Source organism: Passer domesticus, chromosome 15 (assembly GCF_036417665.1).
Source record: "Passer domesticus isolate bPasDom1 chromosome 15, bPasDom1.hap1, whole genome shotgun sequence".
NCBI lineage: Eukaryota > Metazoa > Chordata > Aves > Passeriformes > Passeridae > Passer > Passer domesticus.
This window is the reverse complement of record NC_087488.1, coordinates 1,883,510-2,156,707: the sequence shown is the minus strand read 5'-3', so window position 1 is coordinate 2,156,707 and position 273,198 is coordinate 1,883,510. Positions and strand designations below refer to the sequence as shown.

General features: G+C 53.7%; 10 protein-coding genes and 3 long non-coding RNA genes across 36 annotated transcripts; 8 read left to right on the top strand and 5 right to left on the bottom strand.

The window, feature by feature from the left end:
* Nucleotides 1–5,579: 5,579 nt before the first annotated feature.
* Nucleotides 5,580–9,987, top strand: NME3 (NME/NM23 nucleoside diphosphate kinase 3). Its single transcript, XM_064390451.1, has 5 exons — nt 5,580–5,735; nt 5,983–6,113; nt 6,516–6,617; nt 7,071–7,183; nt 7,880–9,987. The coding sequence occupies exons 1-5, from the start codon at nt 5,627–5,629 to the stop codon at nt 7,995–7,997; spliced, it is 573 nt and encodes a 190-aa protein (XP_064246521.1). The 5' UTR covers nt 5,580–5,626; the 3' UTR covers nt 7,998–9,987.
* A 2,968-nt stretch (nt 9,988–12,955) lies between these two features.
* UBN1 (ubinuclein 1) lies at nt 12,956–48,543 on the top strand. Of its 7 annotated transcripts, none has more exons than XM_064390745.1 (18): nt 12,956–13,041; nt 13,471–13,883; nt 15,469–15,555; nt 16,422–16,517; nt 17,053–17,187; nt 17,626–17,729; nt 18,820–19,249; nt 24,086–24,156; nt 26,077–26,206; nt 26,733–26,851; nt 27,310–27,432; nt 28,287–28,430; nt 31,168–31,218; nt 32,274–32,316; nt 32,631–33,854; nt 35,243–35,495; nt 35,792–35,881; nt 47,781–48,543. In XM_064390745.1, the coding sequence occupies exons 2-18, from the start codon at nt 13,644–13,646 to the stop codon at nt 47,822–47,824; spliced, it is 3,384 nt and encodes a 1,127-aa protein (XP_064246815.1). In that variant the 5' UTR covers nt 12,956–13,041; nt 13,471–13,643; the 3' UTR covers nt 47,825–48,543. The 7 variants fall into 7 exon arrangements, 5 of the variants coding, with proteins under 5 accessions (XP_064246815.1, XP_064246813.1, XP_064246814.1 ...); XM_064390743.1 differs by lacking the exon at nt 47,781–48,543 and adding an exon at nt 38,829–41,203; XM_064390744.1 differs by lacking the exon at nt 47,781–48,543 and adding an exon at nt 37,317–41,203.
* PPL (periplakin) lies at nt 41,865–68,889 on the bottom strand. The gene is made up of 22 exons (XM_064390741.1): nt 68,731–68,889; nt 59,494–59,593; nt 58,715–58,869; nt 58,180–58,300; nt 57,524–57,649; nt 57,173–57,214; nt 56,908–57,069; nt 56,405–56,512; nt 55,854–55,949; nt 54,784–54,906; nt 53,749–53,895; nt 52,960–53,111; nt 52,391–52,488; nt 51,987–52,144; nt 50,940–51,118; nt 50,168–50,306; nt 48,634–48,827; nt 48,171–48,321; nt 47,800–47,883; nt 47,126–47,242; nt 46,412–46,504; nt 41,865–45,415 (listed from the first exon to the last, which is right to left on the bottom strand). The coding sequence occupies exons 1-22, from the start codon at nt 68,790–68,792 to the stop codon at nt 42,731–42,733; spliced, it is 5,292 nt and encodes a 1,763-aa protein (XP_064246811.1). The 5' UTR covers nt 68,793–68,889; the 3' UTR covers nt 41,865–42,730.
* Nucleotides 52,091–63,248, top strand: LOC135281683 (uncharacterized). Its single transcript, XR_010348238.1, has 5 exons — nt 52,091–52,204; nt 55,791–55,910; nt 56,425–56,526; nt 56,643–56,718; nt 61,685–63,248. It is a non-coding gene; the product is annotated as an uncharacterized LOC135281683 (long non-coding RNA).
* Nucleotides 68,890–84,370: 15,481 nt separating the features above from the next.
* On the top strand, nt 84,371–124,060 carry LOC135281395 (syntaxin-binding protein 4-like). 5 transcript variants are annotated; one of them, XM_064390202.1, is made up of 22 exons: nt 84,371–84,538; nt 86,992–87,065; nt 93,620–93,715; nt 94,517–94,586; nt 95,599–95,673; nt 103,810–103,895; nt 104,595–104,715; nt 107,095–107,236; nt 107,426–107,532; nt 108,292–108,445; nt 110,012–110,084; nt 112,897–112,994; nt 114,573–114,669; nt 116,650–116,777; nt 117,266–117,358; nt 117,845–117,910; nt 118,005–118,193; nt 118,644–118,760; nt 119,871–119,920; nt 120,775–120,905; nt 122,157–122,214; nt 122,977–124,060. In XM_064390202.1, exons 1-22 carry the CDS (start codon nt 84,525–84,527, stop codon nt 123,077–123,079), a joined length of 2,142 nt encoding a protein of 713 aa, XP_064246272.1. In that variant the 5' UTR covers nt 84,371–84,524; the 3' UTR covers nt 123,080–124,060. The 5 variants fall into 5 exon arrangements, 4 of the variants coding, with proteins under 4 accessions (XP_064246272.1, XP_064246271.1, XP_064246273.1 ...); XM_064390201.1 differs by lacking the exon at nt 84,371–84,538 and adding an exon at nt 85,271–85,409; XR_010348058.1 differs by lacking the exons at nt 84,371–84,538; nt 122,977–124,060 and adding an exon at nt 85,271–85,409 and having other exon boundaries at nt 120,840–120,905.
* Nucleotides 89,905–93,475, bottom strand: LOC135281397 (uncharacterized). Its single transcript, XR_010348060.1, has 3 exons — nt 93,021–93,475; nt 90,682–90,719; nt 89,905–90,358 (listed from the first exon to the last, which is right to left on the bottom strand). It is a non-coding gene; the product is annotated as an uncharacterized LOC135281397 (long non-coding RNA).
* Nucleotides 108,841–110,317, bottom strand: LOC135281396 (uncharacterized). The gene is made up of 2 exons (XR_010348059.1): nt 109,888–110,317; nt 108,841–109,192 (listed from the first exon to the last, which is right to left on the bottom strand). It is a non-coding gene; the product is annotated as an uncharacterized LOC135281396 (long non-coding RNA).
* A 5,851-nt stretch (nt 124,061–129,911) lies between the features above and the next one.
* Nucleotides 129,912–168,824, top strand: SEC14L5 (SEC14 like lipid binding 5). 2 transcript variants are annotated; one of them, XM_064390959.1, is made up of 17 exons: nt 129,912–129,998; nt 133,679–133,784; nt 135,633–135,708; nt 149,370–149,519; nt 149,612–149,743; nt 151,807–151,935; nt 152,534–152,732; nt 154,314–154,426; nt 158,946–159,135; nt 159,426–159,514; nt 159,910–159,980; nt 160,590–160,761; nt 161,365–161,499; nt 161,836–161,973; nt 162,645–162,890; nt 163,776–163,954; nt 164,920–168,824. In XM_064390959.1, the coding sequence occupies exons 3-17, from the start codon at nt 135,646–135,648 to the stop codon at nt 165,023–165,025; spliced, it is 2,112 nt and encodes a 703-aa protein (XP_064247029.1). In that variant the 5' UTR covers nt 129,912–129,998; nt 133,679–133,784; nt 135,633–135,645; the 3' UTR covers nt 165,026–168,824. The 2 variants fall into 2 exon arrangements, with proteins under 2 accessions (XP_064247029.1, XP_064247030.1); XM_064390960.1 differs by lacking the exon at nt 129,912–129,998 and adding an exon at nt 130,242–132,006.
* Nucleotides 168,825–169,154: 330 nt separating this feature from the next.
* NAGPA (N-acetylglucosamine-1-phosphodiester alpha-N-acetylglucosaminidase) lies at nt 169,155–179,816 on the bottom strand. 2 transcript variants are annotated; one of them, XM_064390963.1, is made up of 12 exons: nt 179,640–179,816; nt 178,955–179,440; nt 175,567–175,706; nt 174,896–175,004; nt 174,537–174,665; nt 173,571–173,779; nt 172,770–172,817; nt 172,314–172,442; nt 171,297–171,428; nt 171,089–171,143; nt 170,287–170,554; nt 169,155–170,168 (listed from the first exon to the last, which is right to left on the bottom strand). In XM_064390963.1, exons 1-11 carry the CDS (start codon nt 179,801–179,803, stop codon nt 170,305–170,307), a joined length of 1,851 nt encoding a protein of 616 aa, XP_064247033.1. In that variant the 5' UTR covers nt 179,804–179,816; the 3' UTR covers nt 169,155–170,168; nt 170,287–170,304. The 2 variants fall into 2 exon arrangements, with proteins under 2 accessions (XP_064247033.1, XP_064247031.1); XM_064390961.1 differs by having other exon boundaries at nt 169,155–170,554.
* Nucleotides 179,817–185,581: 5,765 nt separating this feature from the next.
* On the top strand, nt 185,582–200,885 carry ALG1 (ALG1 chitobiosyldiphosphodolichol beta-mannosyltransferase). Of its 2 annotated transcripts, none has more exons than XM_064390596.1 (13): nt 185,582–185,816; nt 185,888–185,965; nt 187,086–187,189; nt 187,649–187,797; nt 188,268–188,357; nt 188,977–189,087; nt 189,923–190,035; nt 190,925–190,963; nt 191,537–191,596; nt 192,276–192,386; nt 192,673–192,787; nt 193,502–193,577; nt 200,677–200,885. In XM_064390596.1, the coding sequence occupies exons 1-13, from the start codon at nt 185,597–185,599 to the stop codon at nt 200,779–200,781; spliced, it is 1,371 nt and encodes a 456-aa protein (XP_064246666.1). In that variant the 5' UTR covers nt 185,582–185,596; the 3' UTR covers nt 200,782–200,885. The 2 variants fall into 2 exon arrangements, with proteins under 2 accessions (XP_064246666.1, XP_064246665.1); XM_064390595.1 differs by lacking the exon at nt 200,677–200,885 and adding an exon at nt 193,904–194,120.
* Nucleotides 194,729–201,288, bottom strand: EEF2KMT (eukaryotic elongation factor 2 lysine methyltransferase). 2 transcript variants are annotated; one of them, XM_064390597.1, is made up of 8 exons: nt 201,080–201,220; nt 200,939–201,001; nt 200,246–200,326; nt 199,968–200,072; nt 199,647–199,780; nt 198,165–198,472; nt 197,122–197,271; nt 194,729–196,407 (listed from the first exon to the last, which is right to left on the bottom strand). In XM_064390597.1, the coding sequence occupies exons 1-8, from the start codon at nt 201,161–201,163 to the stop codon at nt 196,307–196,309; spliced, it is 1,026 nt and encodes a 341-aa protein (XP_064246667.1). In that variant the 5' UTR covers nt 201,164–201,220; the 3' UTR covers nt 194,729–196,306. The 2 variants fall into 2 exon arrangements, with proteins under 2 accessions (XP_064246667.1, XP_064246670.1); XM_064390600.1 differs by lacking the exon at nt 200,246–200,326 and having other exon boundaries at nt 201,080–201,288.
* A 1,485-nt stretch (nt 201,289–202,773) lies between these two features.
* On the top strand, nt 202,774–205,673 carry NDUFB6 (NADH:ubiquinone oxidoreductase subunit B6). 2 transcript variants are annotated; one of them, XM_064390602.1, is made up of 5 exons: nt 202,774–202,856; nt 202,957–203,157; nt 203,236–203,328; nt 204,366–204,410; nt 205,521–205,673. In XM_064390602.1, the coding sequence occupies exons 2-5, from the start codon at nt 202,978–202,980 to the stop codon at nt 205,587–205,589; spliced, it is 387 nt and encodes a 128-aa protein (XP_064246672.1). In that variant the 5' UTR covers nt 202,774–202,856; nt 202,957–202,977; the 3' UTR covers nt 205,590–205,673. The 2 variants fall into 2 exon arrangements, with proteins under 2 accessions (XP_064246672.1, XP_064246671.1); XM_064390601.1 differs by having other exon boundaries at nt 202,795–203,157.
* Nucleotides 205,674–211,879: 6,206 nt separating this feature from the next.
* Nucleotides 211,880–268,143, top strand: CAPN15 (calpain 15). 9 transcript variants are annotated; one of them, XM_064390591.1, is made up of 16 exons: nt 211,880–212,222; nt 217,381–217,762; nt 217,854–218,035; nt 220,689–220,729; nt 228,046–228,365; nt 253,868–255,353; nt 258,666–258,874; nt 259,079–259,262; nt 261,942–262,165; nt 263,053–263,178; nt 263,783–263,935; nt 264,093–264,254; nt 264,881–265,107; nt 265,298–265,458; nt 265,719–265,904; nt 266,240–268,143. In XM_064390591.1, the coding sequence occupies exons 5-16, from the start codon at nt 228,190–228,192 to the stop codon at nt 266,273–266,275; spliced, it is 3,330 nt and encodes a 1,109-aa protein (XP_064246661.1). In that variant the 5' UTR covers nt 211,880–212,222; nt 217,381–217,762; nt 217,854–218,035; nt 220,689–220,729; nt 228,046–228,189; the 3' UTR covers nt 266,276–268,143. The 9 variants fall into 9 exon arrangements, with proteins under 9 accessions (XP_064246661.1, XP_064246664.1, XP_064246662.1 ...); XM_064390586.1 differs by having other exon boundaries at nt 211,882–212,222; nt 265,719–265,897; XM_064390589.1 differs by having other exon boundaries at nt 211,882–212,222; nt 220,689–220,770; nt 265,719–265,897.
* Nucleotides 268,144–273,198: the final 5,055 nt, after the last annotated feature.

Sequence of the window (273,198 nt, the reverse complement as noted above, 5' to 3'; positions counted from 1 at the left end):
GGATGGCAGGGCAGGGATGGCAGGGCAGGGATGGCAGGGCAGGGATGGCAGGGCAGGGAGGGCAGGGCAGGGATGGCAGGGCAGGGAGCTGGGATGGCGGGGGGGGGAGCAGGAATGGCAGGGGAGGGAGCAGGAATGGCAGGGGAGAGAGCCCAGGCTGCCCAGAGCTGTTTACTCAGCTACTGCAAAGCTGCTCATCTTTCTTAGCTCTCCCTAAGCCATGAGTCCTAACCCCCTTTAGGGGAACGTTCAGGCAGGGCAGGAATTCAGTTCAAGGGATATCAAGCCAGGATTTAGCTGGTGTTTGATCTACTTTGTGACTGCTGTGGCATCACTGGAGCACTGCTGGGGGGACACAGGCTCTGCAGGGCAGAGAACTGAGGGAGAACCAACAGCCCCTTCCACAGCTGGGCAGCTGCTGGTGGATTTGGAGAGGGGAGGCTGCGTTCAGGCCCCTCTGAACAAGGGACTCCAAATAGTTCCTCAAAGCTGGCAGTTCCTCCTCCATCCCACTGCCAGCCAGGGTGAAGGTGTAAGCAAGTGGATGCAGCCACCAGCTCCCTGGCAAAGCATTCCTTCACAGAACTCACACCCGTGGGACTTTGCCACCAGCTCAACCCAAGTGACAGAAAGCTTCCAGGACTCTAGCTTTTACTCCAGAATCTCCTCATGAGGCAAAGGAAGCTTCCTGGGAGCTGGGGCTCTGCATTGCCAGGCTCAGGGGGTGCTGCCTGCCCTGCCCTGGGCACAGGGCTCATGCAGGGGCCCCACACACTCACACCCCAGGGCTGCTGTCTGTAAAGAGGGAAAGGCCAGGCTTAGTCCCACATCTGCCACTTCAGATCTGACCTGGAGCTGGAGATAAAGGATTGGCAGCAGCTCCCCTGTGAGAGGAGACCCCAAACCATGGTGAGACCCACTGTCTGCCTCTGCTGGCAGAACTCCACAGGCCACAGCGGGGTTTTTATACAAAAACATCCATCCTCACAGGCTTAGGTGAAGAACTGAGGAGGTGCTGAGGAGCTGTCCCTGAGAAATCATCCCTGATGCTCCAAGGGCTGGAGTCCCTCTGCTCTGGAGCCAGGCTGGCAGAGCTGGGGGTGCTCACCTGCAGAAGAGAAGGCTCCAGGGACACCTCAGAGCCCCTGCCAGGGCCTAAAGGGGCTCCAGGAGAGCTGCAGAGGGACTGGGGACAAGGCATGGAGGGACAGGACACAGGGAATGGCTCCCACTGCCAGAGGGCAGGGCTGGATGGGATATTGGGCAGGAATTGTTCCCTGGGAGGGTGGGCAGGCCCTGGCACAGGGTGCCCAGAGCAGCTGTGGCTGCCCCTGGATCCCTGGCAGTGCCCAAGGCCAGGCTGGACAGGGCTGGGAGCAGCCTGGGACAGTGGGAGGTGTCCCTGCCATGGCAGGGGGTGGAATGAGATGGGCTTTCAGGTCTCTTCCAACTCAAACCACTGTGGGATTCTATGAATCACTCCAGACAGAACAGGACAGACCAAGGTACTGCAGCTGCACCTGTACAGGAGTTTTGGATGTGACCCCAGCATCAGCACAGGGGAGACTCCTCTGCTGTGCACCTGCAGGACAGGAAGGAGCCAGGACTGGGAGCAGCACACAAGTGACACTCAGAGCTCAGGAAAGGGCTCCAGGCCGTGGACATCTCTCAGGGCACTGAACAGCAGGCAGTGTCCTGCTGCCCTCCTGGCTCACCTCCAGAGCACCAGCACCCAGCTCCTCACTGCACTGCCTATTCCAGCCTGTCCTTCTCTGGCCTAGCATGGAACTGGATGGACTGGAAATTTCTCAGGGCAGAAGCACGGCTGCCCAGACAGGTATAAATAAAATGCTGTAGCACTGCACAGAAGTGAGAACACAAACCTCTGCTTCAAAGTGCAAGTGTTTCCCTGGGCTGTGTACCCTGAGTGCTTCTTTCCAGGAAATCTTTCATGGACTCCATGAGAATGGAAAAGCCAAAAAAAGGACAGGTAAGTCTGGTTTGAGCTGTTCCCTCTGAGCAAGCAGCACCTCTCCTGGGGTTAGAGGTGTATCCCTGGAGACCTCCTGCTGTACTCAAACAGCTACTCCTGGTTTTCAGAGCACCCCCTCTGTATCAGAGCTTTGTTCCAGGGTGGAGCAAGGGCTCTTTGGAAAGGATCCTCTTATCTGTTCCATGTGCCTTGCTGTGGAGCACTTTGTGTAGCTCTGCCTCTGACATCTGTATCCCCTGTGTCCAGCTAAAGGTGCTTCAGGAGATCTTCTGGCTCTACCAACCCCTCTTTATCTTTAAAGGTGAAATATTCCCAGCAGGATCAGTGGTCTAGGACGAGAGCAGACAGGTCTGCACCTGTGCAGAGCCCCCACTGTGAGAGGCAGCAACACTGCAGCTGTGCCAGTGCTGTGCTGGTGAAAGACCATGGCTGAACTGGGAGGTGAAAATCCTCCCCAAACAAGCAAAAAGGTGCAAAAAGAGCCTGAGAAGGAAGGCAGTGCCAACTTCAGGAGTTGCTAAATGTGATGAAAGGAGACAAAAAGCCTTTGTCTGCACTGCACAGTGTTGGATGGCCACCTTATCTGCACCTAGATGCTCTGGAGGCTCTTACATAACAGCAGGATCTGCAATGTTCTCTCCAGCAGGAGCAAAAATAGAGTTCTGCCTCCGCCTGACATTCCTGCAGCGGGGGCGAGCAGGGGAACAGCCCCGCCCAGCTCCCCTGCCACGCTGGGATCCCCCACACTGAACCTTCCCCCTGAAATGAGAAGGTGTTTGGTGCCACCAGGCACCTGGCCTTTCAGGTTCCCAGTCAGGGGTTCAAAAAGTGATCACTGGGCTTTCCAAACGAGGCAGCAAATTTGTTCAGCCCTTGCAGATGTGCAGCTGCTGCCTGTGGCACCATTCCATGCACACATCTGGGCTGGGAATGCTGAGCACCCAAGTGAAAGCTCTGTAGGAAGGATTTGTAGTCTCATTCTTGCTTACTGCAGCTTCCTGTGCTCACCCTAGATACACACCTGCCTAAAACTGTGCCTAAAAGACACTGGCTCAGGAAGAATCTGCCTGGGAATCAGGCCCAGCTCCATTTCCCAAGCCACCTGGAAAACAATAATCCACATTTCTGGGCTTCTGGAGAGGGAAGTCAAAGCTTTCTCTCCACAGCACAGCATTGCCAGAGAAGAGGAGAAGGACTCACCCAAGTGGAGAGTGTTTGACAAGTTTCTCCTCCAAGTTCTGCTCCAGGGAACTCCCTGAGGCTCAAAAGAACATTTACAGTCCAAGGAGATGAAATCCTGCACCCAAATTCCTGCACCAGGATCTTTGAGGAGACCTGTGGAGAATGACAGAACAACCCTGGTATGAGAAGATGAGGTGTTCCATCAGCACTGACAAACAGCAGAAATGAAACAAGTGTGAAATGAGGGCTGCTGCCTGCGTGGAAGTGTGGCTGCCTGCAGCACACGTGGTGCTGGCTGGGCTGGGGACTGAGCTGCTGACTTCATCACTGACACCTCTGCAGGCACCTTGAAAAGTGTCCTGGAATAAATCTTACTAAAACGGCAGCAACATCGTTATTTTTGAACCAGCCTTCTGTGAAGGAAGACTGAGAGCAGCCATCAGTTAGGAAGCTGGGTTTCACCAGCTGCCACCCTCCTTCAGCCCCACTGCCACTCCTGTGTGGAAGAGGTGTTACACTGACTTCTGTCAGCCAGAGAGAAGTTTGAGAAGAGGATCCATGTTTGCCCCAGAAGAATTTCCTATCAAGGTCGTTGACATAGAAACCAAGAAAAAAAAGAAGGATAAATAAGAGAAACCTGCAACTGTCTATTCCAATAAACACTTTCTTTGTCTTTCCTGACCAATGAGCAAAGTGCAAACTTAGGAGTTTTGAAGAATGTATAAAAAAGCATGCATGCTGAAATAAAACCACGTTTGAAGCCTTCTGAAAATTGAGTGTGGCTTTGCATTGTCTCCGTCTCAACTACGACACTCCTGCACACCAGGCTGGGCACACACAGATGTCACGGGCAGCACCTGGAGAATGTGCTCCTAATGAGCGGCTCTGTGAGCAGCTAAACGAGAGCTGACACCACCTATTGGGCACCCTCCTCAGAGCGCTCTGCATCCTTTCCAAACCGCGTGAGCGCTGTTTGCCTGCACAGACACCTCCTCCACACGGGGCTGGTCCGAGATGCTCCAACGAAACAGCGCGGCTGGCCCTCGGAACACGAGGGGAGGGCTGGCACCGCCTGAAAATCCCAGCCATGTTTTAGGGACGCACCTGAATGTCTTAGGGATGCACCTGAATGTTTTAGGGATGCACCTGAATGTCTTAGGGATGCACCTGAATGTTTCAGGGATGCACCTGAATGTCTTAGGGATGCACCTGAATGTTTCAGGGATGCACCTGAATGTTTTAGGGGTGCATCCCGGTGTTTTAGGGACGCACCTGAATGTTTTAGGGACGCACCTGAATGTTTCAGGGACGCACCTGAATGTTTTAGGGATGCACCTGAATGTTTTAGGGATGCATCCCGATGTTTTAGGGACGCACCTGAATGTTTTAGGGACGCACCTGAATGTTTCAGGGACGCACCTGAATGTTTTAGGGATGCATCCCGGTGTTTTAGGGGTGCATCCCGGTGTTTTAGGGATGCCCGGGACTGCTCCGCGCTGCCGGCGCTCCCTCTGCCGGCACCGGAGCCCCGGGAGCGGCCTCTGGACCGGCCTCCGGCTCCGCCCTCGCCTCCCGGGCAGTGCCCGCGGCTCCACGAGGGACAGTCCATCCTGCGAAGGCTTTTCCAGGCAGGATGACACCCGGAGCAGCGCTGCGCTGGAGCAAAGGGCTCGGCTTCCCTCGGGCAAAGCTCTGGAGCTCCAGGATGCAACCATTAATTACTGATTGTACAAACGCGGGAATAATTTACTCCAAACTGTGTTGGATAAAGCAGGGGGATCCCTGCTGTTTGGAGACAGATCCCTGCTTGTCCCAGCCAAGAGCTGAAGGGAGGAGAGGGAGCAGAACTCGGTCTCTGAACACAGGGTGGAAGCGGACCCAGCGCCCCACGAGGCACCCGAGCAGCTCTGGGAGCCAAGCCAGCCCTGCACAGGGCACCTGGTGCAGGTGATTCATGCGCTGCTGTTTCCAGAGGCTGATTTTGGAGGGAGCTGAAGCAAGAGGTGAGTTCCTGAGAGCAGGAAATGGAGCCCTGGAGCGCAGTGCTCACAGCCTGAGGCTGAGAGCCGGGTCTGCCAGCCCGGAATGGACTCAGTGCATGTGCTCGGTACAGGAGCTCCGAGCCGGGCTGCAGCCCTGCCCTGCTGCTCCGCCCCGGCCGGGGCAGCTCGGGGCTGGGGCTGCGGGGCTGCTCAGCCCGCACACCGGACTGCTCCAGGCACCGCTAGCGTGCAGCCGCAGCGACACAGACAGCGGAGGCCAAACAGTCTCATAAACACCGGGACGCTGTCGCCGGCACAGGGCAGCTCAGGGGCGGCGGCAAGGAGGGACAGCTCTCCCGGTGGAGCGCGGTGCGTCCGCCGGGCCCGCCCCGGGCCCGCCCGTTGCCATGGGAACGGGCCGTGCCGGTGTCCCCGTGTGTCGGCCCCGCCGCTCCGCGGCCCCGGCTCGATGGTTCCGCGGGGGGCGGTGGCAGCGCGGGGGGAGCGCGGCCCCTTTAAGAGCGGCGCCGCCATGATCTGCCTGGTGCTGGGGATCTTCGCCGGCCTCTTCCACAGCGGTGCGCACCGGGACGCGACCCCCGCCGGGTCTGAGGGCCGGGGACCCCCGCTCCCCTTGTGCCTCAGGGCCAGGGACCTCCCTGCCCCGGGAGAGACCCCGCGGCTGAAGGCCGGGGCCAGGCCCCGTGTCCCTGTGCCCTCTGCGGCCAGGACCGCCCTGGGGAGCCCGGGACCCCGCTGTGCCCCCACGGCTGAGGGCCCGGAGGTGTCCCCTTCCCCGCTCAGACCTGTGCCCTGTCCCTGCAGCCTGCGGCGGGCTCCATGAGCGAACCTTCGTGGCCATCAAGCCGGACGGGGTCCAGCGGCGCCTGGTCGGGGAGATCATCCGGCGCTTCGAGAGGAAGGGGCTGCAGCTCGTGGGGATGAAGCTGCTGCAGGTGAGCGGCCCGGCCCACCCCGGCTGGGGGCCCTGGGCTCGAGCAGCCCCTGCAGCCCCCAAGCCCTGGCTGTGCTGGGACCTGCTGGGGGTTCTGCCTGTCATCCGGCCTGTACGGGCTGCAGGTGTCATTCCAGCGCCAAATCCTCGCAGCTCAGAGGAGGGCTGGCACTGGGAGGGTGATTCCAGCTGTGGGGAGCATGTCTGCCCTTGTTTGTGCCCGTACTCCAGGGCTGGCACTGTAAGCTGGCAGCTGGAAACGCCCGTGTCAGGCTCCTGCTGTTTCACTCCTGCAATTGGGCATCTGTGCCAGAGCTTCATTCTCTTAATTTCCTGCATCCTGAGGTGCAGCCCTTGCCCGGGTGCCCGTGTGGCAGCAGACTGAGCTCTGTGCTCTGTGTAGGCCTCGGAGGAGCTGCTGAAGGAACACTACGTGGCCCTGCGGGACCGTCCCTTCTACGGCCGCCTGGTGAAGTACATGAGCTCGGGGCCCGTCGTGGCCATGGTGAGTGCTGGCCAGGGCCCCGGGGCCAGGGACAGAGTGCAAGGTGTGAGCAGCAGTGGCTGCTGGCACAGGGGAAGTAAGGTGATATCCCTCCTCAGAGGGTCTCTGGAAGCTGTACTGAACTTCAGGGATGTGTTCTGTTGTAAATTAAATCATAGAATGGTTTGGGTTGGAAGGGACCTTAAAGGTCTCATTCCACCCCCTGCCATGTCAGGGGCACTTTCCACTAGAGCAAGGTTGCTCCAAGCCCCATCCACCCTGGCCTTGAGCACTTCCAGGGGTGGGGAGAAATCTGCAGACAATTTGGATTATTTTCCAAAATTAACTATGGAAGAATAATTTGGAGAGACCCTTTGCTGTCTGTCACCCGGTGGATCCGGTGGGGAATTCAGAGGGCAGATGTGACCTGCTGGGGCAGCTGTGGGAGCTGATCCTGGTTTTGCTCTCCTGTAGGTCTGGCAGGGCCTGGATGTGGTGAAGACTGTTCGCACCATGATTGGGGAGACCAATCCAGCTGAATCCAGGCCTGGCACCATCCGAGGAGACTTCTGTGTTGAAGTCAGCAAGTGAGAGCTTTGCCTTCTTCCCTCAGTGTTTGAGGGCGTCCTGTGCAGGCATTCCTGTGCCAGGCCTGCCCGAGCCACATCAGTCTGCATTCCCAGAGCAAAGTTCTCCCTTCTGTGCTCAGACAGAGCTGAGCTCTGCTTCCCAGGGTTGGCTTAAACAGGAGGAAGAGCCTGGGTTGTGTCTTTCCTTCCTCCTGAGTCCTCTGTTGAAAGCAGGTGGGCTTTGCCTGTTTTCCTCTGCTAATCAGCACTGTCAGGCTGTGAGGAGGAAGGGAGGCAAAGGTGAATATCCATGGGTGGTGACCTTGGGTGGCCCCAGCCTGGCTCGAGGTAGACACAGCTCTTACTGAACCATCCTGCCTTAGATCTGTCTCCTGGTGTCTGATACCAAACCTGCTTTGATGGAAGGGGGAAAATCTGGAGGCACAGCTGGAATCGCTGACATAAAAAATGCACATCCCAGTGCTACAGCCACTTGCAGCTCCTCCTGTAGTAAACAAAAGGTTCCTCAGCATAGGAGGGGGGAGTGCTGGGAACTGGCACTGCTGGAAGGATGAGTGGTGTCTGACAGGAGAGGATATTATGGGATAGGACTGGCTGCATGGATTTCATGCAATTGATCAAGGGGGAATTTTGCAGGCTGCAGCATCCCTTTCCCAGCTTGGTGAGAGCTGCTCCCTCTGTCCCTGCCCACAGGAACGTGATCCATGGCAGTGACTCGGTGGAGAGTGCCCAGCAGGAGATCTCGCTCTGGTTCCGCCCCGAGGAGCTGCCGTGCTGGGAGGACGCGGCTGCACACTGGATCTACGAGTGAGCAGCACCTCAGTGCCCTGCTGGGGCACAGCACACTTCCACCCATTTCCTGCCACTGCTGGGGCTGCCTGCACATCCTCTGTGGGATTCCTCTTCTGCCTGTGGGGTCCTGGGAGCTGGGCTGTGTGTGGAACTCTGGTTCAGCTCCTGCCAAGGGGAGCTCTTCCTTTTTTTTCTCTCTCTGCTCTAGTAAGTAGTTGGTATTGTTGTTCTGTTTGCTGCAGCATCTTAAATCCCAAGTAGCTCAAGCTGATTAATTTTTGAAGCAAAACTTGGGCTCTTGGCCCATTCCTGGGTGTTCTCATCCCTGCCTGGAGCAGGAGAAGGTGTTTTCCTTGCTGCTGGGAGAGGTGCTGGTCACAAGGTGATGGGCTTGACAATTTACCTGCATTTCTGGAAGGCTTTTCACCAAAGGCTCTTAAAAAATTGGGCTGCTGTAGGATAAGGGAGCAAATTCTCATTTTGGAGTTCATGCCAAGACAAGGAATGAAGGATGGGACAATTCTCTCTCCCTTGCTGGGAGCCCTGGGTGCTGGGGCTGGCCAAAGCTCACCCAGTTTCAGACGTGATGAGTGAGTTTGTGGAAGGAAGAGTCTCCAAACGCTGTGAACGCACAATTCCTCAGGCTGTGCTCCTGGGCTGTGGCTGCTGGGGGAGGGAAGCAGCTCCTGCAGGCCTGCTCTGGTTCTCTGGGGCTGCATGGCCCTGACCCAGCCTGTCCCTCCATGGTCACTGGTGTGAGGCAGCAGCACTGGGGCAGCTGCAGGAGTAGAAGGGGGAGAGGGAGGCAGGAAGGATTTGTGGATCTGGGGCTCAGGAAGGACTGTTCAGGGGAGTATTTAGCTCTGTCTTGTGCAGAGGCTGTGAAGTCCTGGCACTGAGCTCTGGCAGGTGCCAAGATCTTCCTTGTCCCCCTGAGAGTTTGCAGTGGAGCTTTCATACTGGGAGGGTATCTGGAAACCAGTTTGTAACGGGCTGGACACCACCATGAGCTGTCCCTGGGCCAGCCAGCTGCTCAGAGCTGTGCTGTGCCTGAGCTCCCTGTGCAGCCTCACCAGGACAGGGACAGTGACATGGAGTCCTGCATGGAACAGGGGCACAGTTAAACTGAGGGAACAAGATCTCCAGGGCTTTCCTGTGTGCAGGATGAGTTTGACCTGTGCCCTAAGAGCCTCTGGGTCCTCAGCTGTGCAGGTGCTGGGGAGTGAGGGCAGCTCTGGGGGAGCAGAGTGAAGTCACCCCCACTCCTGCTCCCTGCTGGCCCCAGAGTGTGGGGCTGAGCAGGGCAGGGGTGGGAGGTGTCCCTCCAGTCAGTGGGGCTGTCCAGCTGCCTCAGCCAAGGCTCCTCCTGCCTTGGGGCCTTCTCCAAGCACCTGTGTCCAGCTCTAAATACCTGAGAGATCCCATTTGTTTCTGGAACTTGTCCACTTGGCTGAACTTGGAGTCTGGCTGCAGCAGGGCTGCAGGAGAAGGCGATGGTGAAGACCGAGGTGTGAAGCCAGTGGGAGCAAGGCCACGTTTGCTGTTTAATAGATGCACTGAGAGAAGCTGTTGGTACCAAGAGCTGCCAGCTCTGACACAGGAAAACTGCCCAAATAGCTGAGCTTCATCTCCTGCCATTGCCTCTTCCTGAAGGATCCCTCTTCTCCTGTCTACATGGATGAGATTGAAGATGCCTCCTGGTTTCAAAGTGCACTGAACCCCAGTCAGACACAGGACCTGACTCACTGAGCCACAGTCCCAGGCCATCCTCTCCTCTCTGTGTGTGTAGGTTTGGTGTCTGCCATGACCTCGTCCCACTCTGGGGCACAGTGGAGCAGCAGCTGCAGGGAAAGGGCCCCCAGAGACACTGCTGGGAGCAGGGACAGGAGCTGAGCTGTGCCTGGTGTTCCTCGAGCCCCTGGGACTTTTAATTGCTTTGCATGTTGGTTTCTGCTCTTCTCCTCTGTCCAAGACTGTGCTAAACTGTAACAATAAACGTAGAAGCTGTCTCTTGTTCCTCTTGGGGCCCTTGAAGGCAGGAGGCTGCAGGTGCTTGTCAAAACTAGCCTGGGCAGCAGCGTGGAGGGCAGGTTTTGGGTGCAGCAGTTGTGTGTCAGAGCTGCAGGAGGTGAAGGCAGCAGAGATGTCCTTGTCTCTGCCCTGTGCAGGGCTCTGGTGCTTCCCACTGAAGCAGAAGTCTGGCTGGGGGGATGTTCAGTGGAGCCAGGCTGCTGCTGCAGCACCACACACTCACAGCAGCAGAACCAGCAAGGTCTGTGCTCCTGCAGGAATCACAAACTCCCAGAATAGATGGGGTTGGAAAGGACCTCTGGAGATCATTCAGTTCCCTGTGAGAGCAGGGTCATGTGGAGCAGCCATCACAGGAATGTGTCCAGGTGGGTTTGGAATGTCTCCAGAGCAGGAAATTCCACAGCCTCCCTGGGCACCTGCTCCTGTGCTTTGCCACCTCAGTGTGAAGAAATTCTTCCTCGTGTTGAGGGGGCACTTTCTGTGTTTTACTTTCTGGCCATTGCTGCTCCTCCTGTGGCTGGGCACCACTGCCCCTGCCCCAGCATTTGCAAATGAAAGAGGGTTAAACATTTTATGGGATGGGAAATGGCTTTTGAGCTGTTCTCTCCACAGTTTTGCTCCATGTTCTCTCTTTTGACCTGTTCTCTCCACAGTTTTGCTCCCAGCCCCTTGAGTGGGATCACAGAGCTCCAGCCCCAGTGCAGAGCAGGACAATCCCCTCCCTCACCCACGCTGCACCCAGGGCAGAGCCAGCTCTTGGCTGCCACTGCTGGCTCTGAAGTTGCTGTGAGCCCCAGGGCTCTGCTGGGCTGCTCCAGCCCCATCCCCAGCCTGTGCAGCCCTGCCCCAGGTGCAGCAGTGCTGCTGTTGGATCTCACAGGCTGAGACGGCCCAGCTCCCTGTGAGCCCCTCTGGGGCTCCACAGCCCCTTCCAGGTCACTGTTGTTGGCAAACCTGCTCAATGTATGTTAAATTCCTGGATTTGGAGCATTTACAAAAACATTCAAGAGCACCAGCCCTCAAGACAGAGCCCTGTGTAACCCCACTGGTGACTGTCCTTTTTCCCTGCCCTGGAAAATCCATTTCCATGGGAATAATGGGATTTTCTCCCCATTTTCCCTGGATTTGGAGGGGTGTCCTTTCATTCCAGCCTCATCCCAGCTTTGCTGCCATATCCACCCACCCAAATGATGGGATTTTGGGATATTTGGATGTTCCAGCCCCTTCCCCTACATCCCTGGAAATTCTGGGAAGACTGGGCCACTCCTGATGTGACCCCATTTACTGTAATCCTCTGAGCCTGACCTGGCACTGCCTGCTCACCCATGCACAGGGTGGAGCTGTGTGAGGGACAGCTGATCCAAGAGAGTGCTGGAGATGGGATCAAAAGCTCTGCTAAAACCCCAAACCACCACTGCCTTCCCAAAGAGGGCTGACACGGGGCTGGCAGGAGGGCTGGTGCCTCAGAGGGTTGTGTGGCCCTTCAGAGGGACCTTGAGAGGGGCAGAGAGGAACCTTCTGGAATGCAGCACGGGCCAGAGCAGGGGAGAACAACCCAGGCACCAGGCAGGGCTGGGCTGCTGCTCTGTGGAGAAGGGGGTGACGCTGACTGCTCCTGACCAGCCCGGGGGCTCCTGGGGGTGTGAGGGAGGGGATCCTGCCCCTCTGCCCAGCCTGTGAGGCTCACCTGGAATGCTGTGTCAGGACAGGAGGGACGTGGAGCCCCTGGAGCAGGTCTGGGGGGGGGGCTGTGGGGATGCTGAAGGGCCTGGAGCAAATCCTTGTGAGGAAAAGCTGAGGGAGCTGGGGCTGCTCAGCCTGGAGAGGAGCCCCAGCTGAGAGGGGCCTCAGCCCTGGCTGTCCCTGGCTGTCCCTGGGTGCAGGGAGGGACAGAGCAGGCCCAGGCTCTGCTCCAGGCCCAGCAATGGCACCAGAGCCATGGGCAGGGACTGAGCCCAACAAGTCCCAAATGAACACAAAAAACTTCCTTTTGTTTGTTACTGGAGGTGTTTCAGAACTGTCTGGGCACAGCCCTGTGCCCTGGGCTGACCCTGCCCCAGCAGCTGGGGCCAGGTGAGCCACTGTGGGCCCTGGCAGTGTTCTGTGCCTGGGGAATCAGTGCCTGAGCCCCTCCCAAATGGGAATTAAGCAGATGAAGCAGGACCTTCCCCTGTGAGCCCACATGGCTGTGCCTGCTGCCTGCCTTGTCTCTCAAGGGGTTTTCAGCAGCTCCCTAAACACCCCCCAGGATTTTAACACTGAAGTGGCACTGACAGGCTTCAGGGATGCAGGGTCTTCTTCCTTAAGTCTGCTTCAGAACTCGGACATTTAGCACCTGCCACTCAACAGAGACTGTCCAGAGTCCCCAAGCCCCGGAAAACACTGGGGAGTCCCAGATGAATCAGCCCCGGGCCGGACGCACCGTGTCCCGTCCTGACCAGCTCCAGGGCCTGCGGCACTCTGTCCTCTGCAGCCACGGTGTCCCAGCACAGGCTGCACCCCACCCGCGAGCCATTACAGACACGGATACATTACATTACTCCGCTGGCCCTTATCGTTACACACATTCCCCGCTTTGCATTTCATTCTATGGAAGAAACCTGAGCCTGCTTAAGGGACATGAGGGGCAGGACGAATGCACTTCCTGGAGGCTCCACCGAACGCTGCCGGGTGAGCGGAGGGCGCGGGCAGCCCCTGCGGACAGTCCCAGGGAGCGCACCCCGCCGCTCCCTCAGGGGCCGCCGCCATCTTCCCGCCCCTCCCGCCCCGCGCGCGGGCCGCCGGGACGGGGCGGTGCCGGCGCCGGGGATTGGCCCGCCACGATCACGTGGCGGGGGGGCAGCCCTCCGCGAGCCTTTCCCGCGAGGTGTGGCCGCAGCGGCGGCCGCTGATTGGTCGCAGTGCGAGGCGTGGCCGCCGGAGCCATCGCTGATTGGTCGTGGCGCGCGCGGCCCGGCGTGAGGGCAGCACCGCCCACGTGACGCGGGCGCGGGGCCGGAGCGGGCCCGGAGCGGCGGCTGCTCCCGCCGGCGGTGAGTGAGGGAGGGAGGGAGGGCGGGAGAGGGCGGACCCGGCACCGGCACCGCGGCCTCGGGCCCCCCTCCGGCCGAGCTGCCTCCACGGCCCCGCGCAGCCCCGGCCCCGGCTCGGCCCCCGCCGCGGCCGCTGTCCCAGAGACAGCGGTGAGCGGTGAGCGGGCCTCCGTGCAGCGGGGGATCAGGCGGCCGCAGCGCAGCCCCGGCCCGGCAGGTGCAGCCCCGGCTCCGTGTTCACTGCCAGTCTGGCGGGCTCGTTTTGTTTCCCCGCAGCTGGATTTCCTTCAGCCCTTACGGAGAGCTGTGGTGTGAGCAGAGGGAGCTGCAGCGGAGCTGGAGGGATAGCGAGGAACTTCCAGTGTCGGAGGGAAGACTGGTACAAGGACTGACTTCTCTCTTTCTCTCCTTTTTCTCTAACGATTTCAGCAAGCCCCCGCAGCACGGCCCTTTGTCGCTTCCCGGGAAAACTCCCAAAGCAAAGCGCTTGTTGTGCTGCCGGCACCGCAGTTACCGTGGTGAAATCAGCAGTGCAGCCCCACAGAGCTCTCCGAACGCGATGGGAACGATGCCGTGAGGCCTGGTGAGGCTCGGCCATAGCCATGACAGAGCCGCACAGGGTCTCGTTCACCACGCTGCACGGGCCCCTGAGCAGCAGCTTCCTGAAGAGGTCTCGGAAGGACGAGGCAGAGCAGCCCCCGGAGGCGGAGCCCGCGGCCACGGCCGTGCGCATCACCCTGACCCTCTTCGAGCCCGACCACAAACGCTGCCCCGAGTTCTTCTACCCTGATCTCCTCAAGAGCTTTCGGGGGAAAGTAAAAGGGAGTTCTTCAGGTGACAAGGTGAGTGTCCCTGGGGGCCTGTGGGGATCTGTGCTGTAGCTGAGGGTCTCAAGGGCTGTCTCAGCATCACTGTTGTGAGAGCTGGGTCTGCCTTTGCTGTGAGGTGGGAGGAAGGTGTGTGGACATCCTGCAGGCAGGAGAACTGACCCACAGGCTGGGCTGCTTGTTGTCAGGCCGTGCTGTGGCACTCCTTTGGCCTGGCTGGAATGTGGTGTTGGGAGGTGGTGTGCTGGTGGCAGCTGTGGGATGTGATGCTCGTTCAGTTTGGAATGGCTGGATCTAAAGTGAGTTTTGGTAGCTGGGCAGCCAGCAGTGACAAGGAGCTGTTTTCCAAAGAGCACCAAAGGAGACAGGAATGAAAACTCCTGTAGCATCTAAAGTTTGAGTTGGGAGTGTTTGTCTATGACAAGAAACTTACTGGATTCTGTTCCTTTTACTGTTTGCCTTCAGGACTGTTAGCAGTCAGTTGATGCTGTGTGCCACTTAATTTTGGGGGGTTTTTTGAGGGTTGTGAGAAGCAGAGGCAGGTACAAAACTAGCTGGAAGAGCAACCAAACCACAGGGATACTCTCAGAATCCCAGCATAGTTTGGCTTGGAAAGGGCCTTAAAGCTCATCCAGTGCCATCCCTGCCATGGCAGGGACACCTTCCAGTGTCCCAGGCTGCTCCAAGCCCTGCCCAACCTGGCCTTGGGCACTGCCAGGGATCCAGGGGCAGCCACAGCTGCTCTGGGCACCCTGTGCCAGGGCCTGCCCACCCTCCCAGGGAACAATCCCTTCCCAATATCCCATCCAGCCCTGCCCTCTGGCAGTGGGAGCCATTCCCTGTGTCCTGTCCCTCCATGCCTTGTCCCCAGTCCCTCTGCAGCTCTCCTGGAGCCCCTTTAGGCCCTGGCAGGGGCTCTGAGGTGTCCCTGGAGCCTTCTCCTCTGCAGGTGAGCACCCCCAGCTCTGCCAGCCTGGCTCCAGAGCAGAGGGGCTCCAGCCCTGGGGGCATCTCCAGGGCTCCCCTGGACTCTCTCCAGCAGCTCCAGGTCCTGTTGGCCCCAGGGCTGGGGCAGCTCTGCAGGTGGGGGTCTCACCTGAGGGGGCAGAGGGGCAGAATCCCCCCTCCTGCTGCCCACACTGGGGCTCAGCCCAGCCCAGGGGGGTTCTGGGTGCTCTCAGCCAGGGCAGGTCCAGCTGTCACCCACCAACAGCCCAAATCCTTCTCCCAGGGCTGCTCTAAATCCCTTCATCTCCCAGTCTGGACTGATCCTGCAGGTTCCAGGTGCAGCTCCAGCATTTGGCTTGGTTGAACCTTATGAGGTTCCCATGCTCCCAGCTCCCCAGCCTGCCCAGGTCCCTCTGGAGGGCCTCCCATCCCTCAGCTGTGTCAACCTGGCTGGGTGGCACCCCAGACATGCTGAGAGTGCCCTGATCCCACTGTCTGTGTCACTGATGAAGGTGTTGATCCACTCTGTCCTAAAGGTTGATTTATCTGAGCTTCTGCCCAGCTGCTCCAGTCAGGATGGGTTTAATTTCTACAGTTTTGGTGGCAGTGTGGCAGCATTGGCTGTCATGGTTTTACCCCTTTTGTTCTGCAGAAGAAAGACCCAGCTGATCCCTTCAATGATGAGGAAAGGGAAAGGCATAAAGTGGAGGCTCTTGCTAGGAAGTTTGAAGAAAAATATGTAAGTGCTTCTTCTTTCCATTCTGTTATTCTTTGGGCTGGGCAGTGCTGTTCAGGTCTCAGGCAGTGCTTTTAATGCTCACTGGCTCTCAAGTTCCTGTTCTCCCCCAGTCCTTTATCCTGGCTGCCATGTGCTGGTTTTTATGTTCTTTTTCTGTCTCAAGGCTGCAAAAATAGTTCAGATTCATTCTTAAATCAGATGAATCTGATTAAAGCAAATTACAGGAACTAAAGTGAGCAGCAAATCACTTACTGTGACTGATAAAATTGAGTTTTCCTTAAGCAAAAATGAATTCCTAGGCCTCGTTGCTGTGGCAGGATGGAATGTTCCAGGTTTCTGAGCATGGGGCTGTGATGAGCCCACTGCCCTCAGGACACTGCTGCATGGATCTCTCCTACCTGCTCCTTTCTGTTCTTCCTTTTGCGTTATTTCTGTGGTTGGCAGTAAAACCACACTGTGGTTTTTATACCCTTTGGCACATTGGGGTAGCAAGTTTGGTGTTGTTTTGTGACACAGGTTTGGTCACCTTGACACACTGTGTGTGTTTGCTGTCTGTAGCACTGAGTCTGTACCTGCTGCAGCACTTAGGGAAGAGAGCCCTGGCAGGAATGTTGAAGGGATGCAGACCCAGTTCAGCGTGGAGCCTGGCTGGCAGACTTTCATTTGGCTGCACTGTTTTGTTTCTGTATCACAAGGCTTAAACCTGGATTTACCACACCCTGGGAGCGCAGTGTGACGGGAGCCAGCCCTGGTTTGGTTCTGCTGCAGCTTTTCTGTCCTGGAGCCAGGGTTGCTGTCCTGTGTCAGGGTATCTCTGTGGTGCTGGGAAAGAAAAGTGATCACAGTGTCCATGTTTCCTTGTTCAGGGTGGCAAGAGGCGCAGGAAGGACCGGATTCAGGATTTGATTGATATGGGGTATGGCTATGATGAGTCCGACTCCTTCATCGACAACTCGGAAGCTGTGAGTGCTGGGGCTGTCAGTGGCTGAAGGTGGCTGCCTGGGAGTGACCCTGCTCTGGGAGTGAGCCATGAGGCTGCCAGGGCCAGGGAGTGAGAGCTCCTGGGGCAGCTGTGTGGCAGGAGATGCTGGTAGGCATTCCAGTGTGCTCCTGGGGGAGCACAACCTCCTCAGACCCCTGACCAGGGACAGGACTTGGGGAAGTGGCTGGAGCTGAGTCAGGGAGCTTTAAGTGGGATATCAGGAAAAGGTTGTTCTCCCAGGGTATGGTCAGGTGCTGGAACAGCTTTCTCAGGGAAGCAGCCACAGCACCAAGCCTGTGTGAGCTCCAGAGCATTTGGACAAGGCTCTCAGGGGTGCACAGTTGGGATTGGTGGGGTGTCTGTGCAGGGCCAGGAGCTGGACTCGATCTGATGGGTCCCTTCCAACTCAGCATGTTTTGTGATTCCATGAATCCCACTGCATCTTCCAAGCAGCTGAGCTGTGGAATGAAGTAACCAAGGTCCCAGTGCCAATGAATGTTCTCTGTTGTTTCCAGTACGATGAGCTGGTTCCTGCCTCTCTCACTACCAAGTATGGAGGGTTTTACATCAACTCAGGAACGCTGCAGTTCCGGCAGGCCTCTGAGTCTGAGGATGACTATGTCAAAGAGAAGAAGAAGAAGTGTCCCAAGGTCAGGAATGCACCTTTCTCAGTTATTCCCTCTGTTACAGCTCAGAGCTTGCTGCATGAGAGTGTGTTAACATCCAGAGTGGGAAAGATTTGTGTCTTGGTGAGGACAGAATAGGGATAGGCACTTGAAATGCCATTGTATCCTAAAATTTCTTGGTAAAATGAAGCATGTTGGGCATGGATAAGACTCTGCTGGGGTTACCTGGTTCCCAGAGCAGAGGTGGCAGCAGCTCTCTGTCACCCTGGAAGTCACAGCATTATGGGGATGCTGTCAAATGCTGAAGGCAACACGTGCCAGAGCCATGGTGAGGGATGTAGGGGGTTGGGTTAATGAGTCCTGTGTTTTCACATGCCTGGGAGAGGACCCAAAGTGGCTCTGGGAGTGCTGGTAATGTTGTGGGAAACTCTTTGATTGTGACTTGTTTTTAACCCTCTGCAGAAGCGGAAGTTGAAAGATGGGGGTGAAAAAATAAAGAAGAAGAAGAAGGATGATTCTTATGACAAGGAGAAGAAATCAAAGAAGTCCAAGTTTCCAAAAGCTGGGTAAGCAGGGGACGAGGGAATTCTTGCTGCTCAGCACCTTGTGTCAGGGTTCCAGGGGGCTGCAGTAGGAGGCTGTTGCAAACACCAGCACATTTTCCAAACCCCTGTTGTTTCCCAAGTGGGAAAGAAAGGCAAGGGATGATCAGGAAAGGAGCACAGCTCCACAGCAGCACTGTGTGAGCAAAGAGGGCCACAGCTGGCTGCAGGAGTGGTGGTTTTGGAGCTCTGTTTAGGCACTGACAATGGGAACAGATGTGGAGAGGAGAGAGATAGCAACTGTGGGAGGAAAGGCAGGTGGGGAGGGCTTGGGGCTGTGGAGTGTGGGGCTGGCAGGGAGGGAGAGGTTACAAGGCAGGCTGTCACTGCTCTCTCGGGGCAGTCCTTTGTACTCCTGCCCAAAGTATTTCTTGGATGAGTGCTCAGCTCTTTTATGGCTTTTGGGCTGTAAAATGGACTGCTTTTTCTTTTTGTCCTGAGTCATCTTGTGCTGTAGCTCTGTCCTGGCTTTGGTCTGCCTGGCCTGTCACTTTCAGTATCTATATCTGTTGCTTTTCATTAATTTCCTGTATTTTCCTGCAAAGTTTTTTCCCTCTTCCTTTAACTTTGTAATTTATTTTTTCCTGCATGGATCTGCTTTTGGGCAGCAGCAGCCCATGTGTCTGATGGTATCATCAGTGTGTGATTCCTTCAAAGTGAGCAAGGAAAGGAATTTGCTCCCTGGTTTTAACACAGCAGAAAGCTTCACACTAACCTGTCCTGCCTCAATTCCTCTGTACTAATTGTGCATTTCCCAACCTTCCTTGCTGGAATAACAATAATTTCATGTAGCTAAATGAAAGCAGAGCTCTGTGGAGGTGGTTTAAGCCTTAGCACCTCTCTGCAGTGAGTCAGGACAGCCTTCTCTGAGCTGAGATGAGCAGCCAGAACCCTGAGACTTTTAGAAGCTGTAAAATACCTTTTCTGCTGTAATTGGTTAAGGAGCTAAGACTTTCCAGGGAATTGTGCCTGAAGTGAACTGGGGGAGAAGGGCCCCTCTCTGCTCCTTGATCTTGTATTCAGTTCCCTTTCCCCCTCTACGCTTTGTTTGCAGCTTCACAGCATTAAATGCAAGTAAGGAGAAGAAGAAGAAGAAATACTCTGGAGCTCTCAGTGTCAAGGAGATGCTGAAGAAGTTCCAGAAGGAGAAGGATGCTCAGAAGAAAAAAGATGAAGAGCAGAAAGTGGTGACTCCTTCGCCAGCAGACCCCGCAGCCCCACGGGAGGCAGAGGCCATGGCTGACCCCCTGCTGTCCCTCTTTGGCCACGCCAGTGACAGTGACCTGCTGCAGGCAGCCTCAGCCATGGACTCCTTGAGCGAGCTGGACCTGGAGCGGCTCCTCAGCGAGTCCCCCGAGGGCAGCCCCTTCCCCGAGGTGGAGGATGGCAGCGACCCTGCCTTGGAGCAGGAGTTCAAGCAGCCACCATCCCTCCCAGAAGGGCTGCCAGCCCCCCTGGAGAAGAGGATCAAGGAACTGGCTCAGGTACAGCAGCTCCTGGGGCAGTGGGGCTGGCAGGGGGCCCAGCTCTGCTGGGAGGGTGTGTGTGACAGGGGTGTGTGTGTGTGTGTGTGACAGGGGTGTGTGTGTGTGTGTGTGACAGGGGTGTGTGTGTGTGTGTGTGTGACAGGGGTGTGTGTGTGTGTGTGACAGGGGTCTGTGTGTGTGTGTGTGACAGGGGGCTGTGTGTGTGACGGGGTCTGTGTGTGTGTGACAGGGGTCTGTGTGTGTGTGTGTGACAGGGGTCTGTGTGTGTGTGTGTGACAGGGGGCTGTGTGTGTGTGTGTGACAGGGGTCTGTGTGTGTGTGTGTGACAGGGGGCTGTGTGTGTGTGTGACAGGGGTCTGTGTGTGTGTGTGTGACAGGGGTCTGTGTGTGTGTGTGTGACAGGGGGCTGTGTGTGTGACGGGGTCTGTGTGTGTGTGACAGGGGTGGGTGTGTGTGACAGGGGTCTGTGTGTGTGTGTGACGGGGTCTGTGTGTGTGTGACAGGGGTGGGTGTGTGTGACAGGGGTCTGTGTGTGTGTGTGTGTGACAGGGGTCTGTGTGTGTGTGTGTGTGACAGGGGTCTGTGTGTGTGTGTGTGTGATGGGGTCTGTGTGTGTGTGACAGGGGTGTGTGTGTGTGTGTGTGACAGGGGTCTGTGTGTGTGTGTGACAGGGGGCTGTGTGTGTGTGTGACAGGGGGCTGTGTGTGTGTGTGACAGGGGTCTGTGTGTGTGTGTGTGTGATGGGGTCTGTGTGTGTGTGACAGGGGTGTGTGTGTGTGGCAGGGGTGTGTGTGTGACAGGGGTCTGTGTGTGTGTGTGACAGGGGTCTGTGTGTGTGTGTGACAGGGGCTGTGTGTGACAGGAATGGCACAGTTCTGCTGGGAGGGTGTGTGTGTGACAGGGGGGTGTGTGTGTGACAGGGGGCTGTGTGTGACAGGAGTGGCACAGCTCTGCTGGCTGTGTGTGACAGGGGTGTGTGTGTGTGTGACGGGGCTGTGTGTGACAGGAATGGCACAGTTCTGCTGGGAGGGTGTGTGTGTGACAGGGGGGTGTGTGTGTGACAGGGGGCTGTGTGTGTGTGACAGGGGGCTGTGTGTGACAGGAGTGGCACAGCTCTGCTGGCTGTGTGTGACAGGGGTGTGTGTGTGTGTGACGGGGCTGTGTGTGACAGGAATGGCACAGTTCTGCTGGGAGGGTGTGTGTGTGACAGGGGGGTGTGTGTGTGACAGGGGGCTGTGTGTGACAGGAGTGGCACAGCTCTGCTGGGAATGTGTGACAGGAGCTCTGCTGGCTGTGTGTGGCAGCACCCAGGGACAGAGCACATTCCAGTGGGGGAGTTCCTCAGATCCCCTGGGATCACATCTTTGTGTCACTCAGTTTCCTATAAGTGATTTTCTTGAAGGCCCAGATGTCAAGTGATGTCCAAGTGCTGGACCTTGTCAGGTACTGAATGTAAACTTGAGATCACACCTGACCAGGATTCCTTCTTTACCCTTCTTGGAAAAATATGGTCCTGATGCAAGCAGGAATTTCCAAAGTCAGTTTGACATGAATGAGCTGAAATGTGGATTACTGAGCCTAGGGGGCTGGTTTGGGCTGGGACAGAGGTCATTTTCTGCACAGTGGCTGTTTTGGGGCAGATTTGAATTGTGCTGTAAAGAGAGCTGATGGCCCAGGGATGTTTTGTTATTGAGCAGGGAGTGCTCAGCCAGTGCCCAGGCCTTTGCTGCTCCCACCCCACAGTGCCAGCGAGGGGCCTGGGGGGCAGGAGGAGCTGGGAGGGGACAGCCAGGACAGCTGATCCCAACAGGGATATCCCAGCCCAGGGGGTCACGCTCAGCATATGAACCTGGGGGGAGAAGGAAGAGGGGGATGCTTGGAGTGATGGCATTTGTTTTCCCACATGATACATGAGATGGAGCCCTGCTGTCCTGGGGATGGTTCAACACCTGCCTGTCCATGGGAAATGGGGAATGAATTCCTTGTTTGCTTTGCTTGTATGGCTTTTGCTTTCCCTGTTACACAGCCTTGCCTCAGCCCATGGTTTTCTCTTTTACCCTTGTGATTTCCTGCCCCATCCCACCTGGGTGAGGGAGCAGCAGCTGTGTGGGGCTGAGTTGCAGCCTGGGCTTAAACCATGACAAGGACAAATGCCACCATAATATTTTTAAAGTGCTGTGCTGGTCAGGACACTGAAGGGGTGCACAGTGTTGTGTGTGTAAAATCAGAGGGTGCAGCTGGAGAGCATTGCCACAGTTCTGCACTGGGAGAAGGCCTGGAAAGCCCTGTAGATGGGGCTTGAGGATCTGCTAGAACCATTTCCATGTCACAGGCAGATCCCTTGCTGAAGCTTGGGTACCACTGGAGCTGCACCAATTTGGCAATTTGACTCTTTCAGCCATTTTTAACATCTGCTTGTTGGGGTCCCATTTAGGGAGTAATGGATTCTTTGCTTGTTTTCTGCCAAGGTCAGGATTAAAACATTAGATGGTATTTCTTGTTCAGACTCAGGTGTTTATTAGTTCTTATCTATGGCACAGTCCCACAAACCCTGGGTTCTGCAGTACTTTGCTCTAACAAGGTAGAAAATGGCTATGTATCTCTCTCCACAAGGCCTTTTAAGGATAAACTGTCTAACTAAGAAATGACACCTGAATTATTTTTACTTTTAACCCAATAAGCAGCCACCCATGGCCACAATGTGGACTTTTTATCCAATTACACAAAACCACCCAAACCCAAGGAGAAGAAGGTGAAGAAGAAGGACCAGCCTCTGCCCTAAAACCTCCATCTTGCCTTTTATATTTTACTATAGTCTAAAACCTTAACTCTGAGTTTCCCACCCTGTGATAACACACACTTCTATCAAACTCCACACCCACAGTCCCAGTTCTGTCATTCCATTTTGGAAGCCTTCTCCACAGCCTCAGGTCAGTGCAGTGTTCTCTGGGGGGTCAGTGCCTGGCAGCACAGAAAGTCTGAAATTCTCAGCAGCCAGGGTTCCAACAAGTGAGTGAAATATATTAATGTCTAGAAGGTTGATCTTCTGTCTTTTCACCAGCAGCTGCTCCTGCAGCTGGGCTCCTGGGGACTCCCCCATCTTCTCCATCATATGGTGTGCTTGGGGAAGCTCCAGTGTGTTTTGGAGAAGGCAAATATTGGGTGCTGATCAGGGATCCCTTCCTGGCATGTCAAAGTGTGCTTTCAGCCTTGTGGTGTGAGGGCTGTCACCATCAGCCTGTCAACAAGTGCTGGGAGGTTTTGTGCCTGCTGCTGGTGTGGTTTTAAACATTGATTTTAAGTCATAAACATGCCCTTGGAGCTCTGTGGTGGTTCTGCCTCCTGGGGCACTTCAGTTTAGAGCACCTCTTACTGAAGTGAGAGATGCTGAGTACCTCCTGTTACTGAAGATAAGCTGCTCTCAGAGAACTGTCCTGCTGAGTTGTGCATGGGGGTGAGCAGATGGGAGGGGAGAAGGAACTGAAGCAAGTATTGCCACAGCTGATAAAAATAATGGGCTCTTGGTGGATGTTTCTGTTTCAGAAAGCACCAAAACAGCTGTTTGTGACTCTGAGTTAAAGGAGAATATCTTGGAAGTTCCATGATATCAGGTTAATTGTTATGGTGTTGTGAAACAGTTTAATAGCAGAGTCCCCAGTGATTTTCCTGCTTATATTTTCCTGCTGCTGTGTCTCTTGTTTCTGGATTGTGGATGTTAAGAAAAGAGAGAAACTGAAGCCTGTGGGTCAGTTAGGGCTGTGGGACAAGAGCTCAGGTGGCAATGAAGAGATGCTGCACCTCTGCCTGAGAGCCAGGTCTCTTCATCCCAGAGGTGGGAGCATCTTCTGAATTAAATGGAGCCTCCAGGCATTTCCTCTTCTACTTGAACTGCTTTGACTTTAACCCTCTCCTTCCTAAGTAATTTTCCTGTAGAGGATTCTCCTTAGCATTGAGCCTTCTCCTTTGACATCACCTGCTGCTGGCAGGGAGGAATGTTCACCCTCTGGGCATAAATGAATTGCTTGCCTGCCTCAAGTTTGGAGTGGTAAATCATGGGATTTCAAAATCCTCTCCTGGTCTGCTTCCCCATGCAAAGAATCATTTACTCATAGTGGTGCCTTGTGCCAAATCCCAGTTTTGTTTATATCCCCACTCAGAAAAAAACTGAAAGCTCTTGGCAATTTGCTACTATCTCATTCATCTCTTGGAATTATTTTCCTGCTGGACATATTTTTCATGGGTGTGATGTTTTTGGGCAGCACTTTGTGAGCTGCACTCATAGCTCTGGAAGCTTCCTGAGCTGGACTTTTTTTCTTTCCATGGTGTTGACTGGGAGTAACACATCCCCTGTGGCTGTGACTCTTCTCTGTTGGTGTCTTGGCTTAGTTTCCAGATGGATCTAGAAAACTTGGTGATAAGTCTGCTCAACTTTCCTTAGATGTGATTAGGATGAGCTTTGCTGGTCCAGGGACAAGCTCTGTGCTCATATCCCTCAATATACTGAGAAGTTAAAACCATGTTCTTGTCCCCATGGCAAATTTGCCAAAGAAGTCACCAAGCCACCTCCTTTGTCCCAGGAAAGAGAGGACTCTTCATCCAGAGTGGTAACTCCAGTGCATCTGGAGAGGAGAATCCAGGCTGGGAAGGTCCCCAGGTGTTACCAGGTCAGGCAGGGTTGGACTTGAGCTGGGGAGTTCACACTTCTGCTGTGACAGAGTTTATGTAATAAAACTGTGCCTTGTTTTGCAGTAGTTCTGTGGTGCTTTTGGAGACACCTGGTTGCTTGTGCCAGCTGTGAAGTGCTGATGATTTGTGTTATTTCCTGACTTCCAGGCTGCCAGAGCTACTGAGGGAGAAGGAAGGCAGAGATTCTTCACTCAGGACATCAACAACATCATACTGGAGTAAGTGCTGCCAGCAGAGAAAGGAGAGCATTAGGCAGAGCATTTTGGTAAATTCAGGAGCAGGCTCAGCAGGAATTGTGGGGTTCTCCTTGTACAGGTCTTCCAGGCAGAACATGCCCAGAATAAAATCAAAGTCTCCTATAAATGGCTTTCAGTTGAAATATGATGAGTTAGGAGAGTGTTGGAGGGAATGTATCCAGGCCTCCTGTTCTCAAGATGCTGCCTGATATTTATGTACCTAAATTTGGTCACTTGACCTGTGAGTTTAGCTTGATGCAAGACCAGTAAATCTCTCCCTGTGAGAGATGTCAGGTATGTTTTTGCTACTTAATTTACATGCTATGTAGAATTGTTTATGACTGGGATAAGGCTGCTGTGTTCAACTGGTTCTCTGGGAAAACTGGAGGAATTCCATTCCTGCTCTGTGCTTTGAGGCCCCAAATTACAGAGTGCCAGTGTTGCTCAGGCAGCTGCAGATAATGGCTTCATTCTTCTGCCAGAGCCTGGAGAGGGCTGATGAATGCACAGGGTTTTGTGATCAGTGCAATAATACTGACACCCAGGCTTTAATTTCATTAAGGTTTATCCAGGCACTTGCAGGGAGCTGCCAAGGGGAGTTTGGGACTCTTTCCCTCTTATTTTCAGGGCTGATTACCACCTTCCAGCATTCCAGTGCTGGCTGCACAAACAGTCCTTGTCTGGTGTCAAACTGATCACTTTAGCCTCATTCAGAGGAGGTTTAGACAGATTCAGACAATTTTGCTGTTCAATTTGGATCAGGGCAACCTCAGACAAGAATATAGACTGGGAGAAGAACTCGCTGTGAGCAGCCCTGGGAAAAGGACTTGGGCTGTTGCTGGGTGAGAGACTGGACATGCTCCCCCCTCTGTGCACCCAGAACCCCCCTGGGCTGGGCTGGAACTCCCCCAGTGTGGCCAGCAGGGAAGGGGGGGATTCTGCCCCTCTGCCCCCTCAGGTGAGGCCCCACCTGCAGAGCTGCCCCAGCCCTGGGGCCAACAGCAGCAGGACCTGGAGCTGCTGGAGAGAGTCCAGGGGAGCCCCTCTGCTCTGGAGCCAGGCTGGCAGAGCTGGGGGTGCTCACCTGCAGAGGAGAAGGCTCCAGGGACACCTCAGAGCCCCTGCCAGGGCCTAAAGGGGCTCCAGGAGAGCTGCAGAGGGACTGGGGACAAGGCATGGAGGGACAGGACACAGGGAATGGCTCCCACTGCCAGAGGGCAGGGCTGGATGGGATATTGGGAATTAGGAATTGTTCCCTGTGAGGGTGGGCAGGCCCTGGCACAGGGTGCCCAGAGCAGCTGTGGCTGTCCCTGGATCCCTGGCAGTGCCCAAGGCCAGGCTGGGCAGGGCTTGGAGCAGCCTGGGACAGTGGGAGGTGTCCCTGCCATGGCTTTAAGATCCCTTCCAATTCAAAGCATTCTGTGACTTTGATGATGGTGATGATGAATCACTTGGCATTTTCTACACTTTTTGACACCAAAAAGTGGCTTAAAAAGCCAGGCTCCTAATTCCTGTTTAATTGTGTAGATGGATTTGGCACATGCTGATCTCTCTCATCTGCTCACTTGGAATTTGAAACCCAAGGGATAAAGTTTGATTTTGTGTTGTCCTGAATTCCACTGCTACAGCACCTGACATAACCCCTGTGCACTTCCCATTTCATGGCCTGACCCTCCTGCATGCAGCTGCCAGGGAGAGCAGACGAGACTGCTGACCTCCATCTGCTCCTTCTCCAGCTACTCCCAGAGCAGATTCAAAGCACAGCTTGGGATCAAATCTGTTCATTCTAGAATCCAAAGAACCTTCACACGGTTTACCTTGTCCCCTGTGCCTCTGTCCCTGCCTGGTGCCCTGGTGGCTCAGGGGTGGCTGCAGTCCTGCTGACGCTGTGTTTGTCCCCAGCATCGAGCTGCAGACGCGGGAGCTCAGCAGCCAGGTGCGCTCGGGGGTCTACGCCCACCTGGCTGCCTTCTTCCCCTGCAGCAAGGACACCCTGCTGAAGAGAGCCCGCAGGCTCTACCTCTACGAGCAGGTGAGGCAGGTGGCCAGCACAGGCCTGGGGGTGCTAGCCCTGCTGGGCACAGCGTGGCTGTTGCTGTTGTCCCCAAACTGCTGTGTCCTCCATGGCACGGTGGCTGGGGTGGGGGTTGGAGCTGGCTGGATTTTGGTGTCCCAGCCATGGGAACATTTTGGGGTGTTTTGTGTGGTAGCAGCTCTCTGGCCACAGAGAGAAACAGACAAAATTTCCCTGGCATCATTTTGGGAAAAGGCTGTGAGATGGTCAGAGAAAAGAATGAGAAACAATTCTTATCTTAACTTGCTGCACCTGGTATTGTGAACATGTGTTATGGGGATTTGTTTACCAAAGGGTGGCTTCTTAATTAACTAATGGTGATGGTCTTTTAATTAAATAACTATCATTTCCACCTGTAGTGAACTAAGGTATCAAAGTATAGGTTTCTTAAAGATTATTGATCAGCCTTCTGTAAATACATGGAGTCTGTGTAAGTGGTCACCCAGCCCTGGCTGCTGTGCTGACAGTTCTGTGCTCGCTGCAGGGGGGGCGCCTGAAGGAGCCTCTGCAGAAGCTGAAGGAAGCCATTGGAAGGGCCATGCCAGAGCAGGTGGCCAAGTACCAGGAGGAATGCCAGGCCCATACTCAGGCCAAGTTTGCCAAGTAAGCTCCTTGTTTGCTCATTCCCCATCTGTAGCTTTAGGCAGCAGGCTCCCTGTGGCCTGGAGGCTGCTCTCCCAAAGTTTGCCACCTCTTTTTGTTCCGTGGGTTACATTTGGTGATGGCCATTGGTTGGCCTGATTCAGCTGTGTGTTCTTTGTGCTGTCTGTGGCCATGCCAGCTTCAGCAGCACTGATGGGACCAGAGCTTGGCTGAAGGATTTTGCATGTGCAGGTGTGTCCTTAGGAACATGGCAGCCTGGGAACAGTCAGGGTGGATTAGTCCCATCATCTCTATTTCAAAATATTGGGAGATTTCTTAACCTTCAGCCCATAGCTCAGCTTGCACCCTTAGCCAGAGATTGCTGATACTGAGACCTCTGTCCCATGCTGTTCAGAGATACTTAATCCTCACCTGGAACCTGCAGGACAATCACTTCCACATTTTCTGTCTCATTTTAGGATGCTGGAAGAGGAAAAAGACAAAGAACAGCGAGTTTGTTCTGATGATGATGAGGATGAAGAAAAGGGAGGGAAGCGCGTCGCAGGCCCGCGGAAGAAATTCCAGTGGAATGATGAAATCAGGTTTGAATAACTCAGATATTAAGCAAACTCATGACCTGGCTTACTCTTTGCAGTTGGCAGTGAAGCATTTTGGTGTCTGTGTTTTGTTCACAAAGCAGTGCTGATTACCTGTAGGAACAGTCAGCTCGGAGGCTCGTGGCACATGGTGGTGTTTGTGGAAGCCATTGCTGCATTTATTGCATCTCACCCTGAAGCTGATTTCAGGCCCAGGCTAACCCTGAGAGAAGTGCTGAGAAGCTTCTGTGCAGAGTCCAAAAGAGAGAGTCAGATCTTTGGGAACAGAAGGGATTCAGCTGAACTGCTGACATCCTGCAGCCCAGACTCTTGACATGCCCAGGTTCTGGTTGTGGAAGCAGTTGAAGCTGTTGGGTTTTGCTGCCCCTGGCACTCAGGGGGCTGACAGAGAAAGGAGTGCTGAGAATAGGAGAGAGTGACAAAGAGTAAAAAGAAAATCAATCCTGCTGTCTTTTTCTTCTTATTCTAGAGCAAATCAATTTGTGCTGCTGATCCAGGACATAGCCAGCTGTGCTTCCTGCCTTCTCCTTGCTGAGAGGTTCAGTTCTGTGGTTGTTACTGGTGCCTGTGGCTCTGGCACTGGTTTGCTGCCTCAGCTGTTTCAGGAGATCACACTGGGAAGGGGTAACAAGACTTTTCTCCCTGGTGCATCCACGTGTGTGCACACACAGAGCAAGGACTGTGCCTTTCCCTTCTCCTTTCTGAGGAGGCAGTGCAGGGCTATTTTAGCAAGAGCCAGGAGTGTCTTGGTGTGTTTATCCAGCCTGGATAAAGAGAATGATCTCCAAGTGGGAAAGGTCAATCTGCATAACTGTATGTGAAATCTTCCTGTTCCTCAGGGAGCTGCTTTGCCACTTGGTGAAGATTAAATTGGATGGTTATGACCTTGACAAGAATAAGGCTCAGTCTCTAGAGGATTATGTGAAGACCTTCCTAGAAGGAGAGGTGAAGCCCCTTTGGCCAAAAGGCTGGATGCAGGCCAGGTGAGCAAGAATCAAGGGATTCCTTGTCCCAAGGGACCTGGGAAGGTCATTAGTCCTACCCTTGCTCAGGGAATGGCTGGCTTCAGAGTTAGATCAGAGTGCTCAGGGCTTTGGCGTATGGAATTTTGGAAATTCTCAAGGATGGAGATTACCACAGCATCTCTGGGCTCCTGTTCTGGTACTTGATCACTCTTCATGAAATCTTTTCTCCTTATTTCCTGTAAGAATGCCCCTTGCTGCACTGAACTGAATATTCCCTGCTTTTGTTTTTTTACTGTGCATCTTTGAGAAAGGTCTGGCTCCATCTTGTTCCTGTCCCTACCACTCTTTAGGTAGTGGAAAACTGCCATTAGACTTTAGACTCCTCCTGGGGCTTCTCTTTGTCCAGGCTGAGCAAACCCAGTTCCCTCCACCACTCCTTGGCTGGCGTGTGTCCCTGTTCCTTGGGATGTCTTCAGTTTGCTGGCATCTCTCTTGGATTGTGGGGACCCTGAAACTGGGTCTGTGTCCAGATGTGTCCTCCCAGGTGCTGAGCAGGGGATCAGGGGATGGTTTGCTCTCAGCAGGACACCTCTGCAGCAGTGGCTTCCCTTCCCTTGCCCCCCAGGACTCCAGGTCCTTTCCTGCAGAGCTGCTGCCCAGGGTTGTTCCAGCCCAGCTGCAGCACTTGGAGCTGGATTTCACTGAGCTTCACAAGGTCTGTGTTGGTCCCTTCCTCCAGGCTGGGAAGGGCCCTGTGAATGGCAGCCCTGCCCTGCACCTGTCCCTTTTCACCCCACAAATGCCTGAGTGCAGCCAGGACTGTAAGTGGCAGTGCTGAGTGGCCTTGGTGCCACGTTGATGTTACACAGGTGCCACTGGCAGGTAGAACTGGCACTGAGGTCAGGCCCACGGGCCAGTCTCTGCTTTCTTGGCTCTGCATTACAAAAGATCCCTTTATAATCACAAAGGATACATTTTTCAGACACTTTGGGAAGTTTTCTCTGGAGTGTTCCCAAAAGAAGGCAAAGTAGAAAAGTTTTAGGGGCTTATTGGAGTCAGTAGAATCTGGTGTGGTTTCTGTACCCTTACTGCTGTTTCCTGCTCTTTCCCACTCTCCATCATCCCTGCCCTCGAGCTGGCAGTGGCAGGGAGCCACACAAATGGCAGAGTCCCTCTGCTGGGACTGTCATCACCTTCTGGCCTGCTTTGTTTTGCTCAGTACTTTCAAAGAAAGGACAACTCTTCAGTCTTACTTCTGGAATCTTTAAGGTTCCTTCCAGCCCAGGCTGTTCCACGATCTGTCTCTGCATTTCACCAGCTGGGCACTGCTGTCAGTGCTGTCTTCTCTGCTGAGTTTGCTTTCTGGGTGTTGGGGGTTAAAGGCAGATGTGGGTAGCAGTTCCTAAGAGCAGTAAGTATGAGTGGCACGTCAGAGAAGTCCATGGCTGTTTGTTGCAGTTGCATGTGCACAGGAAGCTCAGTGCTCAGCATGGTTGTAGTGTGGTGGTGCAGGAGCTGAAAGAGGCATTAGGAGGTGGGGGAACATTCCTGCTTAGATAATGAAGATATATCCAGCCTGAGGGGCTCAGCTTGCCAAGTTTTAAAAACTTTTCTTGGAATAAATGGAAATTAAAATCTTCAACTCCAAGTTTGATGGTGAAACCGTTGTTGGGCACCCAGGACTCAGTGTAGGAGGCACTTCCAGTGGAATTAAGTACAGTAAGTAATACCTCAGTAAAAGTGGATTTCCTGGTTGCTTTCCACTGGCTCAAGGACAATGGTTTCTTCTGGTGGGACTTGATCTTTCTGGGTCCCATCCAGCTCAAGATATTCTCTGACTTGGTGGTTTAAAGACAGAGAGTAGAGTGACAGCCACAGGGAGGGATTGGTGGCTCTAGGAAAACTGTAACAATTTTATGGATAAGTCAGCTTGGTTCACTGTCATCGTGATCTCAGAAGGTCATCTGTAAGAGGAACTAGAAGGTGGACAGAGCAGCAATTTCATGGATGGGTTAGAGAGGCCCTGCCATGAGTCTGTTTCCTCCATGAGCACTAAGAGATGACTACCAGACTGTTAGGTTAACATAAGCTTGCTTTTTAAGAGACAAATGATAACAGAAGTCTGTTAATACCAGCCAGGAATCACATTCCACGTGCCAGTACCGAAGGGATGTTTGTAGCTCCCCCCTGACGTGTAGGAGGGCAGCTGAATGGCAGCTGGTTTGGGTCAGAGAGTGTTTGGGGGAGACTCTGCTTTACCCTCAGTAGTGCAGGCTTTGGATGAAGCTCAGTCTGTCAGTCCTTCCAGAAAGGATTGTGATGTACAGAGTCACCTCAGCTCCAGGCTGGGGACACAAAGGCAGCACAGACCCTTCTCTCCTTCAGTGCTGGGTGAGAGGCACAGGAAGGGAACTTTCTCCTGGAGGCTGAAGAGCTCTTGGATGATCTCTGGCAGCAGGAAGGCCCTGAGTGATGATCCTGCCTCTCCTTTGTCTTTTTAAGCTGGAAGAGCCTTTTTCCTTAGACATTGTCCAGCTACTGCCTTAATAGCCTTTCCAATGCCTACGAGCACAGAGAGAGCTGTGTGGGGCAGCTCAGGATGATCTTCCTGGCAAAGGGCTGAATATTTGTTTGCTCTCTGTGGTTTCAGTTTCACCAAGTCCCTGCTGTACTGTGCAGCTCTGTCTCCAGTGATCCCAGCTGCTCTACTGGGTCTTGCTGGATATCACTTCTCATTGCTCTCTTCCCTTCTTAGGACACTGTTTAAGGAGAGCAGGCGTGTACACGGACACCTCACATCAGTTCTGTGAGTATCACAGCATTCCTCTGGAGTGAAAACTGCTGATCTCCATTCCCTGGGGCCTGGGGGGATCCTGCAGGAGCACCTGAGCTTGCTTGGCTCCCCCCTCATAGATCAGTGCTGCTTCCTTTGGGGAGGTCTAGGGAGAGCAGCTGCTTGTGTGTGACATCTCCCAACACTTTCCTCAGGTGCTTTAGCCTTCAGCAAGCTCAAAAATAACAACTTTAAAGCCAGGTTGCCTCCGGTTCAACAGCCTGGAGTCAGGCCTCTGTGCTGGGCCCGGGAGGCTCAGGGAGGTCAAGTGGAGTGTGGTTACTGCAGCCTGTTCAGTTGGTCCTTGCTGGATTGTGGATTCCCTCTTTCTTGTTGCCTGGTTCAAGCAGGGTCACCATGAGCTCAGGCTGGTGAAGGTGGGTGGCAAACCAAGAGCTATCAGAATCCAGCTGGGCAGGGGCTTTAATCCAAGGGGTCTCATGGATCTTGCTGGTGGTTGATAACAGATGAGGACATGGATTTAGGCTGGTGTCAGCTTGGCAGACAGTCCTGTTCTTGGCACTGGGTGAGTGAGGGGAGGTGGGATAGGGTGCAGAGTCATCCTTCCCTCAGCCACACCACCCAGCAGCTCAGGGATTGCATCTGACCAGATCTATTCTCTGGGAGTTTGGCAGATGCTTTTGCATCTTTTGCTTCTTCTGGGAAACCCAAAAGCAGGGAGTAACTTCTGCAGAACAGTTTCTGTGCCAGTTTCTCTCTGGGCGTTGCTGTAGGAGGGCAGCAGTGGGGTCCTGCAGCTGGTGCAGGCTGTGTGTGTGGGTGTTTCACTGCTCTGTGCCATTCCAAGACTGCTCCACTCCCTGATCCGCTCCCTGGGTGGGAGTTGGGGCTTCCAAGAGCAGCAACCAAATGTCATGTGGTTTTGAATCCTAGCAACCTGAGATGCTGCCTCTGTTCCCTGCAAAGACCCAGTGGATCATCACCAGCAGGGCCCAGGTGTGCTCCCTAGCTGGCTCCTTCCCTGGGGCACTCACTGAGCCATGTTTCTCTTGTCTTCCTCCAAACAGGGCGAAGAAGAAGGTTATAGCTCCTACCAAGGTGAAAGTGAAGGTGAGTTCTGTTTTCTGGTTCTCATGGTTGGTATGTGCCAAAAGTCAAGTGACTGCCACCCTGAACCCTGTGTTTGAGCTTTGTATCTGACACCAGCTACTGTGAAATGGCTCTGCTCAGTATCTGGCTTGGAAAAAACAACTGGAACAGCAGCTAAAGTTGATGGCAGTGGCAGTTAGGAGGGAAGTGGGGACTCACGGGTATAGAATAGGTGTATCCTGCCTTTTATTCCCAGATTGTGAACTTTCCCTCCCCTTTTCAGCAGAATCCCTGTCTCTTTTCTGACTGTGCCTTCTCCTGTGATGTTGTTCCAGGACTCTTCCTGCAAGCCAGACAAGAAGCTGTCGGTGTCTGTCCCTTCCCTGCACTCGAGCAGCACCTTGGCCTTGTCCTCAGAGTCCCAGGGAGGAGCCCTGGGCATCAGTGCCCAAACCAGGGAGCTCCTGTCCCTTGGGACAGCCCAAGCTGCCAGCAGCACTGCCACTCCTGCCACCTTCAAGGATGACTCCTTGGATGAGGACTTGATCCACAACCCCACCTCCTCCCTGGAAGCAGTGTCCAAGGAACTGGCTGTGCTGAACAGCAGGGCAGCAGCAAGCCCTGACTTTACTCTTCCTGCAGCTCCAAAAGCTCCACCAGAGAAGATCCCAGCTCTTGCATCCTCAGAGGAGAAGAGGACATTTCCAAAGCCCAACCCTTCCCCTACATCATCCTCTGGTTCCCTCCAGTCTCCTCTAAACTTCCTAGCTGAGCAGGCCCTGGCGTTGGGCCAGTCTTCTCAAGACAAGAAGACAGAGAACTCTAATTACAAAGAGCATTCCTGCCAAGCCTCCCCCAGCAAAATCCTCCCTGATGCCCACCAGCCTAAACAGAAGCACCACAGCCTGGTGAGGCCAGGCCACGGGCCCCCAGCCTCGGCGCCGGTGCCGGCCTCTCAGGTGAAGGTGTTCCACCCTGGTGCTCAGCTCCAGAAAACCTTCACCTCCCCAGCTCCCTTTGTCAAACTGCAGAATCCCAAATCCTCCACCCCTCTGCCCCAGCGCTCCCTCCTCCAGCAGGTCAAGTCATCAACCAAAGCTCAGAGCTTCCATTCCTCCACGTCCCCAAGCAGCACCCAAAACTCCAGCAGCTCCCACAAGAGCCAAGGCTTGTCCTCATCCTCTCTCAGCTACGCCGGGAAGCACTCGAGTGGCTCCGGCTCTTCAGGACAATCCTACAAATCACCTTTTGTTGCTGGCTCCCTCTCCAAGCACGGGGCTTCTTCCAGCAGCTCCTCTGGAGCTCCTGCCAGCCAGGGCAGCTCCTCTGGGACTTTGCTCCCCAACGTCGCAGCCCCGTCCCCGGGCTCGGCCTCCAGCCGCCCGGCCTCGGGCTCCTCCGTGAAGAAACCTCCCGTTGCCCAGAAGCTGACCCTGGTGGCACCTCCTGGAGGCTCCAACGGAGACTCCAGCGGGGGCACCCAGGGGGTGGCCAAGTTGCTGACCTCGTCCCTAAAGCCAGCTGTGGTCAGCAGCACCGCAGCCTCTACCTCTGTGCCGGTAAGGGGCTGTGCTGGAGCTCCTGCCTCGTTCGCAGCTGCCCTCAAAAGGGGGCACTTCAAAAGCAGTTGCTGAAGTTCTTGAATGACTGTATGGATTTTCTTTTAGCTGCTTTAGACTAGAAAGTTGTGGCCTTTGCCCTGGGCTTGCCCTCCAGAATTCCAGCTTTCATTTTCAGTTTAAACAACCACTAAGCTGAATACTGTGCTGCCTTACAAAGGGCGGTTTTTGCCCAGGCTATGTCATGGTCCTGCCCTGGCTCTGTTAATTATGGAACAGTAGGGCTCCCATTCGGATTAAGAGAAAGTGCAGTAAGGTTATTTATCACAAGAGATAAAATTTATTGCATAAACTAAAAGTATAATGATGAATTTATTATTATTTAGATCTACAAACTTAGCCTTCTTTAAATTATTCCAAGTCATTTTAGTATTATTGGCACTTTTGTCATGACTGGCCCATAGAGTAAATAACCTGTGGTTATAGAACTGTGGAATCATTCAGGTTGGAAAAGCCCTGGAAGATCATTGAGTCCAACTATTCCCCCAGCACTGCCAAGGCCACCTTTAGCCCATGTCCCCAGTGCCACATCCACATGGCATTTAAATCCTCCCAGACATGCTGACTCCACCCCTTCCCTGGTGGCTGTGCCAGTGCCTGACAACCCTTTCCATGGAGAAATTTTCCCAGTATTTTTTGGGATAGAACATTTCAGGAAGGACTTCTGGGTTGTCACTACAAACTTGTGTTATTACAATATTGTCTTACTTAATGATAATAAGGGGCTTCATTTTTATCTATAGCAAAAAAGTAATAGTTCCTAATGTTGTATTCATTTGTTGTTGGCTGCTCCTGCCTGCCTTCCTTTGTGCCCCACGGAAAGAGCTGGCAATACAAGGAGTGTGTTGAAATGGAAAGCATGTACTGCTCAGCTTGTGTAGCTTGGCTGTTGCTGAGCTAGAGAGCTGGGCAGCACTCCCCAGTGGTGCCTGTCTCCATGAGAGACATCCTGAATAACATCCTGGGGTGCCTTGGGTGTCAGACCTCGGTGCCTGGAGTTGTCAGCAGTGTGTGCTGCCATAAGTCAGTCAGAAGCATACCCCTGGAACTCCCAGGCAGTGTGGAAACCTTTCCTCTGCCTAATGGAGGCACAATTCCAGAGCAAGGGAGTTGTGGAGGCAAATCCAGCACGGCCACATTCAGAAGAGCTGACTTGCCAATGTCCATGTGCAGATGGCCTCAGGTGTTGGCATCTCTTGGGCCCTGGCTGGGAGGGTGCTTTTCCAAGGGGGAATTCTCAAGCATTCTATGTTTTGCAGATTTGTAAGTCTGAATGATGCCGTACCTTGATTCTCCCTCTCCTGACTGACCTTTTCATTGCTTTGCAGAAAGGAACTAGTGGAGCTGTGCTGCTAACAAGCTCTTCCTCCTTAAGTGTACTGGCTCCATCCTACAAGTCCAACAACCCAAAGCTGCCAGCTGCCCTGAGCTCCACCCCGTTAGGTATTATCTCTCCTATTCATTCTTTCCCTCTCCATGTCATCTCCTTCAGTTCCGACTCCTCCCCAAAAGCAGGAGTTTCCAAGGATGCAATAGTTACGGGACCTGCTCCAGGAACTTTCCACCATGGCCTCGGGCACAGTGAGTATCCTGCTGGTCACCCGTGTGTCACCTGTGCTGTGCTGTCACATAGACCATCGCTGCTCTGCTGGGCTGCCCCATTGCACACCAGCCCATCTCTCTGGCTGTTGCTTTGTGCTGTGGTCCCTGCTTTTGTATCTCCAGCAGCTGCATTTGGAGAACATCCCTAGAGCTCACCCAGAAGTGTCAATAACTGGAACCCGACCTCTGCTAACTGCTGCAGCTCCTCTGCTCATTTCTGTCTTGGATGTGTATTGGTTCCTTTTTCCCTCTCCTCTCTTTGTTTTTCTCTCTAGGTCTTCTGGCTGGTTTGCACTCCAGCCCCCACCACGCAGCGCCACTCCCACACTCTGCCCTGTCCACTCATTTACCACAGAGTTTGCCAGGTAACTTGTTAGATGCTCGTGTTTGTCTTCTGCCTCGTGAGTCTCCCTCTATCTCAGCAGATCCTTCCTTCAGGGCTGGAGCCAGAGGGGTTGTCCATGTTTTCCAGCTGTGTGGTTGTCACTAAAGCCTCTCCAAAGTACAGAGTGAGGGGCTGGGAGCTACCAGGCCTGGTGGAAGGTGTCCCTGCCCATGGCAGGGGGTGGAACAGGATGGGCTTTAAGGTCCCTTCCAACCCAAACCATTCCATGGTTAGGAAGAAATTCTCGGCTGTGATGGTGGTGAGGCCATGTCACAGGGTGTTCAGAGAAGCTGTGGCTGTCCCTGGATCCCTGGAAGTGTCCAAGATCAGGTTGGACAGGACTTGGAGCAACCTGGGCTAGTGGAAGGTGTCCCTGCCTGTGGCAGGGGGTGGGATGAGATGGGCTTTAAGGTCCCTTCCAATCAAACCATTCTGGGGTTCTGTGGTTTCTGGAATGATGAGTCCTCAGTGCTTACAGCAAGTGTTGGTTCCTGGAGATACTCAGAATTATCCTGCCAGGATGAAAGCTGTGCCTGTTTGTGCACAGCCTGCCAGGACTGCCCTGGAATGAATATTCCAGTTCTGGGGAGTTTTGTTCCTGGTGGCCTACATAAAATGTGTCAGACCAGACTGTCTTGTGTCTGTGCACTGAGTTAATTGCCAGCATCTCCTTCACAAGTTTGTAGTGCAAATGCAGATTGCTCCACTTGCTGCTCACAACGTGAGCATTTGGCAGTTAAGCCTGTTCCTGCCCCAGTTTGATGCCTGCAGAAGTGATGCATAAGACAAGAGTTTTCCAAAGAAGGAGAGAAGTAAGGAAAATTGAAATTCAGCACCAGCAGATCATTCTTACCTGCTCCAGGGAGCTGTGTATTCCCCTGATAACTCCTGCTTTCTTAGGTGTGTTCTTTAGCACTTTGGTGCAGTTGAGTGCCATTATCTTAGTACCTGCTCCTGTTGGGATGGTCTTCCTGGGCTAAGTGAGCCTGATTTAGGAGTGCTGGCCTGGTCCTGTGGCTGTGTGCATGGGTAACCATGTGGCCTGGAGGAGTCATGGAATAAAAGGCCCTTGGCTGCTGAGCACAGTGCTTGTTTGCTGGAGAAGGAAGAGTGCACTGTGCACTCATGAAAATGCAAATAATTGGTTTGGTTTGTTTCCTTTGCTGAAGTTTGATGTGGGTGGTGCCACGCTGGTGTGGTAGAGCTGAAGAAGGTCCTGGCAGTGATCACTGGTGGGACAGACCCTTCCTGTGTGTAAACCACACTTCCTGGAATGACATCAGAGATTGCACCTGCTGTGGAATGTATTCCATGTCACTGAGGACCAGCTCTTTGTCCCTTTAGTTGAGGGAATTCTGAGTGATCACTTTGTTCATAGGGCTTATAACAGAAGAACTTTTTGATGAACTCTTCAGCAGGATGCAGGGCCAGAAGACAAAAGACCACTGGGAATAAGTGAAGGAAAATTGACCATGGATCCAGCTTCAGCAAGGACCTGCTTTCTCACTTGTTGTTTTCACTTAAAGATTGAGGATGGAGCCTGGTGCTGCCATCTCTTGGAACATTCCCAATTCTGGTGTTTTGGAGGAGAGCACAGTAGATATTTAAGTGACTCCCATAACCTTAAAATGAATTCCTGTGTTTTGTGGCACAAGCTGTGTTTGGCTGTGCCAACACCTGCACACAGCTGCATTGCTGTGTGAGCACTGCCGGGTGTGTGGGAAGTTGCTGCAAATGCAAGGGAATGTTGATGCCTTTTATTTAAAAGTGCTTTTATATCCATGTTCATCCAAGAGCCTGTGAGCAAAGAGCATCCAGTTCTTGCCTGTGTGTGGTTGGTGCTTGTGTTGCTGGTGGAGGTTCCTTGTGCTGGGGCTGGGAATGTGGAAATGGGATGTGCTGAGCTGAGCTCTTGCATGCAAAGGAGCTGTTCTTGGCCTGGAGGAGAAGCTGCTGCTGCATTGCTGGGTGCCACTGCTGCTTAGCTGCACGTCTCAGTACTCCCATGTGTTCATCACAGTCTGAAGTGGTTTTGATTTCTCCTGGAAAACTTTCGCTTCTTTAAATTTCCTTCCTTTTCTCTCTTCAGTGCATTTTTTCTTGTCCTCCACATCCATTCCGTTCTATTCCATCAGTGGTGAGATTCCTATGGATCCTGTTGCTATCAGTGGGTGCCTAAAGCCTTCCTTTAAAAAGCACCTAATTAAATAACTTTAAAAAATAAACAATAAAGCACCTAAAGCCCTACCTGAAAGGAGTTTCTAGGTGAGGGGTTTGCTTCTTCTCCCACAAAACCAGTGACAGGACAAGAGGAGACAGGGGGAAGTTCAGGTTGGGTATCAGGAGGAGTTTCTTTATGAAAATGGTGGTCAGGCATTGACAGGGGCTGTCCGGGGAGGTTTGTAGTCTCCATCCCTGAAAGTGTCCAAGGAAGGCCTGGATGTGGCACACAGTGCTCTGGGCTGGGGACAAGCTGGGGATGGGTCACAGGTTGGACTCCCTGGTCTTGGAGGACTTTTCCAACCTCAGTGATTCTGTGATTACAACAGCAAAAATGTACAGTGGGTTACTTCCAACCACCTGGAGGTGCAAGGCAACTAGAGCGTGTATTTTGGGATTCCTGGAGGGGGAGATGTGGCAGGGTGGATTTAGAGAAGGGCACAGGCTAAGGAGTTCCCTAGCAGCTGGAATTGTGCCATGGGGCTTCTGCTGGGGGCCCCCAGGGGACCCTCAGTGCTTCCCTTGTCCCTTCCTCAGGAGCTGGGCTGCTCCCAGCAGGGAGATGTCTCCAAGCACATCCTCTTCTTCTTGATCCCTTGGTGCTGGGAAGGAAGAGTAGGTCTTTCCCTCTGTGCAGAGGCCTGGCTGTCCCAGCTGCCCTTCAGGGGGTGCTGAGCCCCCTTCCCAGCTGTTTTATTTTCTTTCAGATGCTTCTCAGCTTCACGGCAAAGGGTCCAATGCACAGCAGCGCAAGTTGTGACGCCTGCAAGGAGGGGAGCTCCAGCACCCATAGGATAAAACCCAGAGGAACAGGTCATGGACTTTGGATACCAGCTGTGTCTTTTGATTTCTTTTTTTTTTTTTTTTCCTATTTCTTTTTTTTTATGACAACTGGAGAAACTGATCTGCAACAAGGAACTCATTGGGGCGTCTGCTCAGAGGCTTTCAGAGCTGAGCCCCCACATGGGGCCAGCTGGAGCCATGCCCTGATGAGAGGAGCCTTTTGTAGCACTGTTTATTGCTGCTGCCCTTCCTGCATTCCCTGGCACTGGCAGGAGCTGGAACTCGCAGGGAGGCTCGGGTGGTCCTGCAGGATTCCCACCCACCTGTGTCTGTAGCTGCCAAGTACCTCCAAGTCCAGTTACCTCCTTGGTCTCCCTGTGGAGGGTATGAAAGGTGCTTCTTTCTTCTGCTTTGGATTTACATGGATAATTCTAGCACTGCCAGTGCTTTCTTTAAGACATTTGAGTAACTTTCCAATTGTACTATAAAACTGTGCTACACTTAATTGGAGGATTTAACATTTCCTGTGTGGTGAATCTGAGGAACCACCTGATGTTCCCCTCTGGAGGAGAAGGAAGACTCTCTAGAGACTAAAGACCTTTTTAGATGCAGTCATCGACTTTTAGAATTGTACTTCTTTTGAGTTTTTGGATTTTTTTCCCTCCAAAGGGATGCTTTTTTCCTGCTCAGTTTTATCCTCATTGCCATCGAATGCATTGGATTGAATGGGACACTTCTTAGCATGTCACATGGATCGGAAGACATAATTCCAGTGCCTTGTATGGTGGAGCAAGAATGGACTAGTGACACACATTTCAGCCCTATTTTGTGTGCTCCTCAACCCTTTTTTAATCATTCTGTATTTAAAATGTATTCTGGTTTATTTAATAGAGCTTTTTATGGTTGCACATCAGAAAAAAAAAAAAAATAAGCTGCACTGTCTGGACTTCAGCGGTGACCTGGTGACTGAGCACAGTCCCAAATCCAGCAGGAGCACCAGTTCTCATCCCAGTATGTGCAGGCGGGTTCCAGGCCCTCCCCTAAAGCCATTCTTTCCTAGGGTTGTGAGTTAGGATCAGTTTGGTGGGCAGAGGGATTGAGTGAGATGAACCAAGGTCACGACCTGTCAAATGAATTCCAGAGAAAAACATTGCTCCCCTCAATGGTACCTGCACCAGGATCATGTGCTCTGCACAGCTGCAGGAACAGGGACCATCTACAGTTGGGGGGGTGTCTTTTGTTGTTAATTTTTTTAATTTCAGAGCTAAATCCTCCCCCTGTGCACCCCCTTTCAGGCTAAGGGCAGGCTGAGGCTCCACCTGAGCTTTCTGAGGTTTGGTTTCCTGCTCTGCCCAGTCTGTCTTCTCTCAGGCCGCCCCAGCCATGTCCCAGTTGTGCAGGGGTAGTGCTGATCCATGTAGAATTTACTGGTGTTCCAAGGAAAAGCTTGTAGCTTCCTCCTTGAGCTTTGGGGAAGGATGCTGACCCCAGGATACCAGCAAATGTCTGCTTTAGTTTCCTCTGTTTTTTTTTAAGATCTGAGAAAGACTGTTTTCAATTTGAGCTGATACATAACTGCCCAAGATCAGTGAGTTGATTGTATTTCACATGAAGGGATACAGCTCAGATTTCAAGTCTGTTTACAGAAAATACCTAGGTTGTAGCAGAAGAGCCAAAGACAGAACTCGTGTGGGTAAACGAAGCACAGCATTTCTTGGTGGACTCTGATGTCGTGTGGTTCCTGTTGAAGGCCTCACCCTGAGGGGTGCTTGGCACCTTCCCCTGGGAGCTGAAAGCTTGGGACACCTGGCAGGATAGGGGCTCTCAGTGGTACTGGTTCTCCTCCCTCTCTGCTTTCACTTGAATGCTTCTGCTGGGCAGCCCGCGCGCGCGGCCGGAGCAGAATCCCTCCTCTAGGAATTTAGCGAAGCCTCTTGCCTCAGGGAAACGTTTATGTGGTGGAAATTCTGTGGGATATTTTTTCTTTACATGCTATGATGAATGAGTGAGTGGTGTGGAGCAGCAAGGCAGGCCCACGCAGAGCAGCTGATGGGGAGCCAGGCTGGCACCTCTGCCTTGGTGAGGCAACTGGCAGCGCTTCCAGGATGGAATGGGGAGGGATAGGCTCCCATGGCACTTACCTGGGGATGGCAGTTCCTTTTGGCTGTAAGAGCTGCAGTTTACTATTCTATTTTTTTTTATGTGTGTTGGCACTGTCTTGCTGAAGATGGTGGGGGTGGTATGAAAAATGTTAATCTTGTACAGAACAACTCAATAAATTGTTTCAAACTTTCCAAAACGCTTTTTTCCCCCAATCTCCTTACCTCTAGTTCCCCGACTTTGTTTCCAAGAATTTCTGTTGCAGCTTGGATGCTCGTCTGTGTCTCGAGTGAGTAATGAATTATTGACTGTTTTAAAGTCTCCTGTTTGGTGAGTGAATGGCAGCTGTGTTACAGCTGTTGCAGGGGTAGGAATGTTTCTTTTCATTCTCTGTGCTCCTAATGGTTGAAGTTGGCCTCTGCTGGAAAGGACATGTGGGGCTCAGACCCTGCAGGAGCAGTGAGATCCTCCCTGATCCCTTCATTCACAAAGGTAAAATAGTGGTGTAAATCCCCAGAGCCAGGAGGGATAAGCAGGGAATGATTATGACTGCTTTTGTGGACATCAGAGCTCCCCAGGGTTTGGCTATTAGCTGAAATTTGGGCAAAGGGAAGTGAATGGTCTCTGAAAGGTACCATCCCAGTGTAATCCACTGTTCTGCAGTCAGTCCCATTCTTTAGTGCACTTCACTCCCATCTAATGCTGCTCATTAGTCCCAGCTCAAGTGCTGCTCCAGCAGTTTCCCCTTGGAAAAGTGCCAACAGCTAAAATGAATAATCTTGGTGTTTTAATTCCTAAATGGCAACTTCTTGTACAGCCAAAGATCAGGAGGCCGCCATAATTAATGAAAACCAAACACCTTCTAATTGGAACCACTGCATTTTTATTTTGTACTATAAATAGAATTCCCCTCTATTCCCCATTCCCTTACACAAGTAAATGAAACATGTAGCTGCATGTAACTCCATCCAGGAAAACACCAGCACTAACAGCTTTTAACCACGAGTGAAGGAGCTGCCTGTGGGAGGCTCTCTGCATTGGGTTCCCTCGCATGCTGCGCACAACCCCTTGTGTCTGGTGGTTCTGCCATCTCTTCATGTCCTTTTCCTTGACCTCTGGGGTGTGTGAATGCTCCTTCTGGATCAATGCTGGTGCCATCAAAGTACACCTTCATTCTTCCCCAGCAGCACAGGCACAGGTGAACAAATGGTGGTGGTGAGTGTTGACGTGGTGATTCTGGGCTGAAACCTTGGTTTCCACAGAGCTGGCTTTCTCAGAGGACGAGCCCGTCATTGAGTCAGTTGTCCACGGTGGGACTGTCTGGCTTATCAACATGCAGCTGATGTAACCAGCTCCTGCTGGTCACCTCAGAGTCACCTGGACCTTCAGTTTCTCTCCTGACACGGCTTCGTACACGACTATGTGAGTAGGAGTTGAGGAAACTGCAGGTTCTACTGAGTCTGTTGGACTTGAGGCACTTCACTGTCCTAAGGCTTTCTCTTGTTTTCTGGTAGGCAGGGAGGAAGAGGGGTTTCAGGAGGTTGGCAGATACTTTCCACTACTAGTGGTGTTTTCTGCAGTGTGACAACAAGCGGAGTGGCTGCGTAGCATGGCCGGGGCAGAGGCTGTAGCAGTTGGGAAGACGCAAAGGAGGGTGAGGCTTTGCAGTGATCTGGATGTCTGCAAGGTGCTGCAGCTCTGACTGGCTGCTCTTGAAGTGAAGTTTCTAAAGTGGAGCGAGCGCTGTGTAATTGCTTCCGGACACCAAGACTGCCAGCTCCTGGATGGACATCTCCTTGTTGAGGTAACTGTCGTACTGGGCTGTGGTGAGCCGCCCGCTCTTCAGGGCATCCTCGATGGAGAACTCCCTGCCAGACTTCCTGTCGAGGATCACAGACGACTCCCCGTTGGGACCCTTTATTGAGATCTCCTCCCAGTCACATTCCTGGCTCTTCAGTTTGACAAACAGGCTCCATTCGATGAGGCCAAACACGTGAGCTTCCTCTGGAGACATCTCTTTTCCTGTGTCGGGGTCAATGACCACGATGGAGCGCCTCAGGTGGTTCTCTCGTTGCTCCCTCTTGATAGCCACTGTCTTCAGGCGATTCTGGAGCTGCTCAATCTCTGCATCTTTTTCTCTGGATAACTGCTTCAGATCCTCTAACTCTCTTTCCAAAGCTTGGAACCTGGAGTCCAGGTTTATTCCACTGTCCACGTGGGTCATGTTTCTCAAATCCTGAGCTTCTGTTGCGGTGAGTTCAATCTCTGACTGCAGTCTTCTTGTTTCCATCAGTAGGTTCTGTTTCTCAAGGTGGAGCTTGTGGTTTTCCTCCCTTAACAAGTCTAGCTCCTTTGATGACTTGGAGTTGTTGAATTCCACCTCGGACAGCCTGGTTTCCAGGCGGTTGAGATCTGCATCCAGCTCCCTCTTGCGCCTACTTTCTTCCTCCAGGTTGCTCTTCAGCTTTTGAATCTCGTACTCCGTGTCTCCTTTGTCCACTTGGACACTCTCTGAAAAGACCACTTTCTCCTTGACCTCCATCTTCTCCAAAGAAAGGAGCTTCTTTCTCAGGGCTTCTAGCTCGGTTTGCAGGACTTGTCTTCGGTGCTTCTCTTCTTCTAACTCCAGCTTGAGGAGGGAGTGCTCCTTCTCCTGCTGGGGATCTTGCTGAAGGATCACTTTCTGTTTCACAGTCACTCGTTCTGTCGTTTCTCTTTCCTGTTCTTCCAGCTCGTTCAGCCGGATCCTGAGCCTTTGCACCTCCAGCTCGGCCTCCCTGCGGGCCTGTCTCTCCTTCTCCAGCTCCTCGAGCTGCCGCTCCAGCTCGGAGCGTCTCCTCTGCAGCTTGCGCAGCTCCTCACGGAGCCCGTCGATCTGCTTCAGTTCGCTCTCGATGCTCTGGGAGAAGGAGTTCACCTCAGCTTTCAAGGCAGGATCCTGCTCATACTTCACTACTTCCTGTTGGACCACCTTCTCCTTCACCTGGGAAAGTTCTTCCTCCTTCAGTCTTACTTTTTCTTCTTGGAGAAGTCGTTCCCTCTCCAGGTCAATGTGCTTCATTTGTTCGTCTGCCAGCTGCACTCGCAGCGACTCTACCTCCTCTCTAGTCTTGGGGTCTTCCCGAAACTGGAGGATTTCTTGAACAACTTCCTTCATTTGCACTTGAGGTTTGGTGTCTTTCAACGCTTGTATCTCTTGTTTCAGCTGGTAGATCTCCAGGTCAGCTCTTTCGATAGCTCCGGTCCTCTCTATTATCTCCTCCCGGAGTCGCTGTAGCTCCTTTTCGGTTTCTGGATCATTCTTGTACTTAATGACCTCCTTAATGACTTCTTTGACTTCTACCAGGGGCCCTCTGTTCTTGAGAGCAGCCAGCTCGCTCTGGCAGCTCTTCAGCTGTTCGTCCCCACCGCGGTACCTCCTCTCCTGCTCTACCAGCTCCAAGCGAAGGTTGGCAACTTCATTCTCAGCCTTGGGGTCTGGGCGCACAATCTCACGCACTTTCTCCTGAACAACCACCTTGGAGTTCTCCTCCTCCAGCAGCTGGATTTTCCTGAGCAGCTCAGCCTTTTCCCGCTCATTGGAACGGCCCTTGGACTTCTCATCTTCGTACTGGCGCCGGAGCTCGTTCACCTCCCTCTCAATGGCCAAATCTTTCTCCACCTTCAGCACCTCCTTGACGGTGATTTTGCCTTCGGCGATGGCCCGTTCCTTCTCCAGACGCTTGAGCTTTTCCTGGAGGAAGCTGAGCTCTTCCTCGTGCTTCTGCCGAAGGGCGCTTTCCCTCTCCTTGGTCTCCTGCAACATCCGGAATTCCATCTCCAGCTGGGGATCGTTCTGCAGCTTCAGCACCTCCTTCTCCGTCACCTTCTCCTGCTCTTTGTTCTTCTCGCTGGACAGCACAGCAATTTGTTGGCGTAAGAGGATGACTTCACTCTCCCTGGTCCCTTCCTGCCTCCTGAGCTCTTCCAGTTCCTCTTTGAGCTTCAGGATTTCAGCAGCTTGAGCCTTATCTTGTTCAATCCTCAGCACCTCTTTCACTATGTACTCCTGCCCTCCTTCCCTCTTCTCGTGCTCCAGGACTCGCAGCCGGATCTTAAGAGCCTCCAGCTCATCCTGGAGCGCCTGGTTCTTGCGCTGCTCCTCTGCCAGGTTTTGCTGCAGTCTGTGGAAACTCTCTTCCAGCTGGGGGTCAGGCACCTTCTTCAGCAGTTCTTTCTTCACCACAGTTTCTTGGGGCTTCTGATTTTGCAGGTGGACAATGTTGTTCTGAATGGCTTCAATCTCTGCCTCGAGCTGTTGCCGACGCTGAGTCTCATCCTCGAGCTCCTTCTTCAACTTCCAGACTTCTTCCACAGGCCTTACAGACTTTTTGGTCTGGGCAAAGTCTTGTGTCACCTGAATCTCTGGCTGCTGTTGTTGGCAAAAGGATCAAAAAAAATTAGTGAAAAAAAATCCAGTTAATCACACTTTTGGTGCTTATCATCACAGAATCATTTAGGTTGGAAAAAACCTCCAAGATCATTGAGTCCAACCTGTGACTGATCCCCATCTTGCCACCCAGCCCAGAGCACAGAGTGTTATATCCAGTCATTCCTCGGAGACCTCCAGGAATAGTGGAACACATCCACCACCTCCCTGGGCAGCCTGACCACCCTTTCAGTGAAGAAATTTCTCCTGATGTTTAACCTGACCCTCCCCTGGCACTTGAGGGTCTCCCTCTCCTCCTGTCCCTGTTCCCTGGAGCAGAGCCTAACCCCCCTGGCTGTCCCCTCCTGTCAGGAGCTGTGCAGAGCCACAAGGTCCCCCCTGAGTCTCCTTTTCTCCAGGCTGAACCCCTTTCCAGCTCCTCAGTCCCTCCTGGTGCTCCTGACCCTTCCCAGCTCTGTTCCCTTCCCTGGATCCCCTCCAGCCCCTCAGTATCCTTCTTGTCACAACGAGCCCAGAACTGGACATAGAACTCAAGGTGTGTCAGCAGGGCCAGCCCAGAGGGACAATCACTGCCCTGGTCCTGCTGGCCACTCTTCCTGACCCAGGCCAGGAGATTGGTGCCTCCAACAAAGCAACAGGAGGGAGCTGAGCTGTGGCAAATTCTGTGCAGGGAGCATTTGCAAATGGACTTCTGCAGGTTCCCAGCCTGAGAAATCCTTTCTGCAATGCCTGCTGCTGTCAGAACAAAGCTCTGAGCCACAAGGGACACTAATTCTGCCACAGAATGTCAAAAGAAAGTTAAAAACTATGTGGAGCTTCCTAGGATGAGTGGGCAATGGGACTGGGGGTAGTCTGTGTGATTTAAGTGTCTGCTGATTAATGATTTAGGGGGATAAGACACCAACTAGACTTGTTCCCACGTGTCCTTGGGTCCTACCTGTGTCCCTTCAGCATCACCTTGCTCCTGTGATCACTCACCTGTCGCAGGAGGCTCTGGGCAAACTCCAGGTTCTGCAGCCTCTGCTTGTTCACAGCGTTCACTTCTGTGTATTTGGCTGCCAGAACAGCTTCCTGCAGAGCAAAAACGTGTTGGGAAGAGCTTGAGAAGGGCAGAAACAACAGGTCCTAAACTGGTAGCTCTGGGTGCTCCTCTAAAAACCTGCAGCAGTGAACGGCTGAGTTTTGGGAGAGGGAGAAGGATTCTCATACACAGACACACTCATGGTCATACTGTGATTTTTTCTACTCAAGATAAACAAAACCAGGTGCAGTTAGAACCAGGTGAGGAAGAACCAGGTGAACTTTTGCCTGCCTCTATAGGCAGGGTGAGTTTGAGGCAGGTAGCAAACAGATCCTGCATAAGTAAGTAGCTTGTGGCCTCATCTCACTGCAAGTATTTCTATCTTTGGTGGTGAAATCTCTCTGAAAATCTAGAGAAGGGAAAAACTTTCAGGTTTTTGGCTTTTCTCCTGATTTTTCCCTTCCAAAAGTGTTAAATCCAGCATTTTTCCTCCCTCATTCTGGCCAGCCCAGTTTAAAAAAATGAAAAATCCCTTCCTCCTGATTCCCTGTCCTTCCCTGTGGTTCCCTGTGGGACCGAGGTCCTGACAGTAAGTGTAGATGTTTGCAGACCCCCAGTGGTCCTGTGAGCTGCCCTCTGCTTTGGCTCTCCTGTGGCCAGCCCTTGCTTACCTCCTCCTTCACTTTGGCAGCTGGGGACTGCAGCCTGGGCTTCTTGCTGGTGTAGCCATTCCGGCCGTTCTCCAGGTCCAGGATGGACCGCAGCTTCTCAGCCTCCAACTCGTAGTCCTGTGCCAAGACATTCCCAGCAGAAATGTGAAACTGCTGCATCCCCTTCACACACGGGCTCCTCCTAAGCTGCCCTGGCTTTAACAACTTCACCCCTTGACCCGTTTTTTGGGAAGGCCACAAAACCCCACCCTCTGCTCTGGAGCCAGGCTGGGAGAGCTGGGGGTGCTCACCTGCAGAGGAGAAGGCTCCAGGGACACCTCAGAGCCCCTGCCAGGGCCTGAAGGGGCTCCAGGAGAGCTGCAGAGGGACTGGGGACAAGGCATGGAGGGACAGGACACAGGGAATGGCTCCCACTGCCAGAGGGCAGGGCTGGATGGGATATTGGGAAGGAACTGTTCCCTGTGAGGGTGGGCAGGCCCTGGCACAGGGTGCCCAGAGCAGCTGTGGCTGCCCCTGGATCCCTGGCAGTGCCCAAGGCCAGGTTGGATGGTGCTTGGAATAACAGGAGGTGTTGCTGTCCATGGCAGGGGGTGGAATGAGATGGGCTGTAGGGTCTCTTCTAACCCAAACACTGTGTTTCTCTGTTCTCTCACAGGCAGAATTTCAGCCCTTACCTTCACTGCCTGCTGGTACTGCTGAGCTGTGGCAGAGACCTTCTGCACCTCCTGTTCCTTGCTTGCAATGTCACTGAGCAGTGCCTGGACACACACAGATACAGGTCAGAGGCAACACAACATCCAAATGCATCCTTCAGCCTTTTTGGGAGTTACCATTAAAATCACAACCCTGAGAATTGCAACCACCTTGAGCAGCCCTGCTTTGTGTGAACAAGGCACAAGAGGACCACGGGACCTTAGAGCCCAAGAATAAATCTAATAAACATTTATATTTTTCTATTTGATGTTCAGGAGCTATCTAAGCTCTGTTTCTATTAGTCTTGTTCCCTCTTTTCTCCCTGTGGATCCTGTGGATCTCTGGGAATTACCGCTTGGCTCTTGAGCTTCATCTCCACTTGCTGGATGTTGTCAGTCTCCTGGGGCTCGTAGTTGGGGATGTTGCACAGGAACTGGTTCACCTTGTCATAGTTGGCACGGTAGTTGGAGTAGGCACTTTTTGCTTTCTGCAGGGTTTGCGTTCTGTGGGGGAAACCAGCTCAGCTTCAGTTCTGTCCCATCTCCTGCGCCTCCTGCAGACACCTCCTAACCCATCCCGCCTCCCCTGCTCCCCAAAGACATGGATTTGAGCCAGGTTGTTCTCTTGGCACCTCTTCTGCAAGAGAACTAATCCTTGTTTTCCCAGCTCTACCCAGCCAGCACATGCCAGCAACCTCTCCCTCTTCCTCCTCGGGCCTCCCTGGAAGCCCTTCTGCAGCTCCTCCTTCCCAGGACCGTGGTGTGCCTCCTCCAGCTCCACAGCAGCCATCCCAGCTCTGCTGCCTGAGCCCTCACCTGTGGTCGATCTGCTTGCTGAGGTTGTTGAAGCGCTGGTTGAGCTTGTAGAGCTCTGCCTCCTGGCGCTCGATGTCGGGGCAGTGCTCCTGGAACTTGCTGGCCAGGGTGTTGGAGCACGTCTTGGTCCTCTGCAGGTTCTGCTCGGCTTCACTGAGCAGGAACTTCTTGGACTGGAGCTCACTGCCCATGGCCTGTGGGGGAAGAAGCAGGAGAGGGTGATTCTCTGGGGTTTCACACTGTTGTCACCCACATTGACTCCAGCAACTGCACTGGAGTGCAGGCCTGAGCTGCAGCAGTGCCACCAGTTGTGGAAAGAAACAAGCTCAGGGCTTACATGGTGAGCAGAACCACCTGGTAAACCTGACAGGGAGAAAAGCTACCTCTTACTCCCCCTCGACCTTTAAAAGTAACCATGCAAAGTGCAGAATAGCTGCTGCTCTTCATGCAAGGCTTAGATCCTGTTCTTGCCAGTGCAGCAGCTGTGGAAGGAGCAGTGAAAGCTCTTCCATGTTAGTCTGAAATTGGGGTTTCATGAAAAAAGCTGAAGGAGCACAGAAAATTCTGCCCTAGCCAGTTCTTGGTCTTTCTATAGCAGAATTGCCAGTTTGGGTAATTTTTCCAAGCAATAACTGTTCTCAAAGCCTTGCTAGGCCCATCTTTCCAGTATCAGGCCACTGAGCTGCTTTTCCACACCATTTTATCCTTCACTTCTCTAAGAATCACAGAAGGTTTTAGTTTGGAAAAAACTTAAAGCTCATCTCATCCCACCCCTGCCATGGCAGGGACACCTCCCACCCTCCCAGGCTGCTCCAAGCCTTGCCCAGCCTGGCCTTGGGCACTTCCAGGGATCCAGGGGCAGCCACAGCTGCTCTGGGCACCCTGTGCCAGGGCCTGCCCACCCTCACAGAGCAGAATTTCTTCCTAATATGTAAATTAAATATTTTCTCTTTTAGTTTTAAGTCATTCCTCTTGTCCTGTCAGTATCTGCCCGTGTAAAAAGTTTCTCTCCCTCTTTTTTATAAGTATCCTTTAGGCCCTGGAAGGGGCTCTAAGGACTCCTGGAGCTTTCTCTCCTCCAGGTGAGCACCCCCAGCTCTCCCAGCCTGGCTCCAGAGCAGAGGGGCTCCAGCCCTGAGAGTGTTTTCCCTGGACATGCTCCAACAGGTCCATGTCCTTCTTGTGCTGAGGACTCCAGGCCTGGACACAGCCCTGCTGTGGGAGGGTCTCACAAGAGCAGTGTAGAGAGGGAATCCATCTGCATTAGTCCTTTCATCAAATCACAAGACTTCAAGTGGGATTTGATTTGATTTGATTTGATTTGATTTGATTTGATTTGATTTGATTTGATTTGATTTGAGGTGTTTGTGCCTGAAGCAAGTGGGGATCATTGCAGTCAAGGTGAGTTCTCACCCCCAGCTGGGGAGCCCATCCTGTCACCAACAGATCCAAGCTTAGGAGTTGAGCAGGAATCACCACATCTTTTGCAAAGTGTTTTTGCACATGCAGCACACAAACAGGGCAGGAAACTCACCAGCAGCTCTTCCTTCTTCCTGTCCACCACCCTCAAGTCCTCTGGTACCGTGTCATCTATGACCAGCTTGTTCTCATAGGTTGACAGCAGGTCTCGGCCTTGCTGGAGGCTCCTCTCCAGGTTTGTGGCCACCTCAACTCTGTAAGGACACAAGGAAAGTGTTTAAGCACTCCTGCACCCTCCTCCTGCAGGATCCTGTCACTGTCATATTTTCTGAAAAATCCTTTTGCCAGGATTTTTCTCCTGAGAAGCCTCAGAAAAGAAATGCAAACAATAACTCTCTGATGGCTGTGGCATGTGGTCTGGAGATGGTTTACCAAGAGGTGCATCTTTGATTGGTCTCATGTGAGTTGTTTTTACTTAGTGACCAATCACAGCCAGCTTGTCAGGCTCTCTGTCATGAGTTTTTTATTATTCATTCCTTTCCTAGCCTTCTGATGAAATCCTTTCTTCTATTCTTTTAGTATAGCATAATATAATATAATATAATATAATATAATATAATATAATATAATATAATATAATATAATATAATATAAGCTGATATATTAATTATTATATTATATAATATAAATAAGGTCGATATATTAAATATTATATTATATTATATTATATTATATTATATTATATTATATTATATTATATTATAATTAATATATCAGCCTTCTAAGAAACATGAAGTCCTATTCTTCTCTTCCCTCATCCTGGGACCCACAAACACCACAGATCCTGCCTTAGGTCGGGCTCAGGCTGGGATTTAAGCATGACTTACTTCTCCTGGGCAGCGCTGAGCAGCTGCACCACGCGCTCGTACTTCTTGTTGGTGTTGTCCACCTTGCTCCTCACCAGGGTCGCGCTGCCCGTGTTGGGCACGGACTCGATGAAGGCCTCGCACTCCTGGATCTTCCTCGTCTTCTCGGGCTCGATGCGCCGGACCTCGTTGGTGATGTTCTGCAGGAGGAACAAAGCCTTTAGAGCAGCTGAGCCAGGACCTGGTGGCTACAGAGGAGCCACGCTCGGCTGTCCAGGGTGAGGAAGGAACTCAGGGCTGAGATTTGTGTTTGGTAGAAGGTGCCTTCCAGCCCTGCAGGGCACAAAATTATATTTCTGCCTTTCTTTTGACCTGTCTCTCCTTAGCAAGGAAGCTCCAGCTGGGGAGGGGTTCCCAGCACTCCAGCTCTGTCAGGGACATGCTGGCTTCATCTGGGCCATTGGGCTCTGACAGATGAATCCTTGCCTGGCCATCAAAGTGCTGCAGGCAGTTGGGGCAATTTGCTTTCTCTTGTGGTGGCACCTGGATTTTGACACAGCCCTGGGCAAGTGATGTAACCAGGACCTGAACTTCCTCCTAAACCAAGGGAGGTTTGTGGCATGGAGCCTGGTTTAATTAGGGGTCTGAAAAAGAGGAAAGGAGCTGCATGCTACTGGCACTGGAGCCTGGAGGAGCAGGTCCACAAGGAGAAACTGCCTCAGACCACGAGGGTTTTCCTGTTCCTCTCTGAGCTGGTGATAGTGGTGGCAAAGTTAACTGTGCTCAGATGAAGGGCAGGATCAAACCCTGAGGGCTCCCTCCTCATCCTCACAGCCACCACCTGCAGCCATCACCTTTTTCCCATTTGACTGAGCTGGGCCAGAAGCAAGGCAAAGGTTTTGGGCTTCTGAGGCTGCTCAGAGGGCTGCTCCCCATCTCTACTGGAAGCAGCTGTGAGCATCCCTCCACATGCCATTTCCAAGGCTCAGGGAGCACTCTAAGCACCCTCGGCTTAGAGAACCCCACTGGGGACCTTTGGGAGCCCCGTCCCTCAGCCCCCAGCCCCACCTTGAGGTCCTTGGAGCGCTCGGTGCTGTCCTGCACCGCCCGGCTCTGCTCCAGCGGCGGCCGCAGGTTTGCTGTTATCGCTTTCTCCTGCTTGTCCAGGTCACTGTTGACTTTCTCCAGCCCTGCCAGGAGCTGGCGACCCCGAACTGATGCAGCATCTGGACAAGAGGACACCAGATTAAAGCTGGTTGGAGCTGGGTGTGGGCTCAGTCCCACTGGTGAGTGCCAAACCCTCATCCTGCTACACTCCCCGAGCCTGGCCTGCTGTGACCACAGCCTGGCTGCTCCACCCCCCACCCAACCAGCACTGTTGTCCCCAGGACCCTTTGGGAACATCCCCAAAAGATGTTCCACCACCCAAGTTCAAGCCTTTTTGTGCCCCAGGCTGCCCTCCAGCCCCACACCTCCAATGCTGTCTGCCTTCAGCCCCTCATAGCGCTGCTGGAGAACATTCTTGCAGTTGTTGGTCTTCTCCTTCACGGCCACATAGTGCTTGGCAATTCTGCAGAACGGGACAGCAGGAGGTCAGTCAGACTCTGAGCCTCTCCATCACCCCGGCGCTGCTCCAGGAAGGAGCTCCAGCTCTGGAGGGGTTCTGGGGGCTGCTCCCTCGAGGCAGCCATGAAGCAGGGGGGAAAAAAGCACCTTCACCCCATGCTGGGGTAGAGCAGTGTCTTCATTCGAACAGGGGAGAGGCAGCCAGGCAGGAACCTGCCGGCTGAGGGAGGGGTGGGCAGCTCCCCGTGCCATAATGGGGAGCAGGGGGAAGCCGGGTGGCTCTGAGCCACCCCCCCTTTGCCAGCTGGGATCTGGTGAGCAAGCAGGAAGGGGCAGGAATCCTTCGGGAGGAAGCCTGAGGCTTCGAGAAGGCAGAGCTTCACTGTGGGAATCGCTGGGGCGCCGGAGGGGGTGCAGCGCCTGGGGCTGGGGCAGGCAGGGGCAGCGGGGCTGTCCCGGCCGGGCTGGCACGTACTGCTCTGCCAGGGCTATCGCTTCGGGGTCGGGCGGGGGGATCATGAAGCAGACCCCGGGGGCGCTGATGGTGTCTCCTGCGCTGTCGGCCACTTCCCAAAGGTCGCCGCTGTTCCTGTGCAGGGTGTAGTGGGCTCCGCGGCTGATCTGGCCCTGGGGACAGAAGCGGTCACAGCAGCACGGCCGGAACCTGCCGGGGCAGGGCCGGCACAGCCCCGAGCCCTGCTCCCGGCTCCTCCGGGAGCCTGCCCCTCGCAGAACCTCGTGTGCCTGCTCCTCCCTGCCCGCAGCCTGTGCCTCTTGCGACAGCCGCGGCAAGCGAATTCCCACTCGGGCAGAGATGAGGAGGCGTTTCCAGGGCTGTGCCCTGCCTTTCCTTTCCGGAGAAGCAGGCAGCTGAGTTAGCTGGAGCTGCTGGCCCCTGTCCCACCCCTGGCGCTCCCGTGGTGGCTGCCGGCTCGGCTGTCCCATCCCTTTGGCCAGCCCTGAGCCCTCAGCCCGAGCCGGTGGGGATGGGGGCATGCGGGCTGGGACCGGCCGGTGGCGGTGGCGCGTTCCTTTGGTCAGGAACACGCCGGGACACCAGCTCAGGGAGCGTGGGAATGTGACAGAGCTGTGCTGTCGCAACATCCCCAGGGTGTGTGAGCGGCAGCGAGGCTGCCTTTCCCCCAGACCCCTCCTGCTCCTCCGCTGCAAAACCTGCTCTCCCCACCTTTGGGGACCTTTGCCTCGTTCCCACTGCTTGGGAAAAGCCGCTGCTTGCCGCGGTGCCGTTCCGTGCCCCCCGTACCTGCTCGCCCTCGAACTCGCAGAGCGCCTCCACGGCGATGGGCTGCGGCGGCGGCTGCCGGCGGTAGCGCAGCGGCAGCACCTGCCGGCTGCGCTCCTGCAGCGACTGCACCACGGCCTCGTACTTCTCCAGGGCCTTCTCCTGGTCCTGGCACGGGGCAACAACAAGGAACGGTAGGAAAACGGGAAGAACGAACTGCTGGGCTCTCACAGCCAGAGGGGAGCTCGTTCCCACGCAGCCGGAACAGAGGCTGTGGCTGCAGGCACCTCCTGGAGCCCTGTGTGCCTGTTCCAGGTGCTCCTGCACACTCCTGCCTGCTTTTACAGCCGGGCTGAGGGCTGGGACCGTGCCAGGGGGTGCCATGGCAGCGGACACTGACAGGGCTCCCTGGTGCCCGGCCCACAGTGGCGTGGCTGTGTGCTGGTGCACAGCCCCACTCCCAGCTCTGATTCCAGCCCTGTCACAAGGCTCTCCAGCAGCTGCTCTGTTTCTAGCCCTGAAGGTGGAGATCCCGAGATGCTGAGGGGGATACAGGAGGAGAGGGGACAGCTCTTGGGAAGAGCTATCAGCTGTCCCGGGACACCCACATCAGCTGGGCCTGCTGCAGCATGCTCGGGCTTGGGCTTGGATTTGGGCTTGGATTTAGGCTTAGGCTCGGGCTCAGGCCCAGCACAGCCCTTCCCAAGTGGGTGATCTCCAGCCCAGCTCACTGCAGCACAGCAAGTTCCACAACCTCTTCTGGCAGCAGGTCTAATTATGCTCCCACCCCTAACGAGTGCTAACTCAATGAGAGAACAAATAAAAACCAGCCCAGTGAGCAATTACGTTGCTAGGGGAGAGGCAATCTCTAGCCAGGGGGGAAGGAAGCGCTGGGGAAGGCCGGGCACGGAGAGGCAGCAGCACAGCACAGCCCTTCTGCTCCCCAGGGAGAAAGCTGGGCCAGGTGCCCACACGGGCAGGGACATCCCTGTGCCAGTGCCAGGGGGACAGTGGCTCCTGCTGCTGCCTGCCCTGCAGCGCTGCCTGCAGACTCACATCCAGCTCCCGGAGGAGGGACTCCAGCTGGTATCTGTCCTTGAACTCCGGGCTGAATTTTTGGTCCAGGTCTGTATCCACCTTCTTCAAAAGCTCCTGAGCATCCTTGCTGTCCTTCTGAAACTGCAGAGAGGGAAAGTTTCTTGTGAGAGATGATCCTGCTGAAACATGGAGCAGAGCCTGCATGGTTTTCACACAGCCACCAGGAGCTACTCTGGGCATCTGAACCCTAGAATATGTGGGGAAAGGCCAGGGATCACTATTTCCCTTGCTCAGGACATCAGATTGAAGGAAACAACAAGCAGGAAGGAGCAGCTTATTCCACACAGAGCTGTTAAGTCCCACCTTTCCCTGCCCTCACTTTTGTTTCACTGGGACAGCATCACCACGGTGCGTGGTGCCACCACTGCCAGCGCCAGCAGAAGGGAGAGCCAAGCCCTTCCACACACAAACCATCCCCTGGGGCAGCTGTTCTGGCACATCCCCACAAAAGGCACTGCCTGGGCTGGGCACCACAGCTGAGCTTTGGCAGGAGACTCATCGGGTGGTGAACACGCCCAGGCTGTGGGAGAGGAATGCAGCCCGACCTGCTCCCCTGCAGAGCCTCCCTGGCTGTCAGATGCCATTTATCCAGCAGACATCTGTCTGCCCAGCTCAGCTGGGACACTCAGCCCCTGTGCCCGGCTCCCCGGGGCAGCTGGGACTTCCTACATGGACCTGTTCTGCTTCCCAGAGGAGCGTGCAAGCTCTCCCCGTGCCCTGTTAGGGGGTGAGGGATCTCTGCTGTCCTGGGGACAAGGAAGCTGATACTGACTGTGGCTCATGACACTTCTGCTGGAGCAGAAGCTTTCTGCAAGTTGTGCTTTGGCCAAGCAATCACTTGCCTTTGGTGCCTGAGCAATTATGACTTGTGTTCTCTCAGCTCTCCTGGCCTTAAAAATCCTGGGTTTGGAGCACTCCATCTCTTCTACCCAGTTTCCAGAGTAGCAGGAATTTTTATATTCTAGGATCTCCTGCAACTCAGCACCTGCTCTCTGGGCTCCAAGTCACTGCCCCCGGGGATGTGGTACCTTGTGGAAGTCCTCCATGAACTTCAGGTGGCTCTCCTCGCAGATCAGCAGGTTCAGGTACTCCTTCCAGTCAGCGTGCACGGCCTCAATGTGAGCCTGCAACACAGGGGTGCAGGGGACATCAGCAGGACCCCCGTGGCAGGGGAAGCCTGAACTGCCCCAGCTGCATCCTGAGTGAGCAGCCCTTTGGCTGCCTCTGGAGCCACCCAGATGCTCTCAGGGGGAGCCCAGGATGGGAATACCCAAGGCTGGGATGATCCCATGGCACATCCTTGTGTCCATCCTCCCACCAAACAGGGGAGGGTTCCACCATAGTTTATGGGTGGGCACAGGGTAATTGCCACAGGAATGAGGAAGATGGGAAGAGCTCCTTAGGTTTATCTTTCCTCCTCCTGTGGTGTTTACACATCTGCAAGTGAAGGAGGCTTTTTCCCCCTTGGCATCTCAGGAACTAAGGTCACGAGTGGTGTTGGCACTGGGTCCCACTCTGGAGAAGGGCTGGGTGAGTTGCCCATGCTCCAGGGGGGCTGGGACCCATCCCTGGTGCTCACCTCGATGGCATTCTTCCCAGGGTGGTTCTGGGCCAGCAGCTGATCCCCATCAGCGTGCAGCTTGTTGATGGCCTCCTCCTTCTCCTCCAGCTTCCGATGGATGAAGTTCTGGATGGAGAGAGGTGAGACATTGATTCCCATGAAAGGGAGGGGACCCTGCCTGCAGTCTGGGGCTGAGCAGCTCCACAACACAGTGTGCTGTTCCCCACCGCAGCTTTCACTTTTCCTTCCCTGGCAGATGTTGCTAAAGATGTGACTGGGATAAAGGACAGGAGGGTGAGGGAGCCGTCCCTGTTGCGTTATCTTTGGCAGAGGTAAGGATTAACCCCACTATCCCTGTACAATCAGCTGCACATCTCAAAGCCCTTCACGATAGGTTGGCAGAGACTGGGGCACAGGAGAGGGACCATTTCCTGCCCCCATGCAGCTGCCCTGGCGCCGTGCCCAGCTCCCTGTGCCCAGCAGCAGCCGGAGCAGGGTCTGGCTGTGGGGAGCACACCGACCTCGTACTGGCGGCGCCGGCTGGGGTAGTCCAAGTTTTGGTCGCTCCAGTCGTAATGGGTCCTGTCCTTGGCCTGCTGATCCAGCCAGTAGAGCTTGTTGGTGCAGCGCTGCATGTAATCCTGCAGCGAGTTCAGGTCCTGCTGCCGCTGCTGGGAGCCGGCCTGCGGAGGGGCACAGGGACAGCTCAGCCCAAAGCTCCTCTCTGTGTCCCCAACCAGGGACCCCTCCAGGAGGGCTCTGCCCCAGGATCCCAGGGGCTCTTACCAGCAGCTTCTGGTATTTGGTTTGGAAGTCGCTCATGTTTTCCTGGAGGAGGAGCAAGGCAAGGGTTAGGAGAGGTGGCTGGAGAGCGGTGCTCTGACAGGGGCTCGAGGGTGCACAGGGATGTGGGTTTAGGCTCGAGGGGGATGTGGTTTATGGGATTTGCCTCATTGTAAAGCCAGAGCTGGCGTGTGATGCTGTGCTCTCAGGCTGGGAATGGATCTGGGCACCCACCCAAACCTGCTCCGGGCTGTAGCACCTTGGATGGTGGGACAAGGACACCCTGCCCTTCATCCAGGGGTCAGGGCAGGGCTGACCCTCCAGGGCAGCAGGGAGAGGGGCAGGAGAGCTGACCTTGCTTCCTTCCTTGACGATGTGTGGCCCGATGGCCATGACCTCATTGTGGAAGATGTTGTGCTCTTCTACTTGGCTGTTGACCAGTGGCAGGTCAGTCCCAAAGCCTTTGCTGCTCAGTGCATCCTGGGGGGCACAGGAGGGGCGGTTAGCAATGGGGGAATGGGGGCAGGCTGCCAAGAGCTAGGAAGCTCCTCTTGGAGGTGGCTGTGGAGCTGGGCGTGGGTGGGCTCCAGTGGCTGCAGTGTATGGACGCCCCAGGAGCGTGTGGGTGAAATCAGCTGTGCTGGAGGGCAGCCATGGGAAAACCAGTTTGGGGGGTTAAACCCTTCTCTGGCTGGAAGAGTGCAGGGAGTGGGATAAAATGAAAAATAAAGGCTGTGGAGTAGAGCCTAAAGCAGGTGGTGACTGGGGATGCTGAGGCCAGGAGCGGTGCCACCTCGAGCACTGACTCCTGGTGCCACAGCAGCCAGCCTTGTCCCACCAGCTCTGCGCCTCCCTGCCACCCAGCTGTTTGCAGCTCCCACTATGGAGCAGCTCCCACTATGGAGCTGCCCAGAAGTTTTCCTGGAGCCAGGTTCTCCATGGGGAGCTGCAGGAGTCCCTGCCCAGCTGGTGCTGCTGGCCAGGCAATGACACTGGCGGCCCCTTGGTACCTGTTTCTCCTCGATCACTGTTGACCAGTTAACCTGGGGCTCGATGTGCTGCAGGGGGAAGTTGTAGATTTGCTCGTGTTTCACACGCAGGTTTGCCACGCGCTCCTTCAGCTGCCGGATGCTGTGGGAAGGGAAAGGTGAGGGTGGCATGCAGGATGTGGGCATGGCTGGCACCAGCATTGGTGGGTGTAGCTGATCCTCTCCAGGCCCCGCGGATGGCGGGCTGTGCTTAGGGGAGAGCCCAGCCAGGCTGGCAGCAGCTGTGCTGTGCCTCTGCCAGGGGCTGCTCCTGTGGCTGTGAGCTCAGGGCAGGCTGGACCTGGGGCACAGTGTGGGGCACAGTGGGCAGGTGCCACGTTGCCATCATGTCACACTCCCCGTGCCCAGGATGGCGTGGGTCACACACCCTCATGGGAGTTGGGATGCAGAGGAGCCCCTGGTGACCCCCCCACTGCAGGCAGCAGCTGAGCAGAGCCCCTGGAGAGGCCTCCCCCTCGCCCAAGGGCTCTGGGGACAGTGTCCCCGTGGCACTCACTCTTCTGTGATCATGTCCCCCTGGGGGTGCTTCATGTGCCGGGCCACGGCCGCGTCCCCGTCCAGCACGTAGAGCAGCTTGTCGGACTCGGAGAGTTTCTGTGCTGTCAGCTCCTTGTACTGCGCCAGCTGGCACGCCTTGATCTTGTGCAGGTCCTGAGCAGTGGGGACAGGAGGAAGGGTCACCTCTGGGTGGCCAGGAGGTCATCCCAGCCCGCTCTTCCCTGGCACTGGAGAGGAGCGGGAGCTCTGCTGTCTCCCATCCTCCTGGGATGGATTTTACTTTCCCCTCTCTTGTCACAGGATCATGGAATGGTTTCGGTTGGAAGGGACCTTAAAGACCATCCAGCTCCAACTCCTTGCCACGGGCAGGGACACCTTCCACTTGACAAGGTTGCCCCAGTCTCAGCTGCTGGGGACGGGCTGGGGAGCTGCATCACCTCGGGATGCATCCTTTGGGACCAGGATGGTTCAGGCCTCTCCTCCCACCCCAGCTCCCTGCTGGGATGCACACCCCCACTGCACAGTCCTGCCCCCTGGGTAGGGGGCAATTTGGGGGGGTCCTGTTGCCTGGAACACCCTCCCACCCTCTTCCCACAAGCGGGAGGGACCCCAATAACCCTTAAATGACCCTTTCACATCATCACAATCCAGGTACCAATGCAGAGCTGGCAGCCACCCACACCTGCCTAGGAGAGGAGGGGAGAGCCCAGGAGGTGCCCAGGGCTGGGGCAGGAGGCAGAGGGGAGAGCCTGTGAGTGGGGACTGTGCCTTGCTTACATTTTGCATTCGGGAGTCGGTCTCCACGATGTTTTTCTCCACCTGGTCAGCATTTTTCTGCAGGCGCTCGATGAGCTCGGTCAGCTCTTTGCTGGAGATGCTGGGGAGAGAAGGGGGGGTCTCGTCACCCCACAGAGGCAGCCACAGCCCCCGGGGTGCCCGGGGGTGCCGTGACCCCGGGGGTGGCCGGGGGCCAGCGCAGCCTGCCAGGCACTGCAGCTGTGTGTGACTCACTGCTGCCTTCCAGCTCTTTCCAAAATACTCGGCCAGTGGGCCAGGAGGGGGTGGGGGATGGCTGGAAACAGGAGCGATGCCTGAGGCTCCCTCGGAGCAGGAAAGAAAACAGCTCTTTGCAGGGGCAGGGAGAGAATCACAGGGTATCCTCAGGTGGAAGGGGCTCACAAGGATCATCAGCTCCTGGCCCCAACAATCCCACCCTGTGCCTGAGAAGGGGGGTCCGGTGTGGAAAAAGTGGAGCTGGAGCAGCAGGGGGGCCCTGGCCCCGTGCCCACAGGGCAAGTGGCCCCTTGGAGGCTGCTGCCCCTGGGCAGCCCCTGCCTGCCCCTCCGTGCCACGCTCAGGGCTTCCCTCTCTGCCGGGGTTATTCACACTTCAACCCGGGAAAGGGATGGGGGCACACACGTTGCATCTCTTGCCGTGCTGGTTTTGGTCCCAGGGTGACACTGGCCAGGCTGGCAGGGTGCAGGGCCTGCCCAAATGTTCCCATCCAAGTGCAGGGACGGCGGAGCTGGAGCAGAGGCAGAACAACCCGTGACGCAGCCTCTGCATTGCTGGGGTTATTTTAAACATTTCGTCTCGTGTCTGCCACTTTGGCTGCAAGGAGAGGCTGCAGCATGCCAGGGCCAGCTCCAGGGGCGTGTGCCAGGCACTGCCCACAGCTCTCCCACCCCTGACCAGGAGCAGGGAGTGCCCCCCAAATCCCTGCAGCCAGAGGGAGCTGGGGCTGCTGGCAAGGCTGGGGTGCCCCAGCTGTGCTGCTTTGCCACCTGGGCTGGCTCAATCCAGTCCCAACCACCTTCATATGAGTCTTAATGACCTCGTTATGTGGTGGCAGAGCTAATCTTTATGTGCCACTTGGAAGTGTCAACTGCTGCCGGAGCAGCTGGAGAGGACGAGGGGGGCTGGCTGGGGGAGCAGCAGCATCCCAGCAGGGCTGGCTCATGGCACAGAGTTCCTGCATCCCCCGCCAGAATCATGGAATTGTAAAGGCTGGAAAACCCTCGAAGTACATCGAGTCCACCCATTCCCTCAGCACTGACAAGGCCACCACTGACCCATGTCCCCAAGTGCCACATCCATGTGGCTTTTAAATCCCTTCAGGAACAGTGACCCCACCACTGCCCTGGGCAGCTGTGCCAGTGCCTGACCACCTTTGGCATGAAGGAATATTCCCAATATCCAATCTAAACCTCCCCTGGCACAGCTTGGGGTCATTTCCCCTTGTCCTGTCCCAGTTCTCTGGGAGCAGAGCCCGACCACCCCTGGCTGTCCCCTCCTGTCAGGAGTTGTGCAGAGCCACAAGGTCCCCCCTGAGCCTTCTTTTCTCCAGGCTGAGCCCCTTTCCAGCTCCCTCAGCCTCTCCTGGTGCTCCAGCCCCTTCCCAGCTCTGTTCCCAGCCCAGACCTGACCCCAGGATTGGTGCTGCAGCTCCCCCAGGACTCTGGTGCTGAATTTCAGGACCTGTTCCTGCCTGCCCCGTGTGCTGTCGCTTCAGTGCAGCAGAACAACCCCAAACCCCAGCTCTGGGCTTGTTCCTCCCTACCTCAAACCTGCTCCAGGCTGTGGGAGCCTTGTGGCATCCAACAGCTCCAGAAAAGTTCACACTTCCCTGGGAAGTTCTGCTATGGGCATGGTTTACACTGCTTTTTTTCTTTTTATAGAAGCTGCATCATCAGGATGGTACTCAGAGGTTTGTGCCTGTCACTGTGCCTGCTGCCTGCCTGGCACCTCCTGCACCAGCAGCACTGAACCCAGTGGGCATTCCTGGGCAGAGGAGACAAGGAGGGGTCGCTGGGAGTCGTGGTTGCAATAATGCCAGGGGTGATTCTCATTCTGTGCTCAATAATCACAGCTGGAGGGTGCAGGTGCACGGGGACATGGGGTGTGGGTGGCTGGCTCCTGCTCCAGTGGTAGAACAGCTCCTCAAAATCCACTTTGGGGTTTCTTCCAGCCTTCCCCACCCCACAGAAAGCAGGGCAGAAGTCGGGTGCAGTCAGTGCTTTGGAGCGGGTGACCGAAATGTGCCGCACGTGTTTGGGTCTCTTTGGGTGATGGTTGCTCAGAGCTGGCACCTCCCGCATCCTGGCAGAGCTTGTGGCCACCGAGGAGCCTCCCTCACCTCCCACCCATGCCCTGGAGGCCACCTGAGCTTGGAGGGTGAGAGGTTCATCATCCAGAGGGGAGCTGGGTTTGCTCACTGTGGGGCTGGGAGCTGGGCTGGCACTGAGCTGGGCACAGCTGGAAGCTCCTGCTGGCTCCTGTCCCTGGGCCCTGCCTTGGTCTCAGTGACTCCAGCACGTCCAGTGACTCCTGAAGTCCAAACTTTAGGGTTTCAGCATGGATGGGAACACCATCCTAAAACCCAGCAGAAGTCTGAGCTTTTTCTAGTTCTAGTTTTGACTGAAACCTCTGAATTGTAGGGAGGAAATAAACCTAAGGCAGGGATTTTTTGGATGCATGGCTGTGGTTGAGGCTGCTGACCTGGAGAGCTGAGCTGGAGCCTCAGCCCAGCCTTTTGCTCACTTTGCATCAGCAAAACTGATCTCAGGTTCTGGAAGCAGCGAGGGCAGCACCCAGCCCTGACCCTCCCTCACTGCCCGGCCACTTTGGGTGGGGGTGAGCCCCTGGTCCCCTTCCCTCCGCTCCTCTCTCAGGCTGGAGCCACAAGTCTCCTCATCCCTGTCATCACCTGTGCCCTGCCAGCCCCTTCCCAAGCTGGGGGTGCTGCCCCTGGAGCCCCCTCCTGCCCTCAATGACTCTGAGAACCCAGGGCTGGGGCAGAGTCACCCTCCAGCCCCTGGCACCTGGGGACAGTGACATCCCTTCTCCACCACTGGAGCAGGCGAGGGGCTGGGGGAGGGCAGGGAAGGGCCATTCCCCGTGTTGGAGATGGTTTCCTGGTGATGCAGAGGCTGCAGTGTCTGGGTGACCAGGGCACAGAGATTCAGCCTTGCCCAGAGCAGGCAAGGGCGTGCAGGAGGTGTCGTGGGCATGGCTGGGCTCTCCTGACACACCTGAAAACCTCTGTGGTTCAACTGAGAGTCACCAGCTGAGGCTGTGGGACAGGGAACTCTCACAAAAGCTCCCATGGGAGCTGCACCTCAAACTGCAGTGCTGGGGAGCTGCTCCTGTGCTGCCCTGAGCTCAGCTGTGCTCCACAGCCCGGTGCTGCTGCAGTGCAGGGATAACAAGAGTGCAGGAATAAACAGAAATAAGAGAGAATGGGAAACTCTCACGTGAGATCTCTCTTATTTGTGTGTTTATTTCTCCACTTTGGTGCCACTTTATCAACCAGCTTGGACATCGCTGATGTGAGAACTGTTAATTACTATCAGGCCTGTTAATTACGCACCTGTCCCTGCCACAGCTGGGGCAGTGTGGATAAGCCAGAGGAGGAGCACAGTCCCTGCATCCAGCTGGATGGCAAACAGTGAAAGCTGAAGCCTGGCTGGGATCTCCAGCCAGGGGATGGAGGAGTTTGGCTTCATCTGCTGCAAGGAGGAAGATGCTGGAGTGCCAGGAAAAGGAGGAATGGCTCCCACTGCCAGAGGGCAGCGCTGGATGGGATACTGGGAAGGGATTCTTCCCTGCAAGGGTGGGCAGGCCCTGGCACAGGGTGCCCAGAGCAGCTGTGGCTGCCCCTGGATCCCTGGCAGTGCCCAAGGCCAGGCTGGGCAGGGCTTGGAGCAGCCTGGGACAGTGGGAGGTGTCCCTGCCATGGCAGGGGTGGGATGAGAAGAGCTTTAAGCTCCCTTACAGCCCAACCCATTCCATGATTCAATGCAGGAGAAGCACAAATGGATGAGCAAAGCAGTGAGGAAACCTTGGCTGTCCCAGGAAAAGTGTGTGGATGGGATTGAGAGGACATGGCTCCTTTGGGAAGCTGCCAGGAAGAGCCATGGATGCATCCAGGCTTTGGAGCAGAGCTGCTGGCAGGGGATGCCAGGGCCAAAACGCAGGCTGGGGGATGGCTGGAGCATGGAGCAGGCTGGGAAGGGAGGGAGAAGGGCAGGATTTGGCCAGAGCCCAGCTGGGATGGGCAGCACACACGAGACTGAGCAGAGCTGGGAGCGAAGGTGCCCAGGGCACAGCACGGGGGGAATGCAGAGCTGTTCTGCTGGAATAGATAAGGCTTTGTTTGAGAGATGAAAAAAATAAATAAAAGCTTGGAAAAACTGGCTTTGCCATTTCTGGAGAACTTCAGCATTCTCTGGTCAGGAAGGAAAAAATGATCTCTCATGGAAAGCTGTGCTCAGCACAAGAGTTGATTTTTGTCAGTGCCTGGCTGGGGTGAAGGACCCCAGGTCATTCCCGTGGGGAATGGGAGCTGGTGTTGGGGTTTCTCTCAACTGAAGGACCAGGAGGAAGCAGCTGCACCCTGGCAGACAGCTCTTCATCCATGTACCACAAGTCTGCCCTCAAGACCTTGCTTTCAGTGGGGTTCAGGTGTTCCTGAAAGCTATGGGGGGATTTTTAGGGTTCAGGTTTTTCTTTCTTCTGTTTTCTTAGGGTTTTGGTGATTTTTGTTGGTATTTTAGTTGGGGTATTTTTATTAAGAGAGGTTCTCAACAGACAAATATGATGATAATTATTGTAATGTGAAAACTTTGCTGCTAAAACCTGAATTTTCCTCTATTCCTTTTTCTTTTTCTCTTCTCATTAGGTTTCATCCTCACTGCTAAGAGCAGGTTTTGGAGCAAACCTCCCCGAGATCAGTTTCTCCAGGATGTGCAAAGGTCTTGTGCTTGCTGGCAGGTGGTAGAAAATCCCTTTGATTTCTCAAGTTTCCTTTTTTCCAAACAAGAAGGCTGTTTCCTTACTCCCTCCAAGGGAGGATGCTCAGACTCTCCTGAGCTTTGACCACTCCAGCTGCCTGAGTTCCCTGGCCAGGCTCCTGCTGGGGATTTGTCCCATGAGCCTGATCCTTGCTGGGAGGGTTATGGGAAGGGACAGGGAATTATCCTGTCCTGCTCAGGGATGCTGCTCTCCTGGCAGGAAACCTTCCCATCCCAGAGGCTTCTCCTGGTGGGATGGCTCGGCCAGGGCCAGGGGAGCTGGGTGAGGACGGGGTCTGATCCCACCACGGGACGATCAGCAGAGCAGGCAGTGCCCACCCAGTGCTGCTCTCACTTCCATCCCCGTTCTGTGCCCATTTACAGAGATTTCATAGAAAGCTCTCCCGTGCCAGCCCTGCTGCTGGAGGAATTAAACTGAATGAATCCTCCAGAAGGCCACAGCACACAGCTATAAATGTCCTTCAAGCTGCCCCAGCCACAGCTCCCACTGCATGAAATTTTCTCTTGCTGCTTTTAATGGCACTGGAGTGAAACTGTGGCAGGGTAGAGAGCACAAGGGCTGGGCTCTGGCTACGGCAGCTCAGGCTTGGGAGAGATTAGGATCTGGCTGAAAACTCCGAGCAGACTCCTGTCAAGCTGCCCACGTCAGGGTGTAGCTGGACAGCAGGGCTGCTGTGCTCAGCCCAGCCTGTTCCAGTTGTATTTATCTTCCCTCGTAGCAATGGTGATATTTCATTGTAATCTGCATGGAAATGAGGGCAGAACCGGGGCGGGCGAAGGAGGCTCGCTCCGCCCTCAGCCTCAGCAGCTCCTGACTCACCTGCTGACTCCAGCCCTTCCAAACAGCCCCTGGAAACGGGGGCCAGCCCTGCAGGCAGAGCTGTCCCAGTGCCTGCACCCCTCTTATCTGGGGAGCGACACTGCTGAGCTGGGAATTCTCCTGGGTGGGTGCTCTCACCCCGAGGACCCCGAGGATGAAGAACTTTCCTGCTGGCAGGAGGGAGAGTTTCTGCAGCAGCTGCGAAGGCTGAACTGCTTTTTATAATAAAATTATTAAATGGTTTGAATTAGATGGGCAGGGACCCCTTTCACTATCCCAGGTAGCTCCAAGCTCTGTCCAGCCTGGCCCTGGGCACTTGAGTGAGGGCACCTCCCTCACTGCTCTCTACCTGCCAAGCCTGGACTATCAGAAGAAGAAGAAGAAGCCAACCTGCTGTGTTCTGAGCATGGCAAGTGTTTGAGGAGCGTGGTGTGGAAGGAGGCTGATGATTTTCCCCATGCTGTGGCTCTGTGCAAGGCTTGTGCCTTCCCTTCCAGGGACACACATCCATGTGACAAGGCAGTGGTCACGGCTGAATTCCCAGGGCCTTTCCTCTCTCAGGGATGAGAGCAGAATAGAGCAATCAAGTCCATGAGACTAAAGAGATGTCACCATCATCCTCCAGGATCCCCAGCCAAGGCAGGGAGATGCCCAGGGCTGGATGGGGATGGCTACTGAGCCTGGAGGTCTCGAGCCCAGGCAGATCACAGAGCTGCAGCAGGTATTCCTAAGGGCAGACCTGGCCCCTGGTGATGCTGGATCTTGAGGGCCACTTTGGGGGTGGGACAGGGTGGCTGTCACATCCAGGGCACAAAGAGTTGTTCATGGGGAGGTTGCAGCACCTGGCTTGGGTGCCAGTGCTGTTCATGGAGGTGTTCCCCTCCTGGGCAGGCTTTGTCCCGAGGCTGAGGAAGCCCCCAGGCTCCCACGGCTCCTCTCCGGGCTCTGTCCTGCTGCTGGATGATGCTCCCCGGGCAGCCCCTGCCTCCCTCGGCTGAGCCCGTGGCCCTGGCTCCCGGGGCTGGAGGACACGCTCCGGTGCCCCTGTCTCTTGCCAGACCGGTGCTGGGCTCTCGGCTGTCCCTGGGTGCTTTGAAGGCTCCGTCAGGCAGCGCCCTGGCACCGCGCCCTGCCCGGGCCGGGGCCGCGCTCCGCGGTGGCGAAATCCCGGTCCCTGCTGGCGGCGGGGGCGGGCGCTGCGTTTTGGGAGTGTTGCTGTGTTTTCCTGGCAGCAGAGCGGGGCGGGAGCCGCCTGGGAGCCTGGCAGTGCCTGGAGCAGGGGCCGGGGCAGCAGCTCCTCGCTTCTTCGCAATCCTCCTCCAGCAAGTTGTTCAACCGGTCGGGCACCGGCTTCCCCATCTTGATGGTGGGGCTGTTTCCACACGGTGGGAGTGTTCCCTGGATTCACAGATGTTTGTAAACTCCAAGGCAGGAATTAACAAATTGGGGCTAATAAGCACAGCTCTCCCCGAGGTGTGCACGGACAGCCGGGGCGCAGGGAGGGAGGGAGGGAGGGTGGCCCCGGGCACAGCCCCGCGCTGCTTCCTCAGCCACCAGCAGCCAGAAAAGCAGAGGTTTCGGCCTGGCCCGCAGCCTCCGGAGGTGCTCTGGCACCTGCCCAGGGCCGCTGGGCTGCAGGCAGGGCGGTGAGGAAGTTTCTTCCTTCCTGCGCCGATCCCGGCGGATGGAGGGAGCGCGGGGTGCCCAGGGCTGGACGCAGCCCCCGGTGGGCACCGCACAGTGCGGCTCTGTCTCCTCCTGCTTCACAGCATCCTCCCGGGGCCGAGCTGCCAGCCCCGCCGCGGGTTCTCGCTCTGCAGCCGCCCAGACTCCCCCGGAGCTCAGAACGCGCCCGGCTATCGGCACCATCCTTCCTTCCTTCCTTCCTTCCTTCCCCCTAGGGAGGTGCGGAGCCTCCGAGGGCTCCGTGCCACCCCCGCCTCGTCCCGCCTGCCCTCCCCGGGGCAGGTCTGGCAGCAGAGCCGTGCCCCGGGCTTCGGGAGCCTGGGCGGCCCCGCCGAGCCAGCCGGGCTGCCGGGGAGCCTTGCCCGGGGCTCCGGGAGAGGGAGCTCAGCGATGCCCGGTGCCAGGGCAGCAGCGGGCACTGCCACCGCCACCGCCCCGCTCCCGCAGGCACGGAGCCGCCGGGGCTCCCCTGCCTGGGAAATGTGGCACTTCTGGGCTGGCTGTCCCTCTCCGGGCCCTCGAAGCCCCTGCAGCAGCTCCCCAGCTTCCTTCCCGAAGGAGGATTTTTGGGAGAGGGCGGCTGCTCGGACTCCACCAGCCAGGACTGGTGCCGGTGGAGAGGAATGGAAGGGGATGAAGAGCCACGGGCTGGGATCATGAATCCTTGAATCACTCAAAATCCTGGAGCACGCCACATGCTCTAGAGCCCCTGCAGCTCCTCTGGGAAACACAGGACACGTTTCTGAGTTAACCCCAACATCCACCTCTGTGGAAAAACATCCCGGTGCAGGCAGGGGCTGGGGACTGTCCACCGTCCAGCCCAGAGAGGCTGAGCCTTGCTGCGGAGGGATTTTTACACCTTTTCCCTTTTATCAGTGACCTTTCACAGGGTGCATTCAACACCCTGCTTTTCTTTTCTTTTTTTTTTTTTCCTTTTCTTTTCTTTTCTTTCTTTTTTTTTTTTTTGTTTTAACCAACCAGTACCACCGAAACGCGTCCCCACCCCGTCGGAGGGAGCCGAGGGAACGACGATGGACCAAAAACCTGATGGTCCGGAGGGAAGAGGGGCGAAGGTGGAGAACAACCAGACTATTTTCCCCTAAAATGTGACCCAGCACACAGCTGAGAAGAGAAGGAACCTGCTCGCCGGAGCTGCTGCGATGGGAGGGGAGCTGGGAGACGCAACCTCTGTGCCCACAGCCGGCGCAGGAGACGGACCCAGCTCGGGGAGGAGCTGCCACTTCCCGGGGGGGCAAACACCGGAGCTCCCACTCGGCTCTCAGGGCTCCACCAGCACTCAGAGGGTGCCCGCACCTCGAGCATGCCACACTCCAGGGCTCCTCAGCTCGGGAATGCCCACTCCTCGGGGGGTGCCCACACTTCAGGGTGCCCACACCTCGGTGGTGCCCACACCTCCAGGGGCACCCACTCCTTGGGAGGTGCCGACACCTCGCGGTTCCACACCTCGGGGGTTCTCACACTCGAGGGTGTCCGCACCTGGGGGATTCCCATTCCTCGAGGATTCCCGCTCCTCGGGGGGGTTCCCACTCCTCGGGGGGGTTCCCGCTCCTCGGGGGGGATCAGCTCCGCCGAGCCCCGGCGCGGAGCGGGGGATGCTGCGGGACGGGATCCGTGCCACCCCCGGGCTCTGCTCGTCCCGGGAGGAGCGGGGCTGCCCGAGGCCGGCTCACTCACCTTTTCTTCTGCACGGAGGGGCTGTATTTCCCTTTGTTGCGTTTCCTGAAGAGCGAGTGCATCGCGTCCCCGCACGGCGCCCGCCGCGCTCCTCCTGCCCGTGCCCGCCGCCGCCCGCAGCCTCTGCGCCGCCACCGGGCCGGGCCCCGCCGGGAGGCGGGACGGGGCTGCACCGCCTCTGCCTCCTCCTGCCTCCTCCTGCCTCCTCCTGCCTCCTCCCGCTCCTGCCCCGCTGCCTGACCCGCCCCTCCCAGCCCGCAGCATCCCCCCCTGGCTTTGGGGCGCCCGGGAAGGGTCGCGGCAGGGTTGGAGCCCCCGATGTGCAGGGCCGGCCTGACACCCCCAGGGCCGGGCACGGCTGGTCCCTGGTCAGCGGGGCCGTCACGGGGGCTGCGGCTCCTCCCGGGCCGTCTCTGTTTGGGGATGAGCGGCGCTCGGAGTGTCCCTGCTCCTTCCAGTGACATCGGCACTGCCGGGACACCTCCAGTCCTTTCACACGAAAGACACGGAGGGGCTGGAGCGTGTCCAGGGAAGGGAACAGAGCACCAGGAGGGGCTCAGGGAGCTGGGAAAGGGGCTCAGCCTGGAGAAAAGGAGGTTCAGGGGGGACCTTGTGGCTCTGCACAACTCCTGACAGGAGGGGACAGCCAGGGGTGGTCGGGCTCTGCTCCCAGGGAACAGGGACAGGACAAGGGGAAATGACCCCAAGCTGTGCCAGGGGAGGTTTAGACTGGATATTGGGGAAATTCCTTCAAGCAGAAGGTGGTCAGGCAGTGGCACAGCTGCCCCGGCAGTGTTCCTGAAGGGATTTAAAAGCCACATGGATGTGGCACTTGGGGACATGGGTCAGTGGTGGCCTTGTCAGTGCTGAGGGAATGGGTGGACTCGATGTACTTCGAGGGTTTTCCAGCAATTACAATTCCACGATTCTGCCTGGGGATGCAGGTTTACATTGGATATTGGGAAAATTCCTTCACGGACAGGGTGGTCAGGCACTGGCACAGCTGCCCGGGGCTGTGGTGGCGTCCCCATCCCTGGGGGGATTCAAAAGCCCTGTGGATGTGGCACTTGGGGATAGGGTTAGTGGCACATAGATGGTGCTGGGGGAGTGGTTGGACGTGATGATCTTACAGATCTGCTCCGACCTCAAGGACTCCATGAGGCACCGGGATGCCTCCCCCAGGCCCCCGCAGCCTAAGAGGTTTTGCTCACACATGCACACAGCAGTCAGCAATTAGGACCAGCTCTGGCCTTTTTATCCCGGGATTTTGTGCCCATGCGGGATTAAAGCCCTGATTGTAGCTTCCCCACCAGCCCCAAATCCTCTGCTGATTTTCGTTCTGGGGGCAAGTCAGTGCACGCTGTGACCTATTGATCCCGATCCCGGCGTGTGCCGGATCCCCGCGCTGCGGGAGCCCTTAAAGAGCCCCGGGCACTGCGGCCGGCCGGGCACTGCCGGGGAGGCTGCGGCGAGGCAGCGGCGGCGCGAGGCAAGTGTGGGTTTGTGTCTGTCTGTCTGTGTGTCTGTCTGTGCTTCTCCGTGTGTGTTTGTGGGGGTCCCTCCAGCCCAGTTTGCCGTGGTTTGTGTCCCGGCTCCTTTGGGGTGAGGCTGTGTCCCGGCAGGAGCTGAGCCTGCTGCGGGCTCTGTGAGGAACCCACAGCCCGTGCCCCACGAGCCCTGACCCCCCGGGCCTGCTGTCACCCCACACACAGCACACTTGGTGTGCCCGTGGCCTCATCCAGCCAAGCACCTTCGAGCCCTTGGCCACTGGGATGGGTTTAAAACACTCCCGGAGCCCAGGGCTGTGCTGAGGTGGGTCAGCTGGGGGTGGGGATGGCAGGGTCCTGCTGGGATTGAGTGCCAGGGCTGTCACTTGGGCACTGCTGGGCGTGGAGGTGCGAGGCTGGAGCCAGAGCCGGGGCTGGGCCTCACCCTGGCCTGGCCAGGGCCATCTCCGGGCTCTCCCTGCTGCCAGCCATGGCCCCAGCTCCATCTGAACCACAGCTGAGGGGCTGACTTGGTCTCCATGGAGCTTCCATTCTCACTTCAGAATAGATCGTGAGGATCCCCTGGGCAGGAACAGTTTATCTGATCCCCCAAACCCATTATCCCGTGGGATTCCTGGCAGTGCCTGGAGCCTGGCACGCTCCCTGCCGTGGCCATCAGTGCCAGGCTCCTGCCCTTGCTGAGGAGCACACCGGTGTTCCCCTGCTTTTTGGGAGGAGGGTTCTGCAGGTGCTGAGGTCCTTTCGGAGGCTGTGAGCATCCCTGTGCCACCTGCCCAGGCAGCACCTGCATCCCCTCCTCCCCCCAGCCCCACGGAGGGCAGCTGAGCAGGGACAAACCCGGCCCACTGCTTTTGTTTCACTGCGTGAAATCCTGCACGTCTTTACTCGGCACTAGAAACACTTTCTGGTTTTTGTGCTTTGGGATCCCCCCGTCTCTAGCAGCAACATGTTCTGGATGTTTAAAGGACCGGCTGCTCTTAAAGCTTCCAGAACCACCCCAGAGCCCCCCTGCTTAACCCTGAGCGAAGGTGAGCAGAGGTTTAGGGATGAGCTGCCTCTGCCTACCAGAGGGGTTTGCCTTCCATCTCCTCCTGCGCCAGTTCTGCAGCCTTAATCCTCCTAATCTCCCCACATCTCTGGTGTGGCTCATTTTTGTGTGCAAATGCCCTTGAGAGCAGCAAAATTGCAGCTGCTGGGTGAAACACCAGGCGGAGAGAAACTCCAGTGTAGTGGAAAACTCTGTCTTATGTAAACTGCCCAGGTATTCTGCCTTTGCCTTGGCTTGGGATCAGAGGCACTGCACAATCCTCTGTACACAGGGTGGTTTTGGGGACCTGGGGGCCTGTGGTTTGGGGGTGCTGGCAGCTCTTCTTCAGGCTCTGGTGCCTGCCCAGAGCACCGCACAGCCCGTGCTGAGGTTCCCTCCTCGGCAGGGCTCTGCCAGGCTTGGTTTTGCAGCGTTTATTTTGCAAATGAGCCTTTTGGTGGCTTTAGCGCTGCCGCTGCTCCCTGCTGTGCTCCGTGCCCTCCCACTGCTGCCGCTGGCAGGCCGGGCACACCCCGTGCCGGTGTGCAGGTACCCGGCCCCGGTGCCCCCGGCTCCCCGGAGCCTCCTGAGCCTGGGCAAGCCGGGGGCCCTGCCCTGGGAGCTGCCCCGGGTGTGGCCCCACGGGGGCTCCTGGGAGGATGCTGAGCCAGGGTGCTGCACCCACCCAGATGTGTTCCCCTGGCTCCTTTCCAGCCCGCAAAACACCCACGGAGCTCCTTCCACGGGGCCGAGCACCTCGACAGAGGCAGCAATGTGGCAATATTGACTTAACCTGGCTAAGAATCTCTTGAGCTGAAGCTGCTGCGGTGGGAGGGGAGCGGGAGGGGAGAGGGAGAGGAGCACGTTTTATGCAACGAGATGACATTTTCCTGGCAAGCCCTTCTCTGGCATCCCACACCCTGCTCCACCCTGTGCCAGCCCCGGCACCCGGCCGAAGCTGACCCCGCTGCCCAGGGCACAGGATGGGCACCCGCTCGGGGCTCTCAGTCCCTGCTGACACCTGGGCACACCCCGCTGTGCCCCCCCGTCCTACACAGCCCATTGTAGTTCAGGATGGCACCAGGGCTGGGTGGGTCATGCCAGCAGTGGGGTGGTGGCATCCCCTTCCCCAAGGGCCCCAAAAGGCACCGTGGCACTGCCAAGGGTTTTGGGGGCCCATCAGAGCAGAGGGGCCCGGCATGGGGGTGATCAGCCCTGGCAGCTGTTCAGCAATGTTCCTCAATGAGGAATTTTCAGATTTCACTTCTGATGGAGGGGGGTTGAGGCAAAACAACTTGGAAATCTCCTCCAAAAGCCCGATGGAACACAAACAGCAGAAGATGAGCCAAAATCTCATTTATGTTCTGGGTGGGGAGTTTTGACAGCCCCTGGAGGGCCCAGCTGAGCTGGCGGCCCGCACGGCAGGGGTTTGGGGTGGGAAGGGAGCTGCTGCTCGCACGGCAGGAAAGCAGGGCACTGAAACACCTCCGTGTGCCGCTTCCTCCTGGCGGCTCCCACGTGCGCAGGAATGCGGCCGTGCTCGTTCCTAGCTGGTCCTGGGCCGGCCGAAACCTCCCCCAGCTCCGTTTGGGGCTGGTTTTGCTCTGAAATCAGCAGCCAGCGCGGCTGCTTCGGCCCCATCCCGCAGCCCCTGCCAGCCTCGGTGGCTTTAGATGGCTCTGGTGGGACGTGGTGGCTCAAAGGACCAAGCTCAGGGCTCCTCAAACTGCGAGAAAGAAACAGAATAAAACAAGTGCATCACTGCCGATGCCAAAGGATGGGAAAGCTCCTGTCCCAGCAGGGAAGTGCTGCACTTTTCCTGCTGCACTCGCTGCTTTGAGCCCAAGTGCCATCAAGGGACTCAGCACTGAACAAACACCAAGCGAAAGCGGTGCAGGCAGCCAAGCAAAACAAAGGCTCAGAGAGGCCGGTGCTCTGACTCATTTGGCATGGAAATGCAGCACGGAATAAATTAAGTTTGGCTCTTCCTCATCCTCCCGGCACAGCACCGAGCAGGAGGGCTGCCTTGTCACCAGGGCTGGGGTGGCTTTGGGCGCATGGGGACACCTGCACCAAGCTGGGGGGAAAAAGGGGGAGTGGGGAGCGCCCAGGAGGGACACAGCCACCCTGGCAGGTCCCTGTCCTGTGTCCCCAGCCATGAGTTTTGGAATGGCACTGAGCAATGTACAGCTGGGCTGGATGGTAAGGTCAGAATGTGCATCCGAGACAGCAGCAGCTTCTCTTGGTCCTTTTTGTCCTGTCTCATGAAGGGATGGGGTCCCAGACCCCCAGTGGGGACACACAGCTGTCATCATCATCATCATCAAATCATCGTAGAGTGGTTTGGGTTGGAAGGGACTTAAAGTTCACCTAGTCTCCCCCTGCCAAGGCAGGGACACCTTCCACCAGCCCAGGTTGCTCCAAGCCCCATCCAACCCGGCCCTGAACATTTCCAGGGGCATCCCCAGCTCCTCTGTGTCCCCTGTGCCCCTCAGTGGCTCGGTGCTGCAGCCCTGAGCACCCATGCAGGAGCACTGATCCCGGCTGGGACCACTCTGTCACAGTCCCCAAAACACATCGAGGGGAAGAAAAAGGTCAGGGCTTCACCTGCAGGCTTTGGCCTGTGATGTAAAGACTGGGAATTTCCGGGGTGTAATGTTTGCATCTCTATAAATATGCACCTGGAGCGCAGCCAGGGGCAGCTGCCTGCGATGGGCGAGGGAGATAATGCCCCGCTTCCGCCGGCGCGGAAACGCGCGGGGAAAGGGCACGGCAGCGCCTGCCCACAGCACCCGCGGTGATCCACCCCGAGCCCGCCCCGGGGGATGCTGCGACCCCCAGGGCTGGGGGTGACACGGTGACACATCCCTGGGGGTCCGCGGGCACGGTCAGGGCGGTGCAGATGATGCCCCGGCACAGCGGGCAGGCCCGGGGCGGCCCCGCCGCTCTGTCCGGCTGGGCTCCGTCCTGCCCTGGAGCGGGGTGACACTGCCTCAGACAATCCCGACTGGTGAGGCTGGGAGAGGCCGGCCCTGCCCCGGCACCCGGCACCCCGCGCCCGCCGGCTCCCCGGTTTCGGCAGAGCCAGGCCCGTCCCCTCCCGGCGGCACAAACCGGTCCCGGCGCTCACGCCCTGCTCCGCCCGGCCCGCCGTGCCACAGCCCCGGGAGCGGCCGGGCACCCCTCGGCAGCGCTGGGCTGGGGAGGCAGGGCACCCCGAGCGCCCCCAAAACGCACCAGGGGTGCCCCGATGGATGGGGGTCCTGGGCTGGCTCCCCTGTAGGGCTGGCCCCGAAAGCAGAGCTGCGCACAAGAGTGGGGTCGTGACCAGCTGGTGGCGGCTGTCCTGGGCGGAGGACTGTCCCTCCTCAGGGAGCTGTCACCGCGCTGGGAGGCGACAGGTGAAAAGGGTTTTGGCACCGGCACATCCTGCACAGTCACTCGCAAAGGATGCCGAGCGGGATCGGCCTTAATTCCCCTCCTTGTCCCGGCAGCAGCGCCCTCGGCAGCGCCCCGGGCACGGCCCGGCCCCGGGGCGGCTGCGGAGCGCGGGGCCCTCCCTGCTCTTCGTCACAGCGTGGGTGACGGGGGCTGGGGCGGCTGTGCTCACCCGGGGACCCGGCTGTCCCCACTGGTGTCACACGGAGCTGAGCTCCCAGCCCTGGCGGCAGCTCGGGGCCGGGGAGCGGCGGCACGCTCGGGTCACCGCCGCCTCTGCTGCTCGGGGCTCCTCAGCTGCCTCACGTGCCCCATCCTGAAGCAATGACACGAAGCTGTGCCAGGGCAGGGTTAGGGTGGATATCAGGAATGGTTCTTTACCCAGCTGGGCACTGCCCAGGCTCCCCAGGGAATGGGCACAGCCCCGAGGCTGCCAGAGCTCCAGGAGTGTTTGGACAGCGCTGCCAGGGATGATGCCCAGGGTGGGATTGTTGGGTGTCTGTGCAGGGCCAGGGGCTGGGCTGGGTGATCCCAATGGGTTCATTCACACTCAGGATATTCCATGATTTCCTGTCCCAGCGTTACCTGGAGCTGTGGGGAGCGATGAGCACAGGACCTGGGCCGGGGAGGCTGGTGGCTTTCCCAGGCCAGACACAGACAGATGCATTTCATAATCCCCAGGTCTCACCTAATCCCCAGGTCCTGGCCACCCCTGGCTGCTGCCCTGGGATCACTGATGGGGAGAGGGAGAAATTTAATACACAAAATGCAGTGGCTTGATGCTCATTTGGGACTTTTCCATCACCCCAAATCCGGGCCTGTCTGTCCATCCTGCTGTCCATCCATCCCACCCACAGCTGGATGTGGACAAACGTGACTGGGCTGGCTGTGGCTTCACTGCTCTGGGGTAATTCACATTCCAGGATAATACCCCACTTCAAACAGGTCCCATCTGCCCACCAGCGCTCACTCCCAGGCCTTTCCTAATAGTCTAAAGGATAATTTGGTTGCTGGGGTAGGATCAGAAAACCTTAACCAGGGATGAGGATGGGGATGGGGGGGGGAATACTCAATGCAAGACTTGTGCCCCATATTAAATATACTTGTATATATAATATTTTATATATATAAAATATTATCATGCAGTGGCCAGGGAGGAGGGGAGCCCTGAGTGCTGCCCCAGCCCAGGCTTAGTGCAGGTCAGAGACGCCTACAATTGTCTTTAAATAGTTTGTGGTGGCAGGTTAACCATGGATTACAACCACCATTAATGATTATAACCATCATTAATGATTACAACCATCATTAATGATTATAACCATCACTAGCAGCCACTGCAAGTGCGGAGTGAAGGAGGGGCTCGCTGGTGGGGGCTGAAGGGGTCCTTGTGCCAAAATAAATAAACTCGGTTTGTGGAATCAGGGCCGCGGTGGGCAGGGACGGTGGGGTGGTGGCACACGGGTGACACTTCGTGGCTGCCGCGGGGGTCCCGTGGTGCCGTGGCCCCCAGCCCGGGGGTGGCCCAGCCGCGCTGGTTGGACGGAGCCGCCCGCGGGTCCCGGCCCGGCCGCTCGGCCCCGCGGCCCCGCCGGGCTCAGCCGAGCTGGGGGGCCGGCGGAGGGGCGATCACATGCTCGCCCGCCCGCCCGGGATTAGGTGCAGCCGCTGGCGGGGAGCCGTGCCAGGGAGCCGCGGCGGGCAGCCCATGGCCCCGGGCAGCAGGAGCGCGGCTGCCCCGAGGGCCCGGCGGCCCCCGGCATGTCCCAGCTGCAGCGCCCTGGCCGGCCCCTGGAGCGCTTCGATGGGCTCTCCCTCATCTACTGGTGAGCGGGGCGGGCTGCCGCCGCACCGGGACCGGCACCGGGACCGGCACCGGGAATGGGAGCGGGCATCCCTCGGGGCCTCGGGTCCGCTCTGCAGGGACGGCGTTCGGGAGGCTGCTGGGCTCGGTGACCCCGCGGCTTTTGGCGGGGTTGGTTTGATTCCGTTCATTTTCGGTTCGTGCGGGGGCAGGGTCTGCTGCGGGTCCCACGGCACCCGCAGGGGCCGCGCTCAGGTGAGGCCGGGATCAGCCAGGGCTGCGAAGGGGATTTATTTCCAGGCAGCGGCCGGGGAAGCACCCACACCCTCTGCGAGCAGCTGCGGGTGCTGCTGCCGCAGTTGGGGTGCGGGCTCTCCCCTATGACCCAAGCTCCCCAAGGGCCCCGTGCCCGCGGCCGCTGCCCGGAGCGGCCGGGCGCGGAGCAGGGCCCGGCGGGGCCCGAGGGCGGCGGAGGGGACGGGAGGGGACGGGAGGTGACGGCGGCCGCAGATGGCTATGTAGGGCAGGGAGAGCGGCGGCAGCGCGGCTCTGCCGGGGCCAGGGCTCAGGGCGTGCGGCTTTAGCCGATTAACGGGGGTCAGTGGGCCGGAGCCAGAGCCGGCCTGGGCCCCGCCGGGTCTCGGACCACCCTGTGGCTCGGCGGAGGCGTTCCTGGGCCGGCCGGACCCGGGCTGCTCCCAGCGAGGCGCAGGGGCCGCGCTCCGGCCGCCGCCGGGACATGAAACACCTGCGGCTGAAGTAGGTCACGGGCCCGGGGCTGGGGACCGCAGCATGGCGAGGGCAGCAGCCGGGGGTCACTGCCACCGAGCCGGGCCCGGGGCTGGGGGCCGCAGGATGGCGAGGGCAGCAGCCGGGGGTCACTGCCACCGAGCCGGGCCCGGGCACGCTGCGCTGATGCTGTCCCGCTGCTTTTGGGTGCGGAAAGGGCAGAATCAGCTGGCGGTCGGAGGGAGGTAGTGCAGGACAGGCGGGACCGCGTGGCCGTGTGCGGGCAGCGCTGCTGCTGTGGGGCCCTGGGGGCTGTAGGGGAGCTCAGCTCGCTGGGGGCCCCCGGCCATCCCTGGCTGCACGGGGCTGCTGAGCCCTGGTGCCCTGCCCTGCCAGGCAGAAATGCTCGAGCCCCATTTTCTACCTCACACATCTGCTCACAGGCTGGAATTTTGGGTCCTCTGCTTTTTTCACTGGGCTGTGTTTGGTTTAGGAGGAGAGGGACGGTCAGGGGGAGCGTCCCCACATGTGGCGGCTGCCAGATGTGCTGGCCGGTGTCCGGCTGTCTGCCGGCTCCGTCGGGACGCGGCGGAGGATGGCGAGCAGATGGCGGGGGAGATAACACCTCCCGGCTCTTCGATAAGGATGACCCCGCTCTGCCGCTGATTAAAAGATTAATTTTGGAGTTTGAAATAGGAATTTGATAAATAAACGCGAGCCGTCAGCAGAACCTCACCCGGCAGCATCAGGGCGGGGGTGGTGCCCGCCGCGGCCGGAGCAGCGGCTCAGCCCTCAGCCCTCATCGCCCATCCCTCATCCCTCAGCCCTCATCCCCGGCTTCTTTCTCCCGACGGCGATGCCGCTGTGGCCCCGCGGGGCTCTGGAAGCTCTGAGCAGGGTTTGCAGCGGTGGTTTCTGTGCCGGAGCTCTGCCAGAGCCCCCAGGAATGGAACAGCCCCGGGGGCGCCGCCGGGGCCGGGCGGCTCTGTGGCCGGAGCCCGCTCTGTGTGCTCGGGGGGTTTGAATCCCCTGGCTCCCACCAGGCGTGGCCGGGTGCGAGACTGGCCTGCACTCCCACCAATCCTCCTGGAATTGTTATTGTGTCCCTTGGAATTGTTATTGCTGCCTGTCTGTGCCTTGTGCCGGGGTCTGGAATGGAGCAGGGCAGTGTTTGCAGCTCAAGGATGGCTCAAAGCCCTTCCCAAGAGCTGCACTTCCAGTTCAGCAGCATGTTCTGAAATCTTTCCCCAAAAGATGTGATTTTCCCATCTTTCCATACCCAGCCATTTCCCTCACCTCTCTCTTTCCACCTCTATTTTTACGGATTCACTTGGGTGGATTTCCTGCTGTGGTTCTCAGGGTTTCTCCCATTAGTGCGGGGTGGACAGAGGGTGGCCAGGCTGGCAGAGCAGGTCCTGCAGCCCCCACCAGCCCCTGTTAATAAGTTTATAACCAGTCCAATCCCACAGCCCAGGGGATTTAGGCAGGCAGGATGATTTATAATCCTGTTAACCCTTCACAGCAGTTGACACCCAAACGGGGGCCACGGGCCCAGTCCCCAGGCAGAGCAGATCGCCCACCTGATGGGAAGGGGAGGAGGAGGAGAAAGGCTTCCTCGTGGGAGGGACGTTAGCACACCTTGGAGCTGCTGCAGTGAACATGAAGGCCCTGTTTGAGCTTTCCCCTGTGACTGTGTTTGTGTTAATCCCCATCTCAGGGGGCACATCCAAGGGTTGGGCTGGAGCAGATGCTGGGGGATGTTCAGCTCAGCTGGGCTCTGGCATAAATGCCTTTCCTAAAAACTTCTGGGCAGACCAACCCTGACCTCCCTTCTACCATAAACAATCTCTCCTAATTACTGCAATATGGGATAATTGAAGAGGTTCTTTTTGCCTTTTCCCTGACCAAAACCTTTTGGAATAGCACAGGAAGAGCTGTGTGTTCATATCCATTGGAAGAGAGCTGTAACCCCTTGCTGTGGTTTAGCCAAGCCCCAGCAGTCTCCAGGAGCAGCTCTGCCAGGCAGGAGCTCATGGACTGACCATCTTCTCCCTGGGCAAGAAGAACCTCCAGAAAATTCTCCACCACTCTTGACCTGATGCATAATTGTCAGGTGACATCTGCTGCCTTCTGCAAGCCCCTCTCTCCCTGGGCTGAAGGGGATGGGCAGCAGAGATCTGACTCAGCAGAGGTTCCTTGGGATGAACCCCTCATGCTGCAGAAATCCACTGGCTGAGAAAGGTGTTGGAAATAGGAATGGGCTTTAGAGGAAGGTGATAAAAGGGGCTGAAGAACAGGAAAGCCTGGCCAGCAGTGAGAGGTGGCATCTCTGTCTCTCTGAGGTCTTGGTGGCTGGAGCAGATGCCCTGGGAGAAGGGACCCCTCCCCTGAGGAGTGAGAATATGCCTCAGCCGCAGGTGGAGACACCCTCCTCCAGCAGCAGGAGGGAACAAGCCCTGGAAAAAGCCCAGCCATCAAATACTCCTCACCTCCCATCATCAGGCTTGGCTCGGGTGGGAGTGGGGGTGACACCAGCAGGAGGAGTGGGGAGGGTGAAACGCTCCCCAGGAGCCACCCTGTGCCTGTGGAGGGGTCAGAGGAAGGGACTGAAGGAGCTCTGGGGCCTCACGTGGTCCTTGGGAGGAGGAAAGTGCCCGGGGTGTGGGGACAGGGTTGGCAGCCCTGCCCGTGGGGGTGAGGACCACAGGCCTGGAGGAGCAGTGCCACCCCTCCAGGGCTGGCTGCAGCTGCTGCCACCCTCTGCCCACCTGCGGGTGGGTGCCCAGGGAGATGCTGAGCCCAGGGCTGGGGTGGGAGCACGGGATTGCCCATCCCTGAGTGCTCCCTGTAGGACCTGCCTGCTTCCTTCACCAGTAGTTTTGGCACTGTGCTTCCTTTGGGTGCAGGTTACTGCTGGGGTGGCTCCAGCTGGACATGAGAGGAAAACTTCACAATGGGAACAATCAGCCTTTGGAATCACTTCCCCAGGGACGTGGTGCATCCCCCAGTGCTGGACACTTTCAAGGTTCAGCTGGGCAGGGTGCTGGGCTGTCTTGCCTAGACTGTGCTTTTGACAAGAAAGTTGCACCAAGTGCTCCTCGAGGTCCCTTCCAACCTGGTATTCCATGATTCTTTGTTCCCTCTTCTGTTCAGACTTGTCTGTGAGCATCTCTGATCTCCTGAGCTCATCTGAAGTGACTCCATGGGTGTTATTGTGAGAACACCGTGGGCTGCACTGTGGGCAGCTCCTTCCCAGCTCCTTCCCAGCTGATTGGTTTTCTGATTTATCCCCAACGCTTTGTAGCTGATCCTGCAAGCAGCACAGTTGCAATTTTCCGATTTCTAATCAGATGTAAAAGCCTCTGCAGCCTACACTAATTTTGTTGTGTCATGAAGTGAACTCAGTAATGATCCAGAGCTCCTGCTGCTGCCTGGGCAGCTCCTGCTGCTGCTCCTGGAGTGCTGGGAGGATGGCAGAGACCGTGACCCAGTGCCCTGCTGGGGGGAGCCCTCCCACCTCCTTAATGCTGCTTTCCGGAGCCAAAAGGCCTCAGACAGATCTCACTTCCACTGCAGGATGTCTTTCCACCTCTAATCCCCACCCACTCAAACCTACTTGGGCTCCTCTGCTCAGCCGGGCACAGAGACTGCCTGCGGGCTTGGGGTGCTGCTGTCAGCACAGCCTGCCCTTCCCCTTCCCCTTCCCCTTCCCCTTCCCCTTCCCCTTCCCCTTCCCCTTCCCCTTCCCCTTCCCCTTCCCCTTCCCCTTCCCCTTCCCCTTCCCCTTCCCCTTCCCCTTCCCCTTCCCCTCCTTGTGCCACTGCCTGGCCGAGCTCAGGGTCCTTCCTGGGGCTGTCCCTTTCTGGGGTGATGTGTTCCTGGCTGGATCCCTGGGCTCACCCCGGGGTGCTGCTGAGGGATCTGGCCAGGCTGGGCATCCCCGTGGGTCTGGCCATGCCTGGGCTCAGCTGCTCTCCTCTCCTGGTTCCTGGGTTAGCCTCAGTGTTGGGGCTGGAATAACTGAGGAGATGATGGTTCCATTTCTTGTACGGCCTTAACATGGCCTGGAGATGACCCCATGTCTTGGGTCAAAACAACAATTTTTGGGCACAGCCAGGTATGGAACACAATGACATTTTGGGCTGCCTGAGCAGCCAGGCTGAGAAGGGCTGTGTGGCTGAGGAAGAACTCCCTGAGCCCTCAGTTTCAAAAGGAAATGTGTTTCATGAGAGAGGAGCCTTGGGTGACCCTTCCCATGGGATTTCTGTTTGCTGCTGGACATGACCGTGCTGTGCCAACACTCCCAGTGACATTGAACCCATCACTCTCCTCGTGGTCCAGCTGTTCCCAGCTCTGTTTGCTCCTTGGCTGGGTAGGAAGGACAGGGCAGACCTGAGTTCTTTTTTATCATAACTTTACTGTTGGTTGTACTTGTTTCAGCCATTCTCTTCCCCTCTTCTTTCTGAAACCCAAACCCATCACCACCACCTTCTCCACTGCTTCCTCTTGGCAGTGGTTTCTGTGCCTCTCCCCAGCACTCCCAGTTTCACTCTCCCACACTTTCCTCTTCATGATCTCCCAGAAAAATCTACTGGAAATGCACCTGACTTGTGCTGACCCAGCATTTTTAACTCTATGCTCCTGCTCCAAGACTTATTTTGATTCTATTTGCAGTTTCGTCCATCCCTGCTTATAAATGGTAGTGTTAAGTAAAGCTGACATACAGTTTCACTCAGCTTCTATTAAAAATATATTTTTCAAGTTTTTCCATTGGGGGACATATCATTTTTCAATGAGTTTTAAACCCATTTTTTCTAGCAGTCAATGAAAAAGTGGACAACCAAGTGAAACGTGTTTATCTGCTGTCCAGCCCCATGGGGTAACTTTGTTCTTAATTCATTAATGCTCATTTCAATTGTTCTTAATTCTTCTATTCTCTCATTTAAAAAGCTAAAATCTAGAAAATTCTGAAGTCTCACAGCAGCTCGCTGGGATAAGAACCCTGGATTAACTCAGAGTGCTCAGCTGGGTCCCAGCTCCGTAAGGGTCTCGAGCACACAGCACAGGCCCTTTGCCAGGGGGATGTTTGCCTTCACCACTGCTATACAAATTAGGCCTGGCACCCTTGGGTAGATTGTAGGGGCCTTATAAATCCTTTCTGAATATGATTCCAAGTTTTAAACCACTGAAAGTCCTCTGAAATGTTTCTGTTGAAACTTCCTCTTATAAGAGACATGTTAACGAACAGGAGCAGCATCAGTGTCTGATGCTTTTGCCAGGGTTGGTGTGTGTGTTTTGGAGGATGGAATTGAGGATCTGAGTGTTTGGAGAGAAAGTTGGAAGCTGAGCATTGCTCCTCTTCCCTAGGGCTCTTGGATTTGGTTTTCATTTATTTTCCCAGCTTGTGGTTTATTGCAACATCCCACCAAGTGGGAAGCACCAGGAATCCCAGCCCGGGGCAGCTAAAGGACTTTGTGTCAGAGGTGTGGAGCCCCAAACACGTCTGTCTAACCCTGAGTGTAGAAATTGTTCCCTGAGATGCAGAAATCAGGGTGGGTGAATTACTGAAGTGCCAGACAGGAAAATTTCCCCATTTTCCTGCAATTTTGGGTTGGCCTGATTCCAGTGAGCTTTCCTGCAGCCCCTCTGAAATTGGTCAGAGAAGTGACCTTGTCATAGAGCCACAGAATGGCTTCAGTTGGAAGGGACCTTAAAGATCATCTCATTCCACTCCCTGTGGTGGGAATGGACCCCTTCCAACCTGGCCTTGGAGATTTCCAGGGATGGGGCAGCCACAGCTTCTCTGGGCACCCTGTGCCAGTGCTTCAACTTTGTCCCATTGCCTGCAGTGCTTGTGCAATCCCTTCCCTCCAGCATCCCTCATTTATTCCAGCCAAGACTCTGGCCCGTGGATCAGGGCAGTAATTGTGGGACAATGCATTAGCAGAGTCCCAGAGGATCTGGGATGCTTGTACACGGTGTTTTTGTGGTGTTTTGGTGGTGGGATGGAAGTGCCTCTTCCTCTGACCTGGCAGGTTATTGATGCATCAGAGGACTTGGAGTGTGATCCTGAGTGTGAGTGGCAGGAGGCTGCTGGGTGAGGGGTGCCTAAAAGATCACCCCAAGCTGGGCATGGTGCCAGCCATGGCACTCTCCTGCCCTTGGGGAGCTGTGCCCTGGTGTGGAGCAGCTCCCACTCTAGAACAGGCACAGAGGGAGGGTTCCACAGCCCAGCGTTGAATTTCTGTGCATGTTCTGCCACAAAACCTCCTGGCCAGCCTTGAACAAGTCACTGACACCCAGAGCTGGTGGTCATCAGGTGTTGGAATCTCCTGCCTTAATTTTTGGCTCTCCTGGTCCTTTTCTGTGGGATGGCAGGAGAAAGAGCATCTCCCTGCTGTTGGGTTGCTGCGGGATGGGCAGGTTTGTGATGCTCCTGAAGGCTGCAGCATCCAGCAGATTTGGAGATGGGCCCAGGTACCACCCCTCGTGCTTAGTCTGCTTCAGCCAAAGCCTTGGCAAGGCTATGAACACACCTTGCTGTGCTGGGGTGTGCACAATGTATCTATCACCAGATGCATCTACGTTTGTCTAGTTGGCATTACTTATAATTTATTTTTTTTTAGGTAGATAATTTAATTTTTAGGAAAGTTTTGGCCACCTGAAGGTCAATCTATTCAGGTTTTATATGTCATCTGAATGTCCTCAAGAGAAAATAATTAACAAAAAAAAAGATAAAATGCAGGAGAACTTTTCCAATTTGTCGTTGTTTTGAAGCACTTTGCACTTGCCCAGCGAGGCTTCACACGAGGCCGTCGGGGAAGCTCCAGCTGATAAAATCAGTTGTTCAGACATGGGAACATCAACATCCAGCATCTTGGACTGAAGGGATGGTTTGGCAAGGAGTGGCAGAGCCAGGCAGGCACGGCCACAGTGAGAGCTCCGCTAACGAGGGCAAGGACCACTAATGGGGCCTGGCCAGGAGCCTGCTGAGACACTGCAGGACAGCACGAGGGGACACCGCTGGTGCAGTCACAGCTCTCTGTGACCTCAGATGTCCTCCAGGGCTGGTTGGGAGGCAGGCCCCGTGTCCTCCTGCGGGTCCAGGGGAGCACGTTTCCCTTCTCAGGAAAGGTCACCAGATCTTTCCCCCAGGGCAGCAGCCCTGCTGCCAAGCCCTGAGCTGGGCTCTTCTGGGCCATTCCCATTCACTGGCAAACCCTGGATAATCTTATTTCATCCCTCATCCCCCCATCCCACAAGACAGGGGTGCTGCTGCTTCTGCAGCTGGATGGTGGCACCAAGGTAGGGATGGAGGACATAGTCTCAAGCTGCATCAAGGGAAATAAAAGCTGGATATTAGAAAAGAGTTTTATTGAAGGAGTGATAAAGTTTTGGAATGTTCTGCCCAGGGAGATGGTGAAGTCACCATCCCTGGATGTGTTTAAAACAAGACTGGATGTGGCACTGAGTGCCAGGGTTTAGTTGAGGTGTTGGAGCTGAGTTGGACTCTATGATCTTTAAGATTTCTTCCAACCCAGTGATTCTGTGATTCTGTGGAAGGGGCTGTTCAAAGCAAGTCAGGCTTCTGACCTCCCAACAGACAAGGGACAGCTGAACTTGTTCTGCATTAAGAAGGAAATTCTGTGGACTGGAAAAGATGCTAAAAGAAAAAAAATCAACATCAGCCCTAAACCCCCTAAGTGCCACAGTCTGTTCCTGCTTCCAAAGCTTTGCTGTGGATTTTAACTCTTTAGGGATGGTGACTGCACCCGTCCCACCCCAAACCCTGCCCTCTACCCCTGGAGGGGCCATTCCCACAAGCACATCCCAAGAAATTCTCGTTGTGCTGAGGACGAGGGGCCAGCCCTGCTCCGGCCCCGGCCTTGGGAAGGCGCTGCAGGGGCCGCGCTGGCTCCGGCTTGCGTAAGCTTTAATCTAAAGTTGGAGATGTTTTGAGCCGATCTGTGTTAATGTTGGGAGGAATTAACATCCATACGGGGGGACCACGTGATGCCCTCCGACCTCCCCTTTTTTTCCTTTTTTTTTTTTTTCCCATTTTCCCCCCCCCATCACTTTAACGGATTCCTGCCAAATCAGAGCGGCCGGTGCCGGGCAGGGCCGGCAAGATGCCCGCGGTCTCTGTCCTTTACAAGGGAGCCATCATCATCAGCAGGTAACGGGGAGGGAGCCCGGGCTCCCGTGGCTGCCACTTGCAGCCCGGGTTCTTGCCCGTGGCATCCCCAGGAGCAGGGCTGGGAGGCAGGGATGCAGGAGGAGGCAGGGATGCAGGAGGAGGCAGGGATGCAGGAGGAGGCAGGGATGCAGGAGGAGGCAGGGATGCAGGAGAGCCCGGGCCAGCGTGGCTCGCTGGGTTTTCTGCCTCGGTGGCGCTCGCAGGGCTCGGGGCTGCTGGGCAGCCGTGCCTCGGAGCGGGATGATGATCAGGGCTGATCGCAGGGGGTGATGAGGAGAGCTGGTGGTATCCGGGAGGAGTCTGCTCCGCCGAAACTGCGGCCGTGTGGTGCCTGCCCGCCCGCCCCGAGCGCCCGGGCTCGCCCGGGCAATGTCCTCGGTGATTTACTCGAAATACCCCGAAAATCCTGGGTCGAGGATTGAACCAGCCCGGGCCCAGGGCTGCTCCGCCTCCCTGGGATGCCTTCGAGCTCCGTATTTCAATAGCCAGATGTGGCCAGTTGGTTGTTCAGTCTTCAGAGAGGTGTAAGGATGGCAAGAAGGGGCATTTTTTAGCATGGAGAAAACACTTCCAGTCCGAATTTTAGAGGTCAAGTTACTGCCTTTGCTGGATAGCTCGATATTTTGAGTTTTATTTTGGACTCCTGGTAAGTCCCTGTAGGTTATTCTTATCCTGCATCCTGCTGGATTTGGAGCAGCCTCTTGTTTCCCACGCTGCTGTTCCTTCTCATCCATATTCAGATCTGGGACCTGATATCCCAGGAAATTGGGAAACACCTTCTCTCTTGCCACTTAAATGCTGGGGAGTTCTTTGGTGCCTCCTCAGCCCTGGTTTCCCCCCTGGCACGTCGGGGTTGGTGTTTCTCAGATCAGGGCTCATCCATCCTGAGGAGCCCAAGGAGAAGTGCTGGTGGTCCCAGGTTTGGAGTCTGGCATCTGTGCTTGGTACAGGGTGTTTTTGGGGTCATTCATTTGGGACCTTGCCTAAGGTGTTTAGGGGGAGACTATGGGATGTTCTGGGGAGTTACTCGGCTCAGGGGAATCTCAGCTGTGTGATGTTCTTCCAGCTGCTCTGGCTTGTGATGAGAAGCTCCCACCAGAACAGGCAGGACTTGGAGCAGCTCTTGCATCCCCTTTTCCAGACCCTCTGCCTGCATTAAAAACCTTGTGAGGGGATTGTGCCCGGCCGTGTTCATTACAGGCTGTGTTTGTGAAACTGCTTTGTTCCCCAGCACGGCTCCGAGCTCTGATCTCATTTCCCAGGAGCTGCACAGCTGTCCAGCCCCGATAATCTGGGGTAATGAATCACAGACAGCTCCAGCAGATTTGCTGGGTGGGGAGGATGATGCTCAGCCCTGCACATATTCTCTCATTTATCCGTGCAGAGCTCGGGGGGGCTGCCTGGGGCTGGGTTTTGCCCATGTGGGTGCAGTGGGGGGGCTGTCCCTCACCTGAGTGTCTGCAGTGCCTGCTGGGCTGGCAGGGACAGTGTGCCTCAGTGTGTGGGCACCTGTGCCTCTGTCCTTTCTGGCCATGACAGACAGCTCCTCTTGTCTCCCCAGGACACTCATGGGACCGTACGGGATGGATCGAACCGTGCACTGCTTCGACTTCTACGAGTGTGCAGATGGGCTGGGTGAGTGCCAGGGGCTGGGCTGGTACCTCAAACAGCCCCAGAGCCTGGGTCAGGGTGTGCTCCCTGTGTGCATTCTGAGCTTGTGTCTTGTACCTGCCTGTGCTGAGCATCCTCTGCTCCTTTTGCAGCTGTGACATTAAAAGAATGCCAAAATCCCAGCTAATTCCATGGTAATGGTGAGCAGCCAGTGCTGGGAGCTCTGCAGGAGCCCAGGCCCACAACCCCTTCCCTCAGCAGGATGAGGGGGAGGGGCCTTTCAGAATTTTTTAGATAAAATCAATTAAAATGCTAAATACATAGAAAAACAGAATCCCCAGCACTTCCCTGCCCCTCTGCAGACTTTTCCCCTGGAAAGCCATCCCAGTGGAGGATGGAAGGTGCTTCCTGCAGCGCTCCTGAGGACTGGGATGCATGAGCTGGCTTTGGAAAGTTTGGCCCACGGGGAAGGGAATGAGCACTAAGTGAGTCAGGTGTCCTTCCACGGCACTCTGAACTTCAAAGCATGGAAGAGAAGGGAAAAGAGAAGGTCACATCCATCAGAATGTGAGAAAATCCCAGGTTCATGCCACTCAGCCCAGAAGGATCCAGCAGAGCATTTCTCTGACCTCTCTGTATTCAGTGATGCTCTGCCATGGACTTTACAAAAATCTGTGATCCTGCATCAGGATTTCACAGTCTGTCCCCTAATCCTTAATTGTGAGTGCAGCCCACCCTGCCACAGAGCAGCTGGGGACCTCTTGGTGAGACCCCTGAATGACCTTTTGGGACAGCTCCTGAGGAGTCATCAGAGAAACAAGTTCAGGTTTCCTGAGACCTGAGATTAATTATGAATTAATTATTGGCTGTTTCCAGCTCCGGGTGGGGCGGGGGGATGGCTTTGCTGACTCTTCCCACGCTCATGAGGCTCACGGGAGCTTAGAGAAATGACTTTACTTGGTGAATATGATATTTCAATCTCCAGAGGTGGATTTGGTTGAGTTGATGGGATGTCAGCTGCTGGGTTAGATTAGCTCATTAAAGGAGGAGGCCCAGAAGAGCCTGATGGGGCCATCCCTGACCTCTGGAAGAAGTGGCAGATGTGGCAGCCCTTTGTGAGCCACTTCCCTGGGTTCCAGCTCCTCTCCTCTCCTTTCCCCCAGTCTGGGCCAGAGGGTCTTTGCAGGGTCTAGCAGAACGTACAAAGCAAATTGTGGTGTGCTGGAGGAAGCTACAGTAATGCGGATTTCCTAATGCCATCAGCTGCTACCTTCATCCTCTCCTGTGAGGCTTGAAGCACTCAGGATGAGCGATCATCCTCCAGAAATCATGGAATGGTTTGGGTTGAAAGGACCTTAAAGCCCCTCCAATGCCACCCCCTGCCATGGCAGGGACAACTTTTACTGTCCCAGGCTGCTCCAAGCCCTGCCCAGCCTGGCCTTGGGCACTGCCAGGGATCCAGGGGCAGCCACAGCTGCTCTGGGCACCCTGTGCCAGGGCCTGCCCACCCTCACAGGGAACAATTCCTGCCCAATATCCCATCCAGCCCTGCCCTCTGGCAGCTTAATCAATCCTCTCTGATGAGAGGTGCTTACAGAATCCCTGTGTCTGCCAGAGGTGTAGCTGCTCAGAGTGGGTTTAATTGGGAAAAGAAAGTGCCTTCATGAGTTTCTGAAGCTGAATGCAGGGCTATCCCAGCAGTTTATCAGGAAGGATGCAGGGTTATCCCAGCAGTTTCCCAGGTGGGATGAGGTGTTACCCCAGCAGTTTCCCAGGTGGGATGAGGTGTTACCCCAGCAGTTTCCCAGGTGGGATGCAGGGTTATCCCAGCAGTTTCTCAGGTGGGATGCAGAATTATCCCAGCAGTTTCTCAGGTGGGATGCAGGGTTACCCCAGCAGTTTCCCAGGTGGGATGAGGTGTTACCCCAGCAGTTTCCCAGGTGGGATGAGGTGTTACCCCAGCAGTTTCCCAGGTGGGATGAGGTGTTACCCCAGCAGTTTCCCAGGTGGGATGCAGGGTTATCCCAGCAGTTTCTCAGGTGGATGCAGGGCTATCCCAGCAGTTTCCCAGGTGGGATGCAGGGCTATCCCAGCAGTTTCTCAGGCAGGATGCAGGGTTATCCCAGCAGTTTCCCAGGTGGGATGCAGGGTTATCCCAGCAGTTTCCCAGGAAGAATGCAGGGTTACCCCAGCAGTTTCCCAGGTGGGATGCAGGGTTACCCCAGCAGTTTCCCAGGTGGGATGAGGTGTTACCCCAGCAGTTTCTCAGGTGGGATGCAGAATTATCCCAGCAGTTTCCCAGGTGGGATGCAGGGTTATCCCAGCAGTTTCTCAGCCAGGATGCAGAATTATCCCAGCAGTTTCCCAGGTGGATGCAGGGTTACCCCAGCAGTTTCCCAGGTGGGATGCAGGGTTATCCCAGCAGTTTCCCAGGTGGGATGCAGGGTTATCCCAGCAGTTTCCCAGGTGGGATGAGGTGTTACCCCAGCAGTTTCCCAGGTGGGATGAGGTGTTACCCCAGCAGTTTCCCAGGTGGGATGAGGTGTTACCCCAGCAGTTTCCCAGGAAGAATGCAGGGTTACCCCAGCAGTTTCCCAGGTGGGATGCAGGGTTACCCCAGCAGTTTCCCAGGTGGGATGAGGTGTTACCCCAGCAGTTTCTCAGGTGGGATGCAGAATTATCCCAGCAGTTTCCCAGGTGGGATGCAGGGTTATCCCAGCAGTTTCTCAGCCAGGATGCAGAATTATCCCAGCAGTTTCCCAGGTGGATGCAGGGTTACCCCAGCAGTTTCCCAGGTGGGATGCAGGGTTATCCCAGCAGTTTCCCAGGTGGGATGCAGGGTTATCCCAGCAGTTTCCCAGGTGGGATGAGGTGTTACCCCAGCAGTTTCCCAGGTGGGATGAGGTGTTACCCCAGCAGTTTCTCAGGTGGATGCAGGGTTATCCCAGCAGTTTCCCAGGTGGGATGCAGGGTTATCCCAGCAATTTCTCAGGTAAGATGAGGCATTATTCCAGAGTTCCTTTGGAGCAGCATCACTGCCTGGTGCCAGGTCAGCGTTTGGCCGCGGGTCTGTTGCTCTGTGGCTTTAGGTGGAAACCCACATGTGAACCTCAGCAGAAGTTCAAAGGGGTTACCTGGCAGCTCCTCAAACCTGAACCTCGAATTAAAGAATAGCCATCAAAGGGAAGTGCTGATTAAGGAGCATTTCTCAGAAACACTGAGATCCCATTATCTTGACCTTCATCTGCTTAGGACAGGGCAGTGAGTGATTCACCTCCAATCTGTCCCTTCCTCCAGACGGAAAAAGCTGGCGGGGGCTGCAAGATCAACAGAGGGATTAAGGGAAATGTAATTGAACATTGCCAGCTTAGGCAGAGGGCGGGCAGCCCCTCTGTGCCCAGCCTGGCAGGCAGTGGGGTCAGGATGCGCCCGGGATGATCCCAGTTGGACTAAACAACCAGATTAGCCAGGACACCCCCTGACCTGTGTGGATCCAGGAGCAGGTGAGATTATAGCCTGAGAACTGTGACTCTGGCATTAGTGGGAGTGGGATTAGAGGCACCAGAGAAGCTTGAGGGTCTTGGAGAAATTTATAGGATTGTTAAGAGCCTAAAGAAAACATAGACTTGGTCAGTCTTACCTCTAAGTCCATCTGGAGTTTTCCTGGCAAGCTTTGTTCTGCAAAAGAGAAAAAAAAAAAAAACAAAGCAGGGACATGGGCATCAGCTCCAGGACCTTTGCCAGAAAGGAAAGATTAAATAGAGGGATCCAAAATAGGCTAGATTATCTGGCCCTAAGTATGACTTAATAAGCATTATACTGGGACTTTGATGCTGTGATAATTAAAGAGCCGTTATTTACCTACAATGGGCCCCAAATAGAAATCTGATTAAAGTAAATTTTTATAAAATGTGTAAAAAATTATTGTCCCAGGAATCCTGCTACCACAATCGTGGATGACCTAGGTTTGCTGCCATCCATCAGCTGTTGTCCCCTGGAGTGGCCTGAGCCCTGGAAGGGGTGAGCCCTCCCTCCTCCTCCTCCTCCTCCTCCTCCTCCTCCTCCCTGCCCCAGTGGGGACTCTCCAGTGGATTTTAGGGGGCAGGACTGGCACCCAGAACACCTTCTTGGTGAGGTGATGGGTGTGAGTAGTGGGCAGGGCTTGGCAGCATCCAGCTGCTTTGCCAACAAGGGAGTTAAAACTCAGGGGTTTTTCCTCCCCCATCCAAGTTTGAGTGTGTCTGGAGCAATACTGTGAGTAATCAGTGATTTTAATAACAAGATCGGATTTTCTCCTGACATCGTTGGGGATAAAGGAGGATTTGGAGATACCTCAGCTATATTAAGGCATTATTACAATTGATTTGCAGACACAAAAGGGAAATGAGTCATTATTGATTTGATATCTCGGCACACACTGGGCTGCTGGGGGATGCTGTGGCTGAGCCTCTGCAAGGTGCAAATTTTTATATTATTTGTCTGATGTGCTTCATCATTCCTAATTCCTTTGTGTTAGGGGTGAAGGAAGATGTAGGAGGAGTTCCTCAGCCATGCCCTTGCCTTGGGCTGGACTTCCAGGCTCTGTTCCATCCAGAGAACCGATGGGGCTTTGCCTCTGCAGGACCCCTGATGGTTTCCCAAGCCCATCCCTGGTGTGCCCCCGTTCCCTGGGGTGTCTGCACAGCCCAGCAGAGAGATCCCCTGGCTCCGCAGGGAGCAGAGAAACGTCCTGCTGAGCATCCCTGGCCATGGGCAGGTTTTACCTTTCATGGCTGCAGCATCTCCTCCCCACTTTTGTGCCCAGGTGCCTGACCTGACCCACACCTTGGTGAGGCTTGTGCTGCTTGTAGATACTTTTTTTGGGGCAATATTTCCAATTTGAGTGAATTTATTTTATAATTCACTAGCAAATATTAGAAATATAAATTATAATATTTAAACAATATAATATCATTATAATATAATATTATTGTAGTATAAATTAGAAAATATTAGTGCCCATTCGTGAGGTGTTCTGCTGTGAGTTCCTGTTCCAGCAGTAAAACATCTCCTCACAAGTGCCTGGTTAATGCCTTAAGCCCAGTGAATAAACTCCAGCACTCAGACAGGGCTGGGATTTGGAGCTTGGGAAAGGCAGCAATTGGTGCCTATAGAAATGTAAATATCTTTATGGGAAATTGTAATAATTTAGTTTAAATATAATTTAATATAAAGGTGACTTGAGACACAAAGTCTTTCCCTGGAGGCAGATGAAAGCTGTGAGGGGCCTGAGAGCAGAGCTTGGGTTACAAAAGGAGGGGAGGGAGGGATGGAATTGGTGCTGTGTCCTGAGGAATGCCCACCCAGCATCCTCTTCCCTCCCAGAAAGGGTTCCCAGGTTTTAGGGCAGCAGCTGGCCCTTGTCCTACAGTCCAGGGCTGGGAGCAGCCCCTCAGCACCGGGACAGGGCTGGGCTGGCGCTGGCTCGTGGCACTGCCTGTCCCCAGCCTGCACTCCTGGCCACAGCAGCAAAATGCCCGGGCGGTGACTCTGGGCAGAGATTTGTTAATTAAAGCCAGGCTTTTTAATCCTTCTCTCCATAGCCTGGATCTTCGAAGCAGGACTTAATGAGCCCTGGATAAATAAGTCTCCTGAACCTTTTGCTGCCAGCCAGCTTAGGGCGGCCCCAGGGACAGGCCCCTGGCCAGAGGGGTGGCCCTGAGCAGCAGCCCCAGCCAAGGTGCTGCAGGGCACCCGGGCTGTGCTGAGCCATGGGGGTCTCTCAGGAACAGGGGTCACCTCCCTGCTCTGCCTCGGCTCCCCCAGGAGTGAGGCTCCCCACAAGTGGCCACTCCTGGGGTGTGGCTCTGCCATGGGCGGCCCTGTCAGAGGCTGAGGCGCTGCTGGGCCTGGCGGGGGAGCAGAGATGTCCCCAGCCCCGGGGGCTGTCCAGGTGTGCCCAGGGAAGGAATTTCCTGTGGGAAAACCCTTGTCACTTGCCAGGAATGATTTGATCTGCAGCAGGAGCAGATCCTTTCCCATCAGTGATGGATGGAGCTGCTGCAGAGAGTCCAGAGGAGCCCTGGAGATGCCCCAAGGGCTGGAGCCCCTCTGCTCTGGAGCCAGGCTGGCAGAGCTGGGGTGCTCACCTGCAGAGGAGAAGGCTCCAGGGACACCTCAGAGCCCCTGCCAGGGCCTAAAGGGGCTCCAGGAGAGCTGCAGAGGGACTGGGGACAAGGCATGGAGGGACAGGACACAGGGAATGGCTCCCACTGCCAGAGGGCAGGGCTGGATGGAATATTGGGAATTAGGAATTGTTCCCTGTGAGGGTGGGCAGGCCCTGGCACAGGGTGCCCAGAGCAGCTGTGGCTGCCCCTGGATCCCTGGCAGTGCCCAAGGCCAGGCTGGGCAGGGCTTGGAGCAGCCTGGGACAGTGGGAGGTGTCCCTGCCATGGCAGGGGGTGGCAGTGGATGGGCTTTAAGGTCCTTTCAACCCAAACCATTCCATGATTCCATGAATTTAGGGTGGGGCTGCACCGCTCAGGCATGGCCTGTGCCAGCTCTGACTCTCCTGCCTTTGTGCTGTGTTCCTCCTGCAGGCATTAAGGTCATTGGTGGCATCAAGGAGCTCACTGGAGAAGAATATGGAGTTTATGTCAAGAGGATCCTTCCAGGGGGTGTTGCTTACGCAGATGGTGAGTGGAACACGGGCAGAGTGCCACGCGGTCTGAGAACAGCCCAGATGAGGGTATTTATTTCACACATTTGTTTCATCCCTTATTAGATATTTTGGGTGCTTGCTTGGGGATTTTCCAGTGGTTGGGGGTATTTTTTTAGTGTGGCAGTTGTTCTAACATCTGACAGCAGCCTTGGACTGGCTCCTCAGCATCTGTTCTATTGCTTTGTGTGTGCACAGCATGGCCCATCTCTGCCACACAAGAACTTTCCTGTCCTTTCCCACCTCCCTGTGCCCCCAAAATGACCAGAGATCCTGTTGCAAACTCTGCTCTGCTCTAGGTCACTGATTTCATGCTGAATATGTTCAACTAAGTAGGTATTAGGGGTCTGCAGAGCTCACCTTTTACAACTTCCGCTAAAAAGATCTTTTTTTTCCCCAGCTGTTACATCATTTTTCCATCCAATAAAGGAAAATAAATCCAGAACAGGTGGAAGTGCCTCTCCTGGTTTTCCACCTGACCTCGAACTGAACTACTTGACCTCAAAGTGAATTAAGCAAAAGCTTTATTGCAGTTTGCAGTATTTACTTTTGCAACTTCCTAGAGCAGAGGAAGTACTGGGGCAGTGGCAAGGGCTGTTCCGGGAGGTTGCAGAAACTTCATTTATGGACATCTGGAAAAACAGGTCAGACGAGCATCTCCAGAACAGCCCATGCATTTTTCATCCTGTCTCTGGGCACAGGGGGGAACTGCCCAGCCTCTCCCAGTCCCTTCAAGCTGTATTTTCCACAGTTTCTATCCATTAGTTTTCTTTTTTAGGGCGCCTGCAGCCAGGAGACCAGATCCTGGAGGTCAATGGAGATTCCCTAATTGGGGTTACAAGCGAGAGGTACCATATCCAAATGGATATTTCCCATTCCTGTTGCTTTTGTGGGATTTTGTGAAGTGGCTTAGGCTGTGGGTTGTGTGGAGGACACCAGGGCATCACTCTGTGTGCTGTTCCCAAAAGCCAACTCAGAACTTATCAGGCAGGAAGATTCAATATAAAAATAGACCAGAGAGCCCAAATTGTGTCTGAGATAGTTAGACATTTCCCAAAAAAAGTTGGGCTTTAAACAGCTCCTGGCACCTCCACTCCATCTGCTGCAGCTTCCCAGCACATCCTGCAGTTCCCAGCACAGGAGATGAGCTGGTGCCTGAGCCTGACAGTGCTGCTCCAGTTCCCTCTGGAGCCACATCCAGCCCCTCAGCTCCCCACCAAGAGGATCATTCACAGCTCCACAGAAGCACAAACACTTTGGGGCTCTCCTTTCCCATCAAACACTGTGCTCTCCTATTGCCTGCCTTGCATTCCTGCACCAGGTGCCAAGGCTGGGTGGGAAGCAGCATGAGGAACTGGTCCTGCTGCCAAAGCCCCAGAGCAGCTGGGCTTGGTGACGTCCATGAGAACCTCTCTGTGGCTGTGGAAAGCTGTGCCTGGCTCCAGCAGCTGCCCTGGCTGCCAGGGGTACTTGAATTTTGACCCAGAAAATGGCTGTCCCTGGAATGGAAGCTTCCCCAGGCTGGGAATTACAGAATCCTGGAATGGTGTGGGTTGGAAGGGATGTTAAAGAGCACCTCGCCCCAGCCCCCTGCCACGGGCTGTGCAGGAGGATTTGCTCACCACCACAGGTGTCTTCTGGGTTTTGCTATCAGGGACTTCTCACTTACTGCAGAAGTGGGAAAATCAGGGTATGGCTGGGCTGCCCTCGGCCTCACTGCCAGGGCAGGGAGCAGGGCATCCAGCCAAAGCCTCGGCTGCTGGCAGGGTTTGCCCAGGTCAGGGGTCTCTGCCAGCTTTGAGGTGAGCAGGGAGCACTGCTGGGAGCTGGGATTGACCTGTCATGGCCCCTGTGTTCCAGGGCCGTGGACATCCTGAGGACGGCGTCGGCCACCAGCCACATGTGCCTCCTGATAGCCCGCGATGACGACGCCAAGTAAGGGGGACACTGGGAAGGGACCTTGTGGCACTCCTTGGCACCACAGCTGGAGAGCCTTGGAGCAAACTGGGCTCCAAGGCCTCTGCTCTGGGAAGGCAGAGGTGGCCAGGGGTCTTTGGTAACTGTGCACTGGTGGGAATTCAGTGGAGCTGTAATGGAAGCAAAGCTTCCCTTGGTGGCTCTCACGCCAGCCCTGCCTGGTGGGATCTGTGGGACATTCCAGCACTGAGCAGATTTCCATAGGTGCTTCCCCAGGGAGGACCAGAGCTGCTCCAGTCTTGGCTGTAGGGTGGCACGGCTCCCTCAGCTCTGCCGTGTGGTGTTTCAGCACATCCTGCACAGAACTCTGGATGAAGATGTGCAGGGACAGCAGGATCTTCCCTTTCCTTTCCAGATGGACATATTGAGTTAAGGTCTTCCTTTCCCAGAGGTTTCCTCCTTCTCAGGGAGGATGAGAATTTTCTCCTTGAAACTTGTCCCCTTGTTGCCCCCTGGAAAGCCTTGCTCTCTCTGGAGAGACTCAGAGGGTTTGGAAGGAGAAGGAAAGAGTTCAGTCTTGTCTTGGCTGGGTTTAAGCTGTGTGGGACAATGATGGTGCCATGAGAGAGGGCAGAGCTGTGGGAACCCTGGCATGGATTGGTGGGGTCTTTGCAGATATCCCATAGGAGATCTGGCACGAGGTGCTGGCACATCCTCTCCCTTGACAGAAGCAGGGGCTGGGGAAGCTGAGGCACTGCAGGAAGCAGGGGCATGAGGGTGGGATTTGGCAGAGGGTGGCTGTGGGCAGGCAGGCTGTGCTCTGCCCGTGGTGGCTCAGGTCAGAGTCCCTGCTAAACACACCCAGATCCCGTTAGTGTGGAGATGATGGATGATTAATGATGGATGCATCCCTTATCCATCAGCTGCTGTGCAGCTTTCCTGCCTTGGCAGAGCAGTGAGAGTGCTCTAATGACAGGCGTGAGACTAATTCTGACACAGCAATACACTGCTGGAAGAATTATTTGCTATTAATGACGGGCTGCTTTTAGCCACCCTCTTCCAGGGGAAATGGCATCTCCTGTTATTACATTAAGTGCAAGTCCTTCAGCAGCTCTGAGGAAGTGCTGGGTGAAGCAAGTAGGTCACCAGGGATCCTCTGGTCCAAGCAGGGATGCTCAGGACACAGCTCTGGATCACAGCAGTCCCCTTGGCAGGGCAGAGTGCCAGTGGGCATCTCACACTCTCTCCCAGCAGGAGGGACAGGATCCCACAGCTTGGCTGGGATCCCTGTGTCCAGCAGCAGCACGACTTGCTCTGAAATACTTGATTTCTCAGCCAGAGCCCCAAGCACAGGTTTTCTGCCTCCACCGTGATCTGTTCCAAGCTGTTCCTGAGCTGCTGACATCCCAAATTCAGCAGGTGTTTCCTGAAGCACAGGCGGGCGTGGCTCCGGCTCCCCCCTGCTCCCCAGTGCCTGCAGGGAGCTGGGGCAGGGCAATGAAACTTTAAGCGATTTATCTGGCCTCCGTTCACTGCTGGTTATCTGTTAAATCTGCAAAAGGTTAGCCAGAGGGAGAGAGGAGAAGTAATCAGTTTATTTACTCTTTTTTCCAAAAGATTTGCAGAGATTTCACTTACATAATCATCTCGCAGACTGTTTAATACAGGAATACATATCTCCAGGATTAAAGGCTGTGGGAACATGGGGAAGGATTTTTCTGCTCTCCACTTTTTTTTTCCCCACTTAGTTTTGTCTTTTATTGATGCCCTGCTCTCTTTTAAGTCTGTCCTTGAGCGTGGGTGAGCAGCCAGCCGGGTGGAGAGGGGCCATCAGCTCTGGGGTGATGCCTGTGGAGGTGCCATGCCACGAGCTGTGGGCACCTTCCTTCTTCCCACTGCCCAGCAAAGCAGCTCACGAGACCTGGGAGCTGAGGAGGACACGGGGCAGAGAAAATTCAGTTTATTTTCAGATCCTTCCTCGCCCAGAGCACTCAAAGCACTCTGGAGGAGGGAACGTCATGGCTCTGGGTTTGGATCCAACACCCCTGCCAATTTTCCCAATGACTCAGCTGAGTAGCATTTTGTTGTGGTTGCCCTCGGGTGAATTTGAGTCATAAACGCTATTATTTGTCTCTGGAGTTAATTATAGGCCCAAATTACCTGTGCTTTTCATGGAACTCAGTCTCTGGCATGTATCAGATGCATGTTTTGGGCCTGTCGCATCAGCTGGGCTGCAGAGAGCAGCAGTAATGCCAGGGCTTAAAGCAGAGGATTCAGATTTGGAGCTGGACTCACCAGGTTTAGGTGATGTTTAAATCTGATTTTTGTCTGTGCTCACCTTCACCTAATGAGGATAATTTTATTGCATAGTCATAATTATTGTTTATTCATTCTCAGCCTGAAAGTTACAATAGTTCCTTGTTTCTCTGCGTTGCACAGATATCGGCCTGGTCTGTCAGGTTTATCACTGGGAGGAGGCAGTTTGTGCTGCACCTCTGTCCTGGCAGGATAAAATACTAAATTCATTGTGTCTCCACACGAGATGCATCCCCAGCATGCCAGGAGCAGGGGCTGTTGGATTAGCAGGGCTCACACAACCAGCAGGAAGGAAAGGCTGCTTCTCTGCAAGTGCCCTGGCAGTATGGAACAGAATCAGACTCACAGCATCTCTGAGGGTGGAAAAGATCTTCGAGTCCAACCTCTGACTGATCTCCCAGCCCAGAACACTGAGTGCTGTGTCCAGTTGTTCCTTGAACACGTCCAGGGGTGGGGACACAACCACTGATCTGGGCAGCCATTTCCAAGGCCTGACCACCTTTTCCACGAAGAAATTCCTCCTGGTGTCCAACCTGACCCACCCTACCCGGCACAGCTTGAGGCCATTTCCCCTTGTCCTGTCCCTGTTCCCTGGGAGCAGACCCTGACCTTTCTTCCCCAGCTATCCCCTCCTGTCAGGAGTTGTGCAGAGCCACAAGGTTCCCCCTGAGCCTCCTTCTCTCCAGGCTGAGCCCCTTTCCCAGCTCCCTCAGCCTCCTGGTGCTCCAGCCCCTTCCCAGCTCTGTTCCCTTCCCTGGACCTCTTCAGTGTCTGCCTTGTGAGGAGCCCAGAGCTGACCCCAGGCCTTGAGGTCCAGGCCCAGGAAAAGGGGCAGAATCAGTTCCCAGGTCATTGTGCCCACCCTGTTTGTCCCAGCAGAGGCGCTGTGGCCCCTCTGGCCTGGTGTAGATGCAGGATAATCCCTCCTGCCCTGCCAGCCCTGCGTGTGACAGACAGCTCAGCCCATGGCTCTTTTGTTCTGAGAACTTGCTGCTAAGCTGGCAGGGAGGGCTGGGGCTGACTCCAGCAAGCCTGGGTGTGCCAGAGACAAAGGCTGAGCTTTGGGAAAAACAGCCAGCCTTTCCCAGAGCAGTGAGGTGCACCTGTGCCTGGCACTGCTTCCATCCCACCCGCAGAGAGGGAAGGCATCGAATGGTTTGGGTTGGAGGGGACCTCAAATCTCATCCCATCCCACCCCTGCCATGGCAGGGACACCTCCCACTGTCCCAGGCTGCTCCAAGCCCTGCCCAGCCTGGCCTTGGGCACTGCCAGGGATCCAGGGGCAGCCACAGCTGCTCTGGGCACCCCAAGCCAGGGCCTGCCCACCCTCACAGGGAACAATTCCTTCCCAATATCCCATCCAGCCCTGCCCTCTGGCAGTGGGAGCCATTCCCTGTGTCCTGTCCCTCCATGCCTTGTCCCCAGTCCCTCTGCAGCTCTCCTGGAGCCCCTTTAGGCCCTGTCAGGGGCTCTGAGGTGTCCCTGGAGCCTTCTCCTCTGCAGGTGAGCACCCCCAGCTCTGCCAGCCTGGCTCCAGAGCAGAGGGGCTCCAGCCCTGGGGGCATCTCCAGGGCTCCCCTGGACTCTCTCCAGCAGCTCCAGGTCCTGCTGCTGTTGGCCCCGGGCTGGGGCAGCTCTGCAGGTGGGGGTCTCACCTGAGGGGGAAGAGGGGCAGAATCCCCCCTCCTGCTGCCCACACTGGGGCTCAGCCCAGCCCAGGGGTGTTTCTGGGTGCTCTCAGCCAGGGCAGGTCCAGCTGTCACCCACCAACAGCCCAAATCCTTCTCCCAGGGCTGCTCTCAATTCCTTCTCTGCCCAGCCTGGACTGGGGCTTGGAATCGCCCTGACCCAGGCACTTGGCCTTGCTGTGCTTTATGAATTTTGCACGGTTCCCCCTCTCCAGCCTGTCCAGGTCCCTCTGGATGCCCCATCCCTCCCCTCCAGGCTGTCACTTCCTCACACAGCTGGGTGTCAGCTCCAGGCTGGCTGGGAGTGCCCTAATTCCACTGGAGCTGTGTGAGAAAATCTGCCTTTGTGACGTTTTTGGAGTGCTCTGAGTTCATGGCTCCCACTCACCTGCAGGTTTGTTTTTTTTTTGAGACAAACCAGTAATTTCTGATGTCACAGGCTCCACTTTCTCTCCCAGCTGTGGTGCAGAGCTGAGGTTTCCAGACGCTGTGTAACCTTTGATGTAGGATTCACCCTTTGTTCTTCCACGAACAAAAGGGCAGGACAAAGAGGCATTATGAGATAAAACAACAATTTTCTGCCAGGAGATTGACCCCCTGCTGCTTCATCTGTAGCAAAGTCATCCTGGATCTGGCTGCTGCTGGCAGACCCCCCATCCCACCCTGGGGCTGGCTGAAGGCTGTCCAGGGACAAGTTCTATTGCAAGCATCCTGCAGACCTCAAATGTTTGCATCCTAATGAAAAAAAAACTGGAGAAGGGCTTGTTAAAATGAACTTTCCACCTCATACAACGCCACAGTTGTTGTTTTTTAATCAAGCTGGGCATTTTAGTCCTGCAGGCACCTGACAATTCACAATGTTTTAGTAAGGGTCAAATTTTAAATATTAAAGACATCTTCTGAAGCCTCTTGGTGTCTGAAAGCACAAAGCAAGGCCTGTTGGCATTCCTGCAGCGCGCTCGTTCATTAATCGGCAATGTTTGGGCATTGTCTGCCCGCGTCCAGCTCCTCCAAACACTGCACTGAGCACAAAATTAATTCCCAGGAGACTGGCACCAGAAAGTGCTTTACTTTCTGCTGGGATAAGTGTGTGCCTCCAGTTAGTCATGTGTTTGTGTCCCTGGTGGAACTGGGGCTGGCAGGACTGACCAACAAAGCAGGAGCTGGGACAGTGGCATTTGGTCACATTGTCCCTGGGCTGGACCCAGTCTCACAGCTCATTCAGGCTCCTGAGAAAATAATGATAAACCTCCTTTGTGGATGAATTTCAGGACACAAAATAAACAACAACAAGGAGTGCTGAGCCCGTGCATGTCCTCACTTATGACAGAGCATTTGGCAGCGCAGGTTAGTGACAGGGTTTGCAGGGTCACAGAGCTGCTGCACCAGTTGCATTTGCATTGACTAAGAGTATTTCAGCCATTGTGTGGCGTTTATGACCTCCTCTGTGCTCCGCCGGATTATTATCTGAGGAAAATGGAACAATAGATGACCACAGAAATACTCAGCCCAAAACAAAACCTAAGTGCTGGTGGCCTGGTAACCGCTGGGAATAATGTGTGAGATTGCAGCGTGTTGGACCTGCCCCTGCAGGGGTCAGGGAGGGGTAAGGCCGTGGCTGTGTGAGCTGCCAGTGAAACTGGTGTGAATCAGCTGCAGAGGCTTTACTGGGAAACTGAAATAGTTCTGCTGAGATCCACCCAAGGCTCAGCTCAGGGATCCGTGGATCAGCAAACCAGGGGCTGACTTGTCCTTCTGCTTTCCCAGTGCTTGTGGAATCATTTAGGCTGGAAAACCCTCTGAGACCCTTGAGTCCAACCCTTAACCTCCCACTGCCAAGGCCACCATTAAACCATCTCCTTAAGCGTCACATCCACATGATTTTTGAACATTTCCAATGATTCCACCACTTCCCTGGGCAGCCTGTTCCAGTGCCTGACATCCTTTCGGTGGAGAAATTCTCCTAATATTTCACATATTTTGGTGCCTTATGTTATGAAACTGTCTTTCCCTCATGCACAGTAAATGCAGGTCACACAGGGCTGGCCCCACACAGCTGTCCCTTGGTGGACCACCAAATGCCTGCCACTGTCTGAGGGGTGGGTCTGATAAAGAATTCCAGGGCTTGGAGAATGGCTTTGATCATCCTCATGTTCCCCCTACTGTTGTATCACCACCATGACTGGGAGGTCACAGCATCTTCTGGGTGTCCTGGTGGCATCTTGGCTGTTCCTGGGAAATTTGTGCCCAAGAGGTGGAAGCCAGAAGAGCTCTGTGGGACAAGGGGTTTCTGAACAAAGTCGTGGTCTTTTTTAAGGTCATGGGTTTGGTTGATAAAGACAATAGTATGGATGCAAATATTGGGATTCACCAAGGCATGTCACTGAGCATTGTGTGCCACTTGGGTTTTAAATTAACATTAAATGGAATGAATAAGGCATAAATTTGATGGCAATATTAGATAAGGCATGCGCTGGTCTTTGAAGTTGGTTAATGAGCTGGTTGTGACTGGGAAGATGTAAATTACTGAGAGCATTTCCAGCAGGAACCTGAGGAGCTGATGATTCATTCATCATTTAATATTGTTGACTCTAATCTAGCCAATAACACCCAACATCTGTCCTGGTGAGGAACGCAGATGACGCAGCGTCTGCGAGTGTGTCACAGCAGTCTCCTCGCTCAGGGAACTTTGCTGTGGCTGGGTTCCTACAGGTTCACCTCTTGAGCTTGTCTGACTGTCAAGCCTGAGAGGGAGCCACTCATAACCAGGCTTTTCCTGGGGCTATGGCATCAGGAAGGCACCTTCCCATGGGGATTCCCTCCTGCCTTCAAAGACGACATCTAATGGTGTTACTGTGGCCACTGAAACAACATTTTCAGGGTCTCTCCCTGGATGCTTATTAACTGGCATGTGTAAGAAGTTAGTCATCCTTGAGGATCTCTCTGCCAAAAGGTCAGATCCTTCAGGTGGGATTGGGTTATGGAGGGAGAGAACACCCCCCCATTGCAGAGGGACAACATGAGAGCAGCATGGCAGGGCTGGATCAGAAGGCTGCTGAGCATGAGCATGATGAAGATGTCATTCCTGCACCTGCCTCCTCATCTGAAAGGATGTGAGGAGCTCACAGCAACTCAAAGCAAGGTTACAGAAATGGGGCAGGAGCTGGTAAATGTGGACAATGGTAGTTCTTAATGGAGTTCAAGAATGCAAAAAGAGGTCGTGAAGGAAATCACCTGTGGGGTACACGGAGTTCCAGCTCATCAAGGGCTCAATACACGCTGGTCAAATTCAACCTGGAACAAAGCATCTGGTGCCTGGCCATGGAGATCACTTTCTGGGGTATTTTGGGGATGAGATTGCATGCAGGTCTTTGTTGAGGTCTCATGCTCCAAGGGTTTAGCTTGTGATGTTTGTGGAGAACATAATTATGGATGGATTGGGAGAGTGGGCTGATGCTTCTGCAGGTGCCCTGAAAGCCATCTCCCTCTTTACTCTAGCAAGAGCTACAGGATCTGCTTTCTGTCCAGGAAAAGAGGAGAAAAACCAGAGAATAACCTGTATTTAACTGTCCTAGAAGGAGTCACAAATAGGCCAAGAATTTTTGGGTTATATTTGCACAGTTACAGCTCCTTCTGGCAGGGTTAATTTGTGTGGTCTGTTTGCAAAACTTTTGAGCCTTATAGTTGGGGTGAAAATATTCCCAGGAGGGCCCATGAGGTGGAGTGCAAGTCAGGATGCAGGGCAGGGCTCCAGTGTTCATCCTGCCCTCCTCTGACAGTTCTCAGCACAGAGCCTCTCCATAGAATCGTAGGATCATAAAGATAGGAAAAGACCTTTAAGGATACATCCCTTCCCAGTCCTCTTGCCCTGAACACACTCCAGGGCAAGGAAGGAGCACTCTGGAGCTGCAGCCCATCACAGGAAAGCTGCACTGCCATGAGATTGATTACAGACCTGAAGCCTTGCACAAGCTCTTGAAAGCAGGGTGTTCCCCTTGTGCATGAGGAAGCTTTGAGTGCTCCCCACAGCTGGAGAGCACCGGCCCTGCAGCCTTGGTACCCAGTCCCTGCCATCAGGGGCTCTCTTGCCTTATAATCCTGTGGGGGGAGTTCTGAGCAGCAGCTGACTGCACCGTGGTTTTGCTTGCAGGAGAGAGTTCTCTGAGCTGCTGGAGAAGTTTGGCTCGCAGAGCAACACGGGCTCAGCGCGGAGCTCGCCGGTCCTGCACGGTGGCAGTGAGTAGCTCAGCAGGGAACTGAAAACCCCTCTCTCTGCAGAGAGTTTCCTTTATCCCAGTGTCATTCTGAAGGAGCTGTGGTTGTATTTGAGTAGGTGTTGGGGTGGAGGTTTGAAGAAAGCTTGTCCTTATTGCAGACCCTTGGTGCATGCCCAGAGTGTGGTCAGTGCTGCCAAGGAGCGATCAAGGGAGACTTGAATTGGGGTCATAACCCCTCCCCTGATCCCCAGATTCTGCCTAACTGATGTGCTGGGCAGGTGACTCCATCAGTAAATGAAGCTGTACATTTTTGCCCTGGATTTCAAGGCATTTCAGCAATAATTCATTTAAAAATCATTATTTTTCATTTGCAAATGGGAATGTTTAATGAGATGCAACAAGGTTGACCAAAGCAAGAAGCTAGCACAAAAAGCCATGTGCCTGGGGAGGAAAGCTTTCCCTACGGCTTGGCATCCCACCAGACAGCTGCTGCCCTTCCCCTATGGCAGAGGTGTGCAGGGTTGGCAGAGGAGTGACAGTCCCACGCTGGAATTGTGCCAAGGAGGCTGAGTGTTTCCTCTGATTCAGCCCCATCCTGATGTCTTTAACCACCACGTGGCTTTCCCCAAAAATCCAGGAGTGCGGCAGGAGCAGAGCAGGGGGGAGGGTGATGCTGGAGTGTCTGTGTGCCCTGGACTGACTCTGCCTTTCTGTTCAGGTCGATACCTGGAGAGCACCTCCTCGGGCTCGTCCTCCCGCTCCCAGAGCCCGCTGCTGCTGAGCCCTGCCAACTCCCACGGCCCCTTCCTGGGGAGCCTGGCGCACGCTCCTCACGCACAGTACGTACCCGGCAGCAGGACACCACCAGATCTCAGAGGGCTACACCCACAAAAGCATTCCAGTGCTTGTTGAACAGTTTTGTTCTTCCTTATGACCTCTCTACTCTTCCATCACAACAGTTCGGAGGCCACAGCATCTTCTGGATGTGGTGGTGACATCTTGGCTCTTCCTGGGAAGTTTGTTCCAATGGGGATGAGAAGGTTCCCAGTTGAGACAGTCAATATGTCTGCACCATGCAGCAGCTCCTCTTCCTCCCCTCTGAATCCCAGGGAGATGCCATGGTTTACAGCCAGCTGAGAGGGCCCTGGACATCACTTGTAAACCATGAGCAGAGTGTTCCTGCAAGGCTGGTGTGGCTTTCAGGAGGTGTTTTTGAGCTTGTTTCCTCTTGCCCTGCTCCTGGCACTTTGACCCCATGCTCCGAGAGCACGAGCACCTCTCCATGCAAACATTTGGGGTCATCAGCCTGCAGTCACCTCATCCCTTGGTGGCCAGAGCATCTCCCAGAGTGTGTTTTGATGCGGTCATCTGCCCTCGCATGTTCCGCAGGGTCAGAGGTTTGGACAGGCCAAGCTGGTTTTTCTGCAGTCTCGTCTCCAGGGCCCTTCTCCAGAGGGACAGCTCGGGGGCTGTTCACAGTCATGGGATGGGGACCATTTGTCCCCAGGGCTCACAGCTCCCCTCCTTTGCCAGCACAAACAAGCCAAGGCACTGGTAAAGAGAATCAGCCCTCACTGCAGAACCAGTAAATCCTCTTGCTAAATACCAGCTTATTAGGGATTTGCAGAGGACAAATATTTGCCACCAGAGGTTTAAGCTGCTTGCATGGAGTGAGAGACCCACACAGAGGAGACACCAGATCATCTACTTGGCAGCTGCTTTGGACAAGCCATCCTTGCTGTGCTGTTAATTCCCTCCAGGCTGAGGTGTAGAATCCAGAATGGGTTGGGTGGGATGAAACCTCAGAGATCATCTAGTTCCAACCCTGCCACTGTGGGCAGGAAAATGGGCATTTAGGCTAGAGGGGCCTGTCTTGGTGGCCTGTGCCATGTTCTGCTTGTCTCCATGCTGCTCCCAGGCCCCAGAGGTCTTCCCCTGGAATCACAGACCACTAGTTTCACCTGAGCATTGGTGGTCAGCTGTGAGATGTAATTTGGGCCACGGGTCTTTTCATGCATGTGGCTGCCACCCCTTCTGCTCACCACAGGCTGTCCCCAGGCTGTGACTTCTCGTTGTGGCATCACCTGAGGTCCTGCCCTGCCACTGAGCAGTGGGAGCTGGATGTGATGCAATCTCACACAGTCAGGGTCTGAGATTCTCGGTTGAACAGAGCATTTTAATGCTGTTATTTCACTACTTCATTTCCCTAAGATTGTTCACCTTAAAGCCATGTTTTTTCATAAGGCTAAGCCCATGCACCCCTTCCACTGGGGTGTCTGACCACCAGGGATGGCACTGCTTGGGAACGTGTGCCCTGTGGGGCACGGGATGCACAGCTGCTCTTGTGTCTGAAGTTGTAACACGAGGAGCCAGTGCAGACTCTTTGGGCAGTGGATGCTGTGGAAATAAATTGAAAAGCAACAAGCCAGCTGCACCCACCCCATCTGGAGGAAAAGGGTTTGCTGATCCTTACCAAATCCTTCCCCGACCCCCCGTTGCAGTGCTGCCCATGGGAGCTCAGTGAAATCCGTGGTCCCACAACTCTGCTGCTGCCAGACCTCCCTGCTGGCACAGAGCCACTGCTGTGGCTGAGCCTTGGTGGCCTGTTGAGTCCTGTCCAGCAGCTCCTGGAGGGAAGGGTCCAGCTTATTTGCTGCTCCTTTCCATCCTCGACTGGGCAAGCCACCTGCCACAGCAGCAGCTAACAGTGTGGTGGGTTTTGCTGTAAAGGATGCCCATTTCTAGGGCATGTTGCTTGATTTTGGGTCCAAATCCTGGTTGAGACACACCCAGCTGTGTATCCTGAGCTTCACTTTGATGTTTTCTAAGAACTGCTTGATAGTTGATGCATCTGTAAATTGCTCTCTGGTGATTTAGGTGGGTTCAAGCAACAACCATGTTGATCATTTGTGTGCTTTTGGCTATAAAACCAGGAATGCCAAATATATTCTGGTTAAATCTTTAGTTTCTTCTCTAAATGAGTGCCCCCCTGTTGGGGATTAGGGGAAGCAGTCTCCTTAATAACACTGAACAATGTCTGCCAAAGAACAGGAGGCCTCACTTCCCCTTTCCAATGGTGGGTGGAAGAAAGGATGCAAATAAAAGGCTGGGAGAAGGTAGAAGGATCACACATGGAAATAAATCCAGGCAGTTTGTTCAGTGATGTGAGAAGATAACCAGATCACCTTGAGTCACCTGCTGACTTTTCTCCCTTGCAGCTACTCCGTTGACTCAGGAATCCAGAGCATTTCTATAGCAAACTCCTCTGGCTTGGGGCTGACAATCAGTGGTGGATCCAACAGGCCTGACGGGCCCATGGTTTATGTCCAAGAGCTTTTGCCAGATGGGGACTGTTACAAAGTAAGTTGGCATGGAGACCCTCAGGAGCTCTGCCATGGGGACCTCTCCTAGAGGCTGTGGCAGTTCTGAAGCAGCTTTTCTAAGAGTACATGGATAATTGCATGGACTAATGAGGATTTGTGTTGCAGGAGAAGGCTTTAGGCAGAGATATCCCTTCTCAATGCTGTGTCTTTCTCCCTGTTTGTTTAGGATGGTCGACTCCGACCTGGAGACCAGCTCATCGCTATCAACAGAGATTCTCTGGTGGGCAGCACACATGAGGAGGCCAGAAAAATAATTGAAAAAGCCAAATTCAGGTAGGCATAGAAAGCATTTCCTGTCATCATCAGGTGCTGCTGAGTCTTAGGCAGAACACTTCATACCAAGGTTTGGCTTCAAGGGCACTATTAGCCTTAAATGATTCTTTAAGGTGGTCACATCAGGAAATCTTGAAGGCATGGATCATCCTGAAGTGGAATCCAGACCTTCCTGATGTTCTGGGCCTCATGAGGATCTCCTATCACTGCCCAGCAGAGATTTGAAACAGAACTGAAGTTAAAAAAAGGGAAAAAAAAAAAAAGGAGACTCAGGAAGACCTTAGGGATCTGTATAAGAGGGTGGAGTCAGGTGGGGATTGGGCTTTTTTCCCAATTAACAAGTGACAGAACAAGAGGAAACAGCCTCAAGTAGTGCCAGGGGATGTTTAGAATAGATATTAGGAACAACTTCTTCATGGAAAGGGTTGTAAAGCCCATGGCATAGGCTGCCCAGGGCAGTGGTGGAATCATCTAGAAGCGTTCAAAAGCCATGGAGGTGTGACACTTGGGGACATGGGTCAGTGGTGGCCTTAGCAGTACCCAGGAAATTGTGGAACTCAGTGATCTGAGGGATCTTTCCCAACCTTCACCATTCCATGATCCAATGGAATGCAGCGGGTGGAGATCCAGCTGCACTGGTGCAGGCTGCTCAGGCCTGGGTGAGGCTATCCTGGAGACAGAACCACAAGCATGGGAGCTCTGCAAATTTGTGCCTTTTGTGTTGTTAATAAGATGTTCTGTGCTTGTTGTTTGTTGAAGACACGAGGGAAGCACAGAAGTGGCCTTTATCCCTGGGAGGGGCCGGTTACATCCCGGACTGTCAGCTCACAGCAACAGCCCATCCCCACCCCCAAAGGCTCTGGGAAACGGCCTGGGCTCCTGCAGGCTGAAGGTCCACGTGAGGTCCCCAGAGGTAGGTGGAAATTCATCTCTAAAGAGATATGATACCAATCCTGGAGACAGACACCAGTCCTGGGATCTTTCCTTGATCAGAGAACTCTTCTTTAGGGAGTCCCTAGTAATACTTCTGGAAATCCAGTGGGAAGTCTGTACTGTTGATGTATTTACCTGCAGGCAGATGTTTTTAATCTGAAATAATTTCTTCTCTCTTGGGTTTGAGACAGAGATAGCTCTGTGGAGGTAATGACAGGAGTTTCATCTCCAGGGCCTGCATTCAGACCTGTTTCAAGAGTCTCAGGTTTAAAAAAAACCAAAGCCCTTCTGTGGATAGCAACCTGCATCTCATTCAGCACCAGTCATAGGGCTGGAAGGGATCTCTGGAGTCAGTTTGATCTGCTCCTAGCCAAAGGCAGGCACAACTCTTTATTCTTCAAGCCCTCTGAAGAAGATGAATCCCCAGCATTCCTACGCAGCCCATTCCTGCTCCTACTCTAATGATAAGCCAGGCTCATTCCTCCTGCAAAGCCAAGCTCCACATTGTGTTTGCAGAGAAGTGCTTGAGCTGTGAATGGCTGGACAGGGTTTAACCACACAGCCCTCAGGGTCTGCAGCTCCATTGTGTGCATTTGTCATTCCCCTCCTGGACTGGTGCCATGCTGGGTGTCCTTTCTGCTCTCTTCCACACAAATTTCCTTCAAAAGAGGCTGGCTGGATGTTCCTTTCATACAAGACCATTCACAAAACACCTTGCTTTGCAGACCTGTGGGGACACAGACTTGCATGAATGTCACATATGTGTTGCCTTTGGGTGCACCAGGCTGGAGACGTGCCCTAGAAAGGCACCAGAGCCCCTGGAGCTGTGGTTGGGTGCTGTGGTTGGACCCCTCACCCCCGATTGTGTGATGCTGTGCACTTGTATGAAATCACACCATTGGCTGGACTGAAATGGCTCCTTTCCTCACTTTGCTGCTGAAAGATGGAACTTCTAATGAGGTCTGGACTTCCACACCAGGGAAAGAGTGCCCAGGCTGTCTGTATGTCCTCACACCAGCCCTGTGCCCTCTTGGCACCCAAGTCCCCAGCTGTGTCACAGCTGTCTTGGTGGTGCTCACCCACGGAATGTTTTTCCCTCTTCCTTGTGCTTTGAGCCATGACATAGCACACAAGAAAGGGTGTGAACTGATCTGGGCTTCCTGCCCTGCTCACTGGGATAATTATGGGTTTGGGTTAAATGTTACACCTGGCTGTGGTCAGACTGGGGACCTCCCTGCTGGGTTGGATGCAGAGCTTCAGGGAGAGCCTCTGTGGAGAAAGCAGGCAAGGTCACAACCAGCCTCAGCACTCAAGCACAGTTAAAGTAAGGACAGAACTGTTTGTGTGTGACCAGAGGTTTTGGGCTGGCTCAGCCTGTGCCAGGTGCTCCCAGAGAAACCCCTGGAATCTCTTTAGGCTCACCTGCACAAGAGGTGTATGTAGCACCCTCATGGCTCTGCCTTGAACTCCTCTATCTCCTGCTCATTATTTACAGCAACAGATTCTTCTTAGCAACTGTCTGTGCTGTTTTGTCTTGTTTTTCTAGAATAGACGTGAAAATCCTTTTCCTGTGCCTTCTTTGTCTCCGGACATCTGCCCACCAGAGCTTACAGTCTCAGGTGAGTCCTGCCCAAGCGTTTTCTTTGTGTGGTGACAAAGAGCTGTGGCTCCTCAGAGCTGAGGATTGTGAAATCACAGAATCACAGCATGGATTGCCTTGGAAGGGACTTTAAAGCCCAGCCCATCCCACCTCCTTCCACTATCCCAGAGTGCTCCAAGCCCCTGGCCTTGGGCACTGCCAGGGATCCAGGGGCAGCCACAGCTGCTCTGGGCACCCTGTGCCAGGCCTCTGGCAGTGGAAGCCATTCCCCTTGTCCTATCACCACATTTTTTATCAGTATTTATACTGCTGGAGTGGAATTTAATGGGGTGATAGTGACACTCAGCCTGCTCAGAGAGAGGGCAGGCAGCAGCTTGGTTTACTCAACGAGTAGTAATTATGTCCATGTTTGCCCATAGTAGCAAAACTCTTTACCAAGGCATTTGAGGACTGAGGTATTCAAGGAGACAAATTCCTCCACTCTCAGCCTGTGGGCCACTTGCAGCAGTGGCTCTGCCCCCCCAGACATGGAGCAGATTCTCCACAGGCCACATTCCCTTCTGGAGGGGATGGGGGGCCTCGGACACACAGCATAAAAGCAGTCAGATAGAGAGTTGGGATGTATACAGCAACCCTGGGCTCTGAAGAGTTTTAAGGATGCCCTCAGTTGGCCAAATTGGGAAATGGCTTAGAGATGTTAAATAAATCAGATTTCTCTCTATATCCAAGCTTCTGGTTTTGCTTGTTTTTCTATTCTGTGTTTCATCTCCGTGCTCTGGGTTTCCTGAGCTCTTACCTTTTGTGGAGAGAACCACTCTGTTCATCCAACAGTGTGGCAGCAATGGGGGGGTGAACCTGAACCACCCTGAAAATCCCAAATCCCTTAATACTATTGAGGAAACCTTAATAATCCCCAGAGCCCAGGGAGAAAACCTTCACAAGGTACCCCATACCCCTGTGATAGGAAGGTTGGAGGGAAAGATGGACTTACCCAACAAATCCTGAACAAGTGCTGCCCACCATTCTTGCAGCCTCAAATCCAACAGCCCTTCCTTCCCTGGGGCTTTGGCTCTGCTTCCAAACCCCTGTGCCTTTCTGCAATTCCCCTCTGGAAGGCTGAGAGCAAGCCCTAGAGGTAAACTGTGTTTGGTCCATACCTGGGATCAGCAGGAGATGGAGCAGCTGCTCCCAGGGATGCCTGGCTCACCTTGGGCAAGCTCAGCAGCTTCAGGTCTGCCTTCCCTGCTCCCCTGGAGAAGCCCTGGGACAGGGATGAGCTCTCCCTGCCCTGAGTGCCCTGCAGCTGCCAGGGACACTCTCAGGTGGCCACCACAGACAGTCAGTCTGGTGATGGGGACAGAGCAACCCAGTCCCAGCAGTGACCCACCCGTGGCCTGACTTAGCTGGAGGATTTGATCACTTCAGGATTTGAATGTGGGATGCTAAGGAGGCTTTGTGTCAGTGTTGTCATCCATGGGGACAGACAAGTGGCTCTGAAAGAGCAGCCAGGCTGGGAGCCTGGGCCAGGCAGTGCCTCTCTCTGGCTGCCTGATGGATGCCCTGGATATGGCTGTGTCCAGAGCTGACAGCAAAGGCACATGGAGCTAATCCTGATTAGCCATGGCTTGAAGGGTAATGGCTCTGCCCTTGAACTTGGAGAGGGAAGTGGTGCTGGCTGATCCAGCAAACCCATTTGCTACCTCTTGCTGCTTCCCAGCTGCTGGCCTTAGCAGAGCAGATGGATGCCTGGATTAGGAGGATTATGCAGCTCCTCTGCTACTCACTGCCTTCTCCTGGCACCTGGGCCCTGCCCCGATGGCCAGGAGGGTGAGGGGGTGCAGGGATTCCAGAGGAGCTGTGCTACTTGGCAAAACAGGGCTGCCTGTGATGTTAACCAGAGCCAAGCAGCAACAGGAATTGCTCCCTGGGCAAATCTCATGACTGGCATGAGAAGGAATCTCGTCACCTGGGCTGGTGGTTTGAGGGTGGGCAGGGGCAGGCACAGCCACCCTGCACCCTTCTGGAGTCTGGCTGGGCTCTTCAGGAGCAGGTGACACCTCCTACAGCCCCCTTCCATGGAGTGTCATGGTTCCTTACAGGAGAGGGTTAATCATAATGGAAAAGGAGGGTTCCCTCCAGGGATGCAGGGGCAGGGCTTGTGCTCTGGACCTTTTCAGCTGTGCAGCAGTGCTGGCAATGCTGAGCCAGCTGTTGGCAGCTGGATCCTCCAGCTCATGACAGCTTTTCACCAGTTCAGCAGCTGCTGCCTCTGCCTCTGTGCCTGCCTCACAACACATGGGGCTCCTTCTACCCAAAAACCCTGCCTGCCCAGCTGAGGGGAAAGGGGTTCAAGGCTTTTTGCAGTCTTGGGGAGGGAAAGAATCTCAAAGTGGTGCTTTTCCACATCACTTTTAATCTGTTCATTCCCATGGGTGTCAGGAATTCTTTCCATTTTGCTTCATCAGAGTAGACAAGAACCAGGCAGTTTTTAATTCATTTTTTCTCACAGTTCACCATAACTCCAAGACTCCACAAAACTGTGATTGGAAATTTCCAAAGTGCTGGAAGTTTTTTGCAGTCTTTTGTCCCTGGATGAAACATCTCACTTTAAACCATGCAGAAGCCCAGTTTCAGAAGGATTTGCCCCAGTATCCAATCTTTCCAAGAGAGGCCTAGTTCAGCCTTCCAGAGCTGGTTTTAGTAAATCCTGGACATGGATTTATGCCCTGCTGCACACACTTTATATTTCATGCAACAAGAGATCTGAGTTTTGCTTTGCAGACACCTCTACCCAAATGCTTCCCCATTAATATTTGCTTTTGATTTTTCAGCACCTGCTTCAGCTTCTAACTACAAAGCAGCTTCAGGCACCAAACCCAAAGTAGCACTGGATCCCCATATCCGGCTCAAGGATGGAAAACTGGAACTGGTAAGTGGCAGGGTTCCTCTCCCCAGAGCAAGGTCTCCTCCTTGTGCACTGTGCAGGAAATAGTCCATCTTCAGGTGAGTTTGCTGGAGGTTGAGTCCAGCCTCTGAAGGTAAAGAGGGTGAAACATCCTGACTGTGTCCAAAGGGGCATTTAAACATCCCTTGGCTCATCTTGGCTATTTCTTGGTGCTCCATGAAGTTCCAGAAGTCTTTTCCTGGCAGCTGCACCTCCCTTGGACATCATGCCATTGGCTAAGGTTGTGCCCTCCAAATTTTGGTGCTGCTGTCACTGCTAGGGTGACCTCAGACAGCCTGGTGTGCAGGAGGGAAGGCTGACACAGGAGATTTCTCATCGAGGAGCCATCCAGACCCACTGATTCTTCCATCATTTTATGGAGAGCACTCTCCATGGGCACGGAGCGGAGCTGCTCACCGAGACCCTGGGGACGGGCCGGGTGCCGTGGGGGCCGTGTCCCAGTCTGGCACCTTGGGTTCCTGCGGCGGGGATGTGGGCACAGAGCCGTTTGTGCGGCCCCGGAGGGCCGATGTGACGAACATCTGCTGCCCCCCGACGGCAGCGCAGCGGAGCCGTGCCCTGAGCCCGCGGAGTTCTCCCAAAGCGGCACCCAGGGTGGCTTTGTCACAGCGACCTCTGCTCCTCGCGGGGACCGAGCAGCTCCTCGGGGCTGGCAGGAGCCGAGCGCTTGGCTTCACTTTCCAAAGCTGTGTTAGTGGGGGGGTGACACCGACTGGCACAAGCGCAGGTGGCTTTGGGGTGGCCAGCATCCCAAAGTGTGGGTGCCTTGCATAGGGGTGGTGGGCAGAGCGGGGGTGGGACTCAAACAGGACAGCAGATAGATCCCAGGGACTCGCTGGTGCTGGAAAGCTGAGCCAGGATCCCTCTGCAGCCCCTTCCCAGGGAATGTCCGGGAGCTGCTGTGAGCAGGAGCTGTCAGTGCAGCCTGCCACAGGTGAATGTTTCACTCGGGCTCTTTCCCAAAATCTGCTGAGCTCGACTTGGTCTTTTAAAAGCTTTCAGTTGCTGCTGCTAGCAGGGGAGTAGGGCTTGCACAGGTCTATCTGCTTCTGTGTGCTGCCCTGAGGTTGAACAGATAAATATCAGTAGAAGTTAGGGCATCAGGAGTAATGAGAGAGCAAAACATGCAGTGGAGGAGCAAAATGTTTGAGTGTCTCCTCTCTCCATGAGAAACACTCTGTTAATGGCTTTTATGTTCCTGGTCCCAAACACAATTTCTGGGCAGAAAGAGAAAGGAGAGGCTGAGCTCTTGCCAGCTGAGTCTTGCTGAAACTCCACTGGCTTTTGATAAAAGTCCTGAAAACTCATCGGAGCTGCAAATCTGATGGCAGATAAAATGTTCTTGGAGGGATGTGAACCTGTGTTTGGGAACAGACATTTCTGTACATGTGCAGCAAAGGAGAGACTGGAAATCCAATCCAAGCCTGTTCTTTGGGAGATGCTGCCTGGACAAACCCAGCACTAAGTGTCTTCCCAGTGCCTACCCTAAATTATTGCTTTCCCAGTATTTTTCTTTTGAAAGGCTCCTTGTTTCTGCTCAAGGTTCTGCAGTACCTTGGTCTGGATGTGACCGAGGAGAAGAAGAGGCAGCTCCGGCAAAGCCTGACCACGGACTCGCAGGGGACTGTGGCCTATGGAGGTGAGCAGGAGCTCTGCCCAGGGCATCTGACATTTCTGTGCAGCTCCACTGGCAGCTAAAAAGGGAAAAAGGGACAGAAGTGGCTGGTGAGACACCTGCCTGGGTAGGGATGGAGCCTATAAAGGGGGGAAGTCACAAACACAAAAGAAGGCATTCTGTAGAATCATGGAATCCTGGAATGGTTTGGGTTGGAAGGGATCTCAAAATTCATCTCATTCCACCAGACACTGTCCACTATCCCAGGTTACTCCAAGCCCTGTCCAAGAGGACACTTCCAGGGATGGATCAGCCACAGCTCCACTGTGAAACCTGTGCCAGGGCCTCACTGCCCTCACAGGGAAGAATTTCTTCCTAACATCTAATCTAAACCTACTCTCTGTCAGTTTGAAGCCATTCCCATTGTCCTGTCATAGGTAAAATCAGACTAAAAGAAAGTTGGTGCAAGGGTTTACTTTCCTTAAAATCCCAGCTTTCCTAGCAGGAACTGGCCAGAGGAGACACAGAAAATGAAAGCCAGTTCTGCTTTCTGTGGCCTTCCAGAGCATGGCTGGCCTGCAGGATCTGCTCCCCAGAAGGCTTTCAGCAAAAATCCAAAACCATCAGCAATGTCCCCAGCAGACAGAACAGTCACAAGGCATCTGGATCAATGTTTTGTGTAGAGAGGGGGGTGGGACACAGAGCCACAGCCCTCTCCTACGAGTGGCTGGAGTTGCAGCGTGTAGAAACAGAAATGAGGATGATTGAGGGTATTTAGCAAATGTGCTGCTTTTCAGAGAGACTCTGGCTCCTGCTGCAGCACAGGGACTGAGCACCACCCAGGACAGGCTTCAAGGTGGGACCATGAGAACCTCATGGACCTCAACAAGGCCAAGGGCATGTTCTGCACCTGGGTCAGGGCAGTTGCAAGCACAAATCCAAGCTGGGTGGAGAAAGGATGGAAAGCAGCCCTGGGGGAGGATTTGGGGTGTTGGAGGATGAGAACTGCATATGCCCAGGCTGTGAGCACCCAGAAACCCCCCTGGGCTGGGCTGAGCCCCCGTGTGGGCAGCAGGAGGGGGGGATTCTGCCCCCTCAGGTGAGACCCCACCTGCAGAGCTGCCTCCAGCTTAGGGAAGACCTCAGAGCCCCTGCCAGGGCCTAAAGGGGCTCCAGGAGAGCTGCAGAGGGACTGGGGACAAGGCATGGAGGGACAGGACACAGGGAATGGCTCCCACTGCCAGAGGGCAGGGCTGGGTGGGATATTGGGCCGGAATTGTTCCCTGTGAGGGTGGGCAGGCCCTGGCACAGGGTGCCCAGAGCAGCTGTGGCTGCCCCTGGATCCCTGGCAGTGCCCAAGGCCAGGCTGGGCAGGGCTTGGAGCAGCCTGGGACGGTGGAAGGTGTCCCTGCCATGGCAGGGGATGGAATAAGATCATTTTATGGTTCCTTTGTCCCCAAACCATCCCATGTTTCTGTGATTCTGTGACTGGAAGCTCTGGGACCCTGGTGGTTCCCACCTGCCCCACGCAGCCCCTTCTGCGTTGCTTTCCTTCATGTCTGAAAGCAAAATTAATGGATTTTCAGACTTGTCAATTTAACACCTTTTCTAAGTGCTGAACTCACTGAGTTGTTTTTTTGTTTAAATCAGCACCATGAGAAATGGCCAGCAAGTGCCTTTTGTGAGGGAAATGCGGGTTTAGCTTAAAATTTTTAAATTTTCAGAACCACAGTCATGAAAACTCCCCTGTGAAAATATCTGGGGTTTTCTGGGTTTTAAAAATGTCAGTTTTTTCAGTTGGATAAGAATGAGGAGTCTGATAAAGGCTGTCAACTCATTTAAGCCTGATGGGATTGCTGACAAACCCAGGATTATTAGACAAACCTGTCTGGCATCTCTAAACCCTGCATGGCACCAGTGGGTGGCCCCAAAATCAGTGGCATTTTCTGCTGAGCCACAGCAATTTTCTGTTTTAGCCTGGTAAAAACTGATTGTTTCTCACAGATGTTCTCCAAGCACTCAGGGATCTGATGCAGGAGGAGCTGGACGAGGCTGGTCTGGATTCCAGCTCTGTGCTCTTCACTCAGCACGAAGTGGCCAATTTGCTGGATACATCAGCTTTTCACTCCCCGGTCAGTCACCCCAAAGCTCTGCTACATTGAATCCATGGGTCTTCTACATGAAATCCATGGAATTCTGAGATGGGAAAACCTAAATTCCCATTTTCTGGTTGTTCTGGAGTTAGAAAGACAAGGCAGAACTATTCATGAATCATTTTTAATAGGAAATTCTATAAAAGACCTCAAACTTCTCATTTTGAATAAGGAAATAACAGTATCTGTGGGATAATATGAGGAAGCAGCCTGGCAGTTATGCAGAAGGAGAAATAGCCATAATTAATCAATTTAAGTAATTTCATTTGGTTCACAAAGTGAAAATCCATTCTAGCTCAGCTATATCAGCAATGATGGGGATCAGAGAGTGAAATTCTGTGGGGCAAAATGAACCATCCTGGAGCTGAATTATTTAATGTGTTTTTTGATCTATTGCATAAAAATGCTGACTCCTTTTTTAGGTGATTTTGATTCCATATGTGACGAGTCTGTCCCTCTCCTTGCAGACCTTTGCCTCTCTCAGCTGCAATGGCAGCGAGGACCTGGAGCAGCTGCAGCTGGAGATGAGGGATCTGCGGCATGAAGTCCGCAGGCTGAAGGTGCAGCCTCCCCTCGGAGCAGATTTCTTAGCTGGGGTGTTCTGCTGTAGGGGGTAATGGGGTGGCCTGTCCCTCTGGAGAAGTCACCAGTTTGCATTCTGTGCATTCCTCGTCACACAGGAGCCTCTCACCCTCCACTCTCCTTAATTGCCTCTTTCTCGCTCTCAACCTCAAAGGAAAACTTATTTGTACTCAAAGCATGCAGTCCCTTCTCAGCAGGGAGTTCATATATTTAAAAAGCAGGTCTCATTAAGAATTCCAGTGTGTGATTAACAGAAGCAGCACCTGTCCTCTCACCCTCACCTGGCTGTGAGCACCTCGGCTGTGTCCAGGTGGAATTCTGCTGGTCACAGTTCTAAAAGCTCTCCCTGTGTGGGGGGGAAAAGTGCACAGAACTTCTGTAAAATAATATTCTGGTGGGTAGGAGCATTCTAGAAAATGTCCTGTCATTTGTTGCTTCTAATCTGGTGAAAATATTTCCCACAGTCTCTCCTGAGAGAAGTGGAGAGCAGCAAGAAGCTGATGGAGGATGAGCTTCAGAGGCTGAACCAAGTTAGTGGAGGGATTTCTGGGTGCTGGGGCTGGGTTTGGGGGTGGCAGCTCAGGGGGACGTGGTGTGCTCATCACAAGTTCTGGGCCCTTGCAGAAGGCGCTGGGGTTCCTGTCGGAGAACCGGAGCCTGCACAGCAAACTGCAGATGGCTGAGGTGGTGCAGAGACAGGCCCACAGCGCCGAGCAGGACTACGAGGAAGTGATCCACCTGCTGGAGGCTGAAATTGCAGAACTGAAGATGCAGCTGGCGGGGAAAAAAGCAAAGCACATCTCTGAAATAGAGGTAATGCAACCCCCTGGAAAAACCCACAACCCTCCAGACTCTTCTTCTGTGGGTTCATAGAGTCATGGAATGATTTGGGCCAGAAGAGACCATAAAACCCAGCTCATTCTAAGCCCCTGCCACGGGCAGGGACTCCTTCCACTATCCCAGGTTGTTCCAAGCTGTGTCCAACCTGGCCTTGGACACTTCCAGGGATGGGGCAGCCACAACTAAGGTTACCCTCCTTTTATTTACACAGGAGAAAATGAAATTAGCACATAGATCATTTGCTGTGTGGGACCACAAGGCCAACACAGTCTCTGCATCTGTGTTATAATTTGCATAACTTCCACTGTCCCTTCCCAAAGGACACTGCTTTTGCTTGTAGCAAATGCTCCATACTGCTGTTTCCAAAAGCCAAGGCTGGAGCATCACCACCAGCTTTCTCCCCCTGCTGTGTCCCTGCCTCAGGAGGACATCCTGGAGCTGAGGAGGCAGCTGTCCCTGGCTGATGGCCAGCTACGAAAATCCGAAGTCTCACGGAAGCGCCTGGAGATCTGCAATAGGAAACTGCTCCTGTTTGTGCAGGTGAGGTGTGGAGCTGCCCCGCTGCTGCAGCATCACCACGGCCTCTTTCCTTCAGGATGGTTTTGCAAGTCCAATCAACTTCCTCCTCCATAAGCAAGAGGGGTTTTCTTCCTCTGTCTCACTCCAAAAAGTCACTGTCTGTTGGTTAGGAGGAAGCAGAGAATGAGTTCAGATCTCCTCATATCCCTGGGAGCAATGCAAACTCCATGGTGCAGGTTTTGCTGGTGGCTCTGCTCTTCCTGGCTCCCTGTGCTGAGGCTGTCAAAATCATCCATGCTCACCTTCCCTTGCTATAGCTCTAAAAATAGGAACCTGGAGAGTGGCTTTGCTCTTCCAGTGCTTTTTGCCCTGGATTTCCTGTAAAATCTCACTGTTTAGTCTTTCAGTTGGTGGGTTTTCCACTTCATTCCCTATGCTGGGAACACCAGTATATGAAATTAATAAACTGGCCAGCATGGAAAGCATTAGTAATCAGTGTATCTGCTGTGGCTACTGATGGCCTGCCCCAAGAACTCTTGAAACCCAGCAGAAACAGTGGAGCCAAAGGAAGCATAGATGCTGTGTCCTCTGCTCCAGAGAAGGAAGAATTAATTGCCTCCAGAGCTTCAGCACTATGTGCTAGAGCCTGTGCAGTTTGGGGTCAGACTTTGGAAATATATCTCACTTGACCCCAGGGTCAAACATCACAAGATTTTGAGCACTGGAGCAAAATGTCTTCCTTTTTTCTCCACCCCTCAGTGGTGTCGGAGAAGTGCATGGTAATGACAGCTTACACATGCAGGTCCAACCCAGGAGCCAGGGGTTGCTGGCAGCCATGATCACTGAAATGCAGCCTGCAAAATTATTCCTTAGAAGAGTATTTTTGTGTTGCATTTCATATATTTTAGCAGTGGTAATAAAATGCAGAATTCAGATGTGTCTGTAGATTCATGAATGCTGCCTGAGCTGCAAAAGGCCTTGAGATATTTGCTTCAAGGGCAATGAATAAGCAGAAGCTTATTACTGTCATATTAAATCTGATCATCAGGAAAAACCCATGGGGTTTGTTCTCAGGAATTATTCATTCCTACAAGTTTGAAACCCTTTTTTTTTTTTTCTATTGCATGACAGAACATTTACAAGGTCCTGAGCACACACAGTCATTTACCAGATGAGAAAAGGTAGGAGATGGCTTCTGGGAATGGTGAACAGCAACATGAAATGTCCTTTTCTGACCTTTCTCTGGGGAAGGTGCTTCACACGTAACCCACCCAGAGTTTCTAAACATACTTTCACTTTGGAAGTGAAACCATGGGAGAAAGATGATCTGGAGACTGCTGGTGGGTTGGTGCTGGGGGACTTGGACCTCTGTTCAGGCTTTTTTTGGGAGTGAGTAGCTGAAACTCAGCTTGGGTTACATTGCTCTTGTCAGCAGAGACACCAAGCAGGTTGTTTCTGAGCAGCAGAGTTTTGACCCACCTGCTTTTCCAGACATAAACCAGGTTTTGGCTCCAGGACCACATCCTTTTTTACCAGCAGTTAGAGTGGGCAGAGTGTAAGCAAGGAGCTCTCAAGATTCTCAGCTGCATGAATGGCTGCAGAAGCAGAGCTCAGGCTCCTGGAGTCCCCTCCAACCTGAGCCTATCTCCTATCACTTGGGAATAAATGTATCACACCTCTCTGTGTGTTTTTAACTGATTAAATCATTGAAAAGTCACTGTCCCATAGATAATGACCAGTCCCTTTAAAAGCTGGTTTTTAAGAGGGGTGGAAATCAGTTTTTAAGTTTCCAAGTTGGTTATTTCTAATATAATGCGGGGGGAACAGCTTTTGACAAATTCTAAAGAATACTTTGCTACTTTTCTGTAACAAAGCAATGCAAGTGTGTCTAACAGACATTTGAATGCGGAGGGATGGAGATGCAGCCCCCCAAAACACCCAGAATTTATGTAGCAGATCCTTCCTGAGAGGCTGGCCAGGATTGTCAATGACATTCTCTGATAGAAGTATTGATGGCACTTTCCGTGTTTATAAGCGTCAACCATGAAACAGAAGAGGATAAAACAGATGCAGTCTCAGACACATCTCTTCCACCTTCAGATCTTGTTGACCTTTTGCTGTCAGAAGCTAAAGAACTGTTAGCACCAATCCTCTCCAACAAGGATGGTAAGCACTAAATTAACTGGAGAAACTGAATCCCAGCAGGTCTCAGGGATCTCTGCCAGTGTTATTGGCAGTTTCCAGCACCTTTCATATTTTTCCATACCAGTTGAGCCTCCCTGATTCTCTCATGCTCACTGAGATGTAATTACCCTATATCCATGTGACTCATCTGGGAATCTGCAATGCAGACTCGAAGGGTTTGGAGTCAAAGACTTGTGCCCAGGGCCAGAGGAAAGGCATTTATCCAGGGGAAAAACCCTAACAGGCAGGGTTTGGGTTTCACAGAATCACTGAAATGCTAGTTGAAAGGGACTGCTGGGGATCAGATCTTCTGCTCCAGGTAGGGCCATCCCAGTAGAAGGGATCTGCAATGGGTTTAACCAGCCAGGATGGAAATCCACAGCCTTCCTGGAAGGTGTTCCCTCACTGCTCTGTGACAAAGATCTCCCCAGCACCCAGCCTGAGCTCCCCCAGGGGCAGCCTGTGGCCACTGCCCCCAGTTACACTGGCTGCACTGCCAAAAACAGCTCAGCATCCTTTAATTGCCCCTGACATAGCAGTGGGGGCTGTGAAGTTGCCTCTCAGCCTCCTCTTTGCCAGGCTAAACAAGCCCAGCTCCCTCAGCCCTCCCCAGCCTCTCCCTGCAGGCCTGGGGCTTCCCTTGCTGGATCCTGTCCAGTTTCCCAACAGCTTTAAACCCAGGATCCAAACTTTCCTTCCACCATCCAGGTACTATTACAGCAATGCCGAGTGGAAGGGAACAGTCACCTCCCTGTTTCCTTGGAGTAAAAACCAGCCATGCTCCTTTTTCCTCATGTCTGTGAGAAAATCAGGGAACAGGCACCCAGCTCCATGGGAGTCTGGATTAGCTTTCCCAATCTGGTACTCTGAGCTGGTCCATAAGCCATAAACATTTCTTGGTGGCAATTATTTGACCCTGCTTGTCTCTTCCTCCACAAAATGAGTGTCTGACCTCCTCATCAGTGTCACGTCCGGGTGAGTGCCCCAAACAGGTGCCCAGTCCTTGCTCTTTGATGCTATTCACCAGCTCAGCGTGGCCATGGCCCAGCACTGGCTTTGTCTCAAAGCACAAGACACAAAGGAAATAATTGCAGCCTTTCAGGAGCACCTCTGGTTTATGAGTGCTGTCAGCATTTTCTGAGCTCCTGCCCCATTTAAATGTGCATTATCATAATGCAGCAGCATTGGGCATGTTCTCTGCACTAATACTTGGCTCTGTGCTTCCATCTGCAGCTCTGCCATGGGACAGGGACCAGTGCCTGCCTGCTGAAGGAATCCCAAATTACAAGGAGTAGGTGTCAAAACTGCTGTGGTCTGTAATTTGGACAACACAGATACTAAAAATTCCTGTTTGTTTTGTTGGGTTTTTTTAACCAAAACTGTTGCTTGACGACTTTTGATCAGACAGTCTAGGAGAGGCCTCCAGATGGCCAGGACAGAGAAATACTGTGAAATTCCTAGACAGAAAGAGACTTCCCGCTCTGCACGGTGTGAATTCCTGGATTTCTCTTTTGCTTTATAAAATGCTGGTTTTCCTTCAGGCCAGATGGGAATTTGTGGTTCTGTGGCTTGTCTAGCCAGCATTTTTATAGTGCACTCTGTGTAAGGGAAAAAGCATCACTGAATATGTTAATCTTTTATGCTGTGATACCAAGATGCTGTGAAGCTCCAGACAGGGAAAGCAGGATGACTTGGCTTTGTTTGGACCTTAAACTGTTAAATTTCCCTGAAACCTCTTAAACTGCTTGTATTTAACAGAGCCGTTTCCTAAAGTTATCTGAAAGGGCACTTTGAGACCTAAATATCTCCTATTGCTTTCTTAGCTTAACTCAACCTGAAGATCTGCCAGCACAGTTTTTTGTTTAGGTACAAAGTACCCATTTGCAAATGATAATTTCAAGGTTATGAAAAGCATTTTCAGACAAAACAGGCGGCCTGCACAGTCTAACCAGGCAAGATCTGTGGCTTCTTCTTTCCCAAATAACGAGTGCTGTCTTCACATTACCCTCTGTGTCCTTCCCCAAACGACCTAAGGCATATTTCTCCTTTTCAGCCACCTCCATCAGAAGACCACGTGGCCCCCTCCTGCAGGCCAGACCAAGAGTGACCAACCACAGCCACCAAGCCCAACAGAAGTACCTAAGAAGTCGACATAAATATCCCATGGCTTGGTGGTACTCCAAACCACAGCCATCCATCCTGTGGGAGACAGGAAAGACACCCCCCAGGCACCTCAGCATCCAGGCCAAGCAGACTGAGAACAAGCTTTCTGACACAAGAATCATTCTTCCTAACTATCCAAGACTTTTTCAGCAACCTCCCCTGCACGTCTACCTCTGAGTTATCATACAAAGCTTTTTGCTCACGGTTTTGCAGCTTTATAGGAAAAATATTCTCATGAGGCTACAGAGGCCTGGATTTCTGTGGCAGCCTTTTAGAGCTTGTATTCTGGGTAGCTTGAATGTACCTGAGGGACTCAGGGGTCTCCAACAGATCCCTTTTGGTATTTCAGATGAAAAACCAAAGTCTATTTAGTGACTGTAATCAAAGCAGCTTAATCCCTAGCGTCCTAGTTGTCTTGGGATAGGTACTTCTCTTTTTATTCTTTTTGTATAGCTTCTCCCAGCTGCAGTGCTTGGAGTGGGAAGCACACCTCAGGCAGTTGCAGAGTGCAGGACAGGCAGCGGGGTGCTCCGGTCACAGCGTGGACACCGAGCCCTCCCTGGAACGCGGGGCAGGACATAGTGGGCATAGTGAACATAGCTCAGAAAGGTCCCTGGTGTCACTGGAAATCACATCCACGTGGTGCAAGACTGAGACAGCAGTGGATGGGGATCAGATCTGAGATGGGCAGAGGTCTGGAAAGTAAAATGGAAACACTCCTCACAAGGAGTTTCTCTCTGGTTTCTGATTGCAGCTGCTGTGTTCAGAGTCTCACAGACAAAGACACAGCCTGAAACCATTTTTCCTCCCTCTTATTTTGGCAGCTCCTGGGGAGATGCATTGAGAAGTTTCAGGAAAATGGGGTACAATCTGGCTTTTACAAATAATTTGTTAAGATTACTTCAAATCTTCTTTGTGGGGGTTCAAAGCTTGTGGATCCTTTATTGTCTAAATTAAAGGCTTAGGCAAAATCATGACCCTCACCAGTATCTTCTGCACTCGAGGTATCACTGCACTGCTAAACCAGCAACTGTGTGGTGGAATATATCACATAAATAACCAGTCTGAAATTTTGGGTAAGTTTAATTTCATAGCTTGGGGTAAATTAAATCTTGGGAATGCATACCTCAGAATATAAATTAAAGGACTTCTTTTAAAAGGAGACATAATCCTTTGGACTGCTTACAAGGAATATTCCCAGGAAGGAGAAAATATTCATCTTGGGATATCCTGTGTTTAATAGCTCATTCCCCAGTGCTCTCTGCTGTGATGGAATGATAGCAAATCCTGGTGTTACCTGTGGGTTTGGCCCTAGAGCTTTGTTCTCATCTCCTGTGTTACACAGACAGGCAAGAGGCACACACAGCAAAATCCAGTCTCACCAGTCTGGTGTACCCTGGCTCTGGAAAAACAACTCCATTTCCCCTGGGGTTAACCAGCAGATCCCAATCTGCTCCTGGCAGGGTCTCTCCAAAAGCGTTTGGCTGGAGGTGGCATCCTAGGGAGATGTCTCCAGCCACTGCTTGTCACACTTGTCAGGGAACAGCACAAACAGGATTTTGGGAAGGAGCAGGTCTTGGGTTGTGCTGTGTTATTTCATATACCCAGTGCCACTTGAGACACCTGGGAGAAAAGGGCAAAGTTATGGGGAAAACACACCCGTTTAGGCTGCACTTAATCAGCTGGAAAATCAACAATCTGTTGTGGAAATCCACAGAAGTTTTAATGCCATCTCTGACGGTCATGGAATACTTTTCTCAAAATATGAGTACTGAACTCCACCTCCTTGAGTGCTGGAAAGGCACAGACCAGGACTGTCCCAGCAGGGACCAGTTACATGGTCTGAAAGATAAACTCTTGATGCTGCTTCCACGGTCTGTATTATTCCATAGATATGTATTTACGGTCCCAAGAAAGGAGATTTTGTATTAAAGCATCACAGTGGGTGAGGGTTTGGATGAAATAAGCCTTGTGTGGTTGGTGCTGGCACCTGACAAGGGGTGGAAAGAAGGGGATGCTGCTCCAAGGCTGCTGCATTTGGAGTCTCCTGAGCTGTTTCCAAAAGAGCTGTGAAGTTCTTAACCTTTTAAACAATCCCAACAGCTCTGTGCTCTCAGCTTACTCTGGAAAGGAAATCCCCCGTGTTCCCATCAGCCACTGGAGAGCCTCATGTCAAGCAAGGATCAAGCATTGCATGCTTCCCAAAGCTTTCATTTATTTCCTTTGGATTTCCCATATTCCTTGTGCCTTTGCTCCGAGCCCAGCAGACTTCCCTCTGTCTGTTAACCCTACTGTTCCAACACCACCTCTGCAGAGGGGTGCTCAGAGCCAGGCTCTGACAAGAGCTGTGCTCCTGGAGGTGACACTGATTTTGGTGACCCAGAACAACAAACCTGTGTCAGGCTTTACTCCCAGGCGAGGGGAATCAGGCAGAAGCAAGGCACAGGGTGACATCTCCTCACAGAACTACCAGGAGGCAAAAGGCGAAATGCATGAAGGAACAAACAGCACAGAAAGAGAAGTTATTTACATGGGGTGTTCTTTATTCACACAGGGCCTGTCTAGCACTCTATAAGAGAGCTGAATTCTGGGTTAATTTGCAATACTTTTGGTTTGCTTGTGAGGTTGTGGAGATGTGCTGCTGTCACAATGTGCTGTGTTTGTCTCAGAGAATGTGCCTTGGAGGGTCCCAGAATGACTGCACAGAAATGAGAAGGAGTATTTGTGATAAAAATGAGACCTGAATGGTATTAGATCTTCCTGAGTGGCCTTTCAGATCCTGAAGGGATCCTACACAAAAGATGGAGGGGGATTTTTTACAAGAACATGTAGTAACAGGACAAAGGAGAATTCTTTACACTGACAGAGAGCAGGTTTAGATTAGATATCAGGAAAAACTTCCCTGTGAGGGTGGTGGGGCCCTGGCACAGAGAAGCTGTGGCTGCTCCAGCCCTGGAAGTACCCAAGGCCAGGTTGGATGAGGCTTGGAGCAGCCTGGGACGGTGGAAGGTGTCCCTGCTCATGGCAGGAGGTGGAACTGGGTGAGCTTTAAGGTCCCTTCCAGACCAAACCATTCTGTGTTTGCATAGACTGGAATATGGCAAATATTTTATGAGCCAAAATGCAGAGAGACCCCCATAGACAGAGCATGTCAACACAGTGCAGGTGACAAACTCAAAAAGATGCATTTAAAGAGCATCAGTGGGATCAGCTGCTGGGCTGGAAACTTTGGGGGTTAAATATTACTGATGCGATGGGTTTGTTTTGTATTGCTTTTGAGCAAAGCAGAAATTCAGCTCTTAGCTGCTGGTGGGTCAGAGGGTGGGAGACCACTCTGCTTCACTAAACAAATCAAACCAAGATTGGAGCATCTGTTTCAAAAGCTGCAGAAGCACAGAAGGCGGGGCAGGGAGCCACCGCGGCATTGTCTCGGAAGGTGAATGTAGCAGAGCCATTAGCACTCTGTTCATCTGCAGTCCCACGGGAAAAGGAACCCAATCTCAGCCCGCTGGTCTCCAGTTTCATCTCGCTGGGTGACCTTGGGCAGCACATTTCATCTCAGGTTTGCACCAGAAAACAAACGGGACTGAGAGTGGCACGGGCAAGACAAAGCCCAAAGGGATCCGCGGGATGTGGGGCAACCTCCTGGCACAAGGGGGTCTGCGAGTGCTGTGGGCTTGGGTACTGCTGGTTTCAGCCAAGAAAGCCTCAGTGTTTCAACTTTTCCTGGATCTCAGAGCAGCAGCTCCAGCTTTTGCTCAGCTCTGGTGAAACAGAGGAGATGAAGTGTTTAAAAGGTGTCTTTAGAGAGGTGTGGAGGGGCAGAGGAGAGCTCCAGCCCAGAGCAGTGGAGGAGGATGCTGTGTCCACCCCAGCACTGGAGCCTGTGTGGGCAGCCTCCTCCTCTCAGCTCCACTGTGACACCTGGACTGCAGCCCATGTTTAGAGAGTGGAATACACCTCCACGCTGCTTAAATGAGGCTCTAAAAGGCAGGTGAACTTTACTGCTGAATTTTTAAAGCAAGCCTTTAATGTTTAACTAGTGCTGATTTTCTAAGGGTTGTTGAACACGTGTGGCAGAGGGCTGGACAGCAGCTCCTCAGTGCCACTGCAGAAAGGGCTGGGCTGCAGGTGTGAAGCTGCCTTTTCCTTTTCCTTTTCCTTTTCCTTTTCCTTTTCCTTTTCCTTTTCCTTTTCCTTTTCCTTTTCCTTTTCCTTTTCCTTTTCCATTTTCCCTTCCCTCAGGGATCCTTCCCCTCCTCAGGGCCGAGTTATCCCATCACCTCCATCACAAACCACTGAATTTTCTGACCTCGTTGACTGCAGCTTTGCCACAAACCTCCTTTGCAACTTCTTTCAGCTGCTTTCCTAGTAAGGTAAATGGGAATAACAATACCATGAACAATCCTTACAAGCTTTTTCCTGCATGTGATGTGCCAACGCACTTGAATTGCTGTTGAATTTTTTTTAATTTTTGCCACCAGATGATGCATAAAAGTTGAGCCAAAAGCAGAATTTGAAGTGAAATGCCCTTGTGATGGGGGAAGTGGAGGCTGAATGCTATCTCCAGACCAGATGTCCTTCCTGGAAGACATTCTCCTTTCTAACTGCAGGAGTTCCTGGGCTGGGCTGCTGAGGGGTGAGAACTTCTTTCTGAGGAGCTCCCATGAGAAAAAACACAGGGTCAGTGCCAGCCTTTGAGGCAAACACCCAGTCCTGGTAGGTGGAAGGACAGGCAAGGCCCTTGGGAATGCCCTGGAGAGCTGGCCCTGTGTCAGGGGAAAAGGCAGGCCACTGACACTGGAAAATGCCAAGGTGACCTTCTGGCAGCAGGAGAAAACAAGGATTGGAAAATAGGAACTATGGTCAGGGCTGCACAGCAAAGAAGAAGATGGATTAGGACTCACCAAAATCTCATCCAGCTTTTATGACCTGAACAAAAGGGAAACAGCCACAATTAAGGCACAAAGTAGTTACAGGCTGGTGTAAATTCTGTAGCAAGGAGATGGAAATAGTGCTTTATTTTTTCTTCTGTTCTCTCTGAGGAAATTTAGCAATAAATGAGGAACAGGAGAGACATACAATTTCTTTTAAAAAAGAAAGTTGCATTGTGATGGGAAATTCAGAATATTTATTTATAAATAAATACATTTTGTTTTTATTCTGAATATATATTTATAAAGTAGATGTTGCAGGCCTTGAGTAACTTTGTGGCTTTTGATGCCAAGTTGTGCTGCAAAGGTCTTTAGGAAAAGTGCTCTGGCTCCACAGGCTGCAGCCCTGGGAGCTCTGACATTTGATGATCAATGGTTGTTTTTGAGCAGTGGCAGGCTGGTCTCCTCAGTCTGAGATAGCAGAACATTTCAGGAAATATTGCTGATCAGAAATAGCACTGCAGCTTCCTGAAATGCCTGCCCAGATAAGGGGACAGTCCACAGCTGGAAGTGATAAGGAGGCAGGAGAAGACAAAGCAGCAGTAAATGTGATGTTCCTTCAATACCAGCAGGCACAGGGGCAGCTGGTGCTTAGGGAGAACCTGAAAGGAGGCTCTGAAGGTGCAGAACATTCCCCAGCTGGTCTCTCACACCCCTCTCCTCCAGCACTCTTGGTGCCACATGCCTCTCTTGCCCCAGGACCAGCTGCTCAGCCACTCTTTGACACCCCAAAGCTGGGCAGTGTTGGCATCATTTCCTCCACAGAGCCCCAGCCCCAAGGACTGTCACTGAATGGTGACAATTCCCCAGCACACGGCCTGACAAACAGGGGCCCCTCACCCTGAGCTGCAAAGCCCCCAGGATCCACCAAACCCTGCACAGGTTTTCTGAGCTGGTGGGAGAGGGGGAAGCTGAGAGGTGAGGATGCCTCCCAGTGTCCTTCTAGTGTCACTTGTCTGGGTGATCCCCTTGCACCTCACCAGAGAGCACAGTTTGGGGAATGTTTGCTCGAGGAGTGGGTTCACAGGTGTGCAATAAGTCATGCAATAAATTAAATAATACACTGCAGTGATAGAGTAAAGGGCTGAGGTGAGCGGGTCCCTTTGCTCTGATCTACTGTGGGATGAGCAGGATTAGATTGTGTTTGGGAGCTGTGCTCTGCTCCTCCTGCCCTGACCCAAGAAAATTCCTGCTGCTCAAGGGCAGGTGTGAGTTTGGTGGAGAACCATAGAAACATGGAGTATCCTGAATGGAAAAGGGTTAGGATCATCCAGTCCAACACAGGCCTGCACAGGACACTCCAGCAATCCCAGCCCGTCCCTGAGGGCACTGTCCAAGCACTCCTGGAGCTCTGGCAGGGCTGTTGCCGTGACCCCTCCGTGGGACGGGCTGAGCCCATCTCCACACAGACACAGCCCGCCTTATTCTCCTTATTCGACTTCTCTGCCCACGAGACCCCGCCTGGAGACGCGCCCGGGTCTGGAGCCCTCAGCACGGGAAGGACACGGAGCTGCCGGGGCGAGTCCAGAGGAGGCAGCAGGCTGCTCAGAGGGATGGAGCAGCTCTGCTGTGAGGGCAGCCTGAGACAGCTGGGGCTGCTCGCCTGGAGAAGGCTCCACGGAGACTTTGGAGCCCCTTCCAGCCCTAAAGGGGCTCCAGGAGATCTGGAGAGGGACTTGGGACAGGGGTTGGAATGACAGGCCAGGGGGGAACGGCCTCCCACAGCCAGAGGGCAGCGCCAGGTGGGACCCGGGGCAGCGCTCCCCTCACGGCCGGGACCCGCCCGCCCCTCAGCGAGATGGCGGCGGGGGGGCCGCACGTGCGGGGGGCGGGGCCTGCCCGCGCCCCCGCAGCACAATGGACAGCGCCCTGCGGGGGCGGGGCCGCGCGGGGGCGGGGCCGCGGAGGGGCGGGGCCGCCGCAGCCGCGGGAGCCGCCGCGAGCGGGATGGGTCCGGCCGGGCTGCGCCGCGCCCGCGGTGAGGGGGAGCGGGACGGGAGCCGGGCAGGGGGCTGGGGAATGTGGGGTGCGATACGGGAGGCGGCTGCGGTGGGCAGCGCTCTCCGGGGGTCCCTCGGGGCCGCCGTGTGAGGGAGGGGCGGGAGGGGGGTGGGTGTGAGGCTTTCCCTGCCTCGCGTGCCCGGGCGCGTCGTGAGGCGGCGGAGCGGGGGCGGTGGGTCGGTGTGGGGGCGCCGGGAGCCGCTCTCCTCCGGACACGGGAAGCCGAGAAGGGAGTTTTAGTCATAATGCTGTGGGATCAGGGAAGGAGCCGGTGAAGACTGGGGTGGGCTCGGCGTGTGGGGGATCCGCTGGGGTCCAAGGGCAGAACGCAGCGGTTCTGGAGTTGTCGCGTTCGTGCCGTGCCGGGGGCAGCGCGGGCGGGGCTCGCTCCCGGCGGGCCGAGCCCTGGAGGCGGCTGCGAGTGGGACCCCGGCTCCAGCCCCGGCGGCTCCGGAGAGCCGGGCACTCCCCGGGGCTTGGGGTTCAACAGATCCACCCTGAAACTCGCCCTGAAGTATTTATGAACACAAAGGGTGACCCTGATCAATGCTGTTAGTGCACTGATGGATTTAACAGGTTGCCCAGAGAAGCTGTTGCTGCCCCATCTCTGGAAGTCCCCACGGCCAGGCTGGACAGGGTTTGGGGCACCCTGGGGTGGTGGGGCTAGAGCTAGCCCTTGGCAGGGGCTAGAACGAGGTGGGCTTTAAGGTCCCTTCCAAACCATTCTGTGATTCCATGTTTTCAAGTCAGCTTCAAGGTGAACCAAGTATATTCTCTGGGTCACTTGGCTGAACTTCTCCAAGCAGTAAAATTGGTCTGTCGATGGTGAGAAGGTGCTTGTGTTGATGGCACCACTTATCTGGTGGGGCTGATGACAGCCAGCCTCTGTTCAGGGAAAATACAGCTGCAGACTTCACTCAAGGCAGACTGAAACAGTTTGCTGGTGCTTTGTTGCACTGTCGAGTGAGCTGTTGCCTGGCTCTGCTCTTGATTTATGTGTTGAACTGAAGCATGGGGTCCTTAGCAGAAGAAGGATGTGAATTTGTTGAAGTAGGTCCAGAGGAGCCCATGGAGATGCCCCAAGGGCTGGAGCCCCTCTGCTCTGGAGCCAGGCTGGCAGAGCTGGGGGTGCTCACCTGCAGAGGAGAAGGCTCCAGGGACACCTCAGAGCCCCTGCCAGGGCCTAAAAGGGCTCCAGGAGAGCTGAGAGGGACTGGGGACAAGGCATGGAGGGTGATGAGGCCCTTGCACAGGGTGCCCAGAGGAGCTGTGGCTGCTCCATCCCTGGAAATGTTCAAGGTCAGGTGGGATGGGGCTTGGAGCAGCCTGGGACAGTGGAACGTGTCCCTGTCCAATGCGTGGGGGGGAAACAGGATAGGCTTTAAGGTCCCTTCCAACCCAGATCATTCCAGGATTCTGTGTCTCCCACTCTTAAATTGTGTTTGAGAATTGAAATATTTCCTACACTGGATGGTTAAATGGATGTGGTATGACTTCCTGTGGAGTAGTAAGGTGGAGAATGAGGGGTTTACTTCAGGAATGCTTATCTCCTGCTGCAGGCTGGCAAATATCAGGGAGTTAATGTATTGCTGTGCATAAAAGTTCCATGGTGATTCTTTGGTGAGGAAATTACTTTATGAGATGGATGTGTGGAAATATTTGGCGTGGAGCTTGTTGTGATATGCACATGGAAGAGAAACAGCTCTGAGAGCAGAGTGCTGGACACTGTTCCGTTTCCTTCTTCCCCTCAGCCAAAAAGACTTCTTCATCGTGTGGTCAGGAACGTATAAATGTTGTTGTTTGGGTGCTTGTGTTGCTTGTCTTTGGTTTTGATCCTTGCCAGGACTCCAGGTACCTCTGGAGCAGTGCCCAGGCTCCACCTCAGCACAGGACCTGCACCCTCCATGCTGCTTCACCTGCTCCAGAGGTGTTTCTCAGGGGCAAGATTAAGTCCTGCCTGAGCAGATGTCTGCTTCTAAAAAATGGTAAAGGTTTATTCTGGCACCATTCTGCCTTGAGCCTTCCTTACATCAAGCTTCAAGAGACTTGTTCTTAAGTTCTCAGGTGAAAAAGCTCTAATAGATATCCTACAGCTTGGTGCTGTGCTGTTATTCTGTGTGTAAAGCATCAATTACAATATCTCTAAGTGAAAGGGGCCCCAGGCAGAGGAAATGTCACACACCTTTCTCCAGAAGGCAGGAGGAAAGAATGCAGCCCTGTGGAGTCCCCCTTTTCTAACTGGAAATATCAGCTTAGCTGGGTGCCACAGCTGGCTTTCACGTGGTGTAATGGTATTTGAGGAAGTCAAGAATCCTGCTATTTTCAGCAGTTCTTTGTCAAAAACAAAACAAAAAAACCTGCTCAGTTCTCTTCAAGATGAAAAGCAGCCACCACAGGTGGGAGAAGTTAATAAAGTCACTTGCTGCCAGTGCCACATCCAACAGGCAGCTCCAGTGAGGAAGGAGCTGAGTGAGTTCTGGGGTGGGGGGTTTGATTCAGGGATTTCTGGGTATTTATTCTATACACTCAGTTCCTGATTTCCAACCATCTGGCTGCATTCTGTCAAGTAAGCTGCTCCTACAAATAATAGAATAGAAGTCAAACATATGGAAAATCCCTCAGGTGTGCAGTGGGTGATTCTGGATGAGAAGGAGACACAGTTACTGTCACTGCCTGTCCCTTTGTGTAGCGATGTGTGTTCCTCACGGGAGCCCTCACAGGCCTGGCTCCTGTGCTGGGGGAGCACCACTGCTCCTTCAGAATCCATTTCTGCAATGTTCCAGAATTACAGCAAGTGCCCTCAGGGGTCCATATCCCTCCTCTTCCCACCTCCTTCCCTGGAGCACCCGGCAGGTGGATCTGGAGCTTGTAATGAGCTCTCTGCTTGGTTCACAGAGGAGTTGCTGTGTGGGCTGCAGCAAAAGGGGTGCCCAGGGAGCTGAGGCTCTCAGGGCTCAGTGTTGTTGGCACAGTGTGTCACAGGATGCTTTGTGAAATGTAGTGGCTGCTGCTGCTTTCTGTGTTCAGCTGTGCAAGAATTTAAATACTTTTAATATCTACTGGGATGGTCAGGGTTGCTATTATTGGGATGGTTGTTAGTAGCCAGATTTGTTGCTTCAATGCATTGATGACTTCAGCCTCTGAGCTTTTATCAACTACTCTGGGCTTGGCCAGCTGGTATTGAGCCTTTTTCCTGGTGTTTCCCCATGGGTGCTCCATGTCTGCCTCCACCTGTGGATTGGGGTTTCTCAGTGGTCCTGCTGCAATTCAGTGGGTCACTGTCCTTTACCTGAGTTGTCTTCCCTAATATGTTTCTTTAGCCAGATGCAAATAGGAAGTGGAGCAGGGAGCCTGGGCCACTGCAGAGCTGGAAGGGTGTTTGAGGAGCAGACATACTCTCTGGTTGGGTGGTTTCTTTCTGGTGGTTGAACATACCTGTTTATAATTTGAGGGGAACATGAGATGAATTTAAAAACACATCTGTCTTTGGTGCTAAAGCCCTGGTAAGATGCACATCATGAGTTAATGTGGCCCAGATGCCCAATGGTAACACCTGGGACTCTTTGTTCTCATCAGTACTAATCATCATCTTCAGCCTGGTGTTCCAAGTAGCCACCTTTCATTGCCTTTTCTGATATTTTTTTCCTTTTTTTCCAGGACTTACAGCAGAAGTCCCCGTTGCTTTGAGAAGCACAATGACCATTTCACAGCTCTGTTTGCAGGAGAGGGCATAGAAGGTCTGCTGCCACTGCACTCTGCCAAGGTATGAAAGGGGCAGGTGTGAGTTATCAGCTGCCATTCTTCCACAGCTTCCTGTGGGTGTAATAGTCACTGGCTCTTTTCTCCAGCCTTCCCTCAGCTGGAGGAGCACAGAGGCAATAAACCTGTGCCAGTCGGGTCCAGCAGCTGCTGGGAGCAGTGGCTCTGTCCAGGCAGCACAGTTAAGGCTGCTGAGCTACAGCTTGTGCCATCCCACTGTTCTGTGGCTGGTGCCTCTGTGGGTGATTGTAGACTGGTCTGTCTTGAGCCTTCCTGCTGTGGAGGTTTCTGACCTTTTGCAGAGGTGCAGGAATTCCTGGCATAGGAGGTGAGGTCAGAATAAGCAAGATCCCAGCTAAATGTGCTTGAGGAGGCCTCTCCCGCTCCATCTGCACTCACGGGAGGGTCCCTGCCCAGCCTCCTCATGTTACAGGTCCTGTTCCAAGGTGCCCTGTGCTGTGCCTCTTGGCTCAGGTATCTGATACCTGATAGCAGCCCGGGCTTCCTGGGATGTGCTTGTGCTGCTCCTCTCGCTGCACTCTGGGTTGGATGCTCTGCTGGGAGGTTCTCTGCATTGACTGCCTTGGCATGGGCTGGCTTTTAGCACCAGTGAGACTGAGAGATCCAGTGAGCCCTGACCTTTGCTGCTTGGGTAATGTAATCCTCTGCAGAGGAACTGTCTGATTGCTGGGCCCTATTTCTCCAAAAACCCCCCATTCTCAGGTACTCAAACTTTTCAAGTCCTTTTTCTCTTGCCCTTGCATAGATTTTACAGTGCGATGGCATTTTGCAGCAATTTTTGAGGGAGAATCTATTGCCTATTCATGTTTCACCTCCGGTTTGGGCTGAAAATGTCAGGGATAAGTTGTCTGAGTGCTCTGACTGTTGAGTTCAGCGCTACAGTGCGTCACTTGCCGAGGGCTGTGTCTGCTCAGCAGTGGAATTTGAGTGGGGTGGAATGAGCACAGAGCCTCCAACCAGCCATCCAGCCTTTTGTGTCCTGATGTTCGTGGATGGTATTGGCAGGAGCAGGACAAAGGAATTCCTAAAGGAATTGCAGAAAGCAACCTAATAATGCTTTTTATAATGATTTGTGTACTTCCCTTGAGATTCTGGTTACTGGTGCATGTTTGAGGGTTAAAAGCCAGGCAGGAGAGTCTGAGGGAGGAATCCTGATGAGGACAGTGAGAGGTGGCTGGGAGCAGGGAAATGCTGAGGACAGGATTGTTCCTGCTCCCTGCAGTTCTTGCCTCAGTTCAGCTGGAACAGTGGGCATCCAGGCAGTGGGATGTGATTGCCAGCTTAGCATCAAGCATGTTCTTTCAGCATGCTGCTTCCTTTTCCTTCCTTTCAGTGAGCTAAAACAACTGAATCCTACTTTGTGCACAAAAGCATTTAAAACATTAAGGTATGGGAAGCTGTGGAAACTTTCAATGAGGAAGATTTTGCCCTAACGATTACAGATATAATGTAGGGAGGGGGGATAGGGGAAAGAATTGCTAGGTAGGCTCTGTAAGCCTCCTAAGACAGGCTCCTTGTCCAGAATACAATTCACTCTGGCTTTACATCTCTGTACTGTGCTTTAATTATTGTGAGTTTTGTTGGAGCTCCAAGTTGAATTTATTGCAGTAGTGCTGGCAAGCAGCACAGGATGCTGGGCACAGCTCTGAACTGGGACTGCAGAGACTTGCCTCTGTCTCTGCCACTTACTAGGCAAGATATTCTACCTAATGAATCTCCTCCCTGTTTGTACAGAGCTACAACTTCTAGTAATGTCTGTAAAAATCGCCTAGAAAGTATTGCATGGCTTGGTGTGGGGGATCTAAAATGTTCCAATTTCTCTCTATTACAGGTGTGTGGTAAAAATGGTGCAGAAATACCAGTCCCCAGTTCGAGTCTACAAATACCCTTTTGAGCTCGTCATGGCAGTGAGTAACACCCAGCACTTTCCCTGCTCCAGCTGCTGAGGGCCAGTGGGAGGTGGGGGACTGTGGGTTTGGCTGGATGTCTGTGACAGTCCTGCTGCAGGAACAGAGCCTCAGCTCCCCTCCTCCAGTTTTCCAGGAAAAATAAGGATCAGTATCTCAGCATTAAGAATGGCAGTTTAGTTGTTAGAAGGGAAGGCAAGCAAACAAGAAAATCCAACCTTCTGTAATTATTCTTTGACTTTGACAAGGACAGAAAAAAAAATTGACATAGTTAGGCAGGGTCAGTTTGTGGCCAGACACCTTCTTTGCCATATCACCAAATGCTACTCAGTTCAGAATCTGTCCAGATGTTATCCCAATCAGCACCATAGTATGGATGGATCTACAACTGCATTCAGGATAATACTGAGCTTTTTGATTTGGTTAAAGGCTGGAAATCTTTGGTAAAAGTCTTCTGTATTGTTCTTCCCCATCCACTCTGTGATTGAACTGTCAGGAAACCTCTCTCCAAATCTTGTGATTTCCACAAGGGACTTGAGGGCTGTCACTGAAGTTCATTCACTGGTGATGCAGAAGGCTGATGTTGACCATGGGAGCTGCTTTAGACAGAGTTTCTTTGTGGTATTCTGGACTTCGTCACAATTAGGTTTGCTGCTGTATTTCAAGGGCAGCATTTGCTTGTTGTTAGAAGAGCTTGCTTATGGAATTTTGCAAGGTTTTGGTTTGTAATCTGCTGGGCATTTCAGTCAGCTGAAGGGATCCCTAGGCTTGGTGTTGGCCACTTTTAGCCTGCTGCTTCCCCAGTTCCTGTTCCCAGTTCCTTTAGTTTATGGGAGCCCGGAATGAAGATGGAAAGCTGCAGCTGTTGCAGGCAGCTGGTGTGATTTCCATGAATGGAAGGGAGAGCCTCTAGTGAGTTCCTCTTGACAATGTGGCCTCTTCAAGATTTCTGAGAAATACATGCCTTGAGATCTGTTTCATCCAAAACAGCCTCCAACCTTTTATTTCAACCATGAAAACCGGGGGCATCAGTTTGTTCTTCATTGTGAATAGGGGACCCCAAAGGCAGCCACAGCTGAGAGTGGCTGCTGCTCACTTTGATCATCCAGATGAGCACTGCTTTTGCTGACACTTGAGCTCCCTCCCAAACCCACCCCTTTTTCCCCAGTCTTACCCTGATTTGCCATGTCTGTTCACAGCTAAACCAGTAACCTGCCACAGAATTGCCCTGACCAGTCTGGGGCTGATGTTTGTGGCAGTGAGGCTTTCCTGGCCGTGCTCTTTGCTCTCTCAGTGCATCCTGTGTGAGAATAAGACACCAGTACCTGTGATAAGGATCCCGGGAGCCTTTGCTCTGAGCACACCTCTCCACATTCTCGTTGTGTCTATTACCAGGATAAAGCTACCACCAGATGCTCCTCAGTCGATTGGCTGCTAATTGAGGAGGGCTGCCTTGAGACAAATCCTTTGTAAGCTTGTTAGCACGTGCCTAAAGGCCAGGGGATGGTAGGCATAATTTTGCAGTGCTTTAATTTTGTTTGCTTTCAGTTTTTCGGCATAACAGAACTTAAAATTCCCTGGGAATTGAGGGCTGGGGTTGTAAATGTCATCCCTTGGTCGTTCAGCAAATCCTAGCAAAGTTGTTAGTCCTCTTTCTTATGAACAAGTTCCTTTTCCAGGGTCACTCGGCAGACTGTGCTGTGGAGCAGAGAGCAGAATATAGACCCCCCTCCCCCTGATGTCCTGTGAAAATCCCGTGCTCCCAGCAGGACCTGCTGCTGTCCAGCAGCATTTCAGTCTGGTGTGGTCCGTGCAGGCTGAGCTGGCTGCCCCCACTGCCGTGCTCAGACAAGGCTCGCGCTCGTGTGGAGGCAGCTCGGATCTCACGGAGCTGTCAGGTACCAGCTGTCAGTCGCTGGAAGTTTTGCAGGGAGGAGTGGGTGTGCAGTGAAGCTGTTTTGCTCCTCAGCACGTGGCATTGCTGTTAATCTCCTTCACCATAAATCTGACAGCAGCTTCCTCAGCACTGACATTCAGCTGCTTTCATCTTTTCCCCTCAAATGCTGTGTGGGAACCTTTGGAGTGCCGAGGTCTCAGGCTGTGGTGGGAAAGCAGAGGTCACAGGGGTGACCCAAAGACACCCCCATGTTTTACAGATCTCTGGGCACCCTTCAGCCTGATACACTTGTGCTTAATTCCTCACTGGGGAAGGTCATCCCTCACAACACAGCCTGAACAGAACAAAGGAAGTAAATTGGCAAAAGTATTTTTCCCTCAGAACCTCCAGTGTTTGGACCCTAGAAAGCAGTGGGTGTGCTTTGCTCACATACAGTTTGAGAAACAGGGCTGTCACAGCCGATTTTGGCAAGCAATTCCTTGTTTCTGGGCTGGCTTACACAGGTCCCGGGCCCTTTGTAGAGCCCAGTCCCAGGAACAGGAGTTCTTCTCCTTGGACTTGTGCAGAGGTCGTGTGTGTGCCTGAGGCTGTGCTCCAGGGATGAGCTGGGGCTTTTCCTGGTGATGCCTTTGTTACCGTGTGTCAGGTAATTGTCTCTGGATTTACACTCTGCCGTTTGCTAATGCTCTGTAGCTTGGGTTGGAGCATTTGCAGGCAGATTTGATGTGTATTCCAAGTCCTTGGAAGAACATTCCCCTCCTTGCTCTCTTTGCCAGTCCTGTGCATCTGAGGAAGTAAAAGAGAATCAGCTTAACAAGTCTTTTCTTGTCATTTGGGAGTTTTGAATTTTTTTCTTTTTTCTTGTCCTTCCTTCTAAAACAGATTTAAGCAAAGGGTGTTTTTTCCACACCTGTCCAAGGTCACCGTAGTCATTTCCACCTGCTTTGTTCCCAACTTGGATTCACATTAATGGATCAAAAGTGTTGTGCTCTTCAAACACATATCCAGTGCCTGACACCTTTATACCTTATACTTGAAAAGAACCTTGACTTCTGTTAGGCTTTGTTATCTTGTCATGTTTTTCCTTTCTATTTTATCTTTTTTGTCTGTGTCCTCTTTTAAATTGAGCTGTTCCTCCGATGGATTGTCCATGCCTCTCTGGGCCTCATCTTGTCTTCCCTTCAATTAGATCAGTAGATTTGACATTGCATGTCTTCTAATTTTATCTTTCAGCCAAGAAAATTCCCAAGTATAAACTTAGTTTTCATTTTTTTTCTGTTGTAGCTGGAACGCTAAAACAGATTTTTAAAAAATGTTATAATTAATGAAAAATCCAGAAGGAAAGGTACCTCTGCCACATATGAGAGATGCAAATATTTGTGAGCCTTCTGTGATGTACTGGGGAGGAGAATTTGGTTTGGGTGAGCAAATCCAACATGCAGGAAATGGCCAAGAGAGAGACATGTTGCATATTTAATGTTATTTGCAATTAATTATTAGGTTAGATGAGATAGCTGGGGCTGGAGGGTTTCAGCTTTGAACGTGGTAGCGAGTTGTGTTCCTGTTATTTTTAATAGTGCCTCAGCCCTTCATGCTCACGGTTGATGTTGACCATTTTCACACACTTTAGGGGATTTATAGGATTGGGTCCCTAAAACTACAGGTTGGGAATAACCCCCCAGAGACCTGACAGGATCTTCTGTATGTTCTGGATAATTTCAGTTGCTGTGTTAGTGGTGCAGATGAGAAATCTCTGACAACATTTGTCAGTGATTTGCTCCTCTTGCCACAGTGCACTTCATGTTCAGCACTCACTGCTAAGAGCAGTTTATGGTTTCTGCTGCAACAGAGGGATCTTTCTGCACTACTATATAAAAATAAGTCATGATTTGGGGAAAAAAGACCAAAGATCAGGCGCTGGGAGGTTTGCAGGAGCATCAGCTCCCGTTGCCTGCGCAGTTGTGTTTTGTGCTTGAGACCAAACTGCCGTGGAGCCCCACATGTGCCTGATGTGAGTCAGTGCTGCTTTCTGCTTGACCTCCTTTCTTGGTGCTGCCCACGGCATGTGCTGACACATATCTGTGCAGCTGGGAGCCTGAGCTCTTGGACACACACGGGGAGCCTTGCTGTGTGCTTCTGTGCTGCCTGAGTGCTGCTCATCAGGCCAAGGCAATTCTGCTCCTGCAGTGAGAATTTGGGTGGGGGTGGCTTCTCTGGGTGCCTGTTTGGTGTGGGGGTGTTTCTCATCTGCAGCATCACTCAGAGTCTCTGACAGACCTGTGGCAGCTCAGGAGCCTCCTGCCTGGCTCTGCAGGTGAAAGCTGCAACATCTGAGATTCCTGACTCTTCTGGTTTTAGTGGTTTCAGTGTTCTTTGATTCAGTTTGGGTTGAAGGGACCTTAAAGCCCATCCCACCCCCTACCACGGGCAGGGACACCTTCCCCTGTCCCAGGCTGCTCCAAGCCCTGCCCAGCCTGGCCTTGGGCACTGCCAGGGATCCAGGGGCAGCCACAGCTGCTCTGGGCACCCTGTGCCAGGGCCTGCCCACCCTCACAGGGAACAATTCCTGCCCATCTAACTCTGCCCTGTGGCAGGGTGAAATCATTCCCCTTTGTCCTATCACTCTGTGCCCTCATCCAAGTCCATCTCCAGATTTGTAGGTCTCCAATGTTCTTTACATTTATTTGATCTGCAGTTTTTTATTTACAGGTAAGATGAAGTAGGAAATTAACAGTGGATGGTTCTGTTTCAGCTCAGTTTAGTTTGAGTGTCAGAGGTTCTAACAAGCTGAGTGACAAGTTTAATTCAGGCTACAAATGCTGCAAGTTTATTTCAAGTCAGAACTTACTTCTCATGGAGTAAGCAGCAGAAATACTCCTCCATCATCTCTACTCTCATCCTGTACACAGGGTCATAGCCATGAAAAGCAAACATCCATGGTGCCAATGTGAGACGTCCTTCTCTTGTGCCTGAGATGTCCTTCTCTTGTGCCTGACTCTCAGGAGCAGTCCCAGTGATTCCCAGCGGATTTGGCAGTGCTCCTCACTGCTGTCCCTCAGCCTTCTCTGCACTGTTTGCTCACTGGCAAAGCTTTTGCTCCGTTCCAGCAGCTGAGGATCTGGCCCAGGGTTACATGCAAGGGTCACCATCCGGGACAAGTAAAATCCAAATGCATTGCTCATTTCACAACCAGCCTAACATTCTTTTGTCACCAGTGTTAGGAGATTTGTAGTTGCAGGCATATTGTAAACAGCTCCTTGCTATTTTGGCTGTCAGGCTTAGCTGGAGAAGAAGAAACTCTGAATGCTGGAGGTCAGGTCCTGACTGCCAGAACAGCTTTCCATACACTTTTTCAAATTTATTTTCCTTTTCAGGATCAGCATGCACTGTGTTAAAGTTTTTAGATTTGAAGTGTCTTTATTTAGTGACTTCTTCCTGTTGCCTTTAGCAGATTGGATGTATAAAGAGACTGCTTAAATTCTGGTGTGCTGGGTGTGCTCTCCTCCCTAATGCTGTGGTGTCTTAAAGGGTTTGATTTTTCACTTGCTGATGAAGTGATGCTCCTGCAACAGAACCTCTGAGCCCCCTTTTGCTACTTAACACCCAACAGCTCGGGGTGCGCTGGGAACAGATAAATGCTGTGGGAGCTGCACAATGCACAAGCAGGCTGATGTCTAGCAGGGCTCACATCAGCTCTGTGGGTTTGTTCACAGTGACAGCTCAATGTGTGTGTTCACAGCCCAGCCAGGCCTCAGAGGCTGCTGCTGTCTTGCTTCCTAAGTGCTGCAGATTGTTTGTCAGGCCACCTACAGTGCCCTGTCCTACAGTGCCATGGCACTGATGCACCACAGAGGTCACTTTGGGGGGTTCCTCAATGCCAAGTTGTAGTTACAGGCTGGAATGGCCCCATCTGGGGCTCCAGGTTGTTGTCACTGTTATGGTATTGTCACAGCCTGGTTTTAAATAAAGAAAGGTAGAATCTTAGCTAAAATATTTGAAGCTGGCTCATAGCCTCTGCTTTAAAGTGTGAGCTCTGGAGCCAGGAGAGGACTTGCTGAGGGAAGCAGAGCAGCTCCTGGCAGCTGGAATCCTCAGGAGCAGCAGTAGAGGCACAGAGGGCTGTGTGGAGCAGCCAGGGGGGCTGGAGTGGGGCTCTCAGCTACAGCAGCTACAGGGGAGGATCCTGCTGCCCTCTCTGTGGGTGGTGCAGGTGGCACAGGGAAGAGCTTCACAGTGCTTGGGAGCTCCTTTGCAGCCTCTGTGATGCAGGTAATGGCACAGCTTTTAGGTACTGCCTGAAATGCTATTGCTGGGTGGCAGGGGAAAAATGCTTCAAAACAGGTGTTCTTTGGTGGTCAACCCATGCCACACATGACATGAAATGTCTTGATAATAACCTAAGCAGTTAAGAAGTTAAAAAATCCCTGCAAAGCAGGATCTGCTTTGTTATTGATTGTTATAGGTTGTAGGTATGTGTCACAGATTTTTATCTATGTATAGACTGTTTGGTATATAAAACTTGACAATTCCTCCTTGGATGTGCATGGTCTGGCTGTGCCAGATATTTTAAAGAAGGTAGCTTCCATTGTCCCTACTTTTTGCCATGTTTGGAAGGTGACTTTGCTGTGACTGCCAGAAGCTACTGGGTTAACATTTTATGCACTTAGAGATAATCTAGTGTTGACTCAAGACATGATGCTTCAGTGTGACTTGAAGGCTTGAAACTCTGCTGTCAAGATACACTAAAAATAACCCCTCATCTTCCTGCTGAGCAGCATTTGGCACCAGGAGCTGGGAGTGCTGCTCTGTGTGTCAGCTGGGCTGGCTCTGCACGGGGGGCTCAGCCCCAGGCCCTGCCACCTCCTCCCCTGGCATGAAGCAGGTGGAGAGTGAGCCATAGCTGGGAAAGAGCTGACATTTCTCCTGGGACCGTGGTGTGGGATGTTTCCCCTCAAGTGAGCTGAAAGTGTTTGGTGAGTGCTGTTTGTCACTGCTGCTGGGTGATGGAAGAGCTGCTGGCAGCATCTGCACATCACCCTCAGTGTTTTGTGGGGATGGCAGAGGTCTCTGAGAGCTTTGCACTGCTCAGACTCCGTTTGCTGAGCAGGATGGTGCTGGCACCATGTGTGAGCAGGTTTATGCTAATCCCAAGAGTCTCCACAGGTTTATTCACCTTCTTCAGCTGCAGCATGGGGGTTATTTCCTTAAAGGATGGGTTGTGTCTCAGGCTTAATCTGGTGGGTGCTGGCTGGTGCAGGGATGGCTGAGCCCTGAAGGGAGCTCCAGTTCAGAGGCACAGCACAAGGAGAAACCTTCAGCTTTGCTGTACCACCTTTATCGCATCTTCTGGTAGTGACCAAAACGCTATACTGAACCTGTAGGTGCAGAAGATGAATTATAAACTCTTCAGGAGGGACTAAAAGAGGTGATAAAATTTAGAATCAAAATTAATCCTTACATATCAACCTGTATGGGCTTGTTTAACTGCTGAGCACAGTGACCTTCCCGAGTCTGACCCTGAATCATGGCCAGTTTGTATAAATTCTCACAGCAGCTTTGGCAATGACAGCGTGTCCTTCTGAGTAGCCATTAGTTTGTGAGCCAGCCTGTTTGATTTTGGGGTGAATCACCAAGCAGTAAATGTGTGATGTGACACTTGACTGCTGTGTTTTGCTCTTTCAGGTGTTAGTCACACCAGATCTGTGCTTCCTTGCCTTCCCATTTTGGTTTCTCTGTCTCTGCACTGGGCTGTGACAAGCAGTGGTTCCTGGACAAGGTGTCACTTCCACAGTTTTTTGTAAAGGCCAAAGCCTTGTGCTGTTGGTGATCCCAACTGCTCCACACAGAGCTCCTTCTCCCAGCAGAGGAGGGAGAAGGCTGCAGCAGGACAGCTTGAATAATGGGATATTGTTCCCTCTCAGACAGGAGGGCAGGCACGTTGGTGGCTTCCTGGGAGGGCTTTGTGCAGCTGCAGTGCAGGGCCTGGCTTTGGGAGGTTTGCTGTGGCCCTCACTTGTGCCTGTATTGCAATAGATGCTGCTGCTCCCTGAATTGTTTCTTTCATCAAAATCTGAAGGAATGAGGCAAATTATTGGCTGTAGTCCAGGCAGAGATAACACTGGGTCAATGTTTGTAGCCTGGGTGCTGTTGTCCCATGCACTTCTCACTGGCAAATCTTTTTCCTCTGGCTAACAGAAGTGTTTATTTTTTTCCCTCAGGCCCCAAACACATTTGCTGTGCATACTCTGCACCTCCTTGAAATGAAGTTCTCTTTTCCCTGAATCAGTGCCTTTCTGTACCCTAAATATGGATTTTGTCCCTCCCACATTGTTCCCTGTATATTTTATCTTACTTTGTGGCTAGTGGGAAGCTGGTATCTGATCTGTTCAGAGCACGTGGATTATTGTGTCTGGTGTGTGCAGACTCTGTGGTTCCCTTCAGCACTGAGACCAAGAAGTGGGAGGAACTGCAGGATGAAATTCCTTTTTCCTAGAAGGCCTCAATCTGCAGAGGAATATTTATGTATCATTAGAGCTGCTCAAAAGCTGCTCCAAATGCATCCACTTCCTACTTAAAAGTGACGAGGTGTCTTCATCTTGCTTCTCATCAACTCTTTTCAAAGGGACGATGATCTGGGCATCTTCAGCTCAAAAGCTGGTATTGTACCTCCTCCTCACTTCCCTTCCTCTGAACACAGGGGTTCCTTTTTCCTGGCAACCTGCACATGGCTGTAACATGACCTCGAGGAATCTCATTAATTAATACAGATTTAAACATTGTCTGAGCCTGAAAATTAGAAGTGTTTTAGCAGAAGGATGAAGTCTTCTCCTTGTCATGTATTCGTGTAATATTGACTATAAATTCTGTCTACATCAGGTGCATCATTATTAAGTTTCTTTGTGCTCCACACAATGCAGATTCCCCCCACCCCCAGCTCTGGTACTCTTGGAGATCCCATCCCACAGAAGCTGCCTCTGGGAGCACATGGGAGCCACTCAGGACCCAGCAGGCTGGAGGGAGCTGCCTCGAGGTGTGCAGGGGGTTTGGCTGCTGAGGTGTTTTGTTTCCTGCAGTAATTCAGTGGTTACACGTCCCTGTTGTTGTGCATTCCTGAGGTCTCTGTGGTGTAAATTGATTTCAAGGTCACTTCCTAGAAAAGCCTGCCAAGGAGAAACAGGAGTAGCTGTTAGAAAGATCCTGCCTGCTGGCCATGTCCTGTGGCTCCTGTAGGAACAGCAGTGGCACAGCTCCTGAAGTGGAGGGCAGGAGCACTGCCAGGATCTCTGACACCCTGGAGCTGGGAGCGTGCAGGGCTTGCATGGGGCCCTGCTCTGCAGGGGAAGGGCTGAGCAGGTGGAGTAGGGGGGGTGCAAAGGAGGGTAATTTCCTCTTTTCTCCATGGCTGTGAGGCTTTAGGTTGTCACTTTTGGGGCTTGACACTTGTGGTTTTATATTATTTTTTCTTGTTTGGCATGTGGCTGACCTTAGGAGTACTGTGTTCTCACAGATGTGGGGTTTGTACTGGCTACTGAGTATTTAGCCAGCAGGTCAGAGCACTTCCAGACATGGCTTCTTGCATTGTTCTCAAGCTCTCCTTTCACAAGCTGATTTTCACTTTTTAGTGCTGGTCCATAATCCATTTGGGATGGATATTTAGCAGAGCAGGTAAAACCACTTGGATGTATTTCCCAGGAGATCCCAGGGCAAAAGCTTGGTCAGAGCACTCTGCTGATCTCACAGTCAGCTGTATCACTGCTAATGATTGCTCCATGTAATTAATTATTTGTCAGCTTCAGAGGCACTAAGGGGTCTTTGTTGGGATGAAGAGGTCACTGTAACCAGTTGGAAATATCCTTATCCTAGTTTGGGCTCTCTTCAGTGTGAAAGGAAAATCTGGCACTAATGAACCTCTGAGATCTTTGACTTTCCAGCATGTTTTAATTTTTCAGCTAGAAATTGTTTCACTTTATTTTTTCAATTTAATTTTTTCTTTGTTGAAATTTTTTCATTCCAATGAACTGTATCTATATGCTTTTTTTTTTTTTTTTTTTTTTTTACATTTAGATACACCCAAAAATAATTGGTTATAGTTCTAAGCAAAAGATCTTGATGAGTTCAGATTCCAGGTCCCTCTGTCTTCACTCAGCGCTCTTGTGAAATTTAGTGTGTAATTTCAGTTTCAGGACTGGAGAGGTTTAAATTACTCTTTAACTGTTAGTCACAGTCCACTACAACAAAAGCACTGATTTTTGCAACGATTGTTTTGTCCGAAATCTGGGGAAAACCAACTTGATTTAGGGAAGGACACTGGTGAGCCTGAGTAGAACCTCGTGTGGAATGGTTGGTTTGGGTATCAGGTGTTAATCCCAGTGGGGTTTAGAGGAAGGGAGGGAGTGGCTTCATGGCACCATTAATTTTATTAGATATATATTTCATATATATCTGAAAGTTGGAGACTTTAGTCATCCCAGTGTCAGTCTGAAGTGCAGACCCACAGCAGAGCACCCAGTGCTGGCACAGCACTGCTGTTGTTCCTTCTGGGAAAGGAGAGGCACCGAAGGGAGAGACAAATCCTAGTTCCTGTATCCTGCTCTGTGCAGAGTTCCTGCAGGAAGGAGCTGAAAGAGCAAGTGCAGGCAGCCAAAGCATTGAAACAATTAATACTAAATACTCTGTGTCTTTCATTTCTCTGGGATGTTCTGTTGTCCACCTTGGACTCTGCAGAATCCCAGAGGAGGAGACATAACAGCCTTGAAAAAAATTAAGTATTTCTTTGTCTTTATAAGCTCCCTCAGTTTCCCTGTTGCAGCAGTGGGCTGTTGCACAGAGAGGAGGATTTTGGTAAGAGGATTCTGCAGGGTGCAGAAATGGGCTGCTCTGCTCAGCTCAGTCTGCAGGGATGGAAAGTCTGGGTGCTCTGGGAACAGCTTTGCTGTCACTGCAGCGTGGGGCTTCAGCTGTCCTTCATGTGATCTCAGGCATCTTCCCTGCTGTATTTTTAGAGCTGTTGTGCAAAGAAGATTAGCAAAGGACTTAATATTGATGTGGATATGGATTCTTTGTCAAATATGGCAGTGTTCCCCCAATTTAGGCAATGTGTTTGGGCTCGTGTCACAGTTATATCACCAGGCTGTGCACTGCCATGTGCCTCAGCCCTGGCCTCTCTTCCTGCTCCAGATGTTGTTTAGCTGACTGAAAAAGTGGCTGCACTCTTAGTCCTGGTCTTAGTTTTGCTGGATCTAATGACAGTTTGTTAGGGAGCCTGTTTCCAGATGGATCAAGTCCATACTTAGTGAGAAGGAAGCAGCTGGAGTTGAGATCCAGTGGTTTGCCTTCAGATGGGAGCCACGGGCACCTGGGTTCAGTGGTGGTTCCAGAGTGGCTCCTGTGGTCCCTCTGTGGAGAGGGGGCATTACAGGTGAAGCTGTTCAAGTGAGGCTTTGGAGGGTCCTGGTCCCACTGGAGCAGCTCTTGTTTGTCTGGAAACTCCCTCAAATGTTCCTGGCACAGCTGCACCCCTGAAAGAGCAGAATCACAGAATAATTTGGGTGGGAAGAGACCTTAAAAGCCCATTCAGTCCCACCCCCTGCCATGGGCAGGGACACCTTTTGCTGTCCCAGGCTGCTCCAAGACCTGTCCAGCCTGGCCTTGGGCACTGCCAGGGATCCAGGGGCAGCCACAGCTGCTCTGGGCACCCTGGGCCAGGCCCTCAACACCCTCACAGGGAAGAATTTCTTCCTAACATGTGATTTAAGTGTTCAGTTTAACACCCTTTCCCATTGTCCTATCAAACTGTCCACCCTTGCTGTGGAGTTAATTAGGGCAGCCTTCTTTCAGGGAAGGGCTTTCAGTGACACTTTGTGCAAGTGTGCTAAGGGCACGTGTATGGAGTGACATGGGACAAACTGCCCAAAAGCAGTTGCTAAGCTTTCTGGTATCCCAGTGGCCTCTGAAGATGTTCTCAGCATGCCCTGCCCAACCACTTGGGACTCCAGTAACTTAGAATGGGTGGCCTAAAGAGATACATTTTGTATGTGCTGGAACAGGAGAGACCAGCAAGGTGAAGGCTTTGGCCTCGGGATAACCCTCAAGGTGGTTTGGAGTCTGGAGGGTTGGGACAGGGCAGGTGGGAGCACAAATAGGAAGTGGTGACTCCACCTGAGCAGCTGAATGGGTTGGCAAGTTTAGGGAGGGAGCAGTGCTGAGGTGTGCAGGTCCTGCCAGGTGGCCCTGGAGCAAAGGGCACCAGGAGAGCGTGGCTGGGAGTGTCCTGTGGCAATGCCAGACACAGGTCCATGAATTCCCATCCTGACAAATTAAGCTGCTCAAAGCAGTGAGTGTGCTCCTCTTGGCTGGAGCCAGGTGGATCTGTGTTGGAAGCAATCACTTACCATGGGAATTTTGGATTTATCTAAACTGGTTTTGTTATTGCTGTGATGAGGAGTGAAAGCAAGGTAGGAGAACACAGGAAAGTTCTCTGGGAAGTGTGGCAAAGCAAGCAGGACGCTGCTGAGGGACTGGGAGAGCAGGGTTTCAAACCTGCGTGCTCTGTTCTGGCCAGGACTCCAGCTGGCAGCTGCCTGCACTTCCCTCCTGATACTGGAGCAACATGATAATCTGAAATAGCTCCTTTCCCGTCCAGAGGTCCGGGAGCAGGAGATATGGAATGTGTCCTTAAGTGCCTGGGCTATTTTGGGAGCAGGGACATGAATCTGTGCAGGGGCATCCAGGCTTTGCATGGCTGTGCTAATGGGGAGCTGACAGCCAGCCCAGCTCCAGCATCAGCACATCAATGTTTGCTTTTGGGGCAGAGAACTCATGAATATTTTTATTTTTCTGTGCTGTATAAAATGGTGGTGTCTTCTGGAAGGTGGGAAGATGACAGCAGTTCCTAGAGAAATTGCCTTGCAATGAGGCAGAAACATCTTAGGATGGAAATGTGGAGCTCTGAGAGTCCAGTGGAGGGAGAGCACAGGTTCTGTTCCAGGAACAGCTGCAGTGGAGCTCTGGGCAGCTTGTGCAGCTACCACATATTTGCAACAGCAGCACAACATGCAAGAGGTTTTTCCAAGGAAAACATTCCATCCTGCAAACAGAATACAGTAAGAGATGAAGAAGTTAGGGAAGGAGCAGAGCAGTAGGTGCTGTTCATGCAAGTGCCAGGGAAGACTGCATTTCTGCTAGAGCTGCTAAAGAAGCTTTGGAGAAAGGGCTTTTCACAGGGATGTGCTAACAGAACAGGGAACGTTTCAGAGCCAGGACAGAGTTGTTTCAGAAATGGATGAATTGAGGCAAAGTGAGTAGCCAATAATTGGTGGCCTTACCCTTGGTAGTTTAGGGCAACAAGAACTGTTTGGCACATCACATTTTAAGGCTTCATACAGACAGTATTGAGCCAGAGATTATAATATTCCAGTCTTTAGCCAGCAGCAATCAGCAGAGCTCTGTTTGCTTTTGCTAGTTAGGAGTTTCCTGATGTTGAAGTCATGATTCCCTTCCTAGTATTCTTCAACAACAGGATTCTGTTTCTACTTCATGTGTCAAGGAAAAGTTACGTTAGGTCATGCTTGGCTGGTGACTGACATGGTGCTGTCCCTGCTTGTACCTACTCTGCTTTAACTTCACCTCTGAGGAAACTGGGGCAAACTCCAGGGTTCAGGGGGCTCTGTTTTGTTGGGCTTTCACTGTAAGGGAATCAACTAATTCAGAATGAGTTAAAATTGATTTACCCAGAAGCTGAAATTTACTTTATTTTCACTTCTAGGCCTATGAGAAACGCTTTCCTACATGCCCAGAGATCCCAGTCTTCCTGGGGAGTGAAATCCTGCACGAATCCAGGAGTGAGGATGGGGCCATCCATGTCATTGAGCGTAGCTGCAAGCTGAATGTGGATGCTCCCAGGCTGCTGAAGAAGGCAGGTGGAACCTTGGGAGCACAGAGGCCTGCATTCTGCTGGCTGCCTCCTAAAGTTACTCTTGTCTCTCTGTGTTTGCCCCTCCTCTTCAGATTGCAGGGGTGGAGCACGTCTTCTTCATCCAGAAGAACACGGTGAACTGGAGGGAGAGGACGCTGCGCATCGAAGCCCACAACGAGACCTTTGCCAACCGTGTGGTGGTCAGGGAGACCTGCAGCTACTCAGTGAGAGCCCTGCTGGGGCTGTCTGTGCTGGGAGGGGGGAACTGTGCACTCACACACAGGGGGAAGGTGCCTGCATGGGTTTGAGCACCCCTGCATCGCTGGACTGGGATTACAGACTCTGAGGGTCCCGAGTGTGGGATAGTTCAGCTGCTTTGGAGACACAAGACCAGGAGGAATGGCTTCCCACAGACAAACTGGCCATTAGGAAGGAATTCTTCCTTGTGAGGGTGGGCAGGCCCTGGCGCAGGGTGCCCAGAGCAGCTGTGGCTGCCCCTGGATCCCTGGCAGTGCCCAAGGCCAGGCTGGGCAGGGCTTGGAGCAACCTGGGATAGTGGAAGGTGTCCCTGCCATGGCAGTGGGTGGAATAAGATGGGCTTTAAGGTCTTGATGATCTTAAAGGTCTTTTCCAACCTAGTGATTCTGTGTGTCCATCCAAACCATTCTGTGATTTCATAAGGCTTGAGAAACTTCTTCAGGTTAATTGTGATTCCCTGCTTGGAGTGAAAGTGGAAAACAGAATTGATACTCCAGAACTACTGGTATTCCCTCAGTTTCTTTTTGATTGAAATTCAGGCTGACAAAAACATCTAGAGCTTGGGCATGTTAATAAATCTGGATATCTAGAATTAAACCCTTACTGTTCGTTATTATAAGGCCCTAAGTGAAATCTGACAATTTATTTTGCCCACAAATAACTGAAAGTTTTAGCACCTTGTTTGTCATTTTCGTGCTCTAAAGGTTTGGAGAAAGGACTTGAGCCTTATCTGAGGCCTGGACTGTCTCCCTCTGTGGCTGTTTCTGTGCTGTTTCACTGCACTGGTGCTCTGAAACCATGGAATAGCTCAGCTGTTTCTGGAAGCAGTCAGATCCTGCTTGTCTTTCCTTGTACTAATGTCCAGCTCCTGTTACTTACCTGCCCTTTTGGCAGCTGGACAGCAGCTCAGCTTCTTGGGAGTAAGCAGGCTGTGAGGAGCTTCAGGAAGAGGAGGGGTGGATAAGCTGTGAACATTTTGGATGGTGAGGGTGTTCCTGGGCCAGAGATCCCTTGGTGGCTGCCTGAGGCTTCCTAAAAACTGCTGTAAATCAAACTTCCATCATCATCAAAGGCACTGACAGGTCTGAAATGCGCCCAGGCCAACTCTGAGATTGCTACACTTGCTGATTTTGGCTGTGTCCTTAGGAAGGAAACGTCAGTATCTGGGCTGTGAGGGGAACAGGGTGGGAGCTGCTGGCTGCATCCTCAAGATGGTTCCCTGCTCTATTTTTACCAGTTCCCTTTTCCCTGCCAGAGTGCACCGGAAGCAGGTTTATTCTCATCTTTCCTTTTCTGCAGCGTTCTCTGAGGCAACTTGGAGAAATATGATCCTGCTCCTGCAGTTACTTAATATCTCCTCAGGGAATTTGTCTTTTATGATATCTTTGTGTGGGGGCTGGAGTTGTTTTTCTTTCCTGTCAGTTTGTGAACAGCAGCACCTGCAGAGAGAAGGCAGAGCCTTCTCAGGAAAGGGTTAAGTTGAAAAGAGGGATGGATTCTACCATACAGAGGGGAAATAAGGGAAAGGTGTGTGTTGAGCTGAAGAGTGGGGAAACTCCCTGCTCTGCCATGTCCCCAGTGGTTTGGGGAGAAGCTGAGTCTCCCATCCAAAACTAAAAAAGAAACCTGGTTTGCATTTTTCTTCTTTGCAGGTGTAGGAGTTTTAATTGCATGTTCCACAAGGCCATCCCTGTCTTTCCATAAGGAGACCTTGACACGATGGCTTGAAGTGGGCAGTTCCACTGCTATTTTTGTGCAGCTTTTGCTACTACACTTCAGGTCTGCTGGGGCAAGGATGGGTTTAAATCTGGATTTCTTTGTGCATGTGAAGAATGTTGGGTTAGCAAAAGTCTGGGTGTCCTGTTCTCAAAGGGCTCTCACAAAGGAATGAACCTGGCTGGTCACTGCAGGTGTGGCAGTGCCCCTCTGCCCCCTCTCTGTGGCTGTGGAGGTCGAACAGCCAGTGTGGTGCCAGGGCCATGAGCCACCTGCCCCATCCCTCCTGTGTGTTGTGTTCCCCTGGCTGCAGGTTCACCCTGAGAACGAGGAGTGGACCTGCTTTGAGCAGTCAGCCTCTCTTGACATCAAATCCTTCTTTGGCTTTGAAAGCACCGTGGAAAAAATTGCCATGAAGCAGTACACCTCCAACATCAAACGGGTAAGGTGGGCTTCCCTGGCTGCCTGAACACCCCAGGCCCTCTCTTTGCCTTGCTGTAAACACACCCAGTGGAGTTTTGTGCCCTTGCTTGTGGCTGGGCAAAGGAAGGCAAAGCCAGTGTGCAAAGAGCACAGAACAGAGCTGGCTGGAGTGTGGCTGTGCAGGGATGGAGCAGGCTGTGCCAGAGGAGCACTGGATGCTGTGAGTGCAGGGCTGCTGGGCACTGGGGACACTCTTCTTGTGCAGGAAGGGAAGGTTCTTGGGGAAAATCACCCCCTGTGTCTCCAGAGCTTGGGCTTGGGACAGTGGCTCTGGGTGCAGAGGAACAGAGCAGCTAATGGGGTTTGGGAGCAGGAAGAGGGGGTAAAAGTGTTAGAAAGGCAGCTGCATCCACAACTGGGATTTGCCTGGCCGTTAGTGTAATTCATCATTCACAGGGGGCTTTGATACTGGAGGTTTTTTGACAGCATCATGGGGATGGAAGGAGAGATTTCCCCTCTGTTTATCCCTAGCAGCATTCATCATCTGTGCTGAGGAAACTCCAGTGCCTTGCTGGCTCTGGACGAGGCTCTTTCCTAATGAGAGTTTTCCCCTTCAGGGCAAGGAGGTGATTGAGCACTACCTGAAGGAGCTGATCTCGCAGGGGATCACGTTCATCCCGCGCTGGAGCCCTCCCGGGCCGGAGGAGGAGCGGGGCCGGGCCCCCGGGGCCCCCGCGCTGGAGCCCGGCGCTGCCGGCAGCAGCAGGGAGCCGCCTGCCAGCCCCTGCCCGCCCCCCGAGGCCGCCAGCCCTGACGGTAGGCGCTGCAGCACTGACCACGGAGCTTGTTTTCATTTATCCTGCCATCAGGTTTTTCATCTGGAGTGTGGGGGAGGAGGAGGAGGGAAAGCTGTTTTCTTTTTTTCAAGGAAAATAAACAGTGGAACTTTTTTTCCCCCCCTAAAACAAAAAAGCTCTGCAGGCAGTATGTTTTGGAGCTTAGGAAAAAAAAAAAATAGGTTTGATCAGCCCTTTAAGGTCTTCAGTATGCTGGAATTAAATATTTTGTCTGTTCCATAATTAGTATTCTTGGGGACAGGTTTGGATGGTTTTTGGCCCTGTATCAGGCCAAGACAAACTTGAGGAGTGTCTCCTGAGGCATTTTTCCCACACAATGCCTGAATCAAACTTTATCTTTCCGTGTGTTGGTCTGGTGATATTTTCTAGACTAAATAAAAGACTTCTCTGGCAAAAAGAAATAGGAGGGACCTTTGAATCCAGAGCTGTCGTAATAGAAACAGTTGTTGTCATTCCTGAGAAGGACAGGCAGCACTTGTTTTGCTGAGTGTAACTGGGCAAAAAACCTGGAATTTGGAGATATCAGTAGTTCTGCTCTCACCTGACATTCTCTGGGAGCTTTACTGGAGAAAGATAGGAATCCACAGAGAAGCTGATTAGGAGAAGTTTTTGAGATTAATGTTGTCCTCAGAGTGGTGAGTCCCAGCTAGCAGAAGAGGAGAGTAGCCCTTCTTTTTCTGCCCATACTCCTGCTCAGGACAGAATTAGCTTCCCTGGGCCTGCTCCCCACCTAGCTAGCTCTGGGGGTTCCATGGGATGTCTCACTTCCAAATACAATTTCTCTGTTATCCTGCTTATCCTGTGGGTGTCCAGGCCTCCTTCTGTAGGTGGCATCTACTGGAACCTGGTGCCTGACAGAGAGCCAGCTGTGAGGTGTCCCCAGCCCTGCTCCCTGTGTCTTCCACCCCAGCTTCTGCCTGGGCTGCTCCCCCAGCTGCCCTGTTCTGCTGGCTGGCAGCTGCCAGCCCTGGGTGACACGTCCCCCGTCCCTCGGTGCTGGCAGTCACCAACCCCTTGTCCTTTGTCTCTGAGCTGGAGGGGCATTGAGCTGCTTGGTGTGCAGAGGACTTCTCCTCCTGCCAAAATCCTGCCTGGCTGTCAGAAATGTGCTGTTGTTCTCCTTAGTCTCTGGTGTCCCTGGGCAGAATAATGGCTTGGTTTTCCAGCAAGCCACTTGTCACTGCAGTTGTGCATGAGATTTAGGACACGTGGAGATGGAAATGCCCAGGCCTTGGAGTACTTGTTGAGCTGAGTGCCAGAACTCATGCCAGATCTTTTAAAGCACCTCCTGGAGCAATTCAGAGCTGAATGGAATATAGGTGTTCCAGAGCCAGGTGGAGTGATCCAGCTGTGATGCAGCACGTGCTGCCTGTGGCCTCGTGCCGCAGTCACCAGGAGAGTGTCCCTCTCTCCCTCAGGCTGCTGGGATGAGGCTTCTGAGCAAATCCCTGTAAATCACAGGCAGCCCAGTGTGTAGAAACGCCTGCTGCCCTCCCGGCAGGCTGTGGCAGGCTGCTCTGAGCTGTTGTTTCCCCTGCAGCTGACAAGCTGGACGCTGACTACATCGAGCGCTACCTGGGCCAGCTCAGCCCGATGCAGGAGAGCTGCCTGATCCGCCTGCGCCAGTGGCTCCAGGAGACTCACAAGGGAAAGGTGGGTAGGGCAGGCCCTGAGGGGCACCCAGGGGGTCCCCAGCTGGGATGGGGAACCCTGGCTGCACAAACACACTGGGGAGTGAGAGGCTGGAGTGTGACACCACAGGAAATGGCTTGGGGCCCTGGTTGATGTTGAGCTGAGCATGAGTCAGCCCTGGCAGCCCAAAGGGTCACCGTGACCTGCAGGCACTGCCCTGCTCTGCTCTGTGCCACAGTGGCCTCACCTCTAGTGCTGGACAGCACAGTATCAGAAGGATCTAAAGCTGTCAGAAAGTGTCCAAAGGGTGGACTTGAGGGTGGACAAGGGTCTCAAGGGGAAGCCATAGGAGGAGCAGCTGAGGACACTTGGTTTGTTCAGCTGGAGGAGAAGAGATGGAGCACAGAGCTCCCCGGGGCTGCAACTCCTCCCAGGGGGCAGCTCCAGTCTCTGCTCTGTGACCAGGGACAGGAAATGGCTGGAGCTGTGCCAGGGCAGGTTTGGGTTGGATATCAGGAAAGGTTCTTCCCTCAGCTGGGCACTGCCCAGGCTCCCTAGGGAATGGGCACAGCCCCAAGGCTGCCAGAGCTCCAGGAGTGTTTGGACAGCACTGCCAGGGATGCCCAGGGTGGGATTGTTGGGGTGTCTGTGCAGGGCCAGGGGTCAGACTGGATGATCCTGGTGGGTCCCTTCCTGCTCAAGGAAACTCCATGGTTCTCTGATTTTTTCCTGAGAAGCAGCACAGGCACTGAGGGACAGGTGTGTCTCTGCTCTGCTGGAATGTCCTGGGCTCCTTTTGGTTAAATAAAGTCTCTGTCAGACCAGCAGGGTAACTAATATATGGCTGGGAGAAGAAAGGGTCTAGAGCAGCTTGAATGCTTCAAGAGGGGTTCAACTCCAGATTTCTTGATGGAGAGGGATTAGGAGGGAAGGAAAAAAGGACCAAGGATAGCACCAGAGTAGTTGGGTGGGCTGAGTAGATAAAGGGTGCTTAGCAAGAGGAGCAGGTGATCCTGCTTGGAAGCAGGGAACAGCTGGATGAGGTTTCAACAGTAAAAGCTTCCTGGCTTAGAAGGAATCAGCTCAGTCAGTCAGGATGGGTTAGGTCAGGTACTCTGCATTCCTGGGTTTGGGAAGATTTTCGTTCTCTTTTCTTTACCTGGCCTTTCCAAAAAAGACTGCTGCTTACAAGGAGCTTTGCCAGTCCTGCGTGCTGTGCTGTATGTCTCAGAGCTGAGCATGTCTCATCTGGGTCCAGGGAGTCTGAACATGATTTAAAATTCTGTTTTTTCTTGGTAAAGTGAATGTGAATCACCTCTGTAGAAATAAAATGTAACAAAGATTTAGTGCTATTGTTTTGCTGCTGTTGAACTCCTGAAGTTCCCTTGTGTGTGAGCAGGCACATGGGTATTGTTGGAACCCAGGAATGTGGATGGAAAAACAGCTCCCAGCAAACCTCAGACTAAAGAGAACAGGAGGTGTTGGGGCAGTGTGAGAGGCTCCCAGCAGCTGATGAGTTCCAGACTCCAACACTGCTGTTGAATTGTAAGAGCTGATAAATTTCCACCCCCAAACATCTGCCAGTGCTGGCCAAGGCCACTGGTGTACAGTGGCATCAACAGCAGCCTGGATAGCTTGGACCAGAAGGGTGGGGCTGCTGGAGGCAGGTAGAGGCTACAGAAATATATGTGTGATATATAATATATTGTATATATACACACCTGATGTAGCAAAGGGCCCCTTGGAGGGCTGTGACACCTCCCTGGCAGCTGGGCAGCTGCCCTTGTGTCACTGTGATGGCCCTGAGGAAGGAGCTGGGGCTGGGCTCCCAGCCAGCCAGGGGTGGTGAGGGAGCTGTGTGAGCAGGAGCAGCTTCACCAAGAAAAGGGGCTCTGCTGGAAGCTGCTTTTGGTGCCTGTGATCCAGCTTCCAGTCAGATGAGAGGCACTGCACAGGCAGGGATCAGTCCCAGGTGTGACTGTGCTCTCAGAGAGGACAGGAGGCTTTTCATGGAGGCCTGAGCAGTGAGGTGGTGTGGGCTCCAGTGGGGTAGGAGATATCTCACCTAGAGGGTCCTGGGTGGGAGGACATCCCAAAGGCAGGGGGGCTTTGTCCCTGGTGTGACCTGCAAGGATCCTGCTTTTAGCTGGAACAGGCACCACCCAAACCTTTGTTTAGGTTGAAAAGTATCAACCCACAGGCTGGTTTTCCCCCTCCGTGTCAGAGGCTGGGCAATCAAGCTGGAGAAGGAAAAAGTGAGAGCACATAAGCAAAATGTGGAGCAGCTGCCCCTGGGGCTTGGAGCTGTGCAGGGAGAGGCAGCCCTTGTCCCCTGAGCTGTGCTGGGAGCTTGGCAAGTGCAGCTCAGTCCTGAGCTCTGGGGACAGTGGAGCTGCCTCAGGCCTTTGGGTGGCCTTGCTGGGCCTTGTCCCCAGGAGGACGTGGGCACACAGGAAGGGAGGTGCTGGCTACTGAAACTTCATCTTGACCCCCCTGACTGCTCAGCTGCTTCTCCTGATTCCCTGACAGAGCAGGCCAAAATCAGGAGCTTGTCCTGCAAGGCTGGGCTTGTCCCTGGAGAGGCTCTTACCTTGCTGTGACAATCTGTTCTTTTAATTCAGAGCAGGGATGGCCTTATTCCTCTGTCAGAAATTATCAAAAAATAGATCTCCTGTTTCTTGGAAAATGGTCCTTCTTATTTTTGTCCTCTGTCCTATTTCACTATCTTTTCCCCATTCCTTCCAAAGCAGACATTACCTTTACAATCAGATATGTTGTTGCTTAAAAAATCTGAGGAGTTAAAGGAACAAACTGTAAATGGTGTTAAAATTGCAGCAACTTAAAGCTCTGTTGAAGGCTTTGCACCATGCAGGAGAGTGCAGCAGTTTTACCAGGGAATACAAAAGCAGGCTGAAATTAAACCTTCGTTTTCGTGCGTGTGGGAGTTACTGCTTTGGTTGGACAAGGATAAAAGACTAATTCTGCTGTGGAATAAGTCTTGGAGCTTCCTGCCTTTGGTCCAAACAGAAGTGTTGGATTTGCCTCTTGCCTGGAGCCGTGCACAGGGGAGGTTTGAAACAGGGAAATTATCAAACCTTCCAGCAGCCATCCCCTCTGCTGCAGAGATGCAGGAGCTGTTGTGGGTGTCTGGGCTGGGTCTGATGAGTGACAGCTGCCTCTGAGCAGCAGGAACACAAACCTGAATTATCTGATGAACGCTCTGCTGGCTTTAAACTTGCTGTCATACTGAATTCCTCTAAATACTCTCGAGATCACCTTTGGGAAGGCTGCCCTCTCCTTTCCAGGACACACAGATGCAGTGTCAGAACCAGTGTTAGTCTCCCCCCTGCTCCTAAGGTGCTTTAGGATTCGTTTGGGCTGCCGAACTCTTCCCCTTCTTTAGGTGAGCCAATTCTTACCATCTCTTGCTTGTGAATCCAGGATTGCTCCCTCCTGACACAGCTGCCAGCCTTGCTTTCTACCCAGCTTTCTGTTTCCCTGAGCATGGCAGTGCACAAACAAAGGAGCTTTGACTCCTGAACATGGGGATTTGTGTCCCAGCAGGGCTGGGAGTGCTTGGATTGTGCTAACACAACATGGAGACTCTGGAAGAGACAATCCCTGCTCCACAGAGCTGGAATTTTTTATGGAAACTTGTAGAGAATGAGGCCAAGCACTTTTGGAGAAGCTGGAGTGAGGGGCTGTGAATCCAGCAGCACATGCAGCTCTAATCCAGTTGGATTTGCAGCTGACAGGTTCTTAGTCAGATTTGGCACTTCTGTGGAATCCATCAGGTTTGTTGTTAATTCCTGCTGCTTGGCACTCCTGCCAAGCTTTCTTTGATTCTGCAGCTAAAGAGAACATGGCAGATCTGGAAGGAGGTTGGAATAAGCCATTCTGCAGACTTGCTTTGGAAGGCTTTTGTGCCTGTGATGTTAGGATTAGTGCTAGTGCTGGGGTGAGTGATTGGGAGAGGGTTGATTTGGATCAAGAGTTACTGTGGTGTAATGGGGCAGGGAAGCCTTTGAAGCACTCAGCAGCTTTCCTGTTCAAGCACTAGCAGCAGGACCTGCACAAAAGCTGGAACTGGTACTGGTGGCATCATTCAGACTGCACAGTTGTGATTCCCTCCAGTGCCTGGTGTGGTCAGTGTGTTACCTGTGGCTGTTTGTTACCTGTTGCCATCCTGTGCTGATTTGCCCTGGGCAGGTGGACTTGCACCTCCTTGACTTTCACACAGTATTTTGGAGGTCCTTGTGGATAACCAGTCAAGGGAAACATCAACCAGCCCGGGGTTTGCTGGGGCTCCTGGGACTTGCACTGGGGAAGGGCTTCCCACAGTCAGTGAGCTGCTCCCTGCTTTTGTGCTCCTGGCACCCTCTGCTGCTTCCAGCTGGCTCAGCTGCCGAGGGAGGCAGGCGGAAGGGAATTTAATGTTTGCTGTCTTAGTTTGAAGAGATTAAAAATGGTGTCAACGCTGCAGCCTCCTGTGCAGGCCCAAGGAGCATTCCAGTGCTGATGCTGGGCTCTCTCCTGGCAGATCCCCAAGGACGAGCACATCCTGCGCTTCCTGCGCGCCCGCGACTTCAACATCGACAAAGCGCGGGAGATGCTGTGCCAGTCGCTGGCCTGGCGCAAGCAGTACCAGGTGGATTTCATCCTGCAGTCCTGGAGACCCCCGGCCCTGCTGCAGGAGTACTACACTGGGGGGTGGCACTACCAGGACAAAGGTGAGGAGCTGCCCCTGGCACCTCACTGGTGGTCCGGGATGGTGAGGAAAGCTGCATTGATGTTTTTAAAGTTAACAAAGCAGTTCAGTGCCTGTGAGCAGCCACTCTGCTTCCCTCTAATTGTATTGCCTCTGCACAGACCAGTCAGTGCAAAGCAATTTCTCTGAACAGGTTGCTTTTAGCAGAGATTTTTATCCTTTTCAAATATTTAATGTGGCTTTTAAAAAGGGTATGGGAATGACAGCCTGGTAGACTGAAGTGCTGCCCTCTCTGACCCCTCTGTTTTGAAGATGGGCGGCCGCTCTACATCCTGCGCCTCGGCCAGATGGACACCAAGGGTTTGGTGAAGGCCCTGGGAGAGGAATCCCTGCTGCGACATGTGAGCTGTGCCCTGTGTGTCACCTCTTCCCCTCAGGGTGCTGGGAAGCCTTGTCATGGTGCATCAGGAATCCTGGAATGGTTTGGGTGGGAAGGGACCTCAAAGCTCATCCCATCCCACCCCCTGCCATGGGCAGGGACACCTTCCACTGTCCCAGGCTGCTCCAAGCCCTGCCCAGCCTGGCCTTGGGCACTGCCAGGGATCCAGGGGCAGCCACAGCTGCTCTGGGCACCCTGTGCCAGGGCCTGCCCACCCTCACAGGGAACAATTCCTTCCCAGTATCCCCTCTAACCCTGCCCTCTGCTTTTTGTATTTTTTAAAATAACATCTCCAGGCCATCCTGGCTACTCAGCCATTCTCTGGCTAATCCCTGTCTGTGCTGTCTGTGATTGCAGGTTCTGTCCATTAATGAGGAAGGACAGAAGAGATGTGAGGAAAACACCAACATTTTCGGCCGGCCCATCACGTCAGTGTCTTTGGTTTAGAACTGATTTTCCTGAGCCCTTGCAGACTCTCAGTGCCATGGTGAAGGATGCTGCTGTGGTTTGGGGTGATGTCCTTAGGGTTGCACTGCAGACAGCTGGATGGGGACCACAGATATATAAAAATTTATTTGTTTGACTTAAATGCAGACAAATCCTGCAGTTTTGTTGAAAAGCAAGTATTGATCCTTCCTTACATAATTTTAATATCCCATCTCAGATTAATTTAATCTTTGTCTTGGTGATTTTGATCCACATCTTTGAAATTCTGGGTTTTTTTAATACAGGAGCCTGTCTGCCAGATTCCACCTTCATTTAAAAGACATTTTTACATTCTTTTTAGCAATAGGCCTGCATACCTTCACCTTCTGGAGTGACAGATGTTCCTGCCCTTGGGGTTGGGTGTCTGTGTTACCTGGAGCTCACCTGGGTTCAGGTGTCTGCTGCCTGAATGGAGATGTGCTTTTATTGGAATTGCTTTGGCCCTTTTTGGTTTCCCTGGGTCCTGCACAGGCTGTGGGGTTACTGTGGATCCTAAACTGAGCTGCCACCACACTCCAGAGTTCTGACAGGTCTTTTTCTGTTTATTTCAGATCCTGGACATGCCTGGTGGACTTGGAAGGGCTCAATATGAGGCACCTCTGGCGGCCTGGGGTGAAGGCCCTGCTCAGGATCATTGAGGTGGTGGAGGACAACTACCCTGAGACCCTGGGGAGGCTCCTGATCGTGAGGGCACCACGGGTCTTCCCTGTGCTCTGGACCCTGGTGGGTGAAACCTGGGCTCTGCAGGGTCACTGCCACTTGTGCAGGTCCATCAGCAGAGGCAGGGGGGAGAATCTCCAGGCAGCTTATGGGGAGCTCCTGAGGAGCCACAGCAGAACCAGGCCATGGGGACCCTGTAGCTCACTGGGTTCTGGTGACTGCCATCCACTAGGACAGGATGAGAAACCTGCATTGGAACTGCCCATTCCACCCAAACTTGGTGGGAAAGACAGATACCTTTTCATTTCATTAGGACACTGAAGGGTAGTAAGTAGTAATAATAGGTAGTAAATAATAAATCTGGTGTCTGCTGACTGCTCTGGCAGTGTGAGAACTTGGTTGTTACATTTCTTGTGAGGTTTGTGGGTGAGGCAGTGACTGCAGACTTCCTTTACATAAAGCACAAAGTGTTGTGAAATGGTGATAGAGAGAGAAAGAACATGTTCAGTTTGTTATCCCTCTCTTTGGGAAGTGCCTCAGAGCTGTGAAGCTCTGCACACTGCTGAGACATTCCAGGCTAGAGCCTGAAGCATCATGAGGTGGCTCAGACAGGGTCTCCAGCTGCCCTCAGTGACAGCCATGTCCTGTGTGCCCTTTGTCCTTCAGGTCAGCCCCTTTATCAATGAGAACACACGGCAGAAGTTCCTCATCTACAGTGGCAATAACTACCAGGGCTCAGGAGGGCTGGTGGACTATGTGGACAAGGATGTGATCCCAGACTTCCTGGGAGGAGACTGCATGGTGGGTTTTCCTTCCCCTTGTGCAGGTACAATCTGGAACTGCCTCCCTCTCCCTCACCACCTTCCACTGCCTTCTGGAAGGGGTTAAGCCTCTGTGCTGGCCAGCGTGCCCGTGGGCACAGGGCAGTTGATTTGGGCACAGAGAGCTGCCCTGCAGTGCTGGTGCTGCCCTGGGATCCTGGAGCAGGGTCAGAGGGCAGCTCTCTACAGGGAGCTCAGAGCCACTGTGCAGTTCTGGCTCAGCTGAGGGGTCAGCCCGTGTCTGACAGCCAGCAAGAGTTCCTGGTTCACTGCTGGAACCTCCTGAGCCTCCTGTTTGTGTGTCTGGCCCCTGCAGTGCACTGTCTCAGAAGGGGGGCTCGTGCCCAAGTCCCTGTACCAGACCGAGGACGAGCAGGAGAACTCGGATCACATCCGGCTGTGGACAGAAACCATCTACCACTCTGCAAGTGTCCTCAGAGGAGCCCCACACGAGGTACAGGGCACAGCTTGGGGTGCTGCCACAGTGACACGTGTCCCCTCTGCTGGGGCTGCCTGGAGCAGCCAAGGGCTCCCAGCACAGGGAGCAGCAGCTGCTGTTCTGCAAGGGAGCAGCTGCACGTGTGGGAGTGAGGAACAGCACTTTGAGCAGCAGTGTCTGCTATCTCTGCTGTGGCCTGTTCTTCTGGAAGGTCCAGTCTCTTCCTCCTGCCCCTCCTCCCTCTCTTGGGAGAAATAAAGGGCACTGAGTTTCCCTTGTGATAGTTCAGCTCCCACTCCCAGCCGTGTAGCTGGGACAGTAATGGGGTGATAAAGGAAGGTGTGTGCTGGGAACTGCTTGATGGGAGTCATCAGGAACCAGGATGTCCCAAAAAGGAGCAAATCAGTGTCAAATCAGTCTTCTGGCCTCTCTGATGGGGGGTGACTCTGATTTGGCTCTTTGTGCCTCAGTTCCACTGAGGTTTTCCTGGAACAAGTAACTCACAGCTGAGTGGGTGTACTGTGGTAGGGTTGGGAGTGGGAGTTGGTGTGTGTCCCCCTCAGGAACAAGACCATCAGCCAGCTGAAGGATTGTGGAGCCAGGTCTGTTTGCCCAGAGTGGGAGGAGCACACTGCTGCCACCTGAGCACCTGACCCTGCAAGGGGCTTGTTCTGTTCCTTTCTTAGATACTCGTGGAGATCCTGGAAGGGGAATCTGTCATCACCTGGGACTTTGACATCCTGAAGGGAGATGTGGTGTTCAGCCTCTTCCACTCCAAACGAGCTCCTGAGCCAAGTCACAAAGAAGCCACATCACCAAGCCCCTCTGGGGCAGGGGACAATGTGCAGCTCATTGACAAGACCTGGGTGCTGGGGGTGGATTACAGCCGGGTGGAATCTCCCCTGGTCTGCAGGGAAGGAGAGAGCATCCAGGTCAGAGGGCTTGGGGTCCTGCCATGGCTTTGGGGTCCTGCCAGCTCAAAGGGGAGTGGTAGGGAGGGAATTGATAGTGTGGGAAATCAGGAACTGCTAGAAAGGGGGGGTGTGGTCATTCCCAGCAACAGGAGTGGGGATTCTGCCCCCTCAGGTGAGACCCCACCTGCAGAGCTACCCCAGCCCTGGGGCCAACAGCAAAAGGATCTGGAGCTGCTGGAGAGAGTCCAGGGGAGGCCTGGAGATGCCCCCAGGGCTGGAGCCCCTCTGCTCTGGAGCCAGGCTGGCAGAGCTGGGGGTGCTCACCTGCAGAGGAGAAGGCTCCAGGGACACCTCAGAGCCCCTGCCAGGGCCTGAAGGGGCTCCAGGAGAGCTGCAGAGGGACTGGGGACAAGGCATGGAGGGACAGGACACAGGGAATGGCTCCCACTGCCAGAGGGCAGGGCTGGATGGGATATTGGGCAGGAATTGTTCCCTGGGAGGGTGGGCAGGCCCTGGCACAGGGTGCCCAGAGCAGCTGTGGCTGCCCCTGGATCCCTGGCAGTGCCCAAGGCCAGGCTGGGCAGGGCTTGGAGCCACCTGGGATGGTGGAAGGGGATGGAATGGGATGAGCTTTAATTCCCACTCAAACCAGTCTGTGATCATTTTCTGGATACCCTTTGAAAGTGGGAAATCCTTATTTAGAGTGAGTCATTGGAAAGAGACTCCAAGCTAAAATTCTTATGGAAATTAACCTAAATAAGTTGGTTTTTTTTCTTTTCTTTTTCCCTTCTGGGGCTACAGGGCTGTGTCTCAGGGAGGTGGACAGGTGAATGACACCTGTGCTGGGTCACTCAGCCATTCCCCCGGACCCCCGTGGTCACTGCTGTCCCTCCCTCCCTGCAGGGCTCCCATGTCACTCGCTGGCCTGGCTTTTACATCCTGCAGTGGAGGATGCACGGGCCCCTGCCCTGCTCCAGCTCCAGCCTGCCCCGTGTGGACGATGTCCTGGCCTCCCTGCAGGGCTCCAGCCACAAGTGCAAGCTCATCTACTACTACGAGGTGCTGGCTTCCAAGGACTTCAGGTAGGGCATTTACAAGGGGTTTACTACGAGTGTGAGTTAAACACTTGGTATCAGAGACCCCCACAGGGGTCGTGTTTCACTGACAACTGGATGGACACAGAATTGGTGGCATTTTGTGCAACCAATCTCTTCTGGTGCTGTAGATATTTAAAAGTTTCCTTGAATCTGTGTGCACCAGTGAAAATTGTGCTTTGGGTCTTGCTTGCCTGAAGAGCAGGAGATTTTTGACTCAAGAGGGTTTGTAACTTAGTTGAGAATATTTTGAGAAGCTGCTTTTGGAGTGATTTAAATATCAGCTGGGCTATTTCCCAAATGGGTTTTTTTGGCACTTGAGAAGGATGTGCATTTCTGAACAGGTGAACAGCCAGCCTTGGCAGGGTGTGCCTGGCCCCTTTCAATGGCAGAAGCAGCTCCCCATCTCCTGTAAATCTGAGCTCTGTGCAGGTCCTTGGCCCTTCCCTGGAGCTGGAGGAGGCGTTGGGCAGGGCAGACCTGAAGGTGGCAGCTCGAGGTGTGAGCTGGCCAGGTCCTGTGGGCTCAGAGCAGCAGAAATGCCTCCCTGCAGTCATGCTCTTCCTTGGGGCTCTTCCTGAGCCAGCCTGCTTTTGGCAGGAGGAGCTGCAGATGCTGAGCTGGACTCTGGTGTTAGCAGCCCAGGGTCCTTGGGTTCACAAAACTGCATTTGGAGTGCTCTGGAGCTTTCCTTTCTCCTCAGGGACAGCTCCCAGAGGCTCCAGCTGTGTCCCTTTCCCCAGAACAATAGTCAGAGACAAGGAATAATATCTGTAAATGGGAAAAAATGTCTCTGACTGATTAGTTTTTCATCATGACAATGATGAATCTCTAAGAGATTGTTAGAGAGCAAGTGGGACATGATGGGCCAAAAATCATGTGCAAGTGTTAGAGAGGGGAGGATCCCTTAACTGCAGCCTTGCTAACAGCACTTCTGTTCTGTCCCATGCCAGGGGATCCATGTCCAGCCTGGAATCTTGCACCAGTGGCTTCTCCCAGCTGAGTGGAGTCACCACATCTTCCAGCCAGTCCCAGAGCAGCTCCCACCTCTCCAGATAGCAGAGCCAAGGCTCCAGCAGCAGGGGCACCCTGGGGCTGCTCCAGCCCCAAACCAAAGAGCTCCAGGCCTGGGCCGTGGGGCAGTCACAGCCATTTGGACACAGAAAGGCCCTGGGGGCTGCTTCCACCACAAAAACTGAAATTCCAAGGGCAGGTTCAGGAGTTTTGGGTCAGCTGCCTGCTTCTCAGTAGCCTCCTTCAGCACCTGTGGGTCTTGGGTGCCTGTGAGTTTGCAGGAATCCACTCCCCTCCAAAGGGCTCTTCCCATGGGTTCCTTTCCAGCAGAGGAGGCTGATGTTGCCTTACCTGTTGGACCTTTAGATAATTCCTGGGTGGCAAAACTAAGGGAATGTCCTGGCTGCCCACGGGGTGCTGCTTCCACACTGGGCAGTCAAGTGGGCATGCCAGGGGCAGGGCCTTGGAAGGAACTGCCAACACCTGGGTACAGGCAGGAGGGTTCAGAAATCACCTCCAGGCCAAACCAAAAACCTCCTCTGGTCTGGCAGGATGCTCTGGGAAATGTGTTGGATTTTTTTAACCCTGCTGAGAAACAAAGTCAAAATGGTTTTTTTTTAGAAATTCCAGGCATTGAATCTGCCTGCAGTGAGTGGCATCTTCCAAACTATTGTTTCTTTTTACTCAGGTTTACAGCAATAATGAGCAGGTCTGTCCCATTCCCGAGTGGATGGGAACTGAACCCAGTCCTAAAGGGCTAAGAAAAGCAATATTTGATTTCCTGAAGGCACAAGATTTTCTGGCAGTATTACAGAACTTGCTTCTTTTAAACATGAGCTCACTTGAAACCATTCAGAGAGGCATGTATGTATGTAAGCACTTACTGAAGCCTATTTATTCTATACTAGCTTATTTTAAATTAATTTTTAACTTATTATGTCAGAAATTACTATTTATTAAATACAGTCACCTTTTTTAATGGGATGAACTTTGTTTTAGAAAGGAATAACTGATTGTCTTCAATCCCAAGCAATCTTTCTGCTTGGGTCCTGATCTTTGTGATCAATGGATGTTCTTGCAAAAGGGCTGCATTGGGCTAAGGGCTTGTGTCACCTTCCTTGCAAGGAAAGGTGAGAGTCCAGTGCTTTTTTAGACTGTTTTTTAGGATTAAGAAACAAGGATTGAGTTCAGGAGTTATCATGAACTCCCTACACACCAAAAATGCCACATTTGCCCCTCATCTCTGGTTATTCTGTAGTCAGGCTGGGAGCAAAGTTATCCATGTTCTTGTCCAGGTGAAAAGAAATGAGAGCACGTGTCAAATACTCACCACGTTTTTATTCAGGAATCTGTGAAGTTGTTCCTTCCCACCCTGATTTTTTTAATCACTGGTTTTGAAGTACCAGGCTCTGCCAAAGGAGAAAAGAGCCAAAATATTTGGGACAGTGGGAGACAAAGAGCTTGACATGGTTTTGAGTTGTTTGGTGGGGTTTTTTAAGGATTGGAGCCAAGGGAATCACTCTGCACCTTGCATCTCTCCCTGTGAACAGGTTACTTTGTTATGTAGAGCTCAGGGAAGTTCTGATTTCCAATTCTCAGTTGTTCCACAGACTTTAATGATTCTCCCAGACAAATGAAACTTCTGTCTCTGGCATTTCAGCATAACTGGAGTCTGATAAAGAGGGACAAATGTAAATGTAATTCCCACCTTTCCTCTGAAAGTCAGGAATTCTGGAAGCAAAAGTGCATATGTGTACCCCTCATGGAAAATCCTTGACCAGAATAAAATCTAATTCTAGAAACAGTTTCAGACTCCCAAAGCCCCAGCCCTGTCCCCCTGTGCTGGTTCAGGATTTTACCTTCCCTTCTCACGGGGTTGCTCACATCCTGCAGTGGCAGCATTCCTGTTCCCTGGGTTTGCTCTGGGTAAGAATCTCTTCCTTTGCCCAGGGTTGTTTGGGTTTTTTTTTTTGTAATTTTGTTTTGAAGTGTGGGATATGCTGTTTTCTGCCCACCAGAAGTTTGATTTTTGTCAGTGAAGCACCTGGAGCTTGGCCCCTGGCAGATCTCTGAAGGGTGAGGTCAGGGCTGGTTCCACAGAGTGTTCCTGGCTCTGGGGATGTTCCAATCCCAGTTTTTCCTCTTGTCCCTTGGCAGTGCCACTCTCTGCCCATCAGAGGTCATGCACAGGTTTGTGAGGCAGCTTGTGACCACTCCTTGGCAAGGCTGCATGAGTTATCCCACCTGACAATTTACTTTGAAACCAATTTAAATTTTTTTTTTCCTTTTTCTCCTGAATATTAACAGGAGAAAGGGAGCAACAGCCTGGATGCTGTGCTGTGCTTTCTTAACCCTACCTTGTGAACTGCAGGTACCAGAGACACAGAATTCTCCTACATCACCTTTTCCCCCCTCAAACAACATCAGTGTGCTTTAGAAAATAAACTCAGAGTTTTCTTCAGAGTGAGCTGAGTCTGGGAGGGATTGTGGATCTTCAGAAATCTCCTAAGCCAGAACCTTGGGCAATGGGCTCATTTTGGGTGATGCAGCAAAGCCCTCCCTGCTCCCTCCCCAGCAGTGAGGCTGGTGAGCTCGGGCTGTGTGCAGGGAAGGAGCTGCTGGTTAAAAACTGCTTTCCAGTCAATTGGGGCTCACCCTGGTCCAGATCTTCCCTATGCAAACACAACACCTACCTCAGAGCTGGTGCCATGTCCCGTGCAGCAGGGAGTGCAGCGTGCTGTGCCAGACCTGGCAGTTCCATGTGACACCTCCATTGCCAGAGTTCTCCAGGTTTGCCATTCCCTGGCTCTGTCCTGGGCTGGAAGGGCAAGCACAGACCTGGGGCTGGATGTTCGATGGCTCGGCTGTCGTTCAGGGCAGTCCTGAGCCACGTTTTGCTGCTCTCCGGTGTGGGAAGGGCTCTGTCCCCGCTGGGGGAGGAGGGCTGAGCCCCGGGGGCGGCTCCAGCCCGCAGGTGTCACCACTGCCGTGCCAGGGCAGCTCCCCTGGGCTCTGGGGCTCTCAGGGAGGCACCGCAGCTCTCAGTCGTTCCTCAGCTCCTGAACTCGCTGTTGGAAGCAGAATTCCCAAGGGTGAGCACACCAGGGAATCCTGAGTGACAGAGATGCAGCTGTGCTCCTCTGCTCAGCCACCTCGGTTCTGTTCCTTTAGGACTGTGAATACCAATTTGTAATCCCAGTTTGGTTTCTTGGCAGAACGTTTTGAAATGCCATAATCCAGTGGCAGTTCCCAGTAGGAAGAGGGGAGCCCAGCTGCCCAGCACACGGGGCTGGGGAGCTGCTGGGGCTGAGGCCAACCCTGCTCCAGGCAGGGAATCCCTCATTTCAAAAGGCATTTTGTGAGCTCACACTGCTTTAATGTCCCAAATGTTTGTAGTGTGAGCAGTTACTGCAAGGAACAGCTATTAGAGACTTACTTGACAGCAGCTGTCAAAGATTCCTGCATGCAATTAGCTTTAATATTCCTCCAACACCTTTGTGATGCTCCTTTCATCTGATTATTTCTTTCTTGGAAGGTGAAATTGGAGTCAAGTCACATTTGCTGGCTTTTAGTGACACCAACACCCACTTCCAAGATTTCACTTACACCTAAGTTAAATGGGCATTAATTAAGTTTTTTAGCAGCACTTACTTTCTCTCTTTTGCAGCTGGCTTTGGTTTTATACACTGAAATCCTCATTTTTCTCAGCCAAAATCCTCAAACCTCCTGTAAAAGCCCACTGCAGGGCACTGAAATAACAAACAGATGTTCTCCTATGATGGTGTCTGTGTGTCCTGGTAGAGCTGTACTTTTGGGTATGTGGGAAATAAAACATCTCTGAGTACATGTGGAATTGTTTGATTCAACTGTTGAAACTGCAGGGCAGTGAAAATTCAAGTCTGTGTGCTGCTCTCCTCTTTGCCTCCAGAAGCAGAAGTAATGCTTGTATTCACTTTTTCCTGCTTTTTAACTAGAATGTTTGGGCTTTTTTTCTACAGAACCAGCATATTTTGTTTAATTTCCTAGCACAGAGTGGGCTGGAAGAGCACATCCTGCAGTGTGGGTGTTATTAAAAATAAAAGAGCCCCTGGGTTCCACTGGGTGGCTGAGGTTAACTGGGAAAGGATCAGCTCCTTCTGCAGCTGCACATCAAAAATTCTGAGATTCAGGCAGGTAGCACTAAAAGACTTTATTCAAGTTTCAAATTAACTTCTGTAAATCATAGAAAAATAGAGTCTCTTGCTTACAGGCTGATTTGGTGCCAACACTGGCAGAGAAAATACACATCTTTTACTTGGAGAGGTAAAAAGGGAGTGAGTGCATAAGGATGTGTGGGGCTCAGACAGGCTCTCACCCCTCTGCAGCATCCAAGGGGCTCGTCCAAGGCTGCTTTCCCTCACGGGGGAGCAAACTCAAACACTGAATGGAACTGTGCAAGGATGTGTCCCAGATTCCCAGAGGTGCTCGGGATCCTGGCTGGGCTGGAGCCCTTGCTGGTCCCTCTGAGGGGTGCCCAGCTGGGGCAGGGCAGCCCAGTCTGTGCCATGCCAGCCATGCCAGGCTGTCCCTGTCTGTGCCCCTCCCCAGGGGCAGCTCCAGGCTGTGCCATGCCAGGGTCCCTCAGCCCACGGAGCTGGGCAGAGCCTTTGGCTCCTGGGAGCTGGAGAGATGCACAAATGGAAGCTGGGACCCAAGAGGGCTTTTTTTGGTGCTGTGCTGCAGGAGCTGCCCCAAACACAGCACTCATCACCCTCCGGGGCTGCTCTGGCCTGAGGACTGGTCAGAAAACACTCCAGCCCTGCAGGACTGCATGTCACCCCATGTGTCACCCCTGAGCCACCACCGTGGCTGGGAGAGGAGGGCTCTGCTGGCACTGGGTTCTGCACCTCCTTCAACATCTTAGAACAAACTTTTGGTCACTTTTCTGATTAAAATCTGAGCTCAGCAAGGAAGGGCAGACACTGACTAATACCCTTAAGCCCAGCTTTGTATTAGAGGCAGTTTAACTAGCATCTTAAAAAGCACTGCTCAGGTGAGCAGGGATCTTTTGGAGGTGCCTGTGACTTACATCCCTCACCTGTTTCCCTCAGGGTCTGGAAGGAACCAGCCCATCTCCTTTCCTGCTGCAGCTGTGGAATTCTCTCATCCAGGGGATGTCCTGCATCCCCTAATGCTGCAGTCCTGGGTGCTGGGGCAGCAGAGGAAAGGAAACCACAGCCTCACCATGGCAGTTCTTGGGCTGAGGTTCCCCATGGGGAATAGTCCCAGTCCCAGTCAGCGCTGAGGGGCAATGCAGGGTGAAATACCTCATCCTATCCATGATTCTAAAGGAACTCCTGGTTTGGGTCCTGGCTGTCCTCGGGCTCCTGAGTGTCCTCGGGCTCCTGGATATCGTCCTGGTCCCAGGCAGCAGGGGTGGGGCTGTGAGGGGTGTCCCCGTTGATGTCCCTCAGGGGGTGGTAGCGATAGTCGCGGTCCCGCTGCCGCCGGCCCTGCAGCACCAGCCCCACGTTCCCCAGGGCACTCAGCACGAGCAGCAGGGCCAGGGCACAGCTCAGGGACAGCCACGAGCTCCTGTGGGACACACAAATCACATCACCAACAGCTCACCTGTGTGCCCAAAGGTGCAGAGGATTGCCCTCCCTCCTCTGTGTTCCCAGGCCTGTGAACCTGCTCTCAGGCAGGACAGAACCACGGAATCATTTAGGCTGGAAAAGCCCTCCAAGGTCACAGAGTCCAACCATCCTCCCAGCACTGCCAAGGTCACCACTAACCCACGTCCCCAAGTGCCACATTGACACAGCTTCTAAATCCCTCCAGGGATGGGGACTCTACCACCATCCTGGGCACCCTGTGCCACTGCCTGACCACCCTTCTGAAGCAATTTCCCTAATATCCAGTCTAAACCTCTCCTGGCACAACTCAAGGCTGTTTCCTCTCATCCTGTCCCCATTCCCTGGGAGCAGAGCCTGACCCCCACGGCTGCCCCCTCCTGTCAGGAGTTGTGCAGAGCCACAGGGTCCCTCCTGAGCCTCCTTTTCTGCAGACTGAACACCCCCCATGCTCTGTGGCAGCCTCTGAGACGCAGAGTGAGCATCAAACACTTACTCTGACAGAGAGAACTTTTCTTTGCTCTTTTCCTGGGAAGCCAAACACTGTCCAGCTGGAAAACAAAGAGGGAAGAAAGGTGGGGCAGGGTGTAAAATTCCACTAAAAAAGAGCAAGGTTAAGCAGAGCTGGTGACTAAGCAAACACCATTATGCACTAAAGCTGTCTCCCAGCTCTTCCTCAAGCCCAGCCCCCTGCAGTGGCATACCTCTGTGCAAGTGGTCCTGCAGGGCCCCATGGAGGGTGATGTTGCAGCTGCCTGTCTCAGGGTCACAGGGACACGAGTGGTCACACGCACAGCGGCTCCGGCAGCTCGGCCCAAACCAGCCCAGGGGACACTCTGGGATGGAATCACAAAGGGACTGGTCATTGCCAAAGCTCCACCTGCTCTGAGACCTCCCAGGCTGTGGCTGCAGCTCCCTGAGCTCAGCTGAGCCTGCAGCAGCCCATGCTGGGAGTTCAAAGCTGCTCTTTGGTGTGCTTCAGGGAGAAGTTCATGTAAAACTGGGACCACAGAATCATGGAATGGTTTGAGTTGAAAGGAACTTTAGAGCTCATCTTGCTCCACCCCCTGCAATGAGCAGGGACATCTTTCACTATCCCAGGTTGCTCCAAGACCTGTACAACCTGCCATTGGACACTTGCAGGGATGGGGCAGCCACAGCTCTGGGCAACATCCTTCTGATAGGATTGGCTGAGTGTTCCCAGGCTGGAACAGAGCATCACTGACAGAATCAGGCAGCCAGGAAGTTCGTACCCCCATGTAATTAAATCATTCACTCAGACACAGGGGGACCTGGAGTGGTTACACCAGGCAGCACACCCAGCACAAGGAGTGTGAGGGTGGGATGGCAGGACAGCCCTCTAGAGCATTCCATGGGCACTGACCTGCATCACCTGAAGCCTGGGCTTCATCAGGGCCTGGTGTAACACCCTGGAGCAGAGGATGTTTTGTGTTCACTCAGGGGCTCTGGGAAAAGATCACAATTCTTTGGGGCTGAGACTAAACAGGAATCCACCATTTTACACTGAGGAAGCAAACTCCTTTCCTCTCTGCTCCTTCCTCTCCTTTGTAGCCCATTTGGGTAGGACAGGCAGGCCCAGAAGAGCTGGGAGCCAGCTGGTGATGCTCAGGCCTGAGCTCCCCTGGCAGAAGGGCACCCAAGAGGTGCTCAGAGGTGACACAAAACGCTGTCCCCAGCCCCAGAGGTGGCTGAACCCTTACCATGCTCACAGCTGGTGCCGTAGAAGCCGGCAGGGCAGGAGCAGGCTCCGTGCACGGGGTCACAGGAGCTGCCGTGCTGGCACCGGCACTTCTGGCTGCAGGACTCCCCAAAGGAGCCAGGGGCACAAGCTGCAGGAGACAAGCAGAGGTGTCACCAGGGCCTGGCAGCAGAGGTGAGCAATCCCCGTGCACAGCCACAGCTCATCCCTGTGGAGGGATGCTCCAACAAGCTGAGTGTGTGCCCTGAACAAGGAGCAAGGCCTTGAGTGTCTCCCACCAAGACCAGGTAGGTGCTTCAGCTGCAATTAAACTCACAGTGCCAGAAAAGAGCAGCCCACGCCACAGGGTGGCCTTTCCCCTCCCTGCTCCCCCCTCGGGCAGGCAGCTGTTGGAAAGTGGCTCCCACTGCCCTCTCCCTGGCTGTGAAGAGGCAGTGGAGCAGCAGTCAGTATTTACCTTCAGTGCAGTTGCTGCCAGTCCAGCCGGCGTCACACAGGCATCCAGCTATGCAAACATGGAGCAGGCATTACTGACAACAAAAACACACTTGCAAACAGCAAGGACTTAAGGACTTGAAATTAGGAGCCTCTGCTTCCTGAGCTGCCCTCTTACCCCTGCCAGCAAAGCCCCAGAAGAACCCTGCACTCACACAAAGGGTGGGTTCACACCCCCCTCCCCAGCAGAATCCTGCTGATGGCATTCCTGGGGCAGCTACTGGCAACACCTGCACCCACCAAGCTCTGCCCAGCCACTGCACTGGGCACACTGGAATGAGAGTGGAGTCAGGAGGACAGCAAGAGGGTAACAGGGTTGGGCACAGAGGGGCATAAGCTGAGGGCAGACATTCCAGCAATCCCTAGGTTCAGATTCATAGAAGAGTAGCAACTGCACACTTGTAAAAATTATGAAGAGAGGCAGGTGAAGAAGGAACAGCATGGGGAAAGGACAGAAGCAGCTGCTGTCACACAGCATAATACACAGCCCTGCCCATCAGCAGCCTCTCAGAAAACCCAGAGCACAACCCTGGAGCACAAAAGGAAACTGAGGCACAGAGCTTGAAGTTTCCAGCCCCGAGCCCCAGCCCAGCCCTGCCGCTGCTCTGACCATGTGTGCCTGGGGTGCTGGAGGGAGGGGAAGCAGCCCCACCCACCCAGCTGGCTCCTGGCACACCGTATTCCCCCAGGCCATCTCCCCGGGATGCAGGGCCGGGTGCTGCCCCGCTGCTGCCCCCTCGGTGCCACGGGCACAGGCACTCACCGGCGCTGCAGACGCCGCGCAGGCTGCAGTTGGCAGGGCCGCAGTCCAGGCTGTCGCAGGCGGGCCCCGCCCAGAAGGGGCCGTGGCAGTGGCAGCGCCCGGCCACGCAGAGCCCGTGGCCGCTGCAGTCGGGCGGGTCACAGCCCGGCTCGTGCACGCACACCACGGTGGAGATGCTCCGGGGACAGCGCCACATGCTGTCAAAGGAGCTGGGGACAGCAGAGGGGACAGCGTGAGCCGACCCTGCACTGCCCAGCCCAACCAACACCCGCCACATAACCCAGAGATTTCCTCCTGAGCCACACTGCCAAACATGAACATTAATACTGAGAAAATATAAACGTAAAACTGCATTGGAGTCAACGTTTTAACTGAGTTATAAATCCCACCTGACAGGTATCATTTCAAACATGGAATTACAGAAGCAACACAGTCCCCCTTAAAGCAGTCCCAGATTCCCTCATTTTGGCACACATTTTCTTGAATGTTATTTGCTTTGATATAAATTATATCACTGTAGTTATGGCAACTGAATGTTAAATCCCTTCATGTTTACAGTCAGAACTGACTAAAAAGTTGAATTTAAAACAAAATATTCTTTAGATTCCCTCCAGTGAGGAAGGACAGGGTCTCCCAGTCAGTGTTTCTCTTCCATAATAATAAGCTGCTGACAGATCTCTGCTAATTCCCATGGATGTGCAGCTCTGAACCTCCCAGACTAAGAGCTGCTGCCTTATCCGACTCCCACATCAGCCACTCAGTCACAGCCACAGCTTTGCTGCCTGTCTGGAACCAGCTCAGCTTTAATCCTGGATGACTAAGTGGAAAAAACATGGAGTCACTCAATCTCTTTAAATTCTAGAGCTGCTCTCTCCCACAGATCCTGCCACCTGCCAGGCCAGGCCGTGGGGCTGACAGGAGCTGCAGGGCCCCGGGCAGGCCTGGGCAGCAGCCAGCAGCACCTACCAGTGCTCAGAGGGGTAGTTGGCCAGGGTCCCGTTCAGGACCAGCGTGGCAGAGCCTCCACCATCCAGGTTGATGGCGTTGATGACTCCCTGCTGCTTCAGGAATTCTGCCATTTCCCACAGGTTGACCCTGAAAAGCAGAGGTTGTTTGCTGATTTGCCTTCAGTGAAGCTGTTCAATCACAAGCTTGCAGCTCTCTGTGGCGGAAGAGGAAGCTCTCCCATCCCAGGCACCCTGAGGAGGGCTGTGTGAGCCTTTTCTGGCTCTCCTGAGCTCTGCAAGTCTCTGCTTTAAAACATGTCCCTGACAGCTGCAGAGCCCCTCCAGCCCCAGGAATTTAAGGCCTTACCAAGCCCTTACCCTCTGGACTCTGTCTGTCCATCCACGTGAACCAAGACCAGCCGGCCCTGACGGTCGTGTCCCACTGCAGTCCTGGCTGAGATCACGTTGATGAATGTGTCGAAGGTTCCTGCAGCACAGGGAGCAATTCACACTCAGCTGAGGGACACAATGGGCTGCTAAGACACATCTGCCTGCCAAAGAGCTCCCAGCAAGGGCCTCATCTGAACTGAAACACAGGGAGAGCAGAGCCCAGGCTCCTCTCGTTCATCCAAGCTCTACAGAAGTGCTCTTGATGAAGTTTTTGTCTGGCACAGGGACAAAGCAGGGGATTCACGATCCCTTGGCTTTAAACTCCTGTAAGAGGCACCTGCTTTGAGCTTCTGCTTAGACAGGACAGGAATTCTTCCCTGTGAGGGTGGGGAGGCCCTGGCACAGGGTGCCCAGAGAAGCTGTGGCTGCTCCTGGATCCTTGGAAGTGTCCAAGGCCAGGCTGGACAGGGCTTGGAGCAACCTGGGATGGTGGAAGGTTCCTGCCCATGGCAGGGGTGTGGAGTAAGATCACCTTTAAGTTCCTTCCAATCCAAACTACTCCATGATTCTATGGACGTTGGACTTGTTAAGCATCCCTTCTCCCCAGAGTCCCAGGGAAGGGCAGCCCAGGGGCAGGCTGAAGCCAGCCCCAGAATTACCTGTGGTCTGAGTGTCACCACACTCGGCCTCCCGGCTTTGGTTGATGTACACCTCTCCATCCCTCAGCAGCCAAACCACCCCACTCACGAGCTGCACAAAGGGGTTGGACTGATCCAGAACATCCTCCTCGGACAGGTAGCTGGGAACAGAGGGCACCAGGGTTACCCACAGTCACTGCACGTCACCTTAAAGCCTCTCCTGCTGCCAGCAGGCTCCTGAAGCAGGGAGAAGGGCAGGAAAAGGTAGAATGAAGGACAGCTACATCCAAAACCAGGGGCCAAGCAGTGTGAAACAGCACTTTAGCAGCCAGAGCAGCCCCTGCTCTCTGCTCTTCTGCACAAACCCACAGCTAACGATGGTCCCAGGCCCCTGTGCCTCAAACAATGGGGCCAGCAATGGCAGCAGTGTGGCCAGTGGATCCGAGCCAGGGTAGCAAGAGCAGAAAGCATCTGGCAGAACACAAGGCCAGAGCCACTGCCAAATACTCAGGGATCTGTGGAAGCAGCTGTAACATCTTGCTGCCTGTCAGCTTCTATTCTCCAAAAATGTGACACCAAACAGCTCTGGAGAGCATTTGGAGCTACAGCACCCAGCAGCTGCACTGGATGCCACCTGCTCCTTCCATCTGGGAAGGTTCCCCTGCTCCTGCAGACAGCAAAAGGACAGTTCACCTGCCACCTCCGTGCTCAGGTGCTGTGTGTCCCCACAGGGTGCTTCCCGAGGGACACTGCTCTCTCCTGAATTAGGGTGACTGGGAACACCTGCCCCCTGGGAGCCTGGTGCAGCTGACAGGATGAGATCAGGGCTGGACAGCTGTGCTCCGCCAGAGGTTTTGGGTTTAAAGGTGACTTTTCTGATGTCTTGTGGGAGTTGGATGCTCAACTTTTGTCTGGTTTCCATGACTGTAGGCAAACAAAGCTTTGTGCTTTGTAGAAAGATGTAACTGCAAACACCTGAATGGAAAACATGCAAAACTAATTCCCTTTTCCCATGGGAAAGGAACACGAAGACAACATGAACATGGCTGGAAGTAGATCAAACTACAAAATAGTTTGGGCAGGGACTGACAGTTTTTAAGGCCTGGATTCACCCACTGTCAGCCCAGGGAGCAGCAGCAGCTTTGCAGGGTGGGGTAACTGTGCCCTGGGCTGTGTCCTGCTGGCAGTGATGCAGGGTGAAAGAGTGAAGGTGTGAACGACTTTCCCCACTGTCCTGACAGCCAAAGTTACTTACACCCAAACTATTTTTCTGATCGTGGTCTGGAAGGCACAAAGCCACCAAACACCACGATAGCTCCATTTAACAGGGACATCCTGCCAGAGGCAGGGAGCAGCAGGGCAGAGCTGAGCTTAAGGATCAACAGCAACCCTGAAAGTGCTGTCAAATTGAGAAGCCCCCTCACTGAAGGACATGTCCCTGACCCACCCAGCCCCTCTCTCACATAAATCAAGGCCATGGTACCCAGGGCAGCCAGAATGACTGCAGGATAAAGCCCTGGCTTGGCACATTCAATGTGGTTTTGCAGGAATCCTTCCTGAGGCCTGGGACTGAGCTACCAGAAGGGTGGAGGATGCAAATTCCAGGCTGCTGCTGCATCTTCTGAGACCAGCAGAAGGGTCCTGGGGACCCTTCTGGGATTTTAGGATCCTCCTACTGCTGGGGAAGGGCAGCTCCTGGAGGCCTTGTACTCCAGAGAGCACTACAGTCTCAGCCAGTTATTCCTCATCAGAGGGTGATTAGAATTTCTGTCTCCATCTGCTTGGGGAGGGTCGCATGCCCAGGTGGGCAGGAAGGTCAGTGATGTCTGGCCTGGACCAGCCCCAGTGTGGCCAGCAGGGCCAGGGCAGTGACCATCCCCTGTGCTGGCACTGCTGAGGCACCTCCTGTCCTGGGCCCCTCAAGACAGGAAGGACACTGAGGGGCTGCAGTGTCCAGGGAAGGGAACAGAGCTGGGAAGGGGCTGGAGCACCAGGAGGGGCTCAGCCTGGAGAAAAGGAGGCTCAGGGGGGACCTTGTGGCTCTGCACAGCTCCTGACACGAGGGGACAGCCAGGGGGGTCGGGCTGTGCTCCCAGGGAACAGGGACAGGAGGAGAGGGAATGGCCCCAAGCTGTGCCAGGGGAGGTTTAGGTTGGATATTGGGAAAATTCCTTCATGGAAAGGGTGGTCAGGCAGTGGCACAGCTGCCCAGGGCAGTGGTGGAGTCACCACCCTTAAAGTGTTCAAAGAAAGTGTTAAAATGGTCAATCACAGGTTTGCCCAGAGAGGATGAGGAGTCTCCATCCTTGGAGATGTTCAAAATCCAACCAGACATGGCCCTGAGCAGCCCACTCCACCCAACCTGTGCTGAGCAGGCTGCTGGATGAGGCACCTGCTGAGGTCCCTTCCAAAGCCAGCCTTTCTGTACTGCAGCCAGAGCACACACTCTCCACTCTGTGTCTCCTCTGCGGGGAACAGAGCCCTCTTCCCTTCTACCCCACCCGTGTCCCCACTGCAAGCTGGGAGACATTGGAGCCTAAGCAGCTAGAGATCATAACCTACTGAGCTTCTATGCACCCTAGTGTTATGAATAGAAAGTTGTAATTTTTTTTAAGTTTCAGAGTTAAAAAAACCAAGCCAGACCGAGTCAGACTTCTTTAGGTTCCCTGCGAAGAAAAGCCCTTAATCACTCGTTGATGGTGGGTGATTAACCGATTGTTTCCCTGATGCTGGCTGCATACCAAGAAGATACCAAGAGAAACCCTCCAGGGTAAAGAGACAACCCTCCAGTGACACCAGAGACAACATGCAAATGAGAAACGCAGTGCACCCTGGATTGTTACAGTTTTACAGTTTTTATAAGAAAAACCCCTAAAATCACGAGCCATAAGTGACTTAAAGTGACGTCTAAGGATGGGAGCATTGTCCCGTACCTGCTTAAACCTTTTTATTTCTCACTCTAACTTGAAAAGAAACTGATTAAAGAGACCCCCCGGGTTTCTAAACCAACAAACCAAGGACTCAACGACTCTCCCGTGAGGACAGAGTCCCCAGTTCTGTCTGTAGACCAGCAGACAAAACTGCATCATCCTCCTGCTTCGTGCCACGCCTGGGAGCAGCGGCGGCGAGGGCGCAACCCGTCGATTTCTTCCCACCTGAGCTGATTCTTCTTAATAAAGGCATTAAAAAGGAGAAATATCTCCTGCCCATTTATTTCACTAGGACACGAGCCAAGGGCCACAGAGAGCTCCACCAGGTACAGCTAGAACATCCCTACCTTCAGCATTCCAAGTGAGATTCTGCTCTAACTGGGGAGGCCAAGGAGGCAGTGCTGGGATGAGCTTCCTGCCCAGTGATGCCTGAAAATCTTCAGGCTAGAGATCACTCTCCAAACACCCCCAGCTCTTACCCGAACACCATGGTGCCATCTTTCCGGATGCCAAACTGAGCGTTTTGCAGGCCCCCAGAGTCTCTCACCAGCCTCCCATCGCTCACAACATTCCCAAGGCACTCTCCAGTTTTCATGTTAAAATACCCGCCGTTCTGGGCCACCAGACACTTCCTGAGCTTGGCAGTCTCCTCCACAGTGGCTCTGCGCTGAGCCAGGCAGCCGCCGGCGCCGCCGGGCTCCAGCACGGAGAAGGTGCTCAGGGGGTTCCTCACGAAAGTGAAGTGGCCGTAGATCACCTTGCGGCCGCTGCCCTCCGGGTGGATGTACGAGACGAACGTCCTGGTGACAGCCACCGGGCCGGCCGTGCTGTTGTCGCCGGGCCACGCTTCGTGCGTGACGTTTCCGTACTTGACGGGCTGGCAGTCCCGGACGTGCCGGTGGCCGTGCCGCGGCCCGTGCCGCCCGGGCGGGTACGGCTGCAGCGGGGGCTCGCCGCGGGGGCTCCTGCAACGACAACACCCGCGTGTCCCAAGGCCGCAAAGGCGGGCCGATGAGAGCTCGGGGTGGGCACGGCCCCGCTGACACCCCAGGCCGCTCGTCCCGCGCCCCCGGTGTGACCCGCCGCGGTGCGCGGGCAGCTCCGCCAGCCCCTCAGGGCACCGGCACGGCCGCGTCCCGGGACACACGGTGCCCAGACACTCACCCGGCGCCGCGGGCCACCTGCAGCGAGCCGAGCACCGCCAACGCGGCCACCAGGGCCGTCCCGACCCCTGCTCGCCCCGATCCCCGTCCCGGGGCCGGACCCGCCCCGACCCCCGCCCGGCCGGGCCCTCCGCCCGCGGCCCCCGCCGCACCACACGCCGCCATCTTGGCGGGCGCTCGGCGCGGGCGGCGGCAGCGCCCCCTGGCGGCGGGCGGGGCCGGAGGGGCGTGGGAGCGGGGCCGGGACCCGGGACAGACCCGGGACAGACCCGGGACAGACCCGGGACAAAACCGGGACAGCTCCCACCGGGACACGGGACAGAACCGGGACACGGGACACGGGACAGACCCGGGACACGGGACAGAACCGGGACACGGGACACGGGACAGACCTGGGACATGGGCCGGAACCGGGACAGCTCCCACCGGGACACGGGACAGACCCGGGACACGGGACAGCTCCCACAGGGACACGGGCCAGAACCGGGACAGCTCCCACCGGGACACGGAACAGAACCGTGTCTTTCTCCACAGCGCCTCTGGCACTGCGGCGTCACGGACAGCACAGCTCCTGCGGCCCTTACAGCACTGCAGATCCACCAGCCCCTCTCGGAGCATTAACACTGAGTCTGTTTTCCAGAGGGGAAAAACAGCTACACTGAGGGAGTGCTGGTACATTGAGGCAGCTCTGGGTTATCCTGAATCTAACCTCAGTGAATCTAACTTACAGAATCATGGAATGTTTTGTGCTGGAAGGGACCTTAAAGCTCATCCCATCCCACCCCTGCCATGGCAGGGACACCTCCCACTATCCCAGGCTGCTCCAAGCCCTGCCCAGCCTGGCCTTGGGCACTGCCAGGGATCCAGGGGCAGCCACAGCTGCTCTGGGCACCCTGTGCCAGGGCCTGCCCACCCTCACAGGGAACAATTCCTTCCCAATATCCCATCCAGCCCTGCCCTCTGGCAGTGGGAGCCATTCCCCTTGTCCTATCACCACATTTTTTATCAGTGTTTATACTGCTGGAGTGGAATTTAACGGGGTGATAGTGACACTCAGCCTGCTCAGAGAGAGGGCAGGCAGCAGCTTGGTTTACTCAACGAGTAGTAATTATGTCCATGTTTGCCCATAGTAGCAAAACTCTTTACCAAGGCATTTGAGGACTGAGGTATTCAAGGAGACAAATTCCTCCACTCTCAGCCTGTGGGCCACTTGCAGCAGTGGCTCTGCCCCCCCAGACATGGAGCAGGTTCTCCACAGGCCACATTCCCTTCTGGAGGGGATGGGGGGCCTTGGACACACAGCATTCCCCTTGTCTTACCCCATTGTCAACGTCCCTCCCCAGCTCTGTTAGGCCTTGGTCCCATAAATGAGGTGGTACAAGGAAGGACAGGAGCCACCCCTGTGCCCTGGGCAGCGGGGCTGGGGAGCCACGAGCGCGAGGCTGTGCTGCAGGAGGAGAACCCAGTGTTTCCATAGCCAGGGGATTATTCCTCAGCTTTCCCAGGATAGGCACACCTGGTTCAGGTGAATAAATGTGCTGCAGTCTCAGGTGTCTTGCAGGTGGGAAAATGGAGTTTCGTGTCACAAATTAGCCAGAAAACTCCCTTAGGACAAGCCAGTGCATTAAAAGATCTTAGCTAATGGGTTATTATGCCTCCAGTTTTATTCAGCCATGGAGAGCTGCAGGTGTCCTGCTGGTGTCTCCAGCTGGAAACAAGCTGTCCAGTGGAACTCCAGGGTGGCCTAAAGCAGGTTTTCATGGTCTAAACTCAGCTCCACATAAAGCATGAGTAGAGCACTCAAGTTTGTGCTTGGTCTTTTACTCAAACAGCTTCACCTTTTCACAGAGACCTTCATGCACTAAGGGTTCCACTGGGAGGCTTCCACCCAGTTCCCAAACTCACCTGGTCTTTTCCATGGCTTACATGAGAGCCTGGAATCACAACATGCACTGTAGAATCCACCTGTGGAAATCCACAGGGAGCAGAAACCTCTTCCAAACTGGAATGAAAACCAAAGCAGTATTTGAAAAAGGAATAGTTTCTCCTTTCCACATAGTGCCTTTGCTTTTCAGTTTACTTTCCTCTCTAAAACAGCTCCTTCTACCTAATTAGTATTAAGTATAAGTGGAGTACAAGGGACTTGTTTTTCCAGAATTGCTCAGAGGAAGGGTGGCATTGCCAGAATTGCAGTGTTTGTTTTGCAGTGACACATTATTTCCCCACTAATTGAGATAACTACCTGCTGTTAAAGATAACCAGTCTCCATTCCAGGTTGTGTCACAATCACATTCACGTGCCCAAAATGCAGAGTCTAAGGTACAAGTGTGTGCAGGGGCTGGAAAAACACCTTGTGACCACACTGAGCTTTGGTGTGAAGACACAACCCCAGCCCTAACTGAAGTCTAAGTCAGGTTCTAAGTCAGAATATCTTTGTTTTATCCACTCAGTGGAGGTCAGCCAGTGGGTGTTTCTTTCTGTTATCAGAGTGAATATCATGAGAGGAGTGTGCATGGTGATGTCTAGATCTAACACTAATTCCAATTATATATTGGAATATGAGGCAGATATTCTTCTGTCTTGAGCCTCAAGTTCAGTTCAGCTCTGAAAATTTGGGCATGACTGCAATTAAGAAGTATTTTATCCTTTTCCTGCAATTTGAAAACTTTGTGTAGTGAAAAAAAAAAACCTTTTACTAATTTGAATTTCCCTGTGGTTATCAGCCATATGGCTGATAACCACATTGGCTTTGTTTTTCCTGATTATCTCCCTTCTTCCTTTTCTATGCCCTGGGAGGAATTAAAAATGTATTTCTATAACCTAAACCTGTACCTGCCTGAAAAGCTGTCTAAGCCAAGACAAACCATTCAGGGGAAACTGTCTTTGGGAAGTTATATAAAAATTTCCTAGGTCACTTCTTTTACCTTCACTCCTTCCTCAGGGATTTTTTTGGGTGAGGACAAAATGAATAAAGCAGATAAAAAGCAGCTGGTGAGGTTATAAGGCTGCAACTACAAGAAGGGTGCAGAGTTTGGAGTGCTTGAGGAAAAAGGAGCATTAAAAAGTGTCTTTTCATGCAGTGGGTTGGAACGAGATGATCTTTAAGGTCCTTTGCAATCCAAACCCTTCATTGATTCTGTGATCCTGTGCCATTTTCCCTTCCGACAGGAAGGTTGGAAGGCTTGGTGAAAAGTTTATGGGAAACAGCTGACATTAGATGAGGTAAAGCAGGTGCGGGTACTAAACAATAACATTAATTTAGTATTTTAGACCATGGGGATTGTTGGAGGAACATTAGGGCCAGTCCCCCCTTCAAACAGCACAGGTTTTTCATCTCCAAGGCAAAGCCCCAGACCAGGCCCTGAGCTCAGTGCTGGGCCACCTGCAGTGGCATTTCAGGCCACCTGGAACAGCATCCAAATTGAGGCTATTCTGCAGCCAACTCCTTCCATCTCCACTGTGGCAGGGGCTGTGCTTTAGAAAGAGAACAAACACAAGAAGCAAATTGCCTTGCTGTTAAAAATGGCCATCATTTATCCCTCATGATGTAGCACAGTGCCAGGGCTCGGAGCCCTTTGGAGTATCCTGCAGTGCAGGTGTGATTGGTGCAAATACTTGTTACTGGGATATTCCATGTTATTTTTTTCAGTACAAATCAAAATTTTTAAAAAAGAAGAAAAAAAAAAGTGGGTTTTAAAAGTTTCAACTACATATGTCATGTGGGTATAAGAGTAACCAGGGTACCACCAGGCTGTCATGAGATTTGCTTGAGACATTTGAATTGGAGAATTCTGGGATGAGGGAAGTTCCATTTGTGAGTGGGATTTTGACTGTTCTGTCTCTGTTTATTGCACTCATAGCAATCCATCGAGGGCAGGAGGACTGGGGATGGAGCTAAACAGACTATTTCTAAGGTAAATGTAGACAGCTTTTCCAAACTTTCTGAAATGGTCAGGAAGAAAAAAACAGGAAAAGGTTTTTATAAAACAAAACTGCTATTCAATACATATGAAAAAATGTCCAGGCAGAGATCAGCAGTCTCTGAAATGCATTTCTCTCAAGTGTATCCCTGTCCTCAGAGCCTCAGCCAGGAGTGATGACTGCACCTTACTTATTTTTCTCCTGCTAAGTGCTCTGAGGATTATATAGGTCAAAAGGACTTTTATTGCAACTCTACCCTCATAAACTAAAAGTCACCACATCCCTAAAGCTGAAACACTTGTAATTTTAAGTACTTTGGTAACCTGCCAGAAGATACAGCTGTATGGATTTGGGGTGTTATGCCTGATGGCCTGCAAAATCCAGCAGTCCCTCATTCCATTGCAGCCAGGATATCTGCACTTTACTCAAGGAAGTAAACAGAAAAGCAATTTGCATTTTGCATTGAAATGCTACACGGCAAGGAGCTGTCAGGTGAGATAGGAGGGACTGAAATGAGGGATTCCCACAAGATCAAACCTCCCACAGCTTGGAATGGGTGTGCATGTGTAATAGCAGGATGGGATGTGGGGCTTTTCTTGAGGAAACCTTGGATCCCCAGGGATTGGGCACAGCCCTGAGGCTGCCAGAGCTCCAGGAGTGCTTGGACAGTGCTGCCAGGGATGCCCAGGGTGGGATTGTTGGGGTGTCTCTGCAGGGACAGGGGCTGGACTGGATGATCCCTGCGGGTCCCTTCCCACTCAGAAGATTCTATGGTTCCATTCTTTGTCAGTAGAAAAATATGCATTCTGAGCAGAATCTTTGAGCAAACATTCCAGGCTTTATTTTGGTGCGGAACCAGTCTGCCCACACTTGTAATTAGTTATATGTTTTAAAAGGGAACAATGGCTTCATTGTTACCACCTAGTGCTGTTTGGTAATACGGAGAGTTACACTGGAAATGCAACATCTGACATCTGCCTTTGTCAAGGGGGGCAAGGAAACACTGGAACAGCAGGATTCCGTTCAGATGGGGGGCCACAAGGCTCTGCAGAGAGAATCGTGAAATTGTGACATTTCCTGGCTGGGAAAGTCTCACGGGGATCATCCAGTCCAGCTCCTGGCCCTGCACACACACCCCAACAATCCCACCCCGGGCATCCCTGAGATCATTGTCCAAGCTCTCCTGGAGCTCTGGCAGCCTCGGGGCTGTGCCCATTCCCTGGGGAGCCTGGGCAGTGCCAGCACCCTCTGGGGAATGAACCTTTCCCTGATATCCAACCTGACCCTGCCCTGGCACAGCTCCAGCCACTCCTTTGGGTCTTGTCCCTGCTCACCAACATCTTTCATTTGTGTCTTTATCCCTGTTTGTAGTGAAGAAATACCATTTGTTCTCTGCATTCTGTGACAATCCTATTGGATTCCTGACCAGTACAACTGACTAAGTTATACATTTTTGTACACCTTAATGATTTTTCAATGTGGTCTTCAGTCACTTCCATGGTGCCAAGGTAACGTGGCCAATGTTTCTGTCAGCAGGCTTCTGTTTGTTCTGTGTTTCCACCAGAAAACAGAGATCAGCAAGCTGAAAATAGATGGAAATTGTTTATTAGGTACACATGAGAAACCAGAGGGATGCAGATGTTGAAAGGCTTTAGTACCCAGTAGGATCAGGGATTGAGACAAAAAAATGAGGGATAGCAGAGAAATATGTGAGTATTAACTCGGATCCAGAGAAGATCTAGCTAGAATTTAGCTGAATTCAAACTAAGGAAAAGCACACACATTGGATAGTAATGAGGCTGCACTGAAATCACCCCTGACTTCGAGATGCTCTAAAATTTCCCAGGAAACCCCACAGTGCGGACGAGTGTCCAGGCCGCTGTAGTTAATTAAGCCCCCTCTATGGTGTAACTAATTAATTAATTCTCTCGGTAATCGCCGCTCCCGCGGCCTGTCCGGGGTCCCCTCAGAGGGCGGCACCTCCGCGCCGCCAGGGGGCGCGCGGGGCGCGCCTTTCCCGCCTTGCGGCGCTCCAAGATGGCGGCGGCGGCGCCGTGGCCGGGGCTGTGGGCGGCGGGCACGGGCGCGGCGGCGGCGGCTCTGCTGCTCCTGCTGCTGTGGCGGCGGCGGCGGGCGGGCGGCGCGGGCCGCGTGTGCGTGGCCGTTCTGGGGGACCTGGGCCGCAGCCCGCGGATGCAGTACCACGCGTTGTCGCTGGCCCGGCACGGGCGCCAGGTCGCTCTGCTGGGCTACCTCCGTGAGTGAGGGGCGGCCGGGGCGCGGGGCCGGGCGGGGCGGCCGCGCCGCTGACCGCGCTCTCCCCCGCAGAGACCCGGCCGCACCGGGACGTGCTGCGCTGCCAGAACATCCGGCTGGTGCCCGTGGCGGAGCTGAGCGGGCTGCGAGGTGCGTGCGGGCCGGGGAGCCGCGGAGCGGGGGAACGGGACCACAAAGAGCCCGCAGCGTGTGCGGGACCAGCCCCGCCGCACGCACAGCCCCGCACCCTGTCTGCCTTTCTCTTTAAACAGGAGCCGCTGGAGTGAAACCCCTGCCGGTACCCTGGTGCTGTTCACATGCACAGTGAAATGTGGAAATGATGTTCATTCTACCTCTTTCTCCCCCACCTTGTGTTTAGCCCTGTGCCCAGAGCAGCTGTGGCTGCCACTGGGTCCCTGGCAGTGCCCAAGGCCAGGCTGGATGAGGCTTGGAGCAGCCTGGGACAGGGGAATGTGTCCCTGCCCCTGGCAGGAGGTGGAATGGGATGAGCCTTAAGGTCCCTTCCAGCCAAGCCCATTCCATGAGTGTAGGATTTCTTTCCATACAAAATACGGAGTGAGAACTTGTGGGGATGAGGAGGTGTTTACAAAGCTTTATAGTGGTCATAAAATCACAAAGGTTGGAAAAGCCCTCTAAATTCAGCCATTCCCCCAGCACTGGCAAGGCCACCTCTGACCCATGTTCCCAAGTGCCATATCCACTTTTAAATCCCTGCAGGGATGGGGACCCCACCACTGCCCTCTGCAGCTGTGCCAGTGCCTGACCACCCTTCCCAAGAAGGAATTTCCCCAATATCCAACCTAACCTTCCCTGGCACAGCTTGGGGCTGTTCCCTCTCCTCCTGTCCCCGCTCCCTGGGAGCAAAGCCCGATCCCCCTGGCTGTCCCCTCCTGTCAGGAGCTGTGCAGAGCCACAAGGTCCCCCCTGAGCCTCCTTTTCTCCAGGCTGAGCCCCTCCTGGTGCTCCAGCCCCTTCCCAGCTCTGTTCCCTTCCCTGGACACCCTCCAGCCCCTCAGTGTCTGCCTTGGAGTGATCCAGCCTGTCCAGATCCCTCTGCAGACCCCTCCTACCCTCAAGCACATTGACACTCACCCAGCTTGGTGCCATCTCCAAACTTGCTGAGGGTGCACTCAATCCCTTACCCAGGTCATTGGTAAAGTGTGTCCATTTTCATGCTGTTCTGACCCTGTCTCTGCAGAGCTGGCTGGTTCTGATGTTCACATTAAAGTGTTTTTCTGTCACTTTGCAGTGGGGCCAAAGCTTTTGCAGTATGTCCTGAAGGTGCTTGTGCAGTCAGTGCAGTTACTGTACACCTTGCTGAGGATAGATCAGCCATCCTATATTCTCCTTCAGGTATGTTTTGTGCTGGGACTCTTTTCAGGCTATTCACAAATAAATGGTGCTACAATACAGGGTGGTTTTAGCCATCTCAGACATTGTTCTAATTATTTCAGAGCTGAGCTGGCCTCATCAGTGGTGTAAACCTGTGTCCAGGTATTTTTTGGCTCTAAACTCTAGTCTGTTAACAAGTTCTCTCTTCCCATTAGTTGTTGTGCTTTCAAACTTCATTGCCATGGGTAGCAGTAAAGAATAAATCTTACTGGAAATGTTGGTGTGTTTAATGGAGGGGAATTTTGACCTTGATCCAGGGTTAAATTTGAAGTACCTGCCAGTGCTCATAAGTGAATACAAACTGTCTCTGTTCATGGAGCTCCTTTAAGGTGATGCAGCTTCCATTTGAATTTTTGTTTCTGGCTTTGTGTTTGTCACTTGGTCACAGGCTGATGCTATTTTGGTTTTGTTTTTGAGCAGAACCCCCCAGGCTTACCCAGTATAGCTGTTGCCTGGGTGGCAGGGCTGTGGTGGGGGAGCAAACTCATCATTGATTGGCACAACTATGGCTACACCATCATGAGCCTGAGTCACGGGAGGAGCCACCCACTGGTCCTGATTGCAAAATGGTTTGTGCAGTCATTCCTGCTCTTTATAAATGGTGTGGTGAATTCAGAATGGAGGCCAGTGGGGAGGATGTAATTGGCACAGGGAGGGGTTTTTGGGCTTTGCTGTGTGAAACTGGTTTCTGTTTGCTTTGTTGAACACGTGGGAGGGGGTTGCAGGAATTAGGCTGGTTGTTTTTACCTACCTATGCAAATGTTGATCTTGTTGTTGGAATTTCCTTATATGTCCTGGGTTTTTATTCTCTAATGCTGCTTTACTCCAGCTCTTTGAACAGCTCCTTGCTGAATATAATTGGTTTATGTGTAATTAAAGGCTTTAAAGGTTTTGGAGAGTAGGAGTCCATCAAAAATTGCCAATCAGATATCAGTTGGATTTTTTTGGGTTTTGTTTGGCTTTCATCAAGCATGGGCACTGGGAACAGTTGCTGCAGTTGCCTGCCTGTGGTTTCTGACTGTAACTCCATTTTTGTCAGGTATGAAAAGCTTTTTGGGCGCTTGTCTGACTATAACCTGTGTGTCACTGATGCCATGAAGAAAGATCTCTGGGTGAATTTCAAGATAAAGTAAGTCACGTGCCTCCATTTAGTGTGTGTGTGCTAAGTAAATGAAAGAACAGATCCCTGAGGATTCAGAGGGATCTCACAAAAGCAGCTCTCCTGACTCATCCATCACCACTGAAACACATCAGCTCAGTTTTGTGCTGGGCCAGTGTAGTGTGGGCATTGAGGAACCTTCATCATCCTTCCAAACTAACACCCCACTGACTGAGGTGGCAGCCATGGAAGTTTGCTGCAGGTTGCCTGTGGAGCCAGAGAGGGACAGGTATCACTGGGATTTGAACAATTGCTCTGGCCTGCCAGCTTATCTTGAGGGCTTCAAGATCAGAGTTGCTCAGGGGCAGTAATGGAGTAAGTTTGAAAATCAGGACAGTGATGTCTGCAGTTTTTACAGGTGCATTTCACCCCTGGAATAAAGCACACAGGAAAGGGGTTCTTTGTGACTTGTGCCACCTTGGTGTGTTCCAGCAAACTTCCGGAATACAGGAAGAGTCAAAAAATGAATTACTTTGCTGTATTGATTTAGTTAATTTTTCTCTGATTACATTGTTTCAGCCTGCCACTGTACCACGTGCATGTTGTTACCTCTGTATCTTATTTAAGCTGCACATTTCTTTCCTGCCAGGGCTGTAACGTTGTATGACAAACCAGCATCTCATTTTAAGGAAACGCCTTTAGACCTCCAACACAGCTTGTTCATGAAACTTGCCAAGGACTACGAGCCCTTCAAACCACGGTATGTGCAAGTGCAGTGCCCTGCAGTCCTTGACCAGGGCACATGCAGTTGTGGCACTTAAGTTACCAAAATACCTGTGTGGGGTGTTCTGAGCCCCAGCAGGCACAGGGGGCACTGAGGTGCCTTAGTTGTCACTAGGAGAGGCCAGAAGAAGTGAGATGACTGAGCTGTGGTAACACAAGCAGTAGAAGTGTTTTGTTTCTAAAGAAGTTGGCATAAACACTGAGGCAATCTGTCATGGGTGGAGCTGTGCAGGTCTGCTTCCCACTGACCCACACTGCAGTGCTTGGGTGCTTCCTTCATAGCATCCCTTCCTTAATTACTGTAAAGAGCCTTCAGGATCTGATCCAAGGGTTAAACACTTCCCTCTGGCAGTGCAGGATGTCACCTGCAGCAGGTGTACCAGGGAGCTGACTTCACCAAACTAAGGCTTGCAGAAGAAGTGAAATCCACATGATTTCATGTCCATGGTGGGGCTTTTTTGGAAATGCCCAGCTCAGAATGTGTAGGTTCTGGGTTTAGTTGAATAAATGTGCTGTTGGCCTCCATGCTGTGGTAAGTGTGAGACAGAGTGTGGAAAGGGAGGCTGGCTCTGCTCAGCTTGTGAAGGAAAACATTTGGTTGGAAAGTGGAATTGTGCCTGTAGCAGCAGGGAAGAGGGGAAAATTGCCTGCCCTGTCCTGGCATTTCTGTCATGTAGTGATTCTGTTTCTAGACAAGTTGAGCAGCAAATCTGAAGGCAAACGTGTGGAAATTGTTGCCAGTTAAGCAGAGTGCTCCTGCTGCTGCTGGCTGTGTGTGCAGCTGGTGCTCAGGAAGTTTTTCCGTAGTGCAGAGCTGTCAGTCCCAGCGCCGACAGATCGGCCTTCACCGAGAGGGATGGCAGCAGCGCTGTGAGGAAGCCCCGGGGCCGGCCAGCCCTCCTCGTCAGCAGCACCAGCTGGACAGGTTGGGAATCACTTGTATTTTCCGTGTCAAATAGGGCTGTTTGTACTTTGTCACACTTGAAGTTATGTTTGTCCTTTGTTTTCCTGGGAGAATTTGAACACAAGGTGTGTGTGATGCAACTAAATGTTGTGTGACTTAATAATACTACAAAGGAATGATTTTTTGAAGTTGTATTTTAATTATAGAGCTCAGCTTTAAGAATGATTAAAAGAGGTTTTCTATTTGGTTTTTTTTAGCTTTCATTCTAGACATACAGTCTTGCATGGTGGTGTAAAACAGATGAAGAAACTCAAATATTTACTCCTTACTGAGCACCCTGAACTCTGAAGGTGTCTCTGCACATGGCAGGGGGTTGGGATGAGCTGAGCTTTAAAGGTCCCATCCAACCCAAACCAATTTGTGATTCCATGATTTCTGATGATGTTTATTACATATTTATGTACATATTTTCCCTCTGTATGAGGAAGGGAACAGAGACTGGAAACAAATCCATTGCCAGTGACCATGGGCAGGATTGTCTTTATCTTTGAATAATCAGGGCAGTTTTTACACTTAATTCTCAGTTTCAGAAACTAGAAAATTTTAACTTGATAGCTTCAAAGATGTACAATATTTGTAGCTGGTTTGTCTGTCATGTTGCCAACAAGGGAGATAAAGAAACACTGTGTATGGTTATGGACTTTTATTTCTGAAAATAAAGTAGAGAATTTTTAATGGCACATTTTAGTAAATAGTAACCTTTAAGTGCAGACTGTGTACTTAACCTTTGAGTACCTGGTATGTGTTTAAACTGTGTAGGTGAAGGTGAGGAAAATCTCAATTGTTATTTAAAGTCAAAAATTAAAAGTGGCAGAAATATGAATGTTACTGATAAAGCCTTCTCTTTCAGAGGATGAAGACTTCTCAGTTCTTTTAAGAGCTTTAGAAGGTTGGTATGAAGGAATTGATCTCACTCTTTCAAAGAGGTCTTGGTGTGGACACTTAAGAAGGGTTTTGCTAAAGAGCAATGCTTCTATATTCAGGTGGAAATGCAGTTGTATTTGATTAATTAGCACTAACTTCAGATTAGTAATTGAAATACAGGAGTACAACATCTGAATTCAATTAGAGGAGTTGTCAGGGAGAGTTAAATCTCTCACTGGCCCCTAAACTGCAGTTTTATTTTCTGAGTTATTACATCTACTCTCCACAGGTATCTGCTAATGGGAGGGAAGGGAATGCTTTGTCTTATCTTGTAGACTTTGCAGCTGCAATTCTAAATTGATCTATTGAAGCAGCTGATTGGGGAGCAGTTGAAGAGATGCTTCCTGCATAAACAGCCTGATTTATTTCTGGAGAAGTCTGTAAATGTTAACATTGCTGGAGTTACTGCTGTGTTACTCATGCATGCTTGTAAGAAAATTGCTTGTAGTGAGAAGCTCAGTAATTAATGCACTGTCACCACTCTTCAGCCAAGCACCCTGAGCTTTGTCAGCTCTGACCAATGTTTTATCTTCTCCAGATTACGAGAGGTTTATTGAGGAGGGAGCCAAGCTTCCAGCTTTAGTGTGTGTGATAACAGGTGAGAATGTTTGTGTTACAATTCTTCAGAAGGTTTAGTTGTCACTTTATTCTGTGCTGACTCTTCTGTTGCTGGAGGGACTGTTGCCTTTGTGTCTGGTTATCAGGACAGTGATTTATAGCTGAGTTATTGCACCATCCACCCTTAAAGAACCTCCCTGTCTGATCCAGCTCTGCATGAAAAACAGTTTAAGGTCAATGTTGAGATGATGCTGCAAAAACAGTGTCAGGGGAAGCAGCCTCAAGCTGTGCTAGGAGAGGTTTAGAGTGGATATTGGGAGAATTCCTTCCTGGGAAGGGTGGTCAGGCACTGGCCCAGCTGCCCAGGCCAGTGGTGGAGTCCCCATCCCTGGGGAATTGAAAGCCCTGTGGATGTGGCATTCAGGGTGTGGGTCAGTGTTGGCCCTGGCAGTGCTGGGGAACAGTTGGATTTTATGGGAGAGGGCTTTTCCAACCTTAAAAACTCCATGACTCTACATTGATGGGAAACTAATTGAAATAGTGAATAAGAGAAGTCCATGTGCACATTGCTTTCAATGGAACTTCAGATTTTTCACATCTTTTTAGGGTACCACAAGTGTTGTATCCTGTTTGTGCACCTGATCCAACAGAAGCTTGCATTTCACAGGCCACACTGTTTTCAGTCATCTTGATAAAACATTTTTTCCTGTTTTACACAGGCAAAGGACCTCTAAAAGATTATTACAATGGGCTGATCCAAAGCCTGCACTTTAGGCATATCCAGATCTGTACACCATGGCTGGAGGCTGAGGATTACCCTCTTCTGCTTGGTAAATAGTGGGTGATGGAAAAGGCTGGGGGATGTGTGGGAAACAGCACAGTTGCAGGGGGCTGATGCAGGCTGGGAGAAAATAGTCAGGAATGTTGCTGGTTAGTGACAGGATATTCATGGATTTGACTCACTCCAGCAAAGCTGCTGAATTCCTGTGGCTTGAAATTGTGCCTGGGTAGTTGAAAGTTTCACTTGCTCCATCCAAAGCAGCACAAAAGGGAAGGTTTGCAGGAGGACAGAGGAGCTGCTTTCAGAGAGTTCAGACTGTGCTGTGTTGATTTCAGGCTCAGCAGACCTGGGGGTGTGTCTCCATAAATCCTCCAGTGGCTTGGATTTGCCCATGAAGGTGGTCGATATGTTTGGCTGCTGTTTACCTGTGTGTGCAATACATTTTGAATGGTAAGAGCTTCTTCTGGTACAGCTCAAGGCAATCACTTAAAACAATATTCTTACAAATCCAGAGTTCAGCAGCTACTGCAGGAATTCAATGAGATCCATGCATTTTGCCATTTTTTTAAAATTAAATAAGATAGAAATCAAGGTTGGTTTAAGTTTAAAAGTTAATACTAGTTTCTACAAAATTGGGAGAATTTAATGCAAGCACTTCCTTTAAAAAATCCCTGTATTCCATTGTTTCCATATATTTAATTTTAAAAAATCTTTCTTCTGCATAGATATACCTGTTCAGTGAAAGGCTGAGTGTATGCATGGGCATTATTGGAATTTATGGCCCTTTGGGAAAACAGTAGCTTTATAAAAGAAGATAAAACTCCTGTGAAGATTTCAGGATGGACCATGTACAGATTTTCCTTGTGGAAAAAAAATCTAGTTTTAAAGTAGATCATTGCTCTGGTTTTTAATGGATGTCCAGATGAGTGGCACAAAGACAGAACGAGGGCCCTTTGGTACAGTTGTGGTAGATTTAGTCTGACATAGAAAGGAGAAGAAGTCTTTTAACTGTTTAAAACTGCCTGTTTAACTCCATTATGTCAGCTGTGGGGCCACAGTGATACAGATACCGTGGTTTGGTCCCTTTGGATGTCTCTGTGCAATACTGTAAATGTTCCACTCACTGCTTTCTGCTTCAGTTCTCCTTTTGTGGCTTTTTTTCAGTTTACATGAACTGGTGAAGCACAATGAGAATGGTCTGATATTCAGGGACTCGCAGGAACTGGCAAAGCAGCTGAAGGTAAAGGCTCTGACTGATTTCTTTCCCCCCAGAAATAACCCCAAAGGTGCCACTGTGTGAGCAGCCTTTTCAGGTCTGAACATCACCTGTGTGTTTTGCATTCTCACAAGGCACTGCCTGGCCTGGTGAGCATTGCTTGCCTCACTTCTGTTTAAATGAGAACCCAAAGCTGGCAGAAGCAGTTCAAATCCTGTCCTTGTTCTCTCTTCATGGGCCCAGACCCCAGAACTGCAGCTGTAGTTGAGGGTTAACAGTGGGGAGGCTGGAATGAGCCTGAAATGGAACATGATAGTTATTTTTCTGTGGTTTTGCTTTTTAAATTACAGATGCTTTTCTTGGATTTCCCTAGCCTGGAAGGGAAACTTCCCAGCTTCCGAGAGAAGCTGCGAGTGTCCCAGCAGCTGCGCTGGGACCAGAGCTGGGACCAGACTGTCCTGCCCTTGCTGGGCAGCAGGGAGTGACTGGGGGAAGGAGGGGGTCAAACATTCCTGCAGCTGCAGGGATCTGGGAAACCATGAATAAACTTTGTATTGTCTGTACTTAGTTTCTAACTCCTTTGTTTTGGCTCTCACACTCTTCCTTTACAGTTTCAGCTGCCTGGGTGAGTAGGGGGTGCTGAGGCTGTTTGTTGTGTGAGAGCCTGTGCTGCTTGAAGGGCCCTTTTTGGTGAAGATCCTTGAATAGAGATAGAAACTATTACCAGCTTCACCTCCTGTACAGTCAGCACTTTAGCAGGTGATTTGGGTATGGTTTATTTGGCACATGGCAGATGTTTGTCATTTGACTTGTTTCATTTCAGCTGGTCAGTTTGATGGCCAGTAATTTCCCAAGCACTGAATATCCTCCTGCATAGTTTTATTGGGATAGAACCATTTTGTTTCAGAGTTGTTTTTCCTTTTGACAGTGTGTGCAAGAGTGTGGAAGCACAGCACTGGTGTGTGACAGCTTTACTGGGCACTTAGAGCAAAGCAGAGCTTGCAGTGAGTTGTCCTCCCTGTACTCTGAAATGAATGTGCCCATCTATCTTGGGAAAGAACATAAAATTCATCTCTTCTTGAACAGATGAACAGAAAAGGGAAAAATAAACCCAAAACACAAGAACAAAGTATGTATAACTTAGCCAAAAGGCACTTTGCTTTGTGAGTGCTTACTCAGGTACAACCTTCAGCTTTTTATTAAGCTCAGTATTCACATGCAAGCCTAAAGCTTACAGGTTTTTTTCCATCACCTTTTTGATGATAAAATGTCATCATCACATGTCAGTCATTGGTAAATGTGCTTGGCTTAGACTGTGTTTACTGCTCCTCAGAGCTGCTGCTTCAGGGTGGGAGGTGAGGACAGCGGGTTCTGCACCAGCAGTTTTAAACTCTGAGCAACTATTGAATATCTGCTTTTGTCAAAAGAGAAAAGGTGAAAATAGGGTCAAGTTGCTTTACTACAGGAATTTGGCAAAACCTCCAGCTTATTGATTGAAGAATAATCCATGAACATTGATTTGCCAATTTTTTAGTGGTTTTTTTTTCTGTTTTCAGTCAAAATCCTGTCTAGAGGTTTGGCCATTCCTGTGCATATGGAGGTAAATTAGGCACTTCTCTAGTTCAACAGTAATGCCAAAAGCTTTAGAGAGGTTTCCTCTTCACATAACAGAACTTTTTAAATCCAAAATGAGCTCTGTACAGAACCTTTGTCTTGAATTTTGTGTAAGGGGAGATAAAGGAGCTCCTGTGTAGGCTGCCAGTTTGTGCTTACTCTGGAAATAACGTCTTTGAGGTCTTTCTCTTTGGGGACAGGGAGCCAAAACCTGGGCTGGGTTATTTCTGCTTGATCCCAGCAGTCATGGTCTCCTTTAGCTTGAAGAATAAGAAGATTCTTCAGGTTCCAAGTTAGGTATCATCAGTTTTCTCTCCCTTGCTACAAGAGGTTGAAGTTTTTAAATTTAATTTTAAGTAGTTTTTAAAAGAGAAAAGGAAGCTAAAAGAGAAGAATGAGCATCACTTTGATTTCTATGCTTCAGGACCAGTTCTGCCCGACAGGAGAGTGATTAATGGATGATGAGAAGTTTCAGAGCAGGGGAGCTCAGTCCTTCCCCTCTGCAGCATACCTGGAACTCTGCTATGGAGAGTGATTCCTTTTTCATTCCCAGCAGCCACTGTGGAAGTGGCTGTGAGAGAAAGGGACATCAATTCTGACTTGTCATCACTACAGAGTAAAGATGCACCTGATTTACAGCAGAGTCATCCTGGGCACAACTACAGGAACTGGTCACTGTTTATTGGGGGCTTTTAAGCTAACCCCAACTGCAAGTACACACAGACATAAACCACCAGAGTAGACAATTACAGCAGGTTTTGAAACCAAAACCCATTGATTACTCTGAAAGATTGCTTTGCTCCCTTGTCTGTGGGGGATCCTCATCCTGTGATCTGCAGGTTGCCCCCAGTCACAAATCACAACACAGTTGGGAAAAAAACTGTTTGAACTCTGCTGTCTTCTACAGAATCCAAGTGAAGTGTGATTGGGGCTTTTGGTTTCTCTTGCTTGAGGTTCAGTCACTTCCCAGGGGCAGCTGCAGGCTTGGATCCATGCTGGGAATTAGAGGAAGGAAGGAAGGACTCCATGTGTCTGTCCAGCTGTATCCTCAGAACCTCGTTTCCAGAATTCAGGCTAATCTTGTTACAAGGCTGAGGCAGCTCCTGTTGGTCTCAAAATTCCAGTTCTGTTTGCCAAGCCTATATAAATAGCTGTAGAATAGTCACATCTGGCTGCACATCATAGAGGAAATTACAGCTGCTGTGGGCTGGAATCACCTGCCACCTGATCCCAGCTTTACCTGTGAAGAGAAACACTGGGAATCATATTTATGTCTAATAAAAGGAAGAGAAGAAGTTGCATGACAAGTTCTGTAAGAAGAGATCTTTAGCATGCTGTGATTGTCAGGCAAATGCTTATGAGTGTTTATTTAAAAATCCCATTAATGCCTCTGCTGAACACTCAGTGTCACTTTGTGAATTAAGCAGAATTTCACAGAATATCCTGAGCTGAAGGAACCCACAGGGATCATCAGGTCCAGTTGGTGAACACCAGCTGAACAGCAAAGACACTGCAAAAGATAGGCTTTAGAAGCTTCTATGAAGAAAAATCCCCAAATCTCTATTTTATTTAATCTCTAGTTGGGGGTTTTTGTCAAAAGATAAAAGGTGAAAATAGAGTCAAGTCAAAGAACAGGTAAGATAAGATAAAGGGTTTAGGCAGCATCTCAGGTGTTATCACTGATGGCTCCCTCCTGTAAGCTTAAACCTCTTTTTATTTTCCTATTGGCACCAGACTTACAAATCATCCCTCACAGATGTGAGCTGTGATAGCCAGGATGTACCTAAAGGTGAGTTCCAAGCTCCTGATGAAATCCATGTGCAAAAGCTGCTGCTCTTAAATCCAGCTCTAGGATAAGATCCTGCTCTTGGAAAATGCTCCTGTCTACCACAGAACAGTGGGGAAAGAGGCAAAAAGGCAAAACTATTGAACCCTGGATGGAGCAGGCACCCACCCAGCTCAGCCTGGAAGAGCTGATGCGTGTCTGGATTTCGGATTGTGGAGGCAATGAACACCTCAGGAGCTTTCCTGCCTGCTCTGGAGGTGGAGAGTTTCTGTAGCATCCCAACAAGGGCTAAAATTATCTCAGGATCATACACCACATCTACAAAAAAAGAAAAAAAGAAACATACAATATTTATTGAGAATTGAGCAAAACCAGAATAAAAACCGCAAAGCAGAAATAAAATCTTCACAGTGCAGGAGAATATTGACATTTTATGGACTATGCCCTCATCACTAAAAATCAGTGCTCCTTTTAGTAAATGGATTGTCAGATATATTATTTAAGCCCATCCTAAGGGAGGCAGCAGAACCACTAAGTGTTGGTGCTCTGTTTTGCCCTTGGCAAAACAAACCTGCCTCGTTAGAAGTGAGTGGTTTAGAGGCTGGGGCCAAGGACTTGCAGAAGGTTTCATCTGCAGTCATTCCCCAGAGAGCAGAAATGCTGCTGAGAGGTCAGGGAACACCAAGGGGAGCAGAATGCAGATGCTCAGGGGGGCTGTTTCCTACCCAGAGGTGTGCAGGGTGTGTGTCCACTGCAGGTATTCGTGCTGCAGTGTGCTAGGGACACATCCTGCTGCAGTGAGTAACAGCAAATGGCAGGGAGATGTCAGTGCCCCTCAGTTCTTGCCTTCAGAGTCCAGCTGGGGCTGGGTTGGGCACTGAGCAGTGTCACCATGCAGTGACTTCCTTTTATAGAATGCCCATTCACTGCATCCTGTGATACCTGGGATGCCAAAGTCATTTTTGCACCTGGATTCTCAGTTTTTTCTTTGCAAAGCTCCAAATCAGGGGGTAAGACCTACAGCTGACATTCTGCTCTCACTAGGCATCACCACCATCGTGCTACTGTCACTATGGCTGAATTTTTCATGAAACTCCCTCTGAATTTACACACAGACAAGTACAAAAGAAGTCTGTACTTGGCTGTTGTTATTCTGTTGCTCCCCAGGAGGCTGCTGGGGTTGCTGAGCCTGCTCCCTGTGGGTGCCTTACCTGCTGCAATGACAACATCAGCTCTGAGAGCCAGCAGTTGTTTTTCTGTCACTGAGCCCCAGTCAAGCTCAGCAACAATCACTTTTGGGGTTTGGCAGTTCTGTCCTGGCACCTCCTGTCCCTGGGGCTCTGTTTGGGTGCTCCAGGCCACGTCAGGCTCTGGGGTGAAGCCATTCAGCTGGATGTTTTCCCCCAGCTGTCTGAGGACACGGGGGTGGCAGTCACTGAATATGAATGTCCTGGGCTGGCAGGTCTTGCAGATGGCAATTCCAGTGAAGCCAATCCCACTCCCCAATTCCAGGACTGTCCTGAGGGTAATGGAGTAAAAAGTACTATCAGGACTCTGCACTGAGTTAGAAATCAAAACATTATAAATATAATTAAAGGTAAAATCAGTTCCAGATAATTACAATAATTTTTGAGTGAACCATCCACAATCTAACCTCTGTTCCAAGCAACTGGAGGGTGGGGAATAACTGAGGGTGGAAGTGTCAGCAGAAAATTAATTAGCTGAAATGCTGATTTCTGTAAGGCACAAACATTCCCACCACAGGGATGAGAGGCATTCCCACCTGGCTTTAGCCATCTGCAGCACAGTTGTTTCCACCTGAGCTGGCTCTCCAGTTTTTAGTCAGTGGAGGGAAGCAGACACTGAGCAGTACAGCTCCTTCCCCTGTGAGCTTAACTATTACTAATTATCTTTCCTCCAAAGTCCTTGCTCATCTTGACTGCTTGTACATGAAGTAAAAACGATGTGATCAGAGCTGCACAGTAATCACCTAACATAGATAATCCTTGGTGAATCCCATCATGGAGTGAAGGTCATTAATTAAATTACTGAAAACTGAACAGCTGACCTCACAGAGCAGGTCAGACAGCACAGTGCAAGGGTTTGATCCCAAACCATGTCCTAAACTAGGTCCTCTCCTGGGTTTAAGTTTAGCAAAACAGAAAAGAGCAGCAATTACTCAGCAGCAAAAGGGTGTAATTTCAGTTATTTAGGGTGCATAGGGTATTAAATATCTGTTATTAAATTACAGTTGTGTAGCTCACAGTATCACAGGGCTGGAGCCAGGCTGGCAGAGCTGGGGGTGCTCACCTGCAGAGGAGAAGGCTCCAGGGACACCTCAGAGCCCCTGCCAGGGCCTAAAGGGGCTCCAGGAGAGCTGCAGAGGGACTGGGGACAAGGCATGGAGGGACAGGACACAGGGAATGGCTCCCCCTGCCAGAGGGCAGGGCTGGATGGGATATTGGGAATTAGGAATTGTTCCCTGGGAGGGTGGGCAGGCCCTGGCACAGGGTGCCCAGAGCAGCTGTGGCTGCCCCTGGATCCCTGGCAGTGCCCAAGGCCAGGCTGGGCAGGGCTGGGAGCAGCCTGGGACAGTGGGAGGTGTCCCTGCCATGGAATGATGTCCCTTCCCAGCCAATGCACTGTGGATCCTGCAGGAATGACCACTCTGTGCAGCCCTGCTGCTGCCATACCTGCCCCTGAAGAGGCCGGGGTGCTGCAGTGCCCACTGTGCCAGGAGCAGGGCAGCCTCCCAGGTGAGCAGCCCCGTGGTGCCCCCGCAGACCAGCGCCGTGCTCTCGCAGAGGCTCACGCTGTCCCCCGAGGGCTGCAGGACACAGCAGGGCAAAGATGCATCAGCACAGGCCACGACTTAGAGTTTACAATCAACAGGAGCACCTGCAAAAAGGCAGGAAGCACTCCAGGCTTCAGGGTGGGTGTTTTAAAGCCAAGTATTGCTTAGTTTGGTGAGTAAATGTAAATGTGGGTTAGAACAGTGCAGTGTCAGTTTTTACCAGTAAGTAGCTTTTGTAACAGTGAGTAGATCCTTCTTCTTCTTTTAGAACATCTGCCAGTGCTTCATAGAGTTCATCCAGGGGTTCAGCTGCTGTGGATTCATGCTGTGGGGGAGAACAGGGCAGCTCTGAGCATCACATTGTCATGAAAGAGAAAACAGCTGCACTCTAAGCCCCATTTCAGTACAGTGTATTTACACTGAAGGTTGTGGTTGGTTATTACATGAGGTATCCTCAAGGGGAAAAAAGAGAAAAATAAGGGGAAAAGCAAGAGGTACCTTTTTGATGAGCTCAGTCAGGAAGCATCTCCTGTACTTGGCTGAAGGGGGATATTTCACACACAGAGGGTGAAGAATTGTCTACAATGAGAAGAGCCATGGAAACCAATTACCCAGGGCAGGGTTTAGGAAAGGCATTAAGGACCACAGGAGGACCATTAATTGGGTCTGGGTGCCATGAAATGCTTTGGAATTTAGTCAGTACAAGAGATGCTAAACCAGAAATTGAAATGGGATGATTTCTGACAGGTTTGTGAGCTTACAGAAATGTGGGCACAGATTTCTTACTTTCTGTGGCAACAAAAATATCACTTTTCAATAGAGCAAAGAGGAAAATAGAGTGAAAACAATCCAATTTACTCTCCTCCTTCTTTTGCCCTTCTCTTCTTTCCGTTTTGGTTTGCTGCCTGATTTGTGACCTCCCTCCACAGGGACAGTCCAGGCATTCCCTGTATCCCGAACACCCAGGAACGGCTGCGCTGACTGCGCCATTCACCACATCAGCGCTCTGGCACGCCCGTTCAGTTCTGATCTAAGAACACCCAAATTCCGGGCAAAGAAGGAGCTCTGCAGTTCTGCGGGGCCTAAGGAAACACGGCGACAGCGGATCACCAATCTGAGCGTTCCGGGGGCTCGGGAACACGCGCGGCACCGCCCGCCGACGGCACGGGGGAACCGCGGGCCGCCCCTCACCTCGTGCAGGATATCCGCCAGCAGCGCCGAGCCCGGCGCAGTCCGCAGGCTTTGTTCCAGTTCCTAGAACAGGATAAATAAGTAAGTAAATAAATAAATAAATAAATAAACACCGCCGCCCCCCGCCCGGCCCCTCCGCACCGGCCAGGGCAGCGAGCTGAGCGGCCGCGCCGCCAGGAAGCGGCGCTGGAAGAGCAGCACCAGCCCCGGCCGCGGCTCCGCCATGGGCCCGGAGCACGAACCGCCCCGGGGGCGGAGCGGCACCGCCCCGCCGGCCCGGGGCACGGAGCGGGGATCGAACCCGCGACCCCCGGACACCGAGCTGCCCCCGCCGCAAGGGGGCGCCACGGCGGGATCGGGAATAAACACACACCGGGATGGGGAATGATCACACACCGGGATGGGGAATGATCACACACCGGAATGGGGAATAATCACACACCGGGATCGGGAATAATCACACACCGGGATGGGGAATGATCACACACCGGGATCGGGAATGATCACACACCGGGATCGGGAATGATCCCACACCGGGATGGGGAATGATCACACACCGGGATAGGGAATGATCACACACCGGGATGGGGAATGATCACACACCGGGATAGGGAATGATCACACACCGGGATGGGGAATAATCACACACCGGGATGGGGAATGATCACACACCGGGATGGGGAATGATCACACACCGGGATAGGGAATGATCACACACCGGGATAGGGAATGATCACACACCGGGATAGGGAATGATCACACACCGGGATAGGGAATGATCACACACCGGGATGGGGAATGATCACACACCGGGATGGGGAATGATCACACACCGGAATGGGGAATAATCACACACCGGGATCGGGAATAATCACACACCGGGATGGGGAATAATCACACACCGGGATGGGGAATGATCACACACCGGAATGGGGAATAATCACACACCGGGATCGGGAATAATCACACACCGGGATGGGGAATAATCACACACCGGGATGGGGAATAATCACACACCGGGATGGGGAATGATCACACACCGGGATAGGGAATGATCACACACCGGGATCGGGAATAATCACACACCGGAATGGGGAATAATCACACACCGGGATCGGGAATAATCACACACCGGGATGGGGAATAATCACACACCGGGATGGGGAATAATCACACACCGGGATGGGGAATGATCACACACCGGGATGGGGGGAACACCAGGATCATGGAAACTTTGGGTTCAGGGGACCATGGAGATCATGGAACCCTGGAATCCGGGAAACGTGGAATCACTGGATCAATGAATCACTGGGATCATAAGAATTATGGAAACATTGTAATTATGGAATCGTGGAGTCACTGGAAACGTGGAAACACAGAATCACAGAATATCGGAATAACGAAATCAGAGGGATCGTGGAAGGGTTTGACTGGGAAGGGTCACTCGGGACCGTCCCACCCCTGCCATGGCAGGGACACCTTCCACTGTCCCAGGCTGCTCCCAGCCCTGCCCAGCCTGGCCTTGGGCACTGCCAGGGATCCAGGGGCAGCCACAGCTGCTCTGGGCACTGTGCCAGGGCCTGCCCACCCTCACAGGGAACAATTCCTAATTCCCAATATCCCATCCATCCATGCCCTCTGGCAGTGGGAGCCGTTCCCTGTGTCAGTTCCCCGCGGGCACTGGGAGAGGCCGCAGCTGAGTGCCCCGCGCTGTCCTTTCCCCAGACACCCGCGGCTCCCGGCTCCAGAGCCGCCTCAGCCCCGCCATCACACCCGCGGCCCTGCCTGCAGCGTCACAACCGCGCGCCGCGTGACGGCACCGCCGCGCGCCGCGGCGAAGGACACGGCGCCCGAGCGGGGCCGAGCGGAGCCGAGCGGGGCCGAACCGGGCCGAGCGGGGCCGAACCGGGCCGAGCGGAGCCGAACCGGGCCGAGCGGGGCCGAGCGGAGCCGAACCGGGCCGAGCGGGGCCGAGCGGGGCCGAGCGGAGCCGAACCGGGCCGAGCGGGGCCGAACCGGGCCGAGCGGGCTGAGGCGCCATGAGCGGCCCCGCGCAGGATGAGAGGCTGCGGGTGCAGCAGCTCCGCGCCCTGCGGCGCCGCTGGCTGCGGGACCAGGAGCTGAGCCCGCGGGAGCCCGTCCTGCCGCCGCGGCGGCTCGGGCCCGTGGCCGCCTTCTGGGAGAGCTTCCTGCGGCCCGGGGATCCCTGGCGGCAGCAGGTGAGCGGCGGGACGCGGGCAGCGCAGCGCGGCCTTTCCTGCGCCGCTGGCCCGGCCTGACCGTCCCTGTGCCCGCAGGTGCACAAGGTCTACCAGGGCGGCCGCTTCGTCATGCTGCGGGTGCTGCTCCCCGCCTGGGCCATCACCTACTACCTGAAGTACCACGTGCGGGTGCGTGCGGGCCCGGCGGGGTGACGGGGGGCCCGGGACGGGGCGGGGGATGGAGCGGGGAGTGGTCCCACTGCGGGAGTGTGAGCGTGCTGCTCGCATTCGGTTGCAGATGAAGGTTGTTCTCCCGTGGCCTGTTCACCGCTTGTGTTGCCTTGCTGGGGTAGCACTTATATATAAATTTAGTGTGATACTTCATGACAAAGAATCACCCCTTGTGATACCCCACCTGCAGAGCTGCCCCAGCCCTGGGCCAAGAGCAGCAGGACCTGGAGCTGCTGGAGACAGTCCACAGGAGCCCACGGAGATGCTCCAAGGGCTGGAGCCCCTCTGCTCTGAAGCCAGGCTGGCAGAGCTGGGGGTGCTCACCTGCAGAGAAGGCTCCAGGGACACCTCAGAGCCCCTGCCAGGGCCTAAAGGGGCTCCAGGAGAGCTGCAGAGGGACTGGGGACAAGGCATGGAGGGACAGGACACAGGGAATGGCTCCCACTGCCAGAGGGCAGGGCTGGGTGGGATATTGGGAAGGAATTGTTCCCTGGGAGGGTGGGCAGGCCCTGGCACAGGGTGCCCAGAGCAGCTGTGGCTGCCCCTGGATCCCTGGCAGTGCCCAAGGCCAGGCTGGGCAGGGCTTGGAGCAGCCTGGGACAGTGGGAGGTGTCCCTGCCATGGCAGGGGGTGGAAGGTTTAAGGCCCCTTCCAATCAAAACCATTCCAGATTTATGGCAGTGCCCAGCTTCTCCTGTGTCCTAAGCAGAAAAGCTGTGTCTGAATTGTCCCTCTCCTGCAGGGACAGCCCTGGGGATAACCAGGGCAGCAGTTGGTGTGGGGAGGGAAAGGGGCCAGCCCTGCCCTCCCTGGCAGCTGTGGCTGTTGCAGCCTCAGGTATTTCTCTAGTAGTGGAAGGTGTCACAAGACTTGTGCTTAGCACAGTTTCTATCCCAGAAGGGTCGTGGTGCCCATTTTGAACATGCTTTGTGCTTCCTCCAAGTAACTAACACTGTTCTCTTTGCCCTTTCCCTCTGTTCTCCCCCTGCTTCCAGAAATCGCCGCATGGTGTGGTTGTGACAAACCCACGGATATTCCCAGTAAGTCTCTCATGTCCTGTCTTATCTTCCAGCTGTGTCACACAGACAGGAAGGGGTTTCCAGGGAGCTTTGTGCAGCACCTGGGAAATGTCCAGTGAGGACTTTCCCAAGGGATGTACTGGGTCCTGTGGGCACTTTCACCTTGTCCATGGTCCCTGTTTCAGTATTACCTCTCTGTAGCACCTGGCTGTCAGAGCCTGGCTGATGCTGCCCATCCTGGGTGGAAAACACAAACATTCCCTTTGGGAATGGCTGTTCAAAGCCCCAGTGATTATAAACACATGGAATCACGCAGGAGTGGCTCTGCTTCTCCTCCTTGTCAGCCCTGAGAATGTTGGTTCTGGCTTGGTCCCAGTTGTGCCTGAAGGTCCCCCACACTCAGGTGTCCCCAAAGAGTTCTGTCAGCTCAGCTTGGGACAAGTTGCATGAAGCAGAGAGTGCCACATTGTTTGGTCTTTTCTGTTTTCAGAACAGAAAGAACAGCTCTGAGCTGTTAGTGATTGTTGTAACAAGTCAGAGGGCAAATATTCTACAGAAGATTGGCTCTGCCCTTTCTGACTGCTGCCCATTTTTGGCATAACACCTCCTAATCATGCTCCGTCTAAAATAAAATTATAAAATATTCCATCCCAAACAACCACAAAGCAACACGCTGAAGGTCAAGCTGCTGGCCTCTGTCTTCAGCCTAATTTTTCAGTCAAGTTAGGTCAGCTCAGCAGGCCAAGACTGTGCCTGGAGCTGGAACAAGTGGCACTGGGGCAGCAGGTTGATTTTTGAGGGATTCCATGGCTCTCCATGGGCTCTGGGCTGTGGGTTTGGACTCACTGATCACTCATGGAGGGGATTATGCAGTGCTCTTAAGTCAAAACAGGCTCAAAATGTGTGGCTTCTGTTCTGTAGTAAAGGGATAAAGCAAGTACAAGGCTCCAGGTAATTTTGCTGTGATGTTATTCCAGCATTCTGGGCACGTTGGGGGACTGAGAGTGTTCTGAGTGAGTTGTGGTGAAATTCTTGCCTGGAAGTGGGGACAGTTGCACGTTCCCTGAAGGAAGGCTGTGCAGGGAGAGTCTGGATGCCACAGGGAATGCTCACCATGCTCTCATCCCACAGGGGGACAGGATTTTAGAGACTGGAGAGATCATGCCACCCCTGAAAGACGAGCACCACAGGCATCACTGATGGCCAGGAGCCCATTTCCTCTGTGGGTGAACGTGGCCAGAGCTGCATCTGCTGTGTCTCTTCCATAAAAGAGTCTTCATTCTGCATTGTCTCAGCTCCTCTGTCATTTACTGTCTCCTTAGTCTGTGTCATTCCAGGTGCTCCTCCTGTGGGAGTTCATTATTGCTGGATCCTGGGCATGTCCAAGGCCCTTACCTCTCAGTGAGACCTGGCAGAAGCACAGTGTGGGCCTTGGGGTGATGAGGGAGGCACTCTGGATCCCAGGGGTTTTGGAGCAGGCTGCTCCAAGGAGCAGAGCTGAGCCCCTCACACACGCTTGGTCTCCTCCCCCACTCCACCAAACCCTTTCTGCCAGACTTCCAGTGAAAATGTATCTTCTGTCATCCCACCTCTGCCTAGGGAGGGTGGCAGAAGAGGCACGGCTGCCAAAACCCCTTTTTACCACTCTTCCCTCTGCCTTCAGCCCTTTCTGAGGAAGAGGCACGGCTGCCAAAACCCTTTTTACCACTCTTGCCTCTGCCTTCAGCCCTTTCTGAGGAAGAGTCTTCCAGCCCCCACATACCTGGGGCACTTTGTACTGGGAAGACTGGTCTCTGAAAGAGCAGTGATCCCTGTGAATCCCTTCCAACCTGACATATTCTATGATTTGAAGGCTTTAGTAGCTACTTTGGGGATAGGAATGGTTAAACCAGTAATCCAGAGGGTAACCTGGGTGGCTGTGACAGGATCCCCTCTTGGAGCCATGAGAGACCAGCCCAGCCAGTGTGTGAGGAGCAGGGGACAGCTCAGAGCCCCTGTGCTGTGTCTGGGGACAGCCAGAGCCCTCACAATGGCTCTGGTGGCGACTTGAACCATCAGGGCCATGGCAAACACTGGGAAAACTGCCCAGCAGTCAAAGGAGAACTGCCCAGCACTCAAAGGAGATGAGGGAGGCCGTGGAGGCCAGGCCCTTGCCAAAGCCACATCCCTTTCTTTCCTTGGGTAAATGGTCCTCAGGGTGGGACAGCAAGTGGGGAATGAAGTGCTGGGGCAGTAGGATCCTCTGGGTCATCACTGGGGGTCACTGAGGGGACGGGAGAGTGAGCAGGGGCTGTGGGGAGCACTGGGAAAGTAGAGAGTCACGGGTGAGCCTGGGTGTTGAGGGGTGGTGGGGTTGGTAGAGGGGCTGCAGGGGAGTGAGACTTGTCCTTCCCAAGCCTGTGGGGGTCCCTGTCACCACCCCTGCCCCAAGGTGTGCCCAAGGGCCACAGCAAGCCCACCCCCTTGGCCAGTGACCTGGGGAGGCCTTCCCTCCCTGGCGTCCCCTAACACCTCCACCCCACTGATGGCAGCTGGAGTACCCCAAATCTCCAAGGTCCCTGTGCATTTGTGCAATGCTTGTGAGGAATTGTGGACTGTGACATCTCCTGGGGACACCACACACCCAGGGGGATGCCTGATACTCCCAGATGCTCCCAAAAAGGCCCTGATACTCCCAGGACTTCCCAATTCCCCTAAGGAAATGCTGACAACTCTCCTCCTCTAGTGAGAATTCCCCCAGGACTGCAGGGAATCCCAGTACCCCCAGAGTGCCATGAACATTCCCACAGCTCCAGCAACCCAAGAGACACCCCAGTCCCCCATGTCCCCATGATGTGGGGGCCAGGGGATCATTTTAGGCACAGACTCAGTCCCAAGGACAGGTGTGGGGCCCTGGCATCACCTGGGGGTTTTGGAACAGATAATCCTCCCTGAGTTGAGGGGATGGATACCTTTCCCTCAAGCAGGGAGAGGTTTGAGTGCCATAACCACACCAAAAAAGACAACAGAGCACCTTGAACATGCCCTGGCACAGCAGGACCATTCATCTCCATCCCCTCAGCTATCCCACTGTGGGTGACAGCACGTGGTGCTGGGCAAGCTGGAGGAAGCATGAGCCTGCTGTCAGACCACACACTGCTGACAGCTGCTGGACCTGTGCAAAGAGCACAGGGCTCCACAAACACAGTCTGGATCTTCCCTGGGCCACCCCTGTATCCCTCAGTGTCATCGAGTCCAGCTTCCCTCATACCAAAAATGTGGGTGATGCATTCTCATGACAATGAAAGCAAATTCTTCTGGATTTGTACTGTATTGTTCCCTCAAGTGCCCTCAGTGTTGCACACACAGATATTACACACAGCACTACATCTTCTGCATCACTTTTGAGATCCCTACCACTAAAAACTTATCACAGATTAGTGATGGATGCACACACATAATCACAGAGTCGTGGAATGGTTTGAAGGAACTTTAAAGCTCATCTTGTCCCATCCCCTGCCATGGGCAGGGACACCTTTGACAGTCCTAGGCTGCTCCAAGCCCCATCCAGCCTGGCCTTGGGCACTGCCAGGGATCCAGGGGCAGCCACAGCTGCTCTGGGCACCCTGTGCCAGGGCCTGCTCACCCTTACACAATATATATACATTATATATTTGGTCAAGGGTTGCATTGCCTTGCACCTTCATTCCAACAGCTCAGGGAGGAAGATCTCCTCCCAAACTGATGGATCACATGGCTTTCTGTCCTGCCCTGTGACAGCCATCAGGACCTCCTCATTGCTCAGGCTGCAGCTGGAAGGGTTGAGGACAGGCACCAGGAAAGAGGCACTTGCCAGTGTGAAGTGGAGGTCACAGCAGAGGTGAGAACTGAGGGAAGGCTCATTCAAGTTTGGTGTCCTGGGAAACGAGGACACCACGAGTGGAAGATCCTGGGACATGGAACATGCAAACCTTTCCTCTCTCTCACCTGAGGTGCCTCAGGCAGGAGCTGCTGGTTCCAGCACTGCCACAACACAACGGGAATTCTCCTGTGCATCCTCCAGTCCCTGCCAACCCTGGGCGTGTCCCCCTGGGCTTGGCCAGCTGGGTCTGCTCCAGGCCACCTCCCATCCTCCAGGGTATCCATGGCACAGCAGCTGGGGATCAGTGCCAGGGGAGCTCACAGAGGGATCTGGAGCTGTGTCTGGGCTGACACACATCGATCCACAGCTGGATCTCAGCTGTGTGAGTCCATGGCATGGGGATGATGCCTCAAGTTTTAGCTTTGATATTTTTCAGATTCTGTGCTGCTTCAGTGTGAACTTCTGAGCTTCATATTAGAGGATGGTGAGCTCTTTTCACAGAGTAGGGAGACAAAACAATTCCTTCTATAGTTGGGGACAAGGACAAATGATCCAAATCTCAGGCCCAAGAGCACAAACAGCATGGACTGAAGAGAGAAAAACAAGGAGGATGGGACTGCATGGGCTGGGGCTGTAATTGGACAATTAACTCCAATATGCAAATGAGCAGAACTTACCAAAGTGAGAGACCCTGTGACCAGTCGTGTATTTTGTGACCATTTTGGTTCATTTTGGGTGTAGCCCTGGCTGGGCTCTTGTGCTGCCCAAGGTTTATCCATTGAGGCCTTTTAATAAATCCCTGCTTTATTCTTTAACTCTGTCCAGTCTCTGTTCTAGCCTGCACAAGGCATCAGGGAGAGCTGGCTGACACTCCTCTGTCAGAGCTGGGAAGTGCTGGGTAGGGGAGAACCTTTGCAGCTGGAGGAAAGCAAGGTCTGTATGGTCAGAAAAAGCTTGAGATGGTCCAGAGAGCCCAGGCAGCTCCAGAAAAAGTCATGGAATGGTCATTTTAGGAGGCATGACAGGTGGAGGAGAAGCTGGGCAACAACACCTGAAAATGATTGTTTTCTGTGACGAGGTTTGCTCAGGGCAGAGCAGGAGGTGACATTCCTCTCGCCTTTCATTCCAAGGAATGCAGCTCGCTGCAATATTGATTCCTCTGCTGCACCAGCTGAATGTTTGATCCACTTTATCATCAATGACAAGAACAGGAATTTGTCTGGAATAACTGGAAACCTCCATCTTTCTCCAGTGACCATAGATGTGATGGGCACTGCCAGTTATGGGCCTCAGTTTATCCAGCTAAAATTAGGGAATGTGGATCCCAGTTCATTGAATTTCTGACAGGCTGGCAGAGCTGGGGGTGCTCACCTGGAGAGGAGAAGGCTCCAGGGACACCTCAGAGCCCCTGCCAGGGCCCAAAGGGGCTCCAGGAGAGCTGCAGAGGGACTGGGGACAAGGCATGGAGGGACAGGACACAGGGAATGGCTCCCACTGCCAGAGGGCAGGGCTGGATGGGATATTGGGCAGGAATTGTTCCCTGGGAGGGTGGGCAGGCCCTGGCACAGGGTGCCCAGAGCAGCTGTGGCTGCCCCTGGATCCCTGGCAGTGCCCAAGGCCAGGCTGGGCAGGGCTTGGAGCAGCCTGGGACAGTGGGAGGTGTCCCTGCCATGGCAGGGGGTGGGATGAGATGAGCTTTACATTGCCTTCCAACCCAAACCTTCCCACAATTCTAATTCCTAACTGAACACACTGAAAACATCTGCTTTCTGAAATCACTTTCTAACTGGGCAAAGTTCACTTCATACATTTATCCTCCAAATAAAGATGGCCAGGCTGGTGACACAATTCCAGCCAGGAACTCCCTGCCATGCCAGAGCTGGGGTCTGTGCTGTGAAGATGTTGAAGCCCACACAAACAGCAGGGACTCCTCCGCTGTGCTCTCACACTCATTAATAACCTGAGCATAGCAAAAGGAGTTGAACCCAACTCCCCACACACGTTTTGGGAGCTTTGAGGAGCCACCTGCTATTCCACAAGGCTGAAGAGATCAGGGATGAAGGCACCCAGCAGCTCTCATGAGACCTGTGGGGCCAGAACCTGGGCACCTGAGGGGACCTCATGTGGCACCAGAGTGCAGCACTGAATGTCCCCGAGTGCCCAAGCTGCCACTCCAGCCACTGCTCCACAGCTGGTGACAGATCTTACTGCAAACACCATGGTGGGGCAGTGGATTCTTTTAAGCCCAAATTCTCCCTTTCCCCAGGGGATCCTGAGAGATTTTGCCCTACAATGGGCAAGGCAGCCCCACTGGCCACAGCAGGATTCCTGGGGATGTTCTGTGCAGGGCCAGCAGTTGGACTTAATGATCGTGGTGGGTCCCTTGCAGCTTGGGATATTCCATGATCCTGTGATTTTGGGGATTCCTGCTCTGTGCTCAGTCCTCAGGGACTGCTGGAGCAGTGAGCCCTCAATTTCCCCAGACCAGGAATTTCATCTGTGAGTGAGGGCAGCATGGGGCTGCTTCTCCCCTGGCCCACCCCAAAGAACAGCAGCAGAACTGTGTCTGCAGCCTCTAGAAAATATCTTACTGCAAATAAATATGTTGATATGACTGGCAGTTGTGTTTCACAGAGGGATGAAGGGAAGCCCAAGCTCTCAATCGGCTTTTGGTCCCTGCATTGTCCTACAGGTCTCATGGACATTTGCCATTTCAGCACCCCTCAGCTGCCCACAGAGAAAGCCCGGGGTGCCCTTTGGGAAGGGTCCAACAGCCTGAAGAGAACATTCTCCCTCTTTAGCAACTGTCCTGTTCCACTTAGCAGCCAATAGTCGCCCTCCAAGACTGGTGGCTTAAATGATGCTGCTTTGGCTGGAACAAGGACCCCTGATTTCCCATGAGGGTGTGCCGGACCAGCCGGGCTGGGTCCCGTCTGGGACCGTGCTCCCGTGTGGCACAGAGAGTGCAGCAGGTGCTGCACGAACTGCGCTAGCTCTCATCTCCGTGGGATGGGAGGGTTTGAAGGTGCTTCTTCACCCGGCGAGTGTGGCCTTGGGCTGGGTCTGGACTCGGAGGCCGGGAGGGTCAGGCCGCACCCGCAGCTGCCCCGGGCCGCGGCCCGGCCCCGCTGCTGTCCCACGCCGAGCCGCGGCTGCACATCGCCCGCAGCGCCAGCGGAGCCCTGCCGGCTCCACCTTCGCTTCATGTGCCGCCAGCTCATTAAAGCTGTAATTACGAGCGGGTTCTGCCCAGGTTGGCTCAGCCGCGGGCTCTGCTCCGCACAGGGAACGCCCGGATCCTCCATCCCCTCACGGCGGCGCCTTCCAGGGGAGCGCCGGGGGCGCTCAGGGGAGGACGGAGCCTCCGTGTGAGGGCTCAGGGCCACGCACCCGCCTTTCCCAGACCGCGACCCCGGACGAACGGAGCCACGGGATACTCGGAACACGCCAAGACCCCCGGGACCCTCCGGCACCCTCAGCCCCGGCACGTCCCAGCGCCGCCACCCCCGGCCGGGAGTCGGCGCTCTCCCACGGGCCGCAAGGCACGCTGGGACTCGTAGTCCTCGCCCACCGCACGGCGCCCGCCGCCCCTCACCGGCCGCTGCGGCCCGCGCCCTCCGCGCGCCCGGAGCTCGCCGGTCCCTCGGCGCCGAACCACCGCCGCTGCCCGGGGCTCCGCCGGGCCTGCCCCGGCCCCGAACCGCCGCTCCCTGTGCCCCGCTCGGCCGCCGCTTTCCGCTTCCTGCGCGCGGCGCCCCTCGGGGCTCGTAGTCCCGCCGCGCTATTCACGACGGTCCCTGCGCTGTCTCCGCGCCGCACGCCCGCGGCCGGGACGGGGCGCTGCGCCACGGCGGCGGCGTAGGGCGGGCGCGGGGCTCGGGCGGGCGGGAGGAAGGGCCGGCGGGGCGGCCGGAGCGGGAGCGAGCTGCTCCGCCCGGGGGAACGCGCGGGGCCGGGGGGACGGAGCGGCAGCGCGGCGCCTCCACCCCCAGGTGAGCGGCGACGGGGGCGCGGGGGAAGGGAGCGGGGACGGGCCGGCCGCCCGGGGCCTCCCGCCGCAGCCCCGCGGGCCGCGGCTCTCGCCCGCGCCGGGGGTCGCCTGGGGCTCTCCCGGCCGGAGGCGCTCGCTGGGCCCGGCCGCCCCCGGGCCGCCCCGCACCACCTGTTGCCGGCGGGCCCGCGCGGGGGCTGGAGGCCGGGGCGGGCCGGGGGCGCGGGCGGTGCCGGGGTCCCGGCTCGGGGCCGGGCGGCGGCCGGGGTGCCTTGCCCGGGGCTTTGGAGAGACCCGGCGGCGGCGGGGCCCCGCTCGCGCCCCGGCCCGGCCGCGCGGCCGGAGGGGTTTAACGGGCGTGAGGGTCGTGCAGCAGCCGGGGGGACGGGGCGGCTCCGTGACCGCCCGGGCTAGGCTGCGGTGCCTGTCCTGCCTTCGCCCGGCGCGGCGAGGTCGCAGCTGCCGGCTCCTCCCGCGGGCAGGGGAGCCCCGCTGGGGGCACCGCCGGGTGCCGGGCTGGAGCCCGGCAGAGCCCCCAGCGCCCCGGGCTGCCTGTCCTGCAGCTCTTCACTCTCACCTCCAGCTTAGACACCCGTGCTGGGGCTGAGCAGGGTTTTATGCAGAGTTTCTCAAGGCTCTGCGAGTTTGCCCTTTAGAATCAGCTGGCTGGCTCTTATCCTTGGGTCGTGAACATCCTAAGCCTGTTGGTCCCAGTGTCTCATCAAGACCCCTGGATTTTGCTGCATGTCAGCTCAGCTGCAGATGAAGCACCTCAGCCTCCAGGTCCTGGATGCAGGAGTCTTAGAGGATGGAAAAAGCTCTGTACTTGCCAGCTTCTCCATTTACTGAGCTCTGTCCCCTCCTGCTCCTGGGGTACATCCCCCCAAGCCCCAGGAAACAACTGTTCAGGATGATCATCCGTGGGCCTGTTAGAGGAGATGGGATAATGTGAACGTTGTGTTTGAAATGTCATACAGTTTCCTCTGAGCTGGGAATCTCAGTGGAGCTTGGCGCTCCAAGGCCTGCAGGCCCGGGATGCGGCTGGGTGGGTTCCCGTGGTTGGACAGAAGGTTATGTGGGAATTGCTCTCTGCACGTGGCCTGGGGCACTGGTGCAGGACAGTGCTGCACTGCTGTGAGTGGGTCAAGGGCTGATGGAGACTGGGAGATGTTTGGAGGGAGCCAAGGTGGAGGTGAGGGGTGCATATCCCAGACTGTGGCTCTGAATGCAGAGATTTTGCCACGCTTTGCACGTTGTCATCTGGGACTCGTAGGGACTTGTGCTTCAGGGCTGTGCTCTTCCCTAAACTGGAGCAGACCTGCGGTGACAGACTGGCTGCCTGTGACTCTGAGAGTCTGCTGGTGGCTTTTGTCTGGCCATTTTTTGAGATCCTGCTGAACAGCCTGGCTTGTGCCCCTGAGTGCACCAGAGCAGGGCTGAGCTGTCTGAGCATAACCTGTCCGAGGCATGATTCAAATTACCCTGATTTTATGTGTGTGGGGATATTAACTCATTTCAAGTTGCATCAGCTTCTGTTTGTGTCCAAGGCTTTAACAGTTGAAGGCAGAAGGCAAGACCCAACATTGCTCCCTTCCCGGGAGGGGTTGAATGGCTGGAGAGCCCTTTGAAGGTCTGATGTGCCTGGCTGGGTTTGCTGAGCCCGGTTGCTTTGGCAGGAGGGAGAGCAGCCTCCTCCAGCCTGATGACTTGGTGCGTAAGGGAACTGGAGGCGTGGGCCAGGCACGGTGTCTCCTGAATCAGAATAAATCTTGGAAAACAACCCAAAAGTGCTAAAGTTGCACGTAAAAAAGGTCAGGCGTCGTGCCCAGACTTGGAGCTGTCTCGTGTTGGTGGAAGGGCTGGGTGACCCCATAGAGGAACCTGGATGCCCCCAGCAGATGCACTGATTACCCCTCACTCTCCTGCTTGCTCCCCCCTTATCTTTGCTCTGGGCACCCTTTATCTTTGCTCAGAATTCCGCTGGCTTTGCAGAGGGAAGTGGCCACGGCTCTGGTGTTCCCTCAGGCGGCTGAGTGCAGTTGGCTTTAACTCGTGTAAAACACACTGCTCTCCTCTGTCCCGAAGGTTTTGTGGGAGCTTTCCAAGTCTGCACTGGTTACACGTGAGCTCTAGAGAGACTCAGCCTGTGTCATGTGTCCATGGTAGTGTTGTTCCCTGCTAGTGGAAACATCATCTGCTCCTCAGTGGAGAAATGCTGTTTTCTTCCCATCTTCTGCTTCATCTGAATCCAGGCTTGCTTTTTTCTGGCTTTGTTCTGACCCTTCCTGTGTGCAGAGGGGTCTGGGAAGGATCAGACCCTGTGGCATTTCTCCAAGTGAGCAGAGGGAAGCTGGAGTTGAGGGACTGTGGCTGCCTGTGGTCAGAGGAGGCAGATTTGGACAGTGTGTGTCAGCCCAGTGTCCTGCCACCATGGCTCCTCCCAGTGCCCAGAGCTGGGGAGAACCTTGTGAGCCCCCGATTTGGTGGAACTTGGGGCTCTGATCAAGGTCACACTCGGTGCAGCCTGTGGTGGGAAAGCTGCTTATGCGGGTGGGACAGGTGAGTCAGTGGCTTCCTCCTCATTTTCCGTCATAATCCCACTCTCTGGAGCGAAGTGAGCTGTCTCCCTGCTCCTCTGCATCTGCCTGTGTTTGCCTCAACCTTGCTGCTTGCTGTTGGAGCCTTCCTGAGAGGCTCCCTCCTCTCCAGGCCACAGTCACCGAGCTGCTCCGAATTTCTGTCACATTTGCTGTTTGGAGTGTTGACACTTCCCTTGCGTTTAGCAATGGCAGCTGAAGTAGCCAAGAGAGGCAGAAGAGCTGCTGCCTGCTCACGAGAAACATTTAACTCCTGCCCTCACAGCTCCCTTCCCCGTGTGCTGGCAGCTCTCAGGTTGGCTGAGGAAATGCTGGTGGTGTTCCCAAAATTCATTCCTGTTCAGTTGTTCAAAGGATGAGGAGGGTTTTTGTGTGCCATTTCCTCTTGCTCTGGAAGAAAAAAACGCTGGTGCCCTGGTGCCTGGGCAGAAGGGAGAAGGGGGAGCCCTGGCAAGGAAATAGGATCCAGAGAAATGTGTCACCAGCAGAAAGAGCAATTGTTTTCCTGCATTTCCATGGCAGAGCCTTGTCCTGTTCAGGCAGCCCGTGTTTGACAGCCAAGATAATACATTTATATTGATGTAATTAGTGGGACGTGGAGTTTGCTGAATGGCTCGGGGGCAGCCTGCTTTTCAGACTAACTCCAGCAAATAGATCAGGGAGGATTGGAAAGCTGCCGTGGGTTGCTGGAATTGGCCCGTTGGGTTTCTGGAGGTTGAATACATAACTGCTGATATTTCCTATTGTGCTGTACCCTGCCTATTTGAAAAGAAAATAACTCAAGGGAACATGGGGCTATTTTTGCCAGCTTGAGATGATCAAGTTTGATTTCTAAAAACTGAAGCAGAGTCTTTAGGCTTGCACATTAAAACCAGTGTTGGAACCATATCTCTGTTCCTCCACCAATGCGTGCCTCCACACTTTGCCAACGGTGTAAACTCTAATGAGCGTTCATAAAAAAAGAAAGAGCTTTTCTGTTCCTGCAGTGCAGCCCCTTTTGTAGGAAATGCTGTGGGCCTGAGCAGGCTCAGCATCAGGGACGGTGGCAGTGACACTGTGTCAGGGGACTGAGCTGGTGTCCTGCCCCAGCCCTGGCGTGAGCAGCCCTTGCCAAACCTCAGGGTTGTCAGTGCATTCTCAAGTTGGTGAAATAGAGACCAAGACCTGACAAAAAGCTGTTGTCCTCCAGTGGTGCTGCCCAGCTGCATTTCTAACGTGACACCAGTGGCACCAAAGTTTTCCCTTCAGCATGTTGTTCCCAGTCCCAGCCAAGGTGATTTCAGTATACTGAGGATATCATAGGCAGCTTCCCAACTTGTGTCCTGCTCCTGTAACAAAAAGGTTTGCAGAGAAAGTTGCTCATGGACAGCTTTGCTGGCAGCAAATCCCCTGTGTTTGTGCTGGTCTGTGGAAGTGGGAGCACAGCACCAGGGTCTTTGTGTGCTGAGCTCTGTCCTCTGCTGTGGCCACCCACAACCCACAGAGGCTGCAGCACTGATGTGGTCAAGGCCTTGCTCTCCAGCTTGCCCCTTGTCAGTCTGCTTCCTGCAGACTCAGGCCAGCAGGCAGAGCTCAGGAAGTCCTTGGAATTTCAGCCCTGCTCAGCAGGTCTGTGCTGAGCTGCTGGGTGCTGAGTGCTTTCCCTTCCTGTCCCATGGAATGTGCAGGGATGCTGATGTGATGTGGCACTTGCTCTGTCTGCTGGTGTTGGTCTCACTGCCTTTCTCTCCTGAATCTCCCACAGCTCAGCAAGTTCTTTGGAGGTGCTGTAGGCCTGGAATTCCTGTGTATATAGCTGCAGAGACCCTTGGGCTAAAAGGATCAGGGTGGTCCTTTTGAGCCTGAAGGGTTCCTGAATCAGTCCCTGATTTCCTCATTACTGGTCCCGAGTGGTGTTCCTGGCCCATTCTGTACACCCTCCCTCTGCTGCCTGGTTCTGTCAGCAGCACCTGTCCAGCTGTTCACCACAGGGCACCTTCTCCCCACTGCCTGGAACTGTCAGTGCTGGGGAGTGCTGGAAGAGAAAAGCTCTTTGTGAGTTCAGCATCACCTCCCCCACAGGTATCATGCTGCATCTGATGGTGTGGCTGTGGGGATGGTGAATAAGGTGAGGGGCAGAATGGGGTCCCTTGCTCTGCCATGCTGCTGAAGAGGCTCACTGATCACATGGTGCCAGGTGAATCCTTATTTTTGTCCTCCCTCCCCAGCCTCAAATAGAGGAAGTGAGAGTGTGCTGGAGAGCCAGACACTTATGGACAAGGGTTCTTGTTGCCTCCATCTGCTAAAAGCCCGTCCCAAAGGAGATAGCACTTTCCCAAAGCAGGAATTTCATTAAACCAGGTTGTTTTGAGAGCAGAGAGTATGAAGGAAGAAGGGGAAATATCTCAGAGGAGGGAGGTTTGCTGAGGCAACTACTCAAACGTCATGGCTTCTGGGGGTGGGATGGGCATGTTTGGCATAATCAGAGGAATTTGTACTTCAGAATCTCCAGGAGATGTAGCTGGTAATGATGTCCTGGCTATGCAGGGTAATTAACATCTGTTTCTGTATTTGAACATTCAGGCAGCGTGCCCCGCCAGACATCTCTGCGTTCCCATCTGGCCCCTCAGGAGATCCTGCCCTGTTGCTAATTGTCAAGAGCTGTCCAGAGTCCTCCTGCATGTGACCCCGCTGTGCTCCATCCTGCTGAGCTCCTGAGGTGTGCCATTCCCTGCTCTGGTGACAGCTCCCACCACGATGCTGAGCAGCGGCCGCTGGCAGGGAGGGAGGCCAGTGGTGGGCACGGAACTATAAACTCCCAGCCAAAGGTTCTGAGAGCGCAAGTGAAGAGTCTGAATTGACCCAAAAGCTTTCTCCAGGGGGGACCAAGCTCCAGCTGGATGTCGTGGGAAGCTCTGCGAGCTGGAGTTCAAGGGGATGCTGATTGAGGGACCAAAAATGTGAGGTTGGTTGTCTCTGCTGGTGCCATGCTGATTGGCCCGGGGTCTCAGCAGTCAGCTATTCTTACGTGCCTTTTTTCACTCTCTGTCCAGCAGCTTGGGACAGCAGCTGCTCCTTCCAGGCTTGGTGTGCTCCCAGTGCTCGGTGCAGGGACCTTCTAGCATGCTCCTCCAGCCAGGCCACTCAGCGGGTGCCAGCAGCGGCCGCTCGGGACCAGGGACACCAGGCTGACCCTACCGTGACTGGCACTGGACCTGCCAAGCAGGAATCGTGTTGGGTGAGAGGCATTTCTGACTCAGCTGGCACTGGGCTGCGCTGGGAGGGGCTGCAAGGAGGGAGACCTTCTCTCCTCTGGTTTGTGAGCACAGTTACCCTGCTTCGTGTCTCTCGTGCCTCTCGTTCTTGTCTTTCTTCCTTGTTTGAGTTCATCCTTTGAGTGTTTCTGTGCTGTCTGTGTGAAGGCTGCGTGCTTAAATGGGTGGGGATACCAATGTCCTCTGGTTTCCTCATGGCCAAGAAGGAACTGTGAAAGTGGAAGAGAAATTGTGGGGTCTGCCAGCACCTCGCAATCTTAATCTCACATGGCTGTCCCAAGGTGTGCTTGAGGCAGTGCAAGGGCAGGGCAGTAAATAAAGAAGCTGCATAGCTTTGCCTGCACTAACCACAGAGCTGTGGCACTTCCCAGCCCACTGGAACAGAGAGGTGACTGTGTTGTGCCTTGTGGGGCTGGGCTGCTCTCAGCCTGGGCACTAAGAGCCCGGGCTGTGGAGGCAGGACGAGGTGCTGGGAAGCCAGTCTGAGCTTGGACCATCAGGAGACATTTGCAGCGTGTGGTGGTGTTGTCCTTGGATTGAAATGATCCAGGCTGATGTGGCCTCATCCACGTTGGGGCTTTGGATTAATCACATGGACACTGGTGCTTGCTGTGTGGTGGCCCACCTGGCGTGGCTGGTTGTTCATGGACTAGCTGGAATCTTTATGTGTTGCTGATGCCCAGCCACAGCAGAAGGTCTGCAGGAGCCTCTCATAGCTTTGGTCAGTGAATCCAGGCCGTGAGCACTCTGGTGTTTGAGTGGTGACTGTCACCAGGCAGGTGCTGTTCAGATCTCCACCACAGCTTCTTCTCATGGCTGAGAGGGATGAGGTGGTGTTCCTGCTCTTGGATCTGTTTTGACACAGCCTTGGAGTGTCTTCCAAAAGCTCCTGCCCTTGTTCCTGTTGTCTGACTTTGCCATGTCTTAGCAAGCAGAGCCTGCTGGAGGGGAGCCTGGGGGTCTGCAGCACCACACCAGGCTCAGGCCTGTGGATGTGTCTTGCAAGGCACGTGGGAGTGGCTGCAGTAACATGATCTCCTCTCCATCTGCCCTTTTGGTTCAGGATGCAGCCAGCAGCCCTTGGTTAAAGCTCAGCTCCCTCCTCATGCTGGAGGCACCTCGTGTGGCTGGCTGGCTTTGCTCCACCATTCCTCAAACCACCTGCATTGTGTTTCAGCCCTCTCAGAGTACAGCCTTTTCCTCATGTGACCATTGTGTTTGTTCAAATGACTGTTCCCAGAAAATATTGCTTAAGGTGTGTGTAATTGAACACATCCTACAATTCCAGCTGTACTGGTGTAGCTGAAGAGGAGCCACTTGTGATGGAGACAGTGAGCCAGTAGAACTACTCTGGTGAGGAGCAGGGAGGGTTGTGGTGGTCTCAGGCACTTTTTCTTTGTATCACTTCCTTGTACCAGGTGTTATTCCACACCTGTAATACCAATACAGTATGATCTCCTAACAGAAGCAATGGCATGGCTGCCACATGAGTGTGCAGAAGGATTGATGTGTTTCTCAGGTGTCATCTGGAGGTGGAGAGGTGCTGAGCAGTAATGTGGTGATTTCTCATTAAGTGATTGTGCTGAGCTGTGCTTCCCTGTTGCTCAGAGAAGCGGTGGCTACTCCATTCCTGGAAGTGTTCAAGGCTGGGTTGGATGGAACTTGGAGCAGCCTGGGATAGTGGGAAGTGGCAGGGGGTGGCAGGAGATGGGCTCTAAGGTTCTCTCCAACCCAAACCATTGTTTGATTCTGATTCTAGACAAGGAACTTCCTCTCTGCCCCCTGAGTCTGTCCCACCGCCCCATTCTCTCCCAGTTCCCTCCCAGTTCCCTGTGCTCCTGGGGAATGCAGGGGCCTCTTGTGCAGCTCTCAGCAATTATTGTGCTTTTATCTCTTGGTTGTTTGTGATGGAAATGCCAAATGGCACCATTGTCTGACAGGCTTCTTCCACCTCTGCGCTTGCCTGAGGCACAGCTAGAGATGTGTTGGCTTAAATCTAGGCCAGTTGGTTGGAAATTGGGACGTGGTGCCTGATGAAAGCCAGGGAAGGCCAAATTGCATTAAAATGGCAGAAGGAAACAGCCATGTGCTGCTGCCTGTGTGGCTTGGGCAGGGCACTGCAGTGGGGACAGGAGCTATCTCTAGGAAGGGATGCAACTTGTCTTGGGCAAATGATATATTTATTGTTTGTCTAATCTGTGTTAGAATTAAAGCTGTGACTGGAGTGTCTGGGGACAGTGTGCTCAGGGGACATCTCCACCTCCTGCCTCTCAGGCTTTGCTTTCCAAGTCTGTGCCCTGAGTTTTCACTGGCTGTGAGACTGTTTCTTGCTGCAATTCTCATCCCCTCCCTTCTGTGGTGGCCAGCCCTTCATCTGCTTATCTGTCAACTTAACATGACCTGAAGATACAATCTGTGCTGTCCTTTTGGGAGTGACCTCATGTTTGCTGTGTCTGGGTCTCTATGAATTTGGGTTGCTGAGTGATTGGGAGGAAGGAACTTCATGGGTCATCAAGTCCAGTTCCATGCTGCTGAAGATGGGCAGTCATCTCATGCAGGTCATGAACTTGTCCAGGAGCTAATTGCTGGAACTCATGCTGTGCTTTTTTCCCCCAGTGTTTCTGGAGCAGCTGGTCCAGAGGTCTGCCCTTGGAAAGGTTAGAAACCCTCCTCAACTTCCAGTGTCCACTTTTCCTGGGTTGGTTTGTTGTGCCTGTGTCATTGCAGAGTGTTAGCTTGCAGATGAGATGATGACTTGCACATTTTTTTCCTTCCCTGGTTCTCTGTAACCTTTATGTCCTGCAGCAGTTGTGGCTCTGGATGGAGATTTGTCCTGAGAAATGTGCTGAAGGCTGTTTTGTTTTCCCATTTGGGCAGCTTGGGCTGGCTGGGCCCATTTGTTTCCTCGTTGTGCTTTTGATTGTTTCAAGTGCAGGTGGAGCTGTGAGCTCCACTGTTTGTGAACGTTAGCGAGTACAGAAGAGCACTTTATGTGCTGCTGTCATTTCTGTCTTCTTTTTTAATGTTTGTCCTTGCTACTTGTGCCACCTTGCCCCTTCAGGAGGGACAGACGTCAGAAACATTTGAATCAAGGTGAACCTGTTAAAGCAGTGTATTGAAGAACCAGTGCCTGGCTCTTCCTCGTGGCTCTTATTCATGTTTATCTCTAGCTGTGAATGTGCAATAACAACAGTTCTGTTCAGCACAGGCTGGCACAGCCTCAGACAGGAAGATCTGCTGTTTACCAAGCAACACTCTGCTATAAGTGAGAAAGAGGGGAAAAAAGTGGTTTATTGCTGCTGGGTAGCTCAGAGTGTAGTTAAACCTTTCTGAAAAAAGAGGAAACGAAGAGCACATGTGTTACTCAAGATGCATTTTTCCTGGCAAGAGTCCCATGTGTGTGCTCTTCTTGCAAAGCATCCCTGCGTATGCTCCTTCCCATTCAATCCACAGCATATTGGGAGCAGGCAGGCAAGAGCTTCCTGTTTTTGTAATGCAACTGGTCTCAGCAGGCAGTCTGTCGAGGTGATTTTTCAGCCTGACATCTTTTGTAGCTGGGGCAGCCTGTGAGCTGAGTAGGATGGCAGAACTCTGCTGCAAGGATTATAAACACGGGGAGGAAAAGATCTGGAAATGAGATCTGCTGGTAAAGCTTCCCGGGATTGGATGCTGTGGCTTGTGTTGTTCTGTTCCTTCCCCTGTGAGTCTCTGTGGCATTTCCTCGCTGCTGGTGCTGAGGGGGCCCTGCCAGCCCACCCACGCCGCAGAGTCCCCACAATTGGCCGCGAATTGCGGGACACACGCGGCTCGCTGCACTTCAATGGAGCAGTGTTAATTGACTTAATGGAGCACTGGGCTTGGAGGGATTTCGTTGTGTGGGTTTTCTTAAACGTGTGTGCACTCAGACCCTTCTGCAGCAGTGCCCTTGTTGCCATTTTCATGCTTGTTCAGAAACTGCTTTGCAGCTGTCAGTGGAGATGAGGTTTAAAGTTAACCCTTATTTTGAAAAATCCTTCCTGCTTCTCCTCTTTTTCTCCCTCCTGCTTGTGATTAAGATGCTGATTCCCTTTCAGATCTGTGTAATCCCCTTTCTCAAAGTGACCGGGATAGATTTCCAGTAGCTCCCTGGATTATCTGTCACTGGTTACAGTGTCCAGTGCAAGGGAGAAGAGGGAACTTTGTTCAGCCTTGGATGCTGGTTGCTGTGTGGCCAAGCTGGCTCTGCAATACATCTGCTTTTCCTATCAATCTTTCACTTCACACTTCAGACACCTCTTCCTCTGCCTGCATACTTACAAAGAGTCAGTGCTGGGCGTTAAATGCAGCTCAGCCCAATTCAGCTGCTGTGTATGAGTTTCTTCTGGGCTGAAGTTGGGCCAGAACCAGTTTCAAAGCAGCTGAAAGAAGGTAAAAACCCTCAAGTTTACCTTTGCACGTTGGTGTCTGTGGGCAGAGACATGTGCTGCTGTTCTGGACTTTGTAGCATGGAGTGTGAGATTCTGTCCTATGCTGGTCTGGGACTCCAGGTTCAATTATCTTGTTACCTCATTAATAGCCCATCTGGAAATCTGCTTCCAGACAGTTCACTTCAGCTAGGGATATCTCTGCAAGTGGTGTACAGGTCTTATTTCTCACCAAGACCTGGAAAACAGCTCACTTAAAGCTTCCTGTCCCCTCAGTTTCCTGCAAGGCCAGAATATCTGACTCTCTTCCCTCAGCCCTCTGCCCCAGAACAAACATTTGGGTGGGTGAGTTTCACCCTTCTCTCCCTTTTCTATGTCCTCCCATCTGCAGTGCTTGCACACTGCCTGTCATCCTCGTGCCTTGCACACCTGAAGACTCGTTGGCCGTGGCAGGTAAGGCAGAGCTTTCTGAGTCACAGAGCCCTGGGGAGCTCTGTGTGGAGCAGGAGGGCTGGAAAAGCCTCCCCCATCCCAGCTGAATGTGCCAACCACTGTCCCATCCTGCAGTTGTACCCCTGCCTCAGTCTGTCCTTGGAGGTGCCTTCCCACCCCTCCCTGTTAGAAGCTTTGCAAGGAATTGGAACTTGCTGACACCTTCATTTCCTGCCAAGACTGCAGCACTTGGGCTGGCTTGGCAGATGAGGGCAGGGAGAAAGAACAGCAAAACTTTGTCTTGTCCCCAGCTGTGTGCAGGACACCTGCTCAGCACAGAGTGTTCCAGCTCACTTGCTCCTGCTGCACTTGAGCCGTGGAGCTCTCATTGGGTCAGTGTTTGCAGCTTGGGTTTCAGTGCTCTGTCTGCCTGAGGTGGGTGTCTTGTTGCTTGTCTGCTTTTCCCCTGCTGCCTTGTGAAAAAAAAGAGGATTTTTCCCTTCCTGTCCTGGGGTTACTTCTTTTCTCAGGGTCATCTCAGCCTGGTGAATTCCAACCGTGCTCTTCTTGCTGCTGGTGCCTGGTTTTGCACATCCTCAGGTCCTGCCACCCTGTCTGGAGCTGGAGGCTGGCTAGATCACAACAGTGCTTGAGTTTCTTTCCCTTCTTTGGCTAGCATACCATCAGACACTCCCCTCTGCATTCTTAGCTATCCCAACCTGCTCTGGCACTTTTTAACTTTCCTAGGCTCCCACATCTGGTGCTGTGCACCTTCCAGCCCTGCACACATTCCCTGCTTGCCCTGGCCTCCCTGAGCCTGTGCCTCCTTCAGGGGAGATCTGCTGGGCATGGAGGCAGGATTGGTGGGAGGCCAAGGGCTGGCCATTCCTCCAGGATGTCTGAAGTGGTCTCCTCCAGCTCGATGCCCCCACACAGCCCCAGCTCCTCCAGCTGTCCCTGAGCTCCTTGGTGTTTAAGGGTGTGAGTCACATCCTGCAGTCCCCAGGGAGGAGGCTGCTTCTCCAGGGCTGTGTGTGGGCACTGGGCAGTGAGAGCTCTTCAGGAGCCCTGGCTTCTCCCTGCCAGCAGCAGCTGACATGGCACTGAAGGCAGAGATCTCCTCCTTTGCAGGTGATGGTGGTACCAGGTCCCAGCACATCTGGCTCCTCTGGGAATGGTCATTGCCTCCAGGCTTCCAGAGCTCCAAGGGTGTTTGGTTAATGCTCTCAGGCACGGGGTGGGATTGTTGAGGAGTCCTGGTGCAGGGCCAGGAGCTGGACTTAGGATCCTTGTGGGTCCCTTCCAACTCAGGACAGTCTGTGGATCTTTGTCAGCCCCCAGGCAGAGGAGCTTACACAGCAGAGGGAGGAGAAGGGCTGGTACTTCAGCTTCAATCTTAGAACAGTCTCCTGCAGCTTCCCCTGGGCACAGCTTTGAGGAATGTGCTTCCCTCAGGTACATGGTGAGCCTTCTCCTGGGCCAGCTGCTGCCCCTCATCTCAGACCAGAGCTGTCTGGAGCTCAGTATGTCTGATGGTATTTTCATTCCTGGATCTTCCCTGGAGCAAGGGAGTAGCTCAGAATTTACTTGATTTATAGGCTGGGGGAGTAGAGGAATTAATGAAGTGGCAAAGTCTTTTCTCTGAGTTTCCAAGGCTGAGAACCAAGAGAGGTTGGAAAATTCAAGCAGGAGCAAAGCTGGCTCGTGCCACATGGATCAATAAATTACTAGGAAAAGGAGTGTGGGGGTATCTCATCACAAAGAGGGGCTGCTGCATGTGGGACCAGGGGTGAGTCTGCCTCCCTGGTTTCCACAGTGACTGCAGCAGCTCCAGGGACCTCTGTCTCTTCTTCCTGCTGCGTGCCAAAGGAAGAGCTTGGGGGCTGATGCTAGCAAAAGTTGATCCTGCAACTTCCTAGATGCATTGAAACACATGGGCTAGTTCCCTTTTTTAAATTTTTTTTTCTCTCTTCAGAGCCAAAACGTACTTTGAAACTGGAGGGAAGGAAAGGGGGTTGGGTAGATTCCCACCCTTCCTGCCTGCTCCGCTGTGACACGAGAGCTGGGGCCCAAAGGGTCAGCACTGCTCACTGGTGTGGAGGAACAAGGTTATGTGGAAGCATCCAGGCAGCTGCTTTGCTGTCCTGGCAGCAGGAGGAGCTCCATGGGACAGCTTTGCTGTCTTGCACACTCTGTACACGCCTGCTGCCCAGGGTCTGGTGGAGAATTTGAGGGAGGGTCTGCATCAGGTACCACAGATCAGGTTAAGCAGCTGTGTGTGGCTTGGGGGTGGTGAGATCAAACCTGGTTTCATTTTGGAAGCAGTATTTTGGGAGCAGTTACCCAGCATCAGTTCAAACCTGGTAATTATTGCAGCTGCAAGGGGCAGAAAACCAAAATCCAAACTCAGCATCTCGCTAAGGTGCTTAACTGTTAATTTCCCTGAGTGAGATCCACCCTTCTCAAGACACTTCAATCTGTTCACATTGTTGCTTCCTCTCCAGATTAGATAGGTAGAAGCAGTGCTTTGTTAATTAGAGGAAAAATCCTGCTCCCTCCTGCCAAGACAGAGGAACTCTTGGCAGTTTGCTCCCTTTTAGTGACTGAAACATCCCGTTCAGCCACGTGCCTGCAGGTCATCTCCTGGGGCAACTCCCTGCCCAGTGCCAGAAATGCCTCAAAAATAAGGCTGAGTGCTTCCAGAGAAGCTTTCTTCTTCTTTAATTGTCCCCTTCCCTTTCTGGGGTGCAGTTTCCATTCTCTCCTTGACTTCTTGGAGGCTCCTCATTTGCTTAGTGTTGGCCACAGGCGTTTCGGGGCTTGGCATAGTGAGCACGTACGTGCTTTGCATTGGGCTGCAACACCACTGCCACTCCTGTTCTCAGACTGGTTCGCCCTCTCCCCACCTTTGGTCAATGCTCCCCCTTCAATATCATTCATTGGCTGCTCTCACCTGGCATGAGGATGACCCTGAGGAGAAGGATTTACTGCTTTGCCTGGAGAAATCCGATTTCACGCAGCACTCACAGCCAAGCAGCCCAGTTAGACCAGACAGTCTCGGAGATCACTCCGACTTAGCTAGGTTATCCTCCACCTATTTATAGCTGCCTTCCTCTCCCAACTCCACCCACCGTGGGGTTTTACTGCAGGTTCTAAAGCAGGCTCCCAGCCTTTCCCCTCCCTGCAGGGCTGAGCTGCCTGTTCTGGCTCCTGGCGTGGAGCTGGTGGAGACGGGCGGGAGAGCGGCACCACGGTGGGAGCCGGCAGCGATGCGGGCAGCAGGCATGTCTGTCTCCTCTTGGGATGAGCTGAAACTGGCATTTCCATGGGCAGCAGGAGGAGGCAAAGGGTTCTGCTTTACCGGCTTGAGGAAGTGATCTTGAACCAGGCTGTGGCAGTTTCACCCAACTCAAGGGGGGAAAAAGGCTACTGATGCCTGGGCATCCTTCCTCTGTTTGGCTCAGCCTGCATTGAAGGGCTGTTCTACCCATTTTGCCTTTTCTTACCTGTTTTATCATGATAGAACCTGAGTTTTTGAGGTAAGAGACAGTTTGTTCTTCTAGCAGGTGTCAGAGTTGCATCCCCTGTGCCTTTGCTGGTGGAGCACATAGGCTCCTGGGATGGGGCAGAAGAGCCAGAGACACCCCAGGTGTGGGATGGCTGATGTCTCCAGATAGACCGAGCTGATGGTATTTGGAAGTGCTCTTCCCCTCACATCGTGTGGCTTTCATTTAGCCAGAAAATCAGATTTGTTACAAATTAACTGCTTGAGTAGCAGGAAATGAGAGGGGATGTGCCAGGGATTCACTTTGGGTGGATGTGCAGAAATCAGTGAAACCTTGCTGTTGGGTACTGGGGATGGGGGCTGATGCACAGCAGGGAGGCATCCCAATTATAACAAGGAGGAGGTAGGGAAACTGTGTTCTTGGGCTTTTTTCGGATTTGTTTGGTTCATCCAGGCTTTGCAGGCTACAGAGACCATGACAGAGCAGTTAACATTCTCCAGTTAATGACCTTATGCAGGCACATTCTGGTATTGAGCTTGTAACAAAATTGCACCTGTTCCTTGAGCTGCTCCTTTTGGGAGTCTATTATCTATCAAGGCCTTTCTTGATCCCTTAGATCAATCCTGGGATTGAAAAGCTGTATTTTAGGACTCCTCATCTCAGCCTTTCTACAGCAAAAGTAGTTTTTTTGCAAAGGTCTTTCTGTGGTTCATTCATCTCCTTAAATCCTGGTGGGTAATTGAATAAGCTCAGCTGTGCTAATTTTTCCATTTTCCTTGTTTCTTCTTTTTTGCTCTGTTAAATGTTACCTTGATCCTGACATGCATCCAGATTGTCCTGCCTTTTCACTTGAAGAAGAGACGTGCATGTGTTTAAACTTCTTTTAATACAGAGGACATGAAATGTTCCTACAGTTTAATTGTGAGACGCTTGAAGAATAAATTCCGAAAAGTAGGAAAGAGAGAGGGAGAAAAGGAGGAGCAAAGCCCCAGACTTGCTTGTGTGGGTAGGAGTGTGCTCAGGATCAGCTAAAACTTGCCTTGGGCTGAAAGTAAATAGTCACAGAAAATACTTGTGCAGATCCCCAGTCTGTCCAGTTCCAGTCCTACTGGGGTGTTAGTGGGAAACAGGAAAAGAGGAATATTTTATTTTGTGTGTAAGCACACAAGCCATTCAGTCCTTGTAGCTGAATAACTAAAACTGGTGTGCCAGTCAGAGCCCAGACTAACCTGGTGTGTGTGGTCCCCAAGGGCTGCTGGTTTGGGCTCCAGGTGGGCCTGGCTTGTCTCATTTTCTGCTTCTTTCCCATGTGTGAAGGGCTTTGTGCTGGGTTCTGCTGTGCTTCCCTCCATCAGTTGGTGCTTCCCTGTGCAACTCCTGGTGCTTAACTTGGGGGGAGCCTTTTCTAGAGCCCCCGCACTCCCCATCTCCAGCAGCAAAAGCTGGATTCAGTGACACATCCCTTCCCTTCCCAGTGAGCTCTGGGATGGGGACCCTGCTCAGAGCATGCATTGATAGGCTTTAAAACTGAAGGGTTGTTGCTGAAATCGTACCTTATCTTTCTCTCTTTTTCTTTCCTTTTTTCCCCCTTTCTCTGTGTTTGTTTGTTGTTTTTTTTCCAACTCTGATCAGAACCGACCTTCCTTTGTCCAGCGTGCTGGGATCTTTGCAGCAGCCCATGCCGCAGCGCCTCGCCCGTTCCACCCGAGCTGCCCATGCCACTGGCTTGGACCTAACCTAGGCTCAATCTCAGCGTGGCCTGGGCAGGGGGGAACCATGGGGAGCTCTGCCTCATCGCTGGCCGCAGAGACGGAGTCGGACCATGGCTTCGGTAGCTCGCCCTACCCGGGGCACCCGGCCGTGGGCTGGTATAGGAGCAGCCCCGGTGGCCCCGTGTGGGAAAGTGCCCTTATAACGCGGCAGCACCAGCACTTACAGCACCGGCTGCGAAGGTAAGGAGGAGGGAAGGAGCCTGCTCACCTGCTCCCCTGCTCACCTGCTCACCTCTCAGCTTCGGCCCGGCTGCTGCCTTCGCGACACGAGTTGCTTTGCATCCTACTGAGTGTTGGGTCCCTGCATTCAGGGGCTCAGTTCAGTTCCTCGGGAAGCCAGAGCCAAATTCGCACCGATCTGGGTGATGCCGAACCCTGGCTTTACACAGGGGGGCTGATGTCTCCTGCAGAATGGGCTGCAGGACTCATCCCAGCTCTTCTTCCCTCGCCTGAATTGTCAAGGTGGCTGCCTGGGAATGGGATCTCAGTTCCTTGTTTGTCACGCTCTCATGGCTCCTTTTCTTTCTGGCCTTCCAACCACACTGTAGTGCCACAGGTGGAGGATTGTGTCTCCAGGTTGGGTGGCACTAAGTTGCAAGAGTTTCTGAACGTAGAAGAGCCAGAGAAACTGTTTTCATGCAAAAGCAGTGAAACGCTTCTGAATAACAGATCTACAGGAATGAAACACACCAAAAAATAATTACTCTTAAAAACATATTAGTGTTTCCAGCGCCCAATTCTTATCCCACCTTGATGAAATCAGCATCTCAGATGTGTCTCTGAGCTGTTGCCTCTGCCCCTTCCACATCAGCCACTTGCAGTGAGGAGTTTCTCTTGTTTTGGGGGGCTGGTGTCCTGTATTCAGTCTCTGACAGGTTGAGAGATTTATCAAAAAGCATCCAAAATCCCTCTGCCTGGAGGCTTGGCTACAGAGGCTGCCTTGTTTTGTGCTGATAACGTTTGAGCCTTTGCCTAATGCCTGCTTTGTGTGGACTCCAGCCTGGATGGGTGTCCATACCTGCTTGAGTCTCTTTGGAGCTGCTGGTCATTGAGGAATAGCTGCTTGCTGAGTGTCCCTGAGCTGTCCTGGCTTTCCCCTGGAGGTGTTTGCTGTGATGTTGGTGCAGTATCTGTGATGCAGTCCTCGTTTTGCTGCCTTCTGCTGCTGCCCAGGGTGTGCTTCCTGGGCTCTGCTGCATGACTCTAGAGCCTCCCAGCAATGTCAGGCTTTGCTCCTTTCTGGTCTTCTCTTGGGTCTTCTTGCTGAGTTGGGAACAGTGTGAAACCAATAAGTTGTTGTCTTTACTCTCTAGCACAGACTTGAGTACCTTTAAAAAAGATATTTTGTGCGATTCCCGAATTCTGTTGCTGTGTGTGCCAACCCTTGCGGTCCACAGCTCTGCTCGGTGATCTGTGCTGTGTGGGTTTGTCCCCTCTGGTTTAGAGGGGTTCTGCCAACAGAGCTGGGTCCTTCCTGCAAGATTATCCCTTCTGGACTGCCAGTTATCCCTCCGTTGCCTTAAGGAGCTGGAAGGTGTCTCAGCTCACAGATGAACTCCCTGCTATGGGCACAGCCAGAACTGAAATTTAGGAACTTCCAGTGTACACCTGGCCCTGGGCACTAAAAAAGGCAGTGTCTCTGCAGCCTCGTGTGTGGCAGCTGAGGCTGCTCACGACTCCAAGTCTGTAATTTGAGGAACTAAGTGATATCTTGACATGTGGAAATAAATTTCCTGAAGAACCAGCCTTGGTGGTGGAGCGGATGTTGGGGCAAGAACAGGAACTGCCGGTCTTGGCGCAGATAACGCTGGTGTCCTGTGGGGACAGGAGTGGCTTTTGTGATAATTCCTTATTGCCCTGCTGAAGGGAGAGCAGAGCTCATCCCCACTCGGTGTGGCGTGGCTCCTGGAGACAGGAAGATCAGCGCTGTGATTCACTGAGCAGCGAGTTGCGTGGGAAGAGCTCGCTCCAGGCAGTGGTGATGGAAGTGGGTTCAAAAGCCCTGCTGAGATCAGCCAGGCTGCCAGGCATCAAAGGGCCCAGGAGCAGCGGGTGATTGGTTTCCAGAGAGGAACAGATAAATATATTCTTTTAAAAAATTAAGTAAGTCAATAGAACAAGTCAGGGTAGGTATCCTGCCTGTGCATGTCCTCGTCCCTGGAGTTGTGTAGTGTAGGAAGGAAGTGGAGTACTGGGGAGTCAATTTGAGGCTGGGCAGGAGTTCTGGGATAGACTTTGCTTTTCCTGCTGCTTTTCTGTCCCTGCCTGCAGCCACCTTCAAAGCTGATAATGCTTTGGCTGCTGTGGAGCAGCACAGAGCCAAGCTGCTCTGAGCTGTCTCGGGGATGAACACAAACCTTTCTTGGCAGAAAAACAGGAACACAAATACTTAGTGAGTGACTTTGGTCTGTACTTGATGGGGGAGTTGGGGAAGTCACCCCTTATGGTGAGATGGGAATAAGGGGAGAAATCACTGCTGTTTGGCTTTCAAGATTTTAGAACCTGGGAGGAGGCTTCACTGTCTGCTGTTGCCCTTGGTGAGGCTGATGGTGTGGAATTCCCTCTTTTCTCCCTGTCTTCAGCAGACTGACAAGAGGGAGTAGAAAAAGGGCCTCAGGGGTAGAAGCAACAGACTTGTGACAATCAGATTTGAGTCTCTGGTCTTTTCTGGACAGGGCTGCACAGTCTCTTTCTGTGTGTCAGCATTTAAACAGGACCCTCTCCATTTCCCAGTGTGACAGGAGGACACAGCTATTGAAAGACTGGAGGTACCAGGTATGAGGTGCCTGTTGGAGGGATCTGATTGCAGAAATCTCTGCTTAGGGCAAAGGTGTTGGGTTTAAATTCACCCTGGTAGCTGTGTGCAGCCAGGCAAATTCTGGCTCAGCTACAAATCCCCTTGGGCTCTGTCTTGCTCGTATGCTTGGCTGGGCTGTTGTTGGGTGGGAGGGTTCAGCTGAACCCAGGGATCCATTGTGGCCAAGCTTCCCAACATGCCAAGCTCTTCCTGGAGCTGGGAGCAGGAAGGGGCAGTGCCACAGGCTTGGTCCTGGCAGCAGGACATGGCTCCATTGCTGGGGCTGCCCCTGTGGAATGGTTTGGGAGCTGTGGGATCAGAGTGGTTCCCAGCTGCTGCTGGAAGGGGTGGTGGCACCTCTCCAAGGTGCATCCTTCCACATTGCAAGGGGTTAGGGGGGAATTTGGGCTCTGCACTGTTTCCTGATGAGATTTAAGGGAATGCTCCTGTTCACCTCTTCCTTACTCCCAGGATTCATGAAGAGGGTCCTGTTGAGTACTGAGAACTTCTGGATTTTGCTCTTAGGAGAGGCTTTTGGGGAAAGGGTTGCAAGGTCTGTGCAGCTGACCTAAGTGTCTCTGCCCACTACTCACTTTGGCTGAAGCTCTCTGAACTCCCTCCTCTTCCAGAGGATGTTCATTTCCTGGGCTTTCCTGCAGCATTCTGAAAAGGATTTTTATTATTCTGTAAAAGCCTTTGCAGAATGAAATACCTCTGGGTCTCGATGACTGGAGGGAGGAACACACTCTTTTATTATTCTTGTATTTTATTATTATGATATGCTAAAAATATGTAAATCTCCCTGCCTTTAGAGGGAAGTGAGGGGACCTGCTTTTGTTTTTGGCAGGTGGTGGGAAGGCACTTGCTGTGCCACCCCCTGCTCCCCAGAAGCACTTGTTACTTCTGGGGAAAATCTCTGGGCAAGCCTGAGTGTCCTGTTTGTGAGCCCTTGCTTAAATACATGAACAGCAGCAAGTCAGAACTGCTGGGCAGTATCACAGAGGCCTTTTCTGTGGGGTCTGAGTTGTTTTGAGGCTGGTTTTGAGATTTTAATAACTAAACTCTGGCATATGGACATGTGGCAGGGAGCTGTGTGGAGGAATGTGGCTCTGTGCTGCTCCTTCAGCCTCCTCCTGTGGCACTGCAGCTCTGAGTGCAGCACAAGCAGAAGTGTCTGGAGGACACCAGGACAGTGCTTAGTCTGGAGAAAAGGAGGCTCAGGGAGGATCTTCTGGCTCTCCACAAGTCCCTGACAGGAGGGTGCAGCTGGGTGAGGGTTGGGCTCTGCTCCCAGGGAATAGGGACAGGACAAGAGGAAACAGCCTCGAGTTGTGCCAGGGGAGGTTCAGGTTGCATGCTGGGGAAACAATTCTTCACAGAAAAGGTGGTCAGGCATTGGAACAGGCTGCCCAGGGCAGTGGTGGAGTCACCATCACTGGAAGTATTCAGAAAGCATGTGGGTGTGACACTTGGGGACATGGATCTCACTGGGGGTCTTGGCAGCGCTGGGGAACAGTCGGGCTCGATGTACTGAGAGGGCTTTTCCCAACTAAATGATTCTGTGTGTTTCTTGTTGGGGAAACCAGGGCCCAAAGAAATGAGATTCTTGGGGAAAAAGGCTCCTGGTGAAGCATCAGGTGACTGCAGGGAGTCACCTGGTGATCACCTGCTTCTGTTTTCTGTCATCAGAGCTCAGGCTGGGCACTGGCCCTGGGAGGTCTGGCAGCCTCAGCAGGACAGGTACCCCAAAGAGCTGGGGTGGGGCAGGCACAGATCCCTGGGTTTGATCAGCAGCCTGCGTGGATTTGGGTTTGCTCAGAGAGTTTATTTTGCACCTTTCAAGAATCACTGACTGGTGGAGGTTGGAGGGGATCTCTGGGGTCCAGCTGGTCCATCTCCCTTCCTAAGGCTCCATGCAAAGAACAGATGAGGCTGTGGAACAGATGGGGATCACCAACACGTGCTCTGTGTATCCACAGAGGAGGGAAAAAGGAGCCACTCAGCCAAACCAGAGGGCACTACCAGCAGCTCTCATATTCAGGACATGCCTGCTCAGCACACACGAGTGGAGCCTGTGTTCCCCAGGTGCTGCAGTGAGGTGGATCCATCCCTGTGTGGGTTGTGCTCCCTCTGGAAGTTGCTGTGGAGTTCAGTTGGGATTTGCTGGAGTAAAGATGCTGCAGGTTGTGTGGATACTTGTTTGATGGGAATCTTTGGCTTGTAACTGTTTGCTCACCAGAGCCTGTGGTATCTGCAGCAGTGTCTTGCTCAAGGAGGTGTTGCAGTGCCAAGGAGTTGGCAGCATGGATGCTGTTTCATGTGCCTGAGGCTCCGAGCCCTGCCCATGCACTCTCCACTGCTCCAGGGTCACAAAGCCAATTACTTGTTTCAATTAGGGCTATTTATAGCTCTGGAGCCACAAATAACTTGGAGGGTGGTGCAGAGCAGTGGAGACCAGAGTTCTCAATAGATCCCCAAACAAACCCTCCCTTTGCTCCCTGTGTGCCCCCTCCAACCTTCCTCATTTCCATGTCCCACAGGAGCCATCCTGCCTCGAAGGAGGTCAAATCCAGGGCAGCTGGAGCATGTCCTCATCTTACATGGCAGGCTTGGCCAAATCTGAGCAGAAATGCCTGACCCTCTTGCCTGGATGTTGCTGTCACAGCATGGAGAGCACAGCAGAGATGTCCCTTTGACAGTGCCAGCCTGGAGAAGGGAAAAACCAGCATTTGGTTTGGGGATGCTCCTGTCTGGAGCAGCTGAGCACTTTTACTCCAGGACCGTGGGTTCAGGTCCTTCTCCAAGTGCAGGTGTTGGGAGTTTTGCTTTGGATGTTGAGGGTGGGGAGGGGGAGGAATTGGTAGCTTGTGATTTTCTTGGGTTTTTAAAAATTTTTTAAGAGTAAGAGGGGCCAGAGCAAGGATTTTTTTTTTTCCAGAGTAACCTTTTTGCGTTGCTTCTTTGGCTGTATAGAGAGGAACGTGGTCTTGTGTCTCATGGCAAATTATTTGTCCCCCTGAGAGGTGTCACACATGCAGCCTGGAGTTGTGAAATGGTCTCAGTCCTCTGGCAGGAGCTGGTGGATGGATTTGATGATAGTGGGAAGCTCAGGAACCTGGCTGAGCTGCTGCAAGGAAGGAGGAAGTGTAGGAAGGTGTGTGTTTGGAGGGTTATTCCTTCTCTCTGGATCAGGATGGAAACTGCAAACACATCCTCCTAACAGTGTGCAGCATCTGTCCTGGAGGGACATGGGCCTGCAGTGACCTCATGTTGTGGGCTTGTGAGAGGAGGGGTGAAGGCAGGAATATCCTCTGCTCTGGGTGGGCAGAGAGCTCCCTTCCCTGTGTGCACCCAGCCCTCCCTGGGATCACTCCAGAGCCCATTGCTCCCCTCTCAGATTACCAGGTGCTGCTTGCTGGGAAAGGCACGTGCTGGATTTCTCCAACCAGTAACTTAATCCAGTCTGACACTGGTGGCTCTGGCCTGGAATCTGACTAACATGAGTCACAAACAGCCAGGGGTGCTCAGAGCTGCACCCAGCTCCCTGCAGCCTCTTCCCCTGTGATCCCCAGCCCTGTGTCCCTGAAAGGTCCCTTGATCCCAGCGTGGCTGGAGCCTGGTGCTGAGCATGCAGGGGAGGCTGTGCTGAGTGAACCCTCTGCAGGCCTTTGTTCTCTGGGATGGAGCAGCCCTCAGCACGGGGCTCTGCCAACAGAAGGGCACACAGAGGAAAGGGGAGCCGTGCTTGGGTGCTGCTTGTGTTTGCCAAGCTGTGCTGCCTCTCTCTGTTCCTGCCTATGGACCCACAACCCACCCAGGTGCCTGTGCCTTTTCAGCCACTCTCTTCAAACAAACTGCCCTGGGCTTTTCTTTGACTTGGGCACCTTCCCGTGCTTCTCACCGTGCCAGCATTCCCACTCTGCCTGGCAAGGCACCAGGATCTCAGGCAGCACCCTTTGCCAGCCCGTGCAGCTCACAGCAGCCCCGGGCATCCCTGAGTCCCTGCGAGGGGCAGGTGCTCCAGGTCACCCTGAGGAGCTGAGAGGAACTCATCCGAAGAGAAGGAAGCTGCTCCTGCCTTACAGATGGCATTTCTGAGGCTGCAGCAGGACATCCACACCAGAAGGAAGCTGGAAGTGGAGTGTGAAGGCAGCCTGGAGCCCTTCTGGATGGCAGCAGGAGAGCTGGGGCTGCCGCGTGGGGGGTGAGGAGAGTTTGGGCTGCAGGTGCTTGCAGGCTGCCAAGTCAGCAGCTTGCAGGGGGCTGGGGCTGCCTTGCCTGCCCTTGCCCAGAGCTGTGCAGAGCTCAGCTGGGGCTGCAGACGCTCAGGTTCCAGCCTTGCTGCTCCCAGTGCTCCCTGTGCATCACACACTGGGGCTTGTGCTTACACTGTTGGGCTCTGGCATTTGGAGTGTGGCAGGTTGGCTACAGCAAAAGGGGATTTGGGGAGGCTGGATCTTGCCAGCTTTTGTGGGAGAGGACAGTGTCTGCTCTCCTTGGTCTTCAGCAGCATTCCCCACCTGTGGGATGGAGAGAAGTCAGACACAAGCAGGATCTTTTGTCTTCCTTAAAATCTGATTTTAATCTCCCTGCCTTGGTAAGTGAAGCTATATGTAGGTAGATGAATAGATGTTTGTGTGTGTATTTTTTCCCCTGCTTCCTTGCAATGCCAGGGAGAGGACACCTTTCATTCAGAGCCCTGTTGGCTGGCACGTGCCCCATGCAGCACTGGGACATTCTGTTAGACCCATGCCACCAGCTGTACCTTCCCTGCCCAGGAGCTGAGGCTTCTGCTCTCCTGCTGCCTTACCTACAGCTGCTGCGTCTGTCTGTGGGGAGGGACAAACATGGAAACATTTGCTGCTTCTGGAATATGAAAAGACTGTTGTTCTGCAGGAGCTTCAGGCTGCAGCCTGTGGCAAGAATGGAGTGATCAGTGCCATTGCTGCTGTCTTGCCCAGCAGCCCCTGTGGCATGTGCAGGGACTGGCATTGAGCACTTGACACACAGCCTAGTGAATCTGCAGCAGGGCTTCACCCTGGGACCTGTTGTCCCTGGTTATGTTCTCTTGCAGTTAATGTGTCTTCTGGGCACACTGCTGTGGGCCCTGCAGCCCTGCTTGCTCAGGAGCTGCCCTTGGTGGCAGCGTGCTTGGAGGGCAGAACAGCTGACAGGGCCCTGTGTCTGGTGCAGCATTTCAGTCTCCAGGGCACGGTGCTCCTTCCTCCTCTGTCCCATGCAGGTCAGCAGTGATGTCCTTCAGGGTGTCCTTGAGGAGTACCTGTGCTGAGCTTACCCGGGGCTGCCTGTGAGCATGTGTGTGACTTGATGAGGTTCAGGAGCTTTAAACAACAGCAGGAGCTGCTCTCCTTGGTAGAAAACTCAGTGTGGTGCTGCAGGGAAGGGACACTGAGCTGTTGGAGCAGCCCCAGCCTGGCCCTTCTGGGGCTGCTGTGCTGGCAGGATGCTTCCCTCTGGCACATGGACTCGGGAGGGTTAATGGCACGTGCTCCAGCCAGGAGCATCCTCTTGAGTCCAGCTGTCACAATACTAAGTGAAGTGTGTGTCATCTTTACAAGGCAGTAAACAGTGCTACAGTCTGGATTACCCAGCCTGGAGGCCTCCAGGGTACAGTACAACTTGGAGGGGCTTCCCTCGTAATTCCAGCCTTCTGCTGGCTCCTGGAGTCAGCCAGGCTCAGTTGCTGGCTCAGTTAAGGTGGCAGTAGCTCTAGAGCCCGGGGTATGAGCAGAAGGAGCAGGTTGGGATGCTGGGTGGTCGTGTGGCTCAGTCTGCCTCGCACAGCATTGTTCTGCTCCATTCCTGGCCCTTCCATAAAGCCCACCAAGTCCTCCTCTCTGTCTCCAAGAGGCTGGAGAAACCAATTTTCCCATTTTGAAAGGGCACAGTGATGCCAAACTCAGTCTGAGGCCAAGTGTGGATTCCTGTGTTGAACCCGTGTTTGATGGGGCATTGGGACTGTGGTGGGCTTCTGGTGTGCCCCTGTGTCCTCCTGGAGCCTGGTGTTTGCTGTGGGATCCTGCAGGGTGATCTGTGACTGGCAACTGCCTGGGATGGCCTCGAGGCACCGCTGCCTTGGTGCTGATGGGCAGGAGGTGCATGGAAGGGTTTTGTGCTGAGGGAGCCTCTGTCACTGCCCACACAGGATGCTGTGTGCCAGAGGATACAGGCCAGGGTCCAGTCTGCACACCCACAGCTATTTCACCTGCACACTGGCACTGAATGTTGCCCAGGACTGTCCTAGAAGCTGCCAGTGCCAGGAAATGAAAATGCCAAGTAGGCTGTGCATGGTGAAGCATTCCCAGCCAAACCACAGTAAGGTCAGTGTGTTTTATCCCATTGGACTTCTAGGGAACTGTGGCTAATTGTCCTCTCTAAAGTTCAGGCACATGAGAAAGAGGAGTGGCCTTTATAGGTGAGGAGCTCACACACAAACAGATCCATTGCTGTTGGTGGGACTCGGCCTGTGCACAGATCCCATCCTCTCCATCTCCCTTGCAAGAAGAAGCTGCACTCAGTTGCTGGCTGGGGCATCTCAAGGAGATATTTCAGTGGCAGGGCTTCAGAGCTCCCCAGTGCCTGAGGGGTCAGTTTTGATCCATAGTTCGACCTCTCAAAACCCCCAGCCCTAGGGTGATTTCTGGAATGAGGAATGAGCCTGGCCTGGGTCATGCCCAGGGGCTGAAAGGCCAAAGTCTCCTTGGCTGTAGTTCTGAAATTCCTCATGGTTTTGGCAGCACAGGACAGAGGGCTGGCTCAGGGCATGGGGATGAAGGGATGCTGTCACAGGAAAGCTGTTCTGTTGAAGTTCACTAAAGGGGTTTTGCTTTTGATTTTTTGAAGATTGTGTGTCACCCAGTTGTGCAAAGCAGAGTCAGGATTCCCTGGAAGCTGCAGGGCACTCTGACCTTTCCTTGGCTTCTCAGGGGAGGGGGCAGTGGGGGCCTTGGTGCCCCATGGCTCTTTGCACCTGCAGGAATATCAGTCCATGACTTGACAGCCTTTTCCTCCAGATCTAGTGTGCAGAGCTGGCAAATTCCTGGAGGTGCAGGGGATAATTTAGCTCGCCTCTGACCTCAGCAGGTAGGAATGGTGTTTAACCAGTGCCAGAATGAGAAGGCAGTGGGTGACATTTGGGATGGGGGTGTCCCTTCTCCTGTCCTTGGTGGCTGCAGTGTGGAAGTCATGTGAGCAGCCACCAGCCTGCAGATGTCCTGTCCCTTTTGTAGCATTTTCTGCCAGCTGTATTTATTGAGCCTGACAGTTCAGGTGCTGTGGAGATGCATGGATTTCTATTAACTGAGCCCTGCGTGTGCCCCGCTGCCAAGCCAGCCCAGGCATTGGCATTGCAGGCTGGAGCACAGCAGCTGGAAATGCAGAGTGATTGCTTCAATGGAGATGTGAGAGGTGGAGCAAACAGCTTTGGAGCTGTGGTATTGCTCCTGACCAATTTCCCCTCCCCTCTCTTTCATTCCCTCTTTCTCTTCCCCCACCACTCTTCCAATTCTATTTTAACAGCACTACAAATTGCAGCATAAATCTTTAGCTGAGCAGCAATTTGGCTTGGCAGCCACCAGTAAATCTCCTCTTGCAGCCTCCCCATGTGAGGAAGTTGCAGTGGGAGTAAGGGGATGTAGGTGAGTCCTGACTTTGCAGTCCCATCAGGTTTTCCTGGCTCTTTCCAGCTATGGGCCCATAGCCTTAGTCCCCCATCTCTCTAGTCCTGGGAAACAGGAAAATTCTTCTCCCACTCCAGCCTTCAGTTCAAACATCAGGTGAGTTGGGAAGTGTTGTCAAACACAGCCTCAAACATGGAATAGGAGGAGTACCAGCATAAGTTCCAAATGCTGTTGTTCAAATGTGTGATCCTAAAGTTGTTCCCTGTTCATGAAGACAGTACAAGGTGGTCTTCATCTGAGCAAGTGGACCTGTCCCTCCAAACTACCCTGCACACACAGGTGCTGTTGTTACCTGATGCAGAGTGTGTGTATCCTCCGTGGGCTGTGGTAGGAGAAGTGATGGAAAATAGCTCTGAGTGGTGTGTGATAGGCAAAACTTTTGCCATTTAGTCCATGCAAGGAATCTGTCTGTGCAGTCCCACACCAGGAGCTGTTTGTCCCAGCAAACATTTTCCAGCTCTGGTCTGTGCCTTGGATATGTTCTGCCTGTGTTTGTAGCTCCCTTCCAGCGCCTTTGAGCTTAACCACCCTGATGTTAGGAAGGAATTGTTCCCTGTGAGGGTGGGCAGGCCCTGGCACAGGGTGCCCAGAGCAGCTGTGGCTGCCCCTGGATCCCTGGAAGAGTCCAAGGCCAGGCTGGGCAGGGCTTGGAGCAGCCTGGTGGGATAGTGGAAGGTGTCCCATGGAATGAGATGGACTTTGAGGTCCCTTCCAACCCATTCTGTGGTTCTGTGAATACGAGACCAGGATAAAGTTCAGACCGTGCCTTTGTCTTGGCCTCTTCTTGGCTGGGTGTGAAGCTTTAAAGGCATTTTCCATGCTGGATTCTTCAAAGACTGGGCAAGTGTTGAAAGACACAAGGAGAACTCTGCCTGAAGTCAACACCACTTGCTTTTTTTGTGAAGGACCCCTGAGAAAACTGAGGTGCAAAGGGGAGAGGCACCTGCTGCAGAAGTGTGTTAGAAAACAGAGAGGTTCTGGGGCTTTGGAGCAGAGTTTCTTTTTTTGTAGAGAAGCACAAATCCCTGCAGTGCTGGCTCCAGATGGCCACCTCACCCTTCTCTGTTCTCTGGGGAGTGCAGGCTCTTTGAGGCAGACCACAGACCCTCACTTAAAAAGAAATTCCTTAATTGGCTTAAAGACAGAGAAATGAAAACAACAAGTAGAGGTTCCTCTTCATGCAGCCTGCTTTCCTCAGGGGTTGCTTTTGAAGTGACTGTTCAAACATACCTCAGGTGTGAGGAGCTAAGTGGATGGAAACAAGTGTCCTGTGGTCCCACGAGTCCACCCTCCTTGCTGAAGCTGTCCCAGCTCCTCAGATGAGAGAGAAGCTTAATGAGTTCAGCTTCTTGCTCCTTTCCTTGCCTCCTCCCCTCCCTGCTGAGAGCAGGTAAGGCTGTATTGTGAAACAACTGTGGCTATCAGCCCCATCAGTACTTCCCTTCCTTGCCACATTCTCAGCTGAAAGGCTTCCCTGCCTGCATCCTGCATCCCTGAGCTTCCTTCAAAGAGCCTGTGCTGCTCTTGAGCCCATTTCAAGTAGAACCTGGAGAGAGCGGATCCAAACTTATTCCAAGGATCTTCATGCCCTGATCTGTGAGCTCCTGTGGTACCCTGGCAGCTGGGGTGAGGGACACATCAGCAGGTTTGCCTTGGGATCCTTTTCTCTCCCAAGAGAAGCTGGGCTCCTGTGTTGTGAGATCTTTATAGAGCTGTGCTCGCCCAACTCAAGCACAGAGCCTTTGTTAGTGGTACTGGGGTGATGGAAGCCCTCTATAAGCTCCTGGTTAGATCCTGGCACTGGTCTTGTACTGAAGATTTGGCCTTCGTCCTCTTCAGGGGGTGGCAGCTGTCCTAGAAAGGGCACAGTCTTGGTGTTTATACCAGCCTCCTCACTAGCACTGAAGGACCTGGTGTGATGTAGGTGAGCTGGCAACTCCTTGACAGCCCTGGGGTGATGTTTGCAGGCAGAGCTGGCTCTGCTCCTCTGGCACTGGTGCCTGGGTGCTCAGAGGTCCTGGGAGCCCTCTGGATCTCAGGATCAGGTTCCCCCACACACATACACACACCCTTTACTAGCTGTAATAAACCATATGCGCTGTTATTTAAATAGAATAAATTTTAAAATGGAAAAGCCTGCAGGAGCATCTGGAAGTTCAGCACCTGTGGAAAATCAGCAGCTGAAGGAGCTGTATGTGAAGTGAGAATGGGGAGAGGAGCCTATAAAGGGCTCAGTGGAAAAAGAGGAGTGTCTGGAAGTCTTTCATCTTCCCATTGCAGTGTTCAGATGCGACTCCAGCTGCTTTCTATTCTGGGATGCAGGGAAGTGTGTGCTCCCACACGTGGCTACTGCAGCTCAGGAAGCAGCTCTGGATTGACCCAAAGGTTGGGAAATCATTCTGCTGTACAGTGAGAGGAATTCAGAGGATGGTGAAGGTGCATTGACAGGGCTTGAGAGATTCACATTTCATTTCTGAATTTGTCTTAGACTTAGTGGTCTGTCAGTGCTTTGGCTGCTGTTCTTCCCCATGGAAGAAGAATCCAAGGCTCTCCAAAACACCGTTTGCTGCAGGCACAGAGAAGTCTGTACAGGTGTGAAGCCATATTCTTTTTGGGTGCTGATGGTGTTTCTTAGGTTGCAGTGGGAAAATCAGTCCCAGTTCTGTCTGGAAGCCGACCACATACTTTGTGGGAAAAGGAAATGTGGCAGCCAGGCAGGTGTTGCAAGCTGAGGAGGACACAGCCATCTCTCTGTATTCACTGGAGACCAAATGGACACTGGAATTCCTTTGCTTCAGGAGGGGCTTCTCCCTGTTCTCTCCTGGCTAATTCACACAACTGGCATCCCAGATTCTCCTTGTTTCAGGTTCCTTAAAGTTAAGAATTTTATTTCCTGTCCTGCTGTACAGTGAACTCTCCACACTCAAGAAGAAATTCACTTACTAGCTCGATGTGCAGATATGAACATCCCACTTGTGCTGCATTGCCCTAACCCTGCGTCCCATCCCAGACACTTCTGCCCAAACCTTCAACCCCTTTTGGAGGCTGAAGGGCCAAGGCATGACCCCTCTGGAGCAGGGGACACTGAGAGGTGGCAGTTAGCAGCCCTGAGATGGGGGGATGAGCAGTGGTGGCTGGCTGGTCACACGGTGCTTGCCAGCATCCCAGGTGGGCAGGCAGGGATCTCTTGCAGCCTGGTTCTCCTGAGTTGCTGATGGTTTTCCCCCCAGGAATGATGCATATCCCACTTGACTGCCAGGCCCTCCCCTCTCCTGGTGTGGTTCACCAGCTTTGACAGGAAGGGCCAACCCCGCTGCAGGCTTTCACCATTTGTCACAATAAATTGCTTCTTCCTCCTGCTGCGTGGGGAGATGCTGGTTCGTGTGCCCTGAGTCTGAGCAGACCTGAGGCTGCTTCTCCCCCTCCTTGCTCTTCCTCCCCCCAAGCCTGCAAGGAGAGCAGAGCCTGCTGCAGCTGGCAACAGGCTCCCCAAAGCTTGCCTGATGCAGCAACAAATTTTGTGTGCTCTTGCATTCAGCTGCTTGACCTGACATGACATGGGAAGGGGAACAGAGCTGGAGAAGGTGCTGATGCTCCGGGAGCAGGAAGGGCAGGAGCCGTCTGTGAGGCTGGGGGGGTTTGCTGCTGTCTGTGGTGGCCCCTCTCCAGCACAGGTCAGTACAATGGGAGGGCCTGGCTCCAGCACAGCAGCTGCACCAGGCCTTGGTGTGTCTTTTCCAGCAGCTGGCAGGGAGCGTGGATGCACTGGAAGTTGTGTGTGGAGCCAGGAACTCAGTGGAGAGCAGTGTTTGTGTGTGTGTGTACAAACTGCAGTACCCAGTTCAACTGGGACTCTGCTCTGTGCATCTTTGGACAGGGTTCCTGATGCAGGAGAGGGGGCATTCAGGTTTGCCCTCTGCCTTCTGGCCTTCTGTCACCAAAGGAGCTGGTGACGTGCCAGGCAAGTCGAGCAGGGTGTGCTGGTGGTGCCAGTGGCTGTGGGGGACCCTCCATCCTCGCCCGTGCCTGGCTGCTGGGTGGTGTTTGTGGTGTAGCTGCAGTGGCCTCATTGCTGTGCCCTGATCAGTCACACTCTGAACTCCAGGGATGCTGGGAGCTGCCAGAGCTCCTCTCTCCTCCTCTGGCCCCTGGCAGTCTGTCTTTCTCTCTGCAGATCAGTGCAAAGCTTTTTGGCTGAGATGTTAAGCGTGAGCTGCTTTCCTGAGGTCCAGGGCTGGCTTAGCTCTTCATTAAGGCCTGTTAATCATGCTGAGGAGCCTGACAGCTGCTGGCCATGGAGCTCAGTGCCCTGCTGCCTTCCAGCTCTGTGGGATGGTGCTGCCCGGGGTGCCCCAGTGTCACTGGCAGCCCCGGGAAGGGCACTGCCTGCTCTGGCATGGGACAGTGCAACTGCAGAGCTTGGCTTGAGAACTTTCCTTGTTTGCAGGAAGAGTTCCCAGCAGCAGCTCTGCCAGGAGCTGGGATGGTGGCCAAGTTAAAGCCCTAGGAGAGGAGGAAGAGGAGGCTGGGGGCTCTGCTTCTGCCTGCCAGACTGCAGCCCTGCTCTCCTTAGTCTCAGACCTCATGGCTACATGAGTCTTTCTCTCTTCCTCCATCCCAAATGGTACCAAGCTCTTATTACTGTTGGTTTTTGTCTTAATTGCACCCTGGAGCTATGCTTTGATGTATTTTATCAGGGAGAACTTAGGGAAAAAGATGATTGTTTCTGAAGCACATAGCAGCCTGCCCAGTGTAGGGCTGGGAACTGGTGGGACAAAAGGAGAGGGGGGCCTGGCAGTGCCCTCCCACCCCCTTGCTGTGGCTGTGCCATGATGGCTCCAGCACCCCACAGCCCCCACGGGGCTCTGAGAGGGGCAGGCAGCCCCCTCCACACTCATGGGGCATCCCCCAGCAGCACAGCCCTCAAAGGCAGCAAAGGGCTTTGAATTTCCTTCTCCTCTGATTTAATTTACCCTCTGAAGGTCCAGGGTGGTGTCTTGGAGCTGAGCTGGTGGTGCTGGCTGTGAGAGGGGGTGGGGGAGTGGAGCTGCTCCCAGAGCATCACCTGCAGCTCCTCAAACCATGCCTCACTCTCCAGACACGAGGCACACAAAGAGGTGTCCTCTACTCCATTCCCTCACGCCTTTCATCTGAAACCCTTCCATCCTGAGCTCTTCTGGCCATCCCTCCTGCTTTTCCTACTCAAGATTCACTAATTCATTTCAAATCATGGCAGGTTTTTTTAATTAAAACCTACCATGATTTGAAATGAATTAGTGTAGCAGCAGTATTAAAGAACATCATCTTCCCAGCTGTTCCTCCCCAGCGTCTTGCTAGTCCTAGAGCAGCTGCCCTGGTCATAAATCCTCTCCCTGCTGTTTTTGATATTCCCTGATTTCTGTACATCTTACACTGTCCTAACACCAGAGGAAGCTTGGAGATCTGTGTTCTCATCCCTGTGTGATGTGACCTGCTCACATGTTTAGTGCTTCTTCTGTTTTAGGTGGTCACAAATTTTGCTGGACAAATTCATTTTGCATGGGAAACTTTCCGCTCAGACCACAGATGGAGTGTAGTTACAAAAAGCATACAGGGTAGCTGATCCAATTTTTATCAGGCTTTCTAAAAAACAAAAATACATTTCTCAAAGTGTTTTCTTGCCCCAAGTATGCAAGAAGCTGAAGCTCCAAGTATCCAACAGAACTTGGGGTCATCAGTTTTCAAGGATTCGGGCCTTTTATTGACAAAAAAGGATAAAATTCTTGAATTTTTGTGTTGCATTTGCTGGAGGACTATGGGCTTATTTTCCCTGAAAAAGCAGCTTTTTTGGGAGCTGGAGGCATGCTGAAGCACTCACTGATGTTTTGGCAGAACCAGATGTCCTTTGTGCCTTTACACCCAAGTTACACCAATTTCATGCCACTGTGACAAACCCCTATAAAACTGCTGTAGCTCATTTCTGTATTTGCTCTTGAGAGGATTTAAATATCCATTATATGCAGATTTTGGTCAAAGCAAGGCTGTTCAGTTCATCACCTCCTCAAGCCAAATCAGTGTGTTAATGGCCATGGTACAGGGCTGGCTGAGTTAAGGACACAGATTTCTTCCCCCTGCTATAATATTTGGGTGCAAATGGAGCTCGGTATTTTTTGCTTTTAATTTCCCCAGGCACACACAGGACTGAGGAAATTAGGTACAGAAAAGGTAAATAAAGTCATTGAGTAAGAGGAATGATGGCAGCAGTAGCGCTGTGCTAAATTGGTTTCTTTGAAGTAAAGTCTGATTGCAACTGCTGAAATTTCCCCTGCTTGCATGCAGGGAGGCAAGATGAGATTATTAATTATAACAACAGGCTGGAATTGATCTTAATGAGAAATAGTGCAGCTTGGGTGGAACTGAGGCTGTGCTGGTGGCTGTCTCCAAGCTGGGGCTCCAGAAGGACCTTCCTGGACTGTTCTCCTGCCAGCCTTGCTGCTCCAGAGCCTGTCCCATGATGATCCCATGCTACTGAGTCCTTCCTGCCTGGGTTTGGAACAAGTCACATTGCTGTTGGCCATCTCATCTGGGTCCTGCATCTCAATAACCTTGGACAGGTGCAGGAGGTGCTGCTGTGGGGTGAGACCTCATCAAAAGCTCGTGAATCCAGAGCCTGCAAAGCTTTCGAGCAAAGCTGGAACTTGGACTTTGCTGACCTTGGAATACTCAGTCTGCCTCCTCCTTTTGTATCCCCAGGGATTGTAATTGTTGCCCTGGCAGACATGTGGGAAACCTGCTCATTAGCCAAGGAGCCTTTGGGGATGGTCTTGTCCCAGCTTGCCTGTGCTTTGCCAGCCAAACTGGTTTTCTTTTGAGAGCTCATTTCTTACAACACTGCAGCAATTAAGGTATATTAAAGGCTAATCATGCCCAGCCTGTTTTTCTCACAAGACAAGCCTTCCAGATTCTGATTCTGCTTTGATGAAGAGTGATGAAAGTCTCTTGTCTGCTGTCCATCAGTTTAGGGTAACTCTCCCCGTGTGTCCCCAGGCTCGGAGAGAAGCCATTGCGAGGCACGTTCCTTCCAGCTGTGTGTCACCTGGCATTCCTGCAGCAACTCCAGTGACTTCAGACGGGCAGATCCCTCCAAAGACTCTGCCCCTTCCCTCCAATTCCTGAGCAAAACCCAGGGATTTCAGTCATGAGGAGGTCTCTGCAAGCCATGACAGTCTCCTCAACTTCCCTTCCTCATCCAAGCCAGACTTTGGTGTGTGTCACAGGAGCTTGCAGGGTGCTCCTGACCCAGCTGTGCTTCTGCCCTCCTCCTGTTTCCCACCACACTCTGAACACATTCCTTGGTGTCTCTTCATGGCTGGGGGAGGATAGAGGAGTGTATTCTCTATCCCACTTGCACCCCTTGCAAGCACTGGTGTTTACAGAGCATTGCCCAACGCTCTCAGGGAGGGACAGGGTGGGATTGTTGGAGTGTCCTGTGCAGGGCCAGGAGTGGGACTCATGATCCCTGTGGGTCCCTTCCAGCTCAGGACAGTCTGTGATTCTATGAAGTTCTTTCTTGCCTGTCCCACAGCAAGATATCCCCTCTCACCCTCACATCTGACAGGCAATCCCAGTTTTTGGGGAGCTAGCAAGAGAGTAAATTACAGGGACAGCTGCAGTTTGAGAGTGTGTTCTGTGGCTTTGTTGGCTGCCAGAAAACTCCTGTGCTGAGTGCACCCTGTACAGCTAGGCCAGTGTTTTTTCTCTCAGACCTCTCATTAGCAGAATTCAGCTTTCCCCTGGGAACTTCTCATTAAAACTCCCAGCCTCTTCTCTCCCTGGCTGTTGGAGCACATCTGAGCTGCAGGAGCTGTGTCCAGTGTGGGAAAAGAAGAAACTCAATAGAAACTGTGCTAGAACCATCTGGAAGTTTGGTGCCATGGGACCAAGAAATTCCCAGGAACTGGAGTGCGTCATCAGCTTGGGAAACTCTTTGTGTCTGTCTGAGCCTCTTGGCACCTCTGGGGAGGGTTGTGTGGTGTTGCTGGGTCTTTTATGGCCCCATTCACTATCAAGTGCTCACCCTTGCATGGGTTCCTGTGGAAGAATTAGACCTTTTATCCCCTCCCTTCTGCTTTGGTGAGGGATTTTTGCCTGCCACCATTGCTTCATTAAACAGGACAAATCCAGTTATCCTGTTTCAATTCACTGTAGGTTATCACCAGTAGAAAATGCCATTTCCTGCGTAAATGTGATTGTCCTGCTCCAGTGAAGGGTCAGGAGCATGGATACCTGGCAGGGAGGAGGGAGCCTCCAGAAGGAAGGGATGTCCTGGCCACAGGAGAGTTTGCCATGGAAGGGAACCAGGCTGGTCCCTTGGCTGATTTTCCATCCCTGACCTAAGCTGTGTTTCTGGGAACTCGTTGACAGTTTGTCCAGGATTGACGCTAAAGAGTGAGAGCAGATATAAATATATGATAAAGCTCTGGAGTGCTCAAAAATTAATATTTCAGGATCAAGTCTTTATTTCCTCAAGTGCTCCAACAAAAGGAGAAATTTGTGTAGTTGTAGTTGTTGTGGTTCCCTTCCACCAACTGAAGGAACAAAAGGAGCTCAGAGCAAAGCCCCAGCTCTGGTCCTGGCTGAGAGGGATGCCTGGTGTCAGAGACTGCATAAAGAAAGTGGTGACCCTTTTGGGGCTGTTTTTGGTCTTGGGGCTGGTGTTGGAGTGCTTTGGTGGTCAGGGTGCTGGAGTGTGAGTCCTGCAAGGAGAGGGTGAGAGAGCTGGGCTCAGTCAGGAGTTCAACACAAGAAAGATGTTGCCCTGCTGGAGTGAGTCCAAAGGAGGGCCCTGATTTGATCACTTAGAGCTGGAGCCCCTCTGCTCTGGAGCCAGGCTGGCAGAGCTGGGGGTGCTCACCTGCAGAGGAGAAGGCTCCAGGGACACCTCAGAGCCCCTGCCAGGGCCCCAAGGGGCTCCAGGAGAGCTGCAGAGGGACTGGGGACAAGGCATGGAGGGACAGGACACAGGGAATGGCTCCCACTGCCAGAGGGCAGGGCTGGATGGGATATTGGGAATTAGGAATTGTTCCCTGTGAGGGTGGGCAGGCCCTGGCACAGGGTGCCCAGAGCAGCTGTGGCTGCCCCTGGATCCCTGGCAGTGCCCAAGGCCAGGCTGGATGGGGCTTGGAACAGCCTGGGACAGTGGAAGGTGTCCCTGCCATGGCAGGGGGCTGGAACAAGATGATCTTTAAGGTCCCTTCCAGCTCAAACTATTCCATGATTCCGTGATTAGTTCCAGCTGGAGAGAAAGCATTGAAGGCGCTGTAGCAATACCTCAGACACATCATCCAGAGGTCAGAGCCAGGCTCTTCACAGCAGCACATGGTGGGAGGGCAGGAAACAACAAACACAGGATGAAACAGGAGAGTATCAGACTGGATATAAGGAGAAGCATTTCTGCCCAAGGACAGTCAGTTAAATGAGGTTGCTGCCCAGAGAGGTTGTGAAGTCTCCATCCTTGGAGGTTTTCAAGACCAGACTGTCTAAACCTGCTGCAATCCCTTTAAGAGATTCAGCTTGAAGCAGGAGTTTGAGCTGGGGACCACCCTGAGGTCTCTTCTGCCCTGTTTACTCTGGGATCCTCCATGCCTGCTCTGTGGAAGTGGGGTGCTGCTTCTGCACACACGTAGAGAGGTGCAGCCTCTGGTTTTGGGAATGTTTGTGCCATTGCAGTGGGACCACCTGGCACTGCCTGACGTGGATACTTGGATACAGTGCTCCAGGAAAGTGTGGCTGAGTTAGGGGTGGGCTCTCTTTGCTGTCCCTGCCCTTGCTCAGCAGATCTGGAAGACAAGGTCAAAGAGACAGGTCCTTCTGCTGCCTTATTTTTGTCCATGTCTCTCTGAGACAGAATATCCTGAGTTAGAAAGGTCCTGGAAGTCTGGGGTGAAGGTCATTGGTATAAAAGCCTGGTTTATTTTCTTGTTTCACTTTGGAGGCAGGATTTGGAAGTACTTATGCAACCTGCCCTGTTTGGATGATGCCAGCACGGAGCTGGCGACACTTTCCTTTATAGCCTTGGGGGTTCAGAAGTGTGAATCAGAGACTGTTTGTCTCCACTGATGCTCCTATAGAAACTTGTACCAAGTGGAAAGTCCCAGCTCCCCGTGTTTCTGTGTTGCTCTGCCAGTATATCTGCTGCAACCTTCCAGGTCCAGCCTCCCAGCCCTTGCCTGGCTCTGCAAGAGTGAGTCAGCTCAGCCAACAGCATCTCCTCGCCCGGGCTTCATGGTCCCAGCCCACGTGTGCTCCTAGCAGTGCACTGCCAGAGGGATTCTCAGTGGTTCCTGACCTCCTGCACCCCTTCCTGGTGGGCACAGGTGCCTTCTGCTCCTGCTGGCTCTGGAGATGTGGTAGGTCTGTGTGGGAGAAGGCTCAGCAGTCCTCTCTTAGGTCAGGGTCCGCAGTGCTACTGAAAGAAAATTAAATGGGAAATATTAAATAGAAAGTATGGGGTTGAGGGGAAGGGATTCACAGCTCACAGACATTGAGGCAGGATTTGTTTAGAGTTTTTTTGTAATTTATCTTTTCTTCCACAAAATTCGTGTGCTTTTTCTTGTATTTGTCAGTGAGGATTTTGCTGGGATGCATTGTGTGTCAGAGAGCTCAGGGTTTGTGCTGCTGACTAGAACAATTGATTTTTATTTATTTGTTTATTTACTGCGGGAGAGAAACTAAGCCATAAGTTTTAAGACTTCAGCTGCTCTGGAGGAATTTTATTTAGAGAAACAGCCTGATTGTGTTGCTGTGTGTGATTGACACAAGCTCCTCTAATCCTGTTGCCAGTGTGGGCTCTGCAGCAGAGCCTTGGGATCTGTCACTCCAGTGCCCAGGTCACCTCGAGCTGTTCTCTGGCAGTCCACAATGCTTCTGCCCAGAGCTGGGTGCCATCTCCTGCCCTGGAGCCCAGCTGCACATCCCACAGCCCTGGCACACCACCAGCTCCCTGCCAGCAGGAAAGATGTAACTGCAGGTTTTTGGGCTCCTCCCGGTTCCCCACCCTGCCTTGTTCCTTCCTGTTTTGCCCTGCTTCAGAGATGACTTGTGTCCCAGATGGTGCCCAACAGTGGTGGCCATCCCTGGGCAGTTTGGTGGCTGTGTATAGGAGCCAGGGCTCTGCAGCAGCTGGACACACAGGGCTCAGCAAATTCATCACTCAGCAGAGCCCAGGGCAGGGATATCACTGTCCTGAAGTGGTTTTGGAAGCTGACCAGCTGGAAACTTCTTAATCCCTGGAGCAGTGAGGTTCCCTGGGACCTGATCAGTGTGCTGAAAGCTGCCTGCTTGCTTGAGTACTTTCTATATTATTTTTTAAGCATGATAATTACACTGCTGCAATTGCCAAGGTAGGGGCACGCTTGCCAACGCGGTGGTGCCTCCTGCCAGCTGATGCCTCCTGCCTTGGGTGGGGAGAGCTGCTGTGCTGGGAAGCACAGCCATGTGGATGCATGCTCATCCATGCTGCTGGAGATGTGGGGTTGTAGCCTGTTACCCTGTCCTTGCACCCCAAGGTGCCCTTTGTGTGTGCACCCCAAACGAGCCTCCAGCAGCTCCACGCTGCCAGGCTGCAGAGCGGAGCCCTGCATCACCCTGTGAAGTGTCCCCCAGGAAAGCCCTTCTGTGGGCGGGTATTGCCAGGTCCCTGGTTTCAGAGGAGCTCCTCTCCCACAGGAAGGTGACAGGCAATGTTTATCTCAGTTGTGTTTGCTGGGGCTGGAGAGTGACTGTGTTAACACGCAGCAGATGGGCCTGGTGAATAGGTGCTGGAGATAACCCTATTTCCTCATTCAGCCTTGTTGCCTGCTGGGAAAGGAGCCAGCCAGGCTGTTTAAGGAGAAGTGTGGAGCCTGGACAGTCTGAGGATGGATTTCTCCTTCAGCTGGTTCAGTTTTGGGAGGAGGTTGTTGCTGTGGGACAGAGGCTGCTGCCACAACCCACCACATTCTGGTATGGGTTGGACCATAGAAAGGCAGATTCCAGCCTGATGCCTGCTGGGATCTTTGGACCCTAAATTTAATTCCATTCCAGGCAGGGACTGGAATTGTCCATCAGTCCCAGGCAGGGTTGCAGGGAAAGCAGGCTGCAGGGTGGTGTCCTGCCAGTTGCCAAGGCTGGGGGACTGGTGGCGGGAACCCAGAACTGTGGGGCACAGCTGAAGGTGTCCCGTGTCCTCTGCCATGCTGTGTGCCTCTCACTCACTTTCAGGGAAAACCATGTGACTGCTGGGCTCCACGATGTACAACAGAAGGCAGGGGAGTCTCCTGCCAAAGCTTGTCACACTGGTGGCCCTGCCACTACAGGACCTTTGGGGGAAGAGCTGACGGCCCTTCTGGAAGGCTTTTTGGTTTTCCTGAGAAAGTCAAGTAGGTGGAAATCCCAGCAGCAGCTGGACAGTGTTAGGGGCTGACTCCTGTTTCAAGGGGCGAGAAGATGGCCCTGGGAGGGGGACAGTGTGACCAGAGAATATCATGGCTCCCCAGTGCCATTCCAGGACACTTTAGTGTCCTGGCTTCCATCTCCCTTCCAGCTGCCTGGAGCCTGGATCTCCTGCCCAGCCAAGTGAACTGGTGCTGCCTTCCCTGAGCCTGCAGCTTGTTGCTGATGCCACCAGGTCTGGTGATGTGGCTCATCCCAATGTCCCCTCGTGTGGTACTTCTGTCTATGAGGTTATCCTAGGTTTTCTCCTCTCTGTGGAAGGAACAGGCTGATTCCTTCCACAGCCCCATGGTGGCACTGCTAGAAGCCTTTGCCTGCTGGGTAGGACCGTGGGTGTGTGAGGGATGTGAAGGAGGAAGATTGGTGGCTGTTTGTCCCAATCCACAGAAAGCACTGCATGTTTTGGGTGGGTTTTTTGGAGCCAGTGCTCTCCTGCACTGTGTACACAGCATGGAGGAGGCTGGCACAGGTTGCTGACAGCCTTCCCTTGCCTTTTGCTGATGCCTGTGGTTTGATGAACCTCACCAGTAAGACAAATGGATGTAACAGGGTCATGGTGCCCTTCATGGTCCCATTTGCTGCCAAAGCAGGGCAGCAGCACCTTCCCCTCCTCTGCTTGAGGAATGATCTCCCTTTCAGATGTTGTGGACACAGTGCTGTCACAGGGGAAAGGGATGTACAGTGGCTCCCAGCTGTAGGACTTGAGGCAGAAAAATCAATGTTTATATTTCTCTTAGCTGGGAATAACTCCAGTAAATAAACACCTTGCAGAGTTCAAACGATGCAGGCACCATATATGAACCAGAATGAATTTTCAAGCTCTCTCTTGCAATAAAATGGATTTCTTGATTTCAGGCTTTATTTAGAGAAGCGTTTGATTTAAGAAGGGAGATGAAGGTTATATCTGATCTCTGTGAGGTAGAGCTGCTCTTCCCGTGGCTGTGGAGCGTGGTGTGGAAATGTGGTTGGATTGCTGCTGCTGCTGGAGTGTTCCCAGGAGAGTTTCTCATCTACCAGCCAAAGGGAGGGTCACTTCCCTCCTCCCCAGGGGGGTTCTGGCTGCATCCTCTGCCCCTCCAGACCTCGCTGCTGCATTGCAGTCTGCTCAGAGCCTTGGGAAGCTGTGTGTGCAGGTGCTGCTGCTCGGGATTCTGGAGGCCAGCCAGGACCCAGTTCCTTCCACAGGCTGCACCGGCGTCACGGAGCTGTCTGTGCCTGCCCTTTATGGGATTGAACACCTTCTCCCCTTTGTTCCAGCCAGTCTGGTGGTTGAACTTGGTTGTTGTAGGGATGCTGGAGAGGGAGCCAGTGGTGAGCCCACTGAGGTGCAGCTCCCATGACTTAGGCTCGTCTTAGTCTCTGGAGGTCTGGCTTTGCTCTTCCTGGGAAGGGCTGAGGGCATGGGATGGGCTTGGAGGCTTCTTCTGCACTATTGGCCCTGTCTGTGCTCTCAGGCAAGCAGAGCAGGCTGGAAGGGCTTGGAAAGGACCTGCTCTGCTGGAGAGAGGCAGAGTTGACCTGGAGCTGGGGTTCAAGATTGGATTTGTGACTTGGCCATCTTATCTGGGAGCAGGAGTGCATGGAGGGAGGGCTCCAGGCTCCCGATGCATGCTCAAATGAGGGAGAGCTGGTTTGTCCTTATGTGTAGGAGGAAGAAGCAGAAAACTCTGCTTTAGCCCCACCTTTGCTCCAAGCTGCAAGAAATGACTCCAAGCAGGGGACAAAGGGCACCATGCAAGGCTGTTCTCAGTGTGAGTGCACACGTGGCAGCCTGAAAGCACCGGGAGGGCTGCACGGGGGGAATGCTGCTCCCTGCAACCCAGGGATCACTGTGGTCCATGGAGCTGCTGCTGCTGCTGCACTTTCAGAGTATTGAACCTTCCTAGAAAACATAATTGTGACTTCTTGCCCTAGGATGAGGTGGTTCTGTTGTGTGTTGAACCCATTCTCCCATCAGGGTTTCAGGCATTCCCAGGCAACGCTGGAGGTTGAAACCAAGGGCTGGTGCAGCCAGAAGGGCATTATGGCCTCTCTACTTCACAGATAAGTGGGGAAGCAGCTGGCACTGGGACATAGTGCTCCTCTTTGCTGAGCTTGGAAGCTGCTGGTGAGCTGTCCTGGTACTGGTGCACCATGGAGCTGCTGCTTCCAGCCCCAAAACCTACAGCCAGGTAGAAGCACCTCTGCACACCAAAGCCTGCCTGCCTTGGCTTGGTGGTGTCTGGTGTGGGATAACACAGTTATCCCAGTGTGGATAAATGGTGTGGAGCTGAAAGGAGAGGAGGGAGGCAGGAACAGAAAGTGAGGCAGAGGTGGAGTGGAGCAGAGAAGGAGAAAAGAGTTGATGCAGAGCAGGGTGTCACCTCCTCTGAAGAGTTCAAAACAACCTGCAGACACACAAGGTTGCCAGGGTTGGGCACAAAGATGGTGTTTGCTTACCAGGGCACAACCCCACTGTGAGAATGGGGTCAGTGGGTGCTGAGCTGCTTCTCTTGCCCTTCCTAGAGCATTTTGGATGGAAGCCAACGCATTGCCATGCACCTGGAGAATTTGTCAGTGCCAGAGGAGCAAGCGCCAATAGAGCAGTGACTGGATTGGTGGTTGTTCCCTTCCTGGAAGCAAGGTCCTGACCATGCCAGCCCAGGAAACACGTGGTACCTCTGCGTATTGGGTGGCCTTGGCCTCAGCCTCACCCTGTGTCTTCTTTCTTGCAGCCACTCCCACTCTCCTGGCTCCATGGCTGCTGTCCGTGAGTGGTCCTGCACACGCTGCACCTTCCTGAACCCCGTGGGCCAGCGGCAGTGCTCCATCTGCGAGGCCCCCCGCCAGAAGCCCGACCTCAACCACATCCTGCGGCTCAGCGTGGAGGAACAGAAGTGGGCCTGTGCCCGCTGCACCTTCAGGAACTTTCTGGGCAAGGAAACCTGTGAGGTGTGTGGCTTCACCCCGGAGCCGGGACCCAGTGGCTCCCCCTTGCCCGTCATCAACGGCATCTTGCCCAAGCCTGCCGTGCTGGTGGAGCCCAAGGGCATGTCCAAGGAGGAGGCTGCCAAGGCAGAAAGCAGCAGCGAGGACTCAGAGGGAAAGAGCCCCGATGAAGCAGAGCTGGAGAGTGGCTGGGCTTGCCAGCGCTGCACCCTGCACAACACGCCCGTGGCCAACTCCTGCTCCGCCTGCGGTGGCCCACGCAAGCTCTCCCTGCCCAAAATCCCACCAGAGGCGCTGGTCGTCCCTGAAGTCATCACCCCGGCCGGATTCCACATGGCCCCCTCCACCCCACAGCCTTCAGTCTCCGCAGAGATCTCTGATGCTGATGCCGTGGCCACCCAGGGCCCGGTGGCTATGGAACAAGAGGTCCAGAAGATACCAGCCTTCAGCCCCTTCTCCCCGGGGCTGCAGAACAACCCCGTGCCCCGAAGCCGGCGGGAGGTGCCCCCACAGCTGCAGATGCCGGGCGCCGAAGGCTCCCAGCCCGCGGCCACGGGCGCCGTGGGGCAGAAGGGCTCTCCCCAAGGTCAGGCCAGGGCTGCCCCTGCCGCGCGCTTCCCAGACCTGCTGTCCAACAAACGGCTGAGTGTGCTGGAGGAGGAGATGGAGGTCAGTCCGTCCCACTGGAAGTGCAGCTCCTGCTCCCTGCTCAACTCCGCTGGGGCCAGCAAGTGCGAGGTTTGCGGCACCCAAAAAGGCAGCGACACCATCAACCTGGTGGGGGACTCTGTGAGGTTCACCCCGTGCAGCCCCTCCAGCCCTGACTTCACCACCTGGACCTGTTCCAAGTGCACCCTCAAGAACCCCACGCAGGCCCAGAAGTGCAAGGTGTGCGGCTCCTCCAAGCTGCACGGCTTCCAGGAGCACGGGCCGCCGGGCGAGCCGGGCCCGCGCTGCCCGGACTGCGACAGGGCCGGCTGCTCCTGCGGCGCCAAGGCCCCGTCCGCGCGCAAGGTGGCCCGGCTCTTCCCGGCCCCGCTGCCCGGCGGGCAGGAGAGGCCGGGCCAGTGGGCCTGCCCCGCCTGCACCCTGCTCAACGAGGTGAAGGCCAAGCACTGCGCCGCCTGCCACACCCCCCAGCAGTACGTGGCCCAGCACAAGGGCCTCAAGCCCCTCAAGAGGAGGGAGAGCATGCACGTGGAGAAGAGGAGGCAAACAGATGAGGGCGAGGCCAAAGCCCTGTGGGAAAACATTGTGAGCTTCTGCCGGGAGGTGAGTGCTTGCTTGCTTGTTCCTGCCTCTGCCGTAGGTCTGGGGCAGCACCTTCCATGCCTTGGGTTCCAGGGATCTTCCCTTGCAACAGCTGGATGCTGGTTGTTAGCACTGAAGTGTCATATTTTGGTGCAGAGTGATCTCCGGGGTGAAGACAGCCCATAGAGCCCGCTCCTGGTGCAAGGGTGAGGAAGTCTAAAACCTAGTGCTAAACCTGTTAATTCTGAAACCCAGTGGTATTTTAAATTAGTGAGAGAGAACTTCTGGGATGAAGGGGACATCCTTAGGTGGCCAGTCCATCTTCTTCCAGTGTCTAGTGGTGGGAAAGGCAGGGAGTGTGCCCAGGTTTGCTGGTGGCACTGCTGTCTGTGGATGCAGGAAATCTGGGATGCAGCAAGCAGAGGCTCAGGATGAGAGTGCAGGCAGAGGAACTGCTGCCACTGCCAGCAACTGCAGGTGTTTCAGAACCGTAGGCTGGGCCTTGGCATTCTTGGTTGGGGTGTTGCAAATGCAGAGGTGCAGCACAAATAGCTCCCCCTGTTCTGGGCAGGCCAGCTGAGCTGTAGCTGTAGCCTGGCTCTAGTTGAAGGTCTCAGGAGTACGTGCCAGCAGACACCTTCCCTCTGTGAGCTATCTGGTCCAGTCAATTGGGTTTCAGCCTCAAACACCACTCTGTTGGCCTCATTTTTTTCCCTCTATGGCATTAAAAGCTCCTGTGAATGCTGCTTTCTCTGGCCTCCTTCTGGGGGAAGCCTCCAGCTCTTCTGGACCAGATGGAGAGGGAGTTGCAGTCCCATTTTGACGTACAGACAAGGCTTTTCCTGCCTGGTCTGAGGATGGTATCCATTCCTGTGCCTCCTGCACAGTCCAGGGAGCAGAGTTGTTTGGCTCAGAGGGGAAGCTCTGAGAAAGATCTTGTTTGGGCTTGTGTTTTTTTAAAATTGCTCTGTGTCCTTCCTAACAGGCGTGGGTGTCTTTATAGCAGAGACCCAGATTCTGCTTATCCCCTTCTTTTAAGCAAGTGAATAGCCTCTTTTGTAGGCAGGGAACATCTGTTCCATCAGGAATCAGGCCTGAAGGATGAATCATGATGATGGCCAGGCTGAATTAGCAGCGTGGCACTGCCAGGAAGGGGAGCCTGCCTTGCCCCGTCCCACAGTGCTCGGCCAGAGCCTTGGCTGAGCCCGTTGTGCTCCTTAACCCACCCTTAATGGGCTCTTAGGTCCATGTGGGCCATCTCCCAAAAATCCCCCTCCACCCCAAGCTGTGCTCTGACGCTGTTTAGGTGCGAGGTTAGGCCTGGCAGCAGTGGAGGGACCATGCTGCTCCCATCCCTGCTCTCCCCCTGCTCCTGGTGCTCCTGGGGTCAGGCTGGCCCCTGAGGTCCCTGCGAGCTCCCTGCAGCCCGAGCTCTTCCCAGGCTGCTCAGCCTTCCCCTGCAGGAGCCAGGCTGGCTGAGTTCTCCTCCGTCTGTTGTGCCCCTGCCCCACGTCATGTGGAGCAGCAGCTCTTGCTGCTCCCTCCCAGGATTTCTGCTCGAGCTCCTGCTGTGGGTTTTCCTTCCTCTGCTATTCCAGGGATGCTTTTTCCAACCCTTCTCACTGTGTGGTCCCTATTTTAGCTTTACCCTTTCTCTTCTGTTGGGGAGCAGTGCAGAGCTGACCTCTTTCACTAGAATCATGGAATCAGAATGGTTTGGGATGGAAGGGACCTTAAAGCTCATCTCATTTCAACCCTGCCAACCCACCTCACCTTCCACCCCACCAGGTTACTCCAAGTCCTGTCAAGACTGGCCTTGAACACTTCCACAGATGGGGCAGCCACAGCTTCCCTGGCACAGGGAAAATTCTTCCCTCCCCACCCTCACAGGGAAGAATTTTTCCCCTGTACCCAATCTAAATTTCTCCCCTTTTAGTTAAATTTTTTTCCTTGTCCCATCACTGCTGTCCATGTGAAAAATTGCTTTCCCTCTTACTAATAAGCCTCCTTTGGGCACTGGAAGGGGTCTGAGGTCTTCATGGAGCCTTCTCCAGGTGAAGACTCCCCAGCTCTCTCAGCGTGGCCCCAGAGCAGAGGGGATCCTGCCCACAGAGCATCTCCATGGGGTCCCCTGGACCCATTCTAACAGATCCACATATTTCTTATGCTGAGTCCTCCAGAGATGGACAAAACTGGAGTCTCACAAGGGCAGAACAGAGGGAGAGAATCCTCTCCCTTGTGTCCTCATAGCCCTGCACAGCAAGTTCCTGCAGAGCCTCGAGATCCATGTGCAGGGATGGGTCACATCCAGGACCCCAGCCAGGCTGTGGCAGGCTGCTGGAACAGTGGCTGCTCCTCAGCTGCACGGGGCAGGTGCTCCCCTGAGAGCAGGACAGCTATTAGCTGAAAAACACCCTCCTGCAAAAGAGGAGCTGGAGCTGCTGATTGGGGCAGCACAAAGGAAGCATTCAGGTAGAATTGCCACAAAAGAGGAGGTCAACTACTAATTGGGTGTGCGTAAAGCTAATTTAAATCAGAGCCAGCTTTTGCTGAAAGAATTTAATTTAATTTAATTAACAATAACAAAGAAACACCTGTTCTCATTTCACCCTGTGTTAGACTGAAAAAGCCACTCTTCTCCCCTTGGTGAAGTTCTGTGCTTCCATCCCTGTGGTTAATGCCTATGGGATTACCTGCCCTTCCACCCATCCTATTTATTTATTACATAGCAGCTATTGCAGGAGGGCTGGGACTGGGATACCCTCACTCTGAAATTGCTTGCCTGGTTGTGGTCTGACTGAATGTAATTGCACAAGCTGCCCCTCCCATCCCCCATGGATGTGCCTGGGGGTGGCACAGGGCTGCCAAGCCCAGCGTGTCCCCTCCGGGGCAGGGACAAGCTGGGTTGAGGTGTGTCTGTGCCAGGTGGCTCCTCGCAGCCTTGCTGTTTGTGGGCTTTGCTGCTTGTGGAGGCAGCCAAGGCCCCCCACAGCCCAGCTTTTAGCACCAGCACAAAGTGTGAGACGGTCCCTGCCCAGGGAGGCTCCTGTGAAACAGAAAAAGGCAGATTGGAGGCACAGCCCAGAGCTTGGAACTGGAGAGGTGAGCTTGAGGCAAGGCTAAATGCTGGACCTGAAGCACAAAAAGCATCTCTGCTGTTGCCTGCAGACACCAGCCTAGTCCTGCCCCCCTGCAGGGCTGGGAAGGGACTGCTTGGGCCAGGCAGGAAGGTTGGGGGCTCTGCTGTCTCTCAGGGGAGCAGGGGGAGGCTCTCCAGGCCCCCAAGTCCCATGTGGCTTCAACCGATGCTCTCGTTGCCTTTTGCCCTCACAGAACAAAGTGAATTTTGTGGACGACAGTTTCCCGCCCGGGCCCAAGTCCGTGGGCTTCCCGGAAGGCGACAGCGTGCAGCAGCGGGTCAAGCAGTGGCTGCGGCCCCACGAGATCAACTGCAGCATCTTCAAGGAGCGCTCGGTGAAGTGGTCAGTGTTCCGCACGCCGCGGCCCTCGGACATCCTGCAGGGACTGCTGGGAAACTGCTGGTACGGGCGAGTGACCCTCCTGCCCCTGCTCTCTTCCCTCCCCTCTTCCCCCAGCTCCAGCTCGGCCCCCTCAGCCCTACTCAAACCCATTTATGCCCCCAGGCTGTAGCCCATGCTCTGCCTCACCCCCTCCCCGCGCCGCGTGGCCGGGCAGCTCCTGCTGCCTGCCCGTGCCGCGCTGAGGCCGCCCCGCCTGCCCGGCAGGTTCCTGAGCGCCCTGGCCGTGCTGGCCGAGCGGCCCGAGCTGGTGGAGAGGGTGATGATCACCCGGACGCTGTGCCCCGAGGGCGCCTACCAGGTGCGGCTGTGCAAGGACGGCACCTGGACCACGGTGCTGGTGGATGACATGCTGCCCTGCGACGAGTGCGGCTACCTGCTCTTCTCCCAGGTCAGTGCCACGGGGGCACAGGGGTGGGCAGGGCTCAGGGAGGCTCATCCCAGACTCTCTCAGGAGAGGCACTGCTGGGGTTCACGTGAGGCCCCTACTTCATGCTGCATTTAGAGTCATAGAGTCACTAAGGTTGGAAAAGGCCCCAAAGATCATCAAGTCCAACCACTCATCAAATACCCCCTGCCCATTAAACCATGCCACAAAGTACCACATTGACTTGTTTTTTGAATGTTCCCAGGGATGGTGACTCCACCAGTGCCCTGGACAGCCCATTCCAATGCCTGACCACCTTTCTTTAAGGAATTTTCCCGATATCCAAGCTAAACCTCCCGTGGTGCAACTTGAGGCTGTTTCCTCTTGTCCTGTCCCTGTTCTTTGGGAGCAGAGCCTGACCCCCATCTGGTTGCCCCCTCCTGTCAGGGAGTTGTGCAGAGCCACAAGGTCCCTCCTGAGCCTCCTTTTCTCCAGGCTGAGCCCCTTTCCCAGCTCCCTCAGCTGCTCCTGGTGCTCCAGCCCCTTCCCCAGCTCTGTTCCTTTCTCTGGACACCCTCCAGCCCCTCAATGTCCTTCCTGTCGTGCCAGGTGCCATTGACCTTCCTGCCCACCTGGGCACGTCTGACTCACATTCAGCTGCTGCCAAGCAGCACTCCCAGGTCCTTTCCCAGCAGGTATTTCCCAGCTGCCCCAAGCCTGGAGCTGCCGGGGCATGCTGTGACACAAACAGAAGATCCAGCCCTGGTTGCACCCTGTTTGCCGCTCAGGACACTGCTCTTTACTGTGTCCTCAAGACAGCTGAACTCTTTGAAGCCATAATATCCATCTATTTAGACTCCTTTTGGCATTTCTCAGGCTTCAGTGAAGAAGTTTCATTTACAGTTGCTTTTCCCTCACTCCTTGCACCACAGCCACTTCACTTGCAGGGAAAGCCACCCTTCCCCTTCATATAAAAGGAAAACACTTTAACCTGTGTTTTGCACTGTGAGGGGCTGAGTGAAAGCTGTTTCTTTCCTCTGAGGGGAGGTCTGGCAGCTTGGCTGTGCCAGGGAGGGCCTGTGGAGAAGCAGGGGATGGCACATGGAGCAGCCTGTTCCAAGCCAGTGGCCAGTTGCTCTGAGCACACTGAGGTGGCATCTGCTCGGGTCAGTGGAGCTCCCTCAGCCCCTCCAGGACACTGCTCTGCCCTGCCCTGCCTGCCAGGCCCAGGGGCTCTTGCTGGGATCATGTCCATGAAGGAGACTAAGAACGTCTCTATTGAAAATCGGGGCAAAATCTGCCAAAGACAACAAAGTACCACTGTCAGGAGGAGACAGGGACTGGGACTGCTGGCTTGGATTTCATGCTGCAAATCCAGTCCTCTGGGTTTTGACACACAGCCATGTCAGGACAGGACTCAAACTTCGGAGAAGGGAAGAAGAAGGAGTTTGTGTCTACATTCTGCCTCTCAGTAGACAGAGGATACAGATGCATTTCTTTATTTCAGCATAAGATTTACCCGTCTTGCTTTTTACCTTTTCCTTCCATCTTTCATGAATTTCAAGTCTGTTTTTTGAGCTTTTTTAAGATTGGAGGTTTTCACATGGGCTGGACTTGCCTTGCCTCTGTTTCCAGGGGCATCTGAATCGTGATGAGATTTTTCTGCTGAGTGTTCAGCTGTAGGAGCTGGATGTGGGGGATATAAAAGGAAAATCAGAGTTTTAAAAATAAAAGAAAATCAGGCTCTTATCTGAGCTCCCTGGCTGTGGTTCAGGCAGAAATAAACAACATGGATTTTGTTGAGTGAGGGACCCAAAAACCAGCAAAAAGCACTTTTAAGCTCTCTTTATCCGTCAGAAAGAAATCTTCACTGCCCTCCTTTCCTCTGCCAGCTCTTGGCTGCCACCTGTGAGTCACACAGGCACAATGTACCAGTGATTTTCCCTGCTGCTCTCCAAGCACCGGATACCAAACCCCATTTGCTGGGAAAAAACTTGCATCTTGTAATTAGGCCTTGTAGTTACTCCCTGTGCTGGAGTAGAGGAGTTTACCAGTCCAAGTTTTTGGAGCTTGTCCTTGAAGCAGTGTCTGTGTTCCCTGGGTGGAATCCAATCAGTCCCGTGCTCTCTGGGGAACCTCCTCTGCCAAAGGGGTGTTGGTTTGGGTTTGCAGAGGTGTGTGAGTTAAAGGCAGCTGTTCCAGATGTGCTCCACATCACAGAATCCTAAATGTCCTGAGTGGGAAGGGACCCACAAGGATTTTGAGTCCAACTCTTGGCCCTGCACAGACACCCCAACAATCCCACCTTGTGCCTGGGAGCGTTGTCCGAATGCTCGTTGAGCTCTGGGAGCATTGGTGTCCTCTTCCATTATTAAATGGTTCCAAGTTCAGGTTGAAGTGGACAGAGGAGGCTCAGGGTGGGCCCCCACCCTGCCAGCCTGATTGCTGGGCACCCCAGGGTGCAGTTCTGTCAGCACCCAGGCCTCTTGGGTGTTCATTCCAGGACTTCTTCCCAAGGGGAATTGAGCTCTGCAAACAAAACACTGAGCAAAGAGCGAACGAGTCACCCCTGGCCGGGGGGACCAGCTGCTGGCATGGCCTTGCTGCTCCTGCCTCTCCAGCCCCAGGATGGCTGGGGGGGTGGCTGTGAGGGGCTGTCCCACCTCCTGCCCGGGGGTGACGTGTCCCTCCCTCTCTCTGCAGGCCCAGAGGAAGCAGCTGTGGGTGGCCCTCATTGAGAAGGCGCTGGCCAAGCTGCACGGTTCGTACTTCGCCCTGCAGGCCGGGCGTGCCATCGAGGGCCTGGCCACGCTCACGGGGGCACCCTGCGAGAGCCTCATGCTGCAGGTCAGCTCCACCAACCCTCGCGAGGAGCCCATTGACACTGACCTCATCTGGGCCAAAATGCTGAGTTCTAAGGAGGCTGGGTAAGACGGGGCAGGAGCAGGGGGGTGAGGGGGAACATTCTTGTCTTTAGAGGCTCAGGAGAGGGGTTACTGCACTAGCTGGGGTGGAGTCCACCACCCTTGCTGCTCATCTGGAGCATTGGTGGAGCTCACACTCAAAGCTCTAAGAAATTATTTCTCCTGTGAGTGATTCTCATATGAAATTAAGAGCTTGGTGAACTTCCTCTGCAGTCACTGCTGTCTTGCAGGAGTTAGGAAGTGGCACTGAGCCCACTTGCTTTGCTTTGAGCTTCTCTGTTGTGTGGATGCTTGACCCTGCCCATGTCTCCCACCTATATGTGACATCTTTGCTAATGACACCTGGCTAGCACTGGTCTAGAGGGGGCACAGCCAAAGTGGGGACCTCCTGCTCATCACTTGGGCAGGAGGGCAGCTGGGTTGGCTGAAGGCTGGGGTATGGGGCCACATAGATGGATACCTTCCAGCACATGGTGTCTCCCTAAACCTGACTGCTGAAGGCCTCCTGCCCCAAACAGTGTCCTCACCAACTCAACTCACCTGTCCTCACCTGCCAACTTGTCCAGCTGATGGACTACCTGCTTTTCTCCGTGGCTTTCTGCCAGCCAGCAGAAGTGGGCAGGACCCTGGGGCCTGGTAGAAACTGGGGGAGGTTTGGGGCAAAGCTCCCCAGTGCAGAGCAACTCTCCTTGGAGCCTGGGCTCAGCGTGCACGTGGGCAAGGGGAGGGAGCTCTGGCCGGCGGGGCTGGGCACTGCCTGGGGAGTGTTGTTGCAGAGAGGGAGCATCCAGGAGCCTCCTGGGAGGGAGCTGTCCCATGCCTTGAGTGACAGGGATGAGCTTCCCCCAGGCCAGGCTGGCAGGACCCCGAGGTTTGCTGTCCCCGTGCAGGTTCCTCATGGGCGCGTCCTGCGGCGGAGGCAACATGAAGGTGGATGACGTGGCCTACGAGAGCATGGGGCTCCGACCCCGGCACGCCTATTCCATCCTGGACGTGCGGGATGTCCAGGGCTTCAGGTGAGCTCGGGCTGCAGCCTGCCATGCCACTGCAGCTGCCCCTGCCAGCAGACCCAGCAGAAAACATGGGGACAAATAACTGAGGGCACAGTGAACAGGACCCTGGGGACTCTTTGGTGTCCCATCCTCATGGCCAGCAAGGATGACACCATCCTAGGGTGTCACATAAATGCTGTTATATGAGCTGCCTGGTGCTGGCTCTGTGTCCAGGGGTGGAATGTTTGACCTGGTCTCACAAGACACAGAGGACTGAGTTGAGCTCTCACTTTGGTGAGGTGCTCAGAGCATGTTGCTCATCTTGGAATGGAGGTGGGATAAAAATGGGTGCCACCCTGACAGCTGGGCTGCTATAGAAAGCTGTATTTTCAGTCATGTCACTCCCAGCAGGCTCTCACCTGCTGAGCCCCTTTGGGCAGGGAAGGCCAGAGGGAGCAGCAGCAGGAACAGAGCTGCAGAACAGGGACATCTGGGGCCACGGTGTGGGTGACACATTAGTTCTGGGATGGTTTGAGAACTTTGGAAGGCAGGAGTCCGGGTGTCCTTTGTGGGGGGCAGGCTGGGCTCCCCTCCCTCCTGGGTCTCTGACACTTTTCCCCTTCCCCAGGTTACTGCGTCTCCGGAATCCCTGGGGCCGCTTCTCCTGGAACGGCAGCTGGTCGGACGAGTGGCCGCACTGGCCGCTGCCCCTGCGCCACGAGCTGATGCCCCATGGCAGCAGCGAGGGCGTCTTCTGGATGGAGTACAGCGACTTCATCAAGTATGGCACTGCCAGAGCAGAGCTGTGGGGCGGGGAACGGGGCAGGGATGGAAAATGGGACATGGGGTCACGATGGGGCAGGCGGGACCGGTTATCCCTAGGGAATGTGGGTGTCCTGCAGAGTGCTCCAGTGGGACTGAGCCCAGCTTCCCCGTAGGTATTTTGACTCCGTGGATATCTGCAAGCTCCACTCGGACTGGCACGAGGTGCGTGTGCAGGGCATGTTCCCCAACAAGGCCAACGGGCCGGTGACAGTGACGTCGCTGACGGTGTTGGAGCGCGCAGCTCTGGAGTTTGCCCTCTTCCAGGAGGGCAGCAGGTGAGCTGGGCAGGGCAGCAAAACTGGGGGGGGGGGCTCAGCCTGGAGAAGAGGAGGCTCGGGGGGACCCTCTGGCTCTGCACAACTCCTGACAGGAGGGTGCAGCCACGTGGGGGTCAGGTTCTGCTTTCAGACAGGACAAGGGTAAACTGCCTCAAGTTGCACCAGGGGAGGTTTAGGTTGGATATTGGGGAAAATTTCTTCACTGAAAGGGTGGTCAGGCCCTGGCACAGCTGCCCAGGGCAGTGATGGAGTCCCCATCCCTGGAAGGATGTGGCACTTGGGGACATGGGTTAGTGGTCACCTTGGCAGTGCTGGGTTAATGGTTGGTTAATGGTCTTGATGATCTTAGAGGATTTTCCCAACATTAATGATTCCACAATTCTGTGGTTCTGTGGGCCCAGAAGAAATCCAGACACATTGGCATCTCACCACATGGCATCCCCGGGGTCACAGAGCTCAGACATGGGCCCCCATCACCATCTCTCCAAATCTTGGGAACTGCTCGTGTTTGGCTGGAACCCAGCTCCTGAACACAGGGCTGGTTCCTGGGGCAGTGGGGTAGCTCCTCCCTGGATCTGCTGCCTGTGTCCTGGGTGACATGTGACCCTTCCTTCCTGGCACAGGAGGTCAGACACGGTGGACAGCCACTTGCTGGACTTGTGCATCATGGTTTTCCGGGCCACCTTCACCAGTGGGAACAAGCTGAGTCTGGGCCGGCTGATGGCCCACAGCAAACGAGCCGTCAAGAAGTTCGTCAACTGTGATGTGATGCTGGAGCCGGGCGAATACGCCGTCGTGTGCTGTGCCTTCAACCACTGGAGCACTGCCCTGGCCGGCCCTTCTGCCCAGGGTGAGGGGATGGAGGGGCCCTGGGGGAGGGAGAGGTGCCAAAGACCTCAGTCCTCCTCATGGGAACTTTCTTGAGGGTGGAGGTTGCCTGTTGCATGTTGCACATGCATCAACCCTGGAGCACCACGCTCCTGGGGATCGTGGGCTTGATGACAATTCCCTGATCCTCGTTCCTCTGGGTGTGTCTGCAGCTTCCAGTCCCACCAGCAGCCGACCAGCCACTGATTATTCCAGCTACATCCTGGCGATCTACAGCTCCCGCCTGGTGATGGTGGAGCAGGTGGAGGCACAGCCCACCACGCTGGCAGATGCCATCATCCTGCTGACTGAGAACAAGGGCGAGCGCCACGAGGTGGGTGGGGGGCACAGGGTGGGGGCTGCAGTGGGGAGGGGGGTGATGCTGCCAGAGGGAGCCTGGACCTGTGGGGTCCTCGGGCAGGGGTTGGGCAGGGCTGTGCCAGCTCTGGCTGCCACCCCTGGATGCTCACCCCCTTTGCCCCCTGGGGCAGCATGGGCTGCCCTTGGCTAGAGTGGAAGATGCCAGTGCAGGGGTTTTGATTTGGGCATGGAGGTGCCCAGAGGATTGACCACCTTCCCTGCTGTCTGCTCCAGGGCCGTGAGGGGATGACCTGCTACTACCTGACCCACGGCTGGGCAGGGCTCATCGTGGTGGTGGAGAACCGGCACCCCAAGTCCTACCTGCACGTGCAGTGCGACTGCACCGACAGCTTCAACGTGGTGTCCACGCGCGGCAGCCTCAAGACACAGGACAGCGTCCCCCCCCTGCACAGGTCTGGGGTAGGCTGGGGTGGGTCACGGGGGCTGCCATGGGGCTGGCAGGAGGCTGGGAGAAAGGCAGAGCTGGGATTGGCAGGGAGGCATGGACAGGGTGGGATTCCTGTGGCAGAGATAGGATTGCTGGGACGGAGATGGGATTGCCAGGACAGAAGTGGGATTGTCAGGACAGGGTGAGATTGCCAAGACAGAGGTGGGATTGCCACGGCAGATTGCTGGGCAAAGGTGGAATTTCCAGGGCAGAGATGGGATTGCCAGGACAGAGGTGGGATTCCTGGGTCAGAGGTGGGATTGCAGGGGTGGAGGCTGCTGCCCTGAGCCCGTGGCTCTCTCCACAGGCAGGTGTTGGTGATCCTGTCCCAGCTGGAGGGTAATGCTGGCTTCTCCATCACGCACCGCCTGGCGCACCGCAAAGCCACCCAGGCCTTCCTCAACGACTGGATGCTGACCAAGGGCACCCACAACCCGCTGCTCACGCCCGAGGTCGCTGGGCTGCACGGCCCCCGGCCCCTATGACGAAGAGCCTCCCCCTCCCCGCCCCACTGCCCCGTTCCTGTCACCGAGCCTCTGGCCCGGGGTGCCCCCCGAGCCACCAGCGCTGAGCTGTGGGGCAGAGCTGCAGTGGCACCCCCAGCACTTTGCCCCACGCCGCGGGGCCGGGGCGAGTTCTCAGGGCCAGCACCAGCCCTGCCCTGGCACTTTACGAGGAGCGGCCGGGGGCACGGGGCCATCTCAGGATCCCACCTGCCCCTTCCTGCGCTGGGCCCGGTGCCCTCTGCCCGCCCCGGGGACTGTGGGAGAGGGAGGGGCTGGAGGCTGCTGTCAAGACCCTTCCCAGGCACCACGCTCAGGACTCTGCCCCTTCCCGTGGCACCAGGGCACTGGTGCTGCAAAAAGAAGAATATACCTCTGATGTCTGTCCGTCTGTGTGACCCTCCGTCTGTCCCTGGGCCCTTCCCTCTGTCTTGTTGCCTCCTTTGTCTGCTGCCAGGACCAGCATGGTGCTGAGGCTGGGCTGGGGGGTACCAGGGTCACGCTGCCGTGGTGCCACCCATGCCAGGGACTCCCCACCCATCCCGGGTGCTGGGTCTGGTGGGGAGAGGGCACAGGTTTGTTGCAGAAAGCTGCTGCTGAGGGGGTTGTGCTGTAATTGGGGTGAAACCCAGAGGTTTCACCACCTCCTGCTGGGCTCCAGGTGGGGAGCAGGGTCTCGGGGTGCTGCAGGGGGGGGCTGCAGCCCAAGGCCCCCCTCCCTGTCACACAAGTGTTACTATGCAAAGGCGGCCGGTGGGAGCAGTGCATGGAGAGAAGCCATGGCCCGAGCTGGGCTCAGCCCCCTGGCACTGCCCTGTGGGCCCCCCTGTGCCCCGTGGAGGGAGGCTGGGCAGCAGGTACCGACCCGGGGTCAGGGAACAGTTCCCTGGAATTACCACGAGTCCATGTGCTGGGGAAGGGGTGGTTTTGGGGGGAGGCAGAGAGCCCCCTCCTCCAGAGCCCGAGTGCTGTGGGAGGCAGTGAGCACAAGGCACAGGCTGCACCTCGGCGTGTGCTGGCCCTGTGGGTGCTCCAAGGTGGGGGCTGATCCTGGGGGGAGCTGCACCCCACGATTTCAGGGCTTTGTGGCTCTCTGACTGGTGTGTGTGTGTGTGTGTGTGTGTGTGTGTGTGTGTGTGTGTGTGTGTGGTTTGGGGGTTCCCCTGTGTACCGTCTCCTTCCTGAGCTGTGTGGACTTTACAGCTGAGGGGGGGCGATGGGCAATGCTGGGCCCTGTTCTGGCAGGGACTGTGCTGGGGGATCCTGCACTCCAAACCCTGCACCCCAAACCCTGCACCAGCAGCTGCGCTGGGCAGGGGGTGAGGGGGCTCTGCCCGACCTGTCCCTCTGCGTCCCCTGGGGATTGGGGGTGGCAGGGGGGGTGGGCTGCCCGGGCACCCTCCCAGCCCCCAGCTGGGGCTGCTGAGCCAAGCTCTGTCCGTATTTCTGTTTGTTGATCTGTTTTCTCTCTTTCCAGCTCCTTCCTCCTTGGGATGAATTGTCCTTCACTTTTTTTTCTCCTCTCTCTTTCTGTCTTTCTGAGCTGTGAATATTTTTAACCCTGTAAATACTGTCCAGCTCTTCAGAATCATAGGATATTTTATCAATTGTAAATCAGATCAGTAATCCCTGTATGATATGAATTATCCATGGGTGGTTTTCAAACTCAGGTTCTGACGGACCAAATAAAGTCTTGTTTTTTACTGAAGCTGCCTGCTTTTGCTGTGGAAGAGACAAAAGGGATGGGTGGGCTGGTTTGGGGGTCAAAGCAATGAGTCTTGAAGGCATTTCCGTGGAGCAGTGGCACTCGCTGCTGGGGGGAGAGCTGAGCACCAATAAAAGGGGAATTCGAACTTTTCCTGCACTTGGGGGTGCGGGAGCGTAGAGAGGGGCGGAAATAAAGCAAAACAGAAGCAAAATCCAGAAATTCCCATAAAATGAGCGGTGTAGTCTCGCAGGGCCGAGCAGGGCTGTGCCGTGGCCGGGAGAGGGCACCCACCACCCGCCTGGATGCTCTCCCGCTCGTGCCTCAGTTTCCCCACCCGCTGCCTGCCCGGCGCCGTGCCCAGGCCGGGGTGCAGGGGCAGCTCCCTCCTGCAGCAGCCAGGCAGCAGCCCCGCTCCCTGCCGTGCCGTGTCCGGCGGCGGGGCCGCCTGGCGCGGGGAGAACTTTCCGGCTGAGCGGAGGCGGCCGGCTGCCAGCCCGCTCTCGCCCGGGGTGGGCACCTTGAGACCAGTGGGGAGAGACAGAAGGAGAGGATTTCGCTCTTTCTTACAGCAACTTGTAATAGATTTTTCCGGGCGAAACATCTTTGCATTCAGGAGGCCCTGTCACAAGCCATCAGCCTCAGCCAGGGAGAAACAGATGGAGAGTTAATTTTGGCGGGGAGGGCGCTGCCACGCTCCCTCCTCTCCCTCAGTCTGTTCGGGGAGAGGACCGGCTTTAACCCTCGCGGCCGTGCAGCCCCCGGGGGCGGTGGGGCCAGCACGGGTCCCCCCGCCCGCTCTGTGCTGCTCGGTGCCAAGGACACGCCGGGACATCGCAGCGCAGTGACCCGGAGGTGGCTCTTGTCATGATGGCCAGCCCAGGTGGGCGATCGTGTCCTGCCTTCCCACGGCCACGGCTCCGCCCTGGCGAGCCCCGCGCCTGCCAGCGCTCCGGGAGCAAATCCGGCCATGGCAGAGGTTGGCACGGCAGTGCCAGGTGCAGCCGGGGACACTCGGGTGGGCCGGTGGTGGAGGGGACATCATCTCCCAGGAGAAGGCACATGTGTGGCAGTGAGGGCAATGATTCTGTCTGGACATTTTGGGAGCCCTCAGAACGCCCCCAACATCACAGACTGGGCTGAGAGCTGCGGTGTAGCCGTGGAAGGGGGGGAGGTGAAATCAAACCCTAATTGTGCCCGGTTCCCAAGGGCTGAAGCAGCATTAACTGCTTTATAATTACAAATAATTGTGTGGCAAAAAATAAAATTGTGTTTGACACATCAGCTCTGGAGGAGGGTGTTGCTTCATCAGGAAATTTGTCATCCCTTGGCTCTGTCAGTCTTAAGCCTGAGGTCTGAAGGGGGAGATGGGGATGGGCAAAGGGAGGATCAAGGGAAGGATGGATGGAAGGGAAGGATGGACAGCAGGACACTGTGGGAGGGGTGGAGGAGGAGTGCTGTGGTACCGAGCCGTGTGAAGAGCAGAGGCACAGGTGCGACAGCTGAGGCAGGGAGCAGGCAGGGGCTGTCCCACTGCCCTGGCACGGCTGTGACCCAAGGGGCTCCGACTGCAAAAATGGCAGCACAAGTCACCCCAGGGTGTCCCCGCACCAGCTCATCTGGTGGGACAGCATGAGCAGGGCAGGCTGCCGGGCCATGTGAGCCCACCCCACTGCCGCTGCCGTCCCGCGGGTCCCCCCTCCTGCAGGGCTGGTGCTGCTCCTCCCTGGGCACACACGAGGATGCTCGGGCAGATGAAGGCAAAGGGTGGGCAGGCCCTGGCACAGGGTGCCCAGAGCAGCTCTGGCTGCCCCTGGATCCCTGGCAGTGCCCAAGGCCAGGCTGGGCAGGGCTTGGAGCAGCCTGGGACAGTGGAAGGTGTCCCTGACCGTGGCAGTGGGTGGAACGGGTTGGGCTTTAATGTCCATTCCATGCCAAACCAGACTGGGATTCTCTGGGGCGGTCGCTGTCTCATCAGCACGGTCACCATCCCCGGACCTGCTGATCCCGGGAATCCCCCGGAGGCAGAGCCGGGAGCGGGTTCCCGGCGGCGGCACCGGCCGGGCTCGGGCCCCGCTCGGGAGGGGCCGTGTCAGGGAGCGAGGGCTCCAGCGCTCTCTGTGATTCACTCTGACTATAATGGGAGCTGCTGGTGAATATTTTATGGCTCCCACAGGGCAGATAGAACATATTGTGCATTTTACGCCACAAATCTCCGCCTGGAGACAGAGGGAAGCTTAAAAAAGAGCAGCACCAGCACTGCGCTGGGTTGAGGGGGGCAGAGCTGCAGCGCCGGTGCCAGCGTGAGCATGGCAGGGATGCTGTCGCCCACCTCCGTCACCGTCCCGGGGTGCCGATGGGTGCCCTGCGCCCAGCACGGGCCGGGCACGGGCGCTGCTCGGCGGCCGCAGGGCCGGGCTGCGGTGGGCGGCTGCGGCTCCGCGGCCGCTGCCCCGGGCCAGGCCTGGCAGCTCTGCGGCTCTGCGGCGCAGGCGAAGTGCTTTGCCCGGGGCTGAGCCCCGCAGGAGGGTCCCTGCCTGCGCCCCGGCCTGCCTTCCCCTTCGTCAATAATGCAGCCGCTGCCCCGGGCGCCCGCCGGCGCTGCCCGCAATAATGGATCGGGATGGAGCGGCCCCCTCCTCACCCTCCGCTCGCCCCGCGCTCTGCCAGGAGCTGCCGAGGCACGAGGAGCGCTCACCCTCCCCGGCCCCAGCCGCTGCTGCTGCCCGGCCGGCAGGCCCGGGGCTCGCTGCGGGCAGCCCCAGCCCAGCCCGGCGCCCCCGGGGAGCGGGAGCCGCGGGAAGGACACGGGCACGGCCACCGCCGGCACCGTGCGCCAGCAGGCAGGCTCGGGCTGGGACCCCGGCCTTGCTGAAGGGCCGTGCGTGCGTGGGTGAGCTCTGGGTGCCAGGGTGCTCATCCTGCTTCCCTCGAGCCCGCTCCATGCCCGGCAGGGAAACATCACGGGTCCTGCAGCTGCCTGCACCCACCCGCGCTGGGCTCGGACCACGGCAGCAGCTGGAAAGAGGAGGAGGAGGAGGATACAGGCTCCAGTGGGTCAGGGCCAGCCCACGGGTGCCGCTGTAGGTGGTGAGCAGCACTTTGTCCTCCCACCCCGGAGACCCCCAGCTCCCCCCAGCCACCAGCCAGTGTGCTGGCGACCTGATGCTTGGGGTCAGCTTCTTCCCCCTCCAGATGAGGGAGAAAGCCCCCGAGATCTGGGTCAGGCCCAGGGTACCTAGAGAGCAGTCTGCAGTGCCCCAACACGGCCGTGCAGGTTGGGAGGGCACAAGCACAAGCCAGAGGGGACCAGCCTGTGCCTCAGTGGCACCAGGGACCCGCCACCTCCCCCGATGGGTGAGCAGAGCCCTCCAACATCCCCCCACGTGGGAATGGGGGTACGGCAGAGCTGCGGAGGGCGGGGCGGAGCTGCTCTGGGGGGCTCACCTGGGGGCCACGGTGGCACACGGCTGGGTGGCCTCACAGCAGGGCTGCCATGGCATCCTCGGGTGCCACGCTGTGCCTCGGCTGGGCTCCACCAGGGCCGAGGCTCAGGGGGTTACCCAGACAGACAGGAGGAAGGAGAAGACTTTGCCGGGATGAAGAGGAAGACCCCATCCCAGGACGGCTCCTCTCCTCCTCCTCCTCGCGGGCTCCATCCGAGGGCAGGGTCCGGGCCGGCGCAGCTGGGGCCGGGCTGTCACGGGCTGGGCTATCGAATCTGAAAGCAATTAAAGCCATCACCAGCGCTCGCTCGGGGCTGGCTCCAGGCTGCAGGGAACCTGCCACAACAGATCATGTGCTCGGTGCTGCTGGCCCGAGGACCTGCTCCCACCCGCGCCCCGGCACGCTCCGGTGCCAGCCCCGCGCGGGGGGGACGGGCCCGGCCGGGCGTGGGGCCACCGCGAGGGGCCGCGAGGTGGCCCCGGCAGCCGCCTCGCTCCCGCCTCCTCTCCGTGGGGTTCTGCTGCCCGGGGGCTCGGCACGGGGGCTCGGCCACCAGCTCCGGCCACGGCCGCTCCTGTGGCGAGGAGCTGGCGGTGCTGCCGTGCCCCGGGCGCCCCCGGGGGTCCCGGGCAGGGCTTGCACCCCGCTGCTCTCCCGTGGGCACAGGGGCGGGGTGGGCACTGCTGGCAGCTGCCCGCGCCCGTGGATTTTCCAGGCAGAGTGGCCGCAGCTCGTGACCCACGGCTTGTCCCGCACGGTGACCATGGGGACAGCCCCAGCAGGTCGCATCCCGGGCTGGGGACAAAAAGCAGCAGATCCTGATCTCGGCAGCTGCTGGGAGCAGGGTGGGTGGCAGAGGGGTGCTGTGGAGGGACAGCACCCCTCCGTCGTGGGGTGGGGAGGGGGCTCTCACCAAGCCCCTTCCATCCCGTCATTCCCTTTCCCTTTTCCCGATGGGGAAGGGTGCCAGGATCGCCTGCCCTCCCCTCCACCCCCCGCCACGATTTTGGGGAATCTGCGGCCGGCTGCCCCCCTGCCACGGCTCAGGGTCTGATCCAGCCTTCCAGAGCATCTCCCGGGGCCAAACCCACCGCGGTGCTCCCGGCGGGGCGCGGCGGGCGGGGGTCCCCCCTCCTCGGGCACCGCACAGTTAAGCAGAAGTTTGCTGGTACGGAAGTTGCACATTGTCTTGAGGCACATTTTCTGTTTTTTCACTTGTGAAATATTTCTGTCAGAACCAGTTAATGTACAAATTAGCAGCGGTGGTCTCTCTTACGTCTTCTGACTCACTAATTTGACAGGGGGTGTTTCGGTGGCGGAGCTCGCTCTTGACAGGCAAACGGGAGGTCAGGGACCCGCAGGGGGAGGAGGCACCGAGCCGCAGCTTCCCGGGGGTCTTCTCCTTCCCAGCCCACCCCACCGCTCCCGTTCACTCAGCCCCGGCTGGAGCAGTTAAGCTCGGGTTTGGTGGTTTTCCCCTCAAACAAAATTTTCCCCAAGAAAGGTCTCTTGGGGTAGATGGGGAGTCCAGGGGTGGGGGTTATGTTTTCGGTGTCCTACAAGCAAAACCAAGTGATCCAGCACGAGGAGGAGCATAGGAAAGGGTTCCCT

Excerpts from the sequence above, each read along its gene's own strand:
- LOC135281395 (XM_064390201.1), top strand. The coding sequence starts at position 85,363 with ATGCCCGCGGTCTCTGTCCTTTACAAGGGAGCCATCATCATCAGCAG. Across the intron at positions 93,716-94,516 it reads GGGTGTTGCTTACGCAGATG|GGCGCCTGCAGCCAGGAGAC; the intron begins GTGAGTGGAACA and ends TTTCTTTTTTAG. Across the intron at positions 107,533-108,291 it reads ATTGAAAAAGCCAAATTCAG|ACACGAGGGAAGCACAGAAG; the intron begins GTAGGCATAGAA and ends TGTTTGTTGAAG.
- EEF2KMT (XM_064390597.1), bottom strand. The coding sequence starts at position 201,163 with ATGGCGGAGCCGCGGCCGGGGCTGGTGCTGCTCTTCCAGCGCCGCTTC. Across the intron at positions 201,002-201,079 it reads TCAGCTCGCTGCCCTGGCCG|GAACTGGAACAAAGCCTGCG; the intron begins GTGCGGAGGGGC and ends ATCCTGTTCTAG. Across the intron at positions 200,327-200,938 it reads TGGCGGATATCCTGCACGAG|ACAATTCTTCACCCTCTGTG; the intron begins GTGAGGGGCGGC and ends TTCTCATTGTAG.
- SEC14L5 (XM_064390959.1), top strand. The coding sequence starts at position 135,646 with ATGGTGCAGAAATACCAGTCCCCAGTTCGAGTCTACAAATACCCTTTT. Across the intron at positions 135,709-149,369 it reads CTTTTGAGCTCGTCATGGCA|GCCTATGAGAAACGCTTTCC; the intron begins GTGAGTAACACC and ends TTTCACTTCTAG. Across the intron at positions 161,974-162,644 it reads TCAGAGGAGCCCCACACGAG|ATACTCGTGGAGATCCTGGA; the intron begins GTACAGGGCACA and ends TTCCTTTCTTAG.
- CAPN15 (XM_064390590.1), top strand. The coding sequence starts at position 228,190 with ATGGGGAGCTCTGCCTCATCGCTGGCCGCAGAGACGGAGTCGGACCAT. Across the intron at positions 265,108-265,297 it reads GGCCGGCCCTTCTGCCCAGG|CTTCCAGTCCCACCAGCAGC; the intron begins GTGAGGGGATGG and ends GTGTGTCTGCAG. Across the intron at positions 265,898-266,239 it reads AGCGTCCCCCCCCTGCACAG|GCAGGTGTTGGTGATCCTGT; the intron begins GTCTGGGGTAGG and ends CTCTCTCCACAG.
- NME3 (XM_064390451.1), top strand. The coding sequence starts at position 5,627 with ATGGTTCCGCGGGGGGCGGTGGCAGCGCGGGGGGAGCGCGGCCCCTTT. Across the intron at positions 6,114-6,515 it reads TGGGGATGAAGCTGCTGCAG|GCCTCGGAGGAGCTGCTGAA; the intron begins GTGAGCGGCCCG and ends TGCTCTGTGTAG. Across the intron at positions 7,184-7,879 it reads TTCTGTGTTGAAGTCAGCAA|GAACGTGATCCATGGCAGTG; the intron begins GTGAGAGCTTTG and ends CCCTGCCCACAG.
- NAGPA (XM_064390961.1), bottom strand. The coding sequence starts at position 179,803 with ATGGCGGCGTGTGGTGCGGCGGGGGCCGCGGGCGGAGGGCCCGGCCGG. Across the intron at positions 172,443-172,769 it reads TGGCAGCAACTGCACTGAAG|CTTGTGCCCCTGGCTCCTTT; the intron begins GTAAATACTGAC and ends TGTCTCCTGCAG. Across the intron at positions 171,429-172,313 it reads CGGCACCAGCTGTGAGCATG|AGTGTCCCCTGGGCTGGTTT; the intron begins GTAAGGGTTCAG and ends ATTCCATCCCAG.
- UBN1 (XM_064390742.1), top strand. The coding sequence starts at position 13,644 with ATGACAGAGCCGCACAGGGTCTCGTTCACCACGCTGCACGGGCCCCTG. Across the intron at positions 17,730-18,819 it reads TCCAAGTTTCCAAAAGCTGG|CTTCACAGCATTAAATGCAA; the intron begins GTAAGCAGGGGA and ends CTTTGTTTGCAG. Across the intron at positions 35,496-35,791 it reads CCACCATGGCCTCGGGCACA|GTCTTCTGGCTGGTTTGCAC; the intron begins GTGAGTATCCTG and ends TTTTCTCTCTAG.
- NDUFB6 (XM_064390602.1), top strand. The coding sequence starts at position 202,978 with ATGAGCGGCCCCGCGCAGGATGAGAGGCTGCGGGTGCAGCAGCTCCGC. Across the intron at positions 203,158-203,235 it reads GGGATCCCTGGCGGCAGCAG|GTGCACAAGGTCTACCAGGG; the intron begins GTGAGCGGCGGG and ends CTGTGCCCGCAG. Across the intron at positions 203,329-204,365 it reads ACCTGAAGTACCACGTGCGG|AAATCGCCGCATGGTGTGGT; the intron begins GTGCGTGCGGGC and ends CCCTGCTTCCAG.
- ALG1 (XM_064390595.1), top strand. The coding sequence starts at position 185,597 with ATGGCGGCGGCGGCGCCGTGGCCGGGGCTGTGGGCGGCGGGCACGGGC. Across the intron at positions 185,966-187,085 it reads GGAGCTGAGCGGGCTGCGAG|TGGGGCCAAAGCTTTTGCAG; the intron begins GTGCGTGCGGGC and ends GTCACTTTGCAG. Across the intron at positions 187,798-188,267 it reads CTGGTCCTGATTGCAAAATG|GTATGAAAAGCTTTTTGGGC; the intron begins GTTTGTGCAGTC and ends CATTTTTGTCAG.
- PPL (XM_064390741.1), bottom strand. The coding sequence starts at position 68,792 with ATGCACTCGCTCTTCAGGAAACGCAACAAAGGGAAATACAGCCCCTCC. Across the intron at positions 52,145-52,390 it reads GAAGGCAGACAGCATTGGAG|ATGCTGCATCAGTTCGGGGT; the intron begins GTGTGGGGCTGG and ends CCTCTTGTCCAG. Across the intron at positions 48,828-50,167 it reads GGAAGAAGGAAGAGCTGCTG|GCCATGGGCAGTGAGCTCCA; the intron begins GTGAGTTTCCTG and ends CTTCCCCCACAG.